A 288,358-nucleotide genomic window follows, 5' to 3' on the forward strand; every position below is an offset into this window, starting at 1 on the left:
TCACGGGTGATTCGCCCGTGGGTGACCCCACCCCATCGTTAGTTCGTTACTCGTAATAATAATGGCATGGCCGTTATTTTTCTCATTGACAAGCCCACATTTTTAACGGTGGGGTTCTGAGGCATAAAAACCCCAAAATAATAATATAGAAAACGCGAAATACAAGTATTTTTGTCGGCCATAAAAAAATTTATGAGGTGGACGAACAATAAAACCCCCAAAAAAATGTTCGTATTTTGGGGTTTTTCGGAGCGAGGGAAGGGTTTTAGCCTTTCGTGCTCCTCCCCTCCGACGAGCATCATTCTCACTTCTCTCACCCTCCCTCCCTTCCCCACCATCTGCTTTCTACTTGCTAGAGTGTAGAGACCAAGAGAAAGTCGCAGAGCGGGAGTAAACTCTTGTAAGGGCAGAATATTTACAGAGCTTTAACAATAGTCCAAGACGGCTCCCTGTATCAGTGGTTGTAATAAACTGGGGAGAGTTGCAGAGGCGATGGCAGTGGGGGTTTCCACTCAGAGTGGCTCTTTGAAGCCCTGTTTCCCTCCTCCTTCCTGGTTATCTCCGTCTTATCGTCGCTTTACTTCGATGGCTTCCTCCCCTCGCGCTTTCTCGGCTTCCAGTAAAGCTTTACATAGGTTTGGTTTCCGTCTTGTTTCAAACTTATTTTCTGTTCGTTTTCCGTCATTTTGGTTCTTTTTGTTGGACTCTTTTGGTTTTCTGAAGTTCGATTATGAGGTGGGTTCGCGGGCTTTCCCGGGGAAATCAGTTAAAAAAAATGCTGTTCCACCGTAGAAAGACTCTTTTTCCCCCTGTTTTATTCTATCAGTTTTCTTTTATTTTCTCTCTCATCTGTCTCTCTGATGTTCGGTTAGCGGATTGCGTCTTGGAATGGTTGCAAGTTGTGTTTACTTTGGAAAAGTAGTTATTTTTCCTATTTTCGTTCTGGTGATTATGGAGTTTTAGTTGAGGCCGAATTTCCTTTTGTTACTGTCGGTTCGAGGAGAGACATGGTATTTATAATGCGAGGTAGAATCAGAAGTCATGATAAACTTGTAGTTGCTGGAAGGATGTAAGTGGAATAATTTACAGGAAGGTAATTCTGGATGATATGTAGTTGTCTATTTGAACTGAAAAAAATTTGATTCTAGACTAGGTAAAGGATAGTTATCAAGTCTAGCATTACATCAATCAGAATGTCCATACAAGAATTTGGGGCTAAAGTGACGTGTAAGGAATGATCCCAGGTTTGGTGCTATTGGTGTTGTTGTTTGCAACTGTTTGCAGCTGGTTGTAAACAATTAGGAAGTTGGTAGTTACTGCTATTAATTTTTTGATAGATAGTTATTATTATTATTATTATTATTATTATTATTTCATAGATAACTGAAATGGCTTATAAAAAAAAGATGGATAAATGAAATGGATTTCATTCATGATATAGAAAGAGAGAAGACAACACCGTCACAAGATTGACAGCATTGATGATACAAAAACAGCTAAAAACTGCTACGTAAATACAACCATAATTAGGATAAAATTTACAATCATTCCCTGGCCCAGGGGTTCTCCAGGGCCCAGACAAAAATTTTGCCTCAAGGCACTTGCTTTTGCCAAGGAATCAGCCAACTGGAACTATCAGTTCAGATGGTTTCCTAGAAGGATGGCTTCTTGAATTGATTTGCTACCTTTCTTTCAAAAGAAAAAGCCATGAAATAACCACATGACAGTCAATTAAATTCCTCCAGTTTTGCTGGCTAATCAGCTTCAATCCATGATACCAATAAATAGTGTTTTCCATCCCACCTAGCGGGGCTTAGGCATTCAATTGTACATATAAGTATCTAGCTTTTTAGATAAAGGAGTTAGAACAGATAAACTGGAATTTGGTAATTGTAATTAACTTCTTATAGTGGCTGTGGATTGAAGTGAAAGTGAAATAGGAAATTAATAGGCATAAAAAACAGCCTGGGCTGTTTTGAAGCTTCCTGTGCATGACATGTTACCATGGGTGTGGTGTAAAAGAGTATTTGCAACCAATATTGTTTTAGTTAAAAGGACAAATAAAGAACTGAGCGGGGTAACATGTCATGCACAAGAAGCTTCGAAACAGCAAATCTGCTGATAGAAAGGGAGTGGTTTCTAGATACTTTCAGTTATCTAGTCACTCACTAGCTAGTGCTCTCTCTCTCTCTCTTCTCCCCTGTGTTTTTTGAACATATGTATCAATCTCTCATAGTGTCATGTTATTTTGGATGACAGGAAGGAAATTTTCTCTCTCCAGCATGAGAATGGTTGCTTTTGCAATATCACTGGTAGTTATCATCAATTTAAACGAGGTTTGAGTAATTCATCTGGACCATATGCTAGAAAGGATGATACATGTATATTTGATCTTGATGGAAGAAAACATTACTACCCATATACATATCCTCACTGGAAATATCAAATGCAGAACCCCTTTGTTTCACCAGCTCGGATGCACCCTCACCACCCAAATCAGTTTGGTTCAGAGGGAAAAGTTTTGTCAGGGGGACTGGCTAAAATGGCAGGAGTAGAGGGAGGAGAGAAGCAAACTCCTGGAAACCTTTATGGGTTAATGTTAAAAGGAGTGGGAGTTACTCCACCTTGTAGGCCCAATGATAATAGGACTACCAATTTTAGGGCTACAGGACCTACAGTGTCCAGTGATAAGCATCTCTGGATTGAAGAAAGCCGAAAAGTGAGGGAAACAAGATTGAACGTTCTTAAAAGAATTGAGCTTGAGGCCTTGAGTGATGGGGGTTCTTCTGAGAAGTTAGATTCCTCCCTAGATCCTCTCCATGGAGAAGGTTCAGTTTACGTAGAGAGCATGGTCTTGGATAATATACCATCTCATAACCCACTTCGTGAACCAATTGAAAGGGAAACATGTACTGTAAAGGGTGGTGGCAAGACAACCTCAGAGTTTGACCACAATTTGCAATTGAAAGGTCCAAATGAACCAGAAAATAGAGTCCAGAACAACATTGCTGTTACTAATATTTATAATCTTAAATTGGCTAATTCAACTCAAATTAATTTATCTTCAACACAAGTTGCGACAAAGGAAGTTCAGTTTAACGAATCACTCTCCCAGAAGCCTTTGGAGCAAAGTAAAGAAAAACCTTCCAAATTAGCAGGGCAACAACATGATGGTGCAATTAAAAGCGGTACATCCAATGGTGGATTTCCTACTGTCACTAAGAAACCAGTTCAAATCCCTGGTGGACCAATAAAATCAGGAGGGGAATCTGATATTCGCATGGCAGACCATCGTGAGAGGCTTATCTGCATCTATGAAAAGGTTCTTGTTGTTGACAGTATTGCAGTTGCAAAGGAAATTGTTGGAATGCTTACAACACGGTACAAGGATTTTGTCCATGCATGTGACACAGAGGTACGTTTTCTATGTCCAAGTATATATTTAAATGTTCTGTCTATACATGGATATATAATTGTAAAGCACATTCATATTCCCAAATTATTGAAACTATTCATATCTGAGCTTATATACATTGTCTTTTTGGCTGATGTTTCCATACTTACAGGTAGCCAATATTGATGTAAAGGAGGAGACACCTGTTGATCATGGGGAAGTGATATGTTTCAGTATCTATTCTGGACCAGAAGTGGATTTTGGAAATGAGAAGTCTTGTATCTGGGTAGATGTTCTTGATGGTGGTGGTAGGGATATTTTGATGGAATTTGCTCCATTCTTTGAAGATCCTTCCATTAAAAAGGTAAAAGTTCTATCAAGATTCTCTTTATATGCAACAGTAGGACATTTTTTTTAATGAGCAACACAGAAAAAAAAAGATTTCATTAATTAGAAGATTAGAAGAAAACAGGATAAGAAGTTGTGAAAGAAAACCAGCTTTAGAAGCTGTCCCAATACAAATTACATTTGAGCCCAAAATATATATGCAACAGTAGGATATTGACTAGTATGATTTAACATTTAATTAATTTATACCATCTGGTGGGGTTGATTGAACTAGTGAATAATAAAATGGTTGTACAAGTAGATAAATGTTTCTTGGCCACACAAATTAGGTTAAAGCTTTTAATCCAGAGCCTGAAACAAATGGACCTGGCTTGGGGATATAAGCTATATTTTGACATGTGTTTGGAGAAGAAATTGTTTATTGTTCTAAGATGTTTGTTTTTAGAATCAACTAGTTGGGACCTGTGTGATGCACGAGCTTTATTAAAAGTAATTGTGGTAAAAGGAGCCTTGCAACAATCCCAATTAGGTCAAGTAAGATTGAGTTCAATCCAAATATTTTATTTTTGATAATGTATTTGGATAAATTAGTGTTAAAATTAATTTTTGTTAATTAAAAAATTAAAACTAATTTTTTCTTACATTATTAATTTCATTAATAAATTTATAGTAGCATTTAGTTTTATTATTTTTTACTAAGTTTTATTATTTTATATTAGAACTTTTAATTTAATGTTGCTATTTTTAAATTGATTTTAAAGTCAATAAAATTTTTTAAAATATATTTATTATTTTTATTAATAAATGCAATTTGAATGGATATTAAATTATAAAAAATAATTTCAGAATTAATAATTTCTTACTAATATTTTTTGTTTTATTAATAAACTTGTATTAATTAGAAATAAAATGGACGGAAGCTAAGTAACGATGATCATGAGCAAAGCCAAGTTGGCCCGAGGCTGGGCTTAACACATGTTATATGGCTATGGCCCAAGCTTGGGATAGACCTAGGTTCCAGGCTAAGAACATAAGCCTGTACAGCCGTACCTAGTCCTACATGAGCCTAGTCTAGGCTTAGCAATTGTAATAAGGGCTATAGCTTAGGCCTGAATATGTCTGGGCATAAATTCGAGCCTATGAGTTTTCTGTATAAAATAGTATATATAGTATTTTATATTATATGTCATATAATATGTATATAAAAATGTCATATAATATGTATATATAGGCCCAGACAGGGCTAGGCTGAAAATGATCACCCCCTAAAGCTAAGTGAATTTTAAATTAATAAATATTAATTTAAAATTTAAAATTTTGTTTAATTTTAATTTACTAAAAAGTTTTGATAATTCATGCTATATTATCAATTAAGTTATACTTAATTATATACTTCATTTATAAATAAAATAATTATCATATTATGTTTTATGAACAATATTTTTAATAGGTGTAACTCATTAATATTACTTGATTTGATTATATATGAGTAGTAAATTATCCTTATACTACAAAAAGTAATTATTACTACCCTCTAATACAGGCTAAGGACTTTTTGAAAAAATAACACCCACCTATCACACAAAAACCAAAAAACACACCCACCTATATCAAAAGAATTCTAAAAAATGGGTCATTTATACCCTCGTTAAATGACTCACTAAGTTTCCATTAGAAAAACAAAAAATTATAAAAAAGGAGAAAAAAGATGATGGCCACGTAACACCATTCTGTCTTAATATATACATATAGATTGCACTTGATTCTAATTCTCCGTGTTAGATGTATGCATTTGGCTAATTAATCCTGGGAATCAATTGAAAAACTAGACCAGAAAATTGCATCCAAAATTCTCATCATGGTTGTCCTACATAATCATGGTTATCCTCGAAACTTGATGTGACTTGTCTCCTTATTGAGTTCATGATGTGAACCTATAATATTCCCAACTCCTAGGCTAATATTTTTTTTGGACAAATTACTTAAAGAACCCCCGACCTAGAGGTTTCTGACAAAATACTTAAAGTACCCTTAGGCTATGTTTGGTTTGAAGAAAAAGGTAGGGAAAGGAAGGGAAGCCTATACAATATTTGTAAAGGTTTCCGAACCTTTCCCTTCCTTTCCCTACATTTTCCTTCAAACCAAACACAGTCTTAAGGTTTCAAAACCTACTTAAAGATCCTTATAATATGACAAATACTGCCCCTTCATTAGTTGTCCTGCACATTCTGTTTGCATGTGACATCACATGACTCTTTTACTATTTCAAAAACACAATTTTGCCCTTTATTTAAACAAATCTTATTTTTTTCTCCCAAAATAAAAGTTTGTTAGTTTCCATGTCTACCATGAAACTGCTCTCAATGGAGTAATTAAATGGCAGTATGACACTCATTCCATAGTGGGTCTGGACCGTCTGGCCTCTGTCCAGAACATGGGATTTAGTGAACAAGCTTTACAGGTCACCCCTCATGCTGGGTCTTCTATCTCTGGAGAAGAGAAGCATTGGTCGCATACCTCATGCAATCTTATGATCTCATAACACATCCTGTTATGTTAAATTCACAGATTTGCATCGTTCTGAAAATCTAGTGATAGAAAGAGAGATTGACAGAAGCAGAGGTCTGAGAGAACTACAAGTCTACAACATCAAGTTACTGTGAATTTAACAGAACCAAACACATGATTTTTTAGACCAAAACACATTAACATTTGCTGCATCCATTCAACCATGTAAACCCACATTGAAAATGAATATGGAAGAACAAAAGGTTTAAAAGCTAACTACATGATGGCTTAAAAAATGGTTCAAATACCATTCTTGTTAATGAAGCATGCAAACCACATACAGAACTTAGATCTGGGATCCAAGCCGAAACATACTTGATCTGCATCTTGAATCAGGGTCTGAGGGTGAAAACCTCAGTTAAGCTATTAAATCCTAAAGCTTTAAGCCCCAAATGAAGGCCTTAAATGGAGGACCTCTCCATAGTCTATTTAGAGGTAAATCACAAATGAAAAAAAAAAATCACTTTTTGAGTCTTTCCCCCGGTTCGGCTCCTACAGCAACAACATGCTTGCGGTTATTGGAATATCACAACACATTGATCTGTGGACGTTTAGTTTCTTGATACAGGGAATTTTCTAAATCTACACCTTTGCGTTTGAAACCATGACTGTTATGGAAGATATTTTGAAAATTTGAAGAATAGTTAAGGGCAAAGGAGTCTTTTTTGTTCAATTTAACGGCAAGATTTAAGAAAAAGTGATTTTTTGAAATCCAAGAAGTCAAAGATGCTGCTTTCTCAATGGAAAGATCTAAAGTCCCGGGTCCAAATGGCTTCACGATGGCCTTTTACCAAGATTGATGGGAAATCATAGGTGGGGATTTCATGGAGGTGTTTCTAGAATTCTTTGAGAGAGGTAGGATTAACTCGGGTGCCAATGCTCCTTTTATAGCTTTGATTCCCAAAAAGATGGATGCAAGACACCCAAAGGATTTTAGACCCATTAGTTTAATTGGCAGCATGTATAAGATCATCTCTAAGGTGTTAGCCTCAAGAATTAAAAAGGTACTTCCTTATCTGATTTCTCCAAGCCAGGGAGCCTTTGTGTCTGAGAGACAAATGATGGACCAAATCCTTATTGCCAATGAGTGTGTTGACTATAGAAAGAGAAAAGGAGAGAAGGGGCTGATTTGCAAACTTGATTTGGAAAAGGCTTATGACTTGGTATATTGAGACTTTTTTCTGGAAGTTTTGAGAAACAAAGGTTTTGGGGAAAGGTGGTGTAGATGGATCAAAGGTTTTGTGGCTTCATGCCAAGTGCCACTAGGCACTACTTTATTTTGGTGAATGGGGAGCCAAGGATTTTTTCCTAGCAAAGAGAGGTCTAAGACAAGGGGATCCTCTCTCTCCCTTCCTTTTTACCTTAATAGTGGATGTTTTGAGTGATATGATCTCTAGCGTTGACTCTAGAAATCTTTTTAGTGGGTGGAGAGTAGAGAGGCAAGAAGTAGTGGCCACTCATTTGCAATTTGCAGATGATATAATTCTCTTTTGTAAGGGAGAGCTTGAGGAGATGGTCAATCTGAAATTGTTGGTAGAAGGTTTTGAAAAGGTCTCTAATTTGAGAGTGAATTGAAATACAAGTTCTGTGGCTGGGATTAATAGGTCAGATGAGGAGGTGTCTTCCTTGGCTAGGATGTTTGTTTGTGAGTGGAGTCATTGGCTTGCAAAGTACTTGGGTTTACCTCTAGGAGGAAACCTAAGTCAGAAAGTTTCTGGTACCTAGTCTTAGAAAGATTCACAAAGAGACTAGCAGGGTGGAAGAGGAGTTACATCTCTTTAGGAGGTAGAATCACTTTAATTAAGTCAACACTAGCAAATTTGCCAGTGTACTTCCTGTCTACCTTCAAAGTGCCTGCTAAGGTTGCAAATTAGTTGGAAAAAGTTGAGAGATTTCCTCTGGGAACTTGGGGAGTCAAAAAAGGATCACCTAGTGAAGTGGGAAGTGGTCTCTAGGACAAAAGACAAAGGGGGTTTAGGGATTGTAAATGTCTGATTAAGAAACACGACACTCTTAGGTAAGTGGTTGTGGAGGTTTCCCAAGGTGCAAGAAAGTTTGTGGCATAGAGTGATAGAAAGCATACATGGATTTGCAGCTAATGGATGGGATGCTAGGCTCAACCCAAGGGCTTCTCGCTCCTCTCCGTGAAAGACATTGTTGGTATCTTGCCCGCCTTTTATCCTTTCATCAGGTATGATGCTTGTTCGGGTAATAAGGTCCTTTTTTGGGAGGATGTTTGGATTGGGGGCTAGTCTCTTAAGGATAGGTTCCCGACCCTCTACTCCTTGTCCTTGGACAAATTTAAAGTCATCTCTACCTTTCGTGTTTTTGGAGAGTCATGGGATCTCGGGTTCAGGAGAGGGTTGAGGGAGTCAGAAATCGGGTTGGTAGATGATCTTTTATCTCTTATAAACTCGGTGTTTTTGGGCCAATCTTGTCTTGATAATAGAATTTGGTTTGAAGAGTCCTTAGGTTGTTTTTCTTGGTCTTCTTTCTTCAATGCTTTAGTGCACTCTTCCAATTTAGTTTACTCTTTTCCTGTAAAAGAAGTGTGGAGTGCTCTAGCTCTTGTACAGCTCCAAAGGTGAGGGCTTTTTGATTGGAAGTGGTTCTCCAAAAAAATCAACTTTGGACTTGCTTCAGAAAAAAAAAGACCAAATTGGTCCTTATCCCCTCATGTTTGTAGTCTTTCCTTGAAGAGTGGTGAGATGGTAAATCATCTACTAATCTCTTGTCCTTTTGTTACTCTTATTTGGGATTGGTTCTCCTCTCTCTTTGGGTGCAGGTGGGTTTCTCCTACAAGCGTGGTGGATCTTTTTGAATCTAGCCTTTTTTGTCAGCCAAGGAAAAGAGGAAGGGTTATGTGGAGAACAACGAGGGCAACAGTTGTTTGGGCAGTGTGGGAAGAGAGAAATAACATAATCTTTCAAGGGAAAAAAATCAGCACATGAAGTCATAGAAGGGATCACCATCAAGGTTATACATTGGCTGAAACCACTGAATCTGTTTAAAGACTTCTCTTTAGATGACTTGATTAGAGGATGGAGCACAGTAGCAACTTCTTCCTGCCCCTTTTTAGCTATTCAAGAGGACTGGTCACTCCCTTTATGTGTGGCTGTTAAGCTAAACTTTGATGGCAGCTCTGTAGGTAATCCAGGCCCCTCTGGAATCGGGGGTGTCTTTAGAGATGGGGGAGGAAAAGTGCTGGCCCTTTACTCTGGCCCGATAGGCTTGGGGGACTCTCTTAGAGCAGAAGTTCTGGCACTCCTATAGGGGCTTAAATTGGCTAAACGGCTGGGTTTTCAGCAGTTGGAAGTGGAGGGAGATTTGAAACTGGTAATAGGTTGGATGCAAGCAAACAACTTAGGTGCTTGGTCCCTTGGACAACCTGTAAGGGAGATTATGCAACTAACAAGGGAGCTTGAAGTCTGGTTTAAATGGACTTGGAGATCAGCCAATGCAATGGCCGATACTTTAGCAAAGCAAGGAGTTAGTACTTAGTAGGTAGGACCTTTTTTGGGCCTGTTTGTAATTTTGATGAGGGGTCACCTTGTTTTTGAAGGTGGCGATTTGTACTAAGTTTTTAAAGAATTAATGAAAGTTACCGTTTCCCATAAAAAAGTTATTTTTTGAAACCTTAGGGTACTTTAAGTACTTTAAGTCTTTTTTTTTCAAAGATTATGAAAGTTTTTTAATTGTTCAGTTTTATTGGCTTCTGCATACAGTTCATTCTCTCTCTCTCTCTCTTTTTTTTTTTGATTGGAAACGGTAACTTCATTAATATAACTTTAAAAATAACTTTCCAGATTTAAGTACAGCTGTCAACCCCTAAGTAGGTGTTGAGCCCCCCCAGTAATCTTTCTTACAAAACTGCCCAGAACATACTCTCCCTCACAGTCCCTTGTTTAGCCAACGTGTCAGCTAAACCACTAGCTGATCTCCTTGTCCATTTGAAGCATGCACCGATCTCGCTTGTTATATTGAGGATTTCCCTTATGGGCTGTCTATAAATCCAGGCTCCCAACTTACTAGATTGCAGCCACTCTCTTTCCTATCGATTATTATGTTATATAGTGTAAATATTTATAATTGAGCAACCATAAAACATAATTAAATTGAAATATAAAATATACCCACTGAGAGACCCTCGATCCTATTTTATTTGGTATTGACAAATTTATTGCCTCATAATTGTGCTGAATTCTGACACTCATACCTGCATCATACTTTCATGTTTTCATTTTAGACCCTCCAGCAAGAGTTTCACATGCTCTTTCCCTAAGGAGCTGGCCATGTGATAGCAGTTGAAGTGGCTGAACTGAATGGATTATTGATTTGCCTTTTTGTGAATAAGTTATCAAGGAGGTTGTAAGCTCCTTAATGGCTGAAACTGAAAATAGGTTGATTATTATACACTGGAATATTTATTTTTTAATTATTTTGTCAACTAACAGACAAAGCGACAAGTCAATTCAGTTCAGTCACTTCAGTTGTTATCAAATGGCCCCTAAGCTAGTCTTTTGTATTTGCTCCTAGCATCTGCAAGCATGAAGTATGCACTCATAATTTACAATAACAAAATGGTTATGCAAGATTCATGTAGCTGATCATATATAGATGGGGCAAGGCTTTGATGATGATGATGATGGTGATGATATTCAAATATGATACAATGGTGTGGTGTCCCTTTTTGTAGGTCTGGCATAACTATAGCTTTGACAGTCATGTTATAGAGAACTATGGGATTAAGATATCTGGCTTTCATGCTGACACAATGCATATGGCACGGCTTTGGGATTCTTCAAGACGGACAGAAGGTGGATATTCTCTTGAAGCACTTACAAAAGACCCAAAAGTCATGTCTGGGGCTCAACAATGCACAGAAGGAGAACTGATTGGTAAGATATCAATGAAGACAATCTTTGGCAAGAGAAAAATAAAGAAAGATGGGTCAGAAGGCAAGATTGTCATGATCGCTCCTGTTGAAGAGCTTCAGAGGGAAGAAAGGATACCATGGATTTGTTATTCTGCTTTGGATTCAATTAGTACCCTAAAGCTTTTCGAAAGCTTGAAAGTAAAGCTACAGAAAATGAAGTGGGTTCTAGATGGGTTTACAAGAGGAACCATGTATGACTTCTATGAGGAATATTGGCGGCCATTTGGTGAACTTCTAGTGAAAATGGAAACTGAGGGAATGCTGGTTGATCGAACATATCTTGCAGAAATTGAGAAGGTGGCCATAGAAGAGCAACAAGTTGCTGTGAAAAGATTTCGCAAGTGGGCATCTGGGTATTGCCCTGATGCTATGTACATGAATGTAGGAAGTGATACACAATTGCGCCAACTCTTTTTTGGTGGTATTGTTAACAGGTATGCAATTTCTTGATTTAATTTGCTCCAATTAAGAAGTCATTTATTGATATTTGCGAATAGGTGAAACACCATATATCTAAAAAAAGACATAGATGGTTAGAAACATTGATCAACTATGACAAAAGATTAAGAAACAACATCAAATGTGTTCAAAATGATCCTAACATAGTGCATCTTGAACTCTGCAAACTTAATTCCTCAAGACTGTGCCACTGTGACAAGATAGAGGATTAAAAGGCTGTCTGCAAAAATTTCTTTTCCAAGAGAGTGCCCTCAGAATATTCTCAGCCTGATCTTGGCCCAAGGCCTGAAATATGTATTGTGGTTGGGTACTTTGGGCTGAGTTTGGGCCCAGGTTTGGCCCAAGCCTTAGGTTTCAGTTCAGGCAAGGGAAAGTGATTCTGAGCCATATGCTAGATCTAAACCTCTTTAAGGCCTTGGGCTCAGCTTGGATCCTGATCTCAGGCTGGGATGGGCCTGGTTCTGGTCCTATAAACAATTAGATTTTTGAATTTTGAAAATACATTTATATTTTGCAGAAGGTTGAAAAGATATTAAACTTGAACTATACTTTATACTTATTTAAATGTCTCAACTGTGATTAGATGTAAATATTAAAAATATTTGGACAAATAAAAAGGCATTTGCAAATATTCATATTCTATGAGACTATTAAAATATTCTGATATATGATCACCCCTAGTTTACATCTCAATTCTTATTCAAAGTCACTTGAGAAGTGCAACGTGGGAACTGAGGTGTAATATGTGTACATATATATGTATACCAATAAAAAGCATAAATACATCATATCTTAGGTTGGGTCTGGGTCGACCTTAGCCTAGTTCAAACTCCATTGGACCTATATTTTGGCCTAGGCCCAACTCTAGTTTCAATGGGGTATGGACCTGACTAGGTAGGCTAGGTTGGGCTAGCCTGACGCAATGCCCAACCCTACCTGACTAGGTAGGCTATATAGAGACACAAACACACACAAATCATAGTGTAAACATCAGGTTGGTTTGGGCTCATGTTGGATTGTTCATTGTTCCAAGTGAGGATTACCAAGTTCTCAGTCCAAACCCTTCCCAGGTTTAGTTCAAGACCAACTTTTCAGGTCCAGGTCCTAGAATCTGAAAATCCAAGCCCACTAGTGTAAAAGCCATGGTTAGTCCCACCAGAGTGGCATCTTTATTGATACTGATTAGTTTTATGCACTTAACTCTCCCATCTGCGAATGTGTACTAGGTCATCAAAGCCAGGCTTTGAAAAAAATAGATATTTCTTACAACCTTGCTGATTTGATTGTTAAAATATATTTTGAATGTGATTATCTGGTAATTTACTATACCATACAATGGAAAGATCTATGTTGTTTTTGTGAAAGTATGCCTGTTGTCTTGCTGGCTACATATAGGTTCTGCCTGTGTGTCTTGCTAATAATTTGTGTAAAACTTCTGCTTTTGAGAAATATTTACTTGGGCACATCTTTTTTTTTTTTTTTTCCGCATTACAGAAAGGACTATAATGAGTTTCTTCCAGTCAAGAGGACTTTTAGAGTGCCTAATGTTGACAAAGTGATTGAAGAGGGCAAGAAGGCTCCCTCAAAATTTCGTAATATTACACTATTTAAAATTGGGGATGAAATGCAAACTGATATGTATACAGCCACAGGTTGGCCCTCAATTAGTGGGGATGCTCTTAAAAACCTTTCTGGAAAAGTCTCAGCAGAATATGAACTGACTGATGATAGTTATGGCTTTCAGTCTGATGAAAGCAGTGAAACTCCACTCGAAGAAACAGATAATGCAGTTAATGAAAAAGCATCTGCTTATGGAACAGCTTACTCTGCATTTGGAGGGGGAAAGGAGGGGAGGGAGGCTTGCCATGCCATTGCTGCGTTATGTGAAGTCTGCTCTATTGATTCTTTGATTTCCAATTTCATTCTTCCCTTGCAGGTGATTTCTTCCACCATTTGTACTTTGATCCCTATATACATATTACCAGTTAGCACTCTTTGCATGAAATACAGTATGTATGAAAAAGGATTGTGGTTCCTTGATTGAGGGAATATTTGATCCATTGTTGGTCAAATTTCATACATACTGTATTTGGAGGGGGGAAAGGAGGGGAGGGAGGCTTGCCATGCCATTGCTGCGTTATGTGAAGTCTGCTCTATTGATTCTTTGATTTCCAATTTCATTCTTCCTTTGCAGGTGATTTCTTCCACCATTTGTACTTTGATCCCTATATACATATTACCAGTTAGCACTCTTTGCATGAAATACAGTATGTATGAAAAAGGATTGTGGTTCCTTGATTGAGGGAATATTTGATCCATTGTTGGTCAAATTTCATTTTTCTTACCAAATCTGTTGTGTTTTGAGAAGGGATATAAGACTAATTCAGGTTCAGATATGGCATTTGGCTTTGAGTAAAAATATACTGTAGTGTCAAATCAGTCATTCAGTTGTGATGCTTATCAAGATAAATAAATAAATATCTATGGCAGTACAATTGCTGACAGTACCTGTTCCTCAACTTATTAGAAAAATGATCAGATTATGGGACACTGGGAAGAAAAGCATACAGTCAATCCACTCTCTTAGTAGGGAGACAATGGTGAAACTCATATTTAGTCACTCCATTCAAGCTCTCTTATAATATATTTGGCTAGTCTATGGAACCCATGTGAATGATTTGTTCAATCTGGCAGGTAGAGAAAGATTTAACCTCTGTTATGAAGTGTCTCATATTCCAAGGTACTACAGATGAAATTGCATGCATGCACAGGCCCACAGCTACTTGAAAGTTGAAACTGTCCTTCTATGATAAGTGATAAATACTGAAATGTATATTTTATGGTTAACTATGAAAAATGTCATTAATATGTATGAAAAGAATAGGTGTAATATACAAACATTAGTGCCTTGTAGCAAAATGCTATCTAACCCAGAATTTTAATTTTAGAATTGTTACTGAAATGTGTTTACACTTAATTATAATTATTTTATCATAAAGCTGATACCTAGAATCCTACCTAGTCTTATAGATGATACGTACTATAAATTAGTATTGTCATCCCTCTATAATAATGAAGGCATTGATATCTTCAAACATGACTTATGTAAATGGGTATCAGCATATCATTTAAGTGATTCCTCTCTGTTTTATATCATTATTTATCAAATATGTGGGTAGCCATATTATTGTAGGTAATCTTTTTTCCACTTAAATATAAGTTTTCTGTTCCTTATTCCTGTTTTTCTCTTTTAGAACAATTTAAGTAGTGGTGACTGCTCAGAAAATAATTCTAGGTTTGATACCAAGTGATACATTCTCTTCATCTTCAAGGTTGATGTGAAAACATGTTCAACTTCATCATCTTTGACTTACTTTGTCCTTTTTCTTTTTCCCTTCCCTCTTGGACATGACCTATATCCTTAGTTCTTTACAAGTCTGGCAGAATGGTTATATAATGGTGTAATATAGCTATTTCTTTATCATCCACCTCTTTCTCCTTCCTCCCTATTTCATTGGCTATTCTTGAATTCTGTTCTTCCATAGGATCTGCCCACTAGGAACAAGGTTTGGGAATTGGAAATATCATGCTGATATCATTTACTTATTTTGGAATCACTATTAATATGCCAAAACAATATCTGAATTTTTTGATCAATTACAACATCAGAGTAATATTCCATAATCTTTTTTTGATCAATAAACAGAGCCGAATTCATTATAATAAAAACAAAGGAGTACAAGGATGAGAATAGGGAGAGAGAAACACTCTTAGCTCTCCTTAGAAAGAAAAAAAGATGACAATATTGCCTAAAAGTTAACAAATGATTAGCATCTCTTTTCACCCATCGTAGTATGACCTCCATGCCTTGTAACAAGCTTCTATTCTCCTTTTCTCATAGATGTAGCCCCACCAATCAGCATCCTCCTCTTTTTATAACTAATTTATAACCAACTTGGAGTCCCCTTCAATCACCAATTTGTGGATAAGCAATTCCTTAGCCTTTTGCACTCTGTAAGGATGTAGACAGGGATACCTAGTTGTTTTTATATGCTTTTTAGATGCAGAAATGTTCTTCCCATCTTTATTTATTTTTGTTTCAGGCTGCTGTACTTGTTTTTTTTCTCTCTGTCACAGTCGACAGGGGTATTTTTGTCATTGTATCATCTTTTTATTGAGTTATATAAAAGCCAATGAGCGGGGGGGGGGGGGGGGCAGAACCTATTCATTCTGCTCTTTCTTTTCTCTCATTCCTTCTTCTTTTCTTCTTCTTGTTCTTCTCTTGAACAGGTTTTGAACTAAACCTAGGACTGCTGTATCTGTATTTCAAGTCACTCCTTCCAACACAACCATTATTTCAGCCCTCAAAGAGTCATCCACACCAGTTGGATCTGAAAGAGAACAATAACTCTTTCCTCCTCGTCCCCAAATACTCCTTGTATACCTGAAGGACCAGGATTTCCTTCACTACTTCCATCAAAATTTAGCTTTACGAAACCCCCATTAGATGGGGATTAAGAAGGTCTAATCATAAATTTAAAGGAAGATGAGCAAGCAATTTCAAATCACTTCCTCATCAAGTCACCAGCAGAAGTGTCCTTAAAGAGTTTCGAAGACTTAACCCAATGTACCACTCTAACAGTAATGGTTTCAATTAAGGCACCCCTGCTTCTCTCAATTCTTGAGAAGATTCTTTGATTCCCTTCTTCCCAAATTGTCTAACACACAGCCACTCTTGTGTACCTCCAAAGGGTTCTCCCCCTTTTCCTTAGCCAACAAACAAAGTTAGAGGTAAACAAGTTTTGTACATTAGGTGGTGGGGGGGGGGGTTCCACCTATGCCCAAGCAAAGAGAGAAACCATTCCCAAATTGAATAAGATAAGGGGCAGGAGATTAATAAGTGATAGCAAGATTCACCCTCAGCTTTATAGAGAGAACACCGGTGTGGGGATAATGACCAATTAGCTCTCTTTGGAGCAAATCACAGGTGTTATTTCTTTCTAGATACACTTCCTAGCAAAAACCTCCTATTCTAGGTGGAACAGTTTTACTCCACACCTTTTTAACGGGAAAAGATATTCCAAGGCTATTGCTTGGTTGTATTAAGGATTTAAAGAATGAAGCACATGTGAAAGAACCCGAGGAAGAAAGAGTCCATACTTGACTATCTCTTTTTTAAGGATTCAAGATCACTCTCTCAAGACTTCGAAGAAGAGACGAAACATTACTTATTTATGATTCATGAAAGCCTCTTCTAAAACCCAAGTTCCACCCAAGACCAGACCTTGAGTTGGAATGAATCAAGAAATAATGAATCTGTTATTGATAAAAAAAAAAGAACCAAGAAAGAATGTTCACCCCTACGGTTTGATAAGGCAAATAGAGATGGGAATTGTTCCTTTAGGGGTGAATTGCCCAACCAGACATGTTCCCAAAATTTGACAAGGTTTTCCAAGGCCAGGATTATACTTGATAAGAGGCAAGAAAGATGGAAGAATGATTCATCAAAAAAAAAAGAAAGATGGAAGAATGGCATGAATGGATTTCTAAGGAGAAGCTCTTTTTGAACCTTGTCTGAACTCCAGAGTCCCAACCTTCAGTGGTTCAACAGCAAGTCCATGAATGCTAATGACCACCTTTGCCCACAGTTTGTCTCCATCATTTGGCAATCTCTACAGCCATTTACCTAACAAAGCAATATTGCTTTCCTGAATATTTCCAATACCTAAGCCACCACATTTCTTACTCCTATAGACCATCTCCCAACTAACCCTATGGTCCTTTTTTTCTCCCCCCTGGCTCCCATAAAAAGTCCCTCATCAAAATTTTCTAGCCTTTTGCTAACCCCTTGTGGAATTGTTAACACTGACATAAAATAAATTGGAAGATTTGCTAAAGTGGACCTAATCAAGGTGATCCTCCCAAAGTAAGAAGTAACTGCTTTTCTAAGAAGTGAATTTCTTATTAAATCTTTCTACCACTGGATTCCAAAAGTTGCCATCTCTTGGACTGTCCCCCATGGGTAAGTCCAAATAATTCATAGGTCAATGAGAAACCACACAGCCCAAAATTTCTGCCCGTTCTATTATTTCCTTCTTTTCCATAATGCAACTTTTTTCAAAGTTTGTTTTCAAGTTGGACATCTTCTCAAATACTTGTACAACCTGCTTTAGATTCCTCACACAACTCAAGTTTCCTCCTTCACAGAATATGAATATATCATTAGCAAATTGCAGATGAATGATTTGTACTTCATCCTTGTCTGCTCTCTACCCCCTTACCAAACCTCTAGAGTCAGCCCTCATAATTAGTCTCCCAAGTACATCAGCAATTAAAGTAAAAAGGAACGGTGAGAGAGGATTTCCTTGACTTAAACCTTTGAGGGCTGGAAAATGATCCACCACCATTCCATTCACCAAGATCGAGTAATGGCAGATCCTAACATACCCCATAATCCATTTGCACCATTGATCACCAAAGCCAAAGTTTTTCATTACTTCGATAAAAAAAAAACCCAAGTCAACCTAGCTGTAATATTCCATAGTCTTTGCACTTGCCAATAAGATTAGATCTATTTTAGGCACCAGGTGCTTCTTAACGAGTGAATGGGTGAATGAGGGAAATTTGAAGTTTTCTTTATTTATCAAAGAAAATTGAAGCTTTTCTTCTCTCAATGAGGGAGTTAAAATAATTTGACTAAAAATGCCCCTTTAAGGTCCTATAGCCATTTTCCAGTATTTCACATTCCAAGCTTTCCATAGTAAATAAATGAATGCTGATCCCAATTTTTGGTATAAGCACGTGGTTGAGGATTCATGCAGATTTCACATCTAGGTGATCACTTATCAATCTATAAGCCTTTACTTTTATTTGTTGCTGTCATTTACTAGGAAAATCTCAACATTAGGGATGAAGCGCTGCATCAAGAATTCTTTTGGGAACCAGATATTGTCTTTGAAAGCAATGATTGAAGGGCATATTTATTTTAGAGGCATAGTGTTGAACCTTGATCAAGGACAAAACCTGGACCTAATTATAATTTTGGCAGCATCTCTCTCTCTCTCTCCCTCTGAACCCCATTAGATCTCTAACCTCTTTATGTTTCATTTTTGCCTTACCGTTTCTTATTTTCGCTTAAGTAGGAAGTTTCTAACTTCAGTGTATGGGGTGGTTAGTGATGATACTGTTTTTTGATTGCAGGGCAGTCACATATCAGGAAAGAATGGGCGTATCCATTGTTCATTAAATATCAATACCGAGACTGGGCGTTTATCGGCCAGGAGACCAAATTTGCAGGTTCATGCTATTTCCCTTGCTTGTTGCTTTTTAGTAATTAAGAACTTGATATTAGAATGAGAGGAATGAGTGCTGAGTGGTAGACAAATGCCGAGGTGTTTATGATTTCACTTTAAATGAAAATTTGGTTGAATTTTGAGACATTTTGACTGAACTTTATTTTAAGCTATAAAAGTATAAAGTATGATGGAATGTTCTATGCCTATTAAACTCATGAGTCACAGGCCTATTTTGAGTGGGATTTTACTATTACTCTATTTTTCTATTTTATTTATTTACAGAAAAATACTCTATTAGTTTTTTTTTAATTTTTTTTTCTATTTATGGAGTATTAGTGACTGACATTAGCAAAATACAGAACTTTACTTTCTGAGTTTCTGTTTATCTTATTCCCAGAACAAAAATTCCAAAATAGAGAGTAGCTCTCCTTAGAAATGACCAGCATGTCTCTGAATGCTGGGTTACATTAAAACAAATTATTCAAGTTTTAAAATCAAGATGCATCTTGACTCTTCTGGTTTGAAGTGTGGATTGCACAGTCTATCTTGAGTCTCCACTTGATATTCCTAATTCCCTGCTCCATAATCATCCTTGTTGTTCTCACCAAGATAAAACAAAGGAAAATCTGCTCTCCCTTTGATTCCCATATGTTATGTCACAAATTTCTGTTTATTGTAAATCAGAACCAGCCTGCATTGGAGAAGGACCGCTACAAAATCAGGCAGGCTTTTATAGCTGCACCTGGAAACTCTCTCATTGTTGCTGATTATGGACAGGTTCCACTTATTAACTACCTACATACTTTTCATGATATGTAATTATTCATATGAATATGATGATTGAACTATTACTTTTTTTTTTTTTTTTAAATCACAGCTGGAGCTTAGAATTCTAGCACATCTTGCAAATTGTAAGAGCATGTTGGATGCCTTCAAAGCTGGAGGAGATTTCCATTCAAGGACAGCAATGAATATGTATCCACATATTCGTGAAGCAGTAGAAAACAAGCGTGTTCTTCTAGAGTGGCATCCTCAGCCTGGTGAAGAGAAACCACCTGTTCCTCTATTGAAGGTAATACAAAATCCATTTTAGTGTAAACTGCCATAGTCATCTGGAAAAAAATTACTTCACAAATTGACAATAAGAAATCAACTTTGGTATCACAGTATAGGCATATGCAGCAGGTTTATGCAATAGATATAAACGTATAGGACATATTTGGCATGTCTTTTATTTATATAAAATATTAAAAGTGATGAACAGAGAGATGAGTGAGAAGGAGCAGGATGGCAAACTAGTATCTTCCCTGAAAGATGTGTTTTATGCTTGCAATGAATTTTTTTTTTGATAGGAGCTTGCAATGAAATTATGACACATGTCATAGTATTTTGACACTGGAATACTGGATTGTTATTGTGTTGTAGCATGTAGCCCTTTCTCAGGCTACTGGCCATGTTAGAATACAATATTTTTTCAAATAAAAAATTAAAAATATTTTAAAATGGAAAAATGCTTGGATATGGGGCCACAGGACTGGTAACTCTTTCTGTGGCCCTTGAACTCGCCACTTGTTCTAGATTCATAGGATCAGAATCCAGGCCCTTTCTTAATCTTCAAAAACCCATAAGCTGTATTGTTCAGGGTTAGTCAATAATTTACTCTCTCTTGTAGCATTTTTAGTGAGGAACATGTTGTTCTCTGAAAGGTCAAAGCACACTTAGGTGCACGGGCAAGGTGCATAATGCATTATAAGGCATGCCTGGGCTGAGGTGTAAGGTGACACAGGCAGCAGCTTTTCTAAATGTGTTTTTTTTAGTTTTTTGATACATTATTCTGTGTTTTTATCCTTTGTAATAATTTCTTAACTTCTAAATAACCTTTTATTGGCACTGGTACACTAGTAATGATCTATTAATTTTTAAAAGAAACGAAAAACAATGACCTTTTGAATATCTAAAGCTCTATGTTACGATCCATTTGTCCCATGTTGGTAATATGGGATGCTAATGTGAGGTATCCCACATCGGTAGTATGGGATGCTGTTGTGGGGTATATATGTGCTTGGGCTCCCTCCCTCTAACATCTAGCTTTTAGGGGTGAGTTCTCCTAAGGCACATAACAAATGGTATCAGAGCCTACACTATGCCTCCCAGTTGCAATCGTGCGGCGCAGGTGATGACATTGGTATTGCAATGTTCAGCCGGGACTAGGTGGACTAGTGCAAAGCCAGCCTGCCTGGGTGCCGGGACTGTGGAGCATGGTGGGATGTTACGATCCATTTGTCCCATGTTGGTAATATGGGATGCTAATGTGAGGTATCGCACATCAGTAGTATGGGAAGCTGTTGTGGGGTATATATGTGCTTGGGTTCCCTCCCTCTAACAGCTAGCTTTTAGGGGTGAGTTCTCCTAAGGCACATAACACTCTAGTTGCAGAACAATAAAAAAGTCCTATTTGTTGCAGATAGGATCTTAGGCAGCAAAATTTCCACTAAACAAGTAATAAGAATACAACTAATCTCTGATCCTTGATGCTAAAATAAAATGACCTGTCACCAAATAACCAAAATAACAAAACCAACCCATTAATTTACGGGCCAATAAGTTGAGTCTGAGTTGCTGTCCTCAAACCTCTGGTTCTCTTGGTCTTCTGCCTCAGTAAAGGCCCCAATCTCCCAAGATTAGGATTTAGGAATGCAAAATATCTAACATCACACAAGCTACTTGAAGGGGTTACTCATTCTCATTGAGAACTTCACATGATTGATTTGCTAAGTGCTCGAAGCACTTTGGTATGATCCATATTTGTTTGGTTTTACTTTGAATTTGAACTGTTTTATATGTTGTGATATCCTTTTTCAAAAAGAAAAGTATTTTGATGAGCTACTACATTTTTTTAAAAATCAAATTTGCATATTCTTTATCTATTGCTTCGTCCAGGTTCCTGTTCTGCCTTGCATCTTTGCCTCTTGCACTAGAAAGCCTTTGATATTTTTTCGCTTTTAAAACATTGAGTCAAATGTTCAAGAGTGGGTAGAGGAGATGGGGAAGAAACCCAGATGGTGCTGTTAGTGATTTATTATTTTTTTATTTCATCCCAAATCTTCCATTCTGAGTTCTAGCAATCTCTTTTAGCTTTACTATTGCTTTGTTTGTTGGCTAGGAGGGACTTGTAGGACTATCTTAATTTTGTCCTTCTTAGTGTTAACAGATTTAATAATTAGGTCTCAGAATGTTTTGTAGTTCCAATTTGGTTCTTTGTGTTTGATTATTTTTAGCTTATTTCATCCCAACTCTGCCTGCCTGAGTACTAACAGCCTCTTTTACCCGTTTTCCCATTCTAAATCCAAGTGAACCTCTGTACCTTGGTCATTAGATAGATAGGGACTTGTAGGACTATCCCAAGGTTGTCTATCAGGGTTAACATATTTAATGGTGTGGATCTTAAAATGTTTTATAATTATAAATTGGTTCTTTTTAACATGTAAATAGGTTTTTCTTACTTTTTCTGCCTGTTTTTGCTGAAGAATATCTCAAACTATAGATGTGAACTTTTGAAATAACTGAAGCTATTTTAATAATCAAGTCATATTGTAAATCATCAGTTTGTCTACTTATGAATGCTCATTTCAGGATGCCTTTGCTTCTGAGAGAAGGAAAGCAAAAATGCTTAACTTTTCTATTGCATATGGGAAAACTCCAGTTGGTCTTGCTCGAGATTGGAAAGTGAGCTTTCTGTGAACTTGGAGATAATGAGAAATTCCTAATTTTAATTAAGTGTAAATGATTAACATAGTTATCCCTCCTATCCATTCTCAGGTTTCTGTCAAGGAAGCAAAAGAAACAGTAAACCTCTGGTATAAAGAAAGACAGGAAGTCTTGCGTTGGCAAGAAAAACGTAAACAGGAAGCTCAGACAGAGAGGCGTGTTCACACATTGCTTGGACGGGCTCGCTGCTTCCCATCCATGGCTAATGTTAGTAACTCTCAACGTGGCCACATTGAACGAGCAGCAATCAACACCCCAGTGCAGGTTCTCTATCTTCTGCATCTCTAGGTTTCATGCTGACAAATATTCACAGCTTCTTCAATAGAGCATCTCTCTCTCTCCCTTGTGTGTGTATGTAACATTTGATTCAACTGATAATTTTAGTTACTGCAACAGGGTAGTGCCGCTGATGTTGCCATGTGTGCTATGTTAGAAATATCAAGAAATGCTCGCCTGAAGGAGCTTGGATGGAGACTTCTTTTACAGGTGAGTTAATTCCCTCTTCCCCCCGCCCAAATACAAGGAACTTAGGCGGTGCATTTAATTAAATTAGCGCCACTAATAGTTTCTTTAGATACTCAACATTTTTGGTGCAGCACATGCAAACCTGTGTACTCATGTTGTATGCGCAATAGTTTGGAATGTTGGGTGCCTGGACCCTATTTTGTCATGTCTTACATCCTGCCTAATTATCCCGAACTTGCATGTGATGCTGAGATCAACATCTTAGATTTTTGTTACAGTAACCACGAACCAATACTGTAATGATGTTTTTACATACCTCGAAGCATTTTTATTTTATTTCAGTGTTGCGTCCATGGAACTTATTATGTTTTTCCCAACTTGGAATCTCTGGTAAGTGGCACCAATTCCATTGTGGCTGCTTACACTACTGGGCTCAACATTATGTGGTTGAGATCATATGGTGTATGAAAGCAGGATGGATTAGAGCCCATGTAACCTGCCAAGTTGATGTGTGGGTCCACCATTGGATGGGACCTGTCTAAAAGACATTTTTTTCCAAAAAAATCAGCTTAAATATTGTATTTATTTGGATATTAGAAAGTATGATTTTGACATGTATTATGAGGGCCATGCCCATCCTTCGGCCCAGACTTGACATACCAAGCACAATTGAGATGGTGGAAACATTAGTAGTTGTCGAATAGTTATTTCTTGGCAAAAATGACTTGGACTGACATTCTACTAAAAGTAGGTTCATGATGAAGTCATACTGGAAGGACCAAGCGAATCAGCAGAGGCGGCCAGGGGCATAGTAGTTGAGTGCATGTCCAAACCGTTCTATGGCATCAATTTTCTCAAAGTTGACCTTTCAGTTGATGCCAAGTGTGCACAGAATTGGTATGCTGCAAAGTAGAAAATGCTTCTGTTAATGGATTTCATTTCAGGAACACCCCCCCCCCCCCCCCCCCCCCCCCCCCCCCCCCCCCCCCCCCCCCCCCCCCCCCCCCCCCCCGAAATCCTCTTCTGGTCAGATATGGAATCAGGATGTGACATGGAGCTGGGAATGTTGAAGACCAACTGCTATTGCCATGATTGCATCTGTCATTTTAAGGCGTTCTGCTGTGTTGGCATCATTGGATCAGACAGAAAGTTGTCTTCGAGCCCGTGTTAGTCCTGAGTTAGTTGGGTGTTGTAGTATTGGGGGTTGATTCACTTTAATTGCAGCATGTTGTAATTCATGTGGTAGTTTGCCACGTAGATGGCATTTTGTAATTCTTCTAGCCAGTTTGAAGAAGACAGGGAAGAACCACAATGTATATATGAGTTGCTTTACATGACAAGGTTGCTTCTCAAGTGTACAAACACATATTTCCAGGTTCCAAGGTCATTATCAACTGTTTCTCGTTCGCGCTTTCGTGCATCATAAATGCTGCACCTAGATAGTTCCCTACATTAAATATCAACCTGATCAGGGTGTCTAACCAGCAAATTCGCCATAGCAATAGCATCATGCAAGCTAGGATTTTCCTAATCATCAGAATAGGGCTAGGGTGGTGTACAATCATTTTGTACTTGCATTTGCCAAGGAGCTCTCCTATGGATTGATGGGCGAATCCTTTTTTGCAGCGAACCTTGTCAAATTCTTCGTCATCCTATTAGTAGCGTTTGAAAATCATTTCATGATCTGTTATCCTCATCGTGGTTTAATCTCCCATGATCGATTCTCATCGACCAGCGTTTAGAATATGTGACGTTTATTCCTGTTATATATATATATATATATATGATCAGTAACAAAACTTTATTGATGATGTGGGGATTTGTGAAATTTAGATAAATAGGGGGAGGTAAAATGTCTTAACTCCCTACCAACAGAATACAATGAAAGAAAGTTAAAAATTAGCCCAAAAAGATAGACTCCCTATTCACCCCCTGCTTGGCCAGTCCATCTGCAAATGAGTTAGCAGTCTTTTTCATCCAGCTGTATTGTGTTTCAATGTCCCTATTTGGCCAAATGATTTTTTTTTCTTTGTTATAGCTCCACAAACCACTATCCTCTTCCTTCAGTCAACTAATCACTACCTTCAAGTCACCTTCCAGGACCAAATGTTTTATATTTAGTTCTCTTTCTCTTTGTATTCCTTCCAGAGCTGCAAGGATCTTAGCCCTAAGAGAGTCTCCTCCAATGGGGCCTCATAACAAAGTAATAAAACTTCATTCGTCACTCCTGAATACTCCCCCAATCCCAGAAGGCCCTGAATTCCTCAAACTACCGTCATCGAAATTCAGTTTTATAAATCCAAAGGGAGGAGGGGACCAAGAGGAACTAAGAGTCCTCTTACACAAAGTAGAGGTAGCTGGTTCTTTCCAATTTCTTAATAAGTCAGCCATAGGAAAGTCTGAGAACAACTCCATAGATTTTAGCCAGTGGATAGCCCTTAGAAGTATTAGGTCTCTATAGATCTTCCAGGGTTCTTTTATTGTTTGAGAAAATTCGTTTCTTTTTTCCCACAGGGACCAACACATAGCTGCCCTAATGCTCCTCCACATAATCTTCCCTCTCTTCTTAGGCCATTTGAAAAACATAGGAGAGAATAGACTTTGGACACTTTCGGGGGGATTCCAAAAACACCCAAAGAGGGAGAGAACCCACTCTCGTACAGTTTTAGTAACCTTACAAGAAGCCATAAGGTGGTAACCAATTTTTCCATCATTCTTACATAGACTATACCTATTAGGAAGTAAACAAAAATTGGGTCTCTTTTTTTTGAAGTAAATCAATTGTGTTAATTTTTTCCATAAAAAATTTTCAACAAAAACTACCAACCCGAGGAAGAATGGGTTTGTTCTAAATTTCTTTAACCAAGGAGGACAACCCAATTCTTGTTATTGATTTATGAGATCGCATGTCTTGTCTTACTCTTAACATATGCAGTTAGTAATGTTATCTTACAACGAGAATCAGCTTGAGCACTCTATTTTATAAAACATTAGCACACCAAATATAGTAACTATTTCTGAATTTTCAGATCAGCAGCTATGCATTCTCTTTTTGTGCTGTTTTGTCCTCCCCACCCTTTAGAGTTTAGATGTCCAAGAGTGATGGGGTTGCAGGCAAGGTTCAAAATATTGATATGCCCGATATGCCGGTATGGGTATATCAAGCGAATCGATAGTGTTTCGAGCCTTTTTTTTAACTTTTTTTGCAACCGGTTCAGGGGGCCAGTTTAGGTATCCTCTACCCACTGAACCGGTCAGATGTATCGGCCGATATGTGTCGATACTTTGAACCTTAGTTGCAGGGTTTGTCATGAGACTAAGAAGTCATTGCTAGTTTTTTTTTAATGGTTGTTTGGTGCTTTTGGTTTGCACGAATCTTCATATTTTCGATGGTTATTTGGTGAAAATCCTTTTCATTTCTTGTCTCACTCTTATTAAAATTATGTATGAAACACATGAAGTGAATCCAAATTTACAAGTAATGATATAGACATAATAGCAACCAAAAAAAATACAAGCACCAAGCTGAGAGACCACTCAGCTGCAGAACTCTATTTGTCAAGCTGTTGCAAATCAATTCCCCAAGCGGATGCTAACTGCAACATTAGCCGGTCAGGTGTGGAGCCTTCCCAGTCCTCAGATGAGTCGATTGCTGAAGAGGCCTCATGCAAACTTTGCAAAAGTTCTCTCTTGACTTCCATTGGAATGCCCAAGCTATCAGCTCCGTTTTCAATCACCAGATCCGCCAACTTCAAAAATTCAAAGGTGACAGGAAGTTGATTAGAGCTGGATTAGTTATGAAATATGGAAATATGAAAATTATGCAAGTTATGAAATATGAAATTATGGCTAAGATTCAAAATTTCGATTGGGTATGCCCCATATTGGACGCACCATATCATATCAGGTAACCAGTATGCCTTCTTTACACCTTTTCCAAAATCTGGCATTTTTAAATGTTAAATAACATTTAAACTGGCCCCTGGTCAAAATATGAAGTCTTGAAACACCCAATACATATGTTCGTGCATATCGGGTGTATCAATACTTCAAAGCAGAGCATATGGCCGGCCATCAATATATGCATGGCCTATGCTGTAGCAATAAACAAATAAATGTAAGGAAAAGCTATATTATGCTCCTAAAAGATATTCATCAGAAAGTAATAAGAAGCCAGTTTGGATCTTCAATTCCACAAGCCAAAAGCTAGAAAGAAAAAGCTGCTATATTTTCACTATTGTCTGTTATAACAGGAAGGTTTCATTAAGAAAGTATGGTCATTCATAATGGATTGAAGACTGCAAATAAAAAAGCATTCACCATATTTCAGTTACTTGCTAGGTATGTTCTACATTTCAATATTCATAGATGAAGCCCTCAAGCAAAATCCTATAAATTAAGCACAAGATAATAAATTGAGATTACCTTTGGTTCAAGGTGGCACTACTACAGAGACAGTAGCCTCAAACATGTAAATGCACAAGGATGTTGGTTTGTCTTCTGTTTTTCAACAACCAAAAAAAAAGTAGAATAAAGAGTATGGGTTCCTATAACCCTAAAAAAGTAGACTTAGGCAGTTTCAGTAGGGCAACAACACCATACAAATAGGACAAGATAAACCAATTGTTTACTCTAGAATATCAGGTCCAAAATGGAACTTGAAACACCTGTATAGTGAAATTGTTTGACAAGGTTGGTGGACCTAGGCATCCATCTGATTGAGTATTTGCCTTGATTGTCCCTAATGAAATGTCTCAGATTCCATGGACGATCCACACTGTCTCACAATTACCCAATGACACCAGGAAATCCCCGTCCACTTCAACAAGCATAAAGCCAAGTGGATATATTTGGCATATCTTTCTTTTCACTCAAGGAAAATATATCGGTGTATATATATGGTATTCGGGTAGTTCCTTTTTCCCCCTTAACCTGTTTGGGACTCTAATTGTTTATATAGTATTCTCCAGCATTTCAGTTCTTAAGAGTGTAATATGGCAAAACTCTGGAAGCTAAGGTGTAAAACTGTGGTACAAGGATGCTTACAACCTTTGCAACAGCCAACACTCGAGATGAAGTCTGACAGTGTTACCATTTATCAGGATATCTCAAAACTAAGGAATCTCACTGTTCTAAAACTTGGCACAACTCTTTTTTTTTTGATGAATAAACTTGGCACAACTCTTAGCATCACATACTCCAAGTTTAAGTCAGAAAAAATTATTAGCAATTAGAATTCCTAGGCAAAGTCTAATGGACAAGTAAGATCTACCAGTGCAACAATTTGATTCCTGAAGTTCCTTTCTGATCTTTAATAATCTATTTTATTATTGCAATGGAGTCCCCAAGCCATGATTGCTAGAGGTTATGTGCCAGACACTTGTTCCCACCTGAACTGTTGGCAGCCATTTCACACACTGGGGTAACAATGGCCCTAAAAGTAGGCAGGTGCAACTAATGCATCTAAAGACATTGTACACCAAAAAAGGACAGCAACAAATGTGACTGTCTTGTGTTGACAGCAAAGATCACAGTATTGATAAGATACACCCCATATTGGGTGTTTTTTTTTATTTATTTTTTGATCAATAACAATAAGCTTTATTAATGAAGAAGTTTTGTGATACTTTAATTACAAAGGGGGAGGTAAACTGTCTTGACAACCCCCACAACAAAAAGAAAAAAAAGAAAGAAACTAAAAATTAGCCCAAAATGGAGATTCCCTAAATGCCTCTTGCTTGGCTAACCCATCAGCAATTGCGTTAGCACTTCTCTTCACCCAGCTATACTTCACCTCAATATCCCTAGTCAGCCATTAAAATTTTTTCTTTTCATTGTTGAAGCTCCACAAACCACTGTTATCTCCCTTCAGCCACCTAATCACCACCTCCGAGTCCCCTTCAAGGACCAAGCATATGATGTTTAATTCTCTTGCTCTTTGGATCCCTTCCAGAACTGCAAAAATCTCAGCCCTAAGAGAGTCACCTTCTCCAATTGGGCCTGAGAACATGGCAGTAATAACCCCATCCTCATCCCTGAACACTCCCCCAATCCCAGAAGGTCCTAGATTCCTTAAGCTACTACCATCAAAATTCAGTTTTATGAATCAAGAGGGAGGAGGGGATCAAGAGGGCCTAGGAGTCCTCTTACATTGGGCAGAGGTAGCTATCTCTTCCAATTTCTCAATAAGTCAGCCATAGAATAATCTGAGAACAACTCCATAGATTTCAGCCAGTGAGCTACCCTTGAGTGTATCGGTTCTAATAAGTTTTCTGTGGTTCTTTCCTTGTCTGAAAAGATTCGTGAGTTTCTCTCTTCCCATACGGACTAACATACTTCTGCTCTAATGCTTCTCCACATAATCTTCCCTCTTTTCTTAGGCCATCTAAAGAACAAAGGAGAGAACAAACTTTGCACACTCACAGGGGGGATTCCAAGTACATCCAAAAAGGGAAAAAGCCCACTCCCAAACAATTTTAATAACTGGACAAGTAACCATAAGGTGGTAACCCGTTTCCCCATCAACTTTGCAAAGAGTACACCTATTGGGAAGTAAACAAGAATTGGGTCTCTTTCTCTGAAACAAGCCATTTGTCTTAATTCTTTCCAGGAAAGTTTCCCAATAAAAACTACCAACCCGAGGAGGAATGGGCTTGCTCCAAATCTCTTTAATAGGGAAGGACAACCCAAGAGTAACAATAAGTTGAAAAAAAACAAGGCACAAGAGAAAGAACCAAAGGAGGAAGGGGTCCAAAATCTGGTGTCTTCCTTATTAGAGTCCAAGAAAACATTTTCAAGGATGGCTAATAAAGACGAAATACAACCCAAGTTTGTATCCCTAATTGCCCTTCTTAGGCCCATGTTCCACCCAAAACCATAAGTAGATTCTGAAGGAACTAAGAAAGAGGAGATGGGTTCATTTTTCAAAGGTAAGTCCCCAACCCAAGGTTGCTCCCAAAACTTTATTTGATTACCCGAGTTCAAACCATACCTGATCCAAGGGGAGAAAATTGAAAGCAGATCATTAATGGCTTTCCAAGGAGAAGCAGCTGTAGCACTTGCCATAATTCCAGGATTCCAGCCGCCGTCTTCCAGCCCATGTATGCTAGCCACTATCTTGTTCCACAATTTGTCCCTTTCAAGCGGAAACCTCCACAACCATTTCCCCAACAATGCCATGTTTCTTTTCTTGATATTCCCAATCCCAAGACCTCCTAGTTTCTTACCTCTAGTTACCACCTCCCAACTCACCCTATGATCTTTCTTCTCCTCTCTTCGCTCCCACAAAAAATCCCTCATTAACTTTTCCACAGTGTTAGAAACCTTTGTGGGAATTTTAAACACTGACAGGAAGTAAATAAGAAGGTTAGCTAAGGTAAACCTAATCAAAGTGACTCTCCCCCCTAAGGAAAGATGATTTTTCCTCCAAGAAGCAAGCCTTTTCTCAAATCTCTCCAATACTGGGTTCCAAAAACTTTCCTTTTTGGGATTATCTCCTAAGGGGAGGCCTAAGTAACTGAAAGGCCAATCCGAGATTGCACAGCCTAACACATCTGCATATTCACTTACTTCCCTCTCCTCCAAATTCGCTCCCACCATACAACTCTTATCAAAGTTCACCTTGAGATTAGACATCTGCTCAAAGAGTTGTATTGCCAATTTTAAATTCCCGATCCAAATTTATGTCCCCACCTTCACAGAACAGGATTGTGTCATATGCAAACTACAAGTGTGTAAGTGGTAATTCCTCCCCTCCTACTCTCCATCCTTTTATTAAGTTCCTTAAGTCAGCTCTATGAATCAGTCTCCCTAGGACATCTGCAATCAAAGTGAATAGAAAGGGAGAAAGTGGATCTCCTTGTCTTGTTCCTCTCCAGGCAGGAAAGAAGTCCATCACAGTTCCATTCACCAAGATAGAATAGTTGCAACTCCTAACACAACCCCAGATCCATTTATACCATCTGTCTCCAAAGCCAAAACTTCTCAACACCTCCACCAGGAAGGACCAATCAACTAGGTCATAAGCCTTCTCTAAGTCTAATTTGCAGATCACTCCATCTTGGATTTCCTAAAGCTCTCCAGACTCTCATTTGCAATCAATATTTGATCCGTGATCTGCCTTCCCTTCACAAAAGCTCCTTGGTTGGGTGCAATAATGGTAGGAAGAACTTTCTTTATCCTTAGAGACAACACTTTTGGAATTATTTTGTACGGACTATTTACCAAGCTAATAGGTCTAAAACCCCTTGGTTGTGAAGCCTCTTTCTTCTTTGGGACCAAAGCAATAAATGTGGAGTTCAAACCTGGATTAATTATTCCCTTTCTGTGAAACTCCTCAAAAACTGACACAAGATCCTACTTCACAATATCCCAACAATCCTGATAAAATGCCATTATGAAGCCATCTGGGCCTGGAGCTTGTCTTATTCATTGAGAACACTACTTCCTTTATCTCCTCCAAATCAAAATTCTTCTCTAACCACTTTTTGTTCTCTACACTAAGAGTAGGCCATTCCAAACCCTCTCATTTAAAGGCCTTCTAAAAGTAGATTTAAAATGATTTACAAAGGCCTATGCTATTTCTTCCGGTTGGGATATGACTGCACCTTCAACCTCCAATTTTGAGATGAAGTTCTTTATTCTCTTACCATTTGCCACAGAATGGAAAAACCTAGTGTTTCTGTCTCCCTCCTTTAACCATTTACACCTGGATTTCTGTCTCCAGCTTATTTCCTTCTTAAACAAGTGATCCTCCATCTACCTCTTCAAACTCCATCTACTTTCCCTGTCTTCCTCTCCAAAAGATCCCCTTTCTTCCTTCAAATCCAATTACTCTATCTGCTCCAACAAGATCTGCTTTCTTTCCTCCAATCTTCCAAACTCCAAATGGTTCCACTCCTTTATCTGGGATTTTAGGAATTGAAGCTTCTTGTGAAATCTTATACCCTCCCATTCTACTGACGAATTAAATTGCTCCCACCATTTCTGATTTTCTCAATAAAGCCCGGATGGATCAACCACATATTCTCAAACCTGAAGGGGGCAGGTCCATCACCTCTCATATCCTCCTTACACATCACTAGACCTATTCACGGGCTGGGCTTCGGGCCTGACTTACACTTTGTCGGGCTTAGGCTTCGGGTCGGGCCCCATTCAAATTTTGGTAAAAGCCAAGCCCGAGCTCGACCCATGAACAGGTCTACACATCACTATAGGCTAGTGGTCTGAAGTGAGTCTAGGGAGTGCCCTAGATGTTAGATTACCCAATATGGGGGGCAGGTCCATCACCCCATATTGGGTGTATGAGTGTATCAGATTGTATCTTTGGGTACTGATATGCTAAATACAAGGGGTTTTGGGATTTGACCACTTTTAGGGGGTAGCAAGGTGTAAGACCGACCCCCCCTGTCAAATTTTGAAAAGAAAAAAGCTAAAAATAAAAGAGGAGCATGTCATTTGAAACACCCGATATGCAAGTTTGGGTGTTTCAAATAGGCTATCAGTAACATCAATCACTGATTTTATTAAAGCAATGGACGAATGAGTCCAACATTCCAAAGAGACTAGAATGAAGGCCTAGTAAAAGCACCAATAGGCAAACATATACAAGCATCAAAATACATTATGGGCTCACAGATACGACCCCAAGTTTGCCGCCCCCAAGCTAGTTCTTCTATACTCAACACTGTTCTTGCTAGAGGGTCAATAAGGCTATTGGCAGATTCAGAAGCCCACCTGAATGAGCAGTTCATGTTGGTCACCTGGTTGCCAAAGTCTCATTGCCTCATCAAGTGTCCAAGGAGCCAGGGGCCTTATGTCCTTGAGGATAGCCTTTTGCTTATCAATCCCTTGAGGATAGCCATCAAACACTACTTGGCAGTCTCCTTTGACAATCAGGCAATAAGTCAGTTGTAACCCCTATTGGAGGGCAAACAATTCAGGCCTCCAGGAAGCTCCTTTACCTACTGTACTTGAATAGTTAAGTATAATAATTCCTGTCTGATTTCTAAAAACACCACCAATCCCTGAAGAGCTTGTGTTAACAGCACAGCTCCCATAAAAGCTTGGCTTTAAGTCTTCCCAACTCCACTGTTGACATGTTGTCCATGTTCGCATTACCTACTGTCTTCTATGGGAGTAGCTAGCCACTGAGGACCATCCTCTCAATAGAGTCCATACAGATCCCTTCCCTCGAGCTGCTCAATCATCATACGACATGTCATCCTTGCCATGCTGAGGTCAGCAATGGTATTTCTTGCTCTTAAGTGTCAAAAATCCTTTTCTTTTCACACCGAACACTTTTGCAATCTATTCTATATATTACAAGTTATGTTTTTAACATAGTCTAGTTGTATTGTACTGCAAAAGATACTTGTAAGGTGCAAATGCATGAAAGTTATAGAAGCAACACATTGCTAATAGTTGGAAACAAGAGATATATTGTAAATCCTGTACCATGTCTGCTATGAGGAGTTTCAGTCCCTAATCTTGATTAGGGGTGACATTTCTAGCCTGGTCTGTCTGGCCAACAAATTTCTGGGCCTGGGCTTTGGATAGAATAAAAGTTCTAACCAAGCCTGTCCTATATATTAGGCCGGTGGTCCATGACCACTCCTAATCTTCATGTCACTTCCCTTGTAAAATTTCCATCATGTAAAGAGAAGAGAACAAATTTGTCTGACTCTTACATAGATATTGTGTTTTATCTTTTATATTTTTGATAGGTTTAATTACTTTTTGTTTTATCTTTTATTTCTTTTGTTAGGTTTAATTACTTTTTGTTTTATCTTTTATTTCTTTTGTTAGGTTTAATTACTTTTTGTTTTATCTTTTATTATTTTTAATGAGTTGTGTCTCATTTTTATAAACCATTTGAAAAATATCTAATGCTTCAAGTAAACATAGATATCTGCATAATTAATAAATAATAACTACTAGACAATTAATCAAGTGTCATTGAAGATGGATGATTTAACTGTAATAATTAGTTCATAACTATTGCTCATCATAGAAGAAAGTAGAAGATCAAGACTGCAATCAGCCTTGAACCCTAATAGATTTTAGGTTAAGAAAAGTAGAAGAAAAGTGAGAGGAAGGAGAAAAGAGAGAAGAGGAACAGGAGAACACAAAGGTTTGAAAGAAGGGACAGATTCTAACACATCTGCCGCCGCCACTCTCTTAGTATTTATAAGTTATGTTCAATACATAGAGAAAAGGACAGATCTGCCCTTAGTACTTATATGACAAATAAAGTAAATAAAAACTGAAATAAATAACAACTGAAATAACAAACTGACCCCAACTGACACTACCATGACTGAAACAAATAATTACACATATTGCCCTACGAACACAGTGGGGATCACTGCTGTGGGGCCCACATCAGTGTTCTCTACACTCCCCCTCAAGTTGGGAGTAGATATTTATCATTCCCAACTTGGATATGTCTGCCTCTTAACTTCTTCCTTGGTACAGCCTTGGTGAGGATATCCGCGAGCTGTGTATTATATGCGATATACGAGAGACACTTCTTGTGATGAGACCCTCTCTCGCACAAAATGTCGATCAACTTCAATATGTTTAGTTCTGTCATGCTGCACTGGGTTGTGGGCTATATTAATAGCTGCCTGATTATCACAATACAACATCAAGGGCTTCTCATAGTCAATACCCAACTCTTCAAGTAGTGATCTCAGCCATAGGATTTCAGCCACTCTGTTAGCCATTGACCTGTATTCCGCTTCAGCACTAGAGTGGGAAACAACACTCTGCTTCTTACTCCTCCAAGAGGCAAGGTTACCTCCCACAAGGGCACAATATCCAGAAGTAGACCTCCTGTCATCAACACTCCCAGCCCAATCGGCATCTGTATAGACCTCCACCTTCATGTGATTATTGTTCTTAATCAGTATACCTCTACCCGGGCATCTCTTCAAGTATGCTGATATTCTCTCTGCTGCAAGGAGATGAGAAGTTCTAGGGGAATGCATGTACTGGCTGACAACACTAACTGCATAACTGATATCTGGCCGAGTGAGGCAGAGATATAGGAGCTTTCCAACCAACCGTTGGAAACATAACTTTGTCTTCAAGAGGCTCCCCGCCCTTTGCACTAATCTTGTGATTCTGTTCAATGTGTGTATCAGCAGGCTTAACACCTAACTTTCTAGTTTCCGCCAACAGATCTAGAACATATTTTCTCTGAGAGATAAAGATCCCCTTGTTTAGATCTAGCAACCTCAATACCAAAAAATACCGTAGTGTACCAAGATCTTTCACCTCAAACTTTTGATGAAGGAGCTGTTTGAGGGACTCAATCTCACCACTATCATTTCTTGTCACTACAATATCATCCACATACAGTAAGCAGGGTCAGAGAGGAGTCCACCCTCTTAATGAACAGTGTATGATCTGACTGGGTCTGTACATAACCGAACTTTCCAAGGGCTAATCTGAATCTATCAAACCAGGCTCTAGGTGACTGCTTCAAACCATACAATGCCTTGTTTAGTCGGCAAACCTTCTTACCTGTCTCTATATCATAGAATCCAGGAGACAACTGCATGTAGACCTCTTCCTGTAAGTCTCCATTCAGAAAAGCATTTTTAACATCAATCTGGAACAAGGGCCAAGAATGATTTGCTGCAAGGGATAACAAAACTCGAATGGTGGTCATCTTGGCTACTGGGGCAAAGGTCTCCAAGTAGTCTATACCATAAGTCTGGGTGAACCCCTTTGCAACCAGTCGGGCTTTGTACCTTTCAATGGAGCCATCAACATTATGTTTCACAGTGAATACTCATCTACATCCAACCGATTTCTTTCCTTTGGGTAGGTCAACCAGTGCCCAAGTATTATTTTTCAACAGGGCATCCATTTCGACTTGCATTGCATCTTTCCACTCTGGATCTGATAAGGCTTCTTGCACTGTTCTTGGAATAGGGACATTGGCAATGGAAGTGAGATAAGACCGGTAAGAGGGGGATAGGTGATCATAGGATAAAAACCGTGAAATGCAGTGAGTTGTAAATGTGGTGCAATGTTGTTTCCCTTTGTGGATGGCAATAGGGAGATCAAGGTCATCCACAGGAGGGGAAGTGGCAACAGTGGAAGGTGTCTCAGTGGGCTCTGGGATTGTAATACCTGGATCTGGAGCCGCATAAAGAACTGGAGCTGGCCTGGACTACCGATGACTAGGATCAACCTGCCTACATCACCTGTGATAAACTCTCAACTCCTGATCCCTCTGACCACCCTCACCACTACAGCCTCCATCACCCAGTGGAATAGGTAAAGGAACAGCCCCACTCCCACTACGCTCCCCCTGAGGAAAGAGACTCAAAATCCCACTCTCACTGCTCTCCCCCTGAGGAGAAACCCTAGGATAATAGGGTGTCTCCTCAAAGAAGGTGACATCCATGGAGACAAACCTTTTCCCTGAAACAGGATCATAGCAGCAATAACCCTTTTGAGTTTGTGCATAACCGAGGAAAATGCATTTGGAGGCCTTAGGTTCAAACTTAGAATGATGGGGCCCGAGAAGCTGAACGAAACAGGTACAACCAAAGGTTTTAAGGGGAACGGTGAACAACTCCTCGTCTGGGTATAGAAGGGAAAAATGGGTTTTCATATCAAGAATCCGAGAAGGAACCCAATTAATGAGATATACTGCCGTGAGGATAGCATCACCCCAGAAGCGAATAGGTACATTGGAGGTAAACATAATGCTTCTAGCCACCTCCAAGATGTGCCTATTCTTCCTTTCGGCAGCCCCGTTTTGCTGCGGTGTATGAGGGCAAGTGCTCTGGTGAATAACTCCATGGCTAAGGAAGTAGGAGGTCAATGGCTTAGCAAAGTATTCCTTTGCATTATCAGATCTAAGCAGTGAGAATCATCTGATGGAAGTTTTGGGTTAGAGCATGAACCTCATCCCGAGAACGCATAAGATAGATCCAAGAAAACCGGGTATGGTCATCAACAAACAACAGAAAATATCTGTACCCACCCATAGAAGAGATGTGATATGGCCCCCAAACATCAGCATGCACAATATCAAAAGAATAATTACTCATTTTATTACTCAAAGAATAAGAAGTTCTACAATGTTTGGCAAACTCACAACTCTCACACCTCAAATTTGACAACTCAACAGACTCAAATAAAGCAGGAAACAGACTCTTCAAGGACCGGAAAGACAAATGACCTAATCGATTATGCCAAAGCATAACCGGACTCACAAACTGATAAACAAAGGACTTCTTATCCACTGGCTCTTCCCGACAAGAACTCTCTCCAAGCAGATAGATTCCATTCGTCTCACGGCCAGTCCCAATCACCTTCCTCGTCTCCAAGTCCTGAAAAACACATCGGTCAGGGAAAAAGGTTACTGAACAGTTCATATGTTTGGTAATACTACTGACTGAAAGCAGGTTAGTATCAAGCTTAGGAACATGCAAGACAGAAGATAAAGAGATAGTATCCGATAACTTGATGTCACCCTTGCCCGAAATGGGAACAAGAGAGCCATCAGCAATGGATACTCTATCTCTGCCGGAGGACAAGTGATAAGTAGTGAACAATGATGGCAAGCTAGTCATATGGTCGGATGCACCTGAATCTATTACCCAACAGTGTTCAGTATTACCTGGAGCTGAAGCATGGTAAGCTAAGGCTTGAGTATCTGAATGTGCAAATGCAGATGTGGCAGGAGCTGATGGTGACTGAGATGGCTGAGTTGAACTCCCAACTTCCTTTTCCAACTGTATGAGGGCAGCCCGAACCGCGGCTAAGGTCTCTAGGGATGTGCCTTTCGTGCTTGATGAGGATGTTGAATCAGTGTTCACAGCCACATGAGCATTACCCTTCTTATTTCTTAGTTTTGCTGGGACCAAATGAGGATGTAGCTTCCAACAAGTATCTTTTGTGTGCTTGGGTTTCTTGCAATGTTCACATACCAGGTCCCGTTTATCTTCCTTCTTCCTGTCCCTTTCTGGATCACTCCCTGATTTAGGTTTAACAGCTGTCAGGGCTGGGGAAGGGGCCTGAGGTTGCATCATGACTTTCCTCCTGGTCTCTTCACTATGCACCAGGGAGTATGCTTGAGAGAGGGTCACACTATCTCTGGTCAGTATCTGTTGCCGCACAATGTCATATTCTGAATTCAGGCCAGCCAGGAACTTAAACACCCTATTTGTCTCGACTTGCTTTCTATGAGTTTGTGCATCTTTGGGACTCTCCCACTCAAGGGTCTCTAGATGGTCAATCTCATGCCACAAGGATTTCAAGGTAGAGAAGTAGACAGAAACTGGCTTCTCTCCTTGTTTAAGACTGTTCATCTCACACTTCAGTTCATAGGCTCTAGCAACATTAAGGGGTTGGGAATAGGTTTCTTTCACAACATCCCATATCTCCTTGGTTGTCTTTGCCCACAAATAATTTCGGCTGATATGTGGCTGCATAGAATTACACAGCCATGCCATAACCAAATAGTTCTCTTGAACCCACTTGGTGTACATTGGGTCCTCCTTGGAAGGTTCTTTCACATCTCCTAAGAGGTAACCCAGTTTTCCCCTTCCCCCAATAGCCATCATGGCTGATTGGGCCCATTCCAAGTAATTTGACCTATCAAATCTCACAGTTGTAATCTGAAATCCAGTTTCAGATACACTACCATAACTGCTGTTCTCAAAACTACTTTCTCCCTGATTTTTAAACTCCATCTTTGGTCAAGAATCAGTAGCTACAAACTGTTAGAGTCACTACACCAGAAAACAACACTTGGGCAGTCGATCACAATAGAAAACAGTATAGAATCAATGCAGGTCTGATCTGAAGCCAATCTGTAATCACGGTATATGCATGAACTAGTGCAGGTCTGATCTGAAACCAATCGGCAATCACAGTATATGCATGAAACCAGTACAAATCTGATATGAAATCAATCGGCAATCACAGTACCAAGCAGTCCGTACAAGTTTTTATCCCCTAGAAGAGCTCGAAGCCAAAAGTAGGTCTGAAACCAGCTTAGAGAGCAACCTGAAATGCTGGAGTAGAATTAGGGTTTTAATCGTAGGTCTGAAATAAGTGCTCAGCCGCACTTTCCAAGCAGTCCGTACAGTTAGGACCTGTCGTAGGGTCAATGTGAAACCCTAAAACTGATCACCTCTGGGAGAAAACCCTAAAACAATCACTTTCCAAGAAGATAAAGAGGGTTCGGCCCAACAGTCAAACCCTAGATTAGAGAGAAAAACCCTAAAGCAGTTCGGCCTCTCCTTCTAGATAGGTCCAACCTATCTCGACTGATAGCAATCTCTGGAAACTAAATAAAAACTTACTCAAAGAATTCTGTTCGCTGCCTTCCAGGGTTGCCTGAACCCTAGCCTTCGCTGCTTCTTCCTGATTACCAACACTCTGCAAGCCGTAGCAAGTCCTCAACAGCTGCGAAACTCTCCTGGTAATCTCCAAGAATCAACCGACGAATGCTTCATAAGCTTCCAGCCCTAGCTGGTTCTCATGTGGTCGGCTGGACTAGACACACATGAGAAGCCCTAGATAGTCTCTGATACCGAGTAGAAGATCAAGACTGCAATCAGCCTTGAACCCTAATAGATTTTAGGTTAAGAAAAGTAGAAGAAAAGTGAGGAAGGAGAAAAGAGAGAAGAGGAACAGGAGAACACAAAGGTTTGAAAGAAGGGACAAATTCTAACACATCTGCCGCCGCCACTCTCTTAGTATTTATAGGTTATGTTCAGTACATAGAGAAAAAGACAGATCTGCCCTTAGTACTTATATGACAAATAAAGTAAATAAAAACTGAAATAACAAACTGACACTACCATGACTGAAACAAATAATTACACATACTGTCCTACAAACACAGTGGGGACCACTGCTGTGGGGCCCACATCAGTGTTCTCTACAAAGAATAAATATATGCATTCTTTTAAATACCAACTAAATGAGTTGTCAATTCAAAACTATTACTGAAACCAACCAGTTAAAATTTTAAAATTATAAACATTGATTCTCCTGCCAAGATCTGTAACTCAAGTTTTGGCTGGGTTATAAAGACAGAAAATGGGATATGTGATGGCAGATATCCTAACAAAATAAGGAGCTGATCGATCCACTTTATTTTGGGCAATGATGTAATCTGTAGTAGTAAAAAGGGATGAGAAATTAAAAAGTGTGAGCGAGCTATATTGTGATGAGTTTACTGGGCTACAAAGTGTAGCAAACATTGTATTTAACTCAAACATTAATAAATGAATTTATTTTGCTGATAAAAAAAGTTAAAATTATAAACTGGACTTTTAGTTTTCTATAAACCCTTCTAAAATCATAGCTCAGCATCAATATGATATATTATAAGTATGTATAAACATCCAGAAAGAGTATGTTTATACTTATGAATAATAAAAAAAGATTTCAGGTCATTGAATCATATCCAAGGATTAAAATATCGACACGATATGCCCGATACAGGGCGTATCGTATCAGTATCCATAAGAACGGATACAAGATACACTACAACTGGTATGATACACGTTCAGTCGTGCGTATCAACACCGTATCCATGTGTATCGGTGTGTACCGCACCGTATTGGCCAGTACAGACCGATACGACTCGATACACGCAGATACATGCGCACATCTATTATCTTGTCTAAAAAGTGATGCTACGAGGATTCGAACTCAAGCCTCAGCGCACACATGCAACTATGCGCTAAGACTCTAAGCCACTATGCTAGCATTCAATTTGTGATACTAATTGAACTAAAATACATTTTATTAACTTTATCATTAATATGAACCTAAACAAATACAAAATACTATATGTTTATGTTCAATAATTCTAACTTAAAATAAATAAATAATATTAAAAATTACTACTTTATAAACATTAATAAATTAAACAATCTACCAAATTTAGGTTTATATCAAAAATTGTTTTTTACTTCCAATAAATTTATACAAATAAAAATATTAATAATAGATAATTATTTTAGTACTTAAATTTCATAAATTTGTACATTATATGTATCTTCAAATTCTATATATTTGTTAATAAATTATTCATTGATATTTTAATTTAGACTAAAAATAACATATTTATTATTTACAAAAATAAAAAAATTGTTTACAAAATATTTAAGGATATAATATTAAATTGAATTTATCAAATCCAATAATTTAAATTTATATAAAAAATGATTTGTTATTTCAGAAAAAAACTATAGGAAATAAAAATGTTAATAATGGAATTGTTACTTTAATAATTAAAAATTATGAATTTCATATAATATGTATCTTAGAAATTTTAATAATTTTGATATACTTTTAGTTAAGATTAAAAGTAAAAATATGATAATAAATATGTACCTTAGAAAAATTATAAATTTCATATGATGGTAATTTTGATATTATCAAACATTTCAAAATTTAATATTTAATTGACCTTTTTGTTAATGTTGAAAAGTAAAAATATAAAATAATTGTTATAGTAATTAAAATATAATAATTGCATATGTTTTGTATCTTGGACTTGTAGAAATTAACATAATAATGGTGTTTTGTGCATGTTTTACTTTGTAAAAACTATATAATATGAGTACTGAACTCTTGATTGTTGGATTATCAACAAAATTGTAAGATATTTATGTATCTTGTTATATTAGTAATATGTTTCTTTATGTATTTATGCTTTATTTGTGGTTATTTTGACGTTTAAAATTAGTGTAATTGATGTATTTACAAAATTTGATGCATTTTCATAACGTATCCATGTATTTTCATATCTTTTGTCCATATCCATGCGTCTCCAAAGCATATCCGTATCCGTATCTCTATCCAAACTGTCCGATATGATACCCGATACCAATACTTTGATCCTTGATCATATCACAATGATCATTAAACCATGTGAGCATAAGTGAAAAAATAAACAAACTTGAAACAAATTATTGGAGAAATTGAATATATTTGATATCCATACCTGTTGGACCCAGGACAAACCAATATCAAACAAGTTCTGCTCCAGTAAAAACTGTCCTACAGCATGAAGAACCTCACTTGCTGTCTCATTAGAGACTTGATCCAGTACCGGACCTGATCTATCCATCAGCTTCACAAGCAAAAGATCATCTCCTGTAGATAGAACTTCAGCATATGCTGAATCAATATCACCTACATTAACTGCATCCATAACATTGCTCCAAGAAGCCCAGATTGGGTCCTGGTCCTGCTCCATAATCTCATTGCCCAAAGCTTCAGCAGTTAATTCAGGAATAGCAACTCTTGCAGCAGCTCGTGATGTTTCATTATCTTCCCCAGCCACTCGAATTGCTTCCAGAGTAGCCTCATCTTTTGATGCTTGCCAGACACTTCTTGCAGAAGGCCCCTCACCAAGCCTAACAGATCCTTGCCCCTTATTCCAAGCTCTTGTGTTGCCAACCTGATCACTGTTATGTTCTTCTCTAGATGACCTATCATCACCACCTAGAGCTCTTCTAGAACTGATATGCCCATTTCCTGAAGAAACATATGCACAAGAATCCCAAGCATCAAACACATCAGATCTCCAAGGTGGATCCCTTCCCCTCACTCCTGAAACACCACAATCAGATGAAAGGTACCTCTCTGCAAATGGAATCCATCCATTGCCACCCCTGCCCAACTTGCTACTAGAGTAATCAGAGAGACCATTATACTTGCCAACCAACCTAGCAGAGGATCCTTCATAACCCACCATAAAAGTACTACCTTTCCTGCCTGATGACACCGTCAGATCCCGTGCCATGTCTTCAACAATTCTCTCAAGACCCCTCACTCTATTCTCTAAAGTAATCATGCTGTCATGGGACCCGCCCATGAAGTCCTGCAATATGGAAATATTTTAGTGAATATTGAAAACCAGTTCAAAAAAGCATTTCTCAAACAGAAGTTACTCAACCAACCTGTAACATGTCCATGAGATGAGTTTGTTGCCTCTCTAGTTGTGTCAACTGTCTTTGGATAGCTAACCAGTTTCCTTTGTTATTTATGAAAGGACCTTCAGAATGGTCATCAGTTCCAGGGGAAGTCAAATGGGCACTGGAATTGTCCTTTTGACTAATGTCAGTACTATCATCAGCATTACAACCTCTTGCTTTCAAGTCTTTTCCCCTCATTACTCTTTGTTCAGTCCATTTATCCCGTGCAGCATCATCAAAGTTTTGTTGTTTATCAGACATACCAACAGTTCCTCTCCCCATGTTTTGGTATTTAACACTGCCAGATCCATGAATATCACCAGAATCAATGTTACCATGGTGATTTGACCTGCCTCTAGAATCTTTATCATTTGGGTCTGATTCTTCCTCATCTTGTGAGTTGGAAGAATTAGGACATTTACGGGGAACAACCACTTCCACAGGCAAATCACCTGAGCCCCTTGCTTCATGTTTCTGGAAGAATTCCGGGTTCAACTCTTTGTCAGTTAATGCAGGTGCTTTCTTCTTCAGTATTCCAACTGTTTTGTCAGAGATACTACCCTTGACTTTGGAAAGAGAATCAAAAGAAGGGGAAGAGCAATTAGAAGTCTCCCTTGATGAAGGTTCCACCATTCTCTCACCAGGATTTGTCTTGTCTGCCAACTCAACTAGTTCTGAACTTTTGCCATCTGGAGTATTAACAAAATAAATTAATAAATCAAAGAGAGAAAGATGGAAAGTGAAAGGAGAAAAATTGAAGAAGTTTCTTTGAGAAGACAATTTAATTTCTATATTTACCATGAGATCTAGCTTTCAGTTCGTCCTGAATTCCATCACCTCCTTTTCCTGCAATCTTCTTCCACAGCTGCAGTGCCTCTGTCATGCTATCTCTAACAGGTTTCACCTGAAGACCAAACTAACAATTGTAATTTTGTTTCAAAACTGGGTAAATGAGATATTCTACATATATTGCCTAACCAGGAATTTTTAATTTTATATCTACTCCAGTTAATTAACATTCACTGGAAGTTAAGGGGGACTCATTATGCTTAAGATACTGTGTTTTATAAACTATCACTTGCTTATCAGAAAATATAAATTACTAACATAAAGATGGAAAGAAGCCATTCTCCCTGTATATAATAGCTATTACGTAGCTGTAAGCAAGGATATTTTTTCGGTCAAGATTGATGTAATCAATTGACTTTAATCATCTTCCTTCAGGTTGATCAGTGTACATTTTTCAACCATCCAAATAAGTAAATTTTGTTTTATAAACTATCACTTGCTTATCAGAAAATATAGATTACTAACATAAAGATGGAAAGAAGCCATTCTCCTTGTATCTGATAGCTATTACTTGTAGCTGTAAGCAAGGATACTTTTTTGGCCAAGATTGACATAATCAGTTGACTTTAATCATCTTCCTTCAGGTTGATCAGTGTACATTTTTCAACAATCCAAATAACTGAATAAGTAAATTGGATTTGAACATTAAGAAAAACAAGCCTGACCAATTTTTCCTCAAGAGATTACTTTCTTAGGAGCCATCAAATGTTGAGTCTATATGTTAGCACCTATGACTAAGAGCTTTAGCCCATCTTCCAATCCAAACAACACTAAGAGAAGAGTTTATCTCCCCAGTCCATGTGAACTATCCTAGTCATAGTTGTCAAGGTGCCTAGGCAATACGAATTTTATAAAACAAAGAACTAAAATTTGGCTAGGTCCCTAGTTTTATATACCATTCAGCATGCACAAACTATTAATTGAAAGAATATCAACTCTCGTTATTAATACATTAAATTTCCTTTGAAAACATGGCAAATCATCATATCTAAAAGATAAAAGTATAACAAATATATTATATTCAGTATTTTCAAAAATAATATTAATATAATAAGTATTTAATAGAAGAAATTCATATCAATTAACAACTAAAGAAGGCTCTAAATAAAAATTTAAAATAGAAAGTAAAAGAGGAAAAGAACAAGGGTGGAGCTACTGTTTTATTTGATTTGAGAGAGAGAGAGAGAACAAAAAAAAGAGTCCTCTTTATATTTCTATTATTTTCTTCTTTTTCTCTTCTCAAAACCTTTATTTATTTTTTATAAGTAAGAGGAATTTCAATAGTATTGGAAACTACATATACAAATTTACATTCTATTTTACCTCTTCTCAGAACCTTTGATCTTTTAAAATCAATAGTAAAACATTAATCCATTCTATTATATATATGAAATGTATTAGCACACATATTAGTAAGATTTAGTAATATGAATGATATTCTAATAAGGTACCCACCTTGTCATTTTTGTCACCTAGGTGGACGCCTAATCACCTAAACAGGCGCTTTGTCACTATGAGTCAAGACATTTACACTAGGTTCTGGGGCGGACCTGTTGTTGTATTCTTTCTTTCTTTTTCACATCTTGGCAACTACTAATATCCTGATGTGCGCACTGGGTATCCTCATCCATTCTATTTAAAAATATTAAAATGTAAAGTTTTACCATAAAAAATGAAAAAAAAAAGGGCTGAATGCAGCCACTAAAGGAGGTCGTCCAATTCTGTAGGTTGATTACTTTTGATTGATAAGACTGAAGATGAGTTAAATGCAGAGCTAGAACAATTGAGAGGTGCTTTGGAATCAAAAGGTTTCAAGACAAGTCAGATAAGAGTCTAAGACAAAATACATTTCTTGCAATTTTGATAAAAACATTAGTAATAGTTGTAGTGCAAATGTGCAATAAAGATTGATGATCAGTAGATACCCCAAACAACTAATAGTACCTTGGATCAATCATCTACAATGAAGAAGAAACTAAAGAGTATGCTACCCATAAAATTATAGCATTATAGTTGAAGCAAGAGGTGGTGCATTCTGTGTGCTGTATGACCAACAGGTACCAATGAAATTAAGCATAAAACTCTATAAACAGTTTAAGACCAGCATTGCTATAATGGGACAGAGTGTTGGACAATTAAGAAACAACATGTTCAGAAAATGAGTTTAGCTGAAATGAGGATGCTGAGATGGACAATTGGCAAGATTACAAGGCACAGAATCAGAAATGAGCACACTAGAGAGGTCTTAAGAGTAGACACAATTAGTGGCAAGCCGACAGTACAAGGGAAAGTTGACTGAGATGATTTGGTCATGTATATAGATGACCAGTGACTATACTAGTGAGGAGAGAATTCATACAATTATAAGGCTCTATAACAGAAAATGTTAAAACAATGATTTAAAGGAATATAATTTGACAAATAACATGACTCTTGATAGAGCAAAATGGTAGAACAGGATCATATAGCCCACCCCAAATAGTTGGGATTAAGGCTGAATTAACTTGAGTTGAGTTGATTAAGCTAAATACATTTTTATAATAAGATCACCAGAACTTATAAGCTAAGTACATTTTTATAAGTGTAATATATCTTAATAGTGGAAATGTTGAACAAAACAGAAGTGTTTCAATTGCGTAATGTAATCATCATAGCTAATCAAGTACAATAGCTTGATTAGAGTACCTTGTCAAAGCGACATGCTTCAAGTAATGCTATTGTAGAAGTGGTCCCGTCTGCAACCAATTGGCTTGAGTGAGATGCCAAGGCAGTCAATGTATCAGCTCCAGCCTTACGTGTTGCCCAGTCTGCACTCTCAAGGCACTCATTAATGCTTTGAAGCATTACTGGCAAGCTTTGAGGTGCGATTGCTCCCACCTGCAAAACATATTAAAGGATATCAGAAATGGGCACTCTGTTTCCTTGATATGCTTTAGCCATCTCATTGTGCATTTCATTGGATTTAATCATTCCTCTGTTATATAATTGCAGTTACCACTGGAAGTACCTTAGATTTAACTGTTATCAACCACCCTTTGGTGCATACAAGATAATACAAGCCATATGTATATATAAAAATCGTTATATCGGCAAAAACAAAATGGAAAAAAAAAATACAGAAAAGTAATCAATCATGGAGGGTACAGAGACTTCTACTTGGTTTATCCAAATACATCTCACCAGTGATTCTCTTATAACAGGAATCTGCTTGCAAGTCTTGTTGTCTTCTACCTATAATGTCTAAGTTTATTCGATCAAGTTCTAGTCTTGTGAAAACAAGAATTTGCTTAGCAGATGCTAAAAAGGTCAAAGTCAATTCACCAAACAATATTCTACTATCAATCTTAGAAACTGGATCACCCAAAAATGAGAATTGATGATTCACGATACTTAATAACTAACATATTTCAACCAAACCTGAGATATACTTGCCACAACAGGCAAGAGCGCGGCCTTAGCGAGGAAGTTCTGACTGTTGAGATACTTGCAGATCCTGGGGCAGAGCTTCTGGAATGCGCCAATAGGTGGGTCTCCAGCACACTCCACCATCCTGGCCATACACATTGCTGACCCAGCCTGGAGCGTCTTGTTCTGCTCGCCCATTGCTTCAAACAAAGGCTTAACGAACAATGACACGACTGGCCCAAGATTCCCACTATCACCATCGCCTCGAAGGTATTGCGACGATAGCACCCCGATGGCATCACGACAAGAGTCCCGAACGGCAGAATCGGAGTCTTTGAGCCTCTTAACGATGTGGGCAATGATTTTAGTGAGATGGGTCGATGCGGACTCGGTGTGAGAAGTGCAGAGGAAAGCCAGAAGGCGTAGTGCTTCCCTCTTGACAGCGGATTTGGGATCATTAGAAGCATCGTAAAGGCAATTGAGGAGCATTGAGACGCCATCAGGAGATAGGGTTTGGATAATCTTTTCAAGTTCTTCTACAGCTAACTGTTGGGTGTCTCGGTCGGAGAGCTTGGAGAGAGAGTTGAGAATTCGCTGCTTGAGTTCAATCATGGCGAAATGGGAGGAAAGAGAGGAGGGAGATCTCGAAGTTGATGAAGGTGATGATGCAGATGTTGTCGAGAGGTTTGGAGGTTTAGAGGGTTTTAACTGTTTGGAAGCCTGTGAGCTCATGTTTGCAGCTTGAGAGAGCGAAGGAGAACAAATATGGTTTCTGCGTTTATGTTGGCACTAGCCACTAGGGAGAGAGAGCAAACGTCGGGGTTTATGCTGCTGAGAGTAGAGAGGAAGAAGGGGAGGTAGTGTAGAATGTAGATTATTGAAAGTTACTGAGGGGAAAGAACATGAAAGACAATGAAAGCAACTACGAGATTTGACCATCCCAGCGAGAGAGGAAGAAGGTGCAGAAGAAGAGAAGAACAACTAAGGTTTTAGAAGCTAAACCCATTTTCAAATGTTTGATGTTTGATTAGAGCTGCAATTAAGAGTAACAGAGACTACTTGTCTATTAGGCAATTAGGCTTGAGACTGTAGAAGAAAAACGGCTCGGGTCCCAAACAGTCAAAGAGATCAATTCACACCAGTAAACAGTGAGTGGGGTTATATATCTCTCTCCTTTCTCTCTAATGAGCAGAGGGTTGAGTCTATTGAAGCAAGACGAATCCCGCCCAGTCAAATGAACGCCACAGTTTGCTGATGTAACATTCATTTGGTTTATCCATAAAAAAAACATTTGGTTTATTCAACAAAAAATAATATTTTTTATGATTTTTTTTTTAATTTTTAAAGTATGATCTTGTGATCCTTTGTTGTCTCTATTTGTGGTGTCTTTTTTTGGTTTATATGGTGTCTGGTATCCGAGGGGATCCGAGGGAAATAGTTAGTATGCTTTTGGTTGGAGTTGATTTATCACAATCATTTTTTTTCAATAATAAATGGTTTTTATCAAATGTTTCAGAGAATTGTACCGATCATTGATCTGAAAAATGGGGTGGTTCATGAGTCAAAAGGTTAAATTGGGTTCGAGCCAGAGGTCAAATCGTAAAATTAATGTATTAAAAATATATAATTATATTTTTATAACATATATTTTAGTTTCAAATTTTATATTAAAATTTATATTTGAAGCAAAAAAAAAGTGTTTTTTAGCAAAAATAATGGGGCAAGGCACTTTTTTGCTCATTGGGTGTAACATATAGACCTTGAAAAATTGCCCAAATAAAAAAAAAAATCACCTCAATTGAACATCTAAACGCAAAATTATAACTTTTAGAAGTTTGTATTTATGTGGCCAATTTTCTAAAATTGGGATCGGGTCATCAGTTTTTTGGTTCAACTGTTTCGGTCACTGATTTTGGTTGGTTTTTTATCCAATGTGACCCAGGGCTATGGTTCAACTGATCCAGTTGGCCGATCCGAAATGGAATTCTAGACACTGGGTTTTATGGTTTGGGGAATAATTGATTTTTCTAAACAATGTGTTTGATAGAAATAATACTGGTGAGAGACGACCTAAAGTAAAAATACTCAATACAATATTATTGGAGAATTCAGTTGATGTATCATAATTTTATTGGTAAGACCTATTCCTCAAAATCAATTAGGCTGTTAATGGGGGAGTCTTGAACAGATCTCCTCACACCAATCTCACAATGTGTTTCAGCCACATATCAGGAATATCTCCAGTACTTTTTTTCGTTATTCATGGGGAGATGTCCAATACACGGTGGGATGAGGCTATGAAATTGGAGTGGGATTCCCCCACAGAGTGTGCCCCACAGCTCATCTCAATTGTCTATTAGAAACATTTTCCCACAAGTACAGGAGATGTTCCCAATGCTTACTGAGATGAATATAAGTACAAACTGCAATCAATTATTAATAGAAACAAAATCATAGACCCAAAACTGTTCTAATTATTAATCAAGATAATCTGATCTAATTCGATTAGACCCAATTATACTGATATGTATTATTTTTTTCTTGAAGCCATACTGATATGTATAATTATCTTTGTTAATAACTTAAAACTTCATTTTTAATAATATAAGCTTAATAAAAATGACTGTAAAATGGTAAATTATTTATTTTTAACCAAAATTCTCTTATATTTTCTATCAAATTTATCTTTTCAGATATAAAACTTAAAAATTACAAGAAAAATTAGGAAACCTTTATAAATTATTAATTCAACAATTAGTCAGGGTTTTAGTCGGTTTCAAACAGTAAGTACCACTCCTGACCGAATTATACTGATATGCATTCTATTTATATAAAATTTATTTTTTCTTTTTAATTATGTATACACACATTTGTAAATGAAATTTATACATTTTTTTAATAAATTCTATGAGTTCGGATCTGCTCCTCACAGAGAGCACCTTACTACACGTTTTGGTCGTGCATCTGGAACATCACTGTACAAGCAAGTTTTTAGTAATAGGGAGATGTTCCATATGTATGTCTGCACCATACTGTAAGGTCGGTGTGAGACGCTATCTGTGAGGAGCAGATTCGAACTCCAATTCTACTTCTAGGACTATAAAATTTAAAAAAAAAATGATTATGCAAAAATATTTTCATAAATTTTTTCAAACTCAATGAACCCACCCAAGCCTGGCCAAAATCGTATGGGGTTAAGCCTAGCTAGATTGATAAATTTGAATTTGACCTTGGGAGGAACCAAGCTCAAGCCCAAGGTTTGCACCTTTAGGGTTGGGCTTGTATTTACCTTCAACTAGATTCAATCCGACCCGCCTGAATTGCACCCCTACCTCAACCCGGCTGATGGTAGGAATTAATCTCAAGTCTCCTCTACGATCAGCTGAGATCATACCAAGTGAGTCAATTGGCACCCCCACTTTTGCTTTTTATTAATGCAAATAAACGAAATTAAGCAAAGGGGCTAAGATTATGGATGTCAACACTCAACAAGTTGGGTTCTACATGGGCTCGACTCAATCCAAGCCTAATAGAAGACAATTCAACCCAAAAGGCCAAAAAAAAATAATAATAATAATAATAAAAAACTTGACCCATCTAAATGAATTGGAAGCTAAATACAATTTTGGTGGAAAAATTTTGGCTGTTGGTCTGTTACCTCTTTTGTTAACAGGACTCTTTCTGGCTTGTCACGTTAGTTTATATGAACTTCATGTAACAATGACAGTGCTGAAGGCATCATTGTATAGAAGAAAATACCAATGTAGGCATTTGGCACCAGAGCATTTCACAAGCATTCCATTTTTGCTGATATGTCATTCATGCAACACCAGCAATTAAATTGTATTCGGCAATTTGTTTTTCAAAAAAAAAAAACATTTTTGCAATGATTAGTTCCGGGATTTGAGAAATGAGGGGTTTTTTGACTTGTTAAATTGATGATTCTTGAATCGCCTTGGTGATCTTGAATCATTAAGGTGATATGACACATTAAAATTTGAAAAAGTTTACTTCTTTTCTGATATATCATACAGTTGTTCTTTTAAGTATATTATAATAATAAGCCAAATCACTTTAAATGCCCAATCAACTTGCATCTCTACCAAATATGACTTTTTTTGGTGTTTTTCAAAAAGAAAAATAGTGAAATGAAACGCTTTTAAATTGGGGAACACTTGTGAAATGCTATGGTGCCAAACACCCACAATATAGACTATTGAATGTGGTAGGCTAGCAGCCAAAGTTTTCTCTACCATATCATTCCCAATTTTAACAACCAACTGTTTAGTCTAATTAATAAATGTGGAGGTGCAATGCATGTGGCAATTTCATATAAAAATAATAATTTTTGTATCCTTAGGATATGGTTGATTTAATTTTCATTGATAAAAAATATTTATTATTTATTATATTTATTTTTATTTAATATTATAAATATATAAGTGTAGGATTGTGTGCAAATTTTTGTATTTTCTATATTTTTTATTTATTGAGTTTTTATTATATAATTATAGCATCATTTGTTAACCCATTTGACTTGAAAAAATGAGCTCATTTTTTAGTGGCTTTAAATGATATATTTTATTTTCATAGATAAATATAAAAGTAATTCTTATTTATCATACTTATATTGGTTTAATATGATGAATACATAATATTAACAATATACCCACATGTTTTTTTCGCAAAATAATGTATTTTTTAATATTTTTAGTGCTTCCATATTTTTTAAAAAAATTCTATTATTTAATTATGACTTAACTCATTTGACCGAAAAGTTTGAACAATTGACCCACCATTTGAATAGAAAAATGGTTTGATTTCTTGTTTGGTATTAAATTTTGTATTTTGTTTTCATCATCAATAAAAATACACATAATTTATCATACTTATTTTTCTTTAATATGATAAATAAATACTATGATAGATGTGCCTAAACTTTTTCACAAAAACTTTATATTTTTGTAATTTTATATTTCATTTATTTTTTAAAATTTTTATTATGTTACTATGACACCATGAGTTGAATCATTTGACCCAAATGATTTAACTACTTACTTGCTACTGAGACAAAACAAGTTTTCCTTTTCATGTCAATTTTAAACACATGATTTTGTATTGTTAAAATTATAGGATACAATTTAATGAATAAAATTTATTTTTTATTGGTGAAAAAACAAAAATACTTTAAAGAAAGGATCTAGTGATAGAAAATGGGAGTTAGGACTTAAAGAGAGGAATTGAATGAAGTGAAAAGTAATAGATCAATTACGCTTTTTGTCATCATAGTTAGAGAGTGATTAAATTCAAAATTGAGGGTGTTTTAGTTATAAAGAGTTCAAAAGGCTCATTTGTTTAACATATCTTAGATATAGGATTTAATGAAAGGAATGAGAATTAATACCTTAATTGAAGGATTTAATGAGATCAAATAGAATGAACTTAAAAATAATAGTTTAAATTACATTTTTGCCCTCATAATAATCAGGGACCAAATTCAAAAATAGGGATATTTTAGTTAGGGCTGTTCATAAGAAGACCCAACCCGACCAACCTGGACCGACCCAACCCGAGTCGGCCGGGTTTTCTTCATCACCGGTCGGTTTTCGGTTTTCATAGGTGAAAACCGAAATCGACCCGACCCGAACCGAACCGACTTAGTAGTTAGTTCCTAGTTAGTAGTTACAACCTACTTACTTACACTATATATCTCTTATCTCTATAGTGTAAGTGGACACCAGTTGGCAAATAGTACTCTCAAACTCTACTCCCTCTACAACTAGATCCATGGATGGGCCACAAAACATTAAGGAAATGTTGGTTTCCTTTGGGAATGTAGAGCCAGAAATGAACACTTGAACAACAACTAAGCCACCACTAAGTAGAGTCGAAACCGACCCAAACCGACTCAAACTGATCAAGTCGGTTTTGCTTAACATAGGGTCGGTTTCGGTTTCAATTTCAGGTAACCCGACCAGGTTGGGTTGGTTGGAAAAACATCAGTAAACCGACCCAACCCGACCCATGAACAACCCTAATTTTAGTCAAAAAATTCAGAATCTAGATATCATTCCCATTTTTTAGAGGGTGTTTGGTTCCATTTACAGTTATTCAATAAACATTTTGTACTTGTGTGATTGCAAAACCAAGAAACACATTTAATGAGGGCGTTTATGACACATAGGCACCATTAGGCACCACATAAGCAAAATGCCAATAAACACCTACCCATTTCAGGAAGCTTCAAACGAGAGAGGCGCACAGAAACCGAAATTTGCTTTTGCAAACTTCGATACACAAATGCAATTAATGAGGCATTTGCTAACAGGGTGCCTATGTGGCACTGCCATTAAACGTTTACTCAATAAATGTTTGCAGGACCAAACATATACTTAATAGTATATAAGATTAAGTCTAATGATTTGAGAAAACTTGACGAGACTAAGGGCTTATTCGTTTGCTCTAATGCCTCACATCTAAAAGTGCATTAATTACATTAAGAGGTATATTGGTATTGGTGAACTTTCTTTCCTCTGAACTCTGAATGCAAAGAATGTTCTTCTGAATTATGAATTATGAATTTTGAAAATTGTCAAATGTCCATTTTAACCCCATATATGAGAATTTTTGTTTGTCTATGTAATTCAATAAAAAATAATATTAAAAATTATTATAATGACCAATAATTAATTAATAACAATTAGTAATTATTGTTAATTAATAATTAATTAAAATTTAATTTATAACTAATACTAATTATTGAGTAATTAATTAAAAATTAAAAAATAATATTAATTAATTACTAATTACAATACTAATTAATAAATTAATTGTTAATAATTAATTAATAGTAATTGGTAATAATAATAATTTAATTATTAATGTTTTTGATTCAATAAAGAAATAATATTAAAAATTGTTATAATGATTAATAATTAATTAGTATTCAATAACAATGACTATAATAATTAATACTTAATTATAATAATTATCATTTAATAATTCATAATAATTATTAATTATTAAATAATGAAAATTAATATAATAATTAATAATTAAATAACAACTAATACTAATTATTATAATAATTAATTAAAAATTACTAATTATGAATTAATAATTATTATTAGTTAGTTATTAATAATTAATTATAATAGTAAGCGATTATTAATTATTATTTAATAATAGTAATAAATTAATAACTAGTAATGATGAACTTTTATAATAATAAGTATTAATTAGTTATTAATTAACTTTTAGTAATAATAATAATAATAATAATAATAATAATAATAATAATAATAATAATAATAATAATAACAACAACAACAACAACAACAACAACAACAACAACAACAACAACAACAACAACAACAACAATAACAATAATAATAATAATAATAACAACAACAACAATAATAATAATAATAATAATAATAATAATAATAATTATTATTATTATTATTATTATTATTATTATTATTATTGTTGTTGTTGTTATTATTATTATTGCATATAATGCCCTTGAGCTATAAGGAAGGAGAAGTGTTTTATGTTTTGGGGGTATTATTGGAAAACAAAAAAAAGGTAAGATTCCTCTTTAAGAGATAAAAGAGGAGATGAACAGGTCCTAAGCCAATATACACCACATCAGCCTATTTTGTGGGATCCACATTTATGGAGCTGATTGGTGTATCATGAATGGTAGGTCTGTAATAAGACTTGGGATTCAATTTGGATCCAGTCACACCCAAGCCCAATCCTATTATGGAAAGCCCAATCCAAACTGAAATGTTATTGTTAACTGATCGGGTTTGTTCATTTGGCCGTGGTCATCTTATTTCAACTGATCTGAATCTACTTAGTTGTTGACAAAATCGAACGCTGATAATTAGGGTTGTTTGGTGTGAATTTAAGGTCATTTACCAAGTTTTCTTGATGAGAGAACGGAATTTAATAACAAGTTTGGGACTTAAAATCGCATTTTTAAAGAGTTATTCTTCATTGGTTTTTAGCATTGAACAGTTTCTGATTTTTTTTTTTTTTGAAAAAGAGTTGGGAGTTCGTTTCTTGATATTTGGCGTTTAGTTCAGTAATGCTAGCTTGAGACTTGTTTCCTTTCGTTACTTTTGTTGTTTATTCTTTGTTTGGATTTGCTATTTTGATTGTGAGTCCAGATCCGCTCTTCACACCGCCCTCATAGAATGTTCCTAACTGCACGTCCGCAACATCATTTATGATTCATGGGGAGATGTTCCAATACACAGTGGGATGTGATAGTGAGGTCGGTGGGACTGGGGTGGATTCGAGCCAAGTCAAGCTGAATAGTACGAGGCTCGAGTTCGGTTTGAGACTGTTCTACAAGGTTCGAGCTCAAGTTCAGTTCGAGCTAGAACGTTGAGCTTGTGTTTGGCTCGAGTAAAAAATGCATAAGCTTGAACTCGGCTTGGCTCGAGCTGGATTTTGAGAAAAAATATTTTATAAAAACAAAAAATTATATATATAAATATTTTTATTTGATATTTAAAAATTAAGAATTATAATAATTAATAATTATAATATGTTTATTATATATATATATATATTCGAGCCGGCTTGCGAGCCTCATGAGCTGAGCTCTAGTAGGCTCGAGCTTGGTTCGTTTCATAATTAAGCCAGTAAATTGGGCTCGAAGCTCGGTAGAAATCGAGTTGAGCCAAGCTCAAGCAGCTTGTGAAAAGCTTGGCTCGTTGCCACCCCTAGGTGGGAGAAGCAAATTCCAATTCTTTGATTGCCAAATGTCATATTAGTCTTACTTTTCTAGTTATTATTGCCCCATACTAAATGCCTTTATGGACTTGGGATAGAAACCATCCTATTTCCTATATTTATTCCTTCACCCAACTCTGATTTCTTCTTCTTCAATCTTATGGATAGAAAACTAGACTTAGGTCCCGTTTGCTTTTCGGTAAGTTACTTACCCGGGTAAATGCACTTACTTGGGTTACCCAGGTAAGTGCATTTACCCATATTCTTTTATTTCCTAAGTAGTTAAGGTAATGACCATTTTAGCCATAAAAATTCATTATTAAAAAGGGCATTTTTATCCCATTTAAGTGTTAGCAACTTTCTCCCTTGGTGGGAAAGTTATTTACCCACCTAGGAGATGGGTATCACTTACTAGGGAAAGTTATTTATCCCATTGACCAACTTTCCCCCTCTCAAAATCCAAAAAAAGAACACTCCCTTAATGTTTCATTGTTGACTCTTAATGGAAACACTGTTGTTCAATGGTTTATTTAATTATTTATATTTATTATGTCATTTTTCAGCAGTTGTTGCCAAATTCTCTCCTTGTTGTTTCAAACCCTTTGGTTGTTCTTAAAGCCTTGTTGGGTTCGCTTTTTCTATTTGTATAATCTTCCTCCGAGTTAACCCTGATGGGTATAAAAAAACTAGAATCTGCAAATTGAGAAATCTGATTTTTCTTTCCTAATTTAATGCTCCTTAGGCGTTTTTTTTTTTAATTTAACTCCTTTAGATCATTTACAAAATTTAATGCTTCGATTTGTTTGTTTCACAAATATATTTATGCTTAGTTTCTCATGTATTTTACTGGAAGGTTTATAGCTCTTCCCAGTTTCTATTTTTATGTGTTGTTGAGTTCTTAGAGGTGGGAATCAGAGCTTTTCCTTATTCTTATGATTCTTTCCTGGATCTTGACAAAATAGGCATAGCATTCTATACTTCTCCTTTAACCTATTGACGATTTTATTCAGAATTTCAGATACCATTTCTATCAAAGTTGAATTAAGTGAGTAGTGATCTATGTGCAGTGAACTTGCAAATTTAGAACTTCTTTACTACAAGAAAAATCTTCTCAGACCTCTCATCTAGACTCCAAAGAATCATGGTTCAGACACTTTGGAGCTAGCAAGGGTGGTGGAGCTCTGTTAAGAGAAGGTCAATTGGGACAACCAGTTCCCTGATGACTAGGGAACTGGACTCAGTGAAACAGACACTGACATCTTCCAGAAGTATTGTCCCTGTTTCAGTTCCCTGTGGTGTTGCTATCCCCCCACCCCCCAATAAAAAAAAAGCCAAGAAGATTCATTGACTGAAGCAACCACTAGGGGCAGTAACAATATCAATTATCAACAGGGTTAATCATAGAATACCTGGAAATATACAGAAAAGTAGGACTCACAACAGAGAAAAACCTGATAAAAAGAGATCTTACATTGTTGAAGTTGTGGATATAAAATGTAAAAATCCTGACAAAGCACGGTCCAGTCCAGTCCTATCTCCTATGGCCAATCAGCTGAAGAAGCTCAGCTTCTTGAAGCTCTCTAAGACCATTGCCTAAACCTGCAACTTCTATACATCAGTTTTCAGGTTTTTATAACTGAACCCAGGAATCCCATTTGGCCGATTGGTATCTGCAACTTCCACCATAGAGCAGATGCTTGGTAGGAACGTGCTGCTTACACTCTTCTTCTTTCTGGAAGTCATGATCAGGAAGCTGAACTTTGGTCTGGAACTGGTACCAGTGGAGCCTCTATCTGTCATCCGTATCTGAGGTTTCTTCTTAGGGCTTCTACGGTGGTCCAGCTCAAGTCTGCTGAAGTACTCAATTTCCTGCAACACCAAGGATCCAACAGTTCCACGGGCGCCTACCTCAACTGGAGCAGTTGCTGCCATTTTCTGAGGGAGATTGGTCGTTATGGTGCAGGCTTTATACATCGTGATTGGCTTTGTGCGGACAATGTGGGAGGCTTATTGTGGATGAAGAGTGGTAGTTTGGGGCCGGTGTTGTCTTGGTGGGGGGACTATATTCCCTTTTGAGTTTGGCTTTATGCAGCTTTACCTCATGTGCTTTATCCAAATTCCAAAGCGGACAGCATGGAATTATTGTATCTTTGGAGAGTGTGGTCATCATATTCTTGTGTTTGCAATCAAGCCAACTTAAACCGACCATGTCGGTTTCGATTTAATCTTTTAGTAACCCGACTTGGTCGGGTTGGTTGAAAAAAAAACTAGTAAATCAACCCAATCCGATCCATGAACAGCCTTACAACCATGTATCGATAATTTAATTCTTGGTGGTGTTTGGCTTGTTTAGCTTCTTCATTGTGATGTGACGGTGTGCAATATATAGATACATGATATCAGATGCTCTAGCCATGGAACTTACATCTTATCATCATAAGATCAGATGGTGACTGGTTATTGGCCTGATCTTCATTGAAGCTTTCATTTCCTTTCTGTCTTTAATGGCAAGGAGGATAGGGGGGAAGGTAGGGAGGGTGGGGTTCTTGAATGCTTTTGTAGGTGGTGGTGTTCCTTACTTTTTGCACTTTTTTCTCTGCTTTTAAGTGGGGTCATGGAAAAGTTATGATTCAGATTCCACTACTTAACTGTTGTGGTTGCAATTGATGATGCTCCATAAGCCAGATTGATTGTTTTTGTGAGTGGGTCAAAAAGTCCAATCAGTGATTATGCTCACCGATCAAATTTTTATTTGGTCTTTGTTGAAAGATACATGAGATTGTATTATTAAAATTGGCTCAATCAATGGTGTCTTGGATGGGATAATTGAAGGACTCTTTCGATGTGGTCCAATTCCTGTTGGAGAACACTCTTCAATTCTTTGATTCCTTCTCTATCTCTCACCTGTCAACAGGTATAGTGGCAATGTAACTCACACCCTAACTCAATATTTTCCCAACTAGAGTTTCTTTTATTTCTTTGAGAAGCTGGGTGGATTTCCCTCCGGAATTTGTTAATTTGTTGGACTTAATCACTGGTTTACCATGCTTGATTTAGTTAAATGGAATCAGAATTAACGGAAAGGTAATTGTAAAAAATGAGAAAATTTATGATATAGAAAAGATATGATATGGAAAGAGTTTTGACCAATCAAAATCCATTCATGAATTTTGATAAATAACACCTTATCCGCTAACATGCTTGTGATTTTAGTTTATTGATTAGTTATTTTTCTGACATCATATCTTTTCCATATCATAATCGAACCCCAAAAAAAGTGGTATGGGGATGAAAAGGTGACACCCAATAAAATCAAACAGGCGATTGGATCCCGCAACTTTAGCCCTTCAGCCTAGTGGAGGGTCTACGCTAACAAAAGAAATTGCAAGCATCGCCACCATTGGGAATTCCACACCTGAATTGGGATTTTCTGCTCATAGAATGCACCTCACAGCCCCATCCCACCATGTATTGGGAATTCCCATGAATAACAATATAAAGTACAGGAGATGTTTCCGATGTGTAGTTGGGAGGCGTTGTGAAGTTGGTGTGAGGAACCCTCTATGAGGAACAGATCCGGACTCACCACACTGACATGGGGACGCTTTAACCAATCTGGTTATTTTATTAATTGGAGCGGTGCTAATTCCAGAATTAGGATTTAATCCTTACACTGTTCTCACAAGACTTGCAACGTGCATTTTTTATGGTATTGAATCATTTGCCTTTGTATCCCCATAGAGACTGTATTTCATTTTTTCTTGGCATAATATAACACTTTTTTTTTTTCCAGAAACATTCTAATTACTCCATTTGTAACATGCATTGAAACATCTCCACATGAATGAAAAATATGAGTACGGAGATGTTCCAAATGCATGACTCTAAGGAGGTGTTTGGCAAGTCTTTTTAAGAAGATCTTCCAAAAAGACCGCTTGATTGCAATTTTTTTTCATAGATTTTCTTAAAATCAAAAAGACCCAAAGACCAGTTGGAAACACATATAGTACAACAAATAAGTGTTGAGCATTTAAATGGAAATACACATTGGAAATGTCATGTGTGGGACCCACTAATGCATACAAATGTGTATTTAGCACTTATGGGCCCCACCTACACATTGGCTTATGCAAATGTGCGGGAGGTTCATTCGTTTAGGAGGCCTATGTGTTCAGATTCCTTGGTGGTGGAATGTGAGAGTGAAACAAGGGGTTTTTTTCAAATGAAGAAAGATCTCATAAGCTCAAAAAGACCAAAGCTTTTGGATTTTGTATAATTTTCAGCTTTTTCGAGCTTTTTAGAGGGCTTATCTTTTTGGCTTTCTATCTTGTGGTTGCCAAATGTAAAAAGCTCAGTACAAGGTCTTCCGAGCTTTGAAAAGCCTGAAAGACCTCGTAAAAAGACTTACCAAACACCCTCTAAGTGTTGTGAGAACAAATTTTGTGAGGACTAAATCCGCTCTCTAATTGCCATCGTAGTTTTGCAATGCATTGCTTTGAAGTGTTGCAAATGCCAATTGGTGTAGATGGTGTTTGATACTGAAGTTGTTTCTCCAAGGCGTTTTTGTTATGTTAGTGCCATGTAAGCATTTTGTTCTCGTCCTCACTTTTTCTTGTTTTGTTGTACATTTAAGTAAATCTGAATGCCTTGGGTTCTATGAGAGCCAATTTTGGAGAAAACGTCATTTTAACGTTTCATGGAAACAATTTTCTTTTTTTCTAATAGGTCCAAATAACAATATAAAATATGCATAAAACTCAAAATTATTATAGCAAAATCATAAATAAGAAAAAGACAATGACACCAAACACCGCCCTATTTGGTAATCTTGGTTAAATATAGTATGTATGATATTGATATATAATAGGGTAAATTATTGAAACCCCCTGTAATTTTTGACAATTACGGTTTAGTACCTTGCTTTATGTTAATAGCACTATCCTCTCCTAAACTTTTTAACACTGTTGCATCTACACCCCTATCTTGAGTTGATAAAAGCAAGCAAAATTACCAAAATACCCAATATTTATCATTTGAATGGTAAATTAGCTTCTAAAATTGCCCTTTCCTATTACATTGACCATAAAATTCATAAAATTTGTATTTTTTCTACAATTTTTGTATAGTTTGTTGAATCATATTATTTTGATTTTTTTATCATTTTCTTTTTTTTTTTGTAATTTCTGCTTTTTTACTATATATATATAATCATTTTATTTATTTTTTCCGCAATTCTAATTTTTTGGTTGAAATATTGACATTTAAAAATGTTGAGTTGATGACATCAACAATTTCGATTAACATTTTAATGTTGAGTTAATGGAGGGGGTGTAAATACAACAATGTCAGAAAGTTCAAGAGAGGATTAGTGCTATGAACATAAAGTAGGGTACTGAACTACAATTGTCAAAAAGCATAGGGGAGGACTGGGAGGTTTCAACAATTTATCATATATAATATTTTAGGGTAAATTACAGATAAATACCCTCTACTTTGAGGATAGTGATAGATAGGTACTCTGAACTTTTAATTGTATCACTTGAGTGCCTTGAACTTTCAAAATTGGACACTTTGGTCCATCTGTTAAACATTACATAATGCTAAAAATACCCCTCTCGTGTATTTTCGAGATCATTCTCAAGTAACCAAACATCTCCCCAAGATGACGTTCTCACATGGACAACAAATAACATATTCAACTTTTCTGATGACAGAATTCTTTGGTGATGATTTTACTCCGTAGAATGATCTCAAAAATACACAAGAAGGGTTTTTTTGACATTATATAATGTTTAACCGATAAAATATTAACAGATAGACCCAAGTGTCTATTTTTGAGAGTTCAAGGTATTCAAGTGTTGCAATTGAAAGTTTAGGGTACCTATTTGTCACTACCCCCAAAGTACAGGGCACCTATGTGTAATTTACCCAATATTTTATAAGGCAACATGTATATATGGCACAATAAATTTTTAATTTTTTATTATAAAGTTAAATTAAAAATTTTATTTTAAATATATATAAAGAGTATTAATTTATATAGGCTGGCTTGGATGACCAACTGTCCTCCACATGTATCATCAGGTAAGCCCGACTCGGGCAGACCTTAACGTCGTTAATACTCCCCAACTTGACTTAACCCTCATGCTGCATGGTTTGGGTTTTGACAATCATAAAGACCTCCCTTGAGTTTTCACTTTCATAAAAACCTCCCCTATAGTTTATAAAAAAATTAGAGCTGTAAATTGGGCCATGCCAGGCCAACATAGCATGGCTTTGTGGGTGGCCCATGTTGTGCTTTCTATCTTTGGAGTACTTTAGAGGTCTGGCTTGGCACAACCCTTGGCATGGGTCCAGGTGGGCTTGGACGTGTTGTGCCATGCTGTGGGCCGGGCTGGTCCGCGTGTTAGGCTGCGGACTAGGCCAAGCCATGAAAAGAATATTTAAAAAAGTTAAAAAAATAAAGAAAATTTTAAAATAAATTAACATAAAAGATAAAAAATTGAAAAAAAATCTTAAAATTTTATTTTATATGAATTTTGATGTATACAATTGTTTATATATGCAATAATAATGAAGTTAAAAGTACAATACAATTGGAACAAAATAGTATAATAAAATTGAAAATAAAAAATTATTTTATATAAGCAGCACGACCTGTTTTATAGCTCTACGAAAAACTTGCAATTACGTCCCTTCCATCTTTGATTTAGTAATGAAGACTTTAGAGTTAAGAAATTACCCTTACAAAATCCTTCAATATAATTTAAAATGCCAAATCTGCTATTCTAAACTTCACTAGACTTAACATTTTTATAAAGTGAAATTACTTATTCTTTTTAAATATGATATTTTTTAATTAAAAGTGAAAAATTCTTTTGAGGATATTTTAGTAACTTTTTCTGTAGCTTGATAGATGTAAGGGTAAAATAGATATTTTCAAAAAACCAATGCACCAACATTTTCTATCCATGACAATGAAAAAAGGGAGGTAATTGCAAGTTTATAATTCCACTTTATTGGTCAGTTGTTTTACATCTATCATATATCTTTTAATATCATAGTCGCACCCCTTTTCAATACTATAAAGAAGGGTGATGAAGGAAGATTTGGCCCGACCTCTTGACCACTCAACACGTGGCAGAGGCAACAACTCGGCACGGCAGTACGCTCAAGGCGCAAGCTCCGAGAAGAGGAACCAGCGGTCCGAGCTCCCCAAAAGGAGCCTGAACTCTCCCTTTGACCCCGAGCCTTACGAGGAGCGCAAAGGGCAACAACTCGAACTGGCCTGCCCCAGGGCAGTTCGGGCCACACCTCTATCCGAACTCAAGACTTCACCCCGCACACCACTCCAGCACTTCGGTTCTAGGACGCCGAACTGAACAACCGTACCTGACCTAACACCAAAGGAGTCCGTATCCTAAGGCAGCACACCTGACTGACTTAGGATCTGACACTTGACAACTGCACTTCAACGGCCACCTGCCACCGCCACCTCCAGTCACAAAGACGGCTCCGACAAAGAGAGCAGTGGCAGTTGTCTGCCACAACAGAGGTGATGACACCCGAATTGGCAGAAGTGCAGAGGTAATGATACCCGACCTGACAGAAGCTTGAGAGTGAGTGCGCGAAGTGGTTATAAAAGGCTCTCTTCCCCCCCAAGAAGGAGGTATGTGATAACTTTGCGCCATTTGGTTTTTTATCTTGCCTTTGAGGAAATACTAACTTGAGCTTTGGAACACTCTCACCGGGTTCATCCACGGAGATTACTCGCTTTCTTCTCCGTTTCAGGCACCTTTTCCTCTAGTCAAAGGCAAGATTGTTGACAGCTAGGACCGGCCGGATTGCGCTCCATCAATTGGCGCCGTCTGTGGGAAACACTTCTAAAAGCCTCCCTCTAAAACTCTCATAACCCCTTCTTTCCAAGAAACCCCAACACTCATGGCTTCTTCCAGCAATGCTGGACATAGCATGGAGATGAATGCCACCGGGGAACAACTTCAAGTCCCCGTGGTGTGCATCAGACAGTTCACCATCCTCCTTTCGGTGGATGGGATCCCCAGCCTGAATGCGCCATGAATAGTGGCGCCCGTGAACCTTCCCACCATGAACGTCCCCCTTCCTCTCCCTGTCGAGACAACCTTTACCGAACCAACTGCTGTCCCCTGGCGACTAGCCTAAACCAGTTTGATGACTTGATGCAGTGCATGCGGACAATGCAAGCTCAAATGCAATAGTTCCAGCAGCATCAACTCCAGCAGTACCAAGTACTGCACCACATCTCTCAGTATCACTATCAGCAACAGTTCTCCCAACCACAACTTCCACCTCGGCACCCTGTTCCAAAGCCAGTTAATCCCTCCCCTCAGGGCGGATGCCATCACCGAGGAGAAGCCTCCCAACTTTAGAACCCCCCCAAGAGCCAGACCTCATCCCTGGTCCGGGGGGAAGGAAAAATCACCCCCGCCTCGTAGCTCGCCGGCGGGTCAGGAACCTCGCCCGCCAAGTCAGCACCTCGACACTCCAAGTCTGAGCTCCCGCCCACAGAGAACCGATTCAGTATCCTAGCGACGGACTACCAACAGTCTGGGCCCATCGAGCTCGGCAACATAGAGGCCAGCAGCGCTAGTACTAGGCCCACTCAACAACGAAGACGCCGGCGAAGTCGCCGAACTGCCACCCGTGTCCTGCCCGAGCTCCGAGGTAAAGAAGAGACAAGTCCGGACGAGGTAAAGGCTGCCCCTATTCTCTCAGTCCCTTCCCCCCTCTCATCAGAACTCCTTGCAGTCCCCATGCCTAGAGATTTCAAACTCCCCCCTTTAGACAAGTATGATGGGTCCTTCGACCCCAACGACCACGTCGATGCCTTCCAGTCCCAAATGCACCTGGCAAGGGCCAGTGAATCATGCATGTGCGTGGCCTTCACTACCACCTTCAGAGGGGTGGCCCGCACCTGGTACAGGAACCTGGCCTCCGGATCAGTAAGAAGCTGGACCTAGTTCGTGCAGGTCTTCACTGCACACTTCGTTACTAGCAAGCGGTGCCCCAGAACCGAGGAGAGCATCTTCGGAGTAGTCCAAAGGGAAGGAGAGTCCATCCGGGGCTACATCAAGCGGTTCAATGATGCGTGCTTGCAAATACCACGACTGGACCCCGCGGTGCAGCTCGCGGCAGCCAAGAAAGAAGTGACACACAAGGAGTTCAAGTGGCACATGGTAGTTAGCCAGCCCGCGACCATAGCTGAATTCCTCAAGCTCGCAGATAAATTCATGAGAACAGAGGAGGAGATCAACCAAAGGACCGAAAGCGGGATCGAGAAAAGGAAGAGGGAAGGCGAGCCCTCCAACCCAGATGAGAGAAGAAGGAAAGATCCAGCCCGGGAGACGAAGCTGAGCCAGCCGTTCCAAGCTCCCTTAGCAGCTCGGACGGACTACACACCCTTAAACGCGAAGCGGGCTGAGATCTTGATGACGATCAAGGATGCCCCGTACGTAAAATGACCACCTCGCCTAAAAGGGAACCCAAACGAGAGGAACAAAAACTTGTACTGTAGTTTCCATAGAGACCACGGTCATAGTACCGAACATTGTAATAATCTCTGGGACGAGATAGAGAGACTCATCCATCGCAGGTACTTGAGAAATTTTGTACAACAACAACAACAACAACAACAACAACAACAACAACAACAACAACAACAACAACAACAACATAATAATAATAATAATAATAATAATAATAATAATAATAATAATAATAATAATAATAATAATAATAATAATAATAATAATAATAATAATAATAAGACAAGTCGGCAAGGGGAGCACGGTAGGATGCCCCCGAGTCCAGCAGCAGGCCGGCCGAACCATTGCAAAGACAGCCTTCGGAAGAGAGGCCAGTTCGGGGAACCATCCACGTGATAGTGGGAGGTTCGGTGGTAGCGGGTTGTACTTCGGCAGCGGCCCGGGCGTCAGTTCGCGAAGCTGCCCGAGCAGAACAGAACCCTCTGAAGAGGCCGAAGGCGGAGGAACCGATTTTCTTCACGGAAGATGATGCGCGAGGGGTCCACTACCCCCACGATGATGCGCTTGTCATAAAACTAAGGATCAACGACTTCGAAATCAGGCGCGTACTTGTTGATTCAGGCAGCTCGACGGACATTCTCTTCAAGTCGGCGTTTGACCAGCTTCAGTTGCAGAGAAGCGAGTTGAAGCCTGCAAACACTCCTCTGGTGGGCTTCAGCGGAGAGGAAGTCAGGCCCCTCAGGAAAATAACAGTACCTATAGAAGTCGGCACATGGCCCTGTGCGGTCAGACTCAATAGGGTGGCCAATCACTCATGTCCTACGGGCAGTGGTCTCCACCTACTACTTGGCAATGAAGTTTCCTACAGACTTCGGTGTGGGGGTAGCGTGGGGCGACTAGCTTGAGTCCCGTAAGTGCTATGTTGCCGCCCTGAAGGGAAAAACCAAGGCGACCGACGACCTCGAACTAGAGCGGCCTACGGAGCAAGGCGAAGAACGAGCTTCGCCCACAAAAGAAACGGTCGCAATCCCAACTTTAGTTGCGGACCCGACTCGGACACTACAGATCGGTGCTTCCGTCCAGGAACCTCTACGAACCGAACTGGTGAGTTTCTTACTTCAAAATTTAGATATTTTTGCATGATCCGTGGTCGATATGCCCGGTATTGACCCCAGCCTTATAACTCACAAAATTAATACTGACCCTGTAGTCAGACCCATTAGACAGAAGAAACGCAACTTAGCCCCAGAGCGCTGGAGGGCAGTCGACGAGGAGGTCGAAAAGCTCCTCGCAACAGACTTCATAAGGGAAGTTCATTACCCGAGGTAGGTAGCCAACCCAGTGCTGGTAAAAAAGGCAAACGGCAAGTGGCGCATGTGCGTCGACTACACCAACCTGAACCGAGCTTGCCCGAAAGATTGCTTCCCCCTCCCCATAATTGACCGCCTAGTGAAGACGACCTCGGGACATGAGTTGCTAAGCTTCTTGGATGCCTACTCGGGCTACAACCAAATCAGGATGGACCAGTCCGATGAGGAAAAAACCACCTTCATAATCGAGTTCGGCCTGTACTGCTACAAGGTCATGCCCTTCGGACTAAAGAATGCTGGGGCGACCTTCCAAAAACTTGTGAATAAGCTGTTTCAGCCCTTAATTGGCACAAAGATAGAATGTTATGTAGACGACATGGTCGTCAAGACACAGTTTTCGCATGAATTAATACAAGACTTAGATTTTGTCTTCCAAATTCTACGTCGATTTAGCATGAAATTGAACCCAAACAAGTGTGTCTTCGGAGTCACCTCGGTAAGTTCCTAGGGTACATCGTCAACCGGCGCGGTATTGAGGCCAACCCGAACAAGATAAAGGTCATCCTAGATATGAGACCACCCCGAAAAGTAAAAGAGGTTCAGAGGCTAAAATGCCGCATAGCCGCTTTGAGCCGCTTCATGTCCAAGTCGGAAGACCGTTGCCTGCCTTTCTTTAAGGCAATTAAAGGCAAAGGGTTCGAATGGACCCGAGACTGCCAGCTCGGGTTGGCCTTTATTATGTTAGTAAAATTCTGTTATGTTAGTAAAATTCTGTAGGGAGCAGAGATGAGATACCCGCAGATAGAAAAGCTGGCATACGCACTGATAATTGCAGCTCGAAAACTCCGCCCATATTTCCAGGCTCACACTGTCATCGTCTTGACTGACAAACCTCTGAGGCAAGTCTTACTCAAGCCCAAGGTTTCCGGTCGGCTGACGAAGTGGGCCATCGAGCTCAGCGAGTACGACCTCCAATATAAGCCACGAATTGCTATTAAGGCCCAAGCCTTAGCAGATTTTATCGCCGAGTGCACGTTCAGCCTCGAAGTCCCTAGGCCGGTTGAGCCCGAGATCCCCAGTTCGGGTGAGCCCGGAGCTCACAGGCCAATAGAGTCCGAACCCCGTGAGGTAGCAGCCAGGGTGGCATCTCTCCTAGTTAGGCCAAACGCGAACTGGGATGAGGAGCCTTGGATCCTTCATGTAGACGGCTCCTCGAACCAACAGGGCAGCGGGGGTGGAATAGTCTCGCACGACCTGGGTGGCACAAAATTGGAATACGCGCTACGCTTTGAGTTCGCGGCATCCAACAACGAGGCGGAGTATGAGGCATTGATAGCCGGGCTGGCCCTAGCGCAAAAGGTAAGAGCGAAACACATAGTTATCTGCAGCGATTCCCAGCTTGTGGTCAACCAGGTTACGGGCGAATACGAAGCACGCGAGCTAATTATGATCGCCTACTTGGCAAAGGTAAAGGAGGCTCTGCTCAACTTCCAGTCACACTTCATCAAGCAAATCCCGAGGTCAGACAACACTGAGGCCGACGCCCTGTCCCGGTTAGCCAGCATTAGTCACAATGCCATGAGAACCATGTACATAGAGGACTTACCTCGGCCTAGCATTCTTAGTGGGGCAGAGGAGGTCGCTCCCGTCCTTGAAGCAGAGCCGAGCTGGATCGACCCACTCGCGAGCTTCTTGCTAGATGGGACCCTCCTTGCGGACCGCAATGCAGCCAGAAGGGTGCAGCGCCAGGCAGCCAAATATGTCATAATAGATGAACGGCTATACCGACGGTCCTACACTTTCCCCTACCTGCGTTGCTTGCGACCTGCCGAAGCTGAGCTCGTACTCCGCGACACTCATGAAGGTGCGGAAGACACTTGGGGGGCAGGGCCCCTCGCCCAAAAGGCACTACGACAAGTGTACTACTGGCCAACGGTGAAGGCAGAGGCCGTCGAGCTCGTCAGAAAATACAACAAGTGTTAGAAGCATGCCAATATCCACCATCAGCCTGCCACCGACCTCAAGTATCTCACCAGTCCATGGCCCTTTGCGCAATGGGGCATCGACCTCCTGGGGCCATTCCCGCCAGCAACAGGTGGGAGGAAGTTCCTAGTGGTGGCGGTAGATTACTTCACAAAGTGAGTAGAAGCTGAACCTCTCGCAATAGTTACAACTCGAAATGTACAAAACTTCTTTTGGAAGAACATAGTATGTCGCTTCGGGTTACCTCGGGTACTGATCTCCGACAATGGCAAGCAGTTCGAGGACATCAAGTTTCAGGATCGGTGCCAAGATATGGGGATTCGGTAGAACTTCACATCGGTCGTGCACCTGCAGGAAAACGGTCAAACAGAAGTGATGAACAGAGCTATCCTCCGCGGACTGAAAGCGCGACTAGACCGAGCTAAAGGGTTGTGGGCGGACGAGCTACCAAGTGTTCTATGGGCTCACCAAACTACGAAAAAAACCACCACGGGAGAGACCCCCTTTAACCTCACCTACGACCCTGAAGCGGTACTCCCGACGGAGATCGAAGTACCTACACTGCGATTAGAAGCATATGACGATCAGACAAACGGAGATGAGCTACGTACCAACCTCGACCTACTGGACGAGGTAAGAGACCTCGCGTACATCCAGACCGCAGCTTACCAGTAAAGAGTAGCTCGGTACTACAATGCCAGAGTAAAAAAGCGGAACTTCTGCGTTGGCGACCTGGTTCTCCGTAAGATCATGGCACTCGAGCCTGGTGTGGGCGAACTTGGACAGAATTGGGAAGAGCCCTACCGAGTACCCCGAGCGTGGAACGTCGTTAACTTAAGACGATACTACCTATAAATTACCAAGCGAAGTGGACTATGAGTCGCTATCAGAGCCTGAGGTTTAGAATGACGAGCTAACAAGGACCTCGACACCATAAGACTTAGTCTCCCCTTCGGCATTGGCACGCAAAAGCAAAATGCTAACACCAAGATGACATGCAAAGTGAAAACAACAAACTGATAAGGACCTCGACATCTCATCATCAGAGGCATATGGTCAGTTCGGCAACATAGTCAGTTCGAAAAAAAGAGGGTGACAACAACTTAATCAAAAGAACGTTTCATTACAAAATACTCCGTGTACATTCCAAAAAAAAAAAAAAATTTCTCCAGCAGTCCGACAAATCTCAGTCCTCATCCTTGGAAGGCACGTTGACGAAACCCAAGGGTCCCGCCTCATCCTTAGAATCCGGTTCACCATCATCCGCGTTGGCCATCTCCTGAGTAATGCGCGAAGTAGTTATGGCGTTGATGTCGAGCTCGGGGTACGTATTCCTGATCATCCACCGGCTCAGTTTAAAATCCCTTCTGTACGAGCCACCATCAGGTCGTCAAAGCGCGGCGAGGCGATATAGTCTTCAACGGCCTTCTTCTTGGCATCCTTGATGCCTTGAGAAAAGATCTCTGTCCTCTCCCTAATATCCTCTTGAAAGTATTCGACCTGATGCTGCAAGTCCAGCCTCAGGTCCGCCATGTGCTTCACCACCACTCCCATGGCCTCGGTGTCTCTCTGAGACCTTGCCAGCCTGGCCTGTGCAGCGCGAGAAGCCGCTTCGGCAGCTCGTGCTCCTTTCCGCTTGGGCCGCTAAGGTATGGATGGAGGAATTCACCTACCAAAAGGAAAAATAACGAGAATATTCAAAGAGCAATAGCAAGAAAGGTAATGACAAGGAGCCCAACAAGAAGTTGCTGACTTACCACCATGGCATAAGAGGCAGCACGCCCGGCTACATGGCTCAAAGCAAGCTCGGTCCATGCCGCGACCTCCTTAGGGTAAACGACCTCCCTACTTTTTTGAAGAGCGTGGTTCGGCGACAACACGCTCCTGAACTCGCCTTGGCCTCCCGAGCCTGAAGGCCCAACTCGCGTATAAGCAGACTCGGTGTAAGGAGGAGCCCCTGTATAAGCAGCCTCGGTGTAAGGGGCCCCTGCCGCTTCTTGTATTGGAGGTGCCATCTCGGGCTCCCTGGGCGGATCCACTGGCGGGTAGCCCGGTACCTGGGCTCCGCATCTCGAGGCTGTTCGGTATGAGTCCGTTTGGCAACTCGCTTCCTTCTCTTCATGATATGAAACAGGTTCCCACCACGAGTCTTTTCTGCGTCCATCACACCTGCAAAAAGAGCTCGACATCAGGAAAATGAAAGAATGGAAAGCAAAACAAAAGGCAAGCCTCTGAGCAAGGAACCTACCCGAACTCAGGCCGGCCTCGATGAGCTTGACCTCTATCAGATAATGGTGGCATTTTAGCCCAAGCCGTGCCCATTCCCAGAGGCCCTTCGCCGTCTTCCTATCAAGCGTAACACCGGCATCGGGGGCAGCCATCCCCCATCCGGTTTGGAACAGCCACCCCATTGCACTTCGCACCCCGAAGTAGTCCCGTTTCCACGCCGGGACCTTGTTGGGAAGATCGTGTAAAAGCTTGAAACCCGAGCGAGGAGACAGGTAGTACGCCCGCCTACGCCCGGGAAGGGGACCCGCTTGCTTCTTAAGCATTAGAATGGAAGAAAAGATCTCCAGGTCTAAAGGCAAAATCTGTTCGCAAAAAAGGGAGATAGTCCCCACCAAATTACGGATAGAATTCGGGTGGAGCTGGCCAATGATAACGCCAAAGTGGTTCATAACCTCGACGATGAGGGGGTGGAAAGGTAGGCGCAACCCAGCGACGAGCTGCTCCCGGAATATCACGATCTCGTCGGGACCATGTTCCCAAGGAAAGTCGCCCGAGGGTATAAAGTAAGTGTACTCCCTAGGCAGGTTGAACTGGGTGATAAGGGAGTAAAGCCCCTCAGGTGTCATGGTTGAGGGCCCAAACTTGTCTAACGTCCGACCTCGACGGGAGGAAGACGCCAAACTACCCAAGGCGACTCGGCCTACGGGTTCGAACTCTTCCTCGAGCTCTACCTCGGGTTCACTAAGGCTGTCGGGGGATGTAGCTCGGTTCGTAGAACCTGCATTTGACCCCCTCGAAGAACTGTCTAAGCTGTCCGAGCTAGACATCGAGAGGAAAAGAATACCAGGAAGAAAGTCCTGACTCACCCGGAAAAAGCAAACGGACTACGGGAGGTTGACGCGAGCTAAAACTTGGACGCAAGCTCAAGAAGCAAACGCAGAAGAATGGCAATGAAAAGCGACTGGGGTCCCCCACTATTTATACCCACAGTGACCGAAAACCGACGGTTCTAATCGAGGCAAATCCAACGGCCCACGATCAAGCTGACCGCACGTCTCCTAAGACCGAGATGTAACTAGCCGCACGTCTTTTGAAACTGAAGCAGCGCCGACGCACGTCTCCTCGTGTTAAAGGCAACAGCGACGCGTTTTTTCAAATTTGAAATAACGCCCGCTGTCACGTCTCCCAGCGGTGCGTTTTTTAAATTTTGAAATAAATGCGCGCTGTCACAGATTGGCGCATTTCCTGACTTTTTGGCGCTCGAGAAGCCCGGAAATCTCCTAACGAACGCGCACTTTGCGCTATCAGTCAAACCAGTTCGAAGTACGGGTCAAATTCACCCGCCACCTCGCGAACTCCCCGCGCCAGGGCAAGCCCCTTAGCGCGTGGAGTGGGGAGCAATTGATGAAGGAAGATTTGGCCTGACCTCTTGACCACTCAACATGTGGCAGAGGCAACAGCTCGGCACGGCAGTACGCTCAAGGCGCGAGCTCCGAGAGGAGGAACCAGCGGTCCGAGCTCCCCAAAAGGAGCCCGAACTCTCCCTTTGACCCCGAGCCTTATTAGGAGCGCAAAGGGCAACAACCCAAACTGGCCCGCCCTAGGGCAGTTTGGGCCACACCTCTATCCGAACTCAAGACTTAACCTCGCACACCACTTCAACACTTCGGCTCCAGGACGCCGAACTGAACAATCGTACCTGACCTGACACCAAAGGAGTTCGTATCCTGAGGTGGCGCACCTGACTGACTTAGGATCTGACACTTGACAGCCGCAGTTCAACGGCCACCTGCCACCGCCACCTCCAGTCACAGAGACGGCTCCTACAAAGAGAGCAGTGGCGGTTGTCTGCCCCAGCAGAGGTGATGACACCCGAACTAGCAGAAGTGCATAGGTAATGATACCCGACCTAACAGAAGCTTGGGAGTGAGTGCGCGAAGTGGTTATAAAAGGCTCTCTTCCCCCCAAGAAGGAGGTATGTGATAACTTTGCGCCATCTGGTTTTTTATCTTGCCTTTGAGGAAATACTAACTTGAGCTTTGGAGCACTCTCACCGGGTTCCTCCCTGGAGATTACTTGCTTTCTTCTCTGTTTCAGGCAACTTTTGGTCTAATCAGAGACAAGATCATTGACAACTAGGACCGGCCGGATTGCGCTCCATCAAAAGGGTTTCGTGAAAATGAAATCAGGGGAGGTTTTTATGATTGTGAAAAACATGAGGGGATGTGGACAAATTAGTCCATATATAGATCCGGCCCATATATCAACATTCAACGGATGCGAACAAATTGGTCCAGTTCAGATCCGACTCGTTTTATGCGCATTGACAGTCCTTTCCAAAATCCAGAGCTTTTCTTGAAGTTTGGGCCAAAAGCGACATTTCCCACCCCGCATGGGCTAATACAGGCAGATAAGTTCGAAACATCCAATCCAGACCGTATGATTACATCGCCATTCATTCATCAGATCGTGGGGATATACCGCCATCTACGACGTGGTTCTAACCATCCAACTCTTGTACGACCCAGATGCATAGGAATTAATACGAACTAATATGTGGTGTAGTATGTTGGAAAACGTATTGTTTAGGCTTCGTTTGTTTCAAGTGTTTTTCTTTTTTTTTTGTAAAACTAATGGGATTTGTTAAGCGGAATCTAAATAATAGAAATGGTTATTTATTAAAATACCTTTATAATTTTATGGATTTACTAATTTAGCATTTTACTAAAACACTACTTACAATTTGCAATAAATTTAATCGATCTTCTATTAGATGATAGTGTTGACCCTAATGCTCATTTAAATAAATATAATCAAAAGAAAATAAAAATAAAAATACCATTTTTGCCCTTAATAAGACATGAACAATCACTCTATTAACTATATTTGGTCAATTTTGTTTTATGTACAAAAAAAGTGTTAAGGGTATTTTTGAAATAAAAAATCATGGGCCTAATGGCTAGGGCTGTACACGGGTCGGGTTGGGTCAGTTTATTGGGGTTTTTCCAACCGACCCGACCTGGTCGGGTTACCTAAGGTGGAAACCGAAACCGACCCACTGATAGGCAAAACCGACCTGGTCGGTTTGAGTCGGGTTGGGTCGGTTTCGGTTTTGCTCTTGTAGTCAAACCTTTTTTCTGAAACTTGTCTCACCTTTGGTCCAGTGTCAACCTTACTAATCCCTGTTCCACAGCACTCAAAAAGCTTTTGTATTTCCCTGGTAAGCAAGCAACCTTAATATGTTTAGACCTTTGTTGACCACCACCTGTCATTGAGCAGAGAATTTTTCATGTCTGAGTTCCCAACTGTCCTTTCTCAGAGCCTAGAGTAGCCATCTGGGCATAAGTTTTGAATTGAGACGTTGGATTCAGACCCAGTGATCCTGATCTATTATTAGAGGAAGGAAGCTGTAAGACTTCCTTTCCCACATAGAGCTCCAGAGTTTCCTTATTTCTTAAACTTCTAATCCCCTTTTGTGATTCATTTCTTTGGCTTCAAAAGAAGTTACTTTTGTCCATGCCATCATCTTCTTCACCATAAAAGACTATAGAAACTAGGATAGATACAATTTAGTTAAGTAGGAACTAGAAGATAGGGTTGTTCTAGTTCTAGTAGAAGACTAGTTAAGTAGGAAACTAGGAACTACCGGGCTAGTAGAAGACTAGTTAAGTAGGAAGACTAATTCGGTTCGGTTCGGTTTCGGGTTTTACACAAGGAAACCGAAACGACTCGATATTTCAGTTTATAAATTTGCCCAACCCGAAACCGACCGGTGCTGATAAAAATCTAGCCGACTCGGGTTGGGTCGGTTTGGGTTGGTCAGTTTGGTCGGGTTGGGCCTTCTTATGAACAACCCTACTAATGGCAAAACAAATACTCATTAATGAAAGGTTGATTAAGCAAATAAGTTGTAAAATATATGGGACGTTTTAGTAAAATGAAAACTATAAGGTAGATTTAAGTAAATATGTAGAACTATAAGGTGTGTTCTAGTAAATGACCCTAATAGAAATACATAAGAGTAGATTTCACATCTGCGCCCCACAAATGTCACACAGTACATCTCCGTCATGTATTGGGAACATATCTCGATGATAGTATCGGAACTGATGATGTCATCATCGGGAGATGTTCCCAATAAATGACGGGAATATGCTATGGGATGTTGTGGGGTGTAGATGTGAACACATAAGAGTATACGATTGTTTTATATTTTTAACTTTTTAAATAATTAATAATTATTCATATTTTATATACTACTTTTGATAATTTTTTTTTATAATACAAAAATAACAATAATTAAATTCAGTTAGGTTTATTCATCAAACTAATTAAATTGACCAACCCAATCAACTTGACCCGAGTTGGTCAGTTTTCTAGTATTTTAGGTCGGCTTTGGTTCAAAAAATTTCCCAATTCGACCAAGTTAGATCGGTTTCACTTTAGCCATTTCCAAATTGACCAAAATCGAGCGACCTAACCATGGATATATATTAATATTTTATATTTTAAATATAATTTTTAATATGGAAAATAGGAAATTTTCTGTATTTCTTAGTCTAAAATGTTTTATATCATAATTCTAATTTTTAAATTTATTTTTTAATAATTGCACTGTAATTTTTAAAAATAAATTAAATTTTTAAGTTTAAATCATTTGAACCGATTGACCAAACCAAAAAATCAACCAAAACCGATACGACTTGAGTGGGTCAGTTTTCACAAAAGGTCAGTCAGTTTCAACTGACCAACTCCCCAACCTGATCAAGTCAATTTGATTGGCCAAATAGCTTATGACCGAACCAAACCAACCCATGAACACTCATAATTTCAGTTAAATTAGTAGTCTCATCTCTAATAAATAACAATAGTTTAATCTCCAATAATTATTAAAAATTTATAGTGAAAATACATAATTATTGAAAATATATTGATGATGAAAAAAACAATAATTACAAAAATACAATAAGTACTAAAAATATATTAGCTTAATCAATAAATAGTATAATCTCAAATAATAGTTTAATCTCTTATAAATATTAGTCAATAAGTTATAACAAAAACACAATAAGTACAATAAATTAAATTTAAAATTTTCAATAATAGTAATTTAGTCTCCAATAATTATTGAAAGTTTTCTATTAAATAACAAAATAAAATAAATTCATACATAATCATTGAAACTACATTTATCATAGAAAACAATAAATAATTACTAAAATACAATAAATATTAATTTTAGTATATATAATTATATAATAAATACAGATTAAGAGTTTAAAATTATTATTAATAAATATTAAATTTTGAAAGTTATTTTCTTGAATTATTAATTGATATAAGTGAAATTAGTTATTTACAATATTATGTAAAAATATTAAATTATTATTAATTTCAATATTATGTTATAATTATTTTCTACTTGTTAGAATTTTTAAATTTATTACATAATTTCTTTATTTTAACTATCTAAAATCTAGTTATGTTAAATATTTTGTTATTCAAAATGTTTAGTTATTTAAATACTTAAATAATATGTAAAATATTTAAATTTAAAAATATTAATTATTTATTGAATTTAGGTATCCATAAAACCATTATTTATACTATTATTACATAATTTCATTATTAATTTCAATATTATATTATAATTATTTTTTTACTTTGAAGAAATTTTTTAAATTTATTACATAATTTTGTTATTTTAACTATTTAAAATATAATTATGATAAATATTTAGTTATTTATATATTTAAATAATCTATAAAATATTTAAAATTTATTTATTTAAAACTATTAGATATTATTAAATATTTTAAAAATATTTAAGTTGATAATCCAAAAAAAAAACATAATTTAAATTGTTAGTACAGAACCAAAACCAGAATGGGCGGGCGGGCGCTGTTAATTTGCTGAGAGCCTTTTCAAGTACAAAACCAAAACCAGCAACTCTTCTAGAGTCAGACTGGAAATACGAGGGGCTCTCTGCCCTCCCAGCCAACACCCAAATACATGGGCGGGCGCTGTTAAGCGGATTTCAAGCCAGGCAGTCATCTTCTTTCTCAGCCCAACTGCAAACTGGATACGCCCTCAGACTCAGAATGTGGCCGTTACCGTTGGATGGTCCTTAGGATCGCCCCGATATAATCCGATGCCTACTGAACTATGCGAACTTGATAAGGCGGCCCCACTGGTTGCGACAGTCTGTCCCGGTTTTACAAAACCATCGCCATTTGTGACCTCTGCAGATTTTTAGTATTATTATAAGGCTACTACACTACTACCTTGACCTACCTACTATGATCTCCAAATGTCTGTTTGTTTAATTTCACTTCAGTGCAGTGGTTTGTTTACGTAAAGGGCTTAGATTTTCTCTTTTCTCTGGGTTCATCTCATATTCTCATTCCTTCCCCTGAAACTTCAATGGCGTCCATTCCCTGTAGTATTCAACTAATATTGCCTTCAACAACTAACACTAGTTATCTTTCTTCTTCGTCTGAGTCCAAATTTAGTTCTAAATTTCTGGGCATTCGAAAGAGGCTTGGATGGTTTAGAGCTTGCAGAATAGGGTCCAAAATCGGACCCTGCAGCGGTTCCAGAGCCAAGTGCTGGTTCAAATTCGGAACCAACGGTGTCGACGCTGAAGGTGCTGGGATATACGGTAGCCAAGGTCGAGATGATTACGATCGAGATGACGTTGGACAGGTACTTAATCCTCCTCGATTGTTTCTTTGCTTGCTTGTTTCTTGTTATCTCTACGACTCTACTCATCAGCTCTGAATAACGAATGGGGCATTAATTCCATGTCTATCTGCAGTATTTCGAGTACATGGGGATGCTGGCGGCAGAGGGTTCATATGATAGAATGGAGTCTCTTCTCAGCCAGAACGTACACCCTGTGGACGTCCTGTTGATGATGGCTGCTTCGGAAGGTGACAAGCCCAAGATCGAGGAGCTCTTGAGAGCTGGAGCTCTTTACACCGTCAAGGGTTCTGATGGCAAGACCGCACTCGATCAATCCACCGACGAAATCAAGGAATTCATCCTCTCTTTTTCAGCTCAGAAGGCATGAAAGATTAAAAAACAACAGCTTAGAAGTTATAACTCAGAAGGCTTCCCCTTTTACATATATAGAATTTCACTACTCTGAAGTATTTTTGTACCTTCCATGTATTAAAGATTTGCTCAGAAGATGCAACGAGACTGGAGACTGCTCTGTCTATTGGCTTACTCTTGCCAGAGACAGGGACAGGGTTTTGATTTTGATTTTGATTCTGATTTCTTTCTCCTTGTTTCTCCTTGTTTGTTTGTATAGTCGGGTCGGTTTCGATCTAACCCGCACCGGCCGAAATAAACGGGGCAGTTGCACATCATTCAATTTCAATCCAAACCATCCAACTCTCCTTGCTACTTGCAAAACAGGTTGATGCTCATCGGACGAACATGGAAATCGAAATCTATGCTACTAAAATATGAGCCCCTACTAATTTGAAGAGCCTGGTTTTAGAAATGAATATACCATTTGAACGGTGAAGATTATTGGCATTATGATAGGGAGGTCTATCTTTATCCGTTGGATTCCGTTAATAGATTTCCATCTAGATAAGTGGATAAAGAAGATTGGAAGAACAGATAGAGCAGAGCTACGATTCGGATTTCGGGCTCCTTTCTCTCTCTCTATCTGGAACGATCCTTGGAGTCTCATTGGTTTATGTAGAACTTAGATTGTTAAGCTGTTTGTTCTGAAACTTTTTAATGGCGTCAGTCCCCTGTTCCGTTCAACTGAACTTACCTTCGGCAACTTGTGGGTCGTCTTCTTTAAACAAGTATGGTTCTCAATTTTTGGGTGGACGCAGAGGGCTTGGATGGTTTAGAGAGTGCAAAATTGGTTCTAAAATTGGACCCTGTAGCGGTTCTAGAGCCAAATGTTGGTTTAAATTCGGGAAAAGGGGTGTTAATGCCGAAGATGCTGGGGTCTACGGCAGCCAGACTCGTGATGATTTTGATCGAGATGATGTTGAACAGGTAATTTTTTCTCGACTGATAGTTTGTTGTTATCGTTGTTCCTATTACGGATTGTGAGTCGTGAAAGTTTTTCCGTTCCCCAAACAGAGATGGGTTCTGCTTTCTGATGAATCAGAACTTTTGGAGTGGTAGTATAGGGGCTTCACTATCTTCTTACTCTTAGAAAATCCAAATTGATTTCCCTTCAACCAAGAATTTTAACTCTAGAATTTTGAGCCCACGGTTTTCTCTTTTCTTGGGTTTATTTTGTTTATGTTCTTCTGATGCTCTATCAATCTCTTTGTTTGTGAAGTTTCTCTGGTTTTCTATTAACAGCTCTTCTAGCATTTTGGTTGAATCACTCTAATGAGAAATGTTTGATGTACATAGATAAGAATGTTCTCATAAAAACCTCAATGAGTCAATGACCCCATCTGTGTTCGGAAGATAATGCACTTAAATTCGATAGGGCTTCAGTAATAAAGACGAGAAACTTCTTTTGCAGTATTTCAATTACATGGGGATGCTTGCAGTAGAGGGTTCTTATGATAAGATGTATGCTCTTTTAAATCAAAGCATACATCCTGTAGACATCTTGTTGATGATGGCTGCGTCCGAAGGTGACAAGCCTAAAATTGAGGAACTGTTGAGAGCTGGAGCCAGTTACACTGCCAAAGATTCAGACGGCAGGACAGCACTTGATCGAGCAGCCAGTGATGAAATCAGGGAATTCATCCTTGATTTTTCAGCGAAGAAGGCATGATTTACAATATTTGATGTATTGTTTTTTGCTTATCTCACATTTAATTTTTAGGAATACATATCTTGTACCATCTCTCGATCTTTTTCATAGATGCAATGAGATTCTTATTCGTGTTATTTGGTGGGTCTTTTTGGAGGGAAAAAGGAGACTGATCATTTTTCATCTCACATCAAATGTTTGGTGCTAAGGTATTCCTCAGCAATAAAAAATTTCCTTATTCTGTAGTCCTTAAAACAGTGTAATGATTGCTGTCACATAAAACAAATTCTCTGGTCGATCATAATTCATTTAGTACATTAGGCTGCATATATCTATTATAGGAGAATACATTTCGCAGTTTTCAGGTTTTCCCCTCTGATGTCTACCCATCTCAAAATGTAAATTCCAGTTGCTCAATCTATGGCTAGTCTGACATCCAAAGTACATCCCCATCCATGGTGTTGAGTCAAACTCTAAATTTATTTAGTTAAAAAGGAAATACATGGCAACTGAGAAATAATTGAGTTATGTACTTCCAATAGTTACCTTCCTATAAATCACTTGCAAACTTGTTTACAAGATGTGCAACCTTGAAAATATCCACATTGGTGATTTTAGGAAAGAACACACAAATCAGAATCTTGATTATCAGGCCAAAGAAAAACAAAAGAAATACAAACAAGAAACTTAAAACTTTGGATAATAAAGGATTATTTTCCCTTGCTTGATTTTCTCATCTAAGCTTTGTTACGGAGGCTATTCACCAATCAAATCAAACACTAATAAATTAAATGCCTCTTATGTGTTGAATACTGACATTTCTTTAATCTGCCATATATTATAGCACATATAAGTCTGACCATAATCTTCAACACTATGACACACCTATTGTCTGAAATACCTACATATATGGCAGCATGTTCTAATCTATCAACCAAATTAAAAATGCTAGAAATGCTCAGCAGTAAAGCAAGTTATATGATGCTTGCTAACTACAGACTGCAAATCCAAATGCTTACCAAGACAGAAGCCAGCTATTTGCTAAGGTAATTTGGTTCTCTTACATTTCTCTCTGGAGCTGTGTCACCAGACTTGCATAATAATTCAAGTTAATAACAAAATATTTCGTATTAGGTTAAGAATTTCTATAAATATTGAAATGATTTGATGTAGTTTACAGCAAACCCCAAGAGGACTGGGTAATAGATACACAAATAGAAACTTGACATTGGTTAGTTCGAATGCCCTGGTGGGTATGTGTAAACCAAATTTGAATTTCCTAATGGTTGTCTTTAATATGCTAGCAAGGATGCTGCTTGGTTTCCTTTCCTGTATGTAATCAGCATGTGGTAACATTCTATTAGTTTGTTTAAATGCCATTGCTGACTATGTTCTTTACTCGAGGCATGCTATGGCTGTTGTAGAATCACCTTGGATGCATAATCAATTCATCCAATTTTGCACCATCCATCTGATGCTGTATGAGAGAATTAAAGTCAGTCACATAGAGGAGTCCTTATTAAAGGTTCCAAGTATTGGAACACACGTTGCCAAAAGTTCGTGTATCATGCGCTTTCAAGCCTTGATACTCACCCATTTTTTATTATTTTCTTTTGACTCTTTGAAAATTAGTTTTATGTGACTGTTACTATACAAATAATAAAATATCCATAACATTTGTATTTCGAGTATTGATGGGTTTTAAAACTGATAAGTATTAGTCAATACATTGCGATATTTTGAACCTTGGTCATTGAGGAAACTTGTATTTTGGCTTTCTTTGTGAGACAAGTTTATGATTTTGTGTTCACTTTCTTGGCTCCAGACATAAAGATCTTGTTAAGGGTTCATTTGAGGTCAGAAGAGTGTTTCTCTTATAGTTGTAGGGAAAATAGTTGCTCTTTAACTTTGGTTTTTCTTCTCATTATAACTTCTTTTTAGATTTTTAGTGGATTGCTTTGTTCATCTTCACCCATGGATTCAACAAGTTGCCAAACCATTTAAATCTTGTGTTCTTGCATTTGGTTCCTTTGTTTACTTTATATTCTTCTAATCTTGATATTTCTTGTTCTCATCCTTGCAATTTGTCTTCAACTTCACTGGTTTAGATAGAAGTCTCTGTCCGGTAAGCAAATTATACAAGATTTACTTGTGGTCAGGGACATAAACAAATTTAGTATAGAACAATCACCTACAGTCATTGGGTGGGTGAATCTCCATTGCTCGACGTGCTTGCTTGTGCCTAGACAGAAAAAGGGGCCAAGCTTTTTTTTCCCGTTATGTAGATCATATACCACTTCCAAAACAATGAATGAGTGCAGGTCACAAAACATGATGGACTAGATGGTTGTGCATGAAAGTCCGCTCCAAAGTAACCTAGGTAGGTGGGACAAAATGGACAGTGGAGTGGTTCGGAGAGAAAAGCCCAGAAAGGGGGAAACTGCCTAGAAGCTCTACAAGTCGGCCATGGTGTCAAAACTTTGAGGGACCCCTTTGTGTTCATGCAATTTTCTCACAGAAAGATCAGCCCCTCCAACACCAAGTAAACATATTGGTGAAGATCGACTTCAGATCAGTGGGAGGTCAAGGAGGAGATACAAGAAAGATGTTCTACATACCGGTGGTGTTTCCTAGGAGGAAAAGCTCGACTAGAGGAGGTTTTAACAGTAGCAATCATCTGGAGGTAAATATTTTTATTTGCATACTTTTAGTACTGTACTTCGGCCATGGATTCTGTGAATAGAAAGACCTGATCGATCAGGTCTGTGGCGATTAATGTTTTATTTTATTGTTGAGTTTGTTTCTCAGTAGAATACCGTGGCCGACTTTCAGTGGTATTAGAGCTGATCGTCTTGACTGTGCTCTATTGAGGTTGAACCTCTTCAGGTTTAGTGTAGTTCCATGACTGCCATTAGGATGATGGTCAAGAGGACCAGCCCTAATACCACTGAAAGTCGGCCATGGTATTCTACCAAGACCTGATCGATCAGTCTTTCTATTCACAAAATCCATTTCCGAAATACAGTATTAAAAACATGGAAATAGAAATATTTTACCTCAAAATGGCATTGCTACCGTTGAAACCTCCTCTGTTTGAGGCTTTGAGCTTTTCCTCCTAGGAAATTCTACAGTTATGTGGCATATCTATGTTGTATCTCTTCCTTCGTCCTCCCACAGGTTTGAAGTGGATCTTCATCAATCTGTTTACTTGGTGATGCAGGAGTTGATATTCTCCTTCAGTCACTAGAAGTATTTTTTTTTTCCTCTCAAAAGGTGTAGATAGGAACAAAATTTTCTTTGGAGCTTCAGTGGTAAAGAGAGTAAGTTCAACGACCAGGAGAAAGGGGTCCCTCAAAGTTTTGATATAGATGGTTTCCTCCTATCAAGGAAGTGAGGAACTTCCTATAATGAATTAAATTTAATCCCTAGAAATTATCTCCTAACTATCCGACTATCTCAATCGTATGGAGTTTGGATTTGAATTTAAATAGCCTATTTAAACTCTTAGAAGGGTCATTTATTAAAACACCCCATATAGTTTCATGGATTTACTAAAACCTACCTTATGGTTTGCATTTTACTAAAACACCCGTTATAGTTTGCAATGGATTTACTTAATCAACCTTCCATTAGATGATGGTTTTGACCTAATATTCATTTGAATAAATTTAATTAAAAGAAAAATAAAAATAAAAATATCATTTTTGCCCCTAATAAGACACGAACAACTAGGGGTGAACATTATTCGGTTAAAATCGAAATACCGAATTGAAAATTTCAGTTTTGGTTATTTCGATTCAGTTTTTTTGGTTTTTGGATAATTTGGTTCGGTTAGTTCGATGTTTAGGAATTTCAGTTTTCAGTTTTTGGTTTTGGTTTTCAGAGTTAGAAATTAATTCATTATATAATATGTAATATATAAGATACAAGATATAACACATAATATATAATATGCTATATATTTATATTTATTATATATAATGTATTATAATGAAATTCAATTTCATAATATATATTATAATATACATAATAGGTTATAATATATAATATTTTATATATATTAATTAAATTCGGTTTTTAACCAAAATAACCAAAAACCAAACCGGAAATTTTGGTTTTGATTATTTCGGTTTTCATCTTTTTATTTTGATTTTTAAAATTTTGGTTTATTTGATTAATATTCAGTTTGGTTTTTAACCGAATAAACTGAATGTTCACCCCTACGAGCAACCACTCTATTGGTTATATTTGATCAATTTTGTTCTGTACAAAAAAGTGTTAGGGGTATTTTTGGAATAAACACTCATGGGCCCAATGTTAAAACAAGCACTCAATGAAAAGTTGTTGTAAACTATATAGAATATTTTAATAAAATGAAAACTATAAGATAGCTTTAAATAAATACATGAAACTATAAAGAGTGTTCTAATAAATGACCCCTCTTAGAACTATGGAACCATTATAGGGGACAGTTCTAGTTTCAATCACCTTCAACATGAGCTCTATCTTTGGGCGTTTGAGATTAGGACCCCCAATATAGATCGTGCCATCGTGGTCTTAACTATATGACTCTGCTGCAGGTCAGATCATGGTTGTGAACGTAGGTAGAATAAAAAGAACTTTTGGATTGCCTAATACTTCAGGGTCTTATACTTATCAAAAGGAAATGCAACGCCTTCTTAAAGTGAATGTGAAGCCTGGGTGAACACTTTACAAAAAAAAAATACAAACAACATTGACTTGTTCATCTCATGGTTTTTGAACCACCTTTGACCCGGTGGTTGGACCGTTCAGCTCAGGAACTATTCAAGCAATTGGTTCCATTTTACCCCAAACCCAGTCCCTAGCCAAAAATCATTGAGTCAATCAACAATCCATTGACTTGGGTGGTCAAACTGTCGACCTGTTGACCTGTTCAATGGGTTTTGGCTTTTTTATTTTTAATTATTTTTTTTTTATTTTTTGTCAGAACGGGTCGTCCGTTCAAACTAGATAGTCGAACTGTCAACCCGAAAACCGGTGACCAGAATAGTTCTATTTCCGGGTCATTTTTTAAAACCATGGTTCATCTTGCCTTTGTCTAAGTCAAATTTATGGTGAATTAATGCATTTAGCAGAATATTTGCTGCTTCAAATGTGATCGTTACACTAAGAGTGCATGTGAAACCATTTAAAAACTGGGTGTGCAGGACAAATTGCTAAAACCTCCCCTGAATTTAATAATTGCAATCACTTCCCTTGATTTTTCTTACAAAGAAAATTTACATTCATATTGTTTCTATAGAAAGTTAGAAACCTCCCAATACAAACTTTAAGAACATCAAAAAAAGAAAATTTAAAGTTGCAGTTTTATCTTTGTACCATAATAGAAAATTTGAAAAACAAACATTTTAGTCAAAAGTAATTACATATTTGTGCCTCTTTGGTAGGGGATTTTAATAGGGGTCTATTGCACCTGTGCCTGTGTCATAAAATTCAGGGGAGGTGATTGCAATTATCAAATTTCATGAAAGGTTTTAGCAAAGATCAAAAACTTTAGGAAAGGTTTTAGCAATTTACAGATCGACCGATCGTAAGAGAGTCCTGCCACCATGGATACAAAAGATGTTAAGTTTTCTCACCCCTTTCAATACAAGTAATAGTCTCAATGGATGACAAGAGGTGTAAATCGGGTTGTGCCGCCCGTGGCTCGGCACGAACTTGGACCAATCTGGCACAATCATGCGAGCTGTGATGGGCCTGGAGTTTTAGATCCACGGGCCAGCACGGCCCAGCCCGCAGACCGGCCCAGCACGGCCCGACATAGCCCATATATATTATTTATATATATATATTTGTATAATATTATATAAATTATAATTATATAATAATATATAGTATATAATATATTAATAAAATAAATAAATTTTAAAATTTTATTATACTAATTTATTTAATTATTGTATATATAAGCAATTGTATACACAAAATTCATATAAAATTAAAATTTTAAGTTTTTTGTTATTTTTTTAAATAAATAGCTTTGACCCGATACACGGCCCAACTTGGCCCGAGGCTCAGCCCATAAGTCAACCCAGCCCGTGGCACGACACAGCACGGGCCCACAGGCCAACATGGCCCACTTTACACCTCTATGGATGACATTGACGAAATCAATTGGCACCAAAACTTTATAAAGTTTGCAACAATATTGGATTATTGTCATACACTCATATTTGGATAGAAGGCAACATAGTTTAGGTTAATGGGTCATGGGTTTATGTTTAATTGTTCAACTAGTAGGGACCCGTGCGATGCACGGGAAAATCTAAAAGATTTAACAATTTTATTTTTCATTTAATGTTGATTTATAAAAATAATTATTGTTAATTGAATATGAACATATATTTTTTAATAAATTTAGTTTTATTAATAATTTTAATAATTTTTATTCTTTTTATTATTTTTAAATGAAAATTTGGTTAACTTTAAATAAATAAAAATAATTATAAAAGCTAACATTTTTATTAATTCTACCAATAATTAACAATTATATAGGAATGACAATGGGGTGGGTTCAAAGCAAGGCACCCCATCCCTTTCCCTGCCCCATAGTCAAGACACTTTACCCCATCCTCGCCCCGTCTCTAGTGTCATGCGGGTTCAGGGCAAAGTAACCACTCCTCAATGTCGAGCGAGTTCAGGGACAAGGCACCCCACTCCTCATCAAGGATGGAGAATCCTTGAATTTCCCTGCCTCGTCCCTAGTATTGGGCGGGTTCAAGTTGAGGTGTAAATTGGGTTGGCACGACACGACCCGCATGTGGCCCGCACAAAGTGCAAGTCATGCCATGCTGGCCCACGAGGCGTCCCGGGCCATGCCTCCCTCCTCTAGGATAATTTGGAGGGTCGGTTTGGCACAGCCCACGGCCCGAGCCGTGCCGTGGGTTAGGCTGGTCCATGGGCCTTGGGCCAGGCCATGCCACACACCAAGCCAAGCTCAAGGCAAGGCACCCGCTCCCCGTCCAAGGTTTTTAAAATTGGACCGGATAGGGAACCGTTCTAGGGTTGAACGGTCCGACTGTTCGGTCTGAACAAATGACCCGCTTTGACAAAAAAAAATAGAAAAACAAAAAAAGGACAAAAACTGTTGTCCAGGTTGACAGTTTGACCGCCCAAGTCAACAGTTCGCTAACCAAATAAATAGTTTTTGGACAAAAAGCGGTTTTGAGGTGAAACGGTGTTCGATTCCCAATTTTTTCAGTCTAACCATCTGGTTTGATATAGTTTTGAAAATACTGTCATCGTCAACCCAATATTCAATTTGATGATAGAAATGATATATTGAGTATCAACCACATGGTAAATTTCTATTATTGTTAATTGAAAGATTTAATAAATTTCCATTCATTCAGACCTCAATTCCCATCCCCGACCCCGACCTCGATCGAGGATTCCTATTAATCCTCGTCCCCGCCCTCGCCTCGCCAAAACAATCCCCATCCCCAACTCCTTTGGGTCAGGGAAGTCAGGTACCCATCGGGGATGGGGAAATTGTCATCCCTAAAAGTGTGTTCTAATAAATGACCCTAATAGAAACACATAAGAGTATACAATTATTTTATATTTTTTACTTTTTAAATAATTAATAATTATTCATATTTTATATACTATTTTTAATAATTTTTTTATAATACAAAAATAGCAATAATTAATTTCAATTAGGTTTATTTATCAAACTAATGAAACCAACCAACCCAATTAACTCGACCCAAGTTGGTCAGTTTTCTAGTATTTTAGGTTGGCTTTGGTTCAAAATTTCCCAATTCGACCAAGTTGGATCAGTTCCACTTTAGCCATTTGTAAGCCGACCAAAATCGAACGACCTAACCATGGATATATATTAATATTTTATACTTTAAATATAATTTTTAATATGAAAAAGTGGGAATTTTCTCATATTTCTTAGTCTAAAATGTTTTATATCATAAATGTAATTTTTAAGTTTATTATTTAATAATCACATTGTAATTTTTAAAATTAAATTAAATTTTTAAGTTTAAATCTTTTGAACAAACTGACCAAACAAAAAAATCAACCCAAACCAATACAACTTGAGTGGGTCGGTTTTCACAAAAGGTTAGTCAGTTTCAGCTAACCAACTCCCTAGCCTGACCAGGTCAATTTGGTTGACCAAATAGCCTATGACCGCACTGAACCAACTCATGAACACTCATAATTTCAGCTAAATTAATAGTCTTATCTCTAATAATTATTGAAAATTTATAACAAAAATACACAATTATTGAAAGTATATATATAATGAAAACTACAATAATTACAAAAATACAATAAGTACTAAAAATATATTAACTTAGTCAATAAATAGTATAATCTTAAATAATAGTTTAATCTCTACTAAATATTAATCAATAACTTATAACATAAACACAATGAATACAATAAGTACAATAAATTAAATTTAAAAATTTCAACAACAGTAATTTAATCTCCAATAATTATTGAAAAAATTTTATTAAATAACTAAACAAAATAAACTTATACATACTTATTGAAAATACATTTATCACAAAAGAAAATAAATCTTAATTTTAGTACATATAATAATATAATAAATATAGATTAAGAGTTTAAAATTATTATTAATAAATATTATTTTTTTGAAAGTTATTTTCTCGACTTATTACTTGATATAAGTGAAATTAATTATTTACAATATTATGTAAAAATATTAAATTATTATTAATTTCAATATTATGTTATAATTATTTTTCTACTTTTTAGATTTTTTTTAAATTTATTACATAACTTATTTATTTTAACTATTTAAAATCTAGTTATGTTAAATATTTTGTTATTTAAATACTTAAAATATTAATTGTTTATTGAATTTAATTATCCATAAAATCATAATTTATACTATGATTACATAATTTCATTATTAAATTTGTAATATATTAAATTATTATTAATTTAACTATTATGTTATAATTATTTTTCTACTTGAAAAAAAAATTTAAACTTATTACATAATTTCGTTATTTTAACTATTTAAAATCTAGTTATGATAAATATTTCGTTATTTAAATATTTAAATAATCTATAAAATATTTAAACTTTTTTTGTTATTTGAATTTTATTTATTTAAAGCTATTACATATTATTAAATATTTAAAAAACATTTAAATTGATAATTTAGAAAAACATAATTTAAATTATTATTACATAATTTTGTGATATATTTTGTAAAATATTTTAAAGTTATTTTATAATTTTGTTAGAATATTTAAATGATTCTTAATTTTTTTAATCCAAACTTTCTTTAGATAGATATAGATAAAAGTAGGGGAGAGGATAAATAGGAATTAGAGATAATTTAGGAGAGAAACTCTCTACTAAATTAGAGATAATTTTGGAGATAAATAAGAATTAGAGATAATTTAGAAGATAAATACGAATTAGAGATAATTTTGGAGAAAGTGGGGGATAATGGAGGAGGTAGTTTAAGAGTAATTTTAGGAGAAGAGATTATTTAGGTTATTGAGAAAGTGTTTCTCATTGGTTGTTTGAAAAATGACATGGAATTAAAAAAATAAAAAAATAAAAAAAGGAGAATAGATAAATAGCTTCTCTCAAAGGAAAGACATGCTGACATGGCAGGACCAGTTTATATATATATATATATTTATATAGATTTGACCTTTTGACTATTTAAATAAAATATAATAAATAATACATAATTTCAGATCATTTTTTATAGTTATTTTACAAAAAAATAAGCTGAAAATAGTGAATATCCTGGGATACAAGTATACACACAGGTCATACACCGTGTCAAAAACTGTTCTGGGCACTGTTTCCCTCTGAATGGCCCAGTCATCAAGTCCAATCTAGCTTAAAATATTAATATTAACAAGGCATTTTTAAGAACATATCACGATATGCTTCGGATGTGAGTGGATATGTTAGAGCCTAAAGGGAACTCACAAGAATCCTTCATATGCATCAATGACGTTTTAAGGCTCTTTTTTTTTTGTAACTAAATACTATTATAAATAAGGTTCAAACACATATAGCAAGAAATTTAGAACTGAAATATGCATGTATATTCTAGAAAACCAAATAAATCTTATTAAAATTTAAAAGTAGTCATTTTAATGGTTAATTTAAAACCATTAAGTCAGAAGTTAATGGTAGTAATTCTGGAAAACCAAATATGCATATAAGTCAGAAGTCACAATTTAAAACCATTGTTGTTTTGATATGTTCCTGTAAATAGTGTAGTGGTAGACTCTTACCTGTCAAGTAGGAACCCTGATTCAAATCCTTGCAGTTTCATATATTTTTCATCCTTTAAAACCATTGTTGTTTTGATATGTCAAGTATTCCATGGATATTTGAAACCTGAAGTTCTGGACATGAGCTAAGAGCCTGTTGCAAGGCAAACATCTAGTCATTGACCATTCTCGGAATAATCCATTGTACAATTTGCAGCAAAATGTGATAACAACCTCTTCATCTTACAATTTACAAGCAAACCGTGATAACTCTTCATTACCACCCACCCAACCTATTTGATATGTGCCCCACATTTCTCCGGATCATTGTCTTCCTTGTCACTCATGGACTAGCAGGCTCCATATCTTCATCTTCAAGATCCTCATCTCTAATTTCATACTTTAAATTATCCAAGTCATTGAACTCACCTGAGCCATGAAATGTTTTCAACTGCATATCTGGAGGTTTGTTAGATGGGCAAACAACACCTTTAGCACACCTGTAATCATGTTCTGTCTCAAAGAGCATATAAATTGCAAGCTCAAGATCATCACAGGTTGATTTTTTCGACTTGGAGTCAGCTTAGGCAATGATCTCTCATTTATTCCAAGTGCTCATTTCCATTCTTCAAATCCTGTCCTATACAACCAATTTTCAAATTCTAATAAAAAACTATATAGCTTTTATTGCTTGACACACAACTTGAAAATGTAATGCGAATATCAAAGCAAATCAATATAGTACAATAACTACTTGAAATAGAGCTCAAGAAGCTTTTTAATAGTGTCAAATATGCTTGTAAAGGGGTTTAGTTCAATGGGGGCCTTTAACCCTAGATCAGGAAACTGGTTTGTTAGGGCCTGCTGCATTCCAGACATAGACATCATTGCAGCTAACTGGCTGTTAGACATCACTTGGCAGTCCTGTGGTGTGTCCTTGATCTTGTTTGCATCATATCCATAGTTGGCCAAGTAATCTTTGTATTTCTCTATAAATTCAGGTCCAGGGTCAGGGGTCCTTGAGTAAATCTAAAACAACAAAAGCAATGATGGATGATTAGAATGTTACATTATTTCAGACGTATGAAATCAGACAACACAGCTGATTGTAACATCTGGTTAAAATACTTGATTGGACATTGGGCAAGAAAAACTATGATTATCCTTGGTTAGATTGATCCTTGTCCAATGCATTTGGTTGGAATCAACAATGTTCTCCCTTGGATAAGTAAACAAATATGAGAAACAGTAAGAAGTGGGTGAAAAATGCAATGTTGCAAAGGTTTGGACCATCCAACCAGTGATCTATTTCATAATTTTCTGATGTGTCCATTACCTGAATGAAGCTTCTGTCTTTTGCACCAGAGACTAGAGAAAAGTTAACATAATCAGTTGCAATCACATCATAGGGCTCCTTTGGAATAAATGGCAGTGTAGGAAAGCGGAGGTAACACTTCTCTCTAATCATCTCCTGCCTTTCTAGATCAGTTTCAGCTTTCTCCATGTCTTCCTCGGAAAGGCATTGAACCTTTCCTCGTATACCAGTAATATAACCATCAGGGCCACCGTGAACACAGAAGGTGTCAACCTGGATAGAGGGGGCCTGAGGATCAAATGTATATATTCCCTGCAAATATTGGAAGTCAGGAATTCACAGTATATAGCCTCTCGCATTCTTCCAAAAGCACTGATAAATGAGAGAGAGAGAGAGAGCATTTCAGTCAGCAGAAAACAGATTCATGCTCAAATGGTTGGCCACGTACCAGCCAAGAAGAGAAAACTTGAGTTACTAGAAAGAAAAGGTTGAATCTAAAAATGGAGAAGATGATGTAGGACAGCTAGGAAACTAGGATTGTGTTCTGCACTCTAGGCAATCATGCATCCAAGTGATCCTTCTGATTCAATAACTGGGATTGATTTAAAAGATGGTTCATGTCTATGCATGTAATTCTAAGGAATTAGAACCTTTTTTGTTTCCTGCACCCATGACATTTTGGTTTCTGAGAAAGTTACTGAAAAAGGGAAAGTTGTCCTAGGGATTTTTCTCTAACTCTAGGCAATTATGTATCTAATTGATCTTTCTGATTCAACAATTAGGACTGCTTGAAAGATGGTTCATGTCTATGTATGTAATTCTATGGAATTAGAACCTTGACATTTTCCCAGACATGCATACCATTAGGCTACATTTGATTCTGAGAAAATAATTGAAAATGGGAAAGTTGTGAGAGAAACTTTCCCTTTTTCAATAGCTTTATCAGAAACCAATTAGCCTTAGTGCAACAAAATAAATTTTACCTGTGTACAGTGACAGTCTTCCTGTCCTTGTCCAGCAAATCCACGTTTAAGTGATGCTACTTCAAACCATCTTCCAGAATATCTGACTGGGTCAAAATTCTTAGCTGTCATTCCCCTCATAACCATTAGTTTCTCACTTCTTTCATCAGACCCTTCATCAAGTTGCAGAGTTGGAACATTATCAGCTGTAGATGCCAGTTGGCACAGGTTAGAGTAATGAGACGGATTTGCTGCAACAACCTGACGAAGAAAAATGATATTGTTCTTAAATGGAGGTAAATTTCTTAGGCTTAGAATGAAATTCTTTGTTCTGCGCAATCTAAATTGTCAGTTTGTTCATATTTCTAGAGTCTATTTTTTGGTTTCCACAATAAGGTCAGATGGCACTTCATCTTTACTGTTGAGAGAAAAATGGGAAATAGTTCACATAAACATTGAATTGTCTAATGTTAAGATCATCTAATTGGACTCCCCCTCCCCAAGAAGAATAAGTAAATGAAGCCCATCGAGAGACAGGTTAAGTGTGTCTCTATATCACAACGCATTGCTATATGGTCCTTTCAATTTAGTGATAGTGATCATTCCTCTTAAAACTCCATAAATTGAATATGTCTTTTCATATTAATGGGACTAAAAATCAGGCAGACATAAAAATTATCTGATATTCTACCCAAAAGCATATTAAGAAAACTAAAGTAATATTACCTGGTCTGCTCGAGAGAGAAGTATGAATGCAGCAGCAACACCAGGTAAAATATGTCTGACAACATATTTGCTGCTTAATGTAGGATGTTCTAAAGAACATTTTACCATTTTCTTTCCTGGCATCTCCCTAAGGTAGCATAGGGGCACAAAAGAAAAAAGATAAAAAAACTTGTAAGACTAAATAAAAACAGCATTTAATTCACAATCAATGTCAGAAACTTAAGCAGACAACATGAATTCCCAAGTTTGGCATTGAAGGAACTTTTTGTTCAGTTTTAGGCAATATTTCATACTAACTATTCAACATATTGATAGGTAAAAAATAGAAAAGAGAAGAAATGAACTTAGAATATCAATGCAATTTCAAACAAACATAACATTTCAATTGAAAAGCATCACTTGCTATTTCAAACTATGTACAAGGACAATCCATTCTCTAAAAATATGAACTTACCAGATTCCATCATGTTCTAGTGTCAGGCACATGCCAACAGTTTTGTCTAGACAAACGCCTCATAACTCATATGCTATATATCTCTAGTTCCCAACTATTTTTTTCATATATTATACTACACACCACCAGGATGAAATAAAATTATGTCAGAAACATAAATTACATTAGTGCTGGCACCTGGTCATATGGGGAGCATTGGCTCATCCAATGGGTAGATAAACTGCTGGCATGAATTACATTAGTGGTTTGAGCCTCATACATCAAATAAGAATAAACTTTTTTTTTTTATGAATGATAATAAATTTATTAATTCAGAAGCAGATTTAGAGTGAATTCATACAACATCCCAGGGAGAGGCGCGAGCTGCAGCCCCTCCTTGAATCTTACAAGTAAACTAGGAAAGAAAAGCAAGAATCACAACTGAGCCCAAAACAATTCTTCCCTATTTACCCCTTGCTTAGCTAACACATCTGACAAAGTATTTGCTGATCTCCCCACCCACTGTATAGTGACCAACATATTCCTTGTCAACCAACTAAATTTCTTCATTTCATTCTTGTAACGCCACATAGCCTCTTCAGGATTTTTCAACCAACCCACCACCACTTTGGAATCCCCCTCGATTGTTAGGTGTTGTACCTCCAGCTGGTTTGCAAATTGCACCCCTTGTACAACAGCTAAAAGTTCTACCCTGATGGAGTCCCCAATTCCCAAAGGACCTGAGTAGAGCAACAAAATCTCTCCCTTCTCGTTTCTCAAAGCACCCCCCATTCCGGATAATCCTATATTACCCATGCTACTTCCATCAAAGTCAACTTCAGTGAGCCTTCGGATGGAGGAGACCAACTTGTAATTGATTTGTCCTTTAGAGATGAACACCTCGCTACTGCTGACCAATCTCCAAAGGTCATTAAAGGAGAATTGATGAAAGATTTCCAAGGTCTTCAGCCAAGGTATTGCCCTATTTAACACACAGTCTTTCAATTCCTAACTGCTCCTTTCCTTCTCTTGAAAAATTCTAATATTCCTTTCTTCCCAAAGAGGCCAAATCAAGGCAACACGAGCACATCTCCACATAATTCCGCTATTGTTGTAGGCCAATAAAAGGTAGAATGGTTGAAGAGCATGTGAACTTCTACTGGTAGACTCCCAATTACTCCCAAACAACGAAAGTAGCCAAGCCCAAAGGTCTGCAGAAAAGGGACAAGATATTAATAGATGGTAACAATCCTCACCGTGAGCCCTACAAAGGATACACCAATTAGGAGAGATACAGAGGAAAGGACTTCTCTTTTGTAGGTTATCTAAAGTGTTTACTTTCCCATGGAATACTTCCCAACAAAACGCCATAATTTTTTGGGGAACTGGCCTGCACCAAATTTCTTTTGACGGAAAGGGTTGGTGAGTAGAAAGTTGAGAGATGGACTTGAAGAAAGAAGCACAAGTGAAGGTTCCATTGGGTCTAGGAGTCCATACCCTCTTATCTAGCTTGGAGGGATCCAAACAAACCCGATTAAGACAACCAAGCAAAACAGAAAAAGATTCAATTTCATCATCCCTAAGTCCTCTACGAAACCCAAAATCCCAAGTAGGATCTAAGGGTGTTCCCAAAGGTGAGACAAATTTTGAGACCACCTCTTTTTTGTACAAAGAAACAGAAAATAGCGAAGGGAACGAATCCTTTAAAGGTGTGTCTCCTACCCAAATATCCTCCCAAAAGTGAACAGTGTTGCCAGAACAAACTTCATACCTGATAAAATTGAGGAATTGAGGAAGGGTGTTGTGAATGGCCTTCCAAGGTACTGCTAGGTTAGCTTGCCTTGATACACCAACATCCCATCCATTCTCTGACCTCCCATGAATGTTTCCCACCACCTCATGCCACAATCTCTCTCTTTCCAATGGCCATCGCCACAACCATTTCCCTAACAGAGCTTGATCTTTTCTAGTTACCCTCCCAAGTCCCAAACCCCCCTCTTCTTTACTTCTGCACACAATTTCCCAATTAACCAAGTGATCCTTTTTTTCTTGTCCCGGCTCCCATAAGAAATCTCTTATCAACTTCTCCAGTTTCCTAGCTTCCCTAACTGATATTCTAAAAACAGACAAAAAATAGGTAGGTAAGTTAGCCAAGGTAGCTCTTATTAGGGTAATTCTCCCTCCTAAAGAGACATAATTCCTCTTCAATGAGGCTAATCTCTTCTCAAACTTTTCTATCACCGGGGTCCAAAATCTACTCTCCCTAGGATTTGCCCCTAAAGGAAGCCCTAAATATGACATAGGCCAAGCAGAGGTGGAACACTCAAGACACTCCGCAATAGCCTCGACCTCCCCTACCTCCAAATTTATACCCGCTATGCAACTCTTTTCCAAATTTATTCTCAAAGTATAAATAGTTTCAAAAGCTTTGATTAGCTCCTTTAGGTTTGCTACCTTTTCGCTAAAACCACCTTTACAAAAGATCATTAGGTCATCTGCAAACTGAAGGTGGGTGACGGGGACTTGGTGTCTCCCTATTCTCCAACCCCTAATGGCATCTTCACTGTCAGCTTAGTAATGATCCTACTAATCACATCAGCTACTAAAGTAAAAAGGAAGGGTGAGAGTGGATCCCCTTGCCTGACACCCCTGCAAGCTGGAAAAAAGTCTCTCACCATACCATTTACCAAAATAGAGTAGTGAGAAATACTGATACACCCAAAAATCCAACTACACCACTTGTCCCCAAATCCACAGTTTCACATAACCTCTAATAGAAACTTTGTTGTGGATGCATTCGTGGGAAGAATTACCGCTGCCGGCAGCAGCAGTGAGGGGGGCCCACACAGCAGCTTATCTTGCCACGTCAGCTCTTCTTGCCAGCTCGCCAATAGTTTACTTATTCCAGTTCTGTTCTTACTTATCTAGTTCTGTTCTTATCTATTAGAGATAGGAACTGAGTTCTGTTAGAAGTCTGTTAGAAGTAGGAGTTTTGTTCTTACTTATCTAGTTCTGTTCTTACTTATCTATTAGAGATAAGAACTGAGTTCTGTTAGAAGTCTGTTAGAAGTAGGAGTTTGATTTAAAGTTGGATTGTCCTAGCTTAGTCGAATGGAGTAAGGAGTCTCCTCTTGTAATCTCCTATTTAAGGAGCTGTGATTTGGGAATAAAGTATTCAGTTTCCAGTCAAGAGAAGAGTGAGGAGAGTTCGGGTGGTCTCTTGGACAAATCACCCATTCGGTTTTCCACAATAGGGTCTGCACGCAAGGGAAGGCGCAAAGGGAAGCAAGAGGTTCTCCCCGTGGACCGACCCGTGACGAGATCCTACGCCCGGGCCCATAACATTCTGGTATCAGAGCCTACCGTCATGGGGGAACAGGAGCCGCTGTCTTCCAGGTCCACGAACTGGAACATAGGCTCACAGAAACCAACATAGAGGTTCGTGAAGTCAAGGATGATGTCCGGGAGCTGCGACGCATGCTGGAAGCATTCCTCTCCAACAAGGACAGAAGTTCTGAGGGAACCGCCACCACAAACAGTTGTCGTCCAGACTGGGCAGAGACATCCAGCGAACAGTAGATTGCTGCCCCGACAGCTGCAGTTATTCCCAAGTATAGCCGGTTGGAATTCCCATCTTACAACGGCACCGGAGACCCGTTAGGATGGCTGTATCGCTGCAAACAGTTCTTCCGTAAACGCACTGATGACAAAGATAAGGTCAGTTTGGCCGCCTTCCACCTATCAGAAGAGGCGCAGCTTTGGTTCTACCGACTGGAGCAAGAAGAACCCGGGCTCAGTTGGGGGCAGTTTAAATCATATTGTCTCCTCAGGTTCGGACCACCGTTGACAAGCAACCCGCTGGGTGAGTTAATCAACCTCAAGCAAACTGGAACCGTGGCATAATACCAACGCCAGTTCCAAACCCTTCTCGCCAGAGCAACCTCGATTTGCGCAGATCAGCAAGTCGATATGTTCACCGCGGGGCTAGCAGAACCCCTAAGAGTGGACGTGGAGATGCAACACCCTCCCAACCTGGTCACAGCCATGAACCTAGCACGCGCCTTTGAACGCAAACTACAACTCAGCCACGGAACCTTCAGTATGGGGTGGCCTCCATCAGCATGGGCATCCCTAGAACCACTAGGAATGGTTCCATATCCAGCAAGCAGCCAAGAACGGAAGCCACAGACGAGCACCAATTCCAGATCAGCATCCAGTGTGGGGAGTAGCGTCGTTACACCCCCTATTAAGCACTTGTCCAAGGCTGAAATGGCAGAACGCAGGGCGAGGGAGCAATGTTTTAATTGCGATGAACTCTACTCAGCAGGGCACAAGTGCAAGAGACTTTTCTGCCTCCTGGTGAAACAAGAGGAAGATGAGGATGAACCCCCTTCATTGGAACCCGATCCAGGAGGGCAAGGTCATTCCACCTATCTGAGATTCCTTTGACGGTGTTTCCCGACACCCATCCTGAATTCGAGCTTGAGGACAAGCTCGTAGTCCAAGAGGGGAGTAATGTTGTGGATGCATTCGTGGGAAGAATTACCGTCACCGGCAGCAGCAGTGAGGGGGGCCCACACAGCAGTTTATCTTGCCACGTCAGCTCTTCTTGCCAGCTCGCCAACAGTTTACTTATTCCAGTTCTGTTCTTACTTATCTATTAGAGATAGGAACTGAGTTCTGTTAGAAGTCTGTTAGAAGTAGGAGTTTTGTTCTTACTTATCTAGTTCTGTTCTTACTTATCTATTAGAGATAAGAACTGAGTTCTGTTAGAAGTCCGTTAGAAGTAGGAGTTTGATTTAAAGTTGGATTGTCCTAGCTTAGTTGAATGGAGTAAGGAGTCTCCTCTTGTAATCTCCTATTTAAGGAGCTGTGATTTGGGAATAAAGTATTCAGTTTCCAGTCAAGAGAAGAGTGAGGAGAGTTCGGGTGGTCTCTTGGACAAATCACCCATTCGGTTTTCCACAATAGGGTTTGCACGCAAAGGAAGGCACAAGGGGAAGCAAAAGGTTCTCCCCGTGGACCGACCCGTGACGAGATCCTACGCCCGGGCCCATAACAAACTTCCAGTCCACCCAATCATAGGCCTTTTCAAGATCCAATTTACAAATGAAACCTCTCTTACTATACCTTTTCATTTCCTCCACACACTCATTCGCAATTAAGATGTGATCGGTTATTTGTCACCCTTGAATGAAAGCCCCCTGGGTTTCACTAATGATAGAAGGGAGGACTGTTTTGATCCTCAACGAGAGCACTTTAGCCAGAATTTTATAAATGCTTGTCACCTGACTAATAGGCCTAGAATCTTTTGGGTGGTTGGCATCATTCTTCTTAGGTATCAAGGCCAAAAAGGTGGCATTAATTCCAGGGCTTATAATGTGATTGTCTGCAAATTCCTTAAAGATTTCAACTAAATCCTCTTTCAGCACCTCCCAATAGTCTTGATAAAACCCATTGTAAAGCCATCTGGACCTGGAGCCTTGGATCTATCCATTAGAAAGACAGCTTTCTTAATCTCTTCTTCCTCGAAATCCCTTTCCAGCCACCTTGCCACTCCGTCATCAATTCTTGGCCATTCCACCCCTTCCACGACTACTCTCTCACTCAAAGGTCTTCTATAAATCGATTTGAAGTGGTCCACAAATTTTCTGGCTATGTCATCCTAGTTGGTAATCACCTCCTCTTCTATCTCTAGCTTGGTCACAAGATTCTTTCTTCGTCTCCCATTTGCCAAATCATGGAAAAATCTAGTGTTCCCATCACCTTCCTTAATCCACTTGTGTCTAGCTTTTTGTCTCCAACTGATTTCTTCCCTCAGTAACACCTCTTCCAAATCCTTTTTCAATTGTCTCCTTAACATTCTGTCCTCCTCGGTCAACCCATTTTGAGATTCCTTTACATCCAAGTTTTCTATTCGAGAGATTAGGCACAATTTTTGCTCCTCTATTCTACCAAAATGATCTCTATTCCACTCTTTTATTTTGGCTCTCAACCTTTTTAATTTCTTATGAAACTTGATTCCTTTCCATCTTACCCCCCTTTCCTCCTCACCCCAACATTCCTTCACTTTTTTCACAAAATTTGGATGGGTAAGCCACATATTTTCAAATCTAAAAGGTTTGGGTCCTATAGGAAAAAAACTCAGTACCTATCTGGATAGGACAGTGATCGGAGGTGACCCTGGGTAACGCTCTAGCAACCAAGTTTTCCAAACTATTCTCCCAAGCAAGGTTAAATAAGAACATGTCCAACTTCGAACACAAAGGGGTTTCCTGAAGGTTGGACCATGTGTAACTGGCTTGCAGCAGAGGTATTTCCTTCAGTTCACATTCTTCAATAAAACCATTAAATTTCCTCATGCTTGCTGTAATTACCTGTTGGGGATTATTGGTTTCATCAGAGAATCTAATGACATTAAAATCCCCGCCCAGGCACCAAGGGCCATCTCATAGCCCCTTGATTGCATATAGTTCCTCCCACATCTCATTCCTCTCTCTATAGGAATTAGGGCCATAAACATTGGTTAAGACCCATACACACCCATTCTCTACATTCTTACACTTAATGGAAACTGACAATCTGCCTATCAATTCTTCCACTACTTCCACCACATCCTCCCTCCACAGTGTTATGATCCCCCCTGAGGCTCCCCAAGAAGGAGACGAGCTCCAACCTAAACCTCTAGACCTCCAAAAACTCCTCACCCATCTCCCATCTAATTCCATCATTTTGGATTCTTGTAACAACACAATATCGGGTTTTTCCCTTCGGAGTAGGTCTTTGATCACCCTTATCTTTCTTGCACTCCCTAACCCTCTTACATTCCAGCTAATAATTTCATCGAGACAAAATAGCAAAAAAACCCATGAAAAGGCCATAATCTCCTCATTTTAGGCCCTTCCTCCTATCCTCTCTACCACTGAATTCTAAATCCCCTTCAATGTCTGAGATTAGCCTTTCCACTTCAGATATTTTTTTCTTCTCTATTCCTTTTTTCCCCCCTTCCTAATACAACAATCATCCTTTTTCTTTTCTCCATCCTTTCCAGCCAATGTCTGAGGAAGAATTTTACCCTGCTCACACTTATTTTGGCTACAACATCTCTCTAAGAATCCTTCCTTTTTTTTAGTTACTCCATCATTGTACAGATCAACTCCCAAATTCTGTCTGCCTCCCCCTTACTACTTCCTTCCATCACCCTCTCTCCTCCTTCCACTATCACCCTTTCTCTTGCATCAGAACCTCCTGGATAGGAAGCTGGAATATCTGTTACAGGCATAGCAGACAAGTCAGTACCTAGAAAAGAATTGACACCCATACCTGGTAGGATGGGGGTAGGACTAGAATCACTAGAATTGAGTTGTTGATAGGCGACAAATGGTTTTAAGGCCTTTCCCCTTTTTGGACAAAGTTGTGAAGTAGACATAGTGAAAGAATCACTTCCTGACGACCTACCCACTTGGAAAACCTTTCTCTGTGTTTCCGACACTGGTATACCCACATCCATCCTCACGGCCGATTCTTGTCCCTCTCCACCAACATCCTGTAATTCATTAGACTCAGGGTCAGCTCCCTCGACGAAGGGAAGATGAGTTTTCACAGCTTTAGGACCATTTTCTTCACCATTTCTAGTCTTCTCGCCACCTGCCTCTTCAATCTCTTCCTCTAAAAAAACAACTCTGTATGCAATCTTTCTGTTTCAAGTAAATAATTGATGCTTTTCGGAGATAGACTTCCCAAACTTAAAGTTTCATCTCTATCAGAATCGTCACTGCTGTTTTGTTCACTCAACCAATCTTCAAACCCTGTTCTGTTCAAATCACTAGGCTTCAGGTATCTCGGGTTGCGCCTATCTGGTGAGAGACGGTTTGCCAGGTTGGATGGGACCCACTGTAGAGAGTCTTGAAATTTTGCGCTTGAACTGTTCGATCGAAAGGAGGGATTCGGGGTAGAAGAAGATAGACGCTTAATCTCGTCTATCAACTCATCCCTCCTCCCAGTCACGTGCTTACTTAAAGGGTCCCTTGGCCCATCTGTCTTGTAATGGGCCTTGGGCTCAAAACTTGTAATATAAGAACCCAGCTTTAAAGCCTTTACTTGAGTTGCCTTCTCCAGCCCACCAGAAAAGGGATCCACTCGACTGGGCCCATTTTCTAAGTCTTTTCCTCCCACGTGACCTCCTAACAAATCACACCCCCCTGTTTTAATGGTCGAACCAGCAACCCTCCCTGTCTGAGGTTGATGGTTCAGCCCTCTCCCTTTAGACATTAGTAAATTTTTGTCTATTTCCCCTGACACCACCTGTGCAAAAGATCTGCCATTTGTCATAACATTTTCTTGCTTTCTACAGGTTGGACCTTCCATCTGCCCCAAAGCTTTTTGGCTTCCCAGAATTTGTTGGCCCTTTTTAGTGAAACATTCCTTCCCATTTGAATTAACCAATCTCACAAGTCCACGTAATGCTTCTTCTTCCTCCTTCTCCCCTCCTACCATACGAGCCTCCTTCCACAGCCCGCTTCAATGGAGGATGCTAGCCACACAGAGACAAAACTCCCCTCTGTTCGTACCTCTACCTTTCGTGGAATGTCTTCTGGCTTCACACCACTTAGCAGGATTGCTACTGAATAAAGATCGCCCCAGAAAGCTCCTTTCAAGATTCCTCCACACAATACAGCTATAGACTCTGCTACTTCTTGTTTCCATAGATGAAATGGCAAGCCTATTACATGCACCACCACACCATCTTCGACAAATAAATCCTTGGAGTTGGATGTTGGATTCCATTTAAAGACTGTGAATAATCTGAAATCAGCCTGAACATTGATAGCTGATATTTCCAATTCATTCTCTATTGGATCTAGGAGGGCTTTACAGTTAACGAAGGGGGTTACTATGAAGACACTCTTCAGCTTCAACCTGGTTGCCAATAAGTCAGCTACCCTCCTCCAATCATTAACCTTTTCCTTGGCTTGTATCACAAACTTACTATCCCACTCTTCTCTCTCTAGACCTCCCACCATTCTGCACTGGCCTTTTGTTTTTGCCATGACCACTGGCCCTTGTTCTACCCTGCTGTTGCTGAGATATGCCTTCTCCTCCCTTATGGAGGCTTTTTTATCATTTGCTACTCTTTGAGCTAAAAACTGTATTTCTCCCTTTTTGATTAATTTTATTTTATAAGAGAAAATTCTTATTAACGAAAAAGAAATAAGAAGAAAAGAATTAAGAAGAGTATGAGGTGCCTAGATAAAACCCAATGCATAAAAAAAATTCCTTCCAGGTTAAAGACAAATTTTTATACATGATCACGTACAAGGTTTATAATTCCCTAAATCCCTCCAGAAACAAGGAAAAGTTCAATGATCATGTTCAATAAATTTGGGGCTTCCAAAATCATATCTATTCCATACTAATTTTTTTTTGGCAGTAATTCCACATTAATTGTATTTAGTTTATAAGGGAGCAATAACCAGCATGAGATCAATTGGAGAGGAAAGTTAAGTCTCAATAGCCCAATGACAGTGAATATTAAGGCCTTCTTCCTTTTACTTTGAGTTGGTTGTGAATGAGATAAACAACGCATACACATAAGGAGACATCTGGTGCATGTTGCTTGCAGATGATCCAGTAAGGATACTAAAGAAGGGCTAAGAACAGAGCTAGAATATGGAGGAACTTATTGTAATCTAAAGTTTTCAACATAGTCCATAGTCCAACCTAAAACAGAATATGTAGAATGTATCATAGTAAAAACATGAGTAGATACCGAGAATTAGTTAAATTTGATAGCCAAGAGACAACTCAGAATCATTTTCATTACATTTGTTTGACAACCCAAAAGGAGTGTGACATATGTTCATAAAAGTAGAGGGCGGTGGATTAAGTAGGTATATGCTCCAGGAGTGCTGTACACTGGTGAATTAATAAAAATAAAAAGGGGAGAATTTTACAGGAATATTGTAAAAACAGCCATGCCCACCCAGCAGAATGAAGGATGATTAGTGCCAAGACCGAGAAACAAAATAAATATGAATTACATTACAGGGAACTTAGGGATAGACAAACTATCCTATCATCCTAACTATATTCATAACCAACTACTTAAACAAGAAGAAATCCCTATTGTAATGCCCTTCTAGGAAAATCCAAATGCAAACACGATAAAGGGCATTCAATTTCGCTAGGTTTTCTTCATGATCTATGAGGTCTAGTTCAGAATAACAAAACAAAGAAGTAGAAGCAGATGAAGGACAGACGACAATTTCATCATTGCTTCCTCAGATATTCCAGTTTCATGAGGAAGCACAGACAAATGAACTTTCCAAAAGTATTGAAAATTAAGCTGAAGATGCAGATAAAGAAAGCATTTGCATCATGTACAGAACCTAGCTCGACCGTTCCCATAGAAAGGAGGAAGAGGAAGAGAAGGTTGAAGAAGCGGGGACGTTTGGAGAAGCATTGTGTTCCAACTTCTTAAAGCCCCTAAAAGTCTCCGATTCTATATCGAGTACCCTCGTCGTTACTCTCAATATGATAACACCAGCTTAGCTTAGCCTCACTTCACTCCAGGTTTACTCTCTATGTGTTCGACCACCATGAAAGCCCTCCCCCCCGTCCCTGATTTCCTTCCGACTGCCTTCTGCAGTCGAATATATTGATATTTGCTTTGACTTTGGCTTCATGCCTGCCCCATAGACCATATCTAAGACGAGACGGGATCTGCTCCTCACACTTGGGCGCCTCACATGCACATCCACCGTGCATTGAGAACATCTTCGGTGAATAATAAGAAAAGTATGGAAGATGTTCGCAATGCTTGAGAGACCGGATCTGCTCCTCACACCAGGGGCCTCACATGCACATCCTGCCATGCATTAGGAGCATCTCCCGTACTTATTAATGAATATTCACGGGAGATATTCCCATTTGTGAGGAGCAGATCCGGTCTCATCTAAGACAGTGGGGCGGCTGACCTGGCCCCGTATAGGATCAGTTCGGAAATTGGATCGGGTCCAGGAACAAGAACTAGGTAGGAACTACTGAACTAGGAAGTAAAAGGGTGTCCGAATTGAAATGGGATCTGCTCCTCACAAATGGACACCTCACATGCACATCCACCGTGCATTGAGAACATCTCCCATGAATAATAATTGATAACTACGGGAGATGTTCCCAATGCATAGTAGGATATGCGTGTGAGGAGCAGATCCGGTCTTCTAATAAGGGAATCAGATGATAATGAAACAATCATGTTGTGTCACGTCATCCTAACACAAGGATCCACGCTTGAGGGAAATTAAAAACCGGATTTGCTCCTCACAGGCCCATCGCAACGAATTCAAATCAGCCCCCACCAAATTGCCCCCACAATGTCCTACAACACATATGTGAACATCTCCCAATGACAACATCTTCATCTCTGGTATCATCAATTAGAAATATTCTCAATACACGGTGGGGATGTGCTGTGGGACGTTGTGGGGGACTGATTTGATTTCCATCGCAATAGTGCAATAGGAATATCTCTCCTTGAATGACAACACAAGTACAATTACTGTCGACTCATTTTTTTCATCGTTACGATTATGCCACATGTCCCTTTACGAAGTGTTGCCGTTAAAACGGGTCTCCCCCAGAGGACCTCGTTCTCGTTGCCATGTGGAACAGATTCTTTAACTTTCAAATTGGTAATATGGATGACGTGGATCTTTTTTTCACCGTTAAAAGGAGCCTAAGCAAACTCCCGCCTAACAAGTAACAATTTACCTACGGTAGAAACCAAGACATCCAACTTCCAAGTCTGAGAAGAGACGAAACTTAAAACTCCTTCATATCTGTGGATCAATTTTTAAAATTAGAAAAGGCCGAGAACTCGTTCTCCAGTGTCATTCACTTTAATTACAAACAAAATCTTATCCCAACTACATGGCACCAATTGAAAACGGTGAAGACCCCCATTTTGCTATACACTCTTTTCAGATAAAAAGCAGAAAAAACAAGCAAACAAATACATTTTTTTTTGTTGAAAGCTTCATTTTTCTGTAAAAGAGCAAGACTGCCAATGCCAAGTTGATTATATGTATCCATCTCTTTGCTCACCAGAGCAGTGTAGTGTTGCAACCACGAGGCCATAGACACCACTAGGCTCCTAGGCTCAATAGTTCCTTGTCAAGGAGTGCAAAAATGGCCAGAAGATGAAGATCAGAACAAGCTATCCTTCTTGTTATCACCAGTAAGCAGACTGAAGAATGGATCCTCATCATCATTAAATGAAGGCCAAGCAGTGGTGATTGCTTTCACAGAGGAGCCCTTTTCCTTTGTTTCTGATTGTGTGGGTTTTCTCACCGAGACAAAAGCTACTTGCTTCCTTGGTCCAGATTGGCCATCTGTTAATTTTGGATTTGGACATGAATCTGTATTTGCAGCAATGCCACCCTCCGAGCAAAAGATATTTTGAGGGGATTCTGTGTTTGCCATCTGGCCTTCATCATTACCATAACCTTCAACTTGTGCTCGGTTGTCAATCTTGATAGAGGGATCAGATGCTGCATCAATTTTACACCTTTTGCTGCTGCTGGGACCTAAGAATCCTTCAACAATGTCTTCTGTTTCCATCTTTCTGCAACCAGATCCATCACCTAGACATGGAGCACAGATTAGCAACATATTGCTGTCTGACTAAATAAATAATATTACATCAGTTGAGGCCTGGAGTGTTAAAAATATGATAATAGTTATTTTTATCAATAACAGTGAATTTTATTAATAACTGAGAAATTTAGAATTACAAGGGAAGGAGCTAAAGAATCTTAACTCCCTACTATCCAATGTACACCCAAACCATGAAACAATTACAAAACAGCCCAAAAGATAGAGTTTCTATTCACCCCCTGCCTAGCTAGACCATCTGCCAATGCATTTGCACTTCTCTTTATCCATGTACACTGAATTTCCATGCCCTTAGTGAGCCACTTGAACTTCCTCTTTTCATTGCTGTATTTTTCCAGAGCATAGAGCTGTCCTCTTTTAGCCAATTCACCACAATTTCAGAATCACCTTCTATGATCAATTTTGTAATATGCATTTCCTTGACCCTTTGTATCCCTTCAAGAGCTCCTAGAATCTCAGCCCTCAGGGAATCACCCACCCCAATTTGACCAGAATACATAGCTAACAAATTCCGTTTTGCGTCTCTTATCACTCCCCCTATTCCGGACGGGCCCTGGATTGCCCATGCTGCTGCCATCAAAGTTCAGTTTGGTAAACCCATGAGGTGGAGGTGTCCAGCAATAACTTGAAGTCTTCTTAATTGGATAAAAATATGATAATAGTTCATCCAAAACCCCCCACGAAAAGGTGCATCAGTCTAAAAGACAACCACATCAAAGTCCAAATAATGGGAGTCGTGGTGCACTTGCATGGCTCTCCACTGTATAGATGGATACATGCTGACCAAGTGACCCCCCCCCCCGATATGGATGAACCCCAACCAAAGATTTCTTGAACGACTTTAGTCATCTCAAAATTGGATTTCTTTTGAAAGATATTTGACACTAAAAAAGAAATCAATAGGGCATTGAGTGATAATATGTATTTCCAGCCATATAATTTCCTAGCTGGAAACTTTTAGCAAAAACAAGTAGGCCTGTCAATGATACCCAAAAATCCACGGCTCGATCCGACATCCGATCCAATTATCTCAGATTTGGGTGATGTATTTATGTAAACAGATCGGATTCGGATTTGCAATCTGCACCTGATTAATACTCGGATTTGACTCCATCCAATCCTACTATATTATAATATTTATTGATTTTAATATATAAATTTTATATAATTATATTTAAAATTATAAAAAATATATGTTATATATTATATTATATTATATTATATATGATTTATATATATAATAAATTCAGTATGTTATATTTACATAAATTTATTATATATAAAAGTTGAAAAGTAACTAACTTTTTAATTTTTTATATTTTAAAAAATTAAAATGGAGTCAGATTAAATCCGAGTCTGTTAGGATTTGAACTAGAATTAAAGGTCTTCAAATCCAATTGGATTTCGGATCAGATTCAACTGTAAGTTTTCAATAATCGAATTGGATTCAAATTTTACTGAATCCAAACCGATTACAGCCCTAAAAATAAGGCCTACGATTCTATATCCAGAACAATAAAAAATAACACGGAAATAAAAATTGTTTCACTCTATTAGAAAATCTCATATATGAAGTGCCCTCACCAGTACGGTACCACAGACATCTTTGAAGGTAAAGCTCATAATTTAGTTCAACTACTTCCTAATACGGAAACTCTTACCTTCAAGCAAAGGTTCAATACTTTGGTAATGAACCATTGATGATTCCAGAGAAACCTCTCCTTCTCCAAGATCCCCATTCTGGTTTTTGTTCTCACTTTTGTTGGTTTTCTCAAGTAATAAAAATTTGTCTCTCTCCCAAATGCACTCCAGTTTGATAACTTCCTTATTTGAGGGATAATATTCCCTAAACACCTACTCCAGTATAAACAAATAGGAGAACCTGTCAAAAATCAAAAGGCAAACATGTCCGAACTGGTTGCAAAGTACAGGAAGTTTTGCCATACATAAGTGAGCTCAAATATACCTCAATTCCATCTTGAGTGAGTTTTACTGAGTGTTTTTTCTGAGAGAGATCTGAGACCATGTTGAACACTGAAACAACATCAAGTAACATCTGTTGAAGAATGGAACAGAAGTTCAAAGTGATCATTATAAACAAGGGACATTGTCAATTATAATAGAACAAAAAAAGAAGTCAATGCTAGATAAGCCACAGTCAGCCCTTGTCTATTCTTTCACAGTTTTAACTAGATTAAAGTTGGTTGGTTTAAGGGAGAGGCCATTACTTGGTGTGATGGTAAAATATCAGGTTGGCATATTTGAGAATGCGGGTTTGAATAGGAGGGTAGCTACTGTGTAAAAAAAAAAAAAAATGCCAAAGGTTAGGATTGTACACAGTCTATCCCTCCCAAGACCCCAGATGGCTGGGGCCAACATTGGGTAATGGCCTTTCTTAGGTCGGTTTAAGGGGGATTCTATTTCACAGTTTAATTAGATTAAGTTGGTTAGTTTAAAGGAGTTTCTGATGATCTTAGGGTTTTAATTTAATATGATTTATTTTTCCTTCTAAGTGGAGAAAGAGATCCAAACCTTGTTCCCTCTGTCTTTGTAGGATGGGACATGAGAACATTTACTGGTATATAGAAATAGCCCCTATAGATGATAAAATGAGTGAAAGTAAACTAATGGTTTTGGCATGTTAATGGAAGACCACTGGCAGCACAATTAAGAAGTGATCTAGTGAAAGTTGATGGTTGTAGAATAGCCAAGGGAAGGCCAATAAGGACATGGATTGAGGTAGTAGAAATGATTTGGGAGCTCATAGTTTGATAAAATGTGACCTTTGATGGAGTGGAATGACAAAAAAGGATTTATGTAACCAACTGCCCGCACCGCCATTGGGATAAGGTTTTGTTGAGTTTGAGTTAGTTGCTTAACCAATCCCTACCTCATCCTACCAACCCAATCTGCACCCTAATATTTTAAAGACAATAAAAATACTGACATTCTGATTACTTAATGTGAATGATACATACCTGTTGAACCAAAACTCTGAGGCGTGCAAGAAGAGACAAAATTGTAAGAGAAAATCCCATGAAAAAAGATCTAGCTAGCAAAGAAGATATTTCACTATAATATAGTTAAGGAAAACCTTAAACATTTTCAAGAACTCATTCCCAAGTGAAGTATTTGGTATATGCATGTATTTGTAATTTTTTTTTTCATTACAATGACAATAACAAGTTCCATTACATATAAAAGGACAGATTTGGAGCCTATGATAAATATGAATTCATGCATACATTTCAGAGAATCCAGGGATCAAGAATATATAAACCATGTACAAACTTGGAACTTTTTGGTGTTCAAGTAGGTACATTCAGAAGAAGAAACGCTATCAGCTTGAACCTCCAAATATAATTCAATATCATCTAAACAAGAAAGGTGAATAGCCACTAATAGCTGCTGCAGTAAACCATCTAATCAGCAATAAAAGGATACATTGCTGTCTTCAACATGGGCTCAACCATCTGCAATAGAGAAGCAATGTTAGAATAGAATAATTTTCTTTTCCAATAACAGCATTAATTTTTCCACATCCAATGACATTCCGCTTTATTATCAATAGGAGACCATTCAGGTTTCCAGTCATCTATTGGATGTCCATATCATGAAAATCATATCAATTATAGTCTAATCATCCATGCATATATGTCTTTTTTCATTACCATAAGCTATATTTCTAGCCACACAGGCCTTGTCATTAAGGCATTATATGCACACTAGACACTATAGGTGCAAGGCAACTAACATAGTAAGCAGCTAGATGGTTCTTTAGCTTTGCTTCTAGGCAGTAGGGATATCCATGAAAAACTGAAAAACCGAACTGAACCGAGAAAACCAAACTGGAGAATGCGGTTAACCGAACCGATCGGTTCAGTTTCGGTTTGGTATTTTTGAAAAACCAAAGGACCAGTTCGATTTTCGGTCAACCTACAAAAACAACGGTGGTTAACCAAACCGACCGGTATATATGTTTTTAATATATGTCACATATTTTCTATATATTATATATAAATATATATTCATTATTTCATTATATATATAAATATATACATATATTATATTTATAGTAATCTATTTATAAATATATTATATATTATATATTTTTTTAATATTTATAATATATTATATCATTTATTATTTATAATACAATATTATACATATATTTATATAATATATATTATAAATATAAAAAAACAAAAAACCAAAGAACCAAACCGGTCAAAAACCAAAACCGGTGGTACCAGTTCAGTTTCGTTTTGGAGAAATGGAAAAACCGGTGGTACTAGTTCGATTTGCAAACATTGCCCATGGTTCAGTTAACCGAACCGTGAACACCCCTACTAGGTAGGTTAACTGTCTGTTATTCTTGGCCCTCCCTAAGAATTCATCATCGAAGTCTTAGTGCATCTTTGACAGTTACAGTCCATCAGAATGAGCTTTGAGGGATGACCCATTTGACCCAACTGAGCTAACAAGTATGAGAATGTGGGTTTGAGTCTGAGAGCAACTACTTTGTGCGAAAAAATGCCAAAGGTTAGCTCTGTATCAAGTTCACCCCTCCCCAAGACCCAGATAGATGGGACCAACATTGCATAATAGCGTTCTTTTCTGGCACCTCAAGATGAGTTTCTGCATGGGCCAAGGGCCAGCTTGCAAGCCTGGTGACGTGCTGTATTCAGTAACGTGAAACTTACTAGTCCCTAATGAATCAAATCTTTTACTCATCAAATAAAAATGCCAGTCATAATTTTGACCTCAATTGTTGTTAATATCTAAGTTATTTTGATATGGATGACCATGAATTCAATCTAATGGCTTGATAATATTTCCTTTGTTTGTATCATGACTGGAGAGATAAAAGGCATAGAAGGACATTGTGCATCCTGGAAGAAGCACTTCTTTTGAAACCAGAAGAACAGAAAGATGACTGGGGAGAGACTTTATGCATGCCACCATGCATAAGTTTCGCAAAAGTTATGATTCGCGGGTGTTTTGCATCTCAGAAAAACTCTGGCCCAATTGCTTTAGTTCTAGATGTTGTAAAACCAAAAGAACACGTGAGAAAATGAAGTAGATCTGATTAATACGAATAATGCACTAAGTTAACTTTAAGTCAGTAAACATTGAATACAATAATTGCAAGTTCACGGAAACCCAAATCCAATTTACAGAGAAAAAAGATCATACCTGCGATAGTAAGCGTGCAATTCCCAAAAGTCTCTCATGAAAATTATGTTTTCCGCTATTATTCCTTTGATTCTTTAGACTACAAAGCAACATATACAACTAAACACATCACGAAAAGGCATAAACCATTAACAATGACTGCAAAAACAGACAGGTTATTTTAATGTGATGAATGAACTCAATGAAGTCTTAGCCATTTACAGAGACGAGGCAATAGATGTGTTGATTGCTTAGCCCAAGTTGGACTTCAGAAGCATAAACCATATGGCCTAGTACCGACCCCCAGATTTTGTACAAGAAACATTGTGAAAGGATAGGCATGGTTGTAGTTATTCTTATTCTGAAACCAATTAATAGAAATCCTTGAACTACCAAAAAGAAGGTGAATAATGATACAAGAACATGCAGGACTGACTGAAAGCTCACATCTCTAGAAGACGCGCATTCTCTGCAGGTTTATTTCCATTGGTAAGCTGAAAATGGAGATTCAGAATATCCTCCGGTGAAGCTGACAGCAAAAGCCTCACATCCCTCCTCACCTAACAGAATAAGAAATTCCTCAAAAGATGTTAAACCCAAAACAAGAGAAAGAAAAGGAAGAGAAAATGACAGCTAAAGCCAGAGGAACAAGAAAAACGGCAACCTTCAAAAGGTATTGGAAATAGAGGCACCGTCGGTGCTGGTTCTTGTTCTTGTAGACGATTCTTTCAAGGATACCCGCTTCTGTTCGGAGATGAGCAAGCAAGGATTTCAATCTTTCTTCAATAATTTCGCTTTCCGAACCCATTACTAGCCTATCCTCTTAAACCTCAATTTTAGCTGAGATCATTAAAAATAAGTCAATAGACAAAGAAATCCAATAAAGCAGCAGCAGAAACAACAAGCCAACAACAATAGCAACAACAAGAAGCAGCGCTTTTACACTGTGTTTTCTTTTAAACAAACATCGTAATCCACCACTTGTTTCAAGATTCTGAAAATAAACAAACAAATATTCATTCATGAAAAGAGTTTCTGGGGAAGAAAGCTACGAACCCCAATGAAGAATCAAGTCTCTGCTGCAAGTTTCCAGGGACGAAGACGCTTAAGAACTACTCCCTGTCCCCGCCATAGGAAGTAGGAATTGCGTAAAGGTCACCTTCGAATTCGACCCCTTTACTTAGGGCTGCAAAGGGTACCCATTTATCCGGATTTACATCCGAACAAGTGTGATCCGAATTCGATTTGTGGCCTGTTAAAAAAAAGAAAAGAAAAAAAAACCAATATAAGCCGATACAATCTGATCCGGTTCAATTTGAATATATATGATTGTATAGTAAAATTGGTTTGAATGTTTTGCATTCATTATATACAATATCAAATTTATTTTTTGTACATTTTATTAATAAGAAAAGTTATAATAGTTTTGTGGGTTTGAGCTTAATTTATTAATGCTATTCAATATTCAATTTAAATTCAAATGAAATTTTGATTCAAATTGAAAAATAAGTGAACCAAATTTAGATCTACCCATATCTAATGGATGTGGTGTATTTTATATTAAGATTATATATTAATTTATAATAGAAAACAATATATTTATTATTTATATAAATAAAAAAATTATTACAAAATCAACTTAATTTACATTAGTAATTTTTAGGAAGTTATATAGTCATTAGCTAGCATATTAAGAATTCGAGAATCAAGATTAAGCTGACTTGTTCTTTTAGTAATATCCGAAAGCAAAAAATAATAAAATATAGAATAATTAGTTTAGTAGTTGGCATGTAATAGTTGAGATCGGCTTCAGTGCTCACAAGTCACACCGTTTGTACAGTCTTAAAGCCATGCATTGGGAATGTCTTCATACTTGTATTTTTTTCATGGGGAGATATTCCCAATATAAGGCTGCAAGGGACTGTGCAAACGGTGTGAGCATGGTCTTGTGAGCACTGAAGCCGGTTTCATAATAGTTGCATATGGATCTTCTACATTCTCATGGATCAAATATATTTTTAGATTAACTATATATTTTTTAATTATTAAATAACAAAAAAAACTGTATAATTATATCTTGGACTATTGATGAATGCATTTAAAGCCACCCAATTCATTAAGAAGAGAAATATGCTTGTTAAAAACTTAAGATTTTGGAACAAGGAAAAATTTAGTAATATTTTCCAATTAAAAGCTAAAATCATGAAACAATTAGGGGAAGTTCAGGCTAATCTTTTGAATGATAATCAAAATGCTCCCCTTTTAAACTTAGAATTTGTGCTCCAAAAACACCTCAACTCTATCCTAGTTAAAGAGGAAACATATTAGGCCCAAAAAGCCAGAATTAATTGGATCAAACTTAGAGACAAAAATAATAGTTTCTTCCATACTACGACCATCATAAGGAAGAACAGGAATAGGATTACAAGGATCAGAAATAATGAGGGAGATTGGATTTGTGACCAAAATAACATTGCTGAATTCTTAAGCGAGAACTTTGAAAATAGATTTAAAGCCGAAGACCCAGTCAATGCTAAGGAGTTTATTGAGGTCATTAGTCCTTCTATATCCAGAGAAAAAAAATTGTCCATTATTAGGGAAGTGATTGATGAGGAAATTAAAGACACAATTTTTCTATGAAGGACCTCAAGGCTTCGGGCCCTAATGGACTTAATGCTCTATTCTTTAAAAAATAGTGGAGTATAGTTGGTAATTCCATTTGTAGTATGGTGGAAGCTTTCTTCCACTCGGGAAAGATGAATAAAATCATCAACAAAACCATTATCACTCTTATCCAAAAAATTCTGAATCTAAAAATGGCTAATAATTATAGGCTTATTAGCTTGTGCAATGTCGTTTATAAAATTGTCTCAAAAATCTTGGTCAATAGAATTAAGCCATTCCTTAATGATATTGTCTCCCCTATTCAGAGTGCTTTCGTTCCATCAAGACAAATAACGAATAATGTTCTTATTGCCCATGAAATCATGCATACCATGAGAAAGAAGAAGGGCAAGAAAGGAATTATGGCTTGTAAGATTGATATGGAGAAAGCATATGATAGACTTGATTGGGACTTCATAGAAAAGGTTCTTAGAAGATTGGGTTTCACAATACTTGGGTTAAATAGGTCATGGAGTGTATTAGGACGGTGACCTACAAGATTTTGATAAATGGTATTCCTGCTCGGGATATCATACCTTCCAGGGGGATCAGGCAAGGAGACCCTCTATCCCCATATGTCGTTGTTCTTTGTGCAGAGGCTCTCTCTCTTAACCTCTTGAGGGAAGCATCTACCCCTAGGAGTCCTATTGGCTGTTAGGTGTCTAGACAAGGGCCTTCCATTCCTATCTTGCAATTTGCATATGATTGCATTATATTTGCTAAAGCTGACATCCAAGTTTGTTGTACAATTAAAAATATTTTGGCCAATTTTGCCAAGCATCGAGCCAAGCCCCTAATTTTTCCAAGTTAACTGTTCTCTTCTCAAAGAACATCCACCCAAAACACAAGAAAATCATGGCTAGAATCCTCAAGGTTCCCTTATAGACAAAAAATGAAAAATATTTGGGTGCTCCTGTTTTTAATAACAAATTTAGTAAGGACACCTTCAAATTTCTGGGTGAGAAGAAGGAGAGTAAACTGGCAGTTTGGAAGAGGAACTGTCTCTCTCTTGCTGGTAGGATTACTCTCATTAAGGCCTCTACTAACACGATTCCTCAATATATTATGAGGTCTTTTAAAGTTCTGAAAAGTGTTATCCAGGATCTCGATAAAAAGCAAAGGGATTTCTTATGGACAAATAGTAAAGAGAGGAAACCCCTCCATCTCATCAATTGGAACCGGGTTTGCACTTCTAAGCATTGGAGTGGTCTTGGCTTGAAGAATCTAGGCTGGACGAATAAGGCTTGCCTTGCAAAATTAGGCTGGAAAGTGTTACATGAAAAAGATAACTTATGGGTTCAAGTTGTAAAAAACAAATACCTCCAAAGAGAAAATTTTTGGGAAACTAAACCAAAAAAGAATCATTCGTGGGCTTGGAAAGGTACCCTTAACTCTCATGATTTGATTAAATGAGGTATAGGAATGATTATTGGCAAAGGCAATGACACAAAATTTTGGTTTGATAAGTGGTCAAATGAGGTTCTCCTTATCAACTTGGTTAATAAAGCAGAAATAAATAATTTAGACCTTTGTGTTAGTGATGTCATCAATCACGAAACCAGAACCTGGAAGGAGGAATTGATTAAGAACCTGGTTCCTTTAAGTGTGTGGGAAAAAAATTAGAACTATTTTCATACCTTCTAGTGATCATGAGGATAGGCTAGTTTAGAGACTTAATCCAAAGGGAAACTTCTCAATCAAATCGGCAAACAATGAGGCCTGTTGGATGCATGGTAACCCTCATAGGGTAACAAAGGAAATCAATAAGGTGTGGAATCTGAAAATTGCCCCCAAGATTAAAGTCTTTTTATACCTTTTGCTCAACAACAAACTTCCCTCCAGGTTAGTGCTGAGAAAAAGAGGATTTGATATTGATGGCTCATGTGGGTTCTGTGGGGATGAAGAAGATTCTGTCCATATTTTCATTAAATGCCATTTTACTAGACAAATATGGCTCATCACAAGAGATACTATTCCAGCTCCTTCGGAAAATAACAATTCGATGATTGATTGGTAGACTTCTTTGAATGATAATGCTGATTGTCATAAGAGTCCATTGGTAAAGGAAAAATTGTTGTTTTACTATGGCATATTTGGAAGAACAGAAATAACAAGACTTTCAATAATAAAGCAATCCTCCCTCCCATAATCATTGAGAGAGCAAAAAATTCCTTCATGGAATCAATTTCAAGTTTTGAATGGGACTCAATGATTGGACCTAGTAAACAAATCATCCCTGTCAAGTGGAGAAATCCAAAAGAGGATACTATCAAAATAAACTTTGATGCTCGTGCCTTAACAATCGATGCACCATTGCTTGTGTGGCCAGAAACCACTTTTGCCAGATTCTGGATTTCAACAGAAAATCCACCATCATGGAGGGTGCTTCCAAGTTAGTTAATAACAGTTTGAAGAACCAAGTGGACCCTCCATGGAGACTGAGAAGGATCATTGAAGGTTGTAGGACTTTGACCGAGAGGATGGACGGCATTATTGAATACGAGCACACTTATCAGGAAGGGAATTGGGTTGCTGATTGGCTTGCAAATTGTGTTCATTCCAACATTTCTTCTCTTGCTTTCTTTTCCTCTCTTTAAAATGTATTTCTTGTGCTGACATTTGGGGATGTGCTACCCCCCGCTGTGTGTAGACTCTTCTTCTTTCTGTTATTGATTTCTTGCTTCTTATAAAAAAAAAAGTCACTGCCTAATATTTACATCTAGGGCTGCCAATGGACCGGATAATAGTCCAACCCAACCCGACCAATATGAGTCCATTAAAAATGGGCCAGGTCCATTCCAATCTGATGAATACTTTGGACAATTCTGCACTGGTCCAATTCAATGTCTGGACTGTCCTATTTGTTCAAATTGGTTTTAATTTACATGGGTCCAACCCAAACCTGGTCCATTGACACCCATACTCTTATCTTTGTTAATGGACCAGATATTGGTCAATCCGACCCAATCCAATATAAATCCATTACAGTTGGATCAGGTCCAATTTAATAAATACTTTGAACCATTAAATCTAGACTTACTGGTCCATCCAACCTATTCAAATTGATTTTGATTTGAATGGGGTCCAACCCAAACCCGGTCCATTGACAATCCTACTTATATAGTTATATGCCCCAATTTCTTAGACATAATTATTCATAAAAAGAAACCTTTGATTTAGTATTATTGATGTATTTAAAGGATTGGTGAGAGCCAACTAATTCAAGATGGGAAAAAGAAGAAACGAACAAATGGTCAAAAACATCCACGATTACAAACAACTTTCATAAAATTGGGTAGATGGTAATTCTGGTGCAAAGATCAAAGAACAAGAATTGTTGTTCTTTACAACAAGGATTTAAAAACCGACCTGAAAACGGAACCGTTCTAGCTACCGATTTCCAGGTCAAACAGTTCAGACTGTTTGCATATTAGGGCAACTATTTTATATGAGTTATGAGATTTGAGAAAGGAGAGATGTTGTCGGCTGAGAGAAAAAAAGAAAAAAAAAAAGAAAGAAAGGAGAAAAGAAAAAAGAAAAGAAGAGAAAGGAAAGGAAGGAAGGAAGGAGGAGGGAAGGAGGGAAGAAGAAGGAAGAGGAGGGTGGTTCGATGCTCACTAGCGACGATAATGGTGACGGTGAGGCAGCGGCAACATACACAGATCTGAGATCTGAGTTCTCAGATCTTCTTCTTCTAGATCTGAGACAACTGAGGCACGAACTCAGATCTGAGTTCGTATGTTTTCTGACAAAGAAGAGAGTTCTTGGGTCAGAACCGCTGTCTGAGTCAAACGAATCGACAGTTTGACTGTCCGGGTCAGCGGTTTTTGACCCAGGAACAGGTTAGGGGTGAAACAGAACCGGTTGCTTGAAGGGTTTCTGAGCCAAACGGTCCGGCAGTCCGGTTCAAAAACATTGATTTACAATCTGAGCCGTAAAATGGTGGGCCCACTATAAGGCTCCTTTCAGAGCATTTGAGTTATTTGTATCTTCTTTTACATCTATCTATAAAAGCTGTCTGTTTTCCTCTTCTTGGGCATGAAATGTCAATTGAAAAACAACTCTTGATATAGCATATAGGGACATAAGGTTATTTTAGTGAATCAAACTAAATAAGATTTGTAGTTTCTCTAAAAAAATACAACCAACCAACCAATAACACAACTCTTTTTTTTTACTGATGAGTAATTTTCAAAAACCAGAGAAACAAAAACACTTGTATTTGTGAAGATTCCATCATCATTCAAGATGAGTACACTAACAACGACAAACCGAAATGAGCTGATTCCAGAAGCCAAAGCTGCGCCAACTGGGATACGATGTCCTTCGTTGCTTGGTCGAAAGTATATCTGGCTAAAATCAGATTGCGAAAATTCCGTTGCATCCAGCCTGTTTTAGTGCTTTGATTGAATTCGTTGCTTACCAAAGAAATCCCCAATCCCCATTACAGAGTCACAGGGTATCATTATCATGGAATAGCAGGTAATCTCATAATCTTACTCTATCCTGATCTTTAGGTCCATATAATAAATCCCCATTACAATTTATCCTTGGACTAAATATTAACAACAAAAAAAAAGAATATCTGGTGCAGAATGAAGGTTCATTTCACCCAGAAGATTTTTCACTTGTTAAAAGTAATACAAGGCGCTTCAAACAACAGAAAGTAATACATGGGAGAATGGCAAACGTTTTCACTTGCTATTGGACAATACCTTTTCCCCTTCAATAAATAAATTATATACATCTAATGCTAAAGTATTCAAGTTTTACCTCCCTTTCCATAGTCTACTTCTGAGATGATATGTTGTTGGGTCCTGCACAGGATTGTGCTCCATTGCTTACAGTGGCATCTTCAGTTTTCACCCTTCTATAGAAAAGTACATACGCTGCAGCTGACTTAACATCCTCCTCACTTATGGGCGAAATATGGCTGTCGTCAAAGTTATACCATCTATTCTCATCTAGAAGCTGCAAATTGTTGACAAAATCACAATGTTAGGAACAAATGTTAAAACAAGAAAACTTCCCATATAATTACTATAATAAGATGTTCTCTCCACCTCTACTTAGAAGTTAGAACTCACACTTGGACCACCTTTTAACATAACGAAACTACGAAGGACTAAAACTGACTATGCATTCAATGACTCATTTCTTGATAAGCTACAAACCAAAACTGCAGCAGTGCAGATTTCTAGGTTAGCGTTCCAATCAGCTCCGTGGATGGGTTATGACCCCAAGAGTTGCATATATGTGCAAATTACACATGCTGCCCTGCTTGAAACGATTGATCAATTATGAGCCTCAAAAGCATCCATCCTTTAGAAGGCCAATACTATTCCAGCCTCCCATGTGTGCACAATCAATAGAATGATCCAGATCAATAGGGATACATTACAGCTATACATCTAAATATCTTTTTTCTCCTGCAGAAAGAGAGAGAGAGAGAGAGAGAGAGAGAATCCGAAACATAAGTTTGACCCTTGAAAAAAGTATAAGCGTATTTAGATTTTCCACTCACCTTGATATGTGCTGTGTAGTGCCCGCTTCCCATGCCACCATAGTGGTTACTCAAAGCATAGAGCTCATAAAGTTGGCGCTTCGAGCTGTTCTTGTTGGCTACATAATTTGTCAAGTCTAGGTCATGAATGGGGAAGTTTACAAAGGTCTCCAGCTTATGCTTCATTGACCTACTGTAGGAGAATCGCTTTAAATGGATGACTAATACTTCAGGAAGTCTCCATAGATCCAACTTCTTGCTTGCTTGGCGCCGCTCTTTGCATTGTGGACAGTACCTTTAGAACAATAACAGATGTATTTAATTGCTTTCAATGATTGAACATGAAGTGCATAAAATCTCATTAGAGTTAGATCTTTGACATCCAGAGTGAACATCTTATTCAGATAGGTTACAAGATCAGCAGCCAATTCTCTGGCCAATAATCAAGCCTAGGGAGTAGGCTATAATGACAGGATTCAGCTATAATGTAATTCAGCTCCTTCACATACAGACTCATTATAGACAACTCCTGCCATTATAACTTCTCTAGTCAATGCTCAAGAAGCTCATTCTCGTGCCATACAGACTACATAACCATAAAGAAACCATTACATAAGAATGGCACAGCAGAAAATATTTGTGTACATGGAAAGAACGAGAGAGACTAACCACATATCTTCAGGCACCAAAGGTTCTTCACGCAAAAAAGCTTCCAAGCAGGTGTACAAGGAAAGAGGTTCAGTACGGGCTTTCTTAGTTGCTGGCCCATACTTAAAAACTTCTGGTAAATTCTCCAAATAATGGGTATCATACTTCTCCAAATGCTTCTGTGACCAATCAATAAAAACCAAAATTGATGTTGAAGATGAGGAAAGTCTGATTGTTTTTTCTTCTCCTGTTGACAGATCAATACATGCATTATTTTCATCAACTAGCTGCAATGGAAGTTTTGATGTCACAACAATCTTAGAACTACTCTCATCCTTGTCTATGGAGTCTGATACAGTGGAATCTGTGCATGCTTCACCAGAACTAACTTCACGAGATGCATGTGATGCTGCTGCTGAGATACTTGTATCAGGATGATCTGAAGACTGTAGACTCTCAATTCTTAGCATGGGAGAGAGCATGGTGTGAACTATTGTTTGTATATCACCTTTTGTGATAACATCATCACGTGAGATAGGTGCAACAAGAGGGGTACCATAAGGCTTCCAGCCTGTGTGGGTACTATTACCATCCCTGCTTAAAGGTTAGAGAAGAAAAGAAAGAATCAGTATTAAAACTGAATACACAATAACTATATGGCTATACCTACTCCAACAAGAGGAACTACATTTTGTTTTTGTTAGAATGTTAGAGTGATGTTCGGCTGATAAGAGTTCTTATTAGCCCATTCTTATGTTTAACTTATCTTGTAACTGGGCTTGTGTTAATAGGCCTAATCCTGTTTAATGATTTAAGTCATCTGGGTGTCCCATCACTAATCAGGGGCATCCCAGTAATTTCTTGTACCTTGTACTATATTCATCTATAAATAAAGAACTGGTCGACTGGCTAGTACAGTTCGACATTTTCAGCATCTCTTCTTCTTCTCCTCTTCTCTGCTTCTTCGACTACAGTGGTTCAGCTTTCATGGTATCAGAGCATTGAGCACTTTCCTGGTTACTGCCGACGCCATCTCATCTTTCTTGCTGTAGTTCACCTTTTTTTTTATCTGGGTTGCTGCTGTGAAACCCTAGGGTTGCAGGAGAACAACACAAGGTTCGACCTAGGGTTTCCCTTGGTTGTAGGGCGCAAGGGAGGTAAGACCCTGAAGCTGGAGTCCTACTAGTTTCTAGTAGTTAGCAGCTATTCGGCTGCTAAGAAGAGGTCTGTATAGGACAGACCTAGTTGAGGACTGATTTCAGCAGTCCTAGTGTTGTCTGTAAGGAGGGAAACTCCCTTTACAGTAGCAGTACTCGAAGTGCAAAGTGGAGTCTACATAGCACAGGTCGGTTACCAGCCCAGAACACTTTTTGCTGCTGTAACAGAGCTGCTTCAGAACTGTGACAGTCTCGGCAAGTCTGAAACTGTGTTGCGAGCTGTCAGGACCTACTGAGGTTACTTCAGCTAATCAGAACCTGCATCAGAACTGGTTCAGAAAAACCTTTACAAGACTGTGGCGACTTCAGTTACTGATCATTTCCAGGTCGGTTACCAGCCCTACTCCAGCTCTGTGAACTGGTTCAGTTACAGAATTTTTTTCTTGCTGCTGTACCCGAACTGGTTTAGTCCAAGTGAAGCCTATCCGGTGTGCTACCAGCACTGTGAATTCTGAGGTGAAGCCTATCTGTGTGCTATCAGCACTGTGAACTCTGTGACTACTTCGGCCAGCCCTAACCAGAACCACCAACAGTACTGTAAACAACTCCTTGACCGAAGTTAGGATGTCATCACTATCCAGTGAAGTTTCTTCTAAAGATAACAGACCTCTTATAAGGTCTTCAAACCTGGAGAACCCTAATCTGCATAGCTTGCAGATTACAAGTGTGCTATTGGATGAGTATAACTTTAGAGAGTGGTTTGTCTCAGCAAGACTGTTTATTACCTCTCGTGACCTCACTGGCTATTTGGATGGAGACAAGAAACAACCAGAAATTGGCAGTCCTGAATACACCGTGTGGCGTAAGGAAAATGCCACAGTCATGTCTTGGTTGCTGGCCTCTATGACTCCTAGGGTGGCCAGAACTGTTCATCACTTCCCCACAGCTGCTAAAATTTGGGAGAAAGTATCGAAGACATATGGCCAGAAAAAGAACAATGCTAGAATCTACAGGCTGAACCAAGACATTGCAGCCCTAAGGCAAGGAGACATGTCTGTGGCAACCTACTTTGCAACACTGGAAGGCCTCTGGGAAGAGCTTGACCACCATTTGATTTTGGATTGGGAAAATGCTAATGATAAGGGGAGGCATGATAAGCAGATTGAGGAGGGCAGAGCCTTCAAGTTTCTGGCGGGTCTTGACCCTGTATATGAAGGTATAAGGTCACAGATTCTAGGGAGAGATGAATTACCTGAGCTTCACCATGTCTACTACCTGGTGAGGAATGAAGAAGTAAGGAGAAAGGAGATGCAAGTTGACTCCCAGACACAGTCAACAGAACAACCTGGAGAGCATTCAGCCTTAGTCTCCACTAAGGGGAATAGATTTTCAGACAAGAAGTCCCTCAAGTGTACACATTGTGGTGGTGAGAAACACACAAAGGAGAAATGTTGGGTCCTGTACCCTCATCTGAAGCCAGCTGCTCTGAGAAAGGACAAAAGGCAACAGAAGGGCCACACAGCAAGTGGGAATCTTGCCACCAACAACAGTAGTGACAACTCACAGAGTATTCAGACAGTGTCATCTTCCACCGCAAGGCAGGCTGCCGACTCCTCTGGACCAAGTACTTTGGGCTTCACAGCTAGTGAGGTAGAGATTCTCAGTCGGGCATTAGCCCGTCTGAAGAACAATTCTTTAGCTTCCACCTCTCTTGCCAAATCAAGTACAGCCTCTGCATTTAGTGCATCTAGTTCCATTAATTCTACCTCTTGGGTGATTGATTCCGGAGCCACTGACCATATGACACATATGTCCTCCTTATTCTCCACATATCATTTGTTGTCTGGCCAGGATAAGATGAGAGTAGCTGATGGGTCCCTCTCCACCATCTCTGGAAAAGGGGTGGTTGACCTAAGCAAGGATCTCTCTCTTAAATCAGTCCTACATGTTCCTAGTCTTACCTCAAATCTGTTGTCTGTTTCAAAGCTTACAAAAAACTTGAACTGCAGTATAACTTTCTTTCCTTCTCATTGTGTCTTCCAGGACAGATTGACGAGGAGAACGATTGGGAGTGGTCATGAGTATGGGGGCCTCTACTACTTTGATGAAGATGTCAGCTCAGCCATGCAAGCTTCTACTACTAGTCCGGAGAGTGTGGAGTCAATAGCTAGGCTGCACTTGTGGCATGCTAGGCTAGGTCATTTGTCCTTTTCTTCCTTAGCAATGTTGTTTCCCGAATTATGTAAGGGCATTTCGAGTCAAAGTTTAATTTGTGATGTGTGTCAAATGTCAAAACAATGTAGATCAATGTATCCAATTTCTAGTAATGAAATTCAAGCCCCTTTTGACTTGGTTCATTCTGATGTTTGGGGTCCTTCACCCATTGTTTCCATTGATGGCTTCCGTTACTTCATCAGTTTTATTGACCATTATTCTCGATGCACTTGGATTTATCTATTGAAAGGACGTGAAGAAGTTCCCCGGATAACTATGATGTTTTGCAAGATGGTTGAAACACAATTTGATAAAAAGATCAAGCAATTCCGTTCAGACAATGCAGCTGAATACTTTGAAAGATCCCTGAACTCATTCATGGAAGATGCAGGCATGTTACATCAATCATCGTGTGCTTACACCCCTCAGCAAAATGGGGTCGCTGAGCGCAAGAACAGACATCTATTGGAGACAGCTCGAGCCCTTCTTTTCCAGCACAATGTGCCCAAGCAATATTGGTCTCAAGCTGTTCTCACTGCATCATACCTGATAAATCGGATGCCATCTAAGGTACTGGGTATGAAGACCCCTTTCTCTGTTTTGTGTCCCACTCTTCCAGAATTTCCTCTTCCCCCGCGGGTTTTTGGTTGTACATGCTTCATACATGTGAAAGATCCAAAGAAGACCAAGCTGGATCCTAAGGCTACAAAGGGAATATTTTTGGGGTACTCTCCTACGCAGAAGGGGTATAAGTGTTATGATCCTGTCTCCAAGAAAAAATATGTCACCAGGGATGTAGTCTTTTTTGAGTTTCAACCCTATTTCGAGTCTTCTCAGAATCCTCTTCAGGGGGAGAGTAGTGGGTTGGAAGAGGATTCTCATTCTCCCTTCCTTTTTGTTCCCATTTCAGCACCTTCCACTACTACTAGCTATAACATTCCAGGTCAACCTAGTGAGACTTCCACTGTGCCAGTTGCTTCTCCAGATTCGGCTGATACTTCTGAAGGTTCCAGTAAACAAGAGAAAGAGATACTTACATACAGTATAAGGAAGAAGGCCCCTCAACCTCATGATTGCAACCAGTTGAACTCAGATCAATCTGTCTCTGCAATCCAAGGTAATTCTGATTCACTCAATTCAGTTTTGGATCTTCCTATTGCTCTCCGTAAGCCTGTTCGTTCTTGTACCACTCGACATCCCATAGCCGATTATGTTTTTTACTCACACTTATCCCCTGCCTATCATTCCTTTGTGTCTACTCTTTCCTCTGTATGTGTCCCTTCCAAGTATTCAGAGGCGGCATCTGATCCAAGGTGGAAAGAAGCCATGAATGAGGAGATGAAAGCCCTAATGAAAGCAAGGACATGGGAATTGGTGGACCTGCCAGAAGGGAAAGGCACTATTGGGTGCAAGTGGGTATTCACAGTAAAGCACAGGGAAGATGGGTCAGTTGAGAGGTACAAGGCCAGACTCGTGGCAAAGGGGTTTACACAAAAGGAAGGAATTGACTACAAGGAAACCTTTGCCCCAGTAGCAAAGCTCAACACAATCAGGGTTCTACTGTCACTAGCAGCAAAATTCTCTTGGGAACTTCATCAGTTGGATGTGAAGAATGCCTTCCTAAATGGTGATCTTCATGAAGAGGTATTCATGGAACCCCCACCTGGATATGATGTTGGAAAGAAGGTATGTAAACTAAGGAAAGCATTATATGGTTTGAAGCAATCTCCCCGGGCATGGTTTGAGAGACTTTGTTTGGCCATGAAGAAAGTAGGGTACACTCAGAGCAGTGTAGATCATACATTGTTTACAAGGAGACAGGATGACAAACTTACAGCACTCATTGTGTATGTGGATGATATGGTGATTACTGGAAATGATGTGAGAAGATGAAGAGGCTGAAGGAGTTCTTAGCTTCAGAGTTTGAGATCAAAGACCTGGGAAATCTGAGATACTTTCTTGGAATTGAAGTTGCTAGATCAAGAGAAGGAATCTACATATGTCAAAGAAAGTATGTGCTAGATCTCCTAGAGGAAACAGGCATGATGGGGTGTAGGCCAGCAGACACTCCAATAGAACCAAGCCATGGATTACAAGAATCAATGGGTGAGGAATACTGTGATAAGGAAAGGTACCAAAAGTTGGTAGGAAAACTGATATACTTATCCCTTACTCGGCCAGACATTGCTTATGCAGTGCATGTTGTCAGTCAATTCATGCACTCACCAAAGACCCCTCATATGAGAGCAGTGGAAAGAATCCTCAGATACTTGAAGACTTGCCCAGGGAAAGGAATTTTATTCAGAAAAAACAGCAGACTTGAAATTGAAGCCTACACTGATGCTGATTGGGCTGGGTCTGTTGGAGACAGAAAATCAACCTCAGGTTACTGTACATTCTTGGGAGGAAACCTAGTCACATGGCGTAGTAAGAAGCAGAATGTTGTGGCTAGATCAAGTGCAGAAGCAGAATACCGGGCTATGGCACACGGGGTTGCTGAACTCTTATGGCTCAGGACTCTCCTTAATGAGCTTGGTATCAAGACAGAGGGTCCTCTCAAGCTGTACTGTGATAATAAAGCTGTTATCAACATTGCCAACAATCCTGTGCAGCATGACAAGACAAAACATATTGAAATTGATCGACACTTTGTTAGAGAGAGAATTATTTCAGGAGAACTCTGTGTGCCTTATACTCCATCAGAGATGCAGATTGCAGATGTATTAACTAAAGGGCTGGCATCAACGAAGTTCAGGGACATACTTGGCAAGCTAAACATGATTGATATCTATGCTTAGCTTGAGGGGGAGTGTTAGAATGTTAGAGTGATGTTCGGCTGATAAGAGTTCTTATTAGCCCATTCTTATGTTTAACTTATCTTGTAACTGGGCTTGTGTTAATGGGCCTAATCCTGTTTAATGATTTAAGTCATCTGGGTGTCCCATCACTAATCAGGGGCATCCCAGTAATTTCTTGTACCTTGTACTATATTCATCTATAAATAAAGAACTGGTCGACTGGCTAGTACAGTTCGACATTTTCAGCATCTCTTCTTCTTCTCCTCTTCTCTGCTACTTCGACTACAGTGGTTCAGCTTTCAGTTTTCAAGAAAATATAGCATGAACTGGTTCCCACATGGTGATTTGTGCCTCTTTAACATAACAATTGGTATGCATGCTGAGCCATCACTCATCAGAACAGACCCTCCAATTGAGCCAAAGAGTGCTTGGGCTACCAAAAAATAATGGAGCAACAAAGTAATATTGGAAATTTTGAAATTTCTCGTCTCTTTTTCTATTTTCTGATAGAATTATTTTGGTCATTTCACATGTTGTCTATGAGGTCCAGCCTAAGAGTATGATTTATCTAATCATAGTTCAGTCATTTTTAAAGTTTCATAATCATTAGATACAGATGGGAAGGCTGGTGGAGATTTGATGTCTACTAAGGGGCCATTTGATAACAGTTGAAGACAGGTGATTGACCGATGCTTTTTTTTTTTTATCAGCAAAGAAATTCATTTATTTAACTTTGAAATTAAGTTACAACAATGCCCAAAATAAACATTAGGTTACAACAATGCCCAAAATAAGGATGGTCTATCAGCTCCCTGTTTGGCCAACACATTCGCTAACCCATTAGCTTCCTTTTTAACCCATTTGAAAGTAGAGTTAAATTTCTTTGCAAGTTGGTCAATCTGTCTAAAAGTGAACCTGAGTTTCCAAAGTGCTGATTCAATTTGCTTTGCCCATGTTATGATCAGAAGGGAGTCTCCTTCAATTTCCAACTCCCTTGCCCCTAATTTTTCAGCAAGCTTGCAATAGTGCTTTTGATTCAGCTTGAATCGAGTCACCAAATCCAATTGGTCTTGAAAACAAGGCCATCACTACTCCTTGATGGTTTCGAAAAACTCCCCCTACTGATGCTTAAAATATTTCATTATCCGCATGATTTTCTTCTCCTGCTAAAACATGAAAAACACACTGGAAAGGTCCATAAGCATCAAGGGGCCATTAGAGTTCTCATTTTGCTTCTCTATCTTTCTGCTCCCTCTTGGTTGAGAAAGGAGGGCAGAAATGCTAATATGTTTGAAGTTGTCACGAAGCACAATAAAACCAAAGTTAATCTGTCTGTGTTCATTTCGTGTTGGATCATCTCAATATCATTTCTTTATCTCTATTTAATAATAGAAGTTTCTTTGTTATAGTTAACTTGAGTTAACAAAATTCTTTGTGTTGTTTAGGATTCATTTTTCAGGTATTGTCTTTGAAAAAGAAGAAAAAAATCAAGCATTAGGAGCAGAACTAGCAGTTGGATCTTTCATTGTCAAGATATAAGGATTTGTGAATGATTACATATTCCTGCAGGGTATTATGATTCAAGTTCAGCTCTATAGTCTTTTATGATCATAGTTTTCAAGGTAATGGGGGGCACCTTATCACCTACTTGCCTAGGCAGGCACTTAGACATCACCTAGGTGATGGGACGTTTTTGAATAAAAACCATGAATCACAGGGTAATTCCCTAGGCTCCATCGCAAGCAGCAGCTATTTCTCATAAAGAAAATGGAAGAAAGAAAAGAAATTTCGGAAAATACAGGGGCTGAGCATCTATTTTTGTCTTAGGAAAAGAAGAAAAGAAAATAAAGGATGAAAGAAGAAGAAGAAGAATAAAGGACTATGTCACTGACTTTTGCCTGTTTTATTATTATAATCTCAGAAAATTAAGAATATAAAAGTATCCAAGAGCACCATATAAAAATATTGGCAATTAAGCAACACGACCCTCCATGAGCACCTTATCACCTATGTGTCACTCTATATGTTAAGGTACCTTGGTATTACTTAGTTGTCAACTTTAGGTAGTATGGTAGTCTCTATTATCATATGATAGTGGATTGTTCTTGTATCATTTGGTGTAGCAATGGCAGCCATGCCTTCATTGGGTTATTTGGTTTTTCGTTTGATTGATGGCAGCATGTTTGTGTTTTGTTGGATGGTCACAAGATATTGTTGTGACTATGTGAGCTCATGAAAACCAAATCACCCAGGCATGCATTCATAGCTGTCAAGGCAACGCCTAGGTGATAAGGCGTTCTTGGAGGAGGGTCGCCTCACCCAAACACCCACATATTTATATGTAAGACACCACACAATATTTTTATTTTTATTTTATGTTATTAATAGTAGTACAATAGATATTATTAGACTAAATTATTCATATTGTGGGTTTATAGTATTAATATTTTTATTCTTATACTAGTTTCTTTTTGTCATTTTCTTATTTGTTTGGATTCAATTGAGACAAAAGTCAGTGACATAGTCTTGAACCCTTTAGGACTTTAAAACCTGAATTGATAAGTAAAAAATAACTTGAAGATTTTATCCAATTGACACACAAGAACAATCAATAGGATTTCTTCTTCTTCTTCCTAGACAAGGGCTCAACCCTCATGTTTTGTATGTTTCTTTCTTTTCTTATTTTCTACTCGTAAATATGTTCACTTTTTATCTATTGATATGACATTTATACTTATTTCATGAGAATTATGATGATTATTAGTTAAAGATCACTACTTATTACTATGAAACCAAGGCATCTACCCTAGGATTTATATTTTTTTATTTCAAAAACATGTCGGCTAGGCGACTAGGTGACAAGGCGCTCTCCTATCGCCTAGCTTTGCCTTGGTGCCTTGAAAACTATGCATGCACTCACTGGGTGAAGGGTGATTTGATTTACCATTTGACTTACAGAATGTCTAGGTTTTTTTAGAGGCTACAAGAAAGTTTTATGATTATGTGAACTCATTGGTCCATATGTTAGGCTACCTTTGTATTTTGATATTCCTAGTAAGGTAGTGGATCCTAGAAGCAGTCTGCTTTTCTATCATATGATAGCAGGTAGTTCATGCATCATTTGGGGTAGCAACAACAAGCATGCACTCATTGGGTAATTTTGTCCTTCAATTGATTGATAGAAGTCTACATTTTATTGGAGGTTTGCAAAAAACGTTTGCAGTCTCCATTTTTATCATGTGATAGCAGGCAGTTCATGTATCGTTTGGGGTAGCAACAACAAGCATGCACTCATTGGGTAATTTTGTCTTTCAATTGATTGATAAAATGTCTACATTTTATTGGAGGTTTGTAAAGATGTGTTTGGACCATGTGGACTACTTGAAACTAAATCACCTAGGCATGTACTCACAAAGCAATTTGGTTTTAAATTTGATTATTAGCATGTTCGTGACTTGTTGGGTCACAAGATAGAGTGGTAGCTATGTGAAATCATCGAAATCAAATCACCCAGTCATGCACTCAGTGGGTGATTTGGTTTTTCTTCTAATTAATAGCATGGTAGTGTTTTACTAGGTCACACAAGAAAGTATTGTGACCATGTGAACACATCACAACACATGTTAGGCTACTTTCACATTTCTTGATTGTCATAGTAAGGTAGTAGACCTTAGAGGTAGTCTCTATTTTTTTATATGTTAGTGGGTTATTTTTGTATCATTTGGGGTAGGAAAAAAGCATGCATTCATTGGTGATTTGATTTTCCGATTGATTGCTATCATGTTTATGTTTTATTGTAGGGTTGCAAGAAAGTATTTTGACCAATGTGAACTCATCAAAACCATATCACCTAGGCATGCATTCATTCTTTTTTTTTTTTTTGATGAGTAATGAAGAATTTTATTAAGATAAAGTTTAAAGTATAAAGCACACTGACAATTGGTTACAAAAACAGAGTTCTCCCAGAAGGCGCGAGTTGCTGCCTTACATACAAAGTAAAATTACAATTGATCCCAGAATAAGTGATCCCTGTTCACCCCTTGCTTAGCTAGTAGGTCAGCCAGTCCAGTTGCCGACCACCTCTCCCACTGAACTCTCACAGTGAGATTAGAAGTAAGCCACCTGAATCTCCTCATCTCTCCCCTAAAAGACCAAGCTACTGTCTCCAGTTCTTTCAGCTACCCAGTTACCACTTTAGAGTCCCTAGGCATGCACTCATTCAGTGACTTGGTTTTTCATTTGATTGACAGTAAGGTTATGCTTCATTGGAGGGTAGCATGAAAGTGCTGTGGTTGTGTGAATTCATTGTTTAACATGTTAGGTCACCCTAGTACTTCTAAATTGTCATAGTAAGGTAAAAGACCCTAGAGGCAATCTCTAATTTTTTCATATGTTAGCAGGTTTTTAGTATGTCACTTGGGTAGCAATAGAAAGATGCACTCACTAGATAATTAGGTCTTTCGTTTGATTAATAACATTTGTGTGTTTCACTAGAGGGTTGCAAGTAAATATTGTGACCATATGAACACATCAAAACCAAATCACCCACGCAAGCACTCACTAGGTGATTTGGTTTTTCATTTGGTTGATAACATGTGTTTATCGGAGGGTCAGAAGAAAGTGTTGTAACCATGTGAACTAATCGCTCCACAAGTTAAACTATCTTTGTATTTCTTAATTGTCAAAGAAAGATAGTGGACCCTTGGAGCATAATTTTCAAGGCATCGAGGCGAGTCTAGGTGATGACTTTTCTAATAAAATCCATCTTTCACTATTAAATTTTGCCTAGTCACATAGGCGATGGGTTTTCTTGAATAAAAACCAATGTTTTAAAATGCGGAGGCATGACGCGAGGCATTCCACTACCTAGAGGCGTGAGGGGTAGTTCAGAACGTAAAAGGCATAAACCTCCCGAACACAAGGACGTGTAAGCCTCCTTAAGAGGAGGGGGGTCAGGAGGAAGGAGGAGGAAGGAAGAGGAAGGAGGAGGAAGCCCCTCAGCCGAAGGGGCTTTGTTTTATATAAGGTGTGCATGAGGCATACACCTCTAGCACGCCTCACGAAAAAAGTGCATGAGGCGTACACCTCAGAGGTGTCAGTGCCTCTGGCATACGCCTCAGGGTGTTTTGGGAGTGCCTCCAGGCATACACTGCCTATGCCTTTTAAAGCATTGATAAAAACCATGAATCCTAGAGCAATTCCTAGGTCAACCATCTTTCACTATTAATTTTCTATAATCTCCACAAAAAAAAAATGTATAAACTTCATCGAAACATAGAAAATCAACATATTCAGGCAAGTTTTTTCAGCAGTTATCAAATGGCCCCTAAAGCTCCTAAGTGCTGAATTCATAAGCTGCCAAGGTGGTGGAGATGTTACCAAGAATAATTTTGAGGAAAGAAAGCAGATTTCTGATGATGATCTCATTGCACAAAAAGAAGGAACTCCTCAAGCAAAGAGTGAGGTGGAGTTATGAAGGGTGATTGAGAAGGAAGTTCAAGTCAGTAAGAGCTTGGGACTTTTCCTTCTGGGTGGAAAGGAATTTGCTAGAAGAGCATTTGTCAAATTATAATCAAGAAATCACATTGATAATTCTGCTTCTTCAGGTGTAGATGTAAATTGTTATCCTGAAGATAATCTCTGTGAGGATTTAGATGAATAAAGAGGCTGGATTTTGGTTTTCTCAGGCTTTTTGTCTATTGCAGTAGGTCAGGTATGGGTGAAGTGCTTTAGTTAGGATGGGTCAGTCAGTTTGTTGGTGGATAGAATCTGTAACTAGATAAATCTCTTGGAATGATGGGCCTCTTACTCTGTTTTTGATATCAAGATTAGTGTAGGTCCTGGTTTGTGTACAGTTGTCTTTTGGGTGCTTATGAGCTCAAGATCTTTTGGGAGATGAGATGTATCTGGCCCATGTAGATAGTGTAGTATTTTTTTTTTTTGATAAATGAGAGTAGTTTTATTAATTCAAATAACAAAAATACAATCAGCCTAGGAGGATGCATGAGATGTTACCCCCCCCCCCCCTAGGACTGAACCATATACACCAAAACTGCCCAAGCCTGAGACACAATTACAAAGTAGCCCAAAACAGATCTCCCCTTGACACCCCTTGCTTGGCCAGAGAATCAGCCATTGCATTTGCTGATCTTATGACCCACTGAAACCTGACAGTCATATTCCTTGTCATCCACTTAACTTTCTTTAACAGATCCCTGTAGCCCCAACAAGCTGTTTCTGGACTAATCAGCCAGCCTACTACTACCTTGGAATCCCCTTCTACTAACAGATTGTTCACTCTAATTTGACTAGCCATCTGTATACCTTGTACCGCAGCTAGTAGCTCTGCCCTTACTGAATCACCTTCACCCACTGGTCCTGAAAATAGAGACAACATATTACTGTCTTTGTCTCTCAGAATCCCACCAGTTCCGGATGACCCTGGGTTACCTTGGCAGCTTCCATCAAAATTCAATTTTACCACACCATCCGGTGGGGGATTCCATTCAACTTGTGATTTGATCTTGGTGGAGACTGTAGCAGCCACTGCAGCCCAATTTCTCCCTAAGTCATCAAAGGAGTAATTTGCCAACAAGTGTAAAGATTTTAACCATGAGATAGTCCTTGTCAATATGCATTCCTTGATTTCAGCAAGACTTCTTTCCTGTTCTTGAAATATTCTAGCATTTCTCTCCTCCCATACAGTCCACAACGTAGCAGCTCTAATACATTTCCACATTAACTTCCCTCTTTTTGTCAATCTCCCAAAAGCAGCCGGAGTGAACAACTTTACTTTAGAGGGCAAATTCCACCTACACCCAAATAATGAAACAACGCAGTTCCAAATATTGGCAGCAAAGGAGCATGATATCAGCAAATGGTTACAGTCCTCACCCTTCACTTTACACAGAAAGCACCAATTAGGGGACAAACACATAAAAGATTTCTTCTTTTGCAAGTTTTCCACAGTATTGATCTTACCATAATAGGCTCCCAATAGAATACAGCTATTTTGGGGGGAATTGGTCTTGACAAAACCTCTTTAATGGGGAAGACCTGAGAAGAGGGGTTGGAGCAAAGGGCTTTAAAGAAAGAAGCACAAGTGAATGAGCCAATAGGGGTTAGGGACTAGACTTTTTTTATCCGGGTTAGGGGGTCCAAACACACTGAATCTAGAAGCAACAACTGCTCTGAAACGCAAAGAAATTCTTCATCTCTTAACCCTCTTCGAAACCCAAAATCCCAATTTAAAGCCAAAGGGCAAACCGGGGGGGGGAAGGAACCAAGAAATGGGTTTCTTTTTAAAGAGGGAGATGGAATAGAGAGAAGGGAAATGGTCTTTTAGGGGTTGAGTGCTCACCCAAGTATCTTCCCAAAAAAGAAAAGAGTTTCCAAAGCAAGCATCGTACCTTACAGAACTGAGGAATTTAGGGAGAATGCTAGAGATAGCCTTCCAAGGTGTTGTGAGCAAAGCCCTTTGGGATGCATCCCAACCTGATTCAGAACAGCCATGGATACTTTTCACTACTTCGTGCCACAACCTCTCCCTCTCCAGGGACCACCTCCAAAGCCACTTACCTAAAAGAGCCTCATTCTTACTTACCACATTCCCTAATCCTATGCCTCCTTCCTTGCTCCGACACACCACCTCCCACCTAATCAAGTGATCTTTTTTCTCTTCCCCAGGTTCCCATAAGAAATCCCTCATCAGTTTTTCCAACCTCTTTGCCTCCCTTTTAGGAATTCTAAAGACTGACAGGAAATATAAAGGCAAGTTGGCTAAAGCTGCTTTAATCAAAGTAACCCTACCCCCCTTTGAAATATAGTTTCTCTTCCAAGCTGCCAATCTTTTTTCGAATTTTTCCACCACCGGGTTCTAGAACCTACTTTCCTTTGGATTTGCACCTAATGGAAGTCCTAGGTAGGGATAGAGGCCACTGAGAGCAGGTGCATTCTAGCAAGGCTGCTATAGACTCCATCTCCTCTCTATTCAAATGAACTCCCACAACACAACTCTTCTCAAAATTTACCTTTAAATTTGAGGCCCTCTCAAAGTGAATTACTAAATCCTTCAGATTCCTTATCTCCATCAAATTACAACCTTCACAAAAGATTATTATGTCATCTGCAAATTGGATATGGGTTACTAAAACTCTATCTCTACTTATTCTCCACCCTCTTAGAGATCCGGCTCTATCTGCTTCTGAGAGGAGTCTACTAAAAGTATCGGCGACTATAATCCTCATAGACTTCTGAGAGGAGTTTACTAGATAGTATGGTAATTGTTTTTCAATGTTGTGTTTTTTGGAGTTGTCTTCTACGTGATGCTTGGGCCACAATGCCTCTATAATCCTCATATACTTTTCCCTCTTTGTTCTTTTAATGAATTTCCTTTGACTATTAAAGAAATAAGATTCAGATCAACTACTTGAAAGGGATAAAAGAAACAAAAAAGATATGGAACAAACTATACTCACTGTTCTCGACGGTGTATCAACTGGAGAAATACCGTGTTCTTAACAAATTTCGGCATCTTATATGCAGCAAGATGGTCATCATCTTTTATGGTGGACAATGACATTAAAGGATCCTCCAAGAACCGATTGACTAAGTGGCCACGTACCTGTAAGGACATAACATTCAAACAAACTGCCCAAGTAAGATATACATATCATCTCTTCCACAAAAGAACAAGAATGTTTAACTGCTACAAACCTCTGCAAGCAATAGCTTCTCTCCATTTTTCAAGGAACAGGCACTGCTAACTGCTTGAATTAGATCCCTACAACGGCCCTGCTTTGGAACTGTCACAGTACATGGTATTGGAAGTGCACTTCCATCACTAGTAAAAACTGTGACAGTCATGGTCCGAGTAGTGGTGGACTGGAGTGGCAACGAAAGGTACATGAAGGGATCAAAAGTCACGGAAACTTTGCCACATACTGGGCAAACCAGAGTCGATTTGTATTGACCCTGCCAAATTTTGGACCACTCAGATACATAAATTCACGGACGAGTTCGAAGTTCTGTCATCACGAATTGGCATGATGGTATCCAATATCTAGTAGCCAAAAAAGGAAAACAGAAAAAATAAAAGAGCTAAATAATAAAGATCAATAGTTTCAACATTCACCAGCACTGCAAGATTCCAAAAACACATTGCAGAAGAAAAAGAGCCTCGTAGTAAGAGGACAATACATGGAAACCACACTCCTAGTTCATCTTTCACTTGTCTGTGTGTGTGTGCTTGCTGTCTCATTTGGGATGGGTGTGTTGATGTCCAGCACAGTTGCGTCTATGAGCCCCAAGCGTTTCAGCTCAAATTGAGCTTTCTGGCTTGTACGTTCTCTTTATTGTTTTTTTTTTCTTTCTTAATGCATACTTTACATATTCTCAAGAAAAGAAAAGAAAAGAAAAGCAACAAACCATCCATGTAGTCATGAGGGCAGTACAAACAGCAAAATTTTTCTTTGATTGGCAACTGAGAATTTTGTTAATTATGTTAAAGGAATGAGTATATACAGAATGACGAGCTTCACCCAAGAAGTAAGTGTCAATCACCCTATTGAGGCATTTTCCTTCCTCAACCTAGACTTCGTTTCTTGCATCAAATGGCCCCAGAACATCTCTGCCATGTTCACCTCTTGCCTAGACATTGCATCAGCTAGCACATTTGTTGATCTATGCCAAGCAAAGCTTGTCTTCACTTCAACAACCAAGGTTCTCAGCTCCTTCAAGTAATACCAATATTGCCAAGGGCCTTTGCACCAGAATCACCTTTGATTCCTCCTTTACCACAATTTCCTCAAGCTTAGGGTCCTTGCCATTCTTAGGCCATGCAATACTGCTAATAGCTCAGTGCTGATTGAATTTCCTACCCCTATGAACCCAGAAAACAATGCTATAATTCTCCCATTGTGATCTCTAGAGGCACCTCCTATTCTGGATTCTCCTGGGCTACCTATACTACATCCATCAAAGTTTTTTTTTTTTTTTAATCAGAAAAATGAGAATTTTATTCAATTAAGAGAATTAGATACAAAATTACAGCAAATAGAAACAGACATTGCACGAGAAATTGTTACAATAAATCCCAGAAAAGCTGTTGGCTTTGAACTCCCTGTTTGGCTAGAGAATCAGCCATCCCATTTGCAGTTCTCCTGATCCATGTGAACAAGGCACTGAGTTCCCTTGCTAGGCCATCAAAGTGTAAATTTGACTCCACTTTCTGATGGAGAAGCCCAATGCAATATTGTGAGATGGGAGGACTGCTATCATAATCCAGCTTCTTAGCAAAAATCTTCCACTGTAATTTTTTCTAAAAGCTTCATTCTGATCTAATGAACAGCAATGATTGGTATGCTTTCCTTGCCATTCTTAGGCCATACAGTACAAACAACAGCCGTTTTGATCCTGTCAATTTTTGTTTACCCAATAAATTATGTTATGATGTGATGTGGATACTACCCATTTCTATTTTACTTGATCCCACTAATGTATCATGAGAAAGGGTACATCCAATAGGGTGCCAAAATCATGGTTATCTAGGCTTTCTTTACTTTGCCAATTCTTTAAGTAATCTAATCATGTCATGATTTCAATAGTTTGACATATAGATACTTAGCAATTGCAACGTAATAATAATCTAAACTAATATAGTTATTGCTTTTTACTCAATTCTGCATTAACACTTGAGGTGTTTGGTTATATTATTTGAACTGGCCTACTTTCACTTTGATGCAACAAAATTAATCTGGATGTCAGTGGCTCAGTGCATTGTATCTTCCCATCAGCAGGTAGTTTCCCCCTACACTTGTCATTGTTATCATATTATGGCACTTAGCTTTCTAAATTATTTTTAACGTTTCCTTAAGTTTCATAAAAAAAATCCCATCTTTCCAGTTCTCCCCATGTTCTCTAATAAGGAAGATCTTCCTTATGGAAAATATCTCACCAAGGAGGGCAAAGCTTCAAATGCTAAAATTTTTCAACCTTGCGATAGAGGAGTCACAACCTAGGAAATGGTCCATTCTTAATTTGGAACTAAATATCAAATATATGAGATTTCAGTAGATATCTCCAGAGTTATTTCTCCAAAATGGTTCTCTTCACCAAGATGTTACCAAAACTCAATTGCCCTCTACTTTCATCCCTCAGTTCACTGACCAGTTCCTACTTCCAATATTGATCCTTTCTCCCCTCACCACTTTCCGAGAGGAGTCTCTTTATCAGTTGTCAAGAATTCTTCGTTGAGGTCACTTCCATGCAGGAATTTGTACCTATATCTGCAATAGTTGAGTATATGGGGCTTCTCTATTTAAACTTCAGGCTATGCATCCTTGGTATCCTTTAATGGTCCACGAGGTAATGCTAGCTTGGCCACAACTTCATTTGATAAGAAATGACACATTTTTCCAGAGGATAATTAGCTTTGTAGTTATTGTGGGGGCTTGGGATAATTTGTACCTATATCTCCAACGATTAGCAGTGACACATTTGGTCATTAATTTTGGATTGAAATATAGTCATATAAGAATTCAAGGATATAGGAGTAATCTTTTAAAGAGAGACTGGGAAGAAATCTGGGGAATCTAAAACCTGCATTTCTTCTCTTACTGTCTTATGCACCTCTCAAACACTGTAAAATTCAAAATTCAGAATTCAATAATTCTTGACAGGCTAAATTTGATTTGGAATCCCCCTCCTGAAGGTTACTTGAAGCTGAACTTTGATGGGAGAAGTCAAGGAAATCCAGACACCTCTGGAACTGGAGGGGTTCTTAGAGATAATGATGGTATTGTTATGGCATTATTCTAGGGTCTTGTGGGAGTAGGAAATTCAATAAGGGCTGAATTACTCGCTGCAGTAAAAGGAACCCAGCTTGCAAATGAGCTAAGAATGGAGAACTTGGTACTACAGAATGAAATCAAGAAGTTCAAGTTGTTAACAAGAAACATGAATGTGAGATTACAATGGATGGGGAGATCAGCTAATACTATGTCTAATTACTTAGCCAAACAAGGGGCAGATAGGGATCAGTTGTACTGGGCTGAATTGTGATTTGTTTTCTTCATTTGTGGTTTATTTTTCTGTCTGTTTATTTTCCTATTAAGGAGAGGTCGTAGCTCGCACATCTCCAAGGGCTGTTTGTAATGCATCTATTGATATTAATAAATTCCTACCTTATCTATCCAAAAAAAAATCTTGACTGAAGGCCTGCAGCATCCAAATTATGTGGTAATGCAGCTACCATGTAACTACTAAAAGAATTACAATTTTAGGATGGAGATCATCCATGTATAAGCACAATATGCTCGCTTCCATGGTTCCATTAAGACTACATTTTAATCCAAAGGCATGGATTTCAAAAGGATCAAATGACAAATAACATATGACAACTCAATTAGATATGGCCTTTGCCAAGTTAGAAAAGAAAAGAATATGTACTTAAATCATTTGATATGGTAGATCAAAATGTGCATTATACTCACTTGGCACACATCAACAATTATAGAATCATTTCGAGCAATGTGGTTTGCCCAGTACTCATCAGCAACTTCTTCATCAGGACGGCCATCTGCATCTCTTGATTTAATGTAAGGTTTGTGCTTAACACGATTCAAATCTTCATGAAGTCCATCAAGAAGAAAGGCCAACAGCTCCTAAGGAACATAACTAAAAATATTATATTCATAATTTATAAAGTAAATTAACAATCAAGAAAATGTACAAAGGAAAGTGCATTTAACATTCTTTTTTTGATAGTTATAAACTGCATTGCATGTAATATATTCTTAAGAAGCTGAATTTAACAAGATGAGAAGCATTCACCTGGGAATCATGTTGATTATATCCACTGAATTGGGGTGCAAACCGAGCCAGCTTCGCTTTAAATGGACGAGGAGCAATTGGAGTGCGCCCAGGAGCCCATAGTTTTCTAAGTAACTCACCAAATGCTAAAGCTAGCTCACCCTACAAAATTACAAGTTCAACTTAGTAGAATGATAAATATAGAGGTGGAATATTTAGCACATAAACTACTGACTGCATCACATTGCAATAGACCTTTAGTTGACGATGTCTTCTTCTCTTACCCCATATTGAATGATAAGAAATAATCAACTTTAAGAAAACAAGACTAAGGCCCCATTTGGTTCGCAGGAATAGGGATCTGGAATCGGAACCGGAATGGGCTATTCTGATTCCAACTGTTTGGTTGGGCAGAATCGGAACCCCATTCCCATTCCTGCTGGAATGGCAATCCACCATTTGAGGGAATGGCCATTCCCTGCCCCTCCCTTGGGAATGAAATCCCATTCTTGCTGATTTCAATTCCCATTCCCATTCCTGTCTGAACCAAACAGACTATGGGAATAGACCATTCCGATTCCAACAGCAAACCACACAGACCCTAAGAGCTAGTCTGTCGACTTGAAATAGTCAGCACAGCATTACTAGTTCTTTTTTTCTTAATAGTCACTGTATTAATGTTCTGTTCATTATTCACATGGTTTCTGGACTCTGGTTATGCCGTAGTCAACCTTATCAGTTCCTAAAATATCACCATTTGGTTAACTTTTTTTCTTTTTTTTTTAATGGTGTGTGTGGATGGATAACAAAAAGAAGGATGTATTATGATAGAAGGTGATTTAAAGTCATAATGTCTTGGAGATGAGGTGGCTGGACCATGGAGGCTCAGACATCAAATAAGGGAAGCAAGATAAACAATAACAACTCTGGATGAAGGCCTCGGCTCCATTCCTCATCTGTTAAATACTCACTGATTTCCTAGCCCATGAAGGTATTAGAGATAGGCTTTAGTGTGGAGTGATTGATTATCCATTGCACTAAATCAGAAACTGTATATGGGGCTCTATTAGGGGCAGAGGGGGAGCAGCACAACTAGCTCCATTGTATATTTATATATCTTTGTGTTTTATGTTGCAATATACTGTATTACTGATACGATTAATAAAATTTTTCAGTTACTGATTAAAAAAAGAGCAAAGGATGTATTAAGAAAAATATTAAGTACAAGAAAAGGATCACATCCAATGAGGAAAAGACACTCAAAGTGATTAAAAAAAGAAATAAGGAGGAAATGTTAGAGACGACCAGCCAATCATACGAATGCCCCTTGTATCCCCCAACCACTTTTTTCTGACTTCAACCAATGGATCAACTGTTGAAGTTGCAGGCCTTGACATCCAAGATAAGAAAATTTTCAGCCTGAGAAAGAAGACCATGACCCCCTGGTAACGGGCTATTAACGAATGTTGTTTGATAGTAAGAATTAAATTAGAAAGGAAGAAAAGGGACAAAATACAATTTCAGGTGATCAGATATCACTAAGGCAATGAGATCCAGAAGAGCACCCAACTTAAACACCCCTGAGCAATCACTCCTCTCCCCACCAAATAGACAAAGATATGAAAGTACAGCTGTCGCCCCAACAAAACCCCCTCCCCTACCCAAGTGACATCAAGAAATCTACCATTGATCCTTCCAAATGGAATCATCAGCAACATTAATTGCAAAAAACCATATGTATCCCTATATTCAATTATCACACCATCGACCAACCCAATAAAACTTCATGACCCTCCAACTACGAAGTCTCATTTAAAATCTCTCCAACCTCCTCATTGGACTCAGAATCTGTAGGCTTACCTTGCAAAAATATTCCTCCCAAAGAAACAAAACAAATCTCCTTGTTACCTCTACATCTTTCTCAATCACCTTATTGAGATCCACTTTTTTTATGAATACCCTATTGAGTCCTGAACATCTTATCAATAATGATGGAATCATCTCCATATTAAGCAATGTTGGTCCTGGCTATCTGGGGTTTGGGGGGGGGGGGGGGGGGACAGGATATCGACCTAACCTTCAGTATTTTGTAGCATGAAGTGGCTGCTCTCAGGCTCAAACCTGCATTCTCACACTTTTTTTATAGGAAAAGGTAACTTTCATTAGATTAAAAACAGAAATACTACTGCCACCTACAGAAATACAAGGTGACCCCTAATTAAAAACAAATTACAACACAGCCCAAAACAAAGGCACCCGATTCACTCCATGCTTTACTAGAATGTCAGCTAAAGCATTTGCTGACCTCTTAGCCCAAATAACATGTGCACCCAGCTCCCTTGTGAGAGGCTCAGTAATTCGCTTATAGGTTGTTTGAGGGACCACATTCCGAAACTATTTGTTTGCAACCATACTACTACTAACTTTGAGTCTCCCTCCACTTCTAGCTGTTGAATGCCCAATTGCTTAGCCAATCTGAGCCCTTGGATGAGGGCCATTACTTCTGCTCTAAGCGAGTCTCCCAATCCTATTGGACCAGAATACATAGTCAGGATTCTGCCTCCCACATCTCTAAACACACCCCCAATTCCAGATGGTCCAGGGTTCCCAACAGAGCTGCCATCAAAGTTTAGTTTCACAATACACTGTAAGAGGAGGGGACCAAACTGCTTGTACGGTAGAGACCCTGCTATTATACTCCAACCTCTAGTCAGGTCATCTACAGAGACATCCTTGAACAAGTCTAGAGTTTTCAGCCAATTTATGGCATTGATGGTGATCCCTTCTATAAGTTCAAGAGCTGATTTTTCTTTCCCTTGGAAAATCCTGTTGTTTCTCTCTTCCCAAACTGCCCACAGAACAGCTGCCCTCGTTACTCTCCGCATCACCCTTCCCTTTTTCTTTGGTTGTCAGAAGAAGCTAGGATCAAAGAGATCAATTACACATTTATCAAAAAAAAAAAAAGAGATCCATTACACTTGAGGGAGGATTCCATCTGCAATCATAGGGAGAAGAGAACCAATCCCATATAAGAGTAACAAAAGGACAAGATAGGTGATTCACCATCTCACCGTTCCACAAACAAAGGCTACAGACCTATGGAGACAAGCACCAATTTGGTCTTTTTCTTTGAAGCACTTCAAGGTATTAATTTTTTGGAGAACCACTTCCCAACAAAAAGCCCTTACTTTTGGGGGTACCGGAGCACTCCAGACTTCTTTAACAGGAAAGGAGGTGCCCAGGTTAGTAGAGAGCACCAGAGCATTGAAAAAGGAAGAACAAGAGAAACAACCTAAAGAGGTTTCAGTCCAAATTCTACTATTAGGACAAGATTGGTCCAAAAAAACTAAGCTGAGAAGAGAAAAAAGTTCATCTGCCAATCCCACTTTTGGTTCCCTCAAACCTCTCTGTTGGAAAACGTGGGATTACTGGTGTAGATGTATATTTGGTAGTTAGCATTTATATTTGGTAATTGTGTAAAAATAGAATTATGTGAATATGTATTCCTAGGATTGTGGAAAAATATAATCCCTTAAATATGGGGATTAAAAAGGTTAGTCCCTTAATTATAGGGATTGATTCCCTTAATTATAGGGATTGACTTAGAAAGTTTTTTTCTATTTATTGCAGCAGCTTACTATATAAATATGTCGATTGGCAATGGAATGAAGTAGATCAGTTTTCTACCATTTCAAACATGGTATCAGAGCTCTAGGTTTGCCAACCTTGAGAATTTTTTTTCGGCCTTCATTGCCAGTTTTTTCTCTTTGTGTTTTTCTGGTCTTCAATGTTGATCTGTAACTAGAAGTGTTTCTTTATTCTCCTTTATTCTGGCCAGTTCTTCCCTTCTTTATTCTCCTTTCTTGCTGGCCTTATTCTTCCTCCATTAACAATGTCCGGCGTGACTGTAACAAGTGCTCCCGTCCAAACCGATGAAGTCATAGCCTTTGTCAGAGCTGAGGAAAGCCGCCGTGGAATCATGCTTGAGCCTAAAGATCCCGAAGGCTCAGCCATGGTGGCAAGGGGAGGAAATTACAGTGGTTCAAAGGGTGAGAACAATCACAACTTGGCTCGTGACACAACCACCTGTGACTCTAACGATAACCTCTGGTGCACCTATTGCAAGAAGCCCAGACACACAAAAGATCGCTGCTGGAAACTTCATGGGAAACCTCCCACATCCAGCAAGGAATGGGGAAATCGAGGAGTTTCGAAAGCAGTTCAACAGGCCCATAATGTCTCCACAATCCCGCAACAATAACACTCAAGTCAGGGGCCATTTAATGATGAAGAAATTGAAAGGCTAAGGAGTTTCCTGAAATCCTTGAAACCAGGAAGTGGTTCTACCTCTCTTGCTCTCTCAAGTGAGTCTTTATCTCTAGGATTGCATGTCTCGGCTAGTGTTTTTCCATGGATTCTTGATTCTGGAGCTACTGACCACATGACACCCTCTTCACTACATTTTCTCACCTATACACCCTATCCTAGTAATAGAAAAATTTCTGTTGCCGATGGTTCTTTCACCACAGTGGCAGAGATTGGGAATATTCAAATTACTCCATCCCTATTACTTTAAAATGTGCTTCATGTTCCTAAGTTATCCACTAGCCTTATCTCTATACATAAACTCACCCAGGATGTGAACTGCAATGTTGTGTTCTTTCCTTCTTACTGTGTATTTCAGGACCGGGTTTCGGGGAAGAAGATTGGATTTGCTAAGGAAAGGGATGGACTCTACTACCTTGAAGAAACCAGCAAACCATCTCACATTGTTATGCATGTCACACACGAGTCATCCTTATCTACCTCCAATAAAGATTTAATTTGGCATCATCACTTTCAGTTCGGTCATCCTTCATTTCCTGTTTTAAAAACAATGTAAAGGGATTGATGTTGAAACCTTTCATTGTGATGTTTGTGAACTTGCTAAGCACAAAAGGGTTTCTTTCCCAATCAGCAATAAAAGATCTTCAACTCCTTTTTATTTGATTCATTCGGATATATGGGGCCCTTCTCAAATTCCCAACGTTACTGGTTCTAGATGGTTTGTCACCTTTATTGACGATTGCACTAGGATCACATGGATCTTTCTTCTTAATTCTAAATCTGATGTGGGTACCATTCTTCCCAACTTTCATAACATGGTCCAAACTCAGTTTGGTGTGAGAATTAAAAGGTTTCGATATGATAATGCTACAGATTATTTTAATCAGAATTTGTCCCCATTTTTTCAGAATGAAGGCATTGTGCATGAATCCTCCTGTGTTAACACTCCCCAATAGAATGGGATAGCTGAGAGGAAAAATGGCCATCTTTTGCAAACCACCCGAGCCTTTCTCCTTCAAAACCGGGTGTCAAAACAATATTGGGGGGGAAGCTGTCCTTACTGCTGCATACACCATAAATAGACTACCATCTAAAGTTCTTGACAACCGAAGCCCAATACAAGTCCTTTCTCAATTCTACCCTGATATTCGAACCTCAAATAATCTCACACCAAGAATTTTTGGCTGCACTGCCTTTGTTCATGTCCATAATAAGGGAAAATTGGATCCACGAGCAATCAGGTGTGTCTTCTTGGGATATTCCCCAACTCAGAAAGGTTATAAATGTTATCATCCAGCCACCAGAAAATTCTACACCTCCATCGATGTCACATTTGAGGAGGGACAATCCTTTTTCACTCAACCTTATCTTCAGGGGGAGCCCTCATTAATGGAAGATAAGGCCTCGGATCTACTCTCCTTAGATGTATTACCCTCCTCACAGTCATCCAACCGTCAAGAATCACATCCCTCTGAGTCACAATCCTCTGAGCCCCACATTCCCGAGTCTCAACAAGAGTCAAACAACCCGACCATTGAACCAAATTCAGACACTGTTAACCCCACCAATGATGTGCATGATGATGTGAGATATATGCAGGTTTACTCTAGGAGAAGAAATCCAGATCCTCAACTTGTGCAAGTCCAAGATTCAACTCCTAATCCTGGAACTGAGGGATATGCAAAACCTGAACCTGCACCTTCACAGTCTGAGTATGACCTACCTATTGCACTGAGAAAAGGAACCAGAGAATGTACCAAACGCCCATTGTACCCTTTAGCCAAATCTGTGTCGTTCCAAAGATTCTCTAAATCCCATAAAAGTTTTCTAGCCAGCCTTAACACCATTCCAATTCCTAATACTCTAGTCGAGGCACTTTCTAATAAGGAGTGGAGAAAAGCCATGAGAGTGGAAATGGAGGCACTAGAAAAGAACAACACATGGGAAGTTGTGGATCTAGATTGTAGGTTGTAAATGGGTATTCACAATTAAGTACAAATCTAATGGGTCGTTAGAAAGGTACAAAGCACGACTGGTAGCCAAGGGATATACACAGACTTATGGGGTAGATTATCAGGAAACTTTTGCCCCAATAGCTAAAATGAATACAGTAAGGGTGTTGTTGTCTTCGACTGCCAACTATAATTGGGATTTGCAACAGTTTGATGTAAAGAATGCATTTCTCCATGGTGATCTAGAAGAGGAGATATACATGGACAATCCACCGGGTTTTGTAGAAGGCGTTAAGGGGAACAAAGTTTGTAGGTTGAAGAAAGCACTATACGGCCTCAAACAATCTCTGAGAGCATGGTTTGGAAGGTTTACAAAGGTGATGCTTAGTACAGGTTACAAGCAAAGTCAAGGTGACCACACATTGTTTATCAAACACACAACCTCCGGGGAGTTACTGCACTATTAGTCTATGTGGACGATATAATTGTTACTGGGAATGATAAAAAGGAGAAGGAAGCATTGAAAAACTGCCTTTCCAGAGAATTTGAGATAAAAGACTTGGGGAGACTAAAGTATTTTCTCGGAATTAAAGTTGCACATTCTAAACAAGGCATCTTTATCTCTCAACAAAAGTATGTTGTTGATCTTTTGAAAGAAACAGGAAATATGGCATGTAAACCAACTTCCACGCCTATAGATCCCAATCATAAACTTGGAGAAGCCAGCGAGAATGCAAGTGTAGACAAGGAGATGTTCCAAGGACTGGTTGGAAAACTCATTTATCTTGCACATACACGGTCAGATATTGCATACGTTGTAAGTGTAATAAGTCAGTTTATGCATAATCCTAAAGGCAATCCAGGGAAAGGAATTTTATTCAGAAGAAATGGGGGATTGGCTCTTGAAGCATATACAGATGCCGATTATGCAGGATCTCCAGTAGATAGACAGCCCACTTCTGGTTACTGTACCTTCTTGGGAGGAAACTTAGTAACTTGGAGGAGTAAGAAGCAAAATGTAGTGGCTCGGCCAAGTGCAGAGGCAGAATTCAGGGCCATGGCACAAGGAGTGTGTGAATTACTCTAGTTGAAGATAATTTTAGAAAACCTGAAGATTCCACGAGAAGAGCCTATGAAACTATATTGTGACAACAAGTCAGCCATCAATATTGCTCACAATCCTGTTCAACATGACAGGACGAAGCACATCGAAATTGACCGACACTTTATAAAAGAGAAACTGGACAGCAAGTTGATTTGCACTCCCTATGTATCTACAAAAGGACAACAGGCCGATGTACTTACTAAAGGGCTCAATAGTACAGACTTTAGAAGAATTATAGCCAAGCTGGGAATGGAGGATCTCTATTCACCAGCTTGAGGGGGAGTGTTGGAAAATGTGGGATTACTGGTGTAGATGTATATTTGGTAGTTAGCATTTATATTTGGTAATTGTGTAAAAATAGAATTATGTGAATATGTATTCCTAGGATTGTGGAAAAATATAATCCCTTAAATATGGGGATTAAAAAGGTTAGTCCCTTAATTATAGGGATTGATTAGTCCCTTAATTATAGGGATTGAATTAGAAAGTTTTTTCTATTTATTGCAGCAGCTTACTGTATAAATATGCCGATTGGCAATGGAATGAAGTAGATCAGTTTTCTACCATTTCAAACACTCTCCTTAGTGATAGATCCTAAGAATCCCCAGAGACACGAAAAGAAGAAATAACTTGAAATTTTTTCAAAGAGAGGGAATAGATGATCGGGAATCTCTCCTTAAGGGGAGAGTTCCCAATCCAATTGTCCTCCCAAAAAAGGACCTTGTTACCCAAGCAAGTATCATACCTGATGAAAGGTGAGAAAACGGGTAAAACACCAACAATGTCTTTCCACAGGGAAGAGTAGAGGCCCTAGGGTCGATACTTGCATCCCATCCATTTGCTACCAATCCATGAATACTTCTTATCACCTTATGCCATAAACTTTCTTGCTCCTTAGGAAATCTCCACAACCATTTACCTAACAATGTTGTGTTTCCTATTTGATATTTCCAATCCCTAAGCCCCCTTTGTCTTTCTTTCTAGACACCACTTCCTATTTTACCCAATGGTCCTTTTTAGAATCATCGGGTTCCCAAAGAAAACCTCTCATTATTTTTTCAATCCGGTACACATCTTTACAAGCAATTTGAAGGTAGACAAGAAATACACGGGTAAGTTTGCTAGTGTTAACTTAATTAAAGTGATTCTACCTCCTAAAGAGATTTTGTTTTCCATCCTGCTAATCTCTTAGAGAATCTCTCCAACACCAGGTACCAAAAGCTTTCTGACCTCAGGTTTCCTTCCAACGGTAAGCCTAGATACTTTAGAGTTCAATCACTAACCTCACAACCTAGAGGTCTAGCCAAAGAAGCCACTTCTGATTCTTGCCTATTGACTCCAGCTACACAACCTTTATTCCAATTTATTCTCAAGTTGGAGACCTTTTCATCCACACAATTTATTCTCAACATCGGGTACCAAAACCTGAATTCTCACACTTGTCAACCCAAGAATTTTAGATTTTACCATTGCACCAAGCAATAGCCCCTGGCTAATTTTCATTGTTAATAGTTCCTTTCACCCACCCAATGACCTGAAAATCCCCCCTGTCAGCACCCGATTTTTGCTCGGTCCCTTCACCTTACCTCTTTGTACCCTCCTCTTGGACCCCAAAAATTTGGAAACACAACCAAATCAACTTGAAACTTTCCAAAACCCAAAATACCCTCCTTTGACACAACCCACAAGACAAATAAGAACCTTGAAATCAATATCAACGTTCGATCAAACATCACCCCCAAACTTGGAAAACTATAACTTAGTTACACATTAGTTTTCATGACTAAACTGCAAAGATCCACCGTTCATCACACCAACTTCCTTTCTAACGGCCTCGATCTATGCGATATTCAAATTCCAACTCCTCCAAAATCAAATCCAATAATATCCATCACCTTAAGATCACTAGGAAACAATCAACTAGCGAATGCCAACACGAATCTACGACAACCAACCACAAAAATATCAAGATCCCATTCTGATGGCCCTGAACAATTACCAAGATCGACCATATCTTTCTCAAATCAGAACCATCCACTTGACTCCTCACCCTAATCCATGCCTACCTACCTACCAAATTGTAGCTTAAAATTCCCCCATTTGACCCCCCATCAAGCCTAGATCCTATTTCAGCAAATCTCATTAATTAGAGCTTACCATCCATCATCCCAACTTCATGACCAATCAGACCTTACCATTGTATTCGGAGACCCAATAAATCCTAGCACGTCAAATTTCACGACCAAACACCTCCATTTGACCATTGAAAAAGTAAGATCCCATTTTGGGCCCTCTCATTGATTAGAATACCATAAGCTAAGACCATGATCTAAACTAAATCAGCCAATTTACACCTCTAATCAAAGATCCATCACTTCCATTAAATTCAGGACGTTCAAAAGTGCCAACCCACCAAATTTCATCCCAAAATTCCCCCATTTGACCCTTCATCAAATAAAGATTCTATTTCGAAAAATCTCGTTGGTCCAAACTTGTCAGCCATATATCTCAATCATCCCGACCCTATTTGACCAATCAAACATCACCACGATGTTCAGAGACCCAAAAAACCTTAGCACGTCAAATTTCACATCCTAATTCATCTGTTTGACTAACTAGAAAAATACCATTCCGACGTGTCAGATTGAATCACCACATCAACAATCCCAACCTAGGACCTCAAGAAGGTAGGTACTAATGCCAATCCCTTATCTGACCCACTAGAACACCTAGACCAATGAAATTGAGCCTAATAGACCCAAAAACCCAAAAACCCAAAAGTACCCCCACTTAAAGCTAAGAAAAGACAAAACCACATTTAAAAGTTCATCAAATTTACATTTTCTGCCACTGACAGCCCCAAATACGAGACTATCATGACAGACACGCCCCAATCTCCCATTGGACACACAAAACCCATGAAAATCACTCCCAAATCGAAGACAATCTTTCACCAAAGAGGAAAAGTTGATTGATCACCATTTTCTTTGAAAAATCCTTCCCCATTCTCTTGTAAAAAATTTTCTTGAAGCCCAAGCCTTGTGATTAGATGAATTTCAGACCTCTTCCTCTCCCTTCCTCTATAAATACAGACCCAACTCAAGCTTTGAAAGGGGGAGGAAACTTGAGGGAGGCCCCTAGAGAGAGAGACAAGGTGAGAGAGAGCCAAAAAGGAGGATGGGGAACAAAGAAGAAAGCTTTCTCCCAGCCCATATACCGCCTTCTATTCACCCGAAATTCGAAAGTACCCTAAACCTCAAATTCCAAACTTGCCTCCTCTATGTTCAAGCAGAAGTTGTTGCAACCAGAAGCACTTCCTAGCTCAAGAACCCATTTAAACTTCATTCTATCTCATCCCTAGCTGCTGGAAAACTTTTGACAAGGTACATACGAAAGGTAAGTCTTTCATTTTAACTTTTAAACCTAATTTCGTAATCTTTGTTTTTTTTTAGTTTTTCTAGGTTGCTTGAAGTTCTAAGACCTTGGAGAAGCATTGTACTCAACTTCTTCTAGACCGAGTATAGAGGTAGAGAGGCGAGGGTCTTAGGGAAATTAGTACCTAAGACCTGATAACATCGGTCTCAAGAGAAGCTGAGAACACGTTTCTCTATATTTCATAAATTCTAGTAGTTGTGTTTATTGGTTTTCCAAAAGTAATTGAGCCTGAACAACTCCCGTACTGGGCTACTACAACAGCTTGGAGAGGGGTGCCTAATACCTTCCCTCTCCCAATCCTTGGGACCCAAAGTCTCTTGATTATGTGCCTTTTTCCATGGAAAACGGAGTCGCTATCAAAGACTTAAATCGAATTATTCAAATCTGAAAATGAGGGCCCATTTCCTCTAAAAAATGGGTGGCAACTCTATTTTTTGAGCCAACCATGAGCTTCCCAGAGCTCACACCCCTTAACCTCCACTCTATCATAGGCAAGAAAATTCATCAGTCCATGCAGTAGAGAAAATTGCTCTACTCAAATGGAAGGTTTACATTTAAGTAAAGAGCAATGATGGTGTCACAAAAATGGACGGTCATAGAACTTAGAATAAAAAAAGGACAAAACATAAATAGAAAATTTGTGTAATCAGGTGTAATGGGGTATTCAGTTTTGTCCTTTTGTGATTTAAGGGCTCCTTCACATGCACAACCTGTGAAGCTAATACCATCATTAAGGTAAAAGATTTAAATACATTCATACAAAGGGAAATCAGAAATGTAAGTATGAAAGATGTACAAGACTTGCACTACAAGTAAACTGAGAATATGGTTGGTGACCTCCATCCAACTAGTTTAGAACATATATGAGATACTAACAACCAAGGTTCAAAGTATCAATACACCCTGATATGGCACAAGGATGCATCGGTACTTTGAACCTTGTGCCCATCTTTTTTTTAGTTTTTTTCTTAAATAGGTCAGGGAGTATGTCTTAGGCTTGTTTACCCCCTGAAATAGGCCAAACCCCCAAAGCTTTCTGATTTTTTTTTCTTAAGAGAAAGATAACTTATATTCAGAAAAGGGGAGAAGGATGTACATAAGAGATGTACAAACAGGTCAAAAAAGCACAAAAAGAAGAGCCTGTAACAAACTAAGACAGCAAAGATTTACCACTATACAAAAAATCCCTTCCCAATCCTTGCTTTGCTAAAACATCTGCAGTTCTATTGATTTCCCAGGGAATTCATCTAAAGGTGCAGTTCATCAGAGAAGACAGCTCATGAATTTCTGCAAGGAGGTGAGCTAGCCTCCATGGACCATCACCACTGATTCTTTTGCCCACTTATGGTAACTCTAGAGTCTCCTTCTACTACTAACAGATTGAAAATGGAGCCTCTTAGCAACTCTTAATCCTTCTAGAAGGGAGCAGACTTCTGCTTCTGAGGCATCTGCAGCTTGAACTGGGCCACTAAAGGCCCACAAAATGTCTCCAGTAGAGTTTCTTACAGTACCCCCTATTCCAGCTGCTGATGGAGGAAGCGGCGACCTTCTAAAACTGCCAACAAACTGCAACAGGTACTCATAGTCCCTACTTGGGGGGAAGAGTTGGTATAGTTGGAGAGGAAGGGGAAGTAAACAGGATTTGCAGCCAGTTTCTTTTTAACTCCCCTCTGCTCACCCCAAAGCTTTCTGATTTAGTGTATCAGTGACCCACCAATATGATACGTATCGGCGATACATGACAAAAGTTTGAACCTTGCTAACAACAACAATTTTCCAGCCAATTTCTATCAATGTTTTTTAAGAGTAAATAACAATAAAAATTTTATTAAAATAAAAAACGAGTACAAACTGTTCAGGTGTCAAGATAACACCACGTAAATCAAAGCAAACAAAATCAAATTTCAGTTCAGACTAAACTGATTCATATATCAAGTTTGAATCTTTAATATGTTCCAGAAATTCTCAGCAACAAAGTCTGAGGTACTGATTTGCTCAAATTCTTGAAGAGAAATGACCCAACTTGTGATGAGTTTGCCAACCAATGCCACCAACTTTTCAATGCTCCTCTCCTTTCCATCAAAGAGCCTCCTGTCCTTTTCCTCCACGAAGACCAGCAGACTGCAAAGGGAATGCAGCACCAGGAAATTTTAGCTTTCAAACTTTGACCATGTAGAGAAGAACTCTGCTGATGTTGATGGTTGGAAGAGGGGCATCCCAAAGAGGAAAGAATAGAATCTCCACATGAAATTTGCTAAGTGACAGGAGAAGAACAAATGGAGTACAGTTTCCTCATCTGATTTGCACAAATAGCAGTAGCTAGCCAAACAGAACCCTCTACTTTTTAGATGATCTATTGTAAGAACACTATCCAATGCAGCCATCCAAGCAAAAGCTTCAATTCTTGGGGGCACTGGATTTCCCCATATTCCCCTCATTTGCCCATTGCTTACACTATCCTTGATGAGAGCCAAGTAAAATGACTTCACAGTGAATTTTCTATTTCTGCATTCCTTCCACGACAGGCCATCTTCACTAGTGGTAGACATTCTGGTTTGCTCCAATCTGTCCAGCAAGACAAAACATTCCTCCAACTCTTGGTCCCGCAGAGGTCTTCTAAACTTAGGGGTCCAAACCACCTTATCACCACTAACTTCATAACATTGGGCCACGGAGTCCTGATGTTCAGTCAGCCTATACAATCTTGGGCACAGATCACACAGTTTCCCAACCCCACTCCAATCATCCTCCCAGAACCTCACTCGGGATCCAGTTCCTACATTAAAACAAACCCAGCCTCTGAAATCCTGGTTGAAACTCATTATGCTCTTCCACACACTCACCCAATAGGAGTTGGATACCTCCCTTGGTTCCCATACAAATCTTTTTTTTTTTAAACAAAAAAGGTAAAGTATGCTTTTATTAATATAAGGTCCTGTGTACAATGAGAATCTGTACAAAATAAAGGACCTCAAAAAAAGGCCATCCTCAAAAAAGTACAATCAAATCTCACCACCCCATACTTCCCTACCACCACTCTTCTCCATGATGACTCCTTTTCCTTTTCTAACCCAAACCTCCATAGCCATTTTCCCATAAGAGCTTTGTTGAGAACTTTTATTCTTCTGAAACCCAACCACCCTAAAGCTTTCGGCCTCCAGATTTTCTCCCACTTTACCAAATGAAACTTCCTTGGACCCTTTGTCCCCTCCCAAAGGAAATCCCTCTGAATTTTTTCTATTTTATTGGCTACATAAGTTGATATTTCAGCAGTGTGAGGTAATAAGTAGGTAAGCTTTGAAACACACTCCTTATGAGGGTAATTCTTCCCCCTAGAGAGAGATATCTTGCTTTCCAGCTTTCCAACCTCACCTCCACTCTCTCTAAGAGGGGTTTCCGTGTGCTAGATGAGCCAAGTTTAGCCCCAACAGGTAGGCCTAAGTAAGAAAAAGGGAGCTCCCTGTTCTACAATCTAAAGCTGCTGCAAATATTGACATCTCTTCTAGGCTTATCTCTCGATTCTCTCCAACTGCAATCAGGACACTCTTCTCTAGATTCACCTTCCTGTTAGCAGCTCAAAGTTTGCTAGAACTGCCCTTAGGTTCAGGACTTGATCCACCACTGCATCTAGAAATGAGAGTATCATCTGCAAATTGCAGATGAGAAATGCATGGTCCCTCTGCCCCTACATTGAAACCCCCTAGACACCCTTGCTGGACTTCCTTCTTTAATAACAGATTTAGTGCTTCCATCACTAAAACAAATAGCAGAGGGGACAAAGAATCCCCTTGCCTCAACCCCCTGGAAATTTGAAAGAATTCCAAAGAGATACCATTTAGGATCACTGAGAATGAGATGGAAGGATACAACCATACATCCAGCCCCTCCATTTTTCTCCAAACCCCATCAGCCTTTGGATCTCTTCCAAGAATCCCCACTCCACATGATCATATGCTTTCTCTATGTCTAATTTGCACACCAAACCAGGTCTTCCACTCCTCAACCTTGAATCTATACATTTACTTGCCACCATCACCCCGTCCAGAATTTGTTTTCCCTCCATAAAAGGAGTTCACATCCGTCCCCCACAGAACGAGCCCCAAAAACGCCCCACATGCACATCTCAGCGTGCATTGAGAACACCTCCCGTATTTGTCATTGAGAGATGTTCCCAATACACGGTTGGGATGTGCTGTGGGATGTTTTTGGGGTGCACTCTGTGGGGGGCAGACGTGAACTCCCATAAAAGCCATTTGTGTCTCCCCCACTACTTCATGAAGTACTTTCCTTAGCCTCATTGATAGGACTTTGGCTAGTAGCTTATAAGGGCTACATATTAAACTGATTGGCCTGAAACCCTATATGTTTATAGCCCCCATCTTCTTTGGTATTAGTGAAATAAAGGTTGCCTTGGCTCTATTATCCACTGTTTTCTTTTCACAGAATTCCTTGATCATCTCCAAAAAATCATTCTCTGGGAAGTGCCAGCACTTTCTTATGAAGTTAAAGTTGAATCCGCCAGGCGCCGGAGCTGTCTCCATTTATCCTCTTTTAGAGCCTCCCTGACTTCTCCTACTTCAATCTCCCTCCCAGCCACCCAGCTGCCCTTTCACTCAATTTTTTTGTGTCTACTTCCTCCAAGGATATCCAACACCACTGCCTCCCTGAGTAAAGCTTCCTATAGAATTCCACCACTAGATTTTGAATACTTGCCCAGCTCTCAACCATTTCCTCCCCTACCTGTACTCTTCAAATCAGATTTCTCCTTTTTCTCCCACTTGCAAATGCATGAAAGAAAGCTGTGTTTTTGTACCCCTCTTTTAACCACAGTGCCCTTGATTTCTGCCTCCACCTCACCTCTTCTCTCAGCAGCAGCCTCTCTAACTCCCTTTCCAACCCTCTATCAATGTCAACCCCATTCATATCTTTACTCTTTCGGCACCAATGCCTAATCCATAATGAACAAATAGGTACCTTATAAATTGCATGAACCTCAAAAATCCAATTTATATACATAAAATTGTAAAACATAACATAGGATTAGGAATGTGACAGAAATGTGAAGGCTAAGATGGATGAGTGAAAAATCTAGAAAGGATAGGATTAGGAATGAAGTTATCCGTAGGAACCTAGGAGTAGCTCCAATAGGTGATTAAATAAGAGAGTAGACTAAGATGGTTTGGGTGTGTGCATAGAAGACCACCCACTGCGTGCCAGTTAGAAGTAATTTTTACACATTGAAGGGGCTAGAAGAGCATGGGATAGACCAAAAAGGACATGGGTAGTAAGAAATGATTTAAGCACTAATAATTTAACAGTGGATATGGCTTTAAATAGAATGGATTGGTGAAACAGGATTCATGTAGCCGGCCCCATATAGTTGGGATAAGGCATGGATGATGATGATGATGATGATGATGAGAGCAAATGTATCTATAATGATTAACAGGTCTTAAAGATGGCATCATGATTGACAGATGGTGATCCTACCCATGGTGAACCTAACTGTGTCTAGTAGTGATGATAATCAACCACAATACCACATCGGCTGCAGTGATATATCTAAGAATGATCAATATAAGTCTGATGTATATTTCTTAAGTACAAGGTTGACATAATTATGATCCAATCTCATCTAGAGAAAATCAACAACCACCAAACCTTGACATTGGGGTGGTGAAATATTACCAATGAAGGATACTCAGCAAGTCTATCAAGGATGACACAATCAATGTCTCCATAGAAGCAGGACAAATAACACTAAGAGGCTATAAATAGACGATTATAAGATCCCTCATATGATGCAAATGTAGAAAATGTACCCTTAAGAAAGTCCCAATGAATGGTCTTAAGTATGCTTAACCAAGCCAACATACTTGATTAAGAGAAAGACAACTTAGGATCCATGTTCACAAGGGTTTGGCAAAAATATTAATGTTGGATACCAACCTGACACCACACTCCTTTATCCAGGCTTGGGACCAGCAGTGTAAGACAAGCTCAACAGAGGTGGAATTGATGAAGAGATAGATGCAAAAATGAAGCACCATAACCAAAGGATGCATAATGGCCCTTGACAGAGTGGGAGGGCAGAGTAGAATTCATGTAGTGTGAGCAATATTTGGGATAAGATTTAATTGAGTTGTCAAAGGATGCAAAAATAGAAATAACAGATAACAAAAAGGATGCATAAAAATATTAATATAACAAAAAATATGGAATTTTAACAACCTTTAATATATAATGCCAAAATAACTCAAACAACACAAATTAAATCCATATGATGCACAACCAGTGATGGCACCAAGATGGCAAAATGATCAGCTTGTACACAGTTTGAACTTTGAATTGTGTTGGGGCAATTGGACAAAAGAATTAATCTTCATCTTCACAAAGCTTGCTAAATTAATAATTAATAATTAACAAAAAAAGAAAAACACTATCATTTTTACATAAAGTTTGCTAAATTAGTAACTTACCACCATACCCAGAGGGTTCTGCCAGTTTATCTCTTGATGATAATCTTCCCGAAAATATCGAGCAAACTCAGGTGTATGCACAAGACACTGTATTGCACTATTCATGAAACAAGTGTTTCCAAGGTTCAGCAACCCAGTGAGGCCTCCAGAAGCACCCCTTGTACTGACACTACTGGTTCCATAGGAATTATCCACTTCTCTAATGGGGGAGGCCAGCTGCTGGCTCTGTGACAACTCTGAGCTGCAACTCCTAGAAACACCTCTGCTTGCAGATAGACCCCCTGCAATGGATAAGTTTGATTTGCAAGGTTCCATGAGAACAGAAGTTGTCTCTTTATCTGCAGACCCATTGCCCTGTACAGAACTCATCGAACCAACAATAGCAGGACCATTACTCTCACCAACAACCTCCACAAGAATCTGTTTGGAGTGAAAATTCCATAGATGTTAAAATTTGGCAGGACATCTGGTAAAAGGTTAAAACAATAATGCATGATAACAAAGACATTATCTCTGTTATCTGAAGCATCAAAACTCAGCAATAAAGAGAAACAAAGAATGATACAAGTTACATGAAACACAAGAAGTTGACTCTAAGAATAACAAAAGACTACCATGGTTGCAATAGGTCCTAATTCCCAAAGCAAGAATACTATCATCAAAGCTCCTATAGCAATGGTATAGATTCTGTGCTAATGTGAAAGAATAACTCTTAGTCATGGCAACAACTCTTTTGGTACAGAATTTACTGCCCTACAAACAGATCAGGAGCAATACGCTCAAACTAAAATAAAATAAAAACATTGAAAGTTTTCTTCTTGCCCAATCTCAAGAGAGCATGGTAGAGTTTCTTTGGAGGAACAGTTGAGACTGTCATGAGGTTAAAACTATTGGATTGGAACTTATTGATTTGTCAGTTCATGTTTTCTATTGGAATTCACAACTATATTTTTGGCCCATGTAATTAAAACTTTACATTGAAATCTTCTATCTTGGTTCACAAAACTGTATTCCTAGGAAAATTTGCAGACTAGGTTTTGACCTAACTTGGAGCAGGAAATTTAGTGAAAGTTTTGGCAAAACATCACATTGCACTAGAATCCCAGAAACTTTTTGAGTACAAAAATAAAATAAAGGAACAAATTTTAATATCAGTGCTACCCTTTCATTTTTTTATCCTTGCTCCTATTTCTTCTCTGTTCCATTCCATACACATTAATATTTTAATTCTCATTTTTCTTTGTATCTCAGTGACCTCCTAATTCTACCTCTAGTTTGAGTTAAAACCTAGGACCTTTTTATTCTCTAGACTAAACAACTACACACAAGAACTCTAGCTCCTCTAATAGGATGCCACATATTCCAAAGTCCTTCCTTCTAACCATTCATCTAACTGATTATAACCTGTGAATCTCCTTCAACTTCCATACTTTTGAAGCCCAATAAGTGTGTATATCTCAAACTCTCCACTCTAGCTCCTCACTAATCCCTGAATTCCTTTCCCAACATGAAGCCAAGGTGGGGACCAATCTTAAACTTGAATATGTCTTCTACGGATGATCTAGAGATAATACACCATGCTCTCATAACTTAAATCAATTGAAAAATTAGAAAACTTGTCTATTCATCAAAAAAAAAGAGAGCCAACTCTTCTCTCAGAAGAATCATGCCACCCTTGTATGTATAATGCACATCAATGTTCCCAGCTGATTCTCCTAACCATGAAAAACTCTAGCATTCCTCTCTTGTCAAACACACCAAAGAACAGATGTTCTTAGTACACCTTCACATTATCTTCCTAATTTTTATGAGGACTTTAAACCTTGACCCTGGTTGTAAAGCCTCAATACATCCTATCAATCCCCAAAAATACAACTCCCCATCCAATGGTTTTAGCCACAAGGACTACATTTTCTTTGGCCCTATCAAAGATGCATAACCACACATCTAAAAAATTCGTTAATATTAAAAAAATTATTAAGTCATATACATGGAAAGATAAGTTTCACTCAATAATGATAATTTTTCTTTTGGAAAAAAAGGTAAAGTAAGATTATCAAAGCAAGTAAACCATCACTGCAAGTCATCAAAAAATACTAGAAATAGAAAGCCCATCATCTCTCTCTCTCTCTGGGGGGGTATAAAAGACTAAAGAGAATATAAAAAAGAGACCCCACATCTTGGTCCATCTGTATATTGGCATCATCAAGTGTTTTGTCCATGTCATTCATCAAAGCATGTTTCCGATGACCATAATAGTCCCAAATGGATGCCTGCAAGAAATAAAAGAAGAGATTTTAGTTTATTGAAATCATTAGGAGGAACCTAGGAGTAACTCCAATAGGTGATAAAATGAGAGAAAGTAGAATAAAATGGTTTGGTCATGTGCAGAGGAATCTATCTACAGCACCCATAAGTAGTTATTTGTAACTTTTTTTTGAGGGACAATAAAGTATAACTGTATTATGATGTGAAAAAGGGAGAAACTTCCATTACAGTGAATTGTTCAATGCTTTGTGTGTTCAAAAGGAATAAAGTATACTAATTACAAAAATATTTGTTCTTCTGCAGTGTTAGTAGAGCCTGTCAGAGAGAATCTTTGTTGCTGCATTGCAGGATATTTTGTCCTGCTGGGAAATTTTGTTTTCAAAAGTTCTGTTGAAGAGGCTAGAAGAGCTAGTAGATCAAAAAGGACATCAGTTAAAGTAGTAAGAAATTATTTAAGCACTCATATTTAACAATTAATAGGGCACTGAACAGAACGGAATGGCAAAACATGCTGATGATGATGATTTGAGATGATTGAAAGCACACAGAAATGACTAGCTAAATGAAACCTTACTTGTTCCAAACTAAGGTCAAATATTTCGCAAGCTCTTCTGTGGAGTTCACCAATTGTTTCCTGCCAAAAATGATTTGATGTTTATACATTCTTTACAAATAAAATAGCCTTAACTTGTGAAGACAACATAGATCAATGCACAACAGTCTAAAACCATACCTTCTTGCTTATTCTCACAGAAGCGCGTTCTCCTTTTGGCATTGCTAGCAGTTGAAGGCGTAAAGGATAGACTTCTACAGCCAATTCCATCTGAGACAAACCTGAACTGATCAATTTCCGTGCCAATGTCGGACCACCCCCGTACCTGAGGCCAAATGGTTATTCAGATTGAGCACTCAAATATTCAGACTGTGGTTGGATCAGAGCAGACCCTGGGGGTGGTGGAAGTAAAATTTCTTCTGCCCCAGATGCCCCAAATACACAGATTCCGAATGATTGACCCGTACTTGCTTCTTATAGTATTTGACATATGGTGCAATAAATTCTTGGTAAAAGTTGTTGATATAAAGACAGGAATCATTCTAGATGCTAACATGTTTAGGATAAGGTCACCTGAGGATTCCCTAGAAATTAACTCATTTCTATTCTTTTCTAAAGGGTAGTCCAAGCAAGGGGCCATTTGATAATGGCTGAAGTGGCAGAACTGAATGCCTTATTGCTTTACTTTTTTAGTGGAAAAAATAATTAAATATCCAAAGATAAAATAATAAATCCACCTTCAGTTTCAGTCTTTAAGGAGTTTAGAATCTCCTTAGTAACGTAATCACAAAATAACAAAGCAATAAGTGATTCAGTTCAGCCACTTCAGCTGTTATCCTATCCCTAAGCCTTTCCAATTGTAGAGAAGATGGGCCGAATGGCCATAGGCTGTTTATCCTTTTTTATCTTTTATGTTCTTTGCTGTAATGGGCCTATTCTTTCTTATGTTATGTCTTTTTAATTTTCTGCCCAATTAAGGGCTTCTCTGTAAATTACCAAAGTTTAACTTAATAAAATAGAATTAAGGGTGTAAGAGAAGAGATTAGGTTCGAAAATCTCTCTCTCTGAACCCAAGTTGCCGCCACCTTCTTCTTCATCTTCTCCCCTCTTGAACTCTGATTTTTGCTACTTTCTTTTGATTTTTTGCATCTTTCTAAATAGTCCTTTCTTCTCAAAAGGCTGTTTTTCTTCTTGGTATCAGAGCAGGCTCGTTTTTCCCCTTTTTTTCATTTTTTTCCCATACACAGTGTGTATGGAGAACTGAATCGTATGAATAGTTGAAGACACCTTTTTCAGCTCAGTTGTTGGTGGTTTCTGAAGAGAAGAGGACTGAATTTGTCGCCCCCTTGACAGATTCAAATGTGTTGCCCAAAAGCCTAATTTTTTGGAGAAATCTGATTGCGGGCCCCACAGGGAGTTTGACCTGGCGCTCAGTGACTGAAGGCTTTCTCGTTCTCCTTCTTGAAGATCGAATCAAGTGGACTGGTGTTCTGTGAAATCTACAAGGAGCGGCTGAATTTTCTCTGTTTCTCCCAACTTCCGGGTGTGACGCAGATTACTGGTACGGCTGCATAGAGGTTGGCTCACAACACAATTTTGTTCTGTCTTCATTTGGTGTTTTTCAAAGTTGTTTGAAATCATTTTTGAGGTGTTTAAGAAGATGAACTCCTTAGACATTGAAAACAAGCATGTTGCTGAATCCGGACAGGTTCTGAGAGCCTCTGTAGACTCTCTACTGGCTGTGACCACAGTCAAGCTGGATGGAACTAATTATCTGGCTTGGTCACAATCAGTAAAGATTCATATTTGTAGTAGAGGCAAGTGGGGTTTTATCTCTAGGAGCAAAAAGGCTCCTTCGGAAGATGATCCATCGTATGAAAAGTGGATGCAAGAAAATTATACTGTTATTGGGTGGCTTGTGAACTCAATGCAACCACAGATTAGTCAGCACTATTTGATGAATTCAACAAAGGAAATTTGGGATAGTGTTGCTGAAACCTATTCCCAAAAATTAAATGTGGCCAGAGCTTACAAGTTGAGAAGTGATGTGAAGAATTTAAAACAGGGGGAGAAACCATTAGCTGTATACTTCTCAATGCTGAAGTCTTTATGGCAAGAAATAGATTTGATAGAAGCTGTAACCTGAGACACCACTAATGATGCTGAGACCTACAGAAAACTGGTTGAGAGAAACAGGGTGTTTGAGTTCTTGACAGGACTAAATCCAGAGTATAACATTGCAAAACAAAATATTTTATCTAAGGATAGTGTCTCACTATCCCAGGCATATGCCTTGGTAAGTAGTGAAGAAAGCAGGAGACTTGTCCAGGTTCAAGCAGCTGGTCTAAATGACCACTTTGCTAATATGGGAGTGAAACCCAAAGGGGTTGCAAGGACTCCAAGTAGCTCAGGGAAGAAAGAGATTGTCTGTGAGTACTATAAAAAGCCAAAACACACTAAAGACAAGTGCTGGAAATTGCATCCTGAGCTCCTACCACTTCGGTTTCAGAAGAAGCCTGATAATAAAAGGGCAGGGAGTGCTAATGTTGCTACTGGTCCAGATAGTGACAGATACCAAACTGAAGAGATGACAGCTAGTGTGCAGCAGCTATGAAGGCAGAATATGAGAAGTTTGGGAGGATGATCAGTCACCTAGAGGGTGTGACCTCTTCTTCCAACCCTTTAGAAAATTCAACATCTTCTGCATTTGCTCATTCAGGTATATGGGCTTCTACCAATTATGCAACCATTTCATGTAATCGTAGGATCCCTTGGATTATTGATTCTGGTGCTTTTAATCATATGACCAGCCTTTCTACTTTGTTTCATATGATTTACTTCATGGACGTGACAAAATCACCCTAGCCGACGGCTCTCTTGCCCCTATCTCCGGCAAGGGAACCATCAAGGCTACAGACTCCTTGGTTCTTCCTTCTGCTCTTCATGTACCTAGACTAAATACAAACTTGTTATCTGTAAGTAGCCTAACTAAGTCATTAAACTGTTGTGTAACGTTCTTCCCTTCCTACTGTGTTTTTCAGGATCTGGAGTCTTAGAAGGTGATTGGGAATGGTCGTGAGGCGAATGGAATATACCTGTTAGATACTCCTGGACAGTGCCATGAACAACCTGGAAAAGCTGCTTTTGGGTCTACATCTACAGAGGCCATCAGCCGAGTCATGTTATGTCATTTTCGTTTGGGTCATCTTTTTTTTCTGCATTAAGTCATTTATTCCCAAAACTGTTTAAGGGAATTAGTTTGTCCAGTCTTCATTGTGAGTCTTGTGAACTATCAAAACATTGTAGAAACAGTTATCCTTCGAGTAATAAAAGATCTTCTTCTCCTTTTAATATTGTGCACTCTGATGTGTGGGGGCCTTACCATTTACCCTCTATGGATGGCTACAAATATTTTATCTTGTTCATTGATGACTTTTTTCGGTTCACTTGGATATTTTTTATGAAGTCCCGTGATGAAGTTCCCAGACTTGTGAGGCAATTCCATGAATTTGTCCTAACCCAGTTTGATACCAGGATTAAAATTTTCAGATCTGACAATGCAAAAGAATATTTTGAGAAAAACTTGACCTGCTATCTCACTGGTTTAGGGGTTATTCATCAAAGCTCCTGTGTTAGGACCCCAGAACATAATGGAGTTGCTGAAAGAAAAAATAGACATATTGTTGAAGTTGCAAGAAGTATTCTATTTGCCTCACATGTCCCTACAAAGTTTTGGGGTGATGTTGTTCTTACTGCTACCTACCTTATAAACCGTATGCCATCCAGGGTTTTAGGGTTTAAGTCTCCCTTCAGTCTCCTTCATCCGGACAAGGATCTTTTTCCTATTCCTCTTCGTGTCTTTGGTTGCACCTATTATGTACATATCCCAAGTGTCCAAAGACATAAATTTGAACGAAAAGCCCACAAGTGTATCTTCCTTGGTTATTCCCCCACACAGAAGGGTTACTGTTGTTTTGATCCGAAGACTGAAACTCGATATGTCTCAATGGATGTCACATTTGATGAGCTTTCTTCCTTTTATGGTTCCTCTCTAGAGAGACATTGTCCAAAGGGGGAGGATTTGTCACAGGTGTTTGCTCTTCCTCTTCCTGTCCCAATTGAGTCTTTTGCTGAGTCTCTTCCTCCTTCAAATGAATCAAAGGAGGATTAGTCACCTCACTCTCATTCCAGTGTTCCTATTCCTCCTCCTTTACCTCCTCGCCCTCTTTTTAATCCCAGGATGTATCAAAGGCAAAGAACCAGAAATGAGCAGGTTGTTTCCCCTACAACACATGAGCCTCATGCACTTCCAGTTACAGATGAGACAACAGGTACTGTTACAGCCCCTTTGGAGCCATCCTTCCCAGACCTTGATATCCCCATTGCTATTAGGAAAGGAAAAAGGAAGTGTACTGCACATTGCATTTCCAAACACCTTTCTTATAGTTTGCTCTCTCCTTCATATTTTGCCTACCTTTCTTCTGTTGCCTCTAACCCAATTCCCAGGTCTGTGTCAAAAGTTCTTAATATTCCAGAATGGAGGGATGCTATGAGAACAGAAATTGATGCCCTACACAAGAATGACACTTGGGAAGTGGTTGATTTGCCTGAAGGGAATGATCCAGTAGGTTGTAAGTGGATCTTTACTATCAAATATCATGTTGATGGCACCATTGAAAGGTACAAGGTTACGCTGGTTGCAAAAGGCTATACACAGGCATATGGGATTGATTATCTGGAGACCTTTGCCCTTGTTGCCAAGATGACTTCTATGAGAGTTCTTCTATCTTTGGCTGCACACTCAGACTGGCCACTTTATCAACTGGACGTAAAGATTGCATTTCTGAATGGAGAATTACATGAGGAGGTTTATATGTCTCTTCCTCCAGGGATGTATGAAACAGATATGAAAGGAAAGGTCTGCAGGCTGAAGAGATCTCTTTATGGACTCAAACAGTCCCCTAGAGCATGGTTTGAAAGGTTTAGGGCTGCCCTTGTCAGCTTTGGCTATGTACAGACACAGTCTAATCATACACTCTTTGTGAAGAGGAGAGGATTCTTGGTTGTTTACCTGATTGTGTATGTTGATGATATTGTTGACTGGTAATGATGTCTCGGGAATTAATGATCTCAAATCTTTCCTTCATACATAGTTTGAGATCAAAGATCTAGGGGAATTGAGATACTTTCTTGGCATAGAAGTTGCTAGATCCAAGGATGGGCTTCTTATTTCTCAAAGGAAGTATGTTCTCAATTTGCTCTCTGAAACAGGAAAGATGGATGCTAGACCAGTTGCTACTCCTATTGATATGAGCCATAAACTCTCTGCTTCAGATGGAATATTGTTAGAAGACAAGGGAGTCTTCCAGAGACTACTTGGAAAACTTCTTTATCTATGCATGACTCAGCCAGACATTGCATACGCTGTCAATTGCATCAGTCAGTTCATGCATGCTCCCAGGGATACTCATATGGCAGCAGCAGAGCGGATTTTGTGTTATTTGAAGGGCTCCCCTAGAAAGGGAATTCTATTTGCCAAGCATGGCCATATGAAACTTGAAGCCTACGCAGATGCTGACTGGGCTAGAAACATTGATGATAGAAGATCTACCTCTGGGTACTGTAGCTTGGTGGTAAGTAACATTGTCTCTTGGAGAAGCAAGAAACAATCAGTTGTTGCTCGATCTTCAGTCAAAGCAGAATACAGAGCCATGCCACATGGAGTTTCTGAACTATTGTGGCTTAAATCATTGATGGAGGAACTAGGTATTGAGCATGATAAGCCAATGATGTTATACTGTGATAATCAGGCCGCCATCAACATTGCTCACAACCCAGTGCAACATGACAGAACTAAGCATATTGAAGTTGACAGACACTTCATTCGAGAAAGAGTGGCTTCTGGTGAAGTGTGTCTACCTTTCATCACCTCTGAAGGACAGTTAGCAGATTTCCTCACCAAGGGCATTCCCAAGGCTAAACTTCAGCATGATACTGGCAAGCTTGGCATGATTGACATCTATGCTCAGCTTGAGAGGGAGTGTAGAGAAGATGGGCCGAATGGCCCATAGGCTGTTTATCCTTTTTTATCTTTTATGTTCTTTGTTGTAATGGGCCTTAATCTAGGCCTATTCTTTCTTATGTTATGTCTTTTTAATTTTCTGTCCAACTAAGGGCTTCTCTGTAAATTACCAAAGTTTAACTTAATAAAATAGAATTAAGGGTGTAAGAGAAGAGATTATGTTCGAAAATCTCTCTCTGAACCCAAGTTGCCGCCACCTTCTTCTTCATCTTCTCCCCTCTTGAACTCTGATTTCTGCTACTTTCTTTTGATTTTTTGCATCTTTCTAAACAGTCATTTATTCTCAAAAGGCTGTTTTTCTTCTCCAATGACTAGGCAAGCTATAAACGTACAACAGAAGGGAAAGAAAATAGAGGGAAAACACTATCAATAGGTTAGGAACAGCTGAGGGTGGTCCTTGGAGGTTGGCTCACTACTTGGATGAGGCAAGAGATATTTTGGCCACAATGAATGAAAATCCCATTTGGGTTCCAAGGGAACTAAACTCTCTAGGCTCTAGCAGACAAGTTAGCTAAGGCTGGGGTTCATAGGGAGTCATTGTATAGTGTCAGATTCTTTGCCTATGTAATGATGGTGTGCTCTTTTTGTCTGCTTTTCTGTTGTACATCATCTCATGTACTTGTTTTTCTATCAATGAAATTCTCTTACCTTCTTTCAAAACAAAGAAAATAAAAGAAAAGAGAAAACAATGCCCAGGGATTGCTGCTTTTGGATACAACTCTCGTCTCCATATTCCTCTCACTATGCTATCGGCCAAGTCTAAAGAATTTTCCGACCACATTATCCATCTAGATAAGGTGTTCATTCTAGAAGCTAGAACTCTCACCTATCTCATACAATGCCTTAAGTCCAAGACCCCACCCCCCAAAACCATCTCTAAAGGCCATTACCCAATGCTGTCCCAGCTATCCAGAGTATTTGGACGGTGGGACTAGATAGGGACCTAACCTCCAGAACTCTCACTTGTTAGTTCAAGATTTTATCATCATACCATAAAATGGCCACCCACCTGTAACCTGTTGAGGGCCTAAGGATTCCAACAGTCTGAAGTTTCGAAGAAGTACCATTGTCTCCAGCCAAAAGGAATCTCCTGATCCAACAGGGTCCAAGTGAACTAGTAGGATTTCCCTTTCTGAATCCTACCCCTGAAGAACCTTGGTTGTCCAAAGAGCAGTGATCACTACTCCACCTCCCGTTAATGGGGAAGCTTATGTGCTCAACATCCTGTCTGTAAGTAGAAGAGCAAGCAATGTAAGACCAATATTATTTTTTTTTTTTTTGATGAATGAATGTAAGACCAATAATCTGTAACCACATCATCTATGGTTAAGTCCAAACACTTCTCTTACATCCAGTGAACTACTCTAATGGCAATAAGATCAATCAGAATACCTACCACTTAGTTCCTCATTAGAGAATATCCCAGAATTTTTTTCGTCCTAACATAGAACTATAGGATAACTACTCTAGAATTTCTTTTCTACCCCTTGTTTTCCCTGTCTTAGAGAAGAAAAAAAGTTTACTAGAAAAAGAGTAGGAAAGTTTTCTGGCGGCTGCCACTGAGTTTAACAATTCTATTTCAGATTGGTCTTTTCTTTAACCCAACCACCCCACATATAAATTATATGTATGTCCAATCTATTTTAGTACCTTACCAAAAAAAAATACTTTAGTATAGTAGATAAATTAGAAGTTTTCTATTATATATTCTTTCTAAAAATAAAATATAAATTTCTATCGAAGAGGATATATAGAACCTTGTGTATCATAGGAATTTAATCCTAAAAGTAACTCTAGTTGATAACAATACAGAATTATAAGATTTAACAATAAATGTATAAACCTGATATTTTAGGGATGCTTAATAGCAAGAGCTCTTTAGATGTTGAAAAAGGAGACAAAATCACACACTTGAGATATGACGTAATGATATTTGGCAACTGGCCCAGTGATTTAAAAGGCGCACCTAAGGCACATTTTAGGGTAGGTGCCTCACCCAGGTCCTAGGTGCACGCCTGGTGCGCCTAGGCATGTGCCTGATGCGCCTTGCGCCTCAGCCCAGGCGTGCGCCTCTTGAAAATTTGCCGCTTTTTTGCTTTTTTTTTTAACCTAGCAGCTGGGCTGGGGGCGGCCCGGAACCCTCTATTTGGTAATGTTGTTCATTCATTCATTATAATAAAATATCTTCTTAAAAAGCAATTAAAATTATAAAATCGTTATTTTTTGTGTGAGAACTAAGAATTTAAAACCCTAACATGGACTTGTTTGGGCTTGCCTCGAGGGGCATGGCACAAAGGCAGCTCATAGAATCAGGAATGTAATATTTTTTACATCGCATTAGCTACTTGAAGTAACGCAATTGAGGAAAAAAAGAGATTGTGGGTTTTATATGTTTGATTTTATTTTTAAATTCTCATTTGAATATGCTTTACATGTTATGTTTATGTATTTTAATTTTAGATAATAGGTTTTCTAAAACATTTATTTTAAAATTTAAGTTTATATTTTTTATTAATATTATTGTTTAATATTTTTATTTTTTTGAATTTTTTGGCATTTTTTATTTTTCTAACTTATTTTTTATTTTTGTACCTTGCTTCAAAAAGGCACATCCCTCACCTTGTGCCTTTTATGTGCCTTGCGCTTTTAAAACACTGAGATAGCCGCATGTTCTTCATCCAGGAATATCCATCTATACCATGGTCCCCAGTATGGCAAATACTATCAAACTAAATGCTAATGGGTACACCATACATAATTTGAGAAACTCAGGAATTGATGGAGTTTTTAGGAATGGTCAAGGTGATATTCTTGCCTTATTTTCCAGATCTATTGGTTTTGGTGACTGAACACGAGCAAATTATTGGGGTGTACTATAATAAATCTCTAATATAGAGATATAGTGGGGAAGGGGGTTAGGGTGGTTTTGCAATAGTTCCAACATAATAGCATGGGCCCTTGGACATACAGTCACATCTTAAGGGAGGTGATATATTTGGCCACAAAATTGAGGACAGTTTTCGAGTGGACAAAAACAATCAGCAAGCAGCATGGAAGATGCCCTAGTGAAGCAAGGAGTACACAAGAATCCTTTATATTGGGGATCATCTCCAAGGATGGGAGATTGTAGTTTGTAAACAAAAAAATGGAATATTGGAATTAGCAGGCTTGGTAGCAAGGGCTAACCCAAAGAAAGAGGTGCTTCTAGCACACTTATGATTGTATCTATCAATTGTTTAAAGATGCAAATCAATAAAACCTACATTGTTACTGATCCAAAAAAAAAATGCAAAGGCCCATTCAAGACCTAGGCTGTTACTCCTCCATTTTGTTTCTTTTCCTCCTTTTTTTCTCTTCTACTTTGTCTCTATAATACAACTTGCTTTCTGCAGTTCTCAACTTCCTTACATGGAGACCTTTATTTGTTGACACCTACATGGACAAGGGAAAAAACTTGAAGATTGAAATGGATGCAACTTGTAACATTTGCATTACATAGACATCCAAGCCTGTAAAGAGACTGGGCCGAATGGGCCCTAACAGCCTTTCATGTGATATCCTTTATTTTATCTTTTATTTTATGTTGATGGGCCTCACTTAATGGGCCTGTTATTTGTTCTTATTTTACTTTTTTTATGTAACTGCCAAGCTGGCCGCCCACTTAAGGGTATACTTGTCATCATCAATTTTTTAGAGATTAATAAAATAAGGTTAGAGGAGAAGGGTGATTGATTTCGACTTCTTCTTCTCTTCGCCATCTTCCTCTCTTATACAGTTATTCAGATCTGTTCTATTCTGCTAATCACTAAGTTTAATCTTGATATTAGAGGACTGATTTACATCTTGGTATCAGAGCAGGTTCAGTTCCTCTTCCTTCTTTTTCTTTGTTCTTGTACACTCTAAAATCAAGAGAGTGTATGGAGAGATAGGTTATCTATAGTATAGAGAATCACTTGCCTAGTTGGTAAAAGGGTTTGAGAGTTTAGTTCTAGCCAGATTTTGCCAAGAAGTGATGTTGTTTTGCTGCTGCCCAAAACCCTAGCCGACTAGAGATTTTCGAGGTTACCAGGAAAGGTGAAGCTTGGGTGTGGCACTCTGTGCTTGGAAGGTGTCTTGTGACTACTAAAGGAGGGCGGTTCGGGTTTGGAAGAGTTTGGGTTAGTCTGGTAGGTGCAGCAGTGTCTTCTCTCTTCCTTCCATCTGCTAGACGGAGCAAAACCCTAGTTTTTCAAGCACCCAAGTTCTGGTTTGACTTCAAGTAAGTTTACAAAGTCAAAAAAATATGTTCTTTGATTTCCGTTTGATTAATGGAGGCATACGGAAGTGAGTTCAAGCAGGTGCCAGTTTCTGGACCTGCTTCAGTAGATTCCGTTTTGACTGGTGTTACCACAATTAAGCTAATGCTGCAAGAAACCACGGCATACAAAGGACACCTGCTGGAAGCTTCATCCGGAACTTCTTCCTGATAGGTTTAAGAACAATAATAACCCTAAGAAGGGCAGTCAGGTGGGAAAATCCAAAACTGCTAATGCTGCTACAGTGCTTGAAGGGGGAAGCAAGGAAAGCGAAGAAAAATCAACTATTGAATAGTTGGTTGCAATGAAGTTGGATTTTGAGAAGTATGGGAGGCTCCTAAATCACCTGGAAGCTACAGTTTCTTCAACTCACCCTTCCAACAGTACATCATCTTCATCGGCTTTTGCTCACTCAGGTACTCGTGCTTCTGCGAATCATGCTTCAGCTTCAGGTAATCATAAAATCCCTTGGATTATTGATTCCGGTGCATCAGACCATATGACCAGCCTATCTAACCTGTTTTGCTCATATCACATCCTCTCTGGGAAAGAGAAAATATCCCTTGCCGATGGGTCCCTTGCTCCCATCTCTGGTAAAGGTGATATAAAGACCTCTGACACCCTGTTCTTATCTTTTGTTCTTCATGTCCCTAAGCTTAACACAAACCTCTTATCTGTTAGTAGCTTAACAAAGTCAATTAATTGCAGCATAACTTTCTTTCCCACTCATTGTGTTTTTCAGGACCAGCAGTCTCAGAGGATGATTGGGAGTGGCCATGAGGCGAACGGAATATACTTGCTGGACACACCAGATCAAGCTTTGGGACCACCTCATGGAGTTGCCTTAGAGTCATTCGTGTCAGAGTCTGTTAAAAAAATTTTATTATGTCATTTCCGCTTTGGTCACTTGTCATTTTCTGCTTTGAGTCATCTGTTCCCAGATATGTTTAAAGGAGTGTCTTTATCGAGTCTTCATTGTGAATCATGTGAGTTGGCAAAGCATTGTAGACATTCCTATTCAATTAGCAATAAAAGATCATTTTCTCCTTTCCATATTGTTCACTCTGATGTGTGGGGGCCATATCACATGCCAACCATGGGAGGCTACAGGTACTTTATCCTTTTTATTGATGATTATTCACGTTACACTTGGATTTATCTCATGAAATCCAGGGATGAAGTACCAGCTATTGTGAAAAATTTTCATGAACTCATCCTCACCCAGTTTAATACTCGTATCAAAATATTCCGCTCTGACAATGCTAAGGAGTATTTTGAGAGAACCCTCTCCACCTATCTTGAAACTTTTGGGGTTATTCATCAAAGTTCTTGTTCCTACACTCCACAACAAAACGGGGTGGCGGAAAGAAGAACAGGCATGTGGTTGAGGTTGTCAGATCCCTCTTATTTGCATTCCATGTTCCTATAAAGTTTTGGGGAGATGTTGTTCTTACTGCTACCTTTCTGATCAACCGTATGCCCTCCGGGTCCTTGGCTTTAAAACCCCTTTTACTCTTCTCTTCCCGGATGAGGATCTCTTTTCTCTTCCTCTCCGTGTGTTTGGGTGTACTTGCTATGTGCATATTCATAGTCACCAAAAGCACAAGTTTGAACCTAAGGCTCATAAGTGCGTGTTTCTGGGATATGCTTCCACACAGAAGGGTTATTGTTGTTTTGATCCAGTTCGTGGCACCCGCTTTGTATCTCGGGATGTCACCTTTGCAGAGTTAACTCCCTTCTTTAATATTCCTCCTGAGGGGGAGAAATCTGATGAGTATTTTGCTATGTCTCTAGTTGTTCCTCTTCCCATCCCTTGTGAGTCCGATCATGGGGTGTCCACCTCTTCCACTGGACCTACCCTTGATGTCCCTACTCCCCCTCCTACTTCTGCTCCTGCTCTCCAAAGGTGGTACCAAAGGCAGAGATTTAGACATGTGCAGGTTGTTTCCATTCCTTCAGAAGAGCATCTTGCCACTTCCATCATTCCTGAGGAAACAGGTCAGCCCTCTACTGACCCATCTCAGACTGTTCCAGACCTTGACCTTCCTATTGCTCTTCGCAAGGGCAAGCGGAAGTGTACAGCCCATTGTATCTCCAAACACTTATCTTACAGCCTTCTCTCCCCTTCCTACTACTCTTTTCTTGCCTTTGTTTCTTCCCATGTGATACCCAGGTCTGTACCGGAAGCTTTATCTCACGCTGAATGGAGGGAAGCTATGATAACCGAACTTGATGCATTGCATAAGAATCATACCTGGGATATTGTGGACTTGTCGGAAGGGAAGGAACCAGTGGGTTGTAAATGGGTGTTTACTATTAAATATCACTCTGATGGCTCTGTTGAGAGGTTTAAGGCTTGGTTGGTTGCTAAGGGTTACACCCAAATGTATGGCACTGACTATCTTGAGACATTTGCTCCTGTAGCTAAGATGACTTCAGTCAGGGTTTTACTTTCTCTAGCAGTTAATTTTAACTGGCCCCTACACCAGTTTGATGTTAAAAATACCTTCTTGAATGGAGAACTGCATGAAGAGGTCTATATGTTTGTACCTCCAAGAGTGTATGGGAAAGAAATGAAAGGCAAGGTGGGTAAACTACACAAATCTATTTATGGTCTCAAACAATCTCCTCGGGCTTGGTTTGAGAGATTTCGGGCTGCTCTTGTCTCTTTTGGCTACATTCAAACACAATCTGATCATACACTGTTCTTGAAGAGAAATGACTCTTTGGTGATCTTCTTAATTGTTTATGTTGATGATATTGTGGTCACGGGTAATGACATTGAAGAGGCCAGTAAACTAAAAGCATTTCTCAACTCTGAATTTGAACTCAAAGATTTGGGAGATCTTCGGTATTTCCTGGGCATTGAAGTTGCTCGATCTAAGGATGGTATATTCATATCTCAGCGCAAATATGTCCTTGATCTTCTTGTTGAAAATGGTAAACTTGTAGCTAAACCCATCTCCACTCCCATTGATCCTAATCATAAGCTTTCTGCCACAAATGGTGAACTTTTGTCTGATAAGGGAGTGTTTCAGAGATTGCTTGGGAAGCTGTTATATCTTTGCATGACTCGGCCAGATATTTCCTATGCAGTCAGTGTTATCAGTCAGTTTATGCATTCTACCAGAGATACTCATCTAAGCATGGTCACATGAAGCTGGAAGCCTTTATTGATGCAGATTGGGCAGGATGTATTGATGACAGAAGGTCCACCTCTGGTTATTGTACTCTGGTTGCTGGGAATATTGTGTCTTGGAGGAGTAAGAAACAATCAGTAGTTGTTAGATCCTCAGCTGAAGCAGAATACAGGGCAATGGCTCATGGTGTGTCAGAATTACTATGGCTACAATCCCTTCTAGAGGAATTGGGGGTGGACTACGAGAAACCAATGATGCTCTATTGTGACAACCAAGCTGCTATCAACATTGCACATAATCCTGTTCAACATGACAGAACTAAGCACATTGATGTTGATAGGCATTTCATAAGGGAAAGAGTCTCTTCAAGAGAAGTTTGTTTACCATTTATCACATCAAAAAAACAACTAGCTGATATCTTGACCAAGGGAGTTCCTAGGGGAAAATTGACACACTATATAAGCAAGCTAGGCATGATTGACATCTATGCTCAGCTTGAGGGGGAGTGTAAAGAGACTGGGCCGAATGGGCCCTAACAGCCTTTCGTGTGATATCCTTTATTTTATGTCGGTGGGCCTCACTTAATGGGCCTGTTATTTGTTCTTATTTTACTTTCTTTATGTAGCTGCCAAGCTGGCCGCCCACTTAAGGGTATACTTGTCATCATCATTTTTTTAGAGATTAATAAAATAGGGTTAGAGGAGAAGGGTGATTGATTTCTGAAGATGATCAAGACTGCTATCAGTCTTGGGCACTAAGGAATTTCAGGTTCGAACAGAAGAGAAAGTGAAGAAGAAAGAGGAGAAAGATTAGTGAGAGAGCAGTAGAACACAGGTTTGAAAGAAAGGATAGATTCTGAATTAAAGGACATATCTGCCCTTGGTGTTTACATCATAACACTTAACAATATAAAAAACTGAAACGTAAATAACAAAACTAGAATAACAGAATAGCATAACAGATAGACTAGGTATATTCTACCCTACGGACAGAGTGGCCCCACAGCAGTTTCTCTACACTCCCCCTCAAGTTGGGAGTAAATGTTTATCATTCCCAACTTGGATAGATCCGCTTCTAGCTTCTTTCTTGATACAGCTTTAGTGAGGATATCTGCTAGTTGCATACTGGATGTGATGTAAGGGAGGCATATTTCTTGAGATGAGACCCTCTCTCGTACAAAATGTTGGTCAACTTCAATGTGTTTGGTTCTGTCATGCTGCACTGGATTATGTGTTATATTAATGGCTGCTTGATTATCACAATACAGCATCAGAGGCTTCTCATACTCAATACCCAACTCCTCAAGTAGAGATCTTAGCCATAGGATTTCAGCCACTCCGTTGGCCATGGACTTGTATTCTGCTTCAGCACTAGACCGGGAGACAACACTTTGTTTCTTACTTCTCTAGGAGACAATGTTTCCTCCCACAAGGGCACAATATCCTGAGGTAGACCGTCTGTCATCAACACTCCCAGCCCAATCGGCATCTGTATAGACCTCCACCTTCATGTTGTTATTGTTCTTGAACAGTATACCCCTACCCGGGCATCTCTTCAAGTAGGCTAGAATTCTTTCTACCGCAAGAAAATGTGTGGTTCTAGGAGAATACATGTATTGGCTGACAACACTAACAGCAATAAGTGATATCCGGCCGAGTGAGGCAGAGATATAGGAGCTTTCCTACCAACCGCTGGAACATAACTTTGTCTTCAAGCAGCTCCCCACTCTCTGCATTAATCCTGTGGTTTTGTTCAATGGGTGTATCTGCAGGTTTGACACCCAGCTTTCCAGTTTCAGCCAACAGATCTAAAACATATTTCCTCTAAGAGACAAAGATCCCCTGTTTAGATCTAGCAACCTCAATGCCCAAAAAATACCGTAGTGTACCCAGATCTTTCACCTCAAACTCTTGATGAAGGAGATGTTTGAGGGACTCAATCTCATGGTTGTCATTTCCTGTCACCACAATATCATCAACTGGGCCTGTACATAACCGAACTTTCCAAGAGCTAGTTTGAATCTGTCGAACCAAGCTCTAGGTGACTGCTTCAAACCATACAATGTCTTATTGAACCGGCAGACTTTCTTACCTGTCTCTGTATCATAGTATCCAGGAGGCAACTGCATGTAAACCTCTTCCTGCAAATCCCCATTCAAGAAGGCATTTTTAACATCCATTTGGTACAAAGGCCAAGAGTGGCATGCTGCAAGAGATAATAGAACCCGAATGGTGGTCATCTTGGCTACCGGGGCAAATGTCTCCAAATAATCTATACCATAAGTCTGAGTGAACCCTTTTGCAACTAGCCGAGCTTTGTACCTCTCAATGGATCCATCCGCATTGTGCTTCACAGTAAATACCCATCTGCATCCAACTGGTTTCTTTCCTTTGGGCAAGTCAACTAGCTCCCAGGTATTATTTTTCAACAGGGCATCCATTTCAACTTGCATTGCACCTCTCCACTCCGGGACTGATAGGGCCTCTTGTACTGTTCTTGGAATAGGGACATTGGAAATGGAACTAAGGTAGGACCTATAGGTAGGAGATAGGCGATCATAGGATAAAAAATGGGAAATACAGTGGGTTGTAGATGTGGTACAATCTCGTTTCCCTTTACGGACTGCAATCGGAAGATCAAGGTCATCTGTAAGAGGTGAAATGGCAACAATAGAAGAAGTCTCTGTGGGTCCTGGGACTGTAATGTCTGGACCTGGGGCCATAGATGAGATTGGAGCTAGCCTGGACTGTTGATGATCGGGATCAACCTGCCTGCACCGCCTATGATAGACCCTCAACTCCTGATCCCTCTGACCACCCTCACCATTGCAGCTCCCCCTCAACTCCTGATCCCTCTGGCCACCCTCACCATTGTAGCTCTCCCTCAACTCCTGATCCCTCTGGCCACCCTCACCATTGCAGCTCCCATCACCCAATGGAATAGGTAAAGGAACTACCCCACTCTCACTGCTCTCCCCCTGAAGACAAGGACTTAAACCCCTACTCTCACTACTCTCCCCCTGAGGAGAAACCCGAAGATAATAGGGTGTCTCCTCAAAGAAAGTGACATCCATGGAGACGAACTTCCTTCCTGTGACAGGATCATAGCAGCAATACCCCTTTTGAGTTTGTGCATAACCAAGGAAAATGCATTTGGAGGCCTTGGGTTCAAACTTGGAGTGATGGGGTCCGAGAAGCTGAACAAAACAGGTACAACCGAATGTTTTAAGGGGAATAGAAAACAACTCCTCATGTGGGTATATAAGGGAAAAAGGAGATCGCAAATCAAGAACCGGGGAAGGAATCCGATTAATAAGATATACCGTCGTGAGGATAGCATCACCCCAGAAGCGAATAGGGACATTGGAGGTAAACATAAGACTTCTAGCCACCTCCAAGATGTGCCTATTCTTCCTTTCTGCAACCCCATTCTGCTGAGGTGTATGAAGGCAAGAGCTCTGATGGATAACCCCATCAGTAAGAAGGTAAGATGCCAATGACTTAGCAAAGTATTCCTTTGCATTATCAGATCTAAGAACTTTAATCTTGACATCAAACTGGGTTAGGATCATTTGGTGAAAGTTTTGGGTCAGGGCGGAAACCTCATCTCGTGAACGCATAAGATAAGCCCAAGAAAACCGGGTATGGTCATCAACAAATAACAAAAAATATTTGTACCCACCCATAAAAGGAATGTGATATGGCCCCCAAACATCCGTATGCACAAGATCAAAAGGACGATTACTCCTTTTATTACTCAATGAATAAGAGTTTCTACAATGTTTAGCAAACTCACAGCTTTCACATTGCAACTGGGACAACTCAACAGACTCGAACAAAGTAGGAAACAGACTCTTTAAGGACCAAAAAGACAAATGACCCAATCGGTTATGCCAAAGCATAACCGAACTCACACTCTGGGAAACAAGTGACCTCTTACCCACTGACTCTTCTCGACGAGAACTCTCCCCGAGCAGATAGATCCCATTCGTCTCACGGCCAGTCCCAATCACCTTCTTCGTCTCCAGGTCCTGAAAAACACACCGGTCAGGGAAGAAAGTTACTGAGCAGTTCATGTGTTTGGTAATACTACTGACTGAAAGGAAGTTAGTATCAAGCTTAGGAACATGTAAGACAGAAGACAAGGAGATCGTATCTGATAACTTAATGTCCCCCTTCCCAGATATAGGAACCATAGAGCCATCAGCAATAGATACTTTATCCCTACCAGATGACAAATGGTAAGAGGTAAACAGTGAAGGCAAACTAGTCATGTGGTCGGATGCACCTGAATCTATTACCCAACAAGGTTCAGTAGTACCTGGAGCTGAGGCATGGTAGGCTAAAGCTAGAGTACCTGAATTTACGGTTGTAATCTGACCACCCATCTCAGAAACACTGCCATAACTGATGCTCCCAAAGATGCCTTCTGCCTGATTTTTAAACTCCATCTTGGTCAAGTCTTAAAACAGCACTTGGAATACCAATCACAATCAAAAACAGTATAGGCCTGATCTGTATTCACAGTGTATGTGCACAAAACTGGGATAACTCTGATCTGAAATCAACTAACAAACACAACAGTGGTTGTCCGTAGAGCTCTAACCCCTTTAAGAGAGTTCGAAAACCCTAAAAAACTCTGAACAACAGCTTAGAAGGAGGTTTGATTTGCCTTTGCAGAATTAGGGTTTTAATCAGTCCTTAAAGTGATCAATTCAGTTGCACAATCTAATCAGTATTGTATAGATAGACTTGCAGTAAGGTTAAAATGAAACCCTAGAATCTGATCAATGCTAACAATAAACTTGAGGACAGCTCTAGATAGATCACAAGATTCAGTCCAGCACTAAGGCTTGCCGCAAGATCACTTTCAAACTCTAGTGCAGAAAGAAACAAGGCTGAGACAGTTCGGTGTAAAATAGTAGGGTTTGCTGTAAAACCTTGAATCGAAGTGTAAAAACAGTAGGGTTTGCTGTAAAACCCTAGTGAATCGAAGAGATGAAAACCTAGAACGGTTCAGCCTTCCTCTCCAGATAGGTCCAACCTATCTTTTCTTAGAAAAGTAGATGACTTACAAGAAAAGAATTGTTCGCTGCCTTCTAGGGTTACCTAAACCCTAGTCTTCTCCGATCCTTCCTAACCACCAATACTCTGCAACCATGACAAAACTTCCAACAGCTGCTAGCACTTCTGGCGATCTCCAAGAATCAGTCTGCGAACTCCACCTTTTCAGCTTCTAGTCCTAGGAGATTCTCATGTGGTCGGCTGGTATTAGACTCACATAAGAAACCCTAACCTGGCTCTGATACCATGAAGATGATCAAGACTGCTATCAGTCTTGGGCACTAAGGAATTTCAGGTTCGAACAGAAGAGAAAGTGAAGAAGAAAGAGGAGAAAGATTAGTGAGAGAGCAATAGAACACAGGTTTGAAAGAAAGGACAGATTCTAAATGATCTGCCGCCGCCACTTCAATTTAATATTTATATGTTATGCTAGTTACATGAAAGGACATATCTGCCCTTGGTGTTTACACCATAACACTTAACAATATAAAAAATTGGAACGTAAATAACAGAACTAGAATAACAGAACAACATAACAAATAGACTAGGTATATTCTACCCTACGGACAGAGTGGCCCCACACCACATCAGTTTCTCTACAATTTCGACTTCTTCTTCTCTTACCTCTTCTCTTCGCCATCTTCCTCTCTTATACAATTATTCAGATCTGTTCTATTCTGCTAATCGCTAAGTTTAATCTTGATATTAGAGGACTGATTTACATCTAAGCCCAAGCCCCACATTCTACTAAAAAAAGGTTATGTGTATGTATGCATGTTTGTGCATGTATAAATGTAATTATGTATACATGAGATGAAAATTCCCTATCCAATATACAATGCAATTAGAATTTCTAGCAACCTTGTTAAAGTTATTTTTTTATGAATGATAATAAATTTATTAATTCAAAAGCAGATTTATAGTGAGTTCATACAACATCCTAGGGAGAGGCGCGAGCTGCAGCCCCTCATTGAATCTTACAAGTAAACTAGGAAAGAAAAGCAAGAATCACAACTGAGCCCAAAACAATTCTTCCCTATTTACCCCTTGCTTAGCTAACACATCTGACAAAGTATTTGTTGATCTCCCCACCCACTGTATAGTGACCAATATATTCCTTGTCAACCAACTAAATTTCTTCATTTCATTCTTGTAACGCCACATAGCCTCTTCAGGATTTTTCAACCAACCCACCACCACTTTGGAATCCCCCTCGATTGTTAGGTGTTGTACCCCCAGCTGATTTGCAAATTGCACCCCTTGTACAGCAGCTAAAAGTTCTGCCCTGATGGAGTCCCCAATTCCCAAGGGACCTGAGTAGAGCAACAAAATCTCTCCCTTCTCGTTTCTCAAAGCACCCCCCCATTCCGGAAATCCTGTATTACCCATGCTACTTCCATCAAAGTCAACTTCAGTGAGCCTTCGGATAGAGGAGACCAACTTGTAATTGATTTGTCCTTTAGATATGAACACCTCGCTACGGCTGACCAATCTCCAAAGGTCATTAAAGGAGAATTGATGAAAGATTTCCAAGGTCTTCAGCCAAGGTATTGCCCTATTTAACACACAGTCTTTCAATTCCTGACTGCTCCTTTCCTTCTCTTGAAAAATTCTAATATTCCTTTCTTCCCAAAGAGTCCAAATCAAGGCAACACGAGCACATCTCCACATAATTCTCCCTATTGTTGTAGGCCAATAAAAGGTAGAATGGTTGAAGAGCATGTGAACTTCTGCTGGTAGACTCCAACTACTCCCAAACAACAAAAGTAGCCAAGCCCAAAGGTCTGTAGAAAAGGGACAAGATATTAATAGGTGGTAACAATCCTCACCGTGAGCTCTACAGAGGATACACCAATTAGGAGAGATACAAAGGAAAGGACTTCTCTTTTGTAGGTTATCTAGAGTGTTACTTTCCCATGGAATACTTTCCAACAAAACGCCATAAATTTTTGGGGAACTGGCCTGCACCAAATTTCTTTTGACGGAAAGGGTTGGTGAGTAGAAAGTTGAGAGATGGACTTGAAGAAAGAAGCACAAGTGAAGGTTCCATTGGGTCTAGGAGTCCATACCCTCTTATCTGGCTTGGAGGGATCCAAACAAACCTGATTAAAACAACCAAGCAAAACAGAAAGAGATTCAATTTCATCATCCCTAAGTTCTCTACGAAACCCAAAATCCCAAGTAGGATCTAAGGGTGTTCCCAAAGGTGAGACAAATTTAGAGACCACCTCTTTTTTATACAAAGACAAAAAATAGCGAAGGGAATAGATCCTTTAAAGGTGTGTCTCCTACCCAAATGTCCTCCCAAAAGTGAACAGTGTTGCTAGAACAAACTTCATACCTAATAAAATTGAGGAATTGAGGAAGGGTGTTGTGAATGGCCTTCCAAGGTGCTGCTAGGTTAGCTTGCCTTGATACACCAGCATCCCACCCATTCTCTGACCTCCCATGAATGCTTCCCACCACCTCATGCCACAATCTCTCTCTTTCCAATGGCCATCGCCACAACCATTTCCCTAACAAAGCTTGATTTTTTCTAGTTACCCTCTCAAGTCCCAAACACCCCTCTTCTTTACTTCTGCACACAATTTCCCAATTAACCAAGTGATCCTTTTTTTCTTGTCCCAGCTCCCATAAGAAATCTCTCATCAACTTCTCCAGTTTCCTAGCTTCCCTAACTGGTATCCTAAAAACAGACAAAAAATAGGTAGGTAAGTTAGCCAAGGTAGCTCTTATTAGGGTAATTCTCCCCCCTAAAGAAACATAATTCCTCTTCCATGAGGCTAATCTCTTCTCAAACTTTTCTATCACCGGGGTCCAAAATCTACTCTCCCTAGGATTTGCCCCTAAAGGAAGCCCTAAATATGACATAGGCCAAGCAGAGGTGGAACACTCAAGACACTCTGCAATAGCCTCGACCTCCCCTACCACCAAATTTATACCCGCTATGCAGCTCTTTTCCAAATTTATTTTCAAATTAGAAATACTTTCAAAACCTTTGATTAGCTCCTTTAGGTTTGCTACCTTTTCGCTAAAACCTCCTTCACAAAAGATCATTAGGTCATCTGCAAACTGAAGGTGGGTGACGGGGACTTGGTGTCTCCCTATTCTCCAACCCCTAATGGCATCTTCACTGTCAGCCTTAGTAATGATCCTACTAATCACATCAGCTACTAAAGTAAAAAGGAAGGGTGAGGGTGGATCCCCTTGTCTGACACCCCTGCAAGTTGGAAAAACGTCCCTCACCATACCATTTACCAGAATAGAGTAGTGACAAGTACTGATACACCCAAAAATCCAACTACACCACTTGTCCCCAAATCCACTGTTTCACATAACCTCTAATAGAAACTTCCAGTCCACCAAATAATAGGCCTTTTCAAGATCCAATTTACAAATGAAACCTCTCTTACTAGACCTTTTCATTTCCTCCACACACTCGTTCGCAATTAAGATCTGATCTGTTATTTGTCGCCCTTGAATGAAAGCCCCCTGGGTTTCACTAATGATAGAAGGGAGGACTGTTTTGATCCTCAACGAGAGCACTTTAGCCAGAATTTTATAAATGCTTGTCACCAGACTAATAGACCTAGAATCTTTTGGGTGGTTGGCATCATTCTTCTTAGGTATCAAGGCCAAAAAGGTGGCATTAATTCCAGGGCTTATAATGTGATTGTCTGCAAATTCCTTAAAGACTTCAACTAAATCCTCTTTCAACACCTCCCAACAGTTTTGATAAAAACCCATTGTAAAGCCATCTGGACCTGGAGCCTTGGATCTATCCATTAGAAAGACAGTTTTCTTAATCTCTTCTTCCTCGAAATCCCTTTCTAGCCACCTTGCCACTCCGTCATCAATTCTTGGCCATTCCACCCTTTCCACGACTACTCTCTCACTCAAAGGTCTTCTATAAATCGATTTGAAGTGGTCCACAAATTTCCTGGCTATGTCATCCTAGTTGGTAATCACCTCCTCTCCTATCTCTAACTTGGTCACAAGATTCTTTCTTCGTCTCCCATTTGCCAAATCATGGAAAAATCTAGTGTTCCCATCACCTTCCTTAATCCAGTTGTGTCTAGCTTTTTGTCTCCAACTGATTTCTTCCCTCAGTAACACCTCTTCCAAATCCTTTTTCAATTGTCTCCTTAACACTCTGTCCTCCTCGGTCAACCCATTTTGAGATTCCTTTACATCCAAGTTTTCTATTCGAGAGATTAGGCACAATTTTTGCTACTCAATTCTACCAAAATTATCTCTATTCCACTCTTTTATTTTGGCTCTCAACCATTTTAATTTCTTATGAAACTTGATTCCCTTCCATCTTACCCCCCTCTCCTCCTCACCCCACCATTCCTTCACTTTTTTCACAAAATCTGGATGGGTAAGCCACATATTTTCGAATCTAAAAGGTTTGGGTCCTATAGGAAAAAACTCAGTACCTATCTAGATAGGACAGTGATCGGAGGTGACCCTGGGTAAATAAGAACCTGTCCAACTTCGAACACAAAGGGGTTTCCTGAAGGTTGGACCATGTGTAACTGGCTTGCAGCAGAGGTATTTCCTTCAGTTCACATTCTTCAATAAAACCATTAAATTTCCTCATGCTTGTTGTAATTACCTGTTGGGGATTACTGGTTTCATCAGAGAATCTAATGACATTAAAATCCCCGCCCAGGCACCAAGGGCCATCCCATAGCCCCTTGATTGCATATAGTTCCTCCCACATCTCATTCCTCTCTCTATAGGAATTAGGGCCATAAACATTGGTTAAAACCCATACACACCCATTCTCTACATTCTTACACTTAATGGAAACTGAGAATCTGCCTATCAATTCTTCCACTACTTCCACCACATCCTCCCTCCACAGTGTTACGATCCCCCCCGAGGCTCCCCAAGAAGGAGACGAGCTCCAACCTAAACCTCTAGACCTCCAAAAACTCCTCACCCATCTCCCATCTAATTCCATCATTTTGGATTCTTGTAACAACACAATATCGGGTTTTTCCCTTCGGAGTAGGTCTTTGATCACCCTTCTCTTTCTTGCACTCCCTAACCCTCTTACATTCCAGCTAATAATTTTCATCGAGACAAAATAGCAAAAAAAACCCATGAAAAGGCCATAATCTCCTCATTTTAGGCCCTTCCTCCTATCCCCTCTACCACTGAATTCTAAATCCCCCTCAATGTCTGAGATTAGCCTTTCCACTTCAGATATTTTTTTCTTCTTTGTTCCTTCCCCCCCCCCTTCCTAATACAACTATCATCCTTTTTCTTTTCTCCATCCTTTCCAGCCAATGTCTGAGGAAGAATTTTACCCTGCTCACACTTATTTTGGCTACAACATCTCTCTAAGAATCCTTCCTTTTTTTTAGTTCCTCCATCATTGTACAGATCAACTCCCAAATTCTGTCTGCCTCCCCCTTACTACTTCCTTCCATCACCCTCTCTCCTCCTTCCACTATCACCCTCTCTCTTGCATCAGAACCTCCTGGATGGGAAGCTGGAATATCTGTTACAGGCATAGCAGACAAGTCAGTACCTAAAAAAGAATTGACACCCATACCTGGTAGGATGGGGGTAGGACTAGAATCACTGGAATTGAGTTGCTGATAGGCGACAAATGGTTTTAAGGCCTTTCCCCTTTTTGGACAAAGTTGTGAAGTAGACATAGTGAAAGAATCACTTCCTAACGACCTACCCACTTGGAAAACCTTTCTCTGTGTTTCCGACACTGGAATACCCACATCCATCCTCACGGCTGATTCTTGTCCCTCTCCACCAACATCCTATAATTCATTAGACTCAGGGTCAGCTCCCTCGACGAAGGGAAGAGGAGTTTTCACAGCTTTAGGACCATTTTCTTCACCATTTCTAGTCTTCCCGCCACCTACCTCTTCAATCTCGTCCTCTAAAAACAACAGCTCTGTATGCAAACTTTCTGTTTCAAGTAAATCATTGTTGCTTTTCAAAGACAGACTTCCCAAACTTAAAGTTTCGTCTCTATCAGAATCGTCATTGTTGTTTTGTTCACTCAACCAATCTTCAAACCCTGTTCTGTTCAAATCACTAGGCTTCAGGTATCTCGGGTTGCGCCTATCTGGTGAGAGACGGTTTGCCAGGTTGGATGGGACCCATTGTAGAGAGCCTTGAGACTGAGAGTCTTGAGATTTTGTGCCTGAACTGTTCGATCAAAAGGAGGGATTCGGGGTAGAAGAAGATAGACGCTTAATCTCGTCTATCAACTCATCCCTCCTCCCAGTCACGTGCTTACTTAAAGGGTCCCTTGGCCCATCTGTCTTGTAATGGGTCTTGGGCTCAAAACTTGTAATATAAGAACCCAGCTTTAAAGCCTTTACTTGAGTTGCCTTCTCCAACCCACCAGAAAAGGGATCCACTCGACTGGGCCCATTTTCTAAGTCTTTTCCTCCCACGTGACCTCTTAACAAATCACGCCCCCCTGTTTTAATGGTCGAACCAGCAACCTTCCCTATCTGAGGTTGCTGGTTCAGCCCTCTCCCATTAGACATTGGTAAATTTTTGTCCATTTCCCCTGACACCACCTATGCAAAAGATCTGCCATTTGTCATAGCCTTTTCTTGCTTTCTACAGGTTTGACCTTCCATCTACCCCAAAGCTTTTTGGCTTCCCAGAATTTGTTGGCCCTTTTTAGTGAAACATTCCTTCCCATTTGAATTAACCAATCTCACAAGTCCACGCAATGCTTCTTCTTCCTCCTTCTCCCCTCCTACCATACGAGCCTCCTTCCACAGCCCTGCTTCAATGGAGGATGCTAGCCACACAGAGACAAAACTCCCCTCTGTTCGTACCTCTACCTTTCGTGGAATGTCTTCTAGCTTCACACCACTTAGCAGGATTGCTACTGAATAAAGATCACCCCAGAAAGCTCCTTTCAAGATTCCTCCACACAATACTGCTATAGACTCTGCTACTTCTTGTTTCCATAGATGAAATGGCAAGCCTATTACACGCACCACCACACCATCTTCGACAAATAAATCCTTGGAGTTGGATGTTGGATTCCATTTAAAGACTGTGAATGATCCGAAATCAGCCTGAACATTGATAGCTGATATTTTCAAATCATTCTCTATTGGATCTAGGAGGGCTTTACAGTTATTGAAGGGGGTTACTATGAAGACACTCTTCAGCTTCAACCTGGTTGCCAGTAAGTCAGCTACCCACCTCCAATCATTAACCTTTTCCTTGGCTTGTATCACAAACTTACTATCCCACTCTTCTCTCTCTAGACCTCCCACCATTCTGCATTGGCCTTTTGTTTTTGCCATGACCACTGGCCCTTGTTCTACCCTGCTGTTGCTGAGATATGCCTTCTCCTCCCTTATGGAGGCTTTTTTATCATTTGCTACTCTTTGAACAACCAGTCAACTTCCCCCCATCCTTGGTTCTGTTTTCCTGCTAGTAGACACACCAGTTGCCTTCGTCCCTTACCAAAAAATTCAGCCAAAGCTATGAAGAAGCCTTTTCTATTCCTCTTACATTCAACAACATATCTTCTCCCTTCTAATGTACTAAAATCCTGCCAGTTTATCTGCTTACCTTTTGAACAGGCTCCAGCTATGAACTCTCTTAGCCACTCAATCACTTCTAATCCTTCCAGCAATATTGTACCCTTTTTCGCTTCCCTTACCTTCAGGCTTACCTTCCCCTTGATTCTCATCTCTTCGAACAGGAAATTTTTTGCTTCTATCTTCAAGGATCTCCTCCACTGACCTGCCTGCACGAACTCCATTTCTCTAACTTGATCAACAGCTTTCTTCACCCACTATGTTAAACACTATGCACATGTTGATCTTATAGCATAACTAAGTGTTGCACATGATGTTGGAGTTTAACTGACACACTTGGATGGTTGGTCTGTAGTTGTCAAGAACATGTGGTGAAGAACATATATGTATTGTTACTCAGAGGATGGTGTAGTCAGTTGTGGGTCTATTCTTCTAATCTCAGACTGGAGAAGACAGCAAGATGAAGGAGAAAGAAAACTTGTCTGATCTGTACTCAAGCCCAGTAGAACTGCTCCGATACCATATTAACAGAAAAAGTAGAAGAAATATGGAAGAAGAAGAAGAAGAAGAAGAAGAAGAAGAAGAAGAAGAAGAAGAAGAAAAGAAGAGAGAGAGAGAAGGGAGAAGGGAGAAGGGAAGAGAAAAAAATTGAGAGAATCCTTGAAGATATTTCAAACATAGCATTCTCCTTGTTAAAGATGTTTATAAGTAAAATACTGAAATGTGAGAACTAATGGCAAGCTTTTTGTAGAGTTTACTGTATTTTTCCAATGGTGAAGCACATAGCCATACATTTGAAGATATTACAAGTTACAACTCTTTGGTAGTAGAGAAAAAAATAAGATGGATCTGCATTGAAACATAGAAAAATAACTTTTTAAGGGCCATTGCCTAATCATGGCCCCAGTCATCTAGGGTCTTGGGAAGGTCTACTAAGAGCTCCTTTTTTGATAAATAAAACAAAGTTAACTTGGATTAAGGAGTAGTACCAACTACTAAGAGCCTTATTTTCAAGTGTGTTTTAAACAGTTCATTGAAAAATGGCTAGATATATTTTCACTGTCATCTCTATATCCTATATGCAGTGTTTTTACCCATTATTAAATGTATACACTTACCATTGTGTGTTAATGAAGGAAACACACATTGCATTTCAAGAATGTGTATGTGTGTGTGTGTGTGTGTGTGTGAGAAAGAGAGAGAGAGAGAGAGAGAGAGACGCATCAAATCTTAGCATACAGATGTAAGAAGCACTTGGAAATTGCAATCATCGACTTCTATTCTGAAATATCTACTTACCATACATATAATTGTTTCCAAACATCTTGTGGAAGCAGTATGTAGTCACGCCCCTCTACAAGAGCATCATGAAGCTCCGATCCCAGGTTGGATTCCTCTGAGACTGCATCATACATTAAATCAGAATTATCAATGGCAGGAGGTCTCTTCAAATTACTTGAACCAGCTGATTCGCAATACTCAGGAGTATACAATGAGGATCCATCATTTGTGGTATTTGTTTGGTCTTGGTTCACATAATCAAGCCAGTTTTGCCACCATCTGATTGCAACCAAATGGAAGTCAGAGACCTTCTAGTAGTTAAATTTGCCCTTTCAAAGGAAAAAAAAGGCATAAATAATCACAGATATCAAACACATCTGTGCATACATACAAGCACACTTTTTAATATGTTTTGAGGACTTCCCACTATCGAGGGCATGCATAAGAGCTTAGTACAAGTAGTAGAACTGTATTACCTTCAAGAAAAGGGTAGTAGAAGTGTAGAACTGTATTTATTCATTGTTTTGAAAAGTTAGTGCATCCATAGTCCATAGATAAAAGAAAACCAAACAATGGAAACACTCCCGTATTTATGTGCATGAGCACACAAAAACTTCACTGCACAAGAAGCTTGTAGAAACCATGCAAGTATGAAAAAGGTTCATCACATAGGGTGATTTTTTAAGTTTGAGGATTAATTCTTACAGGTCCAATCAAATCCTGTGCTCATTACCAATTCCACCATGCAGTTACAGACCTAGAACTATATAAACACAGGACATTTGAAAGAAAAATGTGAGACACACAAACATAGATCTTATGCTCTTATATTATTGCAATATTGCCTCAAGAATGAATAGTCCAACAGAGCTGCCTGCTGCCCCTTTTATAAACTAGCAATGTCTGAGAATTCAAATAATTTGCAGCATTGCTATTAAGACACACTGTTATAGAGAGGCCTCTGAAGCAACTTGCTCTTGAAACATCTAAGTCATGTCTAAAGCACAGGAATAGGAACATTTCTCAATTAAGTAAGCACTTAATGTTTATGGTTACTCGTGAGCATTTCAATTCAATAGCTAATGCAGGTTGACTTATGTACATACCTTAACAAGGTGAGAAATAAATAAATAAAAAAAAATCTGTCTCTTGCTTCTAAATACAGTTATTACTAATTATATGCATGCCTAGTCAAAGAAAAAATGCTCCATTTGACTATTTGACACTACATTTGGTTTATTAAGTCTACTTACCTACCTGTTTCATTTTTCAATAATTGGCATTGTATCTTGAGGATAAGTCAAGCAATTTTGACCTGATGATCACTATATGAATTCCATTGATTAAAAAAAACTATCGAAATCCCATTCCACTATTCTGCTCCATGTAAAATTCTCTCATTTCTTTCAGACCATATACACTAGAAAAATCACCAACAGTGTAATTCCCAAACCACTTTGCCCTCCTCACTGAGTTAAAAGCACCCCATATAAGGGCGCATACTTCTCTAGTAAAACTATGGTGCAGGAAAAAAATGGCATGTAGTCCCTTCCTCAAGTCTAAAAGGGACCCAATCAGTATTGTCTAGTTCCATTCTGCTCCATATGTGTCACTGACAGGATCTTTATCCTTACTCTTTAGCTTCATCATCCTGTTCCACCATCCTCCTCTATATACGCCACTGATTGGATAAATACCTAAATTGCTGGGAATCAGCTCGTTTCAGCTTCAAACTCCATGCAAGATGAGATCGCATTCTAGTTTTCACGATTCAAGAAAATGTGCAAAAGTTCATTTGACAAGAACTGATCTTTTCTCTTTATCGTGAGTGGCTATTGAAGAGTCTAACTCTAAGATCTTCGGTTTTGAAGTTCATGTTTTCAAGGAAAAATGTGTAACTCACTAGTAAAAAAAGAACTTACTCTCCACAGCTTAGACGCTGAGATGGTGAAAACAAGAAACGCTGAGCCAAAAAAAACGGTATTAAAAACAAGAGACCTCCATCTTCATATGCAAGTGCTGGTCGACTTCTTCACTTATCAATTAAATGCATACAACAATAAAAAGGAGAAAAACAATCTTGTCACTTAATAGTGTCAAAGCAAGCATCGGAACCCTAGGTCTGTCCGTTCCGTTCGAATACTTATTTCCGATATTTCAATTCCACAAGTCCCATTATTGCGACTATCAAAATGAAGGGTTTCTAAGGTCCATTAAGATCTCCAATCCATAAAGCTACAAAAATTAGATGATTGACACATGAGAGGATTTTCCAGAATTTCTAGACCGGCTGTCCATAAAAACGGTTTAAATCGAACTAAAACAGCACAAAAAAATTATAATTTTCCAAATTATCTATGATGAAAATGCGATCAAGATAAGAAGACGAGGGGCTTAACCTTTGAGTGATGAGATAAAAGGTGTCTCCTTCCTTGACCTGAGCTTCAGCAGCCATGATAATGTCTCTGATCATGAGCCTCTCTGCTTCTTGTGTGAGCTCTGAGCTGCATATTGAGCCCTCCATCGTCCAGAGAGCTGTTACAGATCCAAAATTCCAAATCTTCGTCCTTCGGCGTTTTTCCGTTTTCCAGTTAACTGCAATAGCTAAACAATGAACCCGGCCGGTGTCTACACCATATGATCTGTCTATAAGCCTATTGTTAAAAAATTAAAAAAAAAATGAAAATATACGAAAAAACTTAGGTCAGATCATCCACCAAGTTTTGTTCAAATGAATGGGTTTTTTGTTCAAATACTTATACCATTTCCCAGGTTTTGCAATCAAAAAACTAGTTAGAGCTACAATGGAATTGTTTTACCAAAATGTCCTTAATGGCATAAATATAAATTTTGCCTCAAAAAATATTAAATAGGGAAAATTAGGATGAAACTCGGGCAGGCCCAACTTGAGCTCTGACCTACCTAGGGCACAATTTTATATGATTGGACTTGGATTTTCGGTCCTCAAGTTAGACATGACCCAAATACTTCAGGCCTTTTTTTTTTGTAAGAAAAAAGATGAGCTACACAAGGCAGGGGTAGTTCGGAGGATCCAGAGATGGAATCGAAGGAAAACAAAAGAATAGAAGATCCATAGAAACAAGAGCTTGATTTGCTAACCAATTTGTCGCTTGATTCACTTCTCTAAAGGACGGGAATACAAAGCTCCATGATCCAGCTTGTCTGCTAATCTCCCGCACTCTCTGGTGATGTTCTTTAGTCTTCATTAGGACGCATCGGTTCTTCAAGCATGAGATAACTAAAAAGGAGTCTCCTTCAAAATTGATAGGAAAAGACATGAAGTTTTGGGCCATATTGTGGGCTTCCCATGCAGCCCAAGCTTCAGCCACGTTGATTGTAGTACAGCCCACCGAGTACGCTTTGTAATCCAAAACTTCCTCACGAAAATTTCTCACAATACAAGCAATAATGGAAGAACCATCATTCTTTCTTGAGGCGTCGAAATTTATCTTAATCATACCCCCCTTTGGCCCTTTCCACATGACTGCTTTCAAAGTTCTTGATTATCTAATTTAACATCAAATGAAGAACCTGAGTGAAATTCCTTGAAAGCTTAATGAGCTTTTTCGATAATAACCGAGGATGAGGACCTATTATTGAACATTCTTTCATTTCTATTCTTCCATAAAAACCACAAAATAAAACAAATTTTCTCAGGCACACAGTCCTCAATATTTGGATTATTACTTAAATTGCACCACTAGTCTATCATCGAAGCTCCACTAAAAGATTGCCCTACCACAAAGTGGTTGAACATTTGCCACACTTGTAGATAAAAAGGTACACTTAAGAAAGATATGCTCAGAATTCTCGATCTCACCACAAAAACAATGAGAATCATTAGTGGGTAGGCCCTTAGATATGAGCATAGCCTTTGTCAAAAGGCGATTATTTAAGAAAAAATATATAAATGTTTTCAGTTTTGGGGGAATCCTAAGGCCTCAAACCTTATTGAGAACCTGATTTACACCCCCACTACCTCTTGCCATGCGATGGGCTTCCTTATAAGATGACTTAATGGTGAAATTTCCTTTGGGATCACCTCGCCAAATAATGTTATTGTCCTTTAACTCCGAAGGAATCAAAATAGGCCTAATAATGTTCCAAACATGATTTGGAACAATACTATTGATCCTATCTTCCTTCCACACTTTTCTCTTGTGATCTATAAATTCCTCGACTTTGATATCATTACCAAAATTAGGAGAATCACTACTCACTATCTCCTCAATAAAAGCTATGATCAATCCATTTATCTTTCCATAAAAGCACTTTATGCCCATTACCAATGACCCAATCAATACCCTCTTAAGCAGGTTTCTAGCATTAAGAATCCCTCTCCAGGCCCAAGAAATGCCATTTTTAATAGGGGTATTCTAGAGGTCTCCATTTCTCAAATATTTATGGGTAACCACTTTTACCCATAAATTAGTTTGATCTTCCAAGATTTTCCCTCCGAGCTTAGCAAGACAAGCTTCATTCACCCACTATAAATTTTTTATGCCAAGCCCACCCCAACTGGTAAGCATATTTTCTCCCATTTCATTAAACGGAGTGGTTTTTTGCCATTATTCTTTGATCACAAAAAAATCCCTTTGAACAAAATCTTTGTTCAAAACATTTAACAAAATAGTTTGAAAAAAATAGTAATCCAAATACCATCATCTTTCCAGATTCTGAAAATTTTATTCCTATTCCTCCTAATGGAGACTATAGTTTGAAAAAAATTGTTATTTTTATCCCCCAAATTCAACTAATCAATTTTGGATTTTTGGGCTCAAAGGATCTCTTCCCTATTTAGAAATTTATCCAAATGGATTTGGAGGGCTTTCTCTAAATTTAACTGAGCTCTATCACTTGGATTGTCTAAAATTCTCTTTTGGGTTTCAACCAGTTTGGCCATTAAATATGTTTTCTTTTTAATGATATGCCCAAAATGCTCTCTATTCCATCTCTTAATATTTTGGATCAATACCTTAAAAAAAAAAACGGATTGCTCTAGATCCATAAACATTATTATTCCAAGAACTGGCCACAACTTCTGAAAATTTTGGATCTTCACGCAACATAGCTTCGAACCTAAAAGGTCTATGCCCTTTAGGAACCTTATAGTCAGTGTTAAGTAGGGGTGTCAATGGACTGGTTTTGGGTTGGACTCCGTCCAAATCAAAATCCATATGGATGGATTGGACGGACCAATAAGACATATTGAATTTGGACGAACTAAACAAACCAATATGACATATTGGATTGGACCTGATTTGTCCATAACAAATTTATATTGGATTGAGCCAATATCAATGAACCACATTTGAATTGAAACCAATCTAAATTAACAGAAATTTGAACAAATTGAACAATCTCTGGACATGTCCAAAATATTCATTGGACTGGATTGGACCAGGTCCATTTATAATGGACTCACATTGGACTGGACCGGATTGGACCAAATCCAATCCAATTGACACCCCTAGTGTTAAGGAGGATAGGGGAGTGGTCTAAAGAGAGAAAGGGGATATTTTCAAGAATTGCATGAGAGTACTCCAAACCCCAAGCATCATTATAAAAAGCCCAATCCAACATTTCCCACGTATGTTCCTTAAATTATATTGGATACCTAACAATTTCATTTCAATAAGATTGCAGTCACTAATCATGTTATTAAAGTTTCTCATATGGCTAGGGAGAACTGCTCTCCCACTAAATTTATTTGAATTGGAAGAGAGGGCATTGAAATCTCCAATTAGACACCTAATCCAATCCCATGCCCGAATTTGCTCATTATCAAAACCCTATTTTTGCTGGGTTCTCTGTCTAGACCCCTAATTCACCCACAAACATCGATCAAACCATTTCGACCCTACCAAAACCCAAAGAATCCAAGAACCCAAATTTCAACCCCCAAATGCCTAAAATCCATCGTTGAACCCACCTAATACCCTTAACTAGATTACCAAAATTACCCCTTGACCAATTACCAAAATACTCCTTGGACTAATTACCAAAACACCCCTAACCTAATTCCTAAATTACCTCTTCTTTCATATTTCCAAAATACCCCTTGGACTAATTACCAAAATGCCCCTAACCTAATTCCCAAATTACCTATTTTTCAAATCTCCCAAAAATACCCCTTGACCAAATTACCAAAATACCCCTTTGACCAATTACCAAAATACCCCTGACCTAATTCCCAAATTACCCATTTTTCTAAATCTCCCAAAATACCCTCCATCCCAAATTCATGAATTGCCCTTTTAACCAAATTTACCAAAATGCCCTTATTCAACAAAATTACCTAATCTACATACCCTAAATCATCAAATTGCCTCAAAATTACCCGATTACCCTTTCATCCCAAATTACCAATTTATCCTCCAAGCTAAAACACCTTCACTCACCAAATTACTTGAGTACCCCTCTAAATCTACCCCCCAAAACCCCTAAATTACCAAATTTTCCTTCTTACCAAACTACCCCAAGGTAAAATTACAAAATTACCCTTCGGGCCCAAGTTATGAAACCTTCCTATTCCTCCAAATCCCAACCTTTCAAACCCCCAATTGTTTTAAGATTTGGCTAGAACCACCCTTCCCCTCTCCTTATAAATAGAGGGCACCCATCCCAAGGAGAGGGAGGTCAGATGAGAAAGAGGGGGATCAAGAATTAGAGAAAATGAGGGGGGCATGAGGAGGCTCTAGTCGCTTTAGGCTTTTGAAGGAAGAGAGAGAGTTTGGTTAGGCTAGAGCAAGGCGTTTGAGAGAGAAAACGAGAGAGAGCTCGCACGAGAGGGTTTGTGGAAGAGAAGATGGAGACTTTGACTGAGTGAAGAAGGAGATTAGAGAGAAGAGCGAAATACGAGAGAGGGATTTGAGAGAAAAGGTTGTGAGGGAAGCGAGAGAGGGTCTAAGAGAGAAAACCTTCTTCAAAGAGAAAGCTAGAGTTGAAGTTGTTCATACCAAGCGAAGGCATTGTTGAAGAATTCGTTTCCTCAATCCTTCTGTCAAACCCAGGGAAGTGTTTGGGTGTTTGAATTTCTTAATAGGAGGAGCTCACATTGTCTTGCATTCTGAAGGAGTATCTCGTGTCATTGACACATCAGCTTCTACCAGGTCCATATTCAAAGATTAAGCCAAAGTGTTTCTGGCTGAAAATCGCTTCCTGAAAAGTTCAGCCCCTGGGATATCTTGCAGCATTGTCAATTCTTACAGAGGTAAAAATCAATTACCTCACAACCCTAAGTTCATCTCCAAATCCAATCTTATATTTAGAAATTAATCTTGGTTTTATTTTAGTTAGCTATCTATTTGTTTCATTGTTTTTCTTTCTTTTTTTCTTTGTCTCTATAATTTTCCTTTGTTAGTTTAGTCTAGTTTTAGCCTTGCATTCAAGTTCGAATACGAGAGCCTACGCATTCTCTAGCATCCGAGAGGTTCGTGCTTCTTCTTCCTTTTTGACCAGCCAGCCGAGTCCGAGGTTGGAGGTTCTAATAGAAAATGGGCAATCCCTCATCCTTTTGCTTAGGCCCCTACCTCCAAAAGGGGGTTGGTCCGGAAGTGAAGGAAGAGGCATTCTTCTCCTTTCGAATGGTTGGAGGATTTAAGTTTTTTTATTTGAATCTAAAATAAAAAGGGAATTTCGGTATTTACACAAACCAGAGAGGGGTGTCTAACCCCTTCCCTCTCTCTTTCTCAACATACCCATATCGGCCTTTTCCTGGTTGATTGGTGTGGAGTCACTGGAGTCACTGTTTACTCTAAATGTTTTACAAAATCTAATCTCGGGAGACCCATCACTCCTGTTAGACAGTTTACGCCCTTAGCTCTAATCAGACTGATGTACTTATGACATTTATTGTAAATGAATAAAGTATATATTTGATTCATGTCATAGTGGTGTGTTTCTGTGTAATATCCTTAAACTAGACACTTATGAGACTCGTGTTAGTTTAGAATGTTCATAGCCGTTGGATAAGTCTGGGGAGATTTATCCTGTTAAGGCTGACACTGATGTGCCGCCAAGTGTTGGGGTGGCCTGTCTCATCTGCCAGGGTGAGACCCGAGGTACATGAAGTGTAGGTTTACTTGAAACCCTAAACCAAATCAGATTTCCAGTATTGCCCTAGACCTTGGTGATTAGTGGGCAAAACTGGAAAGTTACACCTGACCCTTAGACTCGATTATGATACTGCACTCGATCTTAGCTGTCAACGATCTTGCCTCTGAACTGAGTGGCAGGGACCTGAAATGGAGGGAGAAGAGAAGTTTCGGGGAGAACCCGGCGTAAGGGCTCCGAAGCTCAAGTTAGAGTCTTTCAAAGGCAAGATAGACCAGATAGCGCAAAAGTTAGCATACCTCGTTCTTGTGGGGTATGAGCCTTTTATAACCACCTCGCGCACTCACTTCCAGGCTTCTGTCAGATCGGGCATGATTATTTCTAAGCTCCCGCCAGTTCGGATGTCATTTCCTCTGGCCGAACAGAACCGCCACTGCTCCTTTTGTTGGAGCCGTCTTTGCGGCTAGTAACGACGGTGGCAGGTGGCGGTAGCAGGAGGCCATTTGAAGTGCGGCTGTCAGGCGTCAGATCCCAAATCAGTCAGGTGCGCCGCCCTCGGATACGGATGTCCTTGGTGTTAGGTACGTTTGGTCAGCCTGGTGTTTCGGAAGCGAAGTGCTGGAGTGGCGAGCGAGATGTCTTGAGCTCGGTTTGGGGAGTGTTCCGAACTGCCATGGGTCAGCTCGGGTCACAGCTTTGCGAGGCTTGGGACCCGAGGTAGTTCGTGCTCCTTGCAGGGAGCTCGAGTTCTCAGTAGGGAGCTCGGGTTCTTAATAGGGAGCTCGGACTCCCAGTAGGGAGCTCGGACTCTTGGTAGGGAGCTCGGGCTCCTAGTAGAGCGGTCTGAAGTTCGGGCTCACTACCGAGCCCGAACATCGTTACTTTCGGTGCTCGTTTTGGGCGCTCCGCTGTCCCGAGTTGTTTGCTTTTGCCACGTGTTGGGCGATTGCGAGGTCGGGCCAAATTTCCCTTCATCAATTGCCCCCCACTCCCTGCGACAAGGGTCCTGTCTTGGCGCGGGGAGTTCGTAAGGTAGCAGGAGGGTTTTGGTCCGTACTGAGGGCGCTTGCTTTAATTTGATTTTCAAAAAAGGGCGCACGTTTGGGAGACGTGATGGTAGCCGTTCGGGACTCGTGCTGCAGATGCTTTTATTGTGAGGAGACGTGCGCCGACACCCTATCAGTTTCGAGAAGATGCGTGCTGACGCCCCGTCCTCTGACAGGACGTGCGCGACGCTTGCCAGTTTCGGAAAGACGTGCGCTGGTCGGCTTCGGAAGATGTGCGGTTTAGCGCAGCTGTGGACTGTTGCATAGGCTTCGATCTGGGCCGTCGCTTTCCGGCCGCTGTGGATGGATATAAATAGCGCGGGGGGGGGGGGGGGGCGTCCTCGCTACTGTACCTCTTGAGCTCGCGCCTAAGTTTCAGTTCGCGTCCAGGCTCTTCAGCTCGCGTCCCAGGTTCCTTGCTTGTTCGAGCTTTCGCAGTCTACTTGTCTTCTCCCCGGGTGAGTGTTCTTGGAATCCCGTTCCATTCTCTGATGTCTAGTTCGGAGGGTTCAGACAGTTCAAGCGGGTCTGATGTAGGTTCTACGAACCAATTTGCGTCCCCCGATAGTTCAAGTGAGCCCGATGTAGGTCCTGAGGAAGGGGTTGAACCTACAGACCGAGGTGCCTCGGGTAGGTCGGCGTCCACCTCCTGTCGTGGCCAGGTTTTAGATCAGTTCGGCCCTTCGACTATGACGCCTGAGGGACTTCAATCCCTCATAGATTACTACAACTTGCCCGGGGAGCACGCCTACTTCATCCCTACGGGTAGCTTCCCTTGGGAACACGGTCCTGATGAGATCGTGATTTTCCGGGAGCAGCTTGCTGCGGGGCTGGGACTGCCTTTTCATCATCTTCTCGTCGAGGTTCTAAACCACTTCGGTGTGACGGTCGGTCAGTTTCACCCGAACTCCATTAGGAATTTAGTGGGGACGATCTCCTTATTCTGTGACGAGAACTTTCCTTTGGATCTGGAGATTTTCTCCTCTATTTTAATGCTGAAAAAGCAAGCGGGTCCCCTTCCCGGGCGTAGGCGGGCATACTACCTGTCTCCTTGCCCAGGCTTCAAACTCTTACACGGACTCCCTAATAAGGTCTCGGCGTGGAAGCAGGACTATTTCGGGGTGCGAAGTGCACTGGGGTGGCCGTTTCAGACCGGCTGGGGGATGGCCGCTCCCGACTCCGGCGTCACACTTGATAAGGAGACGGCAAAGGGCCTCCGGCAATGGGCACGGCTTGGGCTGGAGTGTCAACGGTATATGACGGATGCCAAGCTTATTGCTGCTGGCTTGAGTTCGGGTAGGTTCTTCCCCTAGCGATCCTGTCTTGCTCTTCTTTTACGTCTTACTGATGCTGAACTCCTTTTCGCAGGTACGATGGACTCTCGAGGGACCCGAGGTGGGCACTTGTTCCAGGGCATGAAGAGGAGAAAACGGGTGGCTAAGCGAGCTCGCGCCGAACCACCCCAGGGTGCGGAGCCCGAGGTGCCGGACTATCCGACGGAGGATCAGCCCATGGAGCCCGAGATGGTTCCTCCTATGCAGGAGCCGGCAGGGGATCCTTATGCTGAAACCACACACACAGGGGCTCCCGCTTACTCCGAATCTGCCCATATGCGAGCTGGGCCGTTAGGTTTGGAGGCCCCGGGGGACTTCAGGAGTGTGTTGTCGCCTGTTCACGCTCTTCAACGGAGTAAGGAGGCCATGTTTCCCGAGGAAGTCGCGGCGTGGACCGAACTCCCTCTGCACCAAGTGGCCTGTCGTGCCGTTACTCATGCCATGGTGGTAAGTGCTCCCTTCTTTAGAGTTCTTTGGCTTTTATTCTTGTATTCGTTCCTTTGATCCCTAGTTTCCTTTTGATAGGTGAACTCTTCTGTTTACGCCTTGGCGAACCAGGTAGAGAGGTGCTCGAGGGAGGCACGAGCTGAGGAGGCTGCTCGAGCTGCCGAGGAGGCTGCTCGCCTCGCGCGGTCTAGGCAGGCGAGGTCTCAGAGAGATGCTGAGGCCATGGGAGTGGTGGTGAAGCATATGGCGGAATTGAAGCTGGACCTGCAGCATCAGGTCGAGTATCTTCAGGAGGATATCAGGGAGAGGACTCAGATATTCTCTCAAGGCATCGAAGACGCGAAGAAGAAAGCTGTCAGTGATTATATTGCTTCGCCGGATTTCGATGATCTGATGGTGGACTCCTATAGGAGGGGTTTCAAGCTAAGCCGGTGGATGATCCGGAATACGTACCCCGAGCTTGATACCAGTGCCATATCCACTTCGCGCATTACTCAAGAGATGGCTAATGCTGCAGATGCCGAACCGGACTCCGAGGGGGAGGTAGGTCCTTCGGGTGTTGTCGAAGTGGCTTCTGATAATGATGAAGTAGCCCCTGGCTTGTAAAATGGCTTTTTGTTCAAGTGGCTTCTGATAATGTACTCAAGAAATGGCTCTTTTTTTTTTGAATGTACACATTTATCTGAAATGAAATGGCTTTTTGTTTAAGTGTTGGTTGTCCTATCTTTGAGCTGCGTTTTTTGCCGAACTGACCATTTCGGTCCTTCAGTTCATTTTCTACCTAGGCTTCGAGGTACTTGCCTTGGTGGTTTATAGGTAGTATCTTCTTAAGTTGACGACGTTCCATGCTCGGGGTACTTGTTTCCCTTCTAGGGTTTCGAGCTCGTATGCCCCCCCACCGAGTGCTTTCTTTACTCTGTACGGTCCTTCCCAGTTTGGTCCAAGTTTCCCTACGCCGGGTTCTGGCACCATGACCTTACGGAGAACCAGGTCGCCGACGCAGAAGTTCCTCTTCTTTACTCGCGCGTTATAATACCGAGCTATCTTTTGTTGGTAGGCCGTAGTTCAGATGTGCGCGAGGTCCCTCACTTCGTCTAGTAGGTCGAGGTTGGTGCGTAACTCGCCCTCGTTTGTCTCTTCGTCGTACGCTTCTAGTCGCAGCATAGGCACTTCGATTTCCGCCGGGATCACCGTCTCGGTGCCGTAGGTGAGGTTAAAGGGGGTCTCTCCTGTGGCGGTTTTTTCCGTGGTTCGGTGAGCCCATAGAACACTTGGTAGTTTGTCTGCCCACAAACCTTTGGCTCGGTCTAATCGTGCTTTCAGTCCGCGGAGGATGGCTCTGTTCATTACTTCTGTTTGGCCATTTGCCTGTGGGTGTGCGACCGACGTGAAGTTCTGACTAATCCCCATACTTTGGCACCATTCTTGGAACATGATATTTTCGAACTGTTTGCCGTTGTCAGAGATCAGTACCCGAGGTAGCCCGAAGCGACATACAATGTTCTTCCAAAAGAAGTTCTGTATGTTTCGGGCTGTAACTGTTGCCAGGGGTTCAACTTCAATCCACTTTGTGAAGTAATCTACTGCCACCACTAGGAATTTTCTCCCGCCTGTTGCTGGTGGGAATGGCCCCAGGAGGTCGATGCCCCATTGGGCGAAGGGCCATGGGCTGGTGAGGTATTTGAGGTCGGCAGCGGGCTGATGGTGGATGCTAGCATGCTTCTGACACTTGTCGCATTTTCTGACGAGCTCGATTGCCTCTATCTTCATCGTTGGCCAGTAGTATCCTTGTTGAAGTGCTTTTTGGGCGAGGGCTCTGCCCCCTAGGTGTCCGCCGCACAAGCCTTCATGGGTGTCGTGGAGTACCAACCCGGCTTCGGCTAGGCGCAAGCATCGCAGGTAGGGGAGCGTGTAGGATCGTCGGTACAACCGTTCATCTATCATGACGTATTTGGCTGCCTGGTGCTGCACCCTCTTGGCTGCGTTGCGGTCCGCGGGGAGGGTTCCGTCTAGCAGGAAGCTCGTGAGTGGGTCGATCCAGCTCGGCTCTGCTTCAGTGACGGGAGCGACCTCTTCTGCCCCACCGAGAATGCTGGGCCGAGGTAAGTCCTCTACGTACACGGTTCTCCTGGCATTGTGGCTCGTGCTAGCTAGTCGGGACAGGGCGTCGGCCTCAGCGTTCTCTGACCTCGGGATTTGTTTGATGAAGTGACTGGAAGTTGAGCAGAGCCTCCTTTACTTTTGCCAAATATACAATCATTGTGAGCTCGCGCGCTTCGTATTCGCCTGTAACTTGGTTGACCACGAGCTGGAAATCACTGCAGATAACCATGTGCTTTGCTCCAACCTTGTGCGCTAGGTTTAGCCCGGCTATCAGTGCCTCGTACTCTGCCTCGTTGTTGGATGCCGCAAACTCAAAGCGTAGTTCGTATTCCAGCTTTGTTCCGCTCGGGCCGCATAGCACTATTCCAGCCCCGTTGCCTTGTTGGTTCGAGGAGCCATCTAAGTGAACGATCCAGGGCTTCTCATCCCAGTTCGCGCTTGGTCTAACCAGGAGGGATGCCACACTGGCTGCTACTTTATGGGGTTCGGACTCGTTTCGCTTGGGAGCTCCGAGTTCGCCCGAACTGGGGATCTCGGGCTCGATCGACTCAAGGGCTTCGAGGCTAAACGTGCATTCTACGATAAAATCTGCCAAGGCTTGGGCCTTAATGGTAGTTCTTGGCTTGTACTGGAGATCGTACTCGTTGAGTTCGATGGCCCACTTCGTCAGTCGGCCGGAAACCTTGGGTTTGAGTAAAACTTGTCTCAGAGGTTTGTCGGTCAGGACGATGACAGTGTGAGCCTGGAAGTATGGGCGGAGTGTCCGTGCTGCTATCACCAGTGCATACGCTAGCTTTTTTATCTGCGGGTACCTTGTCTCTGCTCCCTGCAAGATTTTACTAACATAATATATGGGTCGTTGGACCCGGTTTGCTTCCTTTACTAGTACCGAACTGACCACCTCGTCGCTAGCCGAGAGGTACAGTTCTAAGACTTCGCCTTCCTCGGGCCGAGCTAAGGTTGGCACACTGGCGAGGTAACCTTTTAGCTCGTCAAACGCGAGCTGGCAGTCTTGGGTCCACTCGAACCCTTTGCCTTTGATTGCTTTGAAGAAGGGTAGGCAGCGATCTGCCGACTTGGACATGAAGCGGCTTAGAGCGGATATGTGGCCGTTTAGCCTCTGAACTTCTTTTATTTTCCGAGGTGGTCTCATATCTAGGGTGGCTTTTATCTTGTCTGGGTTGGCCTCGATACCGCGCCGATTGACAACGTAGCCTAGGAATTTGCCCGAGGTGACGCCAAAGACACATTTGTTTGGGTTCAATTTCATGCTAAACTGACGCAGGATTTGGAAGACAGAGTCCAAGTCTTTTATTAGTTCTTGTGAAAACCGTGTCTTGACGACCATGTCGTCTACATAACACTCTATCTTTGTGCCAATCAGGGGCCGAAACAGCCTATTTACAAGTCTTTGGAAGGTCGCCCCGGCATTTTTTAACCCGAAGGGCATGACCTTGTAACAGTATAGACCGAACTCGGTTATGAAGCTGGTTTTTTCCTCGTCGAACTGGTCCATCTGGATTTGGTTGTAGCCTGAGTAGGCATCCAGGAAGCTTAGCAACTCATGTCCCGAGGTCGCGTCCACTAGGCGGTCGATCCTAGGAAGGGGGAAGCAGTCTTTCGGGCAAGCTCGGTTCAGGTCGGTGTAGTCGACGCACATGCGCCACTTGCCGTTCGTCTTTTTCACCAGCACAAGGTTGGCCACCTAGCTCGGGTAATGGACTTCCCTTATGAAGTCTGCCTCGAGGAGCTTCTCGACTTCCTCGTCGATCGCCTTCCTACGCTCTGGGCTAAGTTCCGTTTCTTCTGTCTAACGGGTCTGACTAAAGGGTCAGTGTTAAGTTTGTGAGTTATAAGGCCAGGGTCAATACCGGGCATATCGGCTGCGGACCATGCAAAAATATCTAAATTTTGAAGTAAAAAACTTACCAGTTCGGTCCTCAGGGGTTCTTCAACGGAAGCACCGATCTGGAGTGTGCGAGCTGGGTCCCTAGGCGAGGTTGGGATTGCGACTGTTTCCTCTGTGAGCGAGGCTCGTTCTTCGCCTTGTTCCGCGGGCCGTTCCAGATCGAGGTCGCCCGCTGCCTTGGTCTTTCCCTTTAGGGCGGCAACGTAGCACTTGCGAGACTCAAGCTGGTCGCCCCGCGCTACCCCCACACCGAAGTCCATAGGGAACTTTATGGCCAAATAGTAGGTGGAGACCACCGCCCGCAGGATATGCGTGATTGGCCGCCCTATTATGGCGTTGTATGGGGAGAGAGTCGCGACCACCAAGAAGTCGTGGTTGAGTCTGACCGCGCAAGGCCACGTGCCGACTTCCACAGGTACCGTTATTTTTCCGAGGGGCCTGACTTCTTCTCCGCTGAAGCCCACTAGGGGAGTATTTGCGGGCTTTAGTTCGCTCCTCGGCAGCTGTAGCCGATCAAACGCTGATTTGAAGAGGATGTCAGCCGAGCTGCCCGAATCTACGAGTACGCACCTAATCTCGAAGTCGCTGATCCTTAGTTTAATGACAAGCGCGTCATCGTGAGGGTAGCGAACTCCTCGCGCATCGTCTTCTGTGAAGAGGATTGGCTCTTCGGTCTTTGGCCTTTTCGGAGGGTTCCGCTCCTCGAGGACCGCTTCGCGAACTGAAGTCCGGGCTGCCGTCGATGTACACCCCGCTACCACCGAACCTCCCACAATTACATGGATGGTTCCCCGAATTGGCCTCTCTGTCGGAGGCTGTCGCTGCATCGGTTCGGCAGGCCTGCTGCTAGTTTCGGGGGCGTCCTTTTCGTGCTCGCCTGGCCAATCCGCTTTATTGCTATTATTGTTGTGCTGTACAAAGTTTCTTAAGTATCCGCGACGGATGAGCCCCTCTATTTCGTCCCAGAGGTTATTGCGCTGCTCGGTACTTTGACCATGGTCCCTATGGAAACTACAATACAAATTCTTGTTTCTTTCGTTCGGATTTCCCTTTAGGCGAGGTGGCCATTTCACGTACGGGGCGTCCTTGATCGTCATTAAGATTTCGGTCCGCCTTGTGTTCAGTGGCGTGTAATCCGTCTGAACTGGTAGGGGAGCTCAGAACGACTGGTTCGGTTTTGGGTCCCGGGCCAGGTTTTTTCGATCGGCTGAGTTAGAGGGCTCGCCATCCCTCTTTCTTTTCTCGTTTCCGCCCTCGGTTCATTGGTTGATTTCCTCCTCCGTCCTCATGAACTTGTCCGCGAGCTTGAGGAACTCGGCCACGGTCGCGGGCTGGTTAGCTACCATGTGCCATTTGAACTCTTTGTGCGTCACCCCTCTTTTTGCTGCGGCGAGCTGCACCGCGGGGTCTAACCGCGGTATCTGTAAGCATGTTTCATTGAATCGTTTGATGTAGCCCCGTATGGGTTCTCCTTCCCTTTGGACTACCCTGAAGATGCTTTCCTCTGCTCTAGGGCACCGTTTGCTGGTGACAAAGTGTGCAGTGAAGACCTGTACGAACTGAGCCCAACACTTTATCGACCCGGGGGCCAGGTTCCTGTACCAAGTGCGGGCTACCCCCTTGAGGGTGGTGGTGAAAGCCACGCACATGCATGATTCGCTGGCTCTGGCGAGGTGCATTTGGGACTGGAAAGCGTCAACGTGGTCGTTAGGGTCGAAGGACCCGTCATACTTGTCTAGAGGTGGGAGCTTGAAATCTCTGGGCAAGGGGACTGCCAGGAGTTTTGACGCGAAGGGGGAAGGAACTGAGAGAATTGGGGCAACTCCTACCTCGTCCGAGCTCGTCTCGCCTTTGCCTCTGAGCTCTGACAGGACGCGGGTGGCGGTTCGTCGACCTCGACGGCGCCTTCGCTGCTGAGTGGGCCTTGTACTGGTGCTGCTGGCCTCCGTGTTGCCGAGCTCGATGGGCCCGGAGTGCTAGTAGTCCGCTGCTGCCAGTGCGCCGAATCGGTTTTCCACGAGTGGGAACTCCGGCTTGGAGCCCCGAGGTGCCGATCTCGCGGGCGAGGTTCCCGACCCGCCTGCGAGCTGCGAGGCGGGGATGACTTTTCTCTCTCTCCGGCCTGGGGACGAGGCCTGGCTGTTTGGGGGGTTCTGGGGCCTGGAGGCCTTTCCTTGGTGGGGGCGCCCATCCTGCCGAGAGGCCTTGACCGGCTTCGGAGCAGGGTGGCGAGGTGGAAGTAGTGGTTGGTTCGATGGCAGTTGGGGGAACTGCTATTGATAGTGATACTAGGAGAGGTTGTGCAACACTTGGTGCTGGTGAACTTGGTGTTGCTGGAATTGTTGCATCTGAGCTTGCATTGCCCGCATGCACTGCATCAGGTCATCCCACCGATTTTGGCTAGCTGCCAGGGGGACGGCGGTTGGTTCAGTGAAGGTAGTCTCGATGGGGAGAGGAAAGGGGATGTTTGTGGCAGGAAGGTTTACAAGCGCCACTGCTTGTGGCGTATTCAGATTGGGAATTCTGTCCACCGAGAGGGGGATGGTGAACTGCCCAACACACACCACAGGAACTTGAGATTGTTCCCCGGTGGTGTTTGTCTCTGTGCCGCGTCCGGCGTTGTTGGAAGAGGCCATGAGTATTGAGTTTTTCAAAGAAGAAGAAAGGGGTATGAGAGTTTTGGAGGGAGGCCTTTTGAAGCGTTCCCACAGACGACGCCAATTGATGATGCACAATCCGGCCGATCTTAGCTGTCAACGATCTTGCCTCTGAACTGAGTGGCAGGGACCTGAAACGGAGGGAGAAGAGAAGCTCCGGGGAGAACCCGGCGTAAGGGCTCCGAAGCTCAAGTTAGAGTCTTTCAAAGGCAAGATAGACCAGATAGCGCAAAAGTTAGCATACCTCGTTCTTGTGGGGTAGGAGCCTTTTATAACCACCTCGCGCACTCACTTCCAGGCTTCTGTAAGATCGAGCATGATTATTTCTGAGCTCCCGCCAGTTCGGATGTCATTTCCTCTGGCCGGACAGAACCGCCACTGCTCCTTTTGTTGGAGCCGTCTCTGCGGCTAGTAATGACGGTGGCAGGTGGCGGTAGCAAGAGGCCGTTTGAAGTGGGGCTGTCAGGCGTCAGATCCCAAATCAGTCAGGTGCGCCGCCCTCGGATACGGACGTCCTTGGTGTTAGGTACGTTTGGTCAGCCTGGTGTTTCGGAAGCGAAGTGCTGGAGTGGCGAGCGAGATGTCTTGAGCTCGGTTTGGGGAGTGTTCCGAACTGCCATGGGTCCGCTCAGGTCACAGCTTTGCGAGGCTTGCGACCCGAGGTAGTTCGTGCTCCTTGCAGGGAGCTCGGGTTCTCAGTAGGGAGCTCGGGTTCTTAATAGGGAGCTCAGGTTCTTAATAGGGAGCTCAGACTCTTAATAGGGAGCTTGGGCTCCCAGTAGGGAGCTCGGACTCCCAGTAGGGAGCTTGGACTCTTGGTAGGGAACTCAGGCTCCTAGTAGAGCGGTCTGAAGTTCGGGCTCGGTAGTGAGCTTGGACTTCGTTACTTTCGGTGCTCGTTTTGGGCGCTCCGCTGTCCCGAGTTGTTTGTTTTTGCCACGTGTCGGGCGATTGCGAGGTCGGGCCAAATTTCCCTTCATCAGTTTTTGTTAGCTATCTATTTGTTTCATTGTTTTTCTTTCTTTTTTTCTTTGTCTCTATAATTTTCCTTTGTTAGTTTAGTCTAGTTTTAGCCTTGCATTCAAGTTCGAATACGAGAGCCTACACATTCTCTAGCATCCGAGAGGTTCGTGCTTCTTCTTCCTTTTATCCTGTTAAGGCTGACACTGATGTGCCGCCAAGTGTTGGGGTGGCCTGTCTCAGCTGTGAGGGTGAGATCCGAGGTACATGAAGTGTAGGTTTACTTGAAACCCTAAACCAAACCAGATTTCCAGTATTGCCCTGGACCTTGGTGATTAGTGGGCAAAACTAGAAAATTACACCTGACCCTTAGACTCGATTATGATACTGCACTAGGTGCCGGATTGGGCTGTCTTTGATATGTCAATCAGTGAGATTCTTAGAGGGGGTCAAAACCTGGGTATGTTGGGACAGTCTGAGAATTCATCTGAGTGGGTGATCATAATGACAGGATTAGCCCCTTTGTCGGACAAAGGTAATGATCGGGCATGCAGTCTCTCTGATGGAAACCAAGACTGCCGGTAGCCGATTTCAATCGTTGAAATTTGTTTTGCAAAATATATTTTATATACGGATATAAATATATATATTATGGTTTCAAAATGTTTGAAAAAGGTTTTAATTCCCGGGATTCATTTGAGCGGAGAGTGCAGCACTGTTCCTTGCAGCCGAGGGAGAGGTCCTCTTTTGTCGGGCAGTGCATGATCATTATGAGCTGAGAGGTTAAGTGTATGACCATTGAGGATAATACCTGATGGGCTAATCTTGCATCTACCCACAGTCCCTGGGTTTTTATAAGGTGGCTTGGCCCAGGGACCACTTAGTGTAAGTGTTAGGCCCATTAGGAGTCCATGTGATGGGTTTCAGGGGGTTTACTGTCTTTTCAGTGAATTCAGCCAGGCCTTGTAACAGAGGCTGAGCCGAACCCATGTGGCTGATGTATAGATCAATGTTTGGATCCACGCCATACAAAGAAGTCCAACTGAGCAACAGTTTGGAAGCAGTTTGAGCACTTAAACTTATTGGGCTTAAAGCCCATTTTGAACTGGCCTAATTTGATTAGTTAAATAAGGGGTTAGATCTGGGATTAAATCAACAGATAGAATAGGGCCTTACCCTATCCACTTAGAGAGTCTAGATCTGGAAACCTCCTAATGAGATTAGGAGAGAGATGATCTAATTTGCAGAATAGATAAGGACTTATCCTTATCTCTTAAAAAAACTCCTAATACAAATACAATTTTGAATTAGGAAACTCCTAATGAGATTAGGAGCTCTCTTTGAGCCTATAAAAGGAGGAAGGGGGCCGAACCATTCAGATCATCCCAAATACTCCAGCCTTCCAGAGATACAAGATCTTAGAGCACAGACAGAAGTCGAATACAGTGTGACTGTGCTTTCTCCCTGCATTCTCCTCCTGCCGCCGCCATACTGCCAGCTCGTTCTCCAGTTTTGTAGGAGTGATCAAGATCAGTTCTTGATATCAGTTTTTGGAGAAAGACTGATTTGAAGTTGTGCTCACTGCCTCCATCGAATTCTTGTGAAGGGTTCGGTTCTTGGAAAGAACACCGCTGATTCTGCTCCACCCTATACTGTGTCATCTTCAGTGGGAGCAGTTTTTGGAGATTTTCTTTGGGCGTGAACACCTTCGTTGGGAGATATTGCATCTTCGTATCAGGTATATCCCTCTCCTACTGTTTTGGTTTAGATCTGGTTCGATTCTTGGTTCAAGATTGATCATTGAAAAATGTAGTTTTTCTAAAACAGAGAATGCGATTCTCACATGGGAGAGAGAAAAATTTTTGAAATTTCGCCCTACCTTCCTATAGGGTTCGGCTATCCATATGATGGACCTCTCATCCCTTCAACTCCCAGTTATGTATTTTGATGGGTGGCGACTCCATTTATTCGGCCATAAAGTTAATTACCGGGGCATTTTTCCAATGTTCACACTCATTTTTGTTGGGAGGGGCATACACAAAGGTACAAAACCGTGTTTTCCCTTTGCTGAATCATTTACAAGCGTATGAACTAAACAATCATTTGAAAAGATTATATCAATGTTGCATCTATTATTGTCCCATAGAATCCAAATCCCACCAGAGCAACCAAGAGAATCAACAATAAAATGCTCATTATAATATGAAAAATGATTCACAATGCTTTTTCATCTTTTAGGATTAATTATAGTTTCAAGAAAATAACATATTTCAGGCACATGGGATCTAATCAACTCTTTTGCTTGACGATAGAAATTGGGCCTTCCAGCCCCTCGGACATTCCAATTAATAACCCCCATGGTTAACTTTTGTAAGATCTGGACCTGTGTTGTCCTCTTCCCATTGTAAATTGTTTTCATCGAGTTCCATATTCAGATCACTGTTGCCTTCAAAGTTATCATTCTCACAATCCTGGATACCTTCTTGCCCGTCCCATTCATCCTCCATGTCATCCTCGCCATTCCTACTCATCATGTTGTTATCTGCATCACCTCCTTCCGGAGTTTCATCCAACAAATCATTGTTGTCAGGAAACGTGGGACTCAAACTAGAGGTTAGAGCCATCCCACTCACCAAAGCCTTGAGATCCTGGCCTAATTTTTTGACCAATTTCTGGGTAGGTTGCAGCTTTTTAGTCGACATGATAGTCACATGATTTGCATTGAGTCGAGTTCTGGTGGAGCCCTTGGCACGTTCAAACCTCCGAGCCTTATATTCATTCCAGTTATACCTCTTGTTCGTCCAAGCTCTTTCCTTGCTTACCTTGGCAGTTTTAAAGTTTGTATTGCCTAGCTTTGTATTGTTGCTTCTTTTTCTAGTAACTTTCTCTCCTTCTCCCTCCTTAGACAGTTGAGAGCTTTATGACCTCTCCACCCGCATGCCATACAGAGGTCATAAAAAACACGAATCCTCTACTCCTCACCACCCACTGTGAGAGGGATAGAGAGAACAAAAGGTCAATAGAGTTTTACTCAAACACTGATTCTTGGATGGCTGAATCGGCGAAGATTTTTCGTATCATCATCAAGCTTAAGAACCATACCCACATCTCTCAAAATGTACTCTAGATCATCTTGAACCAACACTCCAGGGGGAGTCCTGGCAATCTGATCCATATATCTACAAATTCGAGCTTTGATTTAATTGGGTTAAAGCCAATCCTCCAAGGAAACACAACAAAATACTTACCACTAACTATCCAAGGACCATTTTCAAGGACATTATCATAATCGGACTTGGCTGTGAAAGTGATGAGGTAGTACCCATTACTGATTGTTTGTATGTCCGCCTTGTGTTTGATTTTCCATTTGCCAACCTTGTTTGCAATGGTTTTTACTAGTTCAGGCTCTTCCAAGAACTGAGCCAGCAAACACAGAGCCCATATGTCCTCAGACTTTGTGATCTTCCTTCTCTCGTCCATGTTAACAGGGCAAGCCACAGTAGAGACTAAGTAACTCCCATCTGTGGGAGATTCCTTCAGGAACACATCTGAAAGAAACCTCCGAGCCTTGCTTGACTCACCTTGGGTGGTGATGGAATTCTTGAAAACTTTATCCATGGGGAGCAAAGGGAAGTTTTGATTATCGGAAATGCAGTCATGATAATGATTGTTCTCAGCTTCAATGCATCTCCCTAAATAGTGCTCCTAATATCTACCACAATGGTCATTCATGCATGCCATGCAGATGTATACACAATGCAAACCCGACTGAATTATACATAATGTGTACCTAATGTATGTCAAATTTTAGAGTGGGTTCATTGACCAACCTAAGTCCAATCAAGTGCATCAAATTTGTGTGCATGTTGGCTTGGGTTTGGAATATCATTATTAACCCCAAGCTCGACTAGGTTGGGGCCTTGGGCCTAAATCTTAGGGTTGAACTTAAACTTGGCCCAACCCATGTAACTTGCACCCTCATAGAAAATTAAAATTAAGTACCTTATATTTTAGGGGTAGTGAGTAGTGACACTTAGGCTATGTTTGGTTTGAAGGAAAAAGTAGGAAAAGGAAGGGAAAGACAGGGAAACCAATACAAGGATTGTCAAGGTTTCCTTACCTTTCCCTACATTTTCCTTCAAACCAAACATAGCTTTAAGGGCCTCAATTTTCAAGCGTGACAACCAAATACCCTAAACTTTCAAATGCCAATACTCAAATCCAACTATTAGCATTCCGTTATTTATTTGCAATACATGGTGTTCCTTGAAACATTTTAAAAATCCCAAAACTATCCACCACACATTTTTATGGATTTAACAATCATTCAACATTGCCAAAAAAAAATACAATTTAGACCCTATAAAATTTAAAGAGTCATTTTTTGCTCTTAAACTGTGATGAAGAATCCATTTTAAGCCTAAAACAAACAAAGGGATGTTGTATCTATTAGACAATGAATAAAATAATAAATCGTGCTTATGTGGCACTACTCAAGTTTGAAAAGGCCACTTTAAACCCTAAAGTTTGAAAATGCCATGTTAATAAAGATAATTAAATAAATTACTTTAAGGCATATGATGGTATAGAATTAATTAGGTAAATTAAATAAATTATAATAATTAAGATAATTAGGTAAAATAAGCCACCTATGTAAATTAAGCAACTGAATAAATAAATTAACTTAATTAAGAAACTAAGTTGGCTAAGTAAATTAAATAAAGAAAGCTAGTCGATATTAATAAGTAGATTAAATCAGTTAAGCAAGGTTTTAAAATCAGGTTGAAAATAGAACCACTTTGGCCGCCAATTTTTTGGGGTCATTGGTTTGATCGTTCGGGCCGAATAAATCAGCCGTGGTGATTTGAAAAAAAAAATTAAAATAAGAATGACTCGAGAACCATTCATCAAGTTGAACAATTTAGCAATTCAACCATTTGATTCAACAATTTGCTAACCAAGTCAACGATTTTTTTTTGTCAAGTATAAAATGGATTTGGACAGTTGACTAGTTTATTGGGTCAAATGGTTCAACTACCTGGGTCAACAACGATTTTAAATCCATGTGATTATGTGAATTAACCATTTGATGATTTGATTAAGTAAATTAAGTAAACTAACTAAGCAAATAGAGTACAATTAAAATAAATAAGTAAATTAATTAAACTAAGTGAATTAATTATTTGATCAAGTCAGTTTAATAAATTAAGCTATAATTAAATTAAACTAATTAAGATAATTAAGTAAATTAAGGCAACTATGTAAACTTAGCATTTTTTTAAGACAATTAAGTAAATTAAGCTAAGTAAATAGTGCAATTAAATAGTCAATGCTAATTAAGGAAAACAAGTAAGTTAAGTAAATAAAGGAATTAAAGGGATTAACTAAATTAATGTAATTAGGCAAATTGACTTACTAAGTAAACTAAATTAATTAAGTGAATGCTAAGTTACTATTAGTTATGCTAATTAAGTTAGTGTTTACTTAATTATTTACTTTGCTCTTAAATTAACTATTGTTAATTTAATGACTCTAATTAGATAAAATCCTTAAAATAATTTACTCCAAGGTAAAATAAAATTTGTTTTTAACTAATAGATTTTTTAACATCTAGGGGATGTTTGGAACCATGGTCGTTTTTCAAAAAAACCGTGCCACGTCGGATCCACATAGGCATTTCAACAAATGCCCATGTATCTCATTGTTTGGTTCAGATGATTATTAAAAAATTGGGCATGCCTCGAAAATCGGGACCCTACTGACGCATGAAACGCCAAATTTGGTGTTTCATGCATCGGTGAACCGTTTCCCAACGGTTGACTGATGTGTATCCTATGTGGTGCTTACCTGTCAGCACATACATGAAAAATGGTGATGAAAATCACCTTACCAAGCAGCATAGTGTTGCTCAATGCCTATGTGGCAAAAGCATTTTTTTTTGTGAAAAACGGGTCTTGGAAGCATGGGTTTTTTTTCTTGAAAATCGGTCCCTTAAAGTGCCCACTCTTCCAAACACCATGCTAAAGTGGCATTTTCAAACTTTTGGGTATAAAGTAGCATGTAATTTCCCTTCTTTCTTTTTTACTAGTAGTGCCACACAATGTTTTAAAAACCGACCTAGAGGCTAAATCGTTTTTGCCTCTAGGTCGCGGGTTACCTTTGTGTGTGTATAAATATGTTTTAGATATGTTATATGTATTATTTTATATTTAATTTATGTTTTTAATTTTTATTTATAAAAATATTAAACATTACAATTTGAGGCTAAAAAAGGTTTTTTTTTTTCACGAAAATAGTGGGGCAAGACGCCTAGAGTTCCTTGGGGTGCATAAATCTCGAAAAGTTACCCAAAATAAAAAAAAAACCACCCTACTCTGACATCAGAGTGCTAAGTTATGGCCTCTGAAATGCATTGAGTGTGCAACTCGTGACCTGGTCACCAAGCCGAATGGTCAATGGTTGAACTGGTCGGGTCGAATGGTTCATGACTAAGCCAATGGTTTTTGACCATATGATAGGTCTTGACTAAACCGGACTCGGAATCCTGACCTAGTGATGGTTCAAACGGTTCGATCTACTGAATCAATAGTGGGTTGAAAACATTGGTGCCACATAAGCATGTTTTATTATTTTATTCATTGTCTAATGAATCCATAAACAACGTCTTTAACGTCATATATTTTTTCCTTAAAATGGCATTTCTATCATAATTTAAGGGAAAAAATGGTATTCTTTTAGGGTTTGATTTTTTTGGACAAATCTTAAGGGTTGTCAAGGCCAAAAATCCCAGGTTTTTATGGTATAGTTTTCAAAAGGGGCTTTTTCAAGTTGCATCAAAAGGGGCTTTTTATGGTATAGTTTTTAAAAATTCAAGATGGTTGTTGCACTTGAAGGTTGGGGCCGTTAAGTTTCACTATAGCATAGGTTACCCAAATGTAATTTTCTCTATTAGACATTAAATCTTTCAAAATTTTATTTTTAATTTTGCTTAAACCCATTTTTAACCTTTCATTACCACCTTGATTCCATGATGGAAAAAAATGTTCTCCTTTAGGCCATGTTTGGTTTGAAGGAAAAGGTAGGGAAAGGAAAGAAAAGGCAAGAAAACTAATACAAGGTTTGTAAAGGTTTCCTTACATTTTAAATAAAGAAAAACAAATTATTAAAAGAAAAATAAAATATATCAATTTAAATAAAGAAAAAACAAAAAATACAAATATTTTTAATTATTTTCATCATATATATACATGATTTTTATAAAAAAAATAAATAATATAACAAACTTATAAAAATATAATATAAATATTATATTTATAAATAAATAACATATATATGTATTATATATTTATATAAATAAATATATAACATATATCGGATCGGAGCTTTTCGAATCGGATGGGGGTGATCCAAATCCGATCTCAAAGATCTTATCAAAGCAATCCAAATTTGACTAAATAGAATCAAATCTCATATTGCATGACCCGATCCATTTGCACCCCTATATCCATATTTACTACCTTTTTAGCCCTCAAGAAAAAATCATAGTTCCGCCCATTTAGCCCAATTCTATATCTTATCTATATATATATATATTATATATCTATATATATATATAGATATATAATATATATATCTATTAATAGGAAATGGGTGCTCTTTGCATCCAGGAAATGGAATCTACTCATACGAGTAGATCCCACATCTGAGCACCCGTTTCCTATTAATATATATATATATATATATATATATATATATATAAAAGATAACAATAATTACTGATTATTACAGTAATTTAATAAATATATAATTAGTGATTATAATTAATAATTACTGTTATTATAAATATTGTTAATAACTAGATATTTACTTTAATTTTACTTTAAATTAAAATTATAAATATTGTTAATAACTAGATATTTACTTTAATTTTACTTTAAATTAAAATTATAAATATTGTTAATAACTAGATATTTACTTTAATTTTACTTTAAATTAAAATTATAAATATTGTTATTAAAAAATACTATTAATAAATTTAGTATTACAGTAATTTAATAAATATATAATTAGTGATTATTATTAATAATTATTGTTACTATAAATATTGTTAAAATAGATATTTACTTTAAATTAAAATTATAAATACTATTAATAAGTTTATTAATTATTGTTATATTAAAATAATTCAAAATGTTATTAAAAGTATTGTTATTGATTATTTAATAAATATTATAATTACTGACTATTGTTAATTTAATTTAATTTTGGTAATTATTAATTTAATGAATATTGTTAATAAATCCTATTCATAAATTTAATAATTATTGTTATATTAAAAATAACTAAATAATATTATTAAAACTATCATTAATGATTATTTAATTAAATAGTATAATTACTTACTATTATTGATAAATGTTGTTAATAGCGTTCTGACAACCGATGGTTCGACCGTCCGGTTTAAACGAATGGCCCGTTCTGACAACAAAAATTACAAGCAAAAAATTATAGAACCATTATGGCCACCGGTTTTCGAGTCAATGGTTCAATCATCCGATTCAAACAGACAGTCCATTTTGACAACAAAAATTATAGGCAAAAAATTGAGTTTGTGAGGTCAATTAAGTAGTATCATAAGTGTTATGTCATTTGAGGGTGTGACTCATACGACCCAAAAATGGAACCGTTCTGGCCACCGGTTTTTGGATCAATGATTCGACCATTTAGTTCAAACGGACGACCCGTTCTAACAACAAAAAATTACAAGCAAAAAATTACGAAACCGTTTTGACCACCAGTTTTTAGGTCGATGGCTCAATCGTCCGGTTTGAATGGATGATCCATTCTAACAACAAAAATTACAGGCAAAAAATTGAGTGTGTGAGGTCCATTGAGTAGTATCATACATGTTGTGTCATTCGAGCATGTAACTCATACAACCCAAAAATGGAACCGTTCTGGCCACTGGTTTTTGGGTCGATGATTCGACCATCCGGTTCAAACGGATGACCCGTTTTGACAACAAAAATTAAAAAAATAAAAAAAAAGCAGCCAAAAACCATTGAACGGGTCAACAGGTTGATGGTTTGACCACTCAGGTCAATGGGTCGTTGACCGATTTAATGGTTTTTGGCTAGGGACTGGGAATGGGGTAAAACGGAACCAGTTGCCTGAACAATTCTCAATAAAAAAAAACAGCCCATTCTAACAACAAAAATTACGGGCAAAAAATTGAATTGTGAGGTCCATTAAGCAGTACCATACGTGTTATGTCTTTCGAGCATACGACCTGAAAACGGAACCGTTTTGGCCACCAATTTTCGGGTCAATAGTTCGACTGTTCAGTTCTAACGGATGGCCCGTTTTAACAATACAAATAAAAAAAATAAAAAAAATGACTAAAAACCATTGAACGGATTGACCCGTTGACCCGTTCAATGGATCGTTGACCGATTTAATGATTTTTTGCTAGGAACCAAGATTAGGATAAAACGGAACTGATTGCCTGTATGATTCCCGATTAAAAAAAATAAAAGAATGATAAAAAACCATTAAACGAATCAACTGATTGATGGTTCGACTGCTCAGATCAATGGGTCAACGGTTCCATTCCAGCTCCACTAATTCTATATGATTAGAATTGTAATTCGCAGGTTAGTGGTGTGGGGGTGCGGATAACCAGGATGCAAACAGACCTACTAGTTTACACTATAAATCAAACTGATCCTTAGGTGGGGGTAACCACCTAGACTCTATGGTCCTTGGCAGAATAGGTAGTTCTAGGGCAGTAAAAACTTGTCATATGTGATCTATCATTGTATTGGTTCCACCCCAGAAGGTTAATTTGATACAAAGCAGCTCAGATTCTAACCAAACCAAGTTTTCACTGATGTCAGGAAATAAAAGAAAAAGGAAAACTTAGGAAGTCATTTATCATGCTCTATTTCCTTTTTTTATAGAGTTTTTACTGTTAAATCTACCCTCAGAAATCTTAGTTCCATCATACAGATGGGGTAATGCCAGCTCGGAATTGATGCCGTGCAGTCTAATTATCCCTTTTTTTATACCGTGCAGACGGCAGACCATCTAGGTGACCATGTCCGTTGGTGACACTTTCTCTCCTCGCTGAAACTCTAGATATTGAACATTTTTTTTTCAAATCTATTTTTTTTCCATTAGTCATTTGTTTGGATAATAGTTGATCTTCTTATTCACATTGCATGATAGCCATCTATTTCTCATGCACTTTGCTTTATTTACTACAGTTGGTTTTTGAGAAAAATACTAAAATTGGAAAGGTGGTGGAACAATCTTCAAGGGATTTCAATAAATGTCTTCAGGGCTCTCACAACTTTCTCCAATTAAACAATTTTACTAGAAACCAAACACAACTTGCGCCATGCCGTTTTCATGAAAAACTGTACCACATCAATTCCACACCTGAAATCCATTTTTCAGACCATGTCTGCTGTTTGGTTATATTTTTTTTGAAAGGTGTGGTATGGGTATTTTATTGTTTTTTTTACTATACTGATGTGGCATTGAAAAAACGTCTATGCGGCAGCAACCAGCGACAGCCCTAAACCCAAAAAAGAAAAAGAAAATGCACTGTGATTCACAATGAATGGGCAATTGCACCACCAAAGTTGCACAGACATGAACAATCAAACAAGCTTTCCAATCAGGACGGTATCATTTCAGTCCTTAAAACCTCTTCTTTCACTGAGAGTCTGAGACCATGGCTACCCAAATAGTTAGAAAGAGAAGCACATTGAAGACCAAATACCAACACAAGTCTAGTCTACAATATATGGAATTGATTTCATCAGAAAATTATAGTTTCCATCCAGTACAAGTGTGCTAGCATTCTATCAATAACAAGAATGATATCTGCCATATTTCTAAGAAAATCAAACTGTTCAGGTCCTTCATGGCATCTAAATTCTAAATTTCCAAGTGCCAATTGTTATCCCACTTATTGCTTTTGCATGCATATAAACTCATATCCGAAGCTTCCTCTCAGCTGAATCAAATATTTCTCTCAGATCCTTCTTCACAGTATCATCTGCAAACACAAATTCTATAGCATCCCTTGCCAGCTGAAACATTTCCCACTTGCCAATACCTTGTTATTAACAAAAAAATAAGAAATAAGTAATGGGAGATCAGTGTATGTAGGTTCCATTTATAGGCATTTGGATGATAACACTAACCAAATGAAGATGCTGCAATACTATATTCCTGGGAAAGACTGGTGGAAAACACCCCTGCATCGTCGGTGCACAAGACTAATGGATGCTTCATGTTGTAGAGATCAACTGTGCTGACAATAGCCCATTTTAGAGTAGAAATCATACATGGTTCTAGATGAGTAAAACAAGAATATGCAGAAACCATTGAGGATTTTATTTTACTAATTTGGGAAGAGCAAATGGCAAAATGATTTTCTTTTATTTTATTTTCCAATTTCTGGCATTTAATATTGAAATTTCCAGAATTTAGATAAAGTTGAAGAGCTAACCAAAATGATGATCATCAAGGGAAGCAATGGTCTGAGTCATGATGTTGGATGTCAAACAAATTTCGACCTGCATGATTTTGAAAATGATATAAACATGAAGATGGAGAAATAGTATCATGTCAGAACAGGAGAACAGAGAAGGGCTATCCTTGGGTTATCTCTATGCTTGGAAGCTCTGTCCTGGACAAAAATCTTCTTGGTCACTCAGAATAAGATAATAAGATATTTCGGACCTGGGTTAATCATTCAAGACACAACAAACAAACCCCCAGCCCCATTTCCCCAACACACACACACACACAAATGCAGGCGAGCATGCATAAGAGGTAGACAGGAATAATAGTTTATCCTGTCCTCCAGCCCTAAAAAGTAACACTGTAATAGAAAGAAATGAATGAAAAAAAAAGAATGAGGCATAAAAACAAACTGGAATCTTAGATGACTTCAACTTTTCCCAGTCTTCTTCTTCAAGGAAACAGGCGTGGCCAATCCTCTGGGGAACAAAGTCCAGCATTGCTTGGATTTCCTTCCTATTGGGGACCTATATGTGCTAAGATATAACAATAAAATAGTTAGTGTAATTCTGATCATACAGAAGATTATTCTTTTAAGGTAGAGTAGACGCTCAGAAGCCTGCCACACCTCTCCACAGTGAAGAGTAACAAGGAGACCTTGTTCCTTGGCAAATTTTAGTGCTGGCAAGAATGTCTCCCTGCCACAGAATACCCAAAACATGGGAAGTATAATTGTGAAATATATATAACCAATTACAATAGGTGTAAGTGTATAACTAATCTTCTCTACAATCTTCGTGGCTAAAAGGAAGTACCATTTACCCACAATGGGATTTCCAGAAAGATCAATACCGACTACCCCCAAATCCCTCATTTCTAGTGCCAGTTGAACCTGCAAGCATAAAGCAAAGGACAATATGTTGTTAACTCAGCTTCAGCCACCATATGCAATTTCCCTGAAACATGGCAATCTTTTCACCAATTTCACTTAGGCTGTGTTTGGTTTGAAAGAAAAAGTAGGGAAAGGTAGGAAACCTATACACTAAAGGAACTTTTCCAGTTACATAATGTTGTTTGACCGTAGCAAACTAACAAATTCTTATAATTACAATTACATTAGGAACTTAATTAAGCGTTAATCATGCCTATTTTTAACAGCTTTTTTAATATATATACCTTCCCTAATACAGCACTCGAATAGGAAAATTAACACCATTCAAAATTTCATGCAAAACTTTTCCAGGAAATCTCCCATTTTTGAAAGGTCAGAAATTTTGTTCTTGATATGGTAAAAACTTGATTTTAATATATATACCTTCCCTAATACAGCACTCGAATAGGAAAATTAACACCATTCAAAATTTCATGCAAAACTTTTCCAGGAAATCTCCCATTTTTGAAAGGTCAGGAATTTTGTTCTTGATATGGTAAAAACTTGATTTTAGCCTTACAAGAAAGAAGATTCCACATTACTTACAGTCTCCAATGCAGCTGCAGTCGTTTCACGACGATCAATGCTGAGAAGAAGACGAATGTATATCTTTTTCCTTGTTGTTTCACATGCACCGGTGACAGGTGTTATCGAATTCTCGGAGCTTGTTTGAGAAGGGATGAAAGCAACATCAACTGCATCGACAGTCCTTAAACCCCTTATCACCGCATCCATGTAAGAGCGTTTACTCATCCCTATAGATTCGTTCTTCTGTGTAAATCAAAACCAAAATGTTATATATAGCGACTCCATTGTCAACAAATGCTTGTTATCCCCAAAGAAACTAAGCGGGTGCAGAAAAAAAAAAAACAGGCTGAATCACTTCGAGTACCTTTGGTGTTGTTCTTAGCTCTAAATACACAATGTTCTCAGCAGCGAAGTCTTCAACAACCTGCTCAGAGAACAGATTCCTAACAAAATTGTGTAGGACTTGCATGGTAAAAAGAAGATAGGAGAATCGAAAAGGGAGATTACTTCTTTAGTTATCCTGGTTACAGTTGCATGATCGGTAGTGAGTACATGGATCAGATCAAACAACTTGAAACACTCTGGAAGAGAACGACAATCTGCATATAGATATCAATTAAGGAGAATGCATACACAGCTTCAGCAAGAAGAGGATTCTCCAGAGGAGAACTAATTATTCCGCCTCTTCATTTTATGAAGAAAAGGAACACATACTTTTCTTGATGACATGCTCCAACCCAGCGATGTCTAGGACGCCTTTTTCACCCAGAACTCTAGCAAGTTCACTGTGCAACATTTGAAGCTCAAACACATCATGACCCACCATTACAGGGCACTCAATATGACAAATTGAAGCTTTTTAAGGTCTAATTCTAGTATAAAAAAGCTCAAATCTTGTAATAAACAAGGAATCAAAATCCATTTCTCAAGACCCGTCCGGAAGAGTTTAGTCCGGGAGCAAAGGCAGCACCCCTCAAATCCAAAAACCGAGTAACAGTGATTTCCATTATAGCTTGGCAAGTAGAGATAATCAGATAACAGAGTCATAGAGAGATGATGGTGGCATATAAATAGTTTTCGATACAACATAACAAGAAAGAAGAACGAGAGTAGATAGACGCTTACAGCAATGTAGAATCTCTAATTGATCCGTTTAGGTGAGCGTGTAGTTCGATCTTCGGCTGTGACACCCACCACTCCATATCCATCTCTGTCTCTCTCTCTCCACACAGAATACAGAACGAAGACGACAGCCTCTGGTCGTTCTTCTTCTTCTTCTTCTTCAGGGCCTCTCTCTCCTACTCTTCAAAATCTAAAGAAGCGCTCGCCGGCTTGCGCAAATGAATAGCTCTGTATGGTATTATTGGTGAGAAGAGAAGATAAAAAAGAGACAATGATACAGTGCAACTGCATCAGCATTGAACCATACGAGGTGTCGATGATTTACGCTGGAAATTATTTTCAGTGGAGCCAGCCTAATACTGAGACCCATCTCGATCAGATCAAACGGTTGATACTTCTTGCGCAGATGATCCGGTTTGCGCAAGTGCTCCTGGCAGAATGAGTATGACGGCCTGCCGAGACTGGAAAATCGTGCTCATATCAAAAAGTTCACACTGCTTTTATTAGATAATTGTTTTTTTGTTTTCACCCGCTGCACCCTAGAAAAGAGAGAGAGAGAGAGCGCCGTGATGAGTGATGACGTTCACTAATGTTACAGAGAACATGATAATGTACAGTAGGCCCCATCACAGGAACGTAGCCCCTGTTTGTCCCGTCTTTACAAAACGATGTTCCTCTATCTCGGGTGGATGATTGAAGACAAAACGGTGGGCCACACCCTCATACTAGTGTGGTGTAACGAGACATCCCCGATTGATGGGGCCCACATCAGTTGCTGGTGCTCAATCCGTGGTGGTTGGTTGAAAATGGCCGGCCGTGATTTGCGTTTTAACGCCGATGTCTGCCAAATAGGTTTTTGGTAATTTGGTTACGGTCGGAGGCTCAGAAATGTTATGTGTCTCTGTGACAGTCCGTTACTTTGTCAGGTATGGATTCAGTACTCACATAACCGTCCTCACACCCTGCTCACAAACGATTGGCTGTGAGCACGGTGTGAAGACGATTCTGTGAGTACTAAATCCGAATTCTACTTTGTCAGCCCGGGGGCCCGCCACGATGGACTCCAAATCCGCTACGGAACCGGAGAACACTGGGCCAACCATGATAGGCCACGTCATCATGACAACATGAGTCTGTTGACTGTCGCGATTGATCGAAATCTAGGCATGTGGGTCCCCGGTCCCATATGTCAGGTTGGTTCAGCCTATTGTTATAGGCCAAGTGCCGTCTGGTTCAACCGTTGAAGTAGAAGTCATGGAACATTGACTCCTCGAATGCTCTATGAATCTTATGTGGAGGATAATGGCCCAACAACGATATGCTACACCAGCCTAGAATTTGGGCTTCCCAGCTGATAGAAACCACATTTGCTACGATTGAAGAAATGTTGTCACATAAGTGTTTCATCGGTAAAGACCTCATTATGCACATCTGTATGTATCGAAATTTACATCAATTTCTATGCATCCCTCCCATTTGAGAAAGTTTCATTTGAAGCTTTCTGAAATGATAAGCGTTTAGTGACACTTTATTGATGTAGTGCCTAATGGCGTTTAGTGACACTTTATCGAAATTTACTTTTTTTTTTTTTGTCAAAGTTCTAAAGTTGAAACACAGTTAGGTCATGTGACTCTTTTGATAAAGCCAAGTGGAAATGGGTAGGCTCGATATATGACTTGTATATTTGCCACATACGTACCCGGTACCCTTGGTTAAGCTAGTTTTTGTAATCAATGCTATTTTCTTGAAAAATGGTGCCACATCACTACATCAGTGCCATGTTTGGAAATCGGTTTTTCAGATAATTGATGTTTGGCTATACTTTTTTTTTTGAAAAATGTTTTTTCATACCATGCATTGCAAATTGGAAATCGGGAAAGGTATAGTATGAGAAAATATCTTTTTTGATGTTTTATTGTTCTTTTTACTGTTGATAGCAATAGTATGATGATGTGATATTAAAAAACAATGTTTTCAAAATTGGATTAGAAAAATCGGGAATCGATCACTTGATAGGTTCCGTTTCTGCCCAGAATCACTTTTTAGAAAAAAAACCATTGATTTGGTCAGTAAACCGCTGACCTAGGTGGTTGAACCATCAACCTAAACAATGTTTTTTGACCATTTTTACTTTTTTTATTATTTTTTATTTTTTTATCAGAACGAATTATCTTTTTGGTTCGAATGGTCAAGCCGTTTGACTCAAAAACCAGACCCCGGAATTATTCTCATTGTGGTTCGATTTTAAAAACCTTGTTAAAAATGCCTATATATATATATATTTTGTTCTTTTGAGAAAACGACATATCAATGTGACATCGTTTTCTAAAAAAACACCTTCCAAAAAGCAGCATTGGTGTAATACATTTCAACACACTTCCAACATGATCTTTCCTTTTCTGTTTTTTGATAGATTAAAGGTAAATTATATTAAGCAACATCAGAAGAGAGGTTCAGCTAGCTAGGAATGCTTTCACAGTAACAAAAGAATTCAGCGTATTTTGCCTTATGAGCCACTAGATGAGCAGCAAGGGTTTTTTCTCTAGTCTAAATAAAATATTCCTAGACTCTAGTCAAAAGAACTCCATATTTCCTCATAGCACATCCACCAACCCTTTGCAATATGTGTAGACTGTGATACTAGTCCATCCATTTTTCATCTCAAACAAAAGGCTTTGAAGAAATGCTTCACATTTCGTATCTTATTCGTGAATTTGGCATCTGGGCAAGATTCAGTTTATTCGTAGAAATTTTAGTTCCACTCTAGAGATGGATTGAACTATAAAACCTCTTAATTTTATTACTAATAGCATATAAAAATTCAAAGTTTGCATCCAAAACTACTATTTCAGATGAGGCTTGGTTATTTTTTGTAAATCCACCGTCACAGATTGGATAACGTTGTACGAGAATTGAGGGATTATTTTTTGGAGTCTGGCTCTCTTGCCTATAAGAACTCTGCCCACAACTACCCATATAATATTGCAGTCACATAAGGGGAACATCTCATCCTCTTACATAGAATTATATATGAGAAATGTTCTCAATTCACGGGAGTAGTGTGCTGTGGATAGATATGGGCAGAGTTCTTGTGTGTAGGAGGTCCGATATCAGGTTAGAGATCAAATTAGCCCCCTACAATGTCCCAAAGTACATCTCCACTGTGTATTAGAAAATGTTCCCAATATATGACAGGAATGTAATGGAGACGTTTAACACACTACTCCGTTGAAATAGGTTTTGTTGGGAGCAAATCCCAACCTGCCAATAGCCTAGACTGTTAGGAATGTTTTTGGGGACACGTTACCATAATTGTAGGGTAAAAGGGTAATTATACTCCCTTTTCTTTTGATAAAAAGACAAGGGATACGGACCGGTCCCAACTGTTACTGTAACAGTTATACATCTAGAACATCTCACTGGAAGATATTCTCAATGCACGAATGCAACAGCTGTTGGGCCCACTTTGTAGGGACCCTGTGTTGGAGTTAGATCCGAACTCAATGGGTTAATGTGTCATGGCCAACAGCGAGAGATTTCTCTATCAACCTTATACGCAGGCTCTACTGATGGCAAGAGTTTGGCAATAGCTTATTCTGAACGCATGTAAGACGTGTGATGCTGTTTCAGGCGGCATATCTCATTTTGCCGTGTAGGATATTCACCATTACACCATACCATGACAACTTGTCAAAGTAATATGGTACGTAAATTTCAACTCTTAACTCACTTTTATATTATTTTGAACCTTGGCTCACATTTTGCATAACTAAAATATATGTTTCTTATTTGTTTATACGTTATGTTTTAAGCCTTGTATTTAGCATTGCTAATGTAATTTTGGGATTTATATAAACTCCGGTAGTTTACCCAAGTGTATCTCCACCTTTTTTTCCTTTGCATCATGATGTTTCTTAAATTTGTCTTTTATCATATTTATACTTTGAACGTTGGACTCGTTATATAAGTTTTGAATCATTTCAGTTGTTTTTTAATATGATTTAAGAGATTAAATGGGGTCTGATTTGCAATTAAGGAAACGATGCAAATAAATGTGAATGTAAATATGTAGTGTGAAACGGTTCATTTAAATTGTAAAATTGGGTTAATTTTACACTGACAAATTTATCTTTTTACCAAATAGACTTTTAGTTGTAACGGATGCAAACATGAATTCCAATAAAACATATGTTTTTTTTCTTTTTTCTTTTTATCAAAAGCCCACTTAAATGCAAATTTACTTTTTTTTTATTGATGTAATTTTGCATCTTATTATCAATGTAAATATGCATTGGTCAATCATTTGTCAACGCATAAATGTAGTATTGCCAAGCACAAGAAAAAGTGAACTAGAATAAAAATTTACCCTGAATCGGGATTTATACTCCATTTGCATCATTTCCAAATGCAGTCTAAAGCTCACCTTGGAAAGAATACATGTACAGTATAAATAAATACAAAATCCAAGGTTTTGCACTCTACATATTTGTATTTGTGTTTTTTCATCTGAAGGAGTACAGATACAAATGTATAAAGTGCATAACCTTATATTTTGTATGCATTTGCACTTTATATTATTTATACTCTTCCCAAATTGAGCATAATACAAATACATACAAAATAATATAAAATACAAGGTTTTGCACTCTACATATTTGTATTTGTATTCCTTCCAAATGGAGTCTAAGCTCAATTTGAAAAGAGTACACGTACAAATATATACAGTACAAAAACATATATTTAATATTTTTAAACCTTATTTTGCATTGTACATATTTGTATTTGTACTTCAGTTTGGGAAGAGTACAAATACAAATATGTACAGTGCAAATACATACAAAACAATATAAAATACTAGGTTTTGTACTCTACATATTTGTATTTGTACTCCTTGGCTTAAATAACACACTTTGCCTAGAATAATGGAACCTGTAATGATGCAATGTCCTGCAAGCTTATCTAACAAGCTTTTTATTTGAGTTAGGAAACTAGATTAAATTTAATTTGATTAAATAATATGAGCTAAATTTTCTAGTTTGAATTTCGAAACATGACCGGAGTTAAAAGTCAAATCAGCTTAGTGGTGTAAATCGGGCCATGCCGCCCATGGTCCAACACGATGGAACACGGGCCATGTCAGGCCTGGGGTTTCAGGTCCATGGGCTGGCACGACATGGCATGATAGTGTGTATCATGCCGCCCGCAGCCCACGTGCCAGCACAATCCATATATATTACGTATTATATATATAATATAAAATATATTAATATATATAATTTTATTTTCAGTTTTTTCTACTATTTCATTTTATTATTACATATATAAACAATTGTATACGTCAAAATTCATATAAAATAAAACTTTAACACTTTTATATTTTTTTTTATATTTTGTTATTTTACTTTAATTTTTTTATTATTTTTTTTAATTTTTTTTCAAAGATACCTCTCATAGCTTGGCCTACTCTACGACCTAGCCTGGCCCAAGACTCAGTCCACGACATGGCACGGGTCCGCATGAACTCGAGTCGTGGGCTGTGCGGACCATGCCGGCCCAATATGACCCGATCTCTAGATCAGCCCACTGAACATGTATTTTATTTTGCATTTCAACTTATTTTCCACCGCATCCCTTGGAACAAGCACTCAAGAACATGCATTGTCTCTGTACTTGTGGTGTAAAGCCGGCAAACTATTCATTAGAGTGAGAAAACTAGTCTTCAAAATTGAAAAATAGTGGTGTTAGCTTTTCGTGATAATGATTGAAAAAAAGAAAAACAATATGATACGTAAGATACCAAACACAATGATTTTGTCATGTTACATGATCATTGAAGAAAACGATATGATAAATCACATAAAGAGACTATGATAACAAAAGAAAATCCCCTCGTAAGAAGCCAAGAAATATTTCAAATAGAAATATTTTTTCACAAAGGAATCAGGGATGATCTTGGACCAAGGTAACAGCATTAGGGTTGTTTGAGTCCCGCCCCCAGAACTGGGCCCCTCTCTCTCTCTCTCTTGAGTGGAACTGGGCTTGTAAGTATAAGTTAATACTACAAATTTTCGAGATGGGCCAGGCCGAGCTTTGTAACCCCCAAAATATTAAACCTAACCATCTATTTTTTTTTGTCTTTAGGCTCCTATAGTCTGTTTGGCTCAGACAGGAATTAGAATGGGAATTTGATTCAGCTGAAATGAGATTTCATCTTAAAGGAGGGGGAAGGAATAGGGGAATGCCATTCCAACAAGAATGGGAATGAGATTCAGATTCTACCCAACCAAACAATTAGAATCAGAATGACCCATTCCAATTCCAGACCCCTATTCCCACAAATCAAACAGGACCTTAGTTTTTCCTACAGCAAATTAACCAAACAATAAACGAGGAAAACTATTATGTTTCTCTTCACTTCCTTTAATTTTTACTTCCCTCTCTTTTTTTTTTCTTTCAATACCTAAAAAAATAATCCTTATTATGACAAAATATCAAAAACTGAAAAAAAAACACTTCTTTAAAGTTTAGGGATAAGTGGACTGCAATCCATCTCAGAAATCTGAATTGCAGCTCCAATCAGCATGATGTATATTATGACATTTATTATAAATGAATAAAGTATATATTTGATTCATGTTATTATAGTGTGCTTTTGTGTAATACCCTTAAACTGGACGCATATGAGACTCGTATTAGTTTAGAATCTTCACAGCCGTTGGATAGATCTGGGGAGATTTATCCTGCCAAGGCTAACACTGATGTACCGCCAAGTTGGTTGGGATGGCTTGTCTTAACTGCCAGTGTGGGACCTGAGGTACATGCAGTGTGGGTTTTTCTTGAAATCCTGAACCGGACCAAAATTTCAGTATTGCCTTGGACCTTGGAGATAGATGGGCAAAACTGAAATGTTACACCTGACCCCTAGACTCGATTATGGTACTGCATTGGGTGTCGGATTGGGTTGTCTTTGATATGCCAATTAGTGAGATCCTTAGAGGGGGTCGAAACCTGGGTATGTTGGGACAGTCCGAGAATTCATCTGAGTGGGTGATCATAATGATAGGATCAACCCTTTTGTTGGATAAAGTGAATGATCGAGGATGCACTCTCTCTGATGGAAACTTAAACTGCCGGCAGTTGATTTCAACTGTTGAAATTTGTTTTTTGCAAAATATATTTATATAAAGATATATATATATATATATATATATATATATATATATATATATATATATTATGGTTTCAAAATGTTTGCAAAATGTTTTAATTCTTGGGATCCATGCGAGTAGAGAGTGCAACACTGTTCCTTGCAGTCGAGGGAGATGTCCTCTCTTGTCGGGCAGTGTTTGATCATTATGGGCTAAGAGTTTAAGTGTAAGACCATTGAGGGTAATACCTGATAGGCTAATCTTGCATCTGCTCACAATCCTTGGGTTTTCATAAGCTGGCTAGACCCAATGACCATTTAGTGTAAATGTTGAGCCCATTAAGAGCCTATGGTGATGGGCTCAGGGGTTCACTGTCTCCTACAGTGAATTCGGCCAGGCCTTGTAACAAAGGCTGGGCTGAACCCATGTGGCTGATGTGTAAATCAATGTTTGGGTTCCACGCCATACAAGGAGAGCCAACTGGCAACAGGTTAAGAGGTTAAGTGAGCATATAAACTTAATAGGCCTAAAGCCCAATTCGAACTGGGTTAATTAGATTAATTAAATAGGGGAAATCTGGGTTTGGATTAGTAGATAAGGATAAGAGGATAAGTCTTATCCACTTAAAGAGTCCAGATCCAACTAAAGATTTGGATCAGGAAACTCCTAATTTGATTAGGATCAAGTTGATCTTAAACTGCAGATAAGATAAGGGATTATCCTTATCACTTAAAGAGTCCAGATCCAAATAAAGATTTGGATCAGGAAACTCCTAATCAGATTAGGAGGTTGTCTCTTTAAGGCTATAAATAAAAGAGCATGGTGGACGTGCAAAATACACAACAGGCATTACAACAGTCTGCAGAGTTTTCCCCTGTTATTGCCGCTCTACCCAGTTCGATTTCCACTTGTGGAAGTGATCAAGAATTGTTCTTGATATTGCTTCTTGGCAGAAGAGGCAATTTGAAGTCGTGCTCACCAACCCTCTACCCCATTCTTGCTGAAGAATTCGATTCTTGCCGAAGAGCAGTCCTGCTGATCCTGCTTCATCTCACACTGTGTCATTTTCAGTGGAAGTAGTTTTTGGATTTCTCCTTGAGCGTGAACACCTTCATTGGAAGTTACTGCTACTCCGTATCAGGTATATCCCTCTCCTCCCTTTTGATTTCAGATCTGGTCCGGTTTGGTTCAAGATTGATCCTTGAAAATGCAGTTTTCTAAAATAGGGAATGCGATTCCCAGATGGGAGAGAGTTAAATTTTTTAAATTTCGCCCAACCTTCCTGCAGGGTTCGGCCATCCATATGATGGATCTCTCATCCCTTCTCCACCACCCACTAATTCTCTACAACCATTAATAATCCACTTTGTATTATCAGCTTAATCTCCTATGAGTAATGAAAAAAAAAGAAAAAACTAAGGATCATTTTGATTTACATTTGGAATTAAAATGGTCTATTTCCATAATTTGTTTGGTTAAAACTAGACTTAGTGCCAAATTCACCTGGTCTTGTCATGAACTCCTCGTGCTGGGTTAGGACCTCTGGCACGAGGAGTGGGGGTTAATTGATGAGAGGTAATTTGGCATGACCTAGTAAGTAAAGGTCACGTGGATGCGATTTGCTAATAGGATAACAATTCAGCAAGAAGAGCCTAGTCAGCAGTTTTCAGAGCTCAGGTGTTCGGTCACCTTTGTATAAGGCCACCTCGGCATAGAGTCACCTCGGTAAGGAGGCAGATCGGCATCTAAGCCAGTTCGGGTCCCAAGAATCGAAGTGACACGTAATCGACTTCAGAATCTTCTCAGCGAACTCCGAACCTCCCGGGATTACGCCACGTAACGGCAGGATTTATCCTTTCCCCGCCCGGATCGAGCGGTAATGATAGACTTTATTGATTGATACGTTACTCCCCACCTAAAGCGGAAACGAATCTCATCTACTCAGGCTGAAGATCCCGGAACCGTTTTATGAGACCTACAACAACTCAACTTTATAAGGCATCAACCCCTCAAGGGTCATCCACATCGGTCAGAATACTAACCATTTTAGCTCGCAACCACAACCTGAATACTAAGTATCGAAGCGGCCTCACCGGGTCATCTACCCCGACCTCTCTGATCCCTGTTTTGCACTTTGATCCAGCTCGCCACGTGAGCAACGTCCTAGCAACCTTCCAGCTAGGAGCTTCCAGATCGTGCATCATCAGGAATTAAAATCGAAATTGGGATTTTATTTCCAAAGGAGAGGGATGGAGTGCCATTCCACCAGAAATGAGAATGAGAATCTTATTCTGCTTAACCAAATAGTTGGGTTCTGATTCCGATTCCAAACCTCTAATCCCACGAACCAAATGGGTCCTTAAATATATGCTCAATTTTCGGATCATACGAGGGACGGTGCCAAAGTATTTTTTTCTACTTAAATGCCAATGGTTCAACCATTTCAATGAACCATTTTTACTTTTACCTAAAGTCTTTGAGGTTGTGTTTGGTTGCAAAGCAAATTCATTTGCACTGATGTAAAATTATGGTAATGCAAATTATTTGAATACAAGTTTTGGTTTATTTTTGTTTCAAATTTCACCTTACTTTGTTTGATTGCAAGAAAAGTGAAGTAAAATAAGACCCAAAGTAGAATAAAGTAAAATCCAAAACAAAATTAAACTAAATTTCGCATTCTTTTCATTTACACTCTCATACATTTGTACTAGGGCAAATAAAATTGCACTGCAACAAAACACGGAGACAGGGACCCGACTTCCCCGACTCGATCGGGTCGGGGGGATAGGGATTGTTTTGGCGGGGCGGGGACGGAGACGGAGACGGGGATTAATAGGAATCCTCGATTAGGTTCGGGGGCGGGGATGGGGATTGAGGTCTTTGCCCTGCCCCGACCCCGATTATATATATTTATTTATTTATTTAAATGTTATTTATATTAAACATATATTATTTATATATCAAAATATATTTAAAACATTATTTATAATTTAAAATTTTTATTTATTTTAAATAAATTTATTTAAAAAAAATACTATTGTCTAAAATAAATTCGAGATTCAGGTCCCCATGGAAAACCCATCCCCGTCGAAGATCAGGGATGGAAGACAAATTTTATCTCTGATAGGATTGGGGACAAATATGGAAATTAATTTCAAAATCGGGAGTTGGGACGGGAATGTAGTCGCTGCCCACTCCATTGCCATTCCTATTGATCTTTGAGATCAAGCGTCGGTATCAGAGATGCCTAATGCAAATAGGGTTTGATGTAATTATCTCTGCGCCTGGATTGATTTGTTGAGTTGGAAAGATAGACACTATAAAGGGAGTTTTGTGGGGTGTGGACCCACAATTTATCTATTTTTCCTCTATTCATTATCCGATTTTGAATAAACAAACGTTTAATTACGACAATATACTTATTACCTACTACCAAAAATTGACAAGTATTGAAATTTAAAATCTTACCAAATGGATGCCCCTCACATAACCAAATATAATACATTTAAACATACCCGATCGATTATCCAATATCCACTTCCAAACAAGGTTCAAAGTATCAATAAGGGCGTATTGGTACCAAAAAATCACCGCTTAATTTTTTAGTTTTTTTTTTTTAATTTGATTTTTGAAGATGTTTTTTTATTGAAATAAATGAGGATCCCGAAATACCTGTAAATCGGTGTATTGAGACCAAAAGATACGATATAATACGCCTGATACGTGGTGTATCGTATTGATAATTTGAACCTTGCTTCCAACCCACTACTTAAAATGGATATGAATTTACCGCTGTCAATGGGTCGGGTCTGGTTCGGGACAGGATGTATCAAACAGTTAGACTATCAATCTCATTCCTATTATTAATGGGGAGAAAGAGAAGAATCTAGAACTGAACTGATTATTAATCGTCGATAATAATAACAATTGAGAATTTTATTTTGATGATTGATAATATGTTTGGCACATCTTTCCATGCAGGTTGTCGGCTGTTTAGAAGCCCGGTAGCTTGTATTTTGGTCTTTTCCTGTTTGGTTGGGAAAAGATCTAGTCACCAAAGGATGTCTATCTGAAAAGATGCACGAAGCCTATTTTGGGCTATTTTTGGGAAACTCCAAATCAATCTTCTTGACCTTTTCATCGCGTCTTCGTGCGGAAAGACATATGGGAAGACATGCCTTAACCAAACGGTTTTCGGACTGCTAAGATCTTAGTGCAAAAGCTTACATCATCTTTTGGCTGTCAGGTCTATTGGAAGATCTTTCAAAAAATACTTGCCAAACAGCACCATAATCTTGATAAAATTGAAACTATAATGCTAAATTGTTTAGATTTTGATAAAATATGTTTTTTTAACAATGATAATTTAATGTACTATTTGTGAAATTTGCTCCTTTATTGATAAAATATAACAAAATTAAAAATATCAAGAGATTTTTATATATTACTAGTGGAATGGCTCGTGCGATGCCCGGGGTATTTGATATTGATGGTGATGTTTGACTATGCTTTTATATATCGGGTATAAGTTTATAATTTATGTTATTTTCTTCAATTTTTATGATTTTCTCTTTTTTTTGTAAATTTTCTCTATATTTCTTTGTTTTTTATAGTTTATATTATTTTCTTCATTTTATGTGTTTTTTCATAATTATTTTGCAATAACATATATATATAATAGGAAAAATAGAAAGTTGAGGGTAAAGTTGGAAAGTAAAATTAGAGTGTTTTGACCAAACCAATTGTACCATTCTCATTTTCAGTATGATATATACGTTTCTATGATTTTCTACATTTTTTGTAAATTTTCAATGTATTTCTTTATTTTTTGTAATTTATAATGTTTTCTTCATTTTATGTTTTTCATAATTATTTTGTAGTGATAATATATATAATGGAAAAAAATAGGAAGTTGAGGGTAAAGTTGGATAGTAAAATCAGGGTGTTTTGGCCAAACCAATTGCAACATTCTCATTTTTTAGTATATAAGACATACATGGTATAGAAATTTTTATGATTTTCTATATTTTTTTGTAATTTTTTTTGTGTATTTCACCTTCTCATTTTTTTAGCATGGTATAGAAACTTTTATGATTTTCTATTTTTTTTTGTAAATGCTTTTGTGTATTTCTTTGTTTTTTTTTGTTTTGTAATTTATATTGTTTTCTTTATTTTGAGGAGAAAAGTGCATAGGATAAAGAGACACCATTTATATATCCTCTTTCTTGTTGTGAAGTAGGGGGAATGGATAAGATATACACTATACATAGAGGGGTTTAAAGGAGAGAACTGGGGTTTTTGAATTTATTTATTCACTTCATGTGTGAATGATAATATTTGGCCTTTTGCCTCATGTCGTTCTGCTTGTCAATGGTGAGGTCGTTCTTTGCATTTCTAACGGCTAGCGTTTGGATATAGGTTGATCTTGATTCATTTATATTCGGATTTGAATTGAACATCCATATGATTTTTGTATAAGAGTTTGGATCTCCTGCCAACAAAACGCATTCCAAACCCTTACGACCCTACCAAGTACCAAACCCCAACGGTATTACGTTGGTAGGGTGTTAGATTATTGGACTGGCTTGATGATCGTCGAGAAAAAACACCCTAAAACAAATCAATATAATGAACCTAAAAGCATTTCCCAATCCAATACAACTTATTATGTTAATGGAGACAATTGAAATAGAGGGGAAATGGGAAAAAAATAGGGAGAAAACCAGAAAAGGCTTCATTTAATCATCTAATTGATTGTTAGATAATGAAAATAGAGAGGTCGAAAAAATCCACTCCTCCCTTCAATTTGAATTCGTGGGTTTTGGGCAAACCATCCGATACTTGACACATGTTGGCTCTAATCAATGAAGATGTTCGTTAGGTAGGCCTGACGGAAGTAGGCCTGTCAATGATACCCGAAAATCCGAGGCCCAATTTGACATCCAATCTGATTATCTTGGATTCAGATTACGTATTTATGTAATCGGATTAGATTGGGATGTTACAATCTACATCCAATTAATAATCAGATCGAATTTGGATTTGACCCAATATGATTTGATTAAAATTTGAATATGATTATATTATAATATTTATTAATTTTAATATATAAATTCTCTATAATTATATTAAAATTTATAAAAATATATTTTAAATATTATATTATATATGAATTTATATATAATAAATTTAGTATGTTATATTTATATTAATTTATTATATATAAAAGTTGAAAATAAATAATTTTTTAATTTTAGTGGTATTTTAGAGAATTTAAAGTGGAGGATTAAATCCGAATATGATATGAGTTTGTTAGGATTCAAATTCGAATATGAGTCTCTAAATCCAATCAAATTTCAGATCAAATTTGAATGTAGGTTCTTAACATTCGAATCAGATGCGGATTTTGCTACATCCAATCAGAATCTGATCCGATTGCAGCCTTTTTGGGGAGAAGATTGGATAAGGCCTAAGGGGAGAAAGAGGAGTAGGTTCCATAGTGGTTTTATTATTATTTTATTTGTTACAAGCGTGAATAGTTAACTAAATAAAATTGGAAAAATAAAAAAACTATTATTATTTTATTTGCTTTATCCAATTACAAGTGTTAACTGTTAATTAAATAAAACTAAAAAACTAAAAAAGGGTAAAAATGGAAAGTGAAAATCAGGCTTTTTCACGAAACATTGTCACCATTCTCATTTTTTTAAATGATACAGACAACATTCTCATTTTTTAGTATGGTATAGAAATTTTTATGATTTTCTATATTTTTGTAATTTTTTTGCGTATTTCTTTGTTTTTTCTGTAATTTATATTCTTTTCTTCATTTTGAGGAAAAAGGTGCATAGGATAAGAGAGATGCCATTTTTACTTCCTCCTTCCTATTGTAAAGTAGGGGGAGTGGATAAGATATACACTATGCAGAGAAGGGTTTAAAGGAGAGAATTGGGGTTTTAGGATTTATGTCTTCGCTTCATGTGTGAATGATTATATTTGACCTTTTGCCTCTTGCCGTTCTTCTCATTAATGGTGGGGCCGTTATTTGCATATCTAATGCTTAGCATTAGGATATAGGTTAATCCTGATTCATTTATATTCAGATTCGAATGGAACATTCATTTGATTTATATAGAAGAATCCAGATCTTCTACCAACAAAATGCATTCCAAACCCATATGGCCCTACCAAGTACAATCCCTACGATATTACGTTGGTAGGGTGTCAGATTACTGGATTGGCCCGATGATCATCGAGAGAAAACACCTAAAATGAATAAATATAATGAACCTAAGAGCATTTCCTGATCCAATACAACTTCTTACGTTAAGAGAGATAATTGAAAAAAAAATAGGGAGAAAAAAAGTTTCATTTAATCATCTGATTGTTCCCTGATGAAAAGAGAGGTTGAAAAAAATCCATTCTTCCCTTCAATTCAAATTCATGGTTTGGGCAAACCATCTGATACTTGACACGTGTTGGTTCTAATCAATGAAGAGGTTCATTAAGTAGGTACATCGGGAGAAGATCATATAAGGTAAGGAATAGGTTCCACAGTAGTCTTATTGTTATTTTATTTGTTTTATCCAATTACAAGTGTTAACCATTAATTAAATAAAATTGAAAAATAAAAAAACATAACAAAGGGTAAAAATGAAAAGTGAAAATCAAGCTTTAAAATAAAAAATGATAAAGGGTAAAAATGGAAAGTAAAAATCTAGATTTAAAATAAAAAACATGATAAAGGGTAAAAATGGAAAATAAAAAATCAGGCTTTTTGATGGAACATTGTCACCATCCTTATTATTATAAATGGTACAGATACAAATATATTATATATATATATATATATATATCATTTTAAGAGGGGGTAGGATTGGAAATATGAAATCAAGGAAGGGGTAAATAAGAAAGGATATGAATTGAAAATGTAAAATCAGGGTGTTGGACGATGGACGCATGGGTAAGATTCAATGTAAGAGCACGTGATGTGTACATGTGCAATTTATATAGTAAGTATCAATTTATATAGTAATAGATATAACCAGTACAACCCAATTATTAATTGGAACAAAATTACAGAACCGTATTCATTGGTTCGGTTATATTGGATAAACCTGACCCATTGACAACCTTAGATATTAGCTGAGTTGGTTCACAAATTTTCACCTCTATCACGAGAAAAACAATCTGGCTTTCTTCCATTGGCTCCTATTCCATACATGCATCCTACTAACTATTGATTTTTAGATTTAAACCCAAAACCCTAAAGTCTAAAGTCTAAATCCTAAAATCTAAATTTTAAAACCTTAAATATTTAAATCCTAACAATCCTAAACCTAAACCTTAAAATTTATGGTCTAAAGTCTAAACCTTAAATCTTAAAACCTAAATCCTTAAATTTAAATTTTAAACCCTTAAACTCTAAAAGCCTTTCTCTCTAACCCCTTAGGCCGGATTTGTTTGAAGTGTAAATAGAGAATTGGGGGCAGGGCGGAGTTTTACATTGAGATTCAAAGAAAAATTACTCTTGATAAAATCTAATGCTGCTCAATCCGAGGTGGTGCACGAACTGAAGAAAGCAACCAGATAGTCCTTGTTGGCAGGGCGGAGCCGAGCTACAAGGACGAAGCCGCGCTTCATGACCTATGATTAAGGAAGCAGAAGTCAGAGGCCCGAGGAGTTATCCCCGGGTAGGTACTCCGATGCTCAAGTCAGTAGGAGGGGGTAAGTGGTCGGGCCGAGCTATAAGGATGTTGGTCCGAGCTAAGTAGCAATGTAGGTCTCAGAAGTTAGGATCCTTTACCTCAAGCATAGAGTACCTTTTTATAGCCAAAGATCCATGTCGTGGTCAGATTACACTTCCGTGATTGTCGGGATGAGGTTAGCTATTGAGGTATTCGAGATAGAGTCCCATTCTCCAGCAGAGTTGTCTTCGTTATTCCTCTTTATCCGTAGTTGTGCTCATCCACGTGATGTGTAGTCGACGTGACTGAAAGGAGATGGGGGGGCACCATAATAGTGTAGCTTGGCTAAGCTATGTTGACGTGGCCAAGCTAGGCCGACGTGCCCGAGCTATGATGACGTGTCCAGGCAATAATTGGGCGACCACGTGTCTCATAGGGCCAGCTCAGCCAAGACCCGAACACCTCTCCCCCAGTTCTGAAGTCCATGAATGAAGTAGTTCAATTTGTTCTTTAGCTAAAGAACTTCAAGTTGATGTCTGGATGGGCGTTTGGCCCCTTTGGTGTTCCTCGGCGCCTGTCACAATCTTGAGAACCGAGCAATATGGAAAGTGACCGAGGAATCTTCCCATCATCGATTGCAGAACTCTAAGAGCTCTAACTTCAGAATCCAAACATCACTCCCCTAGTTTTGTAGCCAAGGAGGGGGAGTGCCTGGTGCGAAGTGTTGCACGGTTGCATAGCTCAGCAGAGAGCCGAGGTGTCGAACTGAGCTTCCAGGTCCGTCCTCCTGGTGGAGCCGAGGAACGGCTCTGATTCCAAGTGGAAGTTGAGCTTTAGTGCAATGGTGATGCTCGGCCATGGTGCGCCGAGCTTTGGAGTTGAGGCCGCTGTGATGCTCGGGCATGATGTTCTGAGCTTTGGCATGACACATCATGTCCAAGCTGAGGCTGTGGCTTGCCGATCTTTGAAGCTGGGGGTCTCGCCAGTGCCGAGCTATTATGATGCTCGGTTGTGGTCTACCAAACTTCGAAGTTGGGGGCTTCGCAGGTGCCAAGCTATCGTGATGCTCGGTTATGGTTTGCCGAGCTTTGAGGTTGAGGGTATGCTCTTGGGCTGAGGAACTTGTACTTGAAATTCCAAGATCCAAGCATCACTCCCCTAGTTCCGAAGTCAAAGAGTGGGATGTTCGGCTGGGATAGAGCGAGGCCTCCGTTGCTGTTGGGCGTCCTGAGGAAATCAGGGGAGTTGGTTGACCCAGTGGGCCTGGGCAAACCTCCAGCACCTACGCTGGTGGTTGGACCGTTGTCACGGGGTAGACCAGAGCAATTAATGCCCTAGTCATTGCTTGTCAAGGTCGTCGCTTTGATTTCCGAGGCTTTGCGCGTGCGGTAACAATCGCATTGGCTGGTCTTCCCGAGCTTTGTTAGGGCGGCACTTGATCTCTACCGTAGATCTGGAATCGGTTTGCGTTCCTGTGGAGGGGCATTTCCCCTTTGCCATTTGCGAGAGGAGTTGCGGGGATAGCTCGACGGGGTGTTGTCAACATTGCTCGATGCTTTATTTTTATTCCTCAGCTTTAAGCTCGATAAGATGTCTTCATCATCTTCCCATTCTTCTTCCGCTTCTAGCTCTTCTAGTTCTAGTGGATCCGATTGTGAGTCTGAGGTTGGGGTTTTCGAGGATGCCGAGGTTGAGAGGGTCGATGTTGGTCCCTCTAGTGCAGAAGCCGAGCTTCCATTGCGGGATGGTCGCTGTTTTGGGATCACACACCCTGTGCGTTGGACCTCGAGGATATGGCTTGAATCTGAGCTATGTATGACATCCCCGAGGACTTCCGAATGAGGTGCCTGCAGCCCGGTGAGATGGCCACCGATGCTCGGCTCTACGAAATTTGTGTGTACGAGAACAGTCTTGAAGCCGGGCTGAGGTTCCCTCTGAACGAAGGGGTTGCCGAGGTACTTTCATGGTTTCGAGTACTGCTGGTGTAGTTGATGCCAAAGTCCTTTTGGTTTTTGGTCGGCCTTTTGTCCTATTGTGCCGTCCGTGATATCGAGTTGACCCTGGGCATGGTGAGCTTCCTTCTTTAGCTCAAACCTCACTAGTAGGGTTATTACTATTTCTCGACTTGGAAGAATGTCAAAGTGCTGGTTGGGGCTCCTTCCTCTGTGAAGCATTGGTAGGAGACTTTCTTTTTTTTCCACTATCCTGGGAGCCTCCCCTTCCCGGTTGTGCTACAAGAGCTAAGAACGAGAGTGCCCCAACCACAATGGTGGGTGCTTACTTGGGAGGAAAGGTCGGCTCTGAGCATGATCCACGAGATAGACATAACTGTGTATACATGCTCGGAGATGCTGATGCTTGGTGGGCTGATGCGTAGGGTGGTTGGTCTGTCCTTTTCGTTGCTTTATCTTCCTGTACTGTCTTTACTTCTTTGTTCTTATACTTACTGTCGTGCTTCCATGATGCAGGTTTAGAAATGGCGACTGAAGAGGAGATCGTATGCTGCATGAAGGAAAATCGCCAGAGGTAGAACCGGGCTGGCACGGTACCACAGGTCTGAGCCGAGGTAGTTCCTCCCCCGAGGTCTTTCGAGAGGGCACCTTGCTGGCAGAAGAGAGCTTGGCGGTGGGGGAACCACGATGAGGACTAGGTGGTCGTGGAACCCGGGGAAGCTCACCAGACGCTTTCCCTATGCAGGTCGAGGTGGAGAGTAGCAGCTCGGACATCTATGTGCCGCACTGGACAGTTCATAGTCGGGACGGGCTAGAGACTCCCGGAGTTTCCGAGCAGCTGCTCTACGGAATGATGACAACCTACATCACTGAAGAGGCCAGGAGTACTGGGAGCAGTGCATTATAATGCTTGCTCATCCGGGCTGCGGCTCAGGTAAACTCATACTTAAGTGCCTTAATTGTTTTAAGTGTGTTTCCTCATGCTAACATTGCTTCTAGTGTCCGCAGAACTCACGCTCGGCCATTGCTGTGGTTGATCGCCTTCGTGAGTTGCGGCGGTGGTATGAGAAGGAGCATTCTGCATACCTGCAGCCGAAGGCGTAATTGGCCGAGCTTCCGGTGACTGGGGAGCGATCTGCTACACTGGAGAGCATGATACAAGAACTCAGTGGAACTTCGGTAGGACATGGATCAGTACGCTTCGGCTTCCTACGAAGCAGGTTTTAATGTCTTCCAGTGGAGAGCATTGCACCACTGTCCCAAGCTAGCCAATGTTGCGCAGACTTGGGAAGCCTATGACGACGAATCACCCCCAGCCTCGGATGAGCTTGTTGGTGAGGAAGGCTAAGGCGGTGACACTAATGAAGATGGGGATGACGAGGCCATCAACTTCCCTTATGCGGATTGAACTACCATGGGTCCCTTCTTTTTCTTTTTGTTGCTTTTGTAATGGCTCGGTATGTCGATCTTTCGCCTAATGTACTGGTTGCTTTAACTTAATGAAATTTTCTTGTTCCAAACTTGTGTGCAGCTTACATATTTTATCTTTGTTTCCTTGGCCTTGCCTTAGCCGAGGTTTGGTTTGGCCGAGATCTTTAGCCTCTGACTAGTGAAGTGGCAGTGCATTCTGAGCTCTCGTCTTTGGGATGCTTAGTTTCCGGTCTCGGGAGCCTTTGGGGCCCTTTGAGGGATAGCCATTGCTCGGCTAGCTCTGGCCGACTTAGTCGGTAGGCGAGCGGAGTTTGGTTGACCGTCCTCAGGCCGTGAGGAGTGGGGGCGTTCTTCTCCGCTTTAGGCTTAGGCCATTCGAAGGTCAGCGGAGTCAGGTAGGTCGGTGATGCACTGCCGAGCTATGCGTTGTGGGCTCAGGCCGTTCGGAGGTCAGCTGAGTCAGGTAGGTGGGCAATACGCTACCGAGCTATGCGTTGTGGGCTTAGGCCGTTCGGAAGTCAACCGAGTCAATGGGTTATACCGAGCTACACATGCGTGGTCGTGTAGCGCGGTCGTGTAGCTCGGTCGTGTAGTGCGGTTGTGTAGCGTGGTCGTGTAGCTCGGTCGTGTAATGGCGTGTGTGTTCTGTGTGGTGTGCGCACATGTGGTGTGTCGAGCGCTCAACGTTTTGCTTGAACAAGGTGCTCTTTATTAATACTGAATCATTGATAGTACATTCGAAGGTTTCCTGTAGGTGCCCGGGCCAAGAACCTTGGTGACTCTATACGGGCCCTTCCCAGTTTGGTCTGAGCTTTCCTTCTCTAGGCGCGGGCACTATGACTTTGCGGAGGACAAGGTCACTTGTCTTGAACTCGCATCTTCTGACTTTAGTGTCGTAGTACTTCACCATCCTCTACTACTGTGCTACCATCCTAACATATGCTCGGTCTTGGGCTTCCTTGATCAGGTCTAACTCTGTGTGAAGGTCCTCGTCGTTCTGGTCTTCATCGAAGAGCTTGGTCTGGAGGGTTGGAGAGCCAATCTCTACGGGTACCATAGTTTTAGCTCTGTAGGTCAGGTTGAAGGGTGTCTCACCGGTGGCTGTCCACGGAGTAGTCCTGTATGCCCAGAGTATGCTCAGCAGTTCCTCGGCCCACCTCCCCTTGGCCTGGTCTTGCTGAGTCTTTAGGCTGTGCAGCAAGGTTCGGTTGGTCACCTCGGTCTGCCAATTGCTCTGGGGTCAGTGTATAGCCTTGGTCCGATGGTCGATCTTCAGGTCGGAGCAGAGGGCCTCGAACTTCCAGTCGGTGAACTGTGTCCCATTATCTGTGATGAGGATGCGTGGAATACCGAATCGGCAGACAATACTTTGCTAGAAAAAGTTCTGGGCATTATGCGCAGTAATGCGTGCCAAAGCTTTGGCTTCCACCCATTTGGTGGTAGTCCACCGCCACTAGGAGGAACTTTTTTTGAGCAACCGCAGTGGGGAAGGAGCCGAGGATGTCCATCCCCCATTATGCGAACGACCATGGGCTAGTGATTGGCTTCGGGGGAACTGCAGGCTAGTGATTGGCTTCGGGGGAACTGAAAACTGTCGCATCTTCGAACTAACCGAGCTGCATCTTGTTTCATCGTCTGCCAGAAATAGCCTTGCCGGAGTGCCTTGTGCGCCAGTGTGCATGCGTCGGGATGGTCTCCACAGATACCTTCGTGGATCTCCCTAGGGACGGAGTCTGCTTCCAGTGGGGAGAGACATTTCATGTAGGGGAGAGTGTGTGAGCGGCGGTAGAGCTGACCCTGAATAAGGCAATACCGGGCTGATCTGTGCTGAAACTTCTTCGCTTCTGTCCAATCTTCTAGAAGTGTGCCTTCTCAGAGGTACTGTGCTATGGGGTCCATCCAGGATGGGTCGTGTTGTACCAGGAGGATGAGGAGAGCTATCTGTGCGATGCTCAGCTAGGCCAGAGTGTCAAACCGTTCTGTCCTACCAAGATCGGTTCTTGGAGAGCTGTCTAACTTGGATTGTCCATCGGCTCGTATATTCTTGGCTCGAGGAATCTACTAGATGTTGAAGTGCTCAAGTCGGTGGATGAGCTCCTGCACCTTATATAGGTAACTTGCCATCATGGGCATTCTCGTCTCAAATTGTCCACGGATCTGGTTGACTACCAGTTATGAATCACTGAATGCTTCTACTCTCCGAGCTCCTAGGTCTAGGGCGAGGCATTGCCCGATGATCAAGGCCTCATACTCAGCTTCGTTGTTGGATGCTTTAAACTCGAACATGAGGGCATGCTCTAACACCGTGTCATTTGGGCTGAGGAGAATAAGGCCAGCTCCGCTACCTTGCTGGTTGGATGAGCCATCTATGTGCAGGGTCCATACTTGCGGCGGCGAGGAGGATCCTCGGTGGTGAATGTGCATTCAACAATGAAGTCGGCTAGGGACTGAGCTTTGATCACGGGTTGGGGTGCGTATTCAATGTCGAACTCGCTTAGCTCCACACTCCATTTGATCAAGCGGCCAGATGCTTCTGGCCTTTGGAGGACTTGCTTAAGCGGCTGGTCGGTGAACACTCGAATACTGTGGGCTTGAAAGTATGGCCTGAGCTTTCTGGCCGAGGTGACCAGAGTTAGAGCCTTTTTCTCCAAGTTGGAGTACTGGGTTTCCGTGCCACTAAGGACTTTGCTAGTGTAGTAGATCAGCCTCTGTACCCGGTCTTCCTCCTTGACCAGTACTAAGCTAACGACCTCATCTCCGGCCAAGAGGTAGAGTAATAGCTCATCCCTTGGGCTCAGCTTGGTGAGGAGAGGCGGTGAGCTTAGGTACTACTACAGTTCTTGAAAGGACCGTTCACATTCCTCGGTCCATTGGAAGTCCTTCGGTCGCTTGATGGCTTTGAAGAAGGGCAGACACCGGTCCGCAGATTTGGACATGAACCTGCTAAGGGCGGCTATTCTACCGGTGATTCGTTGCACTTCTTTGTGGGTTCGGGGCAATTGCATGTCAAGGATGGCCTGTATTTTCCCTGGATTTGCCTCAATCCCCCTTTGTGTCACCATAAACCCCATGAATTTACCCAAGCTGACCCCGAAAGCACATTTGGTCGGGTTCAATTTCATCTTATACTTCTTGAGGGTGTTGAAGACTTCCTTTAGGTCGGCAAGGTGCTGCTCGGCCTTGTTGCTCTTTATTACCATGTCATCGATGTATGCCTCTACGTTTCGGCCGAGCTGATCTTTGAACACCTCATTCACCAGCCGTTGGTAAGTGGCGCCGGCATTCTTGAGGCCGAAGGGTGTGACCTTGTAACAATATAAGCCACTGAGAAGGCATGCATAAAGCTTAGGAGTTCGTGGCCCGCCGTTGCATCGACAAGTTGGCCGATCCTTGGTAGAGGAAAGTTGTCTTTGGGGCAGGCTTTGTTTAGGTCAGTGAACTTGATGCATATCCTCCACTTTCCATTGGCTTTTCTTCACCATTACCACGTTGGCCAGCCAGTTGGGGTACTTGAACTCCCGAATGAAGCCGACGTCGAGTAACTTTTGTACTTCGTTTGCAATTACTTGCCACCGTTCTGTTGCGAAGCTCCTCTTCCTCTGCTTGATAGGTCGGTAGCGGGGGTCGGCGTTCAAGCGGTGTGTGATGACTTCGGGGTCGATCCCCGACATATCTATTACCGACTAGGCGAATACGTCGGCGTGGTCCTTCAATAGCTGTACAAGCTCTTCCCGGATGTGGTCGCCTAGGAGAGAACCGACCTGGACTGTCCTTTCGGGGTCTTCTTCGTTGAGCGGCACCTGGATGAGGTATTCGACAGGTTGGCCGCACTGTGCTCTCACCTCGTCCCTTAGGTCATAAGCTTCTACCATCAATGTTTTTGTGGCTGGGCGTGGTCCTTGGCAGGAGAGCAAGTAGCATTGCCATGCAGTTCTTTGTTTTCCACATGCTATCCCTATGCCATATTCGATGGGGAATTTCATGGTGAGATAGAATGTGGAGACCGTAGCCTGTAGAGCATTAAGGGTCGGCTTACCGAGGATGGCATTGTACGAAGAGGGGCAATGAACAACAATGAAGTCTACTATGGTCGTCGTAGTAGTGTCACTGTCTCCAATTAGTAGGGGGAGGGTTATTCTTCCAGTAGGCAGGAGAGACTCCCCAGAGAAGCCCATTAAGGGAGTGTTGACGGGGGTGAGGTGCTCTTTGTCGATGCCGAGCTTCTTAAATGCATCCTAGAAGAGTACATCGGCGGAGCTACCTGTGTCATCCAGGATCTGCCTTATCTCGAAGTTGGCCACCTCGGCTGTGATTACCAAGGCGTTGTCATGCAGGGTCTGACCCCTCAGAGGTCATCGTCGATGAATGTGATGGACTGGCCACACTTCTTCTTGTGCCCCGATTGTTGATTTCGCACAATCGCGCATACTTCTTGCGCCCCGAGCTACTCTCCCCTCCTGCGGCGATTCCACATGATATGATGTGGATCACACCAGCGGGGGGAGCTCGGGGCGGTGGTCGAGCATCCTCTGTGCGCTGTTCCTCCTATGTCAGCTTCTTGCTCTTGATGAACCCGTCGAGTTATCCGCGTCTGATTAGGTCTTTAATGTGGTTGCGAAAGTCGAAGCAGTTCTCCGTGTTGTGGCCATTATCTCTGTGGAACTCGCAATACTTGTCGCGATTCCTTTTATTGCTTTGCGTTTTCATCTTCTTGGGCCAACGAACATAGTTGCAATCGCGGATTTGCATCAAGACTTCAGACCGCGGCATATTGAGCGGCGTGAAGTTTTGATAGGTCGGCGGGGGTGTCCGTGGTCTGTGGTCGGGTTGGCGGTCTTGCCTCTTATGGTCTTGATCTAATCTTTTTGACTTTCGCTCCTCAGTATCTCTCCTCTTGTCGGAACTCTCTTCCTCATCCCGTAGTTGTGTCTACGCTTCTTCTGCGCTGATATACTTCTGCGCATGGCTCATCAACACAACCAAGGTTTGCGTAGGGTTCTTGGAGATGGAGAAGTTGAATGGAGATGGGCGGAGGCCGTGTTGAATAGCGGTGATAGCCACAGACTGGTTCAGGTTCCTAACCTGTGGTGCTTCCTTGTTGAAACTTGCTAGGTAGTCCCTGAGGGACTCATTTTTCCTTTGTCGCACCTGCATGAGGCTGGCCGAGGTCTTCTAATACTTTTGACTCGCTGTGAACTAAGCACGGAACTGGGTTTCTAGCTGCTCCCGCGACGCTTATTGAGCGTGGAGGCAGGGAGGAATATCAGGTTAGGGCTGGACCTGCGAGGGTGGCCACTAAGGTTTTGCACATCAAGCCCTCGGGGGATTCGTGCAACATCAACTGAGCCTTCAATACCTCGATATGGTCAGTGGGATCAGTGTTTCCATCGTACTTGTCAAGCTGAGGTGCTCACCATCCTGTGGGAGGTGCCTCGTCCACAATTTCCTGGGTGAAGGGTGGTTCCTTGGTCGTGGGCGTGGTCGGTGGTGTGGGCTGATCTACAATCGGCACCATGCTTCTCTGGCTGCGCTCTAGCTCTATTAAGCATTGTCAGAGTTCCCGAATCTCATCATCCCTTTGGTCCGGGGCCGCGGTGTGCGTTGCCCTTTCCTTCTTGGGGCACGTGGCGCGGTCTTTCACGGAGCTAGACTCGGCGATAGAGACCACGTGAGGTGGCATTCGTCTGTCGAGCCTTTCCTTGGTAGGGATCTGTGTGGTTTGGTGCATCCTGCTATGAGAGCGGGCCGAGGGGGCCGACCTTCTTGTTGTATCTTGCTTTTCGTGGTTGGACCGCGCTATGCCCTTGTCTGCTCGGCGCGCTTTGGGGTCCTCGAGACGAGGATCATCCTTTGTGCGCGTCGATGCATAAGGGGGGACGGTCTTGCTTGGCGGTGCCACGGATCCTAGGTTTTGCATCATTTCGAAGATCTTGTCGACCTTTTCTTGCATTGCTGAAAACTGCCCATGATCAACCACGGATGGAGGCTGTGGAATTTCTTGATGCGGAGGACTCTGGTGGCGAGACTCCCGAGATGGGGATCGGCTTGTTGATTGTTCGGGTTGGTTCTTCGGCATCTTGATCGCTTTCTTGATAGTGCGGTGAGGAAGGATTTTCGGGAAAGGCTTTTTGTACGGTTACCACATACGACGCTAATCTGATGCTGCTCAATCCGAGGTGGTGCATGAACTGAGGAGAGCAACCAGATAGTCTTTGTTAGGGCAGAGCCGAGCTATAAGGACGAAGCCGTGTTTCAAGACCTGTGATTAAGGAAGTAGAAGTCAGAGGCCCGAGGAGTTATCCTCGAGTAGGTACTCCGACGCTCAAGTCAGTAGGAGGTGGTAGGTGGTCAGGCCGAGCTATAAGGATGTTTGTTCAAGCTAAGTAGCAGTGTAGGTCTCAGAAGTTGGGATCCCTTACCTCGAGCATGGAGTACATTTTTATAGCCGAAAATCTGTGTCCTAGTCGGATTGCACTTCCGGAGTTGTCAGGATGAGGTTAACCGCTGAGGTATTTGAGATAGAGTTCCATTCCCCAGCGGAATGGTGTTCCTTATTCCTCTTTATCCGTAGTTGTGTTCATCCACCTGACATATAGTCAACGTGGCTGAAAGGAGATGCGGGGTCACCATAATTGCGTAGCTCGGCCGAGCTATGCTGACGTGGCCGAGCTATGTTGACGTGGCCGAACTAGGCCGACATGCCCGAACTAGGATGATGTAGTCGGGCAATAACTGGGCGCCACGTGTCTCGCAGGGCCAGATCAGCCATGACCCGAACAAAATCGATATAAAACTCCATCTTTTTCTCAAAATTTGATGGAGACTTGTATTTACACTTTTACACTATGATGACTACCAAACAACAATGGTGTAAATCTCAAAAAATCAACGATTCCCTTTTACATCGTTCAACGAACTAGAAGACTCCTAATCAAAGGTGTAAATATGTATTTAAATCTCAAACCAAAGTTTTAAAAACCGGGCCAGACGCAAAATCGTTCTGGGACCGGTTCCCAGGTTGAATGATCCGACTGTCTGGTTCGAACAAATGGCCAATTCTGACTTAAAAACATAAAAATAAAAAATAAAAAATAAATAAAATAAAATGGCCAAAAACCATTATCCGACTTGATGATTTAACTTTCCGTTCAATAAATCGTTGACCAAATCAATAGTTTTGGGTCAAAAAGCGACTTTAGAATGAAACGGAACCGATTACTTGACTATTCTTAAGTCAACCGGTTTTCAAAACCATGGCTCAAACAAACAAACAAACATAGCCTTAAATGCTAACCCTGAACCTTAAATTTACTGTACAAAATGCCTTTAAATGTACTAAGATTGGACGCATGTTCTTCTTGAAAGGGACATGGGCCAAATATTTTCCCCAGTTGGCACCTTGCTTAGAATTAGAATATGGAGTTCAGAGCTTGCCAAATGACGACAACGAATGAATGTGGCAGCTGCATGAAAATTTGGGAACGTCGGTATCACTGCCGGCCGGCCGGTATAAAGAAAAGAGACAGGCTGGAACTAGATTCAATACGATATTATATTAAACAGTAACAGAAGAAGAAATCAAGAAATAATACATGGATGAGTCTCGTTCAGGAAAATAACAGCCCCCCAAAATTCAATTTTACCCGTTGATCGGTTCATCGCATGGGAGATTGTTTTTTGAACTCCAAATCTATTTGTCACGAGGTGAGCGATGCGTCTAGCAAATCCACTTCCTTACTGCATCAATAAAATATTCCAATCCAGTGCTATGTAAAACTATAGCGAATCAATATACTATTCCAAGTTGCTGAAAGTCTGCAAGTGGGCCCCAGGGTTGATCCTACATTGGAAGTGTGCAAGAAGCTTCGTCATAACTCATAAATCACAGCCAAGCATTGTGGGTCCAGATCCTCATACCTTTAGACATGGAAAGATTCTAATCCAAGGGTATGTAGAATGTCAATGCATGTTCGTGTAGAATCCCATTTCTCCCATGCACGTGAAAAAGGAAGAAGGGTACTGATGCTCAATTAATTTTAGTCAATCGGCGATTGTCAGTAAGCTCCAGTGTTGGGGCCTGGGTGTTCCGCTGTTGAGTTGTTCTTCCTTCTATTCAATTAATGGTCTCAACGACCTGGATCATGGTGGAGGGGGGACCCCCCTGTAGATAGCCATAACGATCAAACATGGGTCTTCACCGAATCAAAAGTAGGTTTCCAAGAGTGTGGTTTGCCTTTATTCTCTGTTTCATTTTCGTACTTCAAACGCAAAAAAAAAAAGCAATGGATTTTAATTCTAATTAATAGCCTTCTGTAGTTCTATGGCTGCTTGCTCTTCGGTTAGGCACTTGGGTGTTCCGCGTACGTCCTTCTTCAGAAAAGTAGTCCAATTTACAGAGTAGAAGGTGCCCCTGTAACCCTGTTCTTGGTTATTTGGGTGCTCTCTGCAAAACCAAGCTGAACTGGGTACCTGCTTTTGTGTTTTATCATCAATCAGGGATGCCCTTACTTTTGTTAGATATTAATTGTTGTTTTCTAGGAACAACTATCGAAAGAGCTCTACAACTTCTTTATTAATTTGGATATCTTTTACAGTTCAAGTCTCTGCTACCCCATTTACCTCTTTTGCTTTTCGGTTTACTTGGTTTGAACTTTGAAGCTTCAGCTATGGGGACCGCCCTGCTTGTGTCATTCTTCGTTTCGATGTGGGTCCTCCTCAGTGGCTTTGTTTACTGCCAAAGACCTGCAGTTGTAAACGTTGGTGCGGTTTTCACTTATGATTCGGTTATCGGTAGAGATGCCAAGGTAGCTATGGAAGCTGCCGTGGCCGATATCAATGCGGATCAGAGCATTCTCAATGGAACTCGACTGAACTTAATAATGGCAGATGCGCAATGTAATGTTTTCTTGGGCTCTATTGGAGGTAGCTTCCAGTCTCTTTCTCATGCTTGTTTTGCGGTTTTGCCTGTTGATACTTGATACTGTTAATCCGTGGATAACGTCTTATTGAGCTCTTTCTTTTTCAATTTAGTGTTTTTCTTTAGTGGCTAGATATTAATAAACTTTGTTGAGATTTGGGAGGCCTGATAAGGTGAATTCCTAGAGGGCTTTGTTCTCAGCTTTTCTCTTCTAGTAGCTTTTTTTTTTTTGATAAAAGAAAAATGAAAAAAAAAACAAAATCACAATATTACTGTTGCCTCAGTAAGTTCATTCAAATTCTAAAATTGCAACTCGAATTCCATCCAAAATTTGGAAGTATAATTTTTACACCAGACTTACTAATTTAGAAGTGTTAATCTCAGTTAAACTCTCACGATGTTCTCTTCTAGTAGGTTATTTTTTTGGATAAAAGAAGAAATGAAAAAAAAAAACAAAATTACAATATTAGTGTATCCTGTAACAGTAAGTTCATTCACTCTAAAATTGCAACTTGAATTCCATTCAAAATTTTGGAAATATAAATTTTACATCAGACTTACTAATTTAGAAATGTTAATCTCAGTTAAACTCTCAGGATGTTCTCTTCTAGTAGTTTTTTTTTGGATAAAAGAAGAAATGAAAAAAAAAAACAAAATTACAATATTACTGTTGCCTGTAACAGAGAGTTCATTCAAATTCTAAATTGCAACTTGAATTCTATCCAAAATTTGGAAATATAAAATTTACATCAGACTTACTAATTTAGAAATGTTAGTCTCGGTTAAACTCTCAAGATGTTTTCTTTGGAGAAGGTGGCAGAGGATAGGAGATCCTAAGAGAGGTTAAAGGCAGAAATATCCAACTTGGAGAATGGGAAAGAAGCATATTCTGCCATTTATGAAAGAGAGAAGAGCAGACATAACATGGTGGTACCCCTAGATCTAAGTAGTGACTGAAATTGATTAAGCTGATTCTATATTTATCTTCTTTGCTTCTTAATGAGAGATCCAGTTACTAAGGGAGAACAGAGTATTTTTGTTTTAAGAATGAACAAAGATGTCAGAGGGATCATTTGGAAGCTTAAACTTTCTATCCTATATGTACTTTCTTGCACATTTACTTACCAGCTATAGCCTAGTATCATATAACTGTGTTTTATTCCATTTCATTAGCCCCTAAGCTTTCACAGTTACCATGAAATGAACATCATGATTTTGAATACGGAATATATTTCTCCCTGCACTCAGTGTCTTTGGTCTCTCTAGTATTGAAGGGACCCAGGTTAGGTCATGTTTCATATGGTCTCTTTTAGACCTCACCTACTTTTAACTTGATTCATTTTGTGCATTTACTAGAGATGCCTGCCCTCACTGTTTTGACCATGTACTCTCTGATTTGATGGTTGTTGTACTGTCTATTAAACAGCGTTTTACTAGAAAAATTTCCCTAATCCTATACAGATTTCATAAGCTCTTAATTTTTTCTGTTATGCTCGCCCTCCAGCCTCTGTAGCTAGAAGTACCACCTATAAAGCACCATATCATTATCTCCAGTAATCTACTAAGGAGAAATTGTTTTTCTTTTGTCCTAATATAGCTTGGTAATATTGTCCTTTCTAGATAACATCAAATTTATGGTATCAGCAAACTGTCTGATTCTATATTGCATGGAGCCTTTGAAACCCCAAAAGAATCACATGCCAACATGTGTGGAGGCTGATTTTGAGATTTATTCTTCTCTTTTCTGATTCCTTACTATGCGAGTATAAAATATCATATTCTCGGGTTAATATTTTGGAGTGAATTTAAAATCTTCAATTCTTTATAAAATTTTATTAATTCATATATTAGTTTAATTGGATAATGTTTTTTCCATTGGTTTGTTCTTTTATGTGTAGTTACATCTTTGATCATTTTTCTATAATTATTACATCAGTTATTTAAGATAACAATATGCCATCATTAGTAAAATTTAAGAAAGCCATTACCCAATTTTGGTCTTAGTTATCTTGGGATTTGGGAGGGGTAGGAATGGTTATTTTTTGCATAAAGTAGCCACTCTCAGATTCGAACCTGCCTTTTTCTCATACTTGTCAGCTTGAAATTTTACCATTATACGAAGCAATGCTAAAATCCTTATACCATCACTAGTAAAATTTGTTTTAACTTATATAAAGCCTAAATGCTGAATCCCTATATTCTTTTTTTCCTCTGGATTTCTGAGTACAACATCTTGTATGTATGCAAATTTTTTCACTCATATTCGCATCCCCTTTGATATATCTCTCATGGCTCCATTGAAAGTCCAAGGTACATAAACTTTCTAATTGATGTTTCTAGAGACTAATAAAAAAATGAGGTCTCTAGAGACTGCATGTTCGGCATCTAAATGGTTTTCACTGCTGTTTTTTTTTCAACTGTTAATATTTCTTTTATTTATTCATTTTGAGTTGTTTCTGTTTTCTGGATGGAGTTGGCATTCCCAACAATATTCCACAGGAAGAATCTATATACAACTTTCTACTTTTTGAAATTTTGGGATGCATCATTTTGTTGCTTCACAAATTTTGTTGGTTCTCTTGAGCGAGCTTTGTAGGGAATATTGGCTCTTCTCTACTTTTGATGTTAATAGTGCTCATCAAATTACAGACATGAATTTACTTTGTGATGTCCAAAAGTGAATATCTCTTGGGGCTGTCATAAGGATTAAATCAGCAGCTATCTCTCCTTGCACTCTAGAATTTCCCTTTGTTGTGATTAGTCCGATTTGATACTGATCATCTATTTAAGAGAAGCTTCTCAAATGAGGCCATGCTTATTGAATTGTGGACGGTCATTTGTTTTTATCTTCTTCTTTTCTTGTTTTAAAATGTATCCTCTGCAGGTTTCTTAGGTTTATTAATCTATCAAATTTTGTTAGAATTTCCATCTAAAGGAGGCTTTTGTCTCTCCTCTAAGTGGCATTATACAAGTAGTGTCTGGAGAATATTATGCTTCCTCTAAGTTATGCTTAGTCCTCCCCATTATTCCTTGGATTAACGTTGAGAAGTGAAATTCTACCCTTTCCTCTCCTTTCTATCACTTGTCCATTCCTCATTTATTTTGTCCTAATCATCATAGAAGGGTCCAGACCTCTGGGGTCAAAATACAATTTTCTGAAAATCTTGGGGTTGTGTGACACAAGATTGTCTCAAAAATGTGCTTAGATAGCATGTTGAGATTGACCGGAATTTGATTTGGTAGCACGTTGATCACAATTGATTTTTCCCTCCATCTTTCCCCTATAATGCTTATTGAGTGGCATTTCTTTTTAATTTTGCAATTTATTCTTGATGAGATATGTGATAGAAATTGAATTTATCTAGAGGTAAAAATTATGTGATATTTTTTTTTGGCTTATTTTCTTATCTATTTCAGAAGTTAAATTGTATTGTTTTCTTAATTGATATACATGTTTTGAGTAAATATCTTATATTAATAGTTTGAACAACTTTGCTTAAAAACTCCATTAGTTGGCCCCAAATTGTGCTCCACATGACATGGTCTCCAGAACTATTCTTCGTATGTTAAAGGAATCATCAGTTTCACTCACTGTTATGATGCCAAAGTGAATTAAGCTATGAATTTTCATCAACTGGATCTTCTATCTAATTTTTATTTCCCTTTTTCTTGTTTTTTTATTCTCCCTTTTTTTGGAGTATCCCTCCTGTGAATTTCAGCAATGGAGATGTAATTTTTAGTTCTAAATCTACAGAATAAAGAAAACATACTATTAAACAAATTGCTTGGTTGGACCATGCCTTTGAAGACTTACTTAGAGCCAACTCTTAGGACTAGGCTGTTCCATTCCTTTTTAAGACCCACCAAATGGGTTTTTGGGCCAGATTTATGCATCATTTGCACTGCAATTGGTGTTAATAGACTGTTATGTGGTTTTATCACCCAAAAGATTACATGATGTTGATTGTATTGGTTGTTATGTTTAGCTTTTCAGGTACTTGAGAAAGAAGCGGTGGCCATAATTGGCCCACAATCCTCTACAATAGCCCATATGATTTCGTTTATTGCCAATGGACTTCAAGTGCCTCTTATCTCATATGCTTCCACAGACCCAAGTCTCTCTGCCCTTCAATTCCCTTTCTTTGTGCGGAGCACACAAAGTGATGCTTACCAGATGACTGCCATGGCTGATTTGATTGGTTATTATGGTTGGAGAGAGGTCATTGCTATCTTTGCTGATGATGAATATGGAAGAAGTGGAATATCTTCTTTAGATAATGAACTCACAAAGCAAATGTCAAAGATTTCTTATAAACTGGCCTGGCCCACTGGATCCAATCTTAGCTACATCACTGATTTGCTCAATAAAACCAAATTGATTGGGACTCGTGTTTTTGTTGTTCATGCTAATCCTGACTCAGGTATTGCAATCTTCTCTGTGGCCCAAGATCTTCAAATGATGACCAATGGCTATGTGTGGATTGCAACAGATTGGCTTTGTGCTACTCTAGATTCCTCTCCACTCATGAACCAAACATCACTTCAAAACCTGCAAGGAGTAGTTGGGCTTTGCCAGCATACTCCACAATCCTTGCGGAAGAAGGCTTTTGTGTCTCGATGGAAACATATGTTCCAGAAAGGTCTTGTAAGCTATGGATTGAATACATATGGACTTTATGCATATGACACGGTTTGGGCTGTTGCACGTTCTATTGATGATTTTTTGAATGATTATGGCAACATCACATTTTCATTTAATAAGGCATTACGTGGTATGCAAACATCGTCTCTGAAGCTGGGAAAACTAAGAACATTTGATGGTGGTACTCTTCTACGAAGCAAATTACTGCAAATGAATTTCACAGGTTTAACAGGGCCAGTTCGATTTGATTCAGACAGGAACCTTATTGGAGCTGGTTATGACATCATTAATATTGATGAGAAAACAATTCGAAGGATTGGTTATTGGTCTAATTATTCGGGCCTTTCAGTTGTGCCCCCAGAGACATTAAAGAGGGGACAGCGTCATGGTTCCCTTTTAGACCAGAAACTCAAAAATGTCACCTGGCCTGGCAAGAGGACTGAAAAACCACGTGGATGGGTGATTGGAGACAATGGAAGGCCTTTGAGAATTGGAGTCCCATATAGGGCTAGTTTTGTTGAATTTGTAACAGAAATTCATGGCACCAAAGATTTCCAAGGATACTGTATTGATGTTTTCACTGCAGCACGGGAATTAGTCCCCTATGACATTCCTTACAAATTTGTGGCTTTTGGGGATGGCAAGTCCAATCCCAGTTATGATGAGTTTGTGAGAATGGTTGCGGAAAATGTATGTATGCAGTGACTCTCTCTCTCTCTCTCCCCCTCCCTCCCTCCCTCCCTCTCTACAGAATGGGCTACCTCTCTCTCTCTCTCTATACAGAATGGACTACATAACTGCTAGGGGGGCCACTTTGTGCAAAAAAAAAGTGTCAAAGGTTAGGTCTATATCTGGTTCACTCCTCCCAAGGCCCCAGATAGCTGGGACCAAAATGGGTAATGGCCTTTTTTTCCCCACTGGTTAGAGTCAGGATGGCCTACCAATACACATGGGCCACATGCTGGATGGATTGGAATATCAATTGGAGAGGTCCTGTGACTCTTATTCTAAATATTTTATGCTAAAAATCATCAATAGGATGACCCTAATTGTTTTCCACATTTATTTGGATAATTGTAAAATATATTTAACAGTTAGGATAATCTATTCACTTAGGTTCTTGTACTAGTAGATCTCCAGTAAACCATCAAATGGTGCTTTTATTCTGCTGCATGTCTCTCACTTTACTGCTATATGGTACTGTCTACAGGGTATTATTCCTAGATCATTAATTTCACTTATTCTGTGTCATTGTGCTTTAGGTGATTGATGGAGCTGTGGGAGACATTACTATTGTCACTAACCGAATGAAGATTACTGACTTTACTCAGCCTTATGCGGCTACAGGCCTTGTCATAGTAGCTCCCATCAGCAATGGGAAGTCAAGTGCTTGGGTGTTCCTTAAGCCATTCACAGTGGATATGTGGTGTGTTACTGCATCATTTTTCATCTTGATTGGGGTAGTTATTTGGATTTTGGAGCATCGAATTAATGATGATTTCCGGGGGCCACCTAGACGGCAGCTCATAACTATGTTCTTGTAAGCTTGTCATCTTTTTTTTTTTTAATTAAATTACATGCCATATTTACTTATTTATGTTTTGGGAGTTTGGAGCTCAGCATGTTCTTTTAGTTTTCTGAATGCTTTTGCACTTTCAGTTCCATTTACTTTTGTTTCCCTAGATATCCTAGTTTCTAGGCTCACATCTCACCATCTTTATATTGCAGGTTTAGCTTCTCAACCCTTTTTAAGACAAACAGTAAGGAAGACCTTGACATTTATACCCTTACTGATATCTCTACCTTTTTTTTTATACATTTGAAGGACTAAATTTGATATTGAGCCTGGTGTTTACTCTTACATTATTTAATTACAGAAGAACAAACTTTGAGTGCACTAGGGCGTATGGTAATGATGGTATGGCTTTTCCTGTTGATGGTGATCACATCAAGCTACACAGCAAACTTGACTTCAATTCTTACAATCCAGAAGCTGACATCACCCATTACAGGACTAGACAGTTTGACCACAAGCAGATGGCCAATTGGATATCAAGTAGGATCATTTGCTCGGAGCTATATGATAGACAATTTTAACATACCTGAGTCAAGGCTGGTTTCTCTTGGAAGTCCAGAAGATTATGAACGAGCACTGAGGCTTGGGCCGGGGAATGGAGGGGTGGCAGCAATTGTAGATGAGCTTCCATATGTAGAGCTGTTTTTGTCAAACCGAACTGACTTTGGGATTGTCGGCGAGATGTTTACCAAGAATGGATGGGGATTTGTAAGTGAAACTATTAGGGTTCAAATACATATGGATTTTCTTCTCTTATTTTTCTTTTATTGTCATGTTTATCTTTTTTTTTTTTTGGTAATAAACAACTTATTTACTGTAATCTTGGAAACAGCCTCTCTGTATGTGCAGGGTAAGGCTGTGTACATCTGTCCCTCCCCAGACCCTGCATTGGCAGGAGCCTCATGCACTGGGCTGCCCTTATGTGGGAAATGACAAATGGGTGAAAATACTTTGGCTCTACATCTTGGGAGTGGTGGAAAATACTGCCATGTTGCTCATGTTGGAGAGAACCTTAAGCTTCACATGATTAACATGGTGGTGCCATCACCCTATGTTTCTATGCTCCTACAAGTATAGACTGGAATTGAACTCTATTCAGATCCACGTTAGCATGCATAGTTGTATTTATGTACGGGTCTGATGGGTCCAAGTGCATATTGAATATGCAATTCTTTCATAAGGGTCTGATGGGTCCAAGTGCATATTGAATATGAAATCTTGCATAAGGTATACTACATTGTGAAATTAGGGAATGAAAGTAATTAGCTGAATTAGATGCAGTCAGTTCCACTTTAAAGCTTCACATCTTTTTCCAAAATTTCAAACTTCAGTGATCTGCATCCTTTTGCTGACTAGCATAGGTTCCCCGTTGTGCTCCCTTATAGCTTTCTGACTCATAAATGGAAATTCTTGAACTATCCCTGGGTAAATTACATGTGGGTACCCTGTACTCTGGAGGTAGTGACACTTGAGGGCCTGAGCTTTCATGTGCAACATTTTAGTACACTGAACTTTTAGAAATATACACTTGAGTCCAACTCTATTAAAAATAATGTTCCAGTGAGGGTTAAATTACAAAATGCCCATATTCAGATTTTCTTTTTTTTCACTGTTTTCCGTTGTTCCTTTCAAGTGCGTTTATTCTTTGTTAGAAAGAAGTATAGAGATGGTTTCATATGGAAAAAAGAATAAAATAAAAGTTCAGTGAGCAAGAGAGAATCTAAACATAGGCATTTTGTACTTTTGTCCTCATTGTAATGTCAGTTTTAACTGAGTTGGACTTAAGTGTATATTTCTGAAAGTTCAAGGTACTAAAATGTTTCACTTGGAAGTTCAGGCCCTTAAATGTCATTACCCCAAAGTACAGGGTACCTATCTGTAATTTATCCTTAAAAAATAGAGATTCATGAATATATCATGCTCTCATTAACTTATGGTTTCTTGAAGCCTTCAATAATGCTTTTTTCTATGGATTTTAAAATTACTTGGGGATGGGGGTTGGTTGGGGGTGTGCTAGTTGAATCCTTGTAGGAATTTGGTTGCCAGTTTTGATTCTGTTTTCATTCTTATAATTTTGGCATTCCGATCAAAACCTTGTAGCACACACTGTACCATTACAAAACTTGTGAAGCAATGATGAAACTTCCATTAGGTATGCGATAAGTCAATGTACCTAGAAATTATGGAGGTTATTTAACCATTTTCAAGGAAATTTCAAGCAAAAATGGTTCATGAAGTCATTTTGGAAATTGGGAACTGCCCATCTATGGGACATCCATGTTGTTATGGTCCCGCACGTAGGATCCCGTCACGGGTCGGTCCACGGTGCGAAAGCCCCCTGCGCCTTCCCTTGCTTACAGACCCTATTACGGAAACCCAATGGGTGATTTGTCCAAGAGACCACCCGAACTCTCCTTTGGGGTGATTTGTCCAAGAGACCACCCAAACTCTCCTCACTCTTTTCTTGGCTGGAAAACTGAATGCTTTATTTCAATTCGTGGCTCCTTAAATAGGAGCTTACAGAAGGAAATTCCTAATTAAACTCAAACTCCAACTTGAACTCAAACTCCTAATTACCTACTCCTATTGGTAACTCACTCTTACTTAAGATAAGATAAAGATGAGATTAAGATAAAGCTAAGGGATAAGGGATAAGATAAGGATAAGGTAAGCTGGCGGCGAGTTGGCTTGATGTGTCCAGATAAGGGTGGGCCCACCCCCATGAGCTGTCGTGTGGGCCCCGCTCTACTGCTGCTGCCGGGTGCGTGCGCGCGGCTCATGGTGCCACTGCCGCGCGGTGCGTGCGCGCAGTGCTGCTGCCGTGCAGTGCGTGCGCACGCCTCAGGGTGCCGCTGCCGTGCACGCGCCTCATGGTGCTGCTACCGTGCTGCTGCCTGGCGGTGCGTGCTGCGCCATGGTGCCGCTGCCGTGCGGTGCCATGTGTGTGCGCGGTGCGTGCTGGCATGCAGTGCGTGCAGTGCGTGCGGTGCGCGCTGCTGCCTGGCGGTGCGTGCTGTGCGCCATGGGCGGTGCATGCTGCAGTGCGGCCTGTTGTGCGGCTGCTGCCTATGACTGCGCCGCGGTGCCCTGCCGGATGGTGTGACCATAACACATGTCAACTTTGATCTGAATAAGGTCTGATTGTAACTGAATGATCAAAATTATAAGTCAATGCAGGGTCCCTCTGCAGACCCCGCATTGGCAGGAGCCTTGTGCACTGGGCTGCTCTTTTACCCAGTTACAGCTTGATCCATTATGTACCGTATTAACTGTTCTTCTTCAGAAATTTCTTATTTAATCTCTTCCAACACATTATTTCAGGCTTTCCCAAGAGACTCTCCTCTTGCCATTGACATGTCTACAGCTATTCTGAGGCTTTCTGAGAATGGTGAACTCCACAAGATCCATAAGAAGTGGTTTTGTCAGATGGGTTGCACTGAAGGACAAGGACACCAATCCAAGTCTAACCAACTGCATATGATCAGCTTCTGGGGTCTTTTTCTTTTATGTGGGATCGTTACAATCATTGCATTGCTTGTGTTTCTTGCTCGGATGGTTCGTCAATTTGTTCAATACAAACGGAAACAGAGGGACCTTTCTTCTGCCTCATCTTCTGAGTCTTCAAGTGCTCATTGTTCTCAGATCATTTATAATTTCTTTGATTTTATAGATGAGAAGGAGGAAGCTACAAAAAAAATGTTCAAGCAGTGTGACAATCCTCAGCCTCAGGCAAGCTGATTAACACTGAAGATATATCAAGGGAATTGATGAGATTGGTCCATTCACTGAACCTAGGACAAACCGGCCTTGAAAAAGATCAATGCTTCATTGGGACTTGCTATTACAAGCAAACTTGTAAATGCTCATGTATAGTATACAGCTGTTAGATTTAAGGTACAAAAGGTATCATATGGTTTGATAATTTGGCATTGGTGGGACATTTCTGTGTAAAACTCATAAGTGATACTTTTCTGGGTTATCTGCAACTCTAAATCCAGATGTGAAGCATGTAATTACTCATTTCTGTAGTGTTACAAGTGTGATAAGTAGGATGCTGCTGCTAGTGTAATATTTCGGTGATTTCATTTCATTTCCTTACCTTGTGGACTTTCTTATTGTATGGTTGATTGCGGGTTTGGGCCATTTGAGGTGGACTTGGTTTGTAATTACTCAAAAGGGTCAGAGCACCTCCTCCAGGCTCCAGCTATGGTGTTGTGATTAATGGAAAAGACAAGCTATTTAGTAGTAAAGGGAATAAGGTTCTCCAAACATTCACCAAGCTGTCATTTGATAAATAAAAAACAAATTGTCTAATCCCTGGGACCTTTGGTCGCTTCACTACGAGTTCTGATGACTTGTAAGCCAGTAAAAACAGAAGTAGCATATGGGGCTATTGCCCCCAATAGTAGTTTGTTTTCCAGTGAATTGATCAAGGTTGGCATGCCATATGAAGTTTGGCAATTGGTCATCAAGTCATTAGGGTCCTCCTGGTGCTGAAGAGTTCATCCAACCACTGATTCCAATGCCCACAAAAATCACAAACTCCTAGCACACAAAACAGAACTTCCAGTGGTGTTTCTTTCCACTGGTGTTCCAGGACTGTTAACTCTGTAGCACATTCGGCAGCAAAGCAGGGGTTGAAGAATAGTTTTATAGCTTTTAATGCTGTCCCGTTGGTGCTGTCAGATTTTATTAGATTGGACCTTGGTGGTAGCCTTAGTTAAGTTTGTTGGGTGTGGATTTGTGTTTTTCTTTGTTTGTTGTGTTTTCTTTGTTTGTTGTGTTTTCTTTGTTGATGTAATGTTTGTTTTCTGGTTTAATGGAAATCTTTCTTATCAAAAAAAAAAAAAAAGCACCACCGTAAGCATACTGACAAAGTGACAAGTCATAAGAATACAACTGGCCGTAGTTGCATGATATAGTCCCCATCACCACTGTGAAAGAATAGGGTCAGAGGACCAGTGAAGGAGAAAACTAACAAGACTCTTCGGCACACTCATAGTCTCATGGTGACCCACAAGAATAAACATCATTAGGCTTGTAGTTAGCCCAAAGAAAGAAACTAAATGAGGGATAAGAACCCACAGACACATGTGATCCATCTGCCCAAGAGGGTTCATGTACTTACAATGTGCTAGCTAATACATATAATCTTTGATTATAGCTCAGTTTATTGCCAACATGTCCTCATTCTTTGCATTTTACACAATTTGATAATATTTTATGGTCACTATTATTGTCTCCAGTACAAGATTCACTCTCAACAACTGCCATTTACTAAATGGAAATGATAAATAATATTTTATTTTTTCCCAAGAGGTTCTTTGGTTACATTTGAATCCACATGAGGAAGCATGTACTCAAGTTACAGTAAATGTCTGATCAGTTACAGACTGTTCAGGCCCCTACCCTTCTACCAATTTCCTGGGTGGGAGTTTATTTTTCACTACAAGTGCCAACCAAAGAAAGACTCTTTAAATTTTGGCCAACACTCCTCTCTCCCTCTCTCTCATGTAACTTTAGCAAACTGAGGATCTCACTCCACAGTCCACCCTGGATTGGCTTTGGTTCCCTCCAACAAAAAAGGAACCATACCCATTTTGGCATTCTCCCAACTGTCTAAACTAGCTTTGAGTTCTTAATCATCTAGAGTAATTCCACTTGTAATTGTGGGTCAATCGAGATAAACCAGGCCAACCTTGTTAAAATGGGTCCTACATATTAGACTGATAATGACATGTAACGCATCGTGATTATCCCAGTCATTCTCTCTCCATTTTGCACTTGGCCCAAAGTGTTGTACCACATTACTACATGCCTTAGGTTTGTGTAGATTGCTATTAGGACTGGAAAGGGGTGATCTCATGGGAGGCAATAAGATTAAACCATATTTCAGTTCCATTATTAACTCAATACCAGTTGCTTTCAACCCTAACAACACCCATTACCCACCCACCATGTTCTGTAAGTGAAACCCACCTAACATCAGAAATCAGGATAGAGGAAAGAGGATACCAACTATTAAGAGAATACACATTTACATGATTCTACTTATAGCCTATGTATATGTACATGGGAAAAAGCATAAATTCACCATAAAATAAACAAGGGTGAAGAGTACATAATTGTGCATTAAAAAAAAACCCTTAAACCCCAAAGACTGGTATACAAAGAAAAAACTCCCAAGTGCATAATTCTTCGGTCGGACTCATAAACTGAATATGGATCGGATGCACAAAATGAAGCGGATCACGACAAAGAAACAACTGAAACAACTGGGGAAGTATGGGATCAAGGGGTTGGAGATGTCACTGTTGAGTGAGGCATATTGGGAATGGACATAGAAGCCTTGGGGAATATCTTCTTGCGTAACTTTAGGGACGATATTGAAAGTGAACCACGAGGCTGAAGCAGTGTGGTTCCTTGCTTTTGAGTTTCGATGCTTCTGCCTTTGTGTGTGACCTGCCATAACCTGGCCGTTGATGGTTGGGGTGTAAACGGATCGAATCCGAATCGAATAGGTAATATCTAATTCGAATCCGACTAGAAAATCTGATATCCGATTTTGATTTAATATTCAACGGATATTGAAAATTTATATTTGAATTCGAATCTGATTAAATATTTCAACATTTGATTTGATTCAATTCGAATTTGATTAATTAATTATTTTAAATAATTAATAAATATTTATTGATATAAAGTATATAAATATGTAAATTATTTATATAACTTAATTATTATATAAAAAATTAAATAACCGATCGAATTCGGATATTTATCGAATCGAATCAGATCATATCCGAATTCGAATTCGATTAATTATTCGGTATGAATAAAATATCTGAATTTGATCGATTAAATATTCGAATTATCCGAATTCAATTCGATTATGTTGAATATCACATTCGAAATCGAATTTTCAAATACCATTTACACCCCTAATACGGATTTTACTCTTACTAGTGATCAGTTGTGGGTCAAACCGCCTAGATCTACACAATCCAGGGAAAGTGTCTGGAAAAACAAATAAACAGTCTAGAAGGTGTTTTGATTTACAAGTGGCTAGTCCTCTGGGGCCATAAATCCATTATTATGTTGCTATAACCATGGAGCCCAACCTTTATCTTTATCAGTAAAAATCAGTCCAGAAGAAGCCAGAAAAAGTCTTGATTCTAATTGTCTGTAGACCCTAACTTTTATAGGATCCACTTTTGGTTGGTCTTGGTCCTATTGATAACCAAAGCATTACAGTCGTTAAGATGTTTTAAGCCTTTGGGCTACTGTATGAACAAAACTAATAGAATTCATTTCAGACCAATAGTAGTACTTCTGTTTAGCAGTTTAATTTTCCTATTGCTGTGCCGTTGGTTTTCTGTGTTTTTTCTGTTGGTGCCTTTGTTTGTATGCTATTCCTAATGGATTGTTCCCAAAATAAACAAACAGTCAAATAGAATCAAAACAAGAATTTTGGCAAAAACAATAGCCTTCAATATCGCCTCCATCTCAGCTTCCAAAATACTGGACAAACATTCACAGAAACCACAAAAGAAGTAGAGTAAGAGAGACCCACCAACCCAGCAAAAGAAGATTAATGGCGGTGCCTTGCAATGTTGATTATGCTTAAACGCAACGGGCGTCCATTGATGCTGTTTAAGGCACGGCGTCTTTTGGACTGTTGTTACAAGCCCCCATCGTTTTCAAAACTGGAATTTGGAAACCCTTCCGTTTTCTGCTAGGCGACACATCTAGTCTTTGTTGGTAAAACGCATCAAAGTTCCGATCTGTCTGGCACTCTTATAACTCTTATATCAATAGGGAGAATGACCAATCAGCCCAGATCAGAATTATATAGTCTCAGGAAATGCATCCTGACCGTAAATTGATGTTAAATTTACGGGCAGAATGTGGGTTAGAGGGGAAAGGGCTAGTAGTAGGAGGGGCTGGAATTCAAAATTCTGCATCGGGTGCATCCGTACTTCTCCGATATCAATATTCTCAACCTTTTCTATATCTGTCTACAGATGCTAATCGTGCATGTCATGCCGTCACCTCTCTCTGAAAATCTCGAGGACATGTTTGACATGATGGGACTGGGAGACACACCATCTTTACCTCAATCTGAAGATTATTGATGAAGACATACAATCACGTGTTGCTTCATTGTTGAGGTATTGGGTTTGATGTGGATTAATCGGAACCCATGTCCCACAGCAAATTTAGTTAAAGTTTGAGCAAATATCTGCTTTACCCATGTTGGGGGGTGAGTCTTTAACAAAGTTAATTACTGTGATGGTTGCTCTTTGTTGGTTGGAGAATCAGAAAAAGTAGAAAAGAACTGATTCTTTACTTCTATAGAGGACTGTTTGGGATTCTGTTATTTTCTCCTCTTATTTTGTGCTTGAAGATGATGGTGGGCTTCTTACTTGAGCAGACGTATATATAGTGGATTGTAGCTGCTCTGACGTCGAATTGGCAGTGAGGCTCATTCTAATGGAAACTGTTGTCTGCAGCTAAGCTCTTCCCCAACTGTTTCCGGTACCTTTTATTAGCAGTCTTTTTATTGTTTTATTATGTGAGATTTTTCAGTACAGTTGGTTACTGCATTTGAGTCTTTTGTATGTTATTTTTGGAGATAATACATGGGTATCTGAAACTCGAAGAAGCTTTCAAGTCAACTGTTTATATACATTGAGCATCTTCCCCAAGCTGAAAAGCTTTTCTTTTGTTCTTTCCTGCTGCTGGTTTGCTGTTGTTATGTTCTGCATCTTTATTTTCTTTTTGTTTCTCATGTATGCAGGTACTGAGCTGAAAGTTTCAAGACCATGTTCTTGTAACTCGAAGAACAAATCCAATCGAAATAGGTCTCCCATGGAGCTCCATCAGATTTTTGAGTCCCGTCGGGTATTTGAAACGAGACTGCTTCAGCTGTTCCTCTGTTGTTTGTTGACTCTGGAAGTCAGGGGCAGGACTCAAAGGTCCACTACTTCCACAGTGCCAAGTGTTGTGAACATAGGAACTCTGCTTACCGTCGACTCCATCATTGGTAAAGTGTCAATGCCAGCAATTTCAGCTGCTGTTGATGATGTTAATTCCGATCCTACCATTCTTGGGCGGACAAAGCTGCGTGTTTCCATGCAGGACACAAATTGCAGTGGATTTCTTGGTACTATAGAAGGTATTGTCTAGTACTAATCACTTAGACATCGTGTTCTTTATAGAATTCAAGTCTGTGTTTCAATTGCCTTGCGGTGGTCTGGTGTTCAGACACTATTTAGTTTACTGCACCATATTTGCAGTCTCCATTTTATTTTCCTTGTGACTCTGCTATTTGCTATTGTCGTTTGGGCTTCTGTAGAGGGACTACTTAAAGATATTATTATTGCTTGGATTGTGAAACGGTTGAAATTCTCGAGTGGCATGTTTAATACTATTATACTACTTTACCAACCAAAATTGGAAACTAAATAACAGTTTAGAAATTAAGTTAGCTGAGTTGGTGTGCATCTTAACTGATGCAATAGACAAATATTTGAAGGTTAAGGAGCTTCATGAATGATGAATCATGAAAATGGGAAGAGGGTTTTCCCGACTTCTATCAATATTCCAAGGTGGTTCTGAATCACAAGGATCTTTATAACCCCACTTGAAGATATCAAAAGAATCTGCATTCTGAAATTCACCCTTCCAAAAAACAAGGACTTGACAAGAATGAACATAAAACAAGACAAATTTGGTAAGAAATGGAATCAGAATAATTTCTGAACCATCTAGATTTTCTTCTGCATCTATGACATTCATCATCATCATCATCATCATCATCATCATCATCATCTTTATCATCATCTCCCTCCTCTCCTTTCTTCTAATCAGTGATGCCAATTTTTTGACCGGAGACTCCCCCTACTATTGCAGCTTTGCAGCTCTTGGAGAAAGATATGGTTGCAATAATTGGTCCACAATCTTCTGTTGTAGCTCATGTGATTACTCATGTTGCTAATGAACTTCATGTGCCACTTCTGTCATTTGCGGCAACAGATCCTACTCTCTCTGCATTACAGTATCCTTATTTCCTCCGCACGACACATAGTGACTTGTTCCAGATGCAGGCAATAGTTGATTTTATCGACTTTAATGGATGGAGGGAGGTAATTGCAATCTTTGTGGATAATGATTATGGGAGAAATGGGATATCTGCATTGGATGATGCTCTGGCTAAGAAACGTTCCAAGATCTCATATAAAGCTGCCTTCCCTCCAGGGGCCTCAAGAAATGTGATTCATGACTTATTAGTTACAGTAATTATGATGGAATCTCGAGTTTATGTTGTACATGTAAATCCTGATTCTGGTTTAACAGTTTTCTCTGTTGCAAACACTCTTCAGATGATGGGCACTGGCTATGTCTGGATTGCAACAGATTGGCTCTCTTCTGTTCTAGATTCATCAGAACCGATGAACCTTGAGAAGATAAATCTCTCAGGGGTGGTTGCACTGCGCCATCACACCCCAGATTCTGACCTCAAAAGGAGTTTCCTTTCTCGGTGGAGCAGCTTACAGCATAAAGGGAATGCTAGCTTAAGCCTGAATTCTTATGCTCTCTATGCCTATGATTCTGTTTGGTTAATTGCTCATGCTCTTGATGAGTTCCTGAATGAAGGAGGAAATATTTCATTCTCTAGTGATCCCAGGTTGCATGATGCAAATGGAAGCACAATGCATTTAACAATGCTTCGATCCTTTGATGGAGGGCAGGTGCTGCTTCAGAAATTGATGACAATAAACTTTACGGGTCTAACTGGTCAGATTCAATATGATTCAGACAGAAATTTGATCCATCCAGCTTATGATATCATTAATATTGGTGGAACTGGGTCTCACATCAGTATAGGATATTGGTCGAATTATTCAGGTCTTTCAGTTGTAGTTCCAGAGGTCTTGTATACAAAGCCTCCTAACACATCTAGCAGTAGCCAACAGCTTAATGACATAGTATGGCCTGGTGGAACCACAAAAAGGCCACGTGGGTGGGTGTTCCCCGATAATGGGAAGCCTCTAAGAATTGGGGTTCCTTATCGAGTAAGTTATAAGGAATTTGTATCAAAGGATAAGGGTGCCCTTGGGGTGAAAGGGTTCTGCATAGATGTCTTTGAAGCTGCAGTGTCCCTGTTGCAGTATTCTGTTCCACATACATACATATTATATGGGAATGGTTCAAGAAATCCTGATTACAATGAACTTGTTGAAATGGTTTACCAAAATGTAAGTATTTTAAGTTAATCATTATAAATTCAATATAGTCCCTGAATTCTTACTTGTTATTGAAAAAGGTACATGTGCAGGTTCAGGACAAAGATTTCAATGTGTCCCATTGGGGGGTTTCTGTGCTGTAAAACTGAGATGATTGGATGATCACAACTTCTCTTTTATTGATATGAAAGCTCAGGATATTTGTGCTGACCATCTGAGGAAAAGCAAATAGTCTGATGGTTATGATATCTAATTAAATCGGTTCTTGGCATAGATCTCCTAGTGGGACCCCATTGAATGGCCTCTCATTTGGTTGACTAGTTTATTTTTGGCTTGAACTGTTCATAACTCCTCTTTATTGTCCACTAATTTTCGGATGTTAAATTGCTGTAGGAAAATTATTTAATTCGTATCCTCTTTTCTTCTTCAGGATTTTGATGCAGCTGTTGGAGACATAACTATTGTTACAAATAGGACAAGGATTGTGGATTTCACACAGCCTTTCATTGAATCAGGCCTTGTCATAGTTGCTCCTGTCCGACAAACAAAGTCTACTGCTTGGGCTTTTCTAAAGCCTTTTACAGTAGAAATGTGGTGTACAACAGGTGCTTTCTTTCTCTTTGTGGGCATTGTTGTTTGGATTCTTGAGCACAGATCGAATTCTGAATTCCGTGGCCCACCAAGACAACAGTTTATAACTGTGTTTTGGTTAGTATCCCAAAACTCTCCATGAAACACCTTTCTTTCTCTAGCACTCCCATCTTAGAGTCCTTATTGCTGTGTTGAATCAATAAATCATGCAATCATTTTGTTTGTAAACTTGGAATGCCAATTGGCTCCAGTACCCTGTTCAAGGGAATTTGAGCCACTCATGGGGGCAACGATGAAACATAACTTAGCACAAACAATAAATAGAGAAATTCAGGACAATTTTGCTAAATACACAAAATAACAGGCCATAGCCAAAACAATAGAAGGCAATATCATACGATAGGAGGGAGGAATACTCAACCCAAGCCAGGAATTGCTCAATCACAATGTAGGAACCACTCAGACCACCAAGGGAGGAGTCATTCAACTCTCAATTTTGACAAAAATACCTGAAACAAACTTATCAACTTTTCCCTCCATGCCGAAGGATAGGGTATTTGTAGACTGAAATGGATGAATCTAGACCCTTTGTGTCCTCCCATGCATGTTAACTATGTTCATCCCTTGAAGGTTAAGAATCAACCCGAGTTCATGATTTCTTAAAGAAAATGTATCACTTATCTACCTACATACAACTCACCAGTGTCCTACTTAATGCACCTTGCAACTTTCTGTGCACTCATTTATGATCCTCTGCTTCCTAACTCACCATACTCTGTATACTACCATGATTCCATGCTTTTCATCCTATTTCATGCATTAAATCTTCCAATGCTTGATCATTTAATCAGCATTGTATAATCATTTGCATGATTTCTATAAAACCACCTAACATTTTTTTTGCTGAGATCTTCAGTTTAGTTTGGTTCAGTTTTCTTGCCCTTGGAACAGAAATATTGTTGATTACCAAAAACAAAAGAAACAGAAATATCGATCAGTTATATTAACTTAAGTACTTTGTGCTTGTCTGGATTTTTTGGTGGTTCTCCAATTTGTGCTGAAAACTAAGTTTCCTCTACTTTGATTTTGGATGCGAGGCATTTTAATCCCCTCACATTTTATTTTTCATATTTCAGGTTTAGTTTCTCAACGATGTTTTTTGCTCACAGTGAGTAAATCTATCCATTATTCTATTCTTCACTTATGGTTTACCAGCATAAATTCTTTATATTAGGTGACTTCTATTGAAGTAGTTCAAACTTTGAGTTCCTTACACCCTACATCTGCTTGGATCCAATGCAGGAGAAAACACTGTGAGCACTCTTGGACGTTTGGTGTTGATCATATGGCTATTTGTAGTGCTAATTATCTCTTCGAGTTATACAGCTAGTTTGACATCAATCCTGACGGTGGAACAGTTGACATCACAGATCGAAGGGATTGACAGCTTGATATCAAGTAATGAACCTATTGGGTATCAGGACGGGTCCTTTGCAAGAAAATATATGATTGAGGAACTCAACATTCCAGAGTCCAGGCTCAAGAACCTAAGAGACCCGAAGGAATATGTTGATGCCCTCCTGCGTGGACCAAAAGGTGGTGGGGTTGCTGCAATTGTTGATGAACTACCTTATGTTCAGATTTTCTTGTCCAATACCAATTGCAGATTCAGGATTGTGGGACAGGAGTTCACAAAAAGTGGATGGGGATTTGTAAGTATCAACCTCTACCTTCTCTGCTCTTACCTTGGACAAGCAAATAGTTTTGTATTATAATGCCCATGTTGAATTGTTTAATTAGCTGAGGTCTTGGATTTCAGTGTAGATGGTTGAAGGATAAACTGGTGGCTATACAATTCACCAATTCTTGGAAATTTAGTGAGGCTATGTGTTACTGATTCTTTGCTGGTATTCCCAAATTTCCATAAATATTGGACTCTTTTACAGTGGTATAATTTCAAACAATTATTACCCATCCTTGTTTTACACCTAGGAATGTCAACTTCAAGTAGTATTACTGACACTTTTCATCACACTTGGAAGTCTCTACTTCAACTTTCGTTCTCATACATAGAATGAATAATTCCCTCCATGCAAATTCTGATAATGCTTTAAAATGGAATTCTCTTCTATCATTCATTCCAATATACCTGAAACTCTTTTGAAATACCCATAAGGTTATTAATGTTTCAGTTTATTATGAGAACTTGGCTAGTTTGGAACATATCATGTTTTTCTTTTTTTTCTAATTTGTTGCAAGAATATTCCTTGAAATTCTCTTGTTGAAAAATTCAAAGTTGTAAATTTTTATATGGACCTAAACCTAGATTTCCTCCATCTTGGCAGGCATTCCAGAGGGACTCCCCTCTCTCTGTTGATTTGTCAACCGCCATCCTTCAGCTCTCAGAGAATGGTGATCTCCAGAGGATCAATAATAAATGGTTGTCAACAAATGACTGCTCCATGGAAGTTGAAGATGTAGATTCCAACCGGTTGTCTCTCAGTAGTTTTTGGGGCCTCTTTGTCATGTGTGGTATTGCATGCTTCATTGCACTTCTTGTGTTTTCCATTAAGGTACTTCGTCAGTACCGCAGGTATGACTCAGAGGTGGAGGAGGATGAAGAAGACTCCAATTCAGTGTCTCAGCAAGCAACCCGCTCAACTAGCTTCAAGAACCTAATTGAGTTTATTGATAAGAAAGAAGAAGAGATCAAGAACAAGCTCAAGAAGAAGGTAAATGATAGTAAGCAACAACAAAGTAATAAGAGCTCAGATGGAGAGTCTAGTTCTTGAGAAGTGTAGAGAAGATGGGCCGAATGGCCCATAGGTTGCTTATTCCTTCTTGTTATTTATGTTTCTTTTTTGTAATGGGCCTTATTCTGGGTCCATCCTGTCAATATTAAGTTCTGTGTAAATTCTTGCCCAACTAAGGGCCTCTTTGTAATTATTCAAATATTTCTAATAAAACAGTGTTAGGGGGCTGAGAGAGTGTGAGTTCGAAATCCTCTTCTCAGACCCTCATTGCTGAACCCTCAACTTTCTTCTCTTCAGTTTTCTTCATGGTATCAGAGCATATCTAAACTTCAGTATCCTAGGGCTAGAAGCTTGACTCGTGTTGCCTGATTCTTGGAGGTCATTGGAAGTGCCCAAGACTTGAATCTCTTGGAGAAGTGGTTTGGTGGCCAAGAAGAATCAGAGAAAAGAAAAGGGGAAGAGGAACAGTTTAGTTCTGTTTAAGCTCAAAACTGTAAGTTGTACTCAGATTTCTGGGTTCAGTTTTCTTCTGGTTCGAAACTGTAAGTTGTACTCAGATTTCTGGGTTCAGTTTTCTTTCGGTTGTTCTGTATTGCTTTCGACTGTGTTTGGACTGTTGAATTGTCCGAAAGCTTTGGTTGTCCTGTACTACCTTCGGCTGCCATTGAATCTGGTTTAACCTAGAAATTTCTGGGTTGTTTTTCACTCCTTATTGGACTGTCAAACAGCCGAAACATCCCTGTAACAAGGTTGTGGATTGTTGCTTATATCTGGCTGTTTTTGGGGGGCTGTACGAACAGTTCTTGATGCCTTTTTTTCTCCTCTTGATAGTGGGGTTGTCTCTATTGCCCACACTATTGTTTGTAAAAAGGGTACTTCGGCTGAGTGCCAAGTGGTATTTACTTTAAAGTCCAGATTTGAAAAAGGTACTTCGGCTGAGTCTAGAAGTTTCTATTTTACTTCTTGAAGGCTGAACTCAGTGTATTGCCTTCTTGTGGTCGGCTGAACTCTGTTCTTGCTTGTCCTTATTCAGTATACTTGTAGAAGTCATCTGAAATCATATTTGGAGTGTTTACATGATGTACTCCTCAGTGTTTGAAAACAAAAGTGGTGCTGAATATGGACTGGTTCAGGGGACTCCAAGTGACTCCTTATTGACTGTGACCACAGTTAAACTAGATGGAACTAATTATCTGGCATGGTCACAATTAGTAAAGATTCATGTATGTAGTAGAGGAAAGTGGAGGTTCATTTCTGGGAGTAAGAAGGCTCCCCCAGAAGATGATCCATCCTACGAGAAATGGATGCAAGAAAATTACACTGTCATTGGGTGGCTTGTGAACTCAATGCAGCCACAAATTAGTCAACACTACCTATGGATGAATTCAGCAAAGGAAATTTGGGACAGTGTTGCAGAAACCTATTCCCAAAAACTCAATGTGGCCCGGGCATATAAATTGAGAAGTGATGTAAAGAATTTAAGGCAAGGAGAGAAACCTCTTGCTGTATATTTCCCAACCCTTAAGTCCCTATGGCAAGAGATTGACCTAATAGAAGCTGTAACTTGGGACACCACCAATGATGCAGAGACCTATAGAAAATTGGTTGAAAGGAACAGGGTTTTTGAGTTCTTAACTGGACTAAACCCAGAATATGATATCACAAAACAGAATATTCTTTCCAAGGAGTGTGTCTCTTTGTCACAAGCTTATGCATTGGTGAGTAGTGAAGAGAGCAGAAGGGTTGTTCAGGTTCAAGGGGCTGATATTAATGATCACTTTGCCAATATGGGGATTAAACCTAAAGGTAATGCTGGAACTTCTAGTGGCACAGGAAAGAAAGAAGTTATATGTGAGTACTGCAAGAAGCCGAAGCACACCAAAGACAAGTGCTGGAAGTTACATCCTAACCTTGTTCCCATTCGGTTTCAGAAAAAACATGATAGTAAAAGATCAGGAAGTGCAAATGTAACTGTCGGGCCAGATAGTGAAGAGATGTCTGCTTCTGCACAATTGGCAGCTATGAGAGCAGAATATGAAAAGTTTGGGAAGATGATTAGTCAACTGAGTGATGTGACATCTCCTTCTAACCCTTCAGAAAATTTTACTACTTCAGCATTTGCTCATTCAGGTATAAGGGCTTCTGTCAATCATGCTACCTCTTCAGGTAATCTCAAGATCCCTTGGATTATTGACTCAGGTGCTTCTGACCATATGACCAATCTGTCTACCTTGTTTGTTTCATATGACTTACTTCCTGGACGTGATAAAATCACTTTAGCTGATGGTTCATTTGCCCCTATCTCTGGTAAGGGAACCATCAAGGCTACGAATTCCTTGTACCTACCTTCTGCCCTTCATGTACCTAAACTAAATACAAATCTGTTGTCTGTGAGTAGTTTAACCAAGTCACTAAACTGTTGTGTAACTTTTTTCCTTCCTACTGTGTTTTTCAGGATCTGGAGTCTCAGAAGGTGATTGGGAGTGGCCATGAGGCAAACGAAATATACATGCTTGATACTCCGGGACAATGCACTAATCATCTTGGGAATGTTGCTATTGGATCTGTCTCTTCAGAGTCTGTTAGTCGGATTATGTTGTGTCATTATCGTTTTGGTCATCTGTCTTTTTCTACCTTGACTCATCTATTCTCTGAACTGTTTAAGGGAATTAGTCTGTCCAGGCTACAAATATTTTATCCTGTTTATTGATGATTTTTCACGGTTCACTTGGATATTCCTGATGAAATCCCGTGATGAAGTTCCAAGACTTGTAAAACAATTCCATGAATTTGTTCTAACCCAATTTGATACCAGGATTAAGATCTTCAGATCGGACAATGCAAAAGAATACTTTGGGAAAAACCTATCCTGCTATCTTTCTGACATGGGGGTTATTCATCAAAGCTCATGTGCTAGGACCCCAAAACAAAATGGGGTTGCTGAGAGGAAAAACAAGCATATTGTTGAGGTTGCAAGAAGTATCTTATTTGCCTCACATGTTCCTACCAGGTTTTGGGGTGATGTACTTACTGCTACCTACCTTATAAACCGCATGTGATCCAGGGTTTTGGGGTTTAAGTCTCCCTTCACTCTTCTTCATCTGGACAAGGATATTTTTCCTGTTCCTATTCGTGTCTTTGGCTGCACCTGTTATGTACATGTTCCAAGTGTCCAAAGGCATAAATTTGAACCCAAAGCTCAAAAGTGTATCTTCCTTAGTTATTCCCCCACACAGAAGGGTTATTGTTGTTTTGATCCAAAGTCTGGCAATTGGTATGTCTCAATGGATGTCATCTTTGATGAGCTTTCCCCCTTTTATGGTTCCTCTCCAAAAGGATATTGTCCACAGGGGGAGAATTTGACACATGTGTTTGCTCTTCCTCTTCCTGTCCCTGTTGAGTCTCTTGATGTATCTGCCTCTCCTTCAAATGAATCAAGGGTGGATCAGTCGCTCCATTCTCCTTGTCCCAGTACTCTACCCCCTCGTCCTATCCTCAATCCCAAGGTGTATCACAGGCAAAGATCCAGAAATGTGCAGGTTGTTTCTCCTACAACACATGAGCCTCGTACACTTCCAGTCATAGCAGAGACAACAGGTACTGTTTCAGCACCTTTGGATTCATCCTTTCCTGACCTTGATATTCCCATTGCTGTTAGAAAAGGAAAACGGAAGTGCACTGCACACTGCATTTCCAAGCACCTTTCATACAGTTTGCTTTCACCTTCATACTTTGCCTATCTCTCTTCTGTTGCTTCTCATCCTATTCCCAGGTCTGTGTCAGAAGCTCTTAAGATTCCAGAATGGAGGGATGCTATGAGATCTAAAATCGATGCCCTACACAAGAATGACACATGGAAAGTGGTGGATTTGCCTGAAGGGAAGGATCCTGTTGGTTGCAAGTGGGTCTTTACTATCAAATACAGAGTTGATGGCACCATTGAAAGGTATAAGGCTAGGCTGGTTGCAAAAGGCTATACACAGACATATGGAATTGATTATTTAGAGACTTTTGCACCTGTTGCCAAGATGACATCTGTGAGGGTTCTTCTATCTTTAGCTGCTCACTTTGACTGGCCCCTTTATCAATTGGATGTGAAGAATGGATTTCTGATTTGTGAGTTACATGAGGAGGTTTACATGTCTCTTCCTCCAGGGATGTATGGAACTGATATGAAAGGGAAGGTATGCAGGCTGAAAAAATCTCTTTATGGACTAAAACAGTCCCCTAGAGCATGGTTTGAGAGATTTAGAATAGTACTTGTTAACTTTGGTTATGTGTAGACACAGTCCGATCATACTCTTTTTGTGAAGAGGAGTGGACCTCTGGCAGTATACCTCATTGTGTATGTAGATGATATTGTAGTGATTGGTAATGATGCCTCAGGAATTCATGATGTAAAATCTTTTCTACATACAGAGTTTGAGATTAAAGATTTGGGAGAATTAAGATACTTTCTTGGCATAGAAGTGGTTCGATCCAAGGACGGGATTCTTATCTCTCAAAGGAAGTATGTTCTTGACTTACTCTCTGAAACTGGAAAGATGGGTGCTAGACCAGTTGCTACTCCTATTGATATGAGTCATAAACTCTCAGCCTCAGAAGGAACATTGTTAGAAGACAAAGGAATCTTTCAAAAACTTCTTGGGAAACTTTTGTACCTATGCATGACTCGGCCAGATATTGCATATGCAGTCAGTTGCATTAGCCAATTCATGCATGCTCCCCGAGACACTCATATGGCAGCTGCGGAGAGAATCCTATGTTATTTGAAGGGCTCCCCAGGAAAGGGTATTCTGTTTACCAAGCATGGTCATATGAAACTTGAAGCCTACACCGATGCTGACTGGGTCGGGAACATTGATGACAGAAGATCTACCTCTGGGTATTGCAGCTTGGTAGCTGGTAATGTTATTTCTTGGAGAAGCAAGAAACAATCGATTATTGCTCAGTCTTCTGCTGAAGCGAAATACAAGGCCATGGCACATGGGGTTTCTGAATTATTATGGCTAAAATATTTGATGGAAGAACTTGGAGTTGAATATGACAAGCCAATGATGTTGTACTGTGATAATCAGGCTGCCATCAACATTGCTCACAACCTAGTGCAACATGATAGAACCAAGCATATTGAAGTTGATCGACACTTCATTTGGAAAAGGGTCTCTTCGGGTGAAGTGTGTCTTCCTTTCATCACATCTGAAGGACAGTTGACAGATTTTCTCACCAAAGGCATTCCCAAGGCAAAACTTCAGCATGATATCAGCAAGCTTGGCATGATTGACATCTATGCTCAGCTTGAGGGGGAGTGTAGAGAAGATGAGCCGAATGGCCCATAGGTTGCTTATTTCTTCTTGTTATTTATGTTTCTTTTCTGTAATGGGCCTTATTCTGGGTCCATCCTGTCAATATTAAGTTTTGCGTAAATTCTTGCCCAACTAAGGACCTCCTTGTAATTATTCAAATATTTCTAATAAAACAGTGTTAGGGGGCTGAGAGAGTGTGAGTTCGAAATCCTCTTCTCAAACCTTCATTGCTGAACCCTCAACTCTCTTCTCTTCAGTTTTCTTCAAGAAGCTTTGTATATTACGACCTTCATTTTCAGTATGAGGAACCATAAGTTGGGTGGATGAGTATATAAATTCCTCATACAGTTTTCAGTGGAAAATGAGAAAATTAAAATACCAGAAAGATAGGTACCAATTGTTGTAGACAAAGCTCATAATTCAATCAATTTCTTGAATGAGTACAGCTTTCCAATGTATTGAAAATCCTGGCCTTGCATTTTTGACTAATTAGAACTTAGAATGTTGATGGTAACCATAGACTGGGCTGGGTATATAAAGGAAAAACATAGATATGTGTAGAATCCTAATACCAGTGACCAAGCAACTGTGTCAGGAAGAAGTCCAACTTGGAGGTTTCAATCACTGTTGGAAAAAAAAATTGATGGAGCGCGATCTGGAAGCTCCTAGTTGGGGAACTACTTGGATGTACTCGCGTGGTGAGCTGGATCAATCTGCAAAATAATGCTCAAAGGGACCTGGGTGGATGATTCGGTGAGGTCGCTTCGATGCTTAAGTCAGTATACTGTGTGTTTGTGAGCTAAAGTAAGAATGTTGGAGAGCTTGAATGTGAGTAATCGCGCATACCTTTTCGTGTCATTGGGGTTGGTGCCTTTATATAGGCTTTGTTTGGCGTGGGCTTCATGCACCGCATTTGAGATTTCTGGGAGGTCGCCTAACCGGTCCGAGATCCTTAGAGGTAACCATCACGCACGTTGGCCATCCTTTGGAACACTCGGTACGTGGGCCAACTTCCGAGAAACTTGTGAGTGTTGGGATATGCATACCAAATTTGTCAGCGAGCACAACTCGCAAGTCACCTCCTGGACCTCAGTCAGGTCGGCAAGCCCTCGAAGGAGGTCGCTCCTCGCATCGAAGTCACATCAACTAGTGATGATGTGCTACAGGTCGGCCCTAGTCGAGGTGCTCCTAGTCGGCCTAAGTTATGGTTGAAGTCGCTAGATTGGTGGTAAAGGCAGGTTGCCAGGTCAAGGCGAAGACGAACTACGATCTGGGATTCCAAATCATCACCTAGGTGGCGTTTGGGTGTCGTCCAGCTGTTTCGAGATACTGTATGTCACAGTGTCATTGGAGGGCCAAATCCGCCCTCATAAAAAATCAAGCTACTTCAAAGTACTAAGTTTGATATTGATACAGATAAATGTATTATGTGGTGTCTAAAGAGTGTTTACATGTATATAAGGATCAATGACAGCTTGCTTGGGATGTTGATGATCAAGGAATCATTAAAAAACTGCTGTTAATATTCTTCGATTTGGAAAATTCATAGGGAAAGAATTTATTTTGCCAGGTGGCCATTAGCCTTTAGGGCCTTACCCAATAACCATGCCTAAGTAAAATGTCGTTTTGGGCTTTAAATGCTTAAATGCTCATAGCCTTCAAGTGCAAACAGACCATGCATTAATTCTTGGTACTACATAAGCTTTATAGAATGATTGTTGAGAGAGAGAGATGGTCTATCATCTTTGTCCAATTAATCTCTATCTTTTCAGTAGCGTTTCTAGATCCTTAGAGCAGACAGCGCGTGGTAAGTTTGGAGGTGCAATACCCATTTACAGGTCACGTGTTACAGTCCAAGATTTAACCTTTTATATGAATATTAGATAAGCTCTGCAAATGCAAGACTGCAAGGTACGTGACAGAGCTGATTCATTATGTCACGTGCCTGCAACACACAGAAATGCAGTCACGTGAAATGGGCTGCCGTGCAAGATATAACCTGGATACTGCAAACCAAGGATGGTTAACAAGAAACAAGAATGTATCATGAAAGGAACGGATATGAGAACTTAGGACAAAAGAGGAATTCAACGAATTGAGGACAAAATGAATCATCAACATCATCATCCCAACCAATATGGGGTCTATTACATGAGTGCTGTTTTGTTTATTTTCATATTAATTGTTAAATTATAATTGCTCAAACCATTTCTTATTATTTCAATCCATATCCTTTTTGTTTTGCCCTAACAAATGGAATTCGGATTAATTGAACGTTTTAGCTGTGGAGTCAATGATAATGCCCGGTGAAAAAAATACATGGGATCACACTGAGAGGTTGAATGATTGTGGAAGGAATGCATTTTATGACTGGTGCGGAAGGTTATTATTGCTTTCACAGCCTGTTGGCTATTGCGTTCAATTAATCCCATCTCCCTGTGATGCTGCCAAACCCCAATCCAAAACATGAAACCGTACGAATAAGACACAGCTTATTTTCATTGGACTTGTCGCTTGGGGTTACACCCATGGGCCATGGTCTTCTATATAGTTGGGCTCAGCATCCAAGCCTTCAATGGAGACATTTTGCAGAAACTGGCCCACCGTGGTTTAACCTGGATTAGGATAGTGGGATAGTGGGATTTGTCTATATATATATATAAAGCAGGACGGTCCACGTCATCATGCATTTCTTTTCTCCATTACTCCCACCCTGCATTTTCCTTGACTCTCTCTTCTTTTTCCTTTTCACCACTCCCATTAACCTATGCCATCATTCCCAACCCAATTACCTAAAAATATTCATAAAATCTCTCTCTCAGATTACCTCTTCTAAGCCACTAGGAACATGTTAGCCCACTCCCCAATCAATTTCTAAAATCTCCCCCCAATCTATATCCACTCTCTCTCATTTAAAATGTTCATATTAATTAATAAATAGTTAAATATGGTTAATATTTAATCTAACCCATATTCAATGAGTATTAAATAGTATTATTACCAAAAGTTAATAAATAATGTTAGTAAATTACCAAAAATTAAATATTCTTATTAGTACGATTAGTAAATTTTCAAAAGTTAATAATTATTGTTATTAATTAACTCATCATGACCTTTTAAAGCATTTTGGGTAAATACTGTTATATTCATGTTAATTAACAACATTTTGTAGAAATTGAAAGCTCTTTAACTAATTTCTATAAAATTGAGAATTATATTTAACAATTATCAAAAAGTATGAAATTTTAGTTATTGCTATTATTGTAGGTATATGTTGATCGCCATGACTATGCGGGCACAGAACGCGCTAAACCGATACCATAAGAACAGTCGTGACGAGTCCATGACTCGGCTCACATCCACGGTGACCTCAGAGCCCACAAAGACTTGCGATGAGCCCAAAGCCTGGAATGGGCTTGTGATGAGCTCAAGACCACCACAGGCCAACAATAGACCTAGAACCGCAATAATGAAAACAAACTCAGAGCCATTGTGAACCTGCGATGAACATAAGCCCATTGCGAGGTTGCGATGAGCTCAGATCCATTGCAGACTTGCGATGAGCATGAAGTCGTCACAAACTGCGATGAACTCAGAATTACTGCAAACCTATGATGAGTCCAAGACCATCACAGGTTAGAAGCGAGCGGAGAAGCACATGATTTACTAATGTTGCGCATGACAGAATGCCCGGTAAGACTAAAGGAGGTTTAACTCATAATGAGATCATCATTCTATCACTCTATTCACCCTAGCCTTTAGCCTACCCGTATGTAGCCTTACCACCATACTCACAATTATTATAGTTAATAACCGAATGCAGATGGAGGGGTAAAATATTATAATGCTGGAAAATGAAATTATTAATTAAATTATATTGGAAAATAAAATATAAATTAGTGTAATTTTGTTAGTAAACTACCTAATAAAAATAAATATTTAATAACAATTTAAAATAATTTTCAATAAATCTCCATAATTACACAAAATGTAATAAAATTTTCAAAACTTTTCATAAAACTACATTTTCGTAAAATAGCATTTTGGAAATTAAAATATATAAAATTTTGAAAGTTTATTTAAAGTGTATTAAATAATTATTGGAATATTTTGGAAATTTTTGGAAAATTTATTACATTTGATAGAATTTGGAAACTATTGAAAACTTATGTAATTTTCATTGTAAATGATTGAAAATCATTAAAGATAAATGATTATGGGAAATGGAAAACTATAATTTGAACCAATAATTACACACATTATTAAGATAAATTAGTACAATATTGGAAAAAGGAAACTATTGATTAGTTTATATTAGAAACAATATGATAAATTAGTGTAATTTTGTAAGTAAACCATTTAAAAAGAAAATAAATATTTAACAACAATTTAAAAATAAATTTGAATAAATTTTCAAAATTAGATAAATGTCAGAAATTTTCCAAAATTTTCATAAAAAATTAAAGACGATTTGTGTACTTTTAAAATTTACCGTGCGGTTGAAACTCAGTATATCCTTTTGGTCATTTTTGTCATTAAATTAAATATTGAGTTGTTGGGGAGTAGGTGCCTTGCCTTGAACCTGCTCGACATTGGGGACGGGGCAAGGAAAATTCTACGGTTCTCCATCCTTGATGAGGAATGTTGCCTTGCTCTAAACTCACCCAACATTGAGGACGAGGGGGGGAGGATTCAAGGATTCTTTGTCCTTAACGGGGAGTGGGTGCCTTGCCTTGATCCCACCTAACACTAGGTATGGGGCAAGGATGAGGTAGAGTCTCTTGACTACGGGGTGGGGATAGGAATGGGGTGCCCTGCCTGGTTGCCATTCCTATATAATTTTTAATTTTTAGTAGATTAATAAAAATATGAACTTCTGTGATTATTTTTATTTATTTAAAGTCAACCAAAATTTCATTTAAAAAATAATGAAAATGATAACAATTATTAAAATTACTACAAATGATTAATAAAATAAAAATATTAAAAAAATATTTGTTTATATTAAATTAAAAATAATTATTTTTTTATAAATCGACATTAAATGAAAAATACAATTATTAAAATTTTAAATATTAACAATAACTTTGAATACTTTTAGTTAACTAACAAGTTTTGATTATTAATTTATCAATTAATTAATAGTAAATAAAATTATTCAATCTTTCAGATTTTCCCTCGCATTACATGGGTCCCCACTAGTATTTATATATACATTTTGCAGAAATTGGCCCACCGATGCTTTAACCTGGACTGGGATAGTGGGATAATGAGATAGAGGGATAAGCAGTATCGGCATAAGGGCAAACAACCTTCTTACTTTTTCGGAGAGCGTAGCTCAGCGTCAGCACGCTCCCAACCCCATCCTGACTTCCCGAGCATGAAGGCACAACCCGGGTATAAGCAGTATCGGCATAAGGGACCCCTGTCGCTTCTTGAACTGGAGGGGCCACCTCGGCTCCCCAAGAGGCTCCATTCTCGGAGGGCTCGGTGCCTCGGACTCCGCAACCCGGGAAGGATCAGCACGGACCCGCTTAGCGGCTCGCTTCCTCCTCCTCATACCATCAAACAAGCTCACACCTCGAATCTTCTCTGCCTCCATAACACCTGCAAAAGGAGCTCGACGTCAAAAGACGAGAACAAAAACAAAGCAAAAGCAAGCCTCTAAGCAAGAAACCTACCCGAACTCAAACCGGCCTGAATCATCTTGGCCTCCGTTAGGTAGTCTCCGCATTTGAACCCAAGCCGGGCCTAGTCCTGGAGGCCCTTCGCCGTATCTTTATCTAACGTGGCACCGGGATCAGGAACAACCAACCCCCACTCGGTAGGAAACGGCCACCCCATAGCATTTCAAACCACGAAGTAGTCCCGCTTCCATGCCGGGACCTTATTTGGAAGATCGTGCAAAAGCTTGAACCTCGGACGAGGAGACAAGTAGTAGGCCCACCTACGCCCGGGCAGGGGACCCGCTTGCTTCTTGAGCATAAGAATGGCGGAAAAGATTTCTAGGTCCAATGGAAGGCAGTGTTCGCAACAAAGGGAGATGGTCCCAACAAGGTTACGAATGGAGTTCGGGTGGAGCTGACCGACAGTAACGCCGAAGTGATTCATGACCTCGACGATAAGGGGATGGAAAGGAAGGTGCAGCCCGACAACAAGTTGCTCCCGGAATATCACGATCTCGCCCAGACCGTGCTCCCAAGGGAAGTCACCCGAGGGTAAAATGTAAGTATACTCCCCAGGCAGGTTATACTGAGCAATAAGGGACCGAAGTCTCTCGGGCGTCATGGCGGAAGACCCGAACTTATCTGGCATCCGACCTCGACGGGAGGTGGATGCCAAGCTACCCGAGGTGACTCGGCCTACGGGCTCGAACTCTTCCTCGAGCTCTACCTCGGAACCCGCCTCGAGCTCATTAAGGCTGTCAGGGGCAACAGCTCGGTTCGTGGACCCAGCATCTAACCCCCCTAGAGGACTATCTAAACTACTAGAGCTGGACATTGAAAGGAAAAGAATCGAAAAGAAGGTTGAGGACCCACTGGGGAAAAACTACCGGACTACGAAGAATGACGCGAGCTGACAGCCTTGGACGCGAGCTCAAGGAACGAATGTTGAAGAATGGCGAAGGAAAGTGACCAAGGCCCCCCCACTATTTATAGCCACTGTACTCGCACATCAACGACCAAGATCAGAACCATCCAACGGCTCCCAGCAAAACCGGTTGTGCACCCCCCCAAGGTGAAATCAGTTTAGTGCGAATTTTTGACATCCGAAAATTTATAATCGTTTGACATCCGCGCGTGAGCTGCACGTGACTCGGGATTGACCCCTGGTCGAACCAAGCCAACCCTGATCGGGCCGAAAGCACAGGCAGGTCAGACCGGAGAAGCTCCAAACCAAGGCCAAAGCGTTACGAGGCAAATCCACCCGTCATCCCGTGAACTCCCCATGCCGGGTCAGGACCCCGGGCACAGGGAGTGGGGGACAATTGATGGAGGGAGATTTGGCCCGACTCCTTGGCTGCACGACACGTGGAAGCAACCGAGAGTGACCTGGCAGGAGCGCCAGCTCGGCGCGGCAGCGTGCCCACGACCCGAGCTCCGAGAAAAGGAGCCCCGAGCTCCCCCAAAAAGGAACCCACGACCCGAGCTCCCCAAGGAGGAGCCCGAGCTCTCCCTTAGAGGCCCTGAGCCTTACATGGAGCGTAAAGGGCAAAAACCCGAGCTGACCCACCTCGAGGCAGTTCGGGCCACACTTCTATCCGAACTCAAGACTTCACCTCGCACACCGCTCCGGCACTTCAACTCCAGGTCGCATGACTGAACAACCGTACCTGACACCAAAGAAGTTCGTATTCTGAGGCGGCGCACCTAACTGATTAGGGGTCTGACACATGACAGCCGCACTCCAACGGCCACCTGCTACCGCCATCTCAAGTCGTTGCAGAGACGGCCCTGACAGGGAAGACAGTGGCGATTATGCCTGTCCCCACAGAGGTAATGATACCCGATCTGGCAGAGGTTTGGGAGCGAGTGCACTAGGGTGGTTATAAAAGGCCCTCTTCCCTCGAGAATAGAGGTAAGTGAAAAAACCACACCTTCTGATCTCCCATCTTCCTTGCCTTCTCAAAAATACTAACTTGAGCTTCGGAGCATCCCCACCGGGTTCCTCCCCTGGAGATCTTCTTTCCCTTCCTGTTTCAGGCATCTCCCGCCCCGTTAGAGGCGATACTACCGATAGCTAGGACCGACTAGATCGTGCTACATCAGGATGTATTAAAGTTGTACCTCTCCGCGAGTGATGAGGTGGTAAGCTCGGTACTAATCAAAGAGGTAGATCAGGTCCAACGACCCATCTACTATGTTAGCAAAGTTTTGTAGGACACAGAAACCAGGTACCCAGAGATCGAGAAACTAGTGTATGCGCTAATCATAGCAGCTCGCAAGATTCGTCCATACTTCCAAGCCCACACCATCGTTGTCCTCACCAACAATCCTCTGAGACAGATTCTGCTCAAGCCCGAGGTGTCTGGCAGATTGACGAAGTGGGTTATCGAACTAAGTGAGTACGACATCCAATATGAACCTCGAACTACAATCAAAGCCTAAGCCTTGGCCGATTGTGGTAGAATGTATGTTCAGTACTGCAATTCCCGAGCTGATCGAGTTCGAACACTCGATGAAAGCTTCAACCAGTGCGGCACCGGTCCCGGTCAGAGCAGGTCCGATCTGGGACGAGGAGCCCTGTATTCTCCATGTTGACGGCTCGTCCAACCAACAAGGAAGCGGTGTAGGAATAATTCTATACGACCCAAGCGAGGTGAAGCTGGAATACGTACTCTGGTTCGGGTTTGTGGCATCAAACAACAAAGCAAAGTACGAAGCATTGATCGTCGGGCTCACCCTAGCAAGGGAAATGAATGCAAAGCACCTCATCATATGCAGCGACTCACAGCTCGTAGTCAACCAAGTCATCGATGAGTATGAAGCTTACGACCCCACTATGGCTGCTTTTGGGTTAGGGAGATCCTGCACGGCTTCATTTCCTACTTCATCAGACAGATCCCGAGGTCTGAGAATGCTGAGGCCGATGCCTTGTCCCGATTAGCCAGCACAAGCAGTAACACCATGCAGACCGTGTGTATAGAGGACTTACCCCGACCTAGCATTCTTAGGGGGGCAGGAGAGGTCACTCCTGTAGCACAAGCGGAACCGAGCTGGATTGACCCGCTCGTGAGTTACCTGCTTCACGGGATCCTCCCTTCAGAATGCAACACAGCTCGAAGGGTAGAGCGCCAGTCAACTAAGTACGTCCTTATAGACGAACAACTGTACACGCTCCCATACTTGCGCTGCTTGTGACCCTCAGAGGTCGAGTACGTACGTGACACCCATGAAGGCTTGTGCGGCACACTTGGGGGGTAGGGCTCTCGCATAGAAGGCGTTGCGGAAAGACTACTACTGACCCACGATGAAGGCAGATGCACTCAAGCTCGTCAAGAAGTGCGATGAGTGTCAGAGGCACGCCAACATCCACCACCGACCTGCTGCCAATTTGAAATACCTCACTAGCCCATGGCCCTCCGCGCAGTGGGGAATCGACATCCATGGTCCATTCTCGCCAGCGATAGGACAGAGGAAGTTTCTGGTCGTAGCAGTAGACTACTTTACAAAGTGGGTGGAAGCTGAACCTCTGGCAACAATCACAGCCCGTAACATACAAAATTTCTTTTGGAAGAACATAGTTTGTCGCTTCGGGCTACCTTGGGTACTCATCTCCGATAATGGGAAGCAGTTCGAGGATATTAAGTTTCAGAATTAGTGTGCCAAAATGGGAATTCAACAAAATTTCACTTCGGTGGAACACCCCTAGGCGAACGGGCAAGCAAAAGTCACTAACAGAGCCATACTTCGTGGACTGAAAGATCACTTAGCTCGAGCCGAGGGGTTGTGGGTAGATGAACTGCCCAGTGTACTCTGAGCCTACCAGACTACCATCAAGACTGCCACACGTGAGACTCCTTTCAACCTCACTTATGGCACAAAAGAGGTGATCCCAATAGAAATGAGGTGCCTACACTATGCTTGGAGGCCTATGACGAAGAGACGAATGATGATGAGCTCCATACCAAACTAGACCTGGTGGAAGAGGTACAAGACCTGGCGTACATCCGGACTGCAGCTTACCAATAGAGAGTAGCTTGGTACTATAACGCCCGGGTCAGAAAGCGACACTTCCGCGTCGGCGACCTAGTTATTCAGAAGGTTATGGTACCTGGGCCCGACGTTGGTAAGCTCGGACCGAATTGGGAAGGTCCATACCAAGTAAGACGGGTGTTTGAGGAAGGTACGTATGAGCTCGAGACTCTGGAAGGGAAGCAAGTACCTCGAGCGTGGAACATTGACAACATAAGAAGGTACTACTTGTGATCACCAAATTGGAGAGAGGACTGTGAGTCACTCCTAGAAGCCCAAGGGCCATGATGCCGAGCTGACATAAGACCTCGACACTACGATAAATCCTAGTTGCCTCCTCGGCATAGGCAGATAAGTCCCAGTCGCCTCCTCGGCATAGGCAGATAAGTCCCAGTCGCCTCTTCGTCATGGGCGGACAAGTTCTAGTCGCCTCTTCGGCATAGGTAGATAAGTCTTAGTCACCTCTTCAGCATGGGCGGACAAGTCCTAGTCGCCTCTTCGGCATAGGCAGACAAGTCCTAGTCGCCTCTTCGGCATAGGCAAACCAGTTCTCATGCCTGAGGCATAGACAATTCGGGTACAAACCCCACTATGTACATACCACCTCAGCATATAAAAAAAGGTTGATCCCAATTGAAATCAGGACCGATGGCTCGGCACAAAGGGATAACCGACACCTAAGCGAGTAGCCTGTGTGCAGACAGGTCGGGTATATACTCTATAGTGTCCGCCCACCTCGGCATACAATGATGCGAAGTTATCCTTATTCATAGTCCTGCTCGTTAGCTCGACAGTTCGGGGTAACCGACACAGAAATCTACTATTCGATTCAGTTTGCCAGTTTGGGAGTTATCTACACTTAAAAAAAAAGAGATTCTTGCATAAGGATTGCAAAAAATATTTGTATTTCATTGATATGGCATGCCGAGTACAAAAAAAAAAAGAGGAAAAATTTTTACAATACACCAAGCTCGCTGTATTACAGAAGGGGGTCCAAGAAAAGAGGCATCTAGTCACTTCGGGGCTCCTCACCCTTGTTGGAGGCTTCGGCAGGAGGATCCGTCTCCATGTGGCTCTCGCCAGCACTGGTCTCCTCATCATCATTGAACAAGTCGCCGTCACTTTCTGCTTCGTAGTCCGGATCTCGGGCAGCTTCGATGGCCATCTCCTCTGTGATCCTCGAAGTGGTTATGACACTGAGGTCGAGCTGGGGGAACTCACGTCGGGTTATCCACCTACTAAGTTTAAAACTTTTGCGGTAGCTCGCCGTCCCCACCTCGACCATCTCTTTTTGGTACTCCGCTAAAGACTTGTACTCCTCGACGACCTTAACTTTGGCCTCCTCCATTGCCTGAAAAAGTATCTCAGTTCGCTCCTTCACGTGAGCCTCGAGGTTCTCCACCTCCCTCGTTAGTGCTGCCTCCCACTCCATGAGCTCCCTCTTCAAGGCCGCCTCACGCTCTTCGAGCTCCTTCTTCTCTGACATCAGTAATGTGAGAAAATCCTTCGTAGCCTGCGCGTCCTTCTTCAACTGATTATTTTCATTGCGGGCTAAGTTCAACTCAGTGTGGGCTTCACGGGAAGACTCCTCAGTTGCGAGGGCCCGATTCAAGTTCACCTCGGACTGATAAGCCAAGGCGTGGATGGTGGAATTCACCTGCCAAGAGAAGAAAACAAGCGTCAGCATATAAAAGGCCAAGTACAAGACAGATCGAAGAAGACGAGTCTGAAAACTTACCACCATGCAATGAGTAGCCGCTCGGACTCCGAGCTAAGCAACCGGCAGCTCAGCCCAACTAGTAACCTCCTCAGCACATACTGCACCCTTGCTCTTGAGGAGGTCGAATTTTGAAGTCAAAATGCTCCGAGCTGTATTGTCGCTGCCTGAAGAAGGGGCAGCTCTCGGGGCGGGCTCCAAAGATGTAGCCTCCTTGGGCACGCGGGGCGGGGAGAGCTTGCCCAAGTCCTCCTCAACTAGATCGATTACTGGAGGCTGTTCGGCGGTTGGTGGCTGCTCGGGCTCTGGAACAGCAGCTGATGGGGACTCAACGCGAGCTCTTTTTGAAGATCTCTTCTTTTTCCCCCTCTTCATACTCCCGAAGAGTTCGTTGGCGGGGATTTCCATGATAGCTGCAACAAGAAATGAGCTGTTAGATACCATACCAAAGTAAAGTAGAGAAAAAATACAACAAACAACGACCTACCGGGACTCAAACCGGCCTGCACAAGCTTCTTCTCGGTCACAAAGTCTTCGAACTTCAGGCCGAGCTCTGCCCAAGACCGGAGCGCCTCTCTTGTCTTCAGGTCCAGCCTAACATCGGGGTCCTGGATGGTTTCCCTCCGGTGAGTCGAGAAAGGCCACCCCTCAGTGTTGCGGACCACGAAATAGCACCTCTTCTAGGCTGGGACCTTATTTTAGAGCTCGTGCAAGAGTTTGAAGCCAGGACAAGGTGACAGGTAATAAGTTCACCTGTTCTCGAGTAGAACACAAGACAAATTCTTTTTGATGGAAAGAATAGAAGAAAAGATGTCGAGGTCAAGTGGAAGACTGTAGTCGTGGAAAAGAGAGAGTCCCTACGACGTTGAGGATGGAGTTCAGGTGCAACTAGTCTATGGTGATGTTGAATAACTTTATGATTTCAACTATCAGAGGGTGAAGTGGAAGACGAAGACCAGCTATGAGCTGTTCCTCGAAGATCACGATCTCGTTGTGACCATGTTCCCAAGGGAAGTTACCTAAAGGGATGCTTTAACGAGGTCGTTAGGAAGTCTGTACCGAGCTACTAAGGATAGGAGCCTACCTGTCGTCATTGTCGACGGGCCAAAGTTATCTGGCATCCGACTTCGATGTGAGGTGGAAGCCAGGTTACTAGAGGCCTCTCGCTCCCCCTGGGGTGAGTCCACCTCAGGAGGACCGTGGACCGCATCTTGACCCAAAGTAACCTCCTCGGTAGGACGAGTATCTACGGCTTGAGCCAAGGTGGCTTCAATGGAATCACCGCTCCCATCTAAGAGGCTATCGAAACTAAAGCTAGACATGATGGAAAGACGCGGAATCGAAAACGAGAGAGCTAAGGGAGACTCACCAAAAGAAAGACCAAAGAAAGGAAGGCGACCTCGGAAAGACACCGAATTGAAGGACTCGAGTGCGAGCTCAGATTGCGGATTAGCGAACTTGTGGCAAAGATAATGAGCTCCTTGCCCCTATTTATAGCCGGTGTGTCCAGGGATCAACGGTCGAGATCATCGCGATCCAACGACTCCTAGGAAAACTGGTTGCACGACCCCTGAGGTTGAAATCGGTTTAGCGCGTGTTTTGACGTCCGTAGAGTTTTTAAATGGCATGACATCAACGCGTAGATTAGACACGACCTGGGCTATTCCTGGTTGAGTCGGGCGGCTAAATAGGTCCGACCGGCGATTCGCCCGTCAAGCCGCTTAGACCTCGTGCCAAATCCACCTGGACTCGTCATGAACTCCCCACACCGGGTTGAGACCCCTGGCTCGGGGAGTGGGGGGCAATTGATAAGGGATGATTTGGCTCAACCTAGCAAAAAGGGGACACGTGGACACGACCTGACTAAGGGATGACAACTCAGCCTAGTTTGCAACGATTGAGCTCGGGTATTCAACCACCTCGGCACATAATCACCTCAGCATCGAGGTACCTCGGCATTCAATCCAATTCGGAACTAAAGAACTGAAGTATCAGCTCAAGGCTACCGACCCGAACCGCCACGTAACGATTCCGGAAATTTCTCCAGTAGACTTCGAACCTCACGGGATCACACCATGTAATGGTAGGCCTAATCTTCTCCCCACCCAGTTCAGGAGGAATTGATAATCTTTATTACTTGATACATTACTCCCCAATTAAAGCAGAAACGGATCTCCTCAGGGCAAAGATTCTGGAACCGACCCGCAAAACCCGCGAGAGGTCAACTATATAAAGGCACCAACCCCAATGACACAAGGTACGCATGATTTTTCTACTCTCTAGCTCTCTAGCTCTCAAAGCTTTCAGCTCGCACCCCAGTATACTAACTTAAGCGTCAGAGCGACCTCGCTGGGTTAGCCACCCCAGGTTCTCTGATCGATTGTCTTGTAGATTCATCTAGCTCGCTGCTCGATTGGAAGCCAGATCATCCTCTAGTGGGGAGTAGTCAGATCGCGCTACATCAAGCCTGATAGTCAGATCCCCTCCGCTATTTTTATATTATTTTGCATACATTTGTATTGTATATATTTGCATTTATACTCTTTCCAAACTAAGCTTATTGAGCATATACCCACCGTCGACCACCACTTGTTGGTTTTCTCTAATGAAAATGGTACATAATGCTCCCAATTTTGTCATATTTTAATTGTGAGTTTTTTCTTCAACTGTGAGTTTTTTCTCTTGTTTTTAGATTTCCCTTCAATTGTGAGTTTTTTTTCCTTGCAAAGCTAACATTTATAATTGATTATTTCCAAATTAAATTGAGTATAATTATTCATTTATAATCGATTCTATAGCAATTTAACAAAGTGTATGTGAGATGCATGGAATCAAAATACATAACACAATTGTGAATATAGACTAATTTTGTTTGCATAGTCTGTCCATAGTTCAAAACAACTGTGGACTATGGTGTAATATGGATTTATCTCTGACACCAATGTTTTAAAAATTGACCCAGAATTAGAATTACTTTGACCACTAGTTTTTGGGTCAGCAGTTTAACCGTCTGATTTGAATGGATGGTCCATTCCAATTTAAAAAATAAAAAAATAATTAAAACAAAGAAATGGCTAAAAATTATTATTTGAGTTAAATCAATTAACGATTTAACCACTCGAGTCAGTGGGTCACTACTAAATCGACGGTTTTTAGAAGAAAAGAC

General features: G+C 39.9%; 13 protein-coding genes across 25 annotated transcripts; 6 read left to right on the forward strand and 7 right to left on the reverse strand.

Annotated features, from left to right (window-relative positions):
* The first annotated feature begins 237 nt into the window (after positions 1-237).
* On the forward strand, positions 238-24,639 carry POLGAMMA2 (polymerase gamma 2). Of its 2 annotated transcripts, XM_088903331.1 has the most exons (13): positions 239-635; positions 2,260-3,415; positions 3,567-3,758; positions 11,007-11,680; positions 13,200-13,641; positions 18,906-19,001; positions 19,685-19,777; positions 19,878-20,072; positions 22,634-22,726; positions 22,820-23,032; positions 23,165-23,254; positions 23,985-24,180; positions 24,234-24,372. In XM_088903331.1, exons 1-12 carry the CDS (start codon positions 493-495, stop codon positions 24,144-24,146), a joined length of 3,549 nt encoding a protein of 1,182 aa, XP_088759457.1. In that variant the 5' UTR covers positions 239-492; the 3' UTR covers positions 24,147-24,180; positions 24,234-24,372. The 2 variants fall into 2 exon arrangements, with proteins under 2 accessions (XP_088759453.1, XP_088759457.1); XM_088903327.1 differs by having other exon boundaries at positions 238-635; positions 23,985-24,639.
* A 1,990-nt stretch (positions 24,640-26,629) lies between these two features.
* Positions 26,630-48,475, reverse strand: LOC104604843 (microtubule-associated protein TORTIFOLIA1). The gene is made up of 6 exons (XM_010269394.3): positions 47,470-48,475; positions 46,738-46,929; positions 44,002-44,107; positions 43,189-43,892; positions 42,228-43,109; positions 26,630-26,982 (listed from the first exon to the last, which is right to left on the reverse strand). The coding sequence occupies exons 1-6, from the start codon at positions 48,187-48,189 to the stop codon at positions 26,785-26,787; spliced, it is 2,802 nt and encodes a 933-aa protein (XP_010267696.1). The 5' UTR covers positions 48,190-48,475; the 3' UTR covers positions 26,630-26,784.
* On the reverse strand, positions 37,451-39,084 carry LOC148803415 (uncharacterized). The gene is made up of 2 exons (XM_088903342.1): positions 37,878-39,084; positions 37,451-37,587 (listed from the first exon to the last, which is right to left on the reverse strand). Exons 1-2 carry the CDS (start codon positions 38,950-38,952, stop codon positions 37,550-37,552), a joined length of 1,113 nt encoding a protein of 370 aa, XP_088759468.1. The 5' UTR covers positions 38,953-39,084; the 3' UTR covers positions 37,451-37,549.
* Positions 48,476-57,798: 9,323 nt separating the features above from the next.
* LOC104604977 (uncharacterized) lies at positions 57,799-58,285 on the reverse strand. Its single transcript, XM_010269568.3, is given in 1 exon segment — positions 57,799-58,285. A coding segment is annotated over 1 exon segment (381 nt). The 5' UTR covers positions 58,180-58,285.
* Positions 58,286-77,278: 18,993 nt separating this feature from the next.
* Positions 77,279-78,514, forward strand: LOC104604844 (protein LHCP TRANSLOCATION DEFECT-like). Its single transcript, XM_010269395.3, has 2 exons — positions 77,279-77,956; positions 78,069-78,514. The coding sequence occupies exons 1-2, from the start codon at positions 77,675-77,677 to the stop codon at positions 78,321-78,323; spliced, it is 537 nt and encodes a 178-aa protein (XP_010267697.1). The 5' UTR covers positions 77,279-77,674; the 3' UTR covers positions 78,324-78,514.
* A 335-nt stretch (positions 78,515-78,849) lies between these two features.
* Positions 78,850-80,134, forward strand: LOC104604845 (protein LHCP TRANSLOCATION DEFECT-like). Its single transcript, XM_010269396.3, has 2 exons — positions 78,850-79,276; positions 79,761-80,134. The coding sequence occupies exons 1-2, from the start codon at positions 79,007-79,009 to the stop codon at positions 80,016-80,018; spliced, it is 528 nt and encodes a 175-aa protein (XP_010267698.1). The 5' UTR covers positions 78,850-79,006; the 3' UTR covers positions 80,019-80,134.
* Positions 80,135-90,859: 10,725 nt separating this feature from the next.
* Positions 90,860-104,387, reverse strand: CHL (chloroplastic lipocalin). Its single transcript, XM_010269397.3, has 5 exons — positions 104,099-104,387; positions 93,278-93,404; positions 92,573-92,812; positions 91,611-91,901; positions 90,860-91,303 (listed from the first exon to the last, which is right to left on the reverse strand). Exons 1-5 carry the CDS (start codon positions 104,170-104,172, stop codon positions 91,025-91,027), a joined length of 1,011 nt encoding a protein of 336 aa, XP_010267699.1. The 5' UTR covers positions 104,173-104,387; the 3' UTR covers positions 90,860-91,024.
* A 1,171-nt stretch (positions 104,388-105,558) lies between these two features.
* On the reverse strand, positions 105,559-112,755 carry LOC104604847 (uncharacterized). Of its 2 annotated transcripts, none has more exons than XM_010269399.2 (9): positions 112,614-112,755; positions 112,222-112,397; positions 112,005-112,117; positions 111,579-111,657; positions 109,827-109,855; positions 109,361-109,454; positions 108,349-108,438; positions 108,044-108,236; positions 105,559-106,351 (listed from the first exon to the last, which is right to left on the reverse strand). In XM_010269399.2, exons 2-9 carry the CDS (start codon positions 112,363-112,365, stop codon positions 105,915-105,917), a joined length of 1,179 nt encoding a protein of 392 aa, XP_010267701.1. In that variant the 5' UTR covers positions 112,366-112,397; positions 112,614-112,755; the 3' UTR covers positions 105,559-105,914. The 2 variants fall into 2 exon arrangements, with proteins under 2 accessions (XP_010267701.1, XP_088759516.1); XM_088903390.1 differs by having other exon boundaries at positions 112,501-112,640.
* A 5,931-nt stretch (positions 112,756-118,686) lies between these two features.
* UBP5 (ubiquitin-specific protease 5) lies at positions 118,687-189,605 on the reverse strand. Of its 3 annotated transcripts, XR_016085570.1 has the most exons (14): positions 189,280-189,605; positions 186,899-187,159; positions 159,650-159,794; positions 159,491-159,550; positions 158,826-158,921; positions 156,649-157,068; positions 139,373-139,513; positions 139,033-139,203; positions 135,257-135,514; positions 135,019-135,164; positions 120,394-120,969; positions 119,746-120,019; positions 119,396-119,650; positions 119,054-119,192 (listed from the first exon to the last, which is right to left on the reverse strand). XR_016085570.1 is itself a non-coding variant. In XM_010269401.3 (13 exons), the coding sequence occupies exons 1-13, from the start codon at positions 189,402-189,404 to the stop codon at positions 119,010-119,012; spliced, it is 2,853 nt and encodes a 950-aa protein (XP_010267703.1). In that variant the 5' UTR covers positions 189,405-189,605; the 3' UTR covers positions 118,687-119,009. The 3 variants fall into 3 exon arrangements, 2 of the variants coding, with proteins under 2 accessions (XP_010267703.1, XP_019054569.1); XM_010269401.3 differs by lacking the exon at positions 119,396-119,650 and having other exon boundaries at positions 118,687-119,192; positions 120,394-120,966; XM_019199024.2 differs by lacking the exon at positions 119,396-119,650 and having other exon boundaries at positions 118,687-119,192.
* A 7,770-nt stretch (positions 189,606-197,375) lies between these two features.
* LOC148803416 (uncharacterized) lies at positions 197,376-198,389 on the forward strand. Its single transcript, XM_088903398.1, has 2 exons — positions 197,376-197,783; positions 197,862-198,389. The coding sequence occupies exons 1-2, from the start codon at positions 197,376-197,378 to the stop codon at positions 198,387-198,389; spliced, it is 936 nt and encodes a 311-aa protein (XP_088759524.1).
* A 17,820-nt stretch (positions 198,390-216,209) lies between these two features.
* LOC104604849 (N6-mAMP deaminase-like) lies at positions 216,210-219,762 on the reverse strand. Of its 2 annotated transcripts, none has more exons than XR_016085575.1 (11): positions 219,532-219,762; positions 219,121-219,191; positions 218,914-219,005; positions 218,771-218,830; positions 218,425-218,649; positions 217,763-217,839; positions 217,576-217,645; positions 217,361-217,474; positions 216,934-217,000; positions 216,626-216,735; positions 216,210-216,537 (listed from the first exon to the last, which is right to left on the reverse strand). XR_016085575.1 is itself a non-coding variant. In XM_010269402.3 (11 exons), exons 1-11 carry the CDS (start codon positions 219,612-219,614, stop codon positions 216,413-216,415), a joined length of 1,089 nt encoding a protein of 362 aa, XP_010267704.1. In that variant the 5' UTR covers positions 219,615-219,762; the 3' UTR covers positions 216,210-216,412. The 2 variants fall into 2 exon arrangements, 1 of the variants encoding a protein (XP_010267704.1); XM_010269402.3 differs by having other exon boundaries at positions 216,626-216,730.
* A 27,018-nt stretch (positions 219,763-246,780) lies between these two features.
* Positions 246,781-257,971, forward strand: LOC104604850 (glutamate receptor 3.7-like). Of its 5 annotated transcripts, none has more exons than XM_088903421.1 (7): positions 246,781-246,954; positions 247,405-247,668; positions 251,650-252,995; positions 253,568-253,845; positions 254,034-254,065; positions 254,183-254,589; positions 257,203-257,971. In XM_088903421.1, exons 1-7 carry the CDS (start codon positions 246,933-246,935, stop codon positions 257,617-257,619), a joined length of 2,766 nt encoding a protein of 921 aa, XP_088759547.1. In that variant the 5' UTR covers positions 246,781-246,932; the 3' UTR covers positions 257,620-257,971. The 5 variants fall into 5 exon arrangements, with proteins under 5 accessions (XP_088759547.1, XP_010267706.1, XP_010267707.1 ...); XM_010269404.3 differs by having other exon boundaries at positions 247,411-247,668; XM_010269405.3 differs by having other exon boundaries at positions 246,797-246,954; positions 247,063-247,668.
* Positions 257,972-261,467: 3,496 nt separating this feature from the next.
* Positions 261,468-268,689, forward strand: LOC104604851 (glutamate receptor 3.5-like). Of its 4 annotated transcripts, XM_088903457.1 has the most exons (8): positions 261,468-262,144; positions 262,316-262,419; positions 262,682-263,059; positions 263,797-265,142; positions 265,561-265,838; positions 266,858-266,889; positions 267,024-267,433; positions 268,067-268,689. In XM_088903457.1, the coding sequence occupies exons 3-8, from the start codon at positions 262,753-262,755 to the stop codon at positions 268,511-268,513; spliced, it is 2,820 nt and encodes a 939-aa protein (XP_088759583.1). In that variant the 5' UTR covers positions 261,468-262,144; positions 262,316-262,419; positions 262,682-262,752; the 3' UTR covers positions 268,514-268,689. The 4 variants fall into 4 exon arrangements, with proteins under 4 accessions (XP_088759583.1, XP_088759580.1, XP_010267713.1 ...); XM_088903454.1 differs by having other exon boundaries at positions 261,468-262,419; XM_010269411.3 differs by lacking the exons at positions 261,468-262,144; positions 262,316-262,419 and adding an exon at positions 267,541-267,628 and having other exon boundaries at positions 262,477-263,059; positions 268,067-268,205.
* Positions 268,690-288,358: the final 19,669 nt, after the last annotated feature.

This window comes from Nelumbo nucifera, chromosome 1 (assembly GCF_055504915.1).
Source record: "Nelumbo nucifera cultivar China Antique chromosome 1, China Antique-T2T, whole genome shotgun sequence".
Classification (NCBI taxonomy): Eukaryota; Viridiplantae; Streptophyta; class Magnoliopsida; order Proteales; family Nelumbonaceae; genus Nelumbo; species Nelumbo nucifera.

Excerpts from the sequence above, each read along its gene's own strand:
- LOC148803415 (XM_088903342.1), bottom strand. The coding sequence starts at position 38,952 with ATGGAGTTTAAAAATCAGGGAGAAAGTAGTTTTGAGAACAGCAGTTAT. Across the intron at positions 37,588-37,877 it reads TTACCATGCTTCAGCTCCAG|GACTTGGAGACGAGGAAGGT; the intron begins GTAATACTGAAC and ends TGTGTTTTTCAG.
- LOC104604843 (XM_010269394.3), bottom strand. The coding sequence starts at position 48,189 with ATGAGCTCACAGGCTTCCAAACAGTTAAAACCCTCTAAACCTCCAAAC. Across the intron at positions 44,108-46,737 it reads AAGCATGTCGCTTTGACAAG|GTGAAACCTGTTAGAGATAG; the intron begins GTACTCTAATCA and ends TTTGGTCTTCAG. Across the intron at positions 43,893-44,001 it reads ACTGAAAGCTAGATCTCATG|ATGGCAAAAGTTCAGAACTA; the intron begins GTAAATATAGAA and ends TTAATACTCCAG.
- POLGAMMA2 (XM_088903327.1), top strand. The coding sequence starts at position 493 with ATGGCAGTGGGGGTTTCCACTCAGAGTGGCTCTTTGAAGCCCTGTTTC. Across the intron at positions 3,416-3,566 it reads TCCATGCATGTGACACAGAG|GTAGCCAATATTGATGTAAA; the intron begins GTACGTTTTCTA and ends CCATACTTACAG. Across the intron at positions 23,255-23,984 it reads GATGGAGACTTCTTTTACAG|GTTCATGATGAAGTCATACT; the intron begins GTGAGTTAATTC and ends TACTAAAAGTAG.
- LOC148803416 (XM_088903398.1), top strand. The coding sequence starts at position 197,376 with ATGGACTCTCGAGGGACCCGAGGTGGGCACTTGTTCCAGGGCATGAAG. Across the intron at positions 197,784-197,861 it reads CCGTTACTCATGCCATGGTG|GTGAACTCTTCTGTTTACGC; the intron begins GTAAGTGCTCCC and ends TCCTTTTGATAG.
- LOC104604845 (XM_010269396.3), top strand. The coding sequence starts at position 79,007 with ATGGCGTCAGTCCCCTGTTCCGTTCAACTGAACTTACCTTCGGCAACT. Across the intron at positions 79,277-79,760 it reads ATCGAGATGATGTTGAACAG|TATTTCAATTACATGGGGAT; the intron begins GTAATTTTTTCT and ends CTTCTTTTGCAG.
- LOC104604851 (XM_010269407.3), top strand. The coding sequence starts at position 262,639 with ATGTTCTGCATCTTTATTTTCTTTTTGTTTCTCATGTATGCAGGTACT. Across the intron at positions 263,060-263,796 it reads ATTTCTTGGTACTATAGAAG|CTTTGCAGCTCTTGGAGAAA; the intron begins GTATTGTCTAGT and ends CTACTATTGCAG. Across the intron at positions 265,143-265,560 it reads TTGAAATGGTTTACCAAAAT|GATTTTGATGCAGCTGTTGG; the intron begins GTAAGTATTTTA and ends TTTCTTCTTCAG.
- UBP5 (XM_019199024.2), bottom strand. The coding sequence starts at position 189,404 with ATGGAGGGCTCAATATGCAGCTCAGAGCTCACACAAGAAGCAGAGAGG. Across the intron at positions 159,795-186,898 it reads TGGAAACAATTATATGTATG|GTACGGGGGTGGTCCGACAT; the intron begins GTAAGTAGATAT and ends ATTTGGCCTCAG. Across the intron at positions 159,551-159,649 it reads CTGTGAGAATAAGCAAGAAG|GAAACAATTGGTGAACTCCA; the intron begins GTATGGTTTTAG and ends CATTTTTGGCAG.
- LOC104604849 (XM_010269402.3), bottom strand. The coding sequence starts at position 219,614 with ATGGATATGGAGTGGTGGGTGTCACAGCCGAAGATCGAACTACACGCT. Across the intron at positions 219,006-219,120 it reads GGAGCATGTCATCAAGAAAA|ATTGTCGTTCTCTTCCAGAG; the intron begins GTATGTGTTCCT and ends ATCTATATGCAG. Across the intron at positions 217,840-218,424 it reads CTGCAGCTGCATTGGAGACT|GTTCAACTGGCACTAGAAAT; the intron begins GTAAGTAATGTG and ends TTATGCTTGCAG.
- CHL (XM_010269397.3), bottom strand. The coding sequence starts at position 104,172 with ATGCTTCTCCAAACGTCCCCGCTTCTTCAACCTTCTCTTCCTCTTCCT. Across the intron at positions 91,902-92,572 it reads AAGACTGTCACTGTACACAG|GGAATATATACATTTGATCC; the intron begins GTAAAATTTATT and ends CAATATTTGCAG. Across the intron at positions 91,304-91,610 it reads AAGACAGAAGCTTCATTCAG|ATTTACTCAAGGACCCCTGA; the intron begins GTAATGGACACA and ends TTGTTGTTTTAG.
- LOC104604850 (XM_088903421.1), top strand. The coding sequence starts at position 246,933 with ATGGGTCTTCACCGAATCAAAA. Across the intron at positions 246,955-247,404 it reads GGGTCTTCACCGAATCAAAA|CTTCAGCTATGGGGACCGCC; the intron begins GTAGGTTTCCAA and ends TGAACTTTGAAG. Across the intron at positions 247,669-251,649 it reads TTTCTTGGGCTCTATTGGAG|CTTTTCAGGTACTTGAGAAA; the intron begins GTAGCTTCCAGT and ends TGTTATGTTTAG.
- LOC104604847 (XM_010269399.2), bottom strand. The coding sequence starts at position 112,365 with ATGGGTTCGGAAAGCGAAATTATTGAAGAAAGATTGAAATCCTTGCTT. Across the intron at positions 109,455-109,826 it reads CCCATGTTGAAGACAGCAAT|TGAAATATCTTCTTTGCTAG; the intron begins GTATCCTTTTAT and ends ACTATATTATAG. Across the intron at positions 108,237-108,348 it reads TCACTCAAGATGGAATTGAG|GTGTTTAGGGAATATTATCC; the intron begins GTATATTTGAGC and ends ATACTGGAGTAG.
- LOC104604844 (XM_010269395.3), top strand. The coding sequence starts at position 77,675 with ATGGCGTCCATTCCCTGTAGTATTCAACTAATATTGCCTTCAACAACT. Across the intron at positions 77,957-78,068 it reads ATCGAGATGACGTTGGACAG|TATTTCGAGTACATGGGGAT; the intron begins GTACTTAATCCT and ends GTCTATCTGCAG.